We start from the raw sequence: 249,066 nt of genomic DNA, 5'->3' as shown, positions 1-249,066 counted from the left end.
TGCTGACCTGGGGGGGGGTGGGGGGGGGAGAGGAGCTGGAAACTGAATTAATCACCAATAGACAATGATTTTAATCAATCGTGCCTATGTAATGAAGCCTCCGTAAAAGCCCCTATATGATGAGGGTTCTGAGGGCTTCCAGGTTGGTGAACACATCAAGGTGCTGGGAGGGTGGCGTATCCGAGGACAGCTCAGGGACACCACACCCCTCCCCCCATACTTTGCACTGTGCATCTCTTCCATTTGACCGTTCTTGAGTTTCATCCTTTATAAATTGGCAGTAGTAACTAAAACACTCTCTTGAGTTCTGTGAACTGTTCTAACAATTATCAAACTTGAGAGGGTCATAGGAACCCCCTGCTGTATAGCCAGTTTATAGTTGGGCAGAAGCATAAGTGGCAGCCTGGGACTTGGAACTGGCATCTGAAGTGGAGCAGTCTTGGACTGAGCCCTTAACTTGTGGGGTCTGTGCTGACACTGGGGAGTGTCATAATTACAGGACACCCAGTTGTTGTCCGGGGAATCAAAGATTTGGTCGTCGAATGGAGAGGAAGAAACCTATCTATTTGGTTGTCGGAAGTGCTGTGAATAATAAGAACAGTTAGCTCTGGAAACTGTATTTTGAACTTCACACTAATGGCTTAAGTCTTGGGCATGCAATTTTGGCAAGCCCTCTTGTACTAGAGTTTCCATCTGGTTGAAGTTTACCTCGAGAATCTGGTTTCCAAGGACCACATGGTGGTCACATCTGTCGACTGGGTTGTCAGTGGCATTTGTCAAGGACATAACTGTAGCTCTTGCAGCTGCTCCTGTTTTCTCCTCTTTTTCCATCACCAGAATTGTGGTTAGCCATCGCCAGGTGCCTCAGTTAGGTGAGCCATCTGGAGACCTGCTTTTGGAGGTGGGGGAATGGGCAGAGAGGTGGTTCACCCGCATCTTCAGCGGGCAGTGGAGCCCTCAGGAACTTGTTGGGTGCCCATTTTTGTGCCGCGTGTCTTGCTCTGCACTGCAGATAGGGAGTGGAATGTACCTGGGCCCTTTGAGGACACAGTTAGGACATACAAGAAGGCCCGCCTCCTCTCCTTGCACCGCTCCCCCAGCCCTCTGAAGCTGGAGCCACACAAGCCCTCCTTTTGGTTTCTTGACTCTGCCAACTGCTTCCATGCCTTGGCACCTTCACGTGTGCTGTGCCCTCTTTCTGGAGACTTCTCCCCGCTCTTTGGTTGACTGCCTCCTACTCATCTGTCGGGTACCAGTTTAATGACCCCTGTCCCAAGAGACCTTCCCCAAGCATCCATTCTGGTTTCTCCCCATCTTCACCTGGCTGTGTGGTACCCTCTGTCTTGTTTCCCTCTTAGCCCTTTTCCCAACTTACAGTTATGTATTTTTTTGCTTTGGTTCCCCCCCCCCCCACTAGACAGTAAGTTCCCCGAGGGCATGTCCTATAGTCTTCTCAAGCTTGACACTTCTATGAGTTGAATGGTTCAGTATGTACTGACACCTACAGCCACTTTTCTGTCAGAGGAAGAGGTGATGTGGCACTCCAGGAAGGAGGGGTGGAGAAGGGCTTTGCAAAGGAGGCAGCATTTGAACTGTGCTCTGTGAAAACAGGTAGGGCTTCACCTGGGAAGGAGGGAGGAGCATGCCAGACACAGGGAATAATATGAAGGAGCTGCTGGGGAGTTCCTGGTGATTGGGGAACCTGAGAGTGATGGGAGTGAGAATGAGAACTGGGCTGGGAAGGGTCTTGACTCCATGACACAGGCTGAAGACAGAACCCTCAAAAGCCTGTGTGTGTGTGTGTGTGTGTGTGTGTGCGCGCACGTGCACGCACGCATGCCCGTGAATGTGTGTGAAACATGGCCCTATTTACACTTGAGCATTTTCTCCTTAAGCCAGCCTCACATGCTATTATTTCTCTTTGAGATAACAGAAAGCAATTTCACTAAGTGCTGCTTTAAGTTGCCTGCTGTTCACAGGTTTTCCGGGCTCGGCTGGCAAATTCCATTCTGCAGGGAGCTTTCTCTGGCACAGCGACCCAAGGAATTCCAAGAAGCACTTGAACTTGACTTCAAGGTCTTAGTTTCCTAGGAATGGGACTGAGGCATTTTTCAGTGCGGTGGGCTCGAAGGTGGTCCCTTGGCTGCATTTGGGAACTGAGAAATTGCTGTTGGTTTTGAAATTTCTCCTTGCCCAGTCAACAAAAGATTTATGTCTGCTCTTCATTCAAGTCTGCGCTCGGTGTCATGGGCTACAGCTCAGGACCTTGCCCTTCCAGAGCTGCTGCTGCCATTTACAAATAAGTCCAATTCAAGGTGGTCAGTGGCCCCTCTGAGGGGATGCAGAGGGGGTCGAGGCATGAGTGGGGGAGGGGCAGAGAGAGGGAAACACAGAATCCGAAGCAGGCTCCAGGCTCAGAGCTGTCAGCGCAGAGCCCGACGCGGGGCTCCAACTCAGGAACCGCGAGATCATGACCTGAGCCGAAGTCGGAGGCTTAACTGACTGAGCCACCCAGGCGCCCCAAGTAAGGAGCATATTAAACGCAGTGATCAGTCTCTTTGCTGGATTATCTGAGGGGTGGCGAAAGAAGCCAAAGGTTTGGTATTGGATTAATGTATTCATTTTTTGAGTATCTACTATGTTCTAGGCATTGTTCTCGTCCCAGGGATCCAGGATACAGCCCGTGCACTCAGGAATGTCACATTCTAGTGGTGGAGACAGATGGTTAACAAAGAAGTATGTGTTGGGGCACCTGGCTGGCTCCATTGGTACAGCAATGTCTTGATTTCAGGGTGGTGAGTTCGAGCCCCACGTTGGGAGTAGAGCTTACTTAAAAGAGAAGTATGTGTTATGTCGGGTGTCAGAGGTGCTCTGAAGGGAAACAAGGCAGGTCAGGGGTTAGAGCGTGCCAAGCTGAGGGAGATGGTGACTTAGATTGGGAAGTCAGGGAAGACTCTGCAACAGTGACATTACATTTGAGCAGAGCCCTGAGTGAAATGAGGGAGCAAGCATGTGGGTATCTGCTCCGGGAGGAAGAGTATTCCAGAGAAAAGGAACCATGGTGCAGGGGCCCAGAGGTGGGAGTGTGTTTGAGGACAGCAAGGAGGCAAGACTGGCTGGTGGGCAGTGAGGTTGGGAAGGTGGCCATGGCTCAATTCTGAATTGTAAGTGAATTTTATTTTTTAGACCATTGGAAGCTTTTGAGCAAAAGAGAGAAATCTGACAGAAATGCTTTTAGAAGGCTCTCTCTGGCAGCGTTGTAGAGAACAGGTAGGGAGCAACGGGCAAGGGCAAGGTGAGGGACTGCTTGAAGGGGTCCGGTAGTTGGGGGGAGGGACCATGCTTGGGATGAGGCGCTGGGGGAGGAGAGGAGAGGAGAGGAGAGGAGAGGTTGACGCCTCAGGGTGTGGGTTGATTGCTGGTAACTGGATGTAAGCGGTGAGAGTAGAGGCAGCGGTGGGACCAGCGGTTCCAGGGCGTTTGATCTGAAGCCAGTGGAAATTCCACCACTGCCACTTCCTTCCGTGTGTCCTCCCCCCTTTCAAAATAAAAGGCTTATTAAGGTATAATTCACCTACCACACAGTGCACCCATTTAAAGTGTATAATTCACTGGTTTTTAGTGTATTCACAGAGCTGTGCAGCCATCACCACCATCAATTTTTTTTTAATGTTTATTTATTTTTGAGAGAGAGTGTACATGAGTAGGGGCGGGGCAGAGAGAGGGGGGAGACAGAGGATCTGAGTCAGGCTCTGCGCGGTCAGCACAGAGCCCGACGCAGGGCTCGAACTCACAAACCTAAGCCAAAGTCGGACATTTAACTGACTGAGCCACCCAGGCATCCCACCACCATCAATTTTAAAACATTTTTCCTCACCCCCAAAAGTACCCATTAGCAGCTGCTCTGCATCTGTTCCCAACTGCAGAGCCTTAGGCGACCGCTAATCTATTTTCAGTCCAGGTCTGGCTCCTTCAGGGTCTCAGAACCCCATTTGGCTCATCTATAACTTCACGGGGCGATTGTGAGGTTTAAAGGAGAACATGAAGAGAAACATGAAGACATGCCTAACGGGCCAAGCCAACTGGTCTAGCTCTTGGTAAGTCCTCAGGAGATGCCAGTCCTCCCCGCTGCCCTGGCTCCTGGTTCATCACCTTATGGAAGCAACATGGGCAATGATGAACAAGGTGGGCCCTGGGCCCATGCTGCTGGATGGTGAATTCTGAACTCACCATTTACTAGCTTTGCTATAATGGTACAGTTTCTTAACCTCCTTGGGCTCTCAGATTGCTCAACAGTCAAAAAGGGGTCATTGCAAGTACTTTCTAGGTTGCTGTGAGTCACTGGGAACAGAACCTGGCACAGAGCAAGCGCTCAGCCAATGGTAATTGTTGCGGCGTTGTTACCATTGTTAGTCAATTCTAAAGTCAGGCTAGGAATGGACATTTCTCTTTCTTTCTTTCTTTCTTTCTTTCTCTCTCTCTCTCTCTCTCCCTCCCTCCCTCCCTCCCTCCCTCCCTCCCTCCCTCCCTCCCTCCCTCCTTTCTTTCTTTCTTTCTTTCTTTCTTTCTTTCTTTCTTTCTTTCTTTCTTTCAAGTTTATTTACTTTGAGAGAGAGAGAGGGAACCAGCAGGGAAGGGACAGAGAAAGAGGGTGACAGAGGATCCAAAGCCAGCTCTGCACTGACAGTACAGAGCCCAATGCGGGGTTTAAACTCAGGAACCTTGAGATCATGATCTGAGTGGAAGTTGGACACTTAACCAACTGAGCCACCCAGGCACCCCTTTATTATTTTTTAATATATTTTTTTGAGAGACAGAGAACTAGCGGGGGAGGGGCAGAGAGAGAAGGGGACAGAGGGTCTAAAGCAGGCTCAGTGCTAACAGCACAGAGCCCGATGTGGGGCTCAAACCCATGAACCGTGAGATCATGCCCCGAGCCGAAGTCAGATGCTTAACTGACTGAGCCACCCAGGCACCCCTTTAAAAAGTTTTTTTTTTATTATGTTTATTTTGAGAGAGGGATACAGAGACAGAGTGTGAGTGGCGGAGGGGCAGCGAGAGGGGGAGACAGAATCCAAAGCAGGCTCAGGCTCCGAGCTGTCAGTGCACAGCCTGACTCGAGGATCGAACCCACATGTGTGGGTGTGAGATCATGACCTGAGCCGAAGTTGGATGCTCAACCAACTGAGCCATCCAGGTGCCCCGGCACCGCCCCCCCCCCCTTTTTTTTTAGAGAGAGGGAAAGAGAGAGACAGAGAGAGACAGAGAATCCTAAGCAGGCTCCACGCTGTCAGCGCAGAGCCCAATACTGGACTCAAGCTCATGAACTGTGAGCTCATGACCAGAGCCAAAGTCAGATGCTTAACCAAAGGAGCCAATGGACATTTCTGAATCCACATGGTTGCAGAGCTAATGGAGAGAGAGAGAATCCATGGGTCTATTTTTAATGTTGTCTTCTTGTTGGATCTGTACCTTTGCCAAAGTCACTTGTTTCGTCTAAGCCTCAAGTTGCTTATCTGTAAAGTGGGGGTAAAAGTCATTCTTACTTCACAGGGCTCTGTGGAGAATTTAGTGACCTACTGAGCACCTATTTGCCAAGCACTGTTGTGAACACAACAGGGAAAAAAAACCTTGCCCTCCTAGAGCTGTGTGGAGCTAGAGGAGAGACCCAGAAAGTAAGTAATAATCACAAGGGTCATAATAATCACAATAAATAAAATATACATGAAGAAGAGAGAGTATACGTAAACCACCGGTGCCTGGCCTGTGGCGAGCACTCCGTGAATGGTAGCTATTACAATCACTAAGTGAAAGCATTTTGTAAATCAGGGCAGCACAGCAGAGAGGTAGGTCTCCTTGTGACAGACTGCGTGAGCATGTTGCTTCATTTAAGCTTTACCTCATCTCTGCCCAATTAAGTTTCATTCGGCTCCAAGGCCCCTCTCGAATTGCCTGCTTGCAATCCTTGTCTCTTATGGCGTAGAGCTTTCTTCCCTCTTCTTTTCGGCCAGCATTTAGCAAACGCCACTTTTGCTGGATGCCGGGGCTGTGAAGCAGTAGGGGTGTGGTTAGGAGGGAGGTGGGGTGTGGTTGGGGGGAGCCCAGAGACCAGGCAGAGGAGAGCCAGGCTGTGTAAGAGTATGGCTGCCTTGGTTTAATACTGCCAGGAGAGACCCTGAAGGCTTTTGAACTAGGTGATAAAGTTAGCAGATAGACTAAGACTTCACATTCTTGCTTAAATACATTTCAATAAAAGTAGACATTTGCATTACGGTCAAAAGCATAATCTGTTTTTAAGCCCCATCAAGCGTGGAGATATGAGGACGTGTGGAAGTGCAAAGACCTCAGGGCAAATAATGTCTCAAAGTGAAGACTAGTATGCTGCTAGATCAGCGAGAAATGCGGCAGAATGGAGCAGGGAGGTTTCGGAACTGGGTAAACCTGGGTTAGCACTTTTTGCCAGCAGCAAGCTATTCTACCTTGGTGAGAGGGTAAATATCAACCCCACAGCTTTCAGAGTTGCTGAAAGGATTAAAAAAAACATCCACCAAGTGCTTGACACTAGGTGCATGATAAGAGGCATACATTATTATTATTTTACATTTACTTATTTTTGAGAGACAGAGATAGAGCACGAGTGGGCGGGGGGCAGAGAGAGAGGGAGACGCAGAATCGCAAGCAGGCTCTGGGCTCTGAGCTGTCAGCACAGAGCTGGATGTGGGGCTCGAACTCACAGATCCTGACCTGAGCCGAAGTCAGCGGCTTAACTGACTGAGCCACCCAGGGGCCCCGCGTTTCTTTTGTTAACTGCCTGCTTAAGCCATTGTTATCTGACCATTTTCCTGTAGAGGTGTTTCCTATTGACTTTTTAAGAATTCGTTTATTAAGGGGGCACCTGGGTGGCTCAGTTGGCTAAGATCTGACTTTTGATCTTAGCTCGGGTCCTGATCTCAGGGTAGTGAGTTCAAGCCTCATTGGGTGTGAAGCCTATTTAAAACAGAACAAAACAAAACAATTCTATCAAGAATCTTAACTCTTTGTCGTATATGTGACAAATATTTTCCCCACTTCATTGTTTGTCTTTAACCTTGTGTATGATATTTTGTTGCTGTATATGCACTTTTAATTTTATGTAGTGAAATCTATCAGTTTTACCTGATGGGTCTTTTTTTTTTTTTTAACTTTTATAACATGCTTAGAAATCGTTCCAGTTCCCCAATTATAAAAATAGCCACTTTTTTTTTTTCTCTCTCTCTCAATACTTTCGTTGTTTCTTTCATGACATATAAATCTTTGATTTAGGTGGAAGGTAGATTTAAGAAGAGGGGCGGAGCTCCAGTTTCATTTTTCTCCAAATGGCTACCCAGTGGTCCTGTTCTGTTTATTGCCTTCCATCTTTTCTCCATCAATTTGAAATGTTACCTTTATTATGCACTGCAATTCCTTGTACACTTGGTTCTATTTCTGTAGTCTATTCAGTTTAGTTGGTCTATTTTTTTCTTTTGTAAAAATTGCACTTAGTTGGCATAGCTACTGAATGCATTTTAATATGTCCCAACTCATTAATCTTCTTCAAACTCTTTTTGGCAGTAGGGCCGAATGGCTAAATTCGTAGAGCTTGGTTTCATTCAGCCAGCCTGAACTTTAATCCCAGGCCAGCCGCTCACTAGCTGTGTGATCTTGGGCAAGTTATTTTTTCTCTCTGAACCTGTGCTTCCTCATCTGTATAATGTTGATAGGAATGGTACTACCTTAGGGTGTTTTTGTGAAGACGGGCTGAAATGATGCATAGCAGGCTCTTGGGATAGGCTCTGGCACGTGGTAAATGGTCAGTAAATGTTGCATCCTTTTTGTTATGAAAATGGTGCATCTGTTTTTCCAGTTGAATTTTAGGGCAGGGCGGTAAATAGGCCTGCAATCCCTGACCTCATCTGCCTTACAGTCTAATTCAGGAGCAGACACTGAAGAAGTCATCATCAGTGTCAAGAATGAGTTCTATTTTTCCCCATTATAATTTGAAAGAAGCATAGGGAGTATATCAGACTCCATGAGTTTAGGGCAGCAGGGAAAGCCTTGCTGAAGAAATAGGTAAGGGGGCATCCAGGATGACTCTGCACCCCTCTCTTGCTCCCCCTCCACTGCAGACCAGTGTTAGCACCCAATCCTGCTTGAATGAACCCATTCAACAACCTAAGAGCTCCCACTCTTGGGTCAGGCCCAGTGCTGTTGTGTCTGTGTACAATTTATCTGGAAAGAGGGTCCCCTGCTTTTCAGTGGACTTCACAAAATTTAAGAACCATTCAGAAGGAAGTTACTATGTCTGTATTAGTTATCTACTGCTGTGGAACAAATTGTCTCAAAAGTTAGTGCCTTAAAACAGTAAGTATTTATTATCTCATACCGTTTCTGTGGGTCAGGAATCCAGGAGTACCATATTCGGGTGATTCTGGCCCTGGATCTTTCATGAGGTTGCAGTCAAGAAGATGTTGGCTAGGGCTGAAGTCATCTGAAAGCTTGTCTGGGGTTACTGCCATGTGGACCTCTCCATAGGGGCTGCCTGAGTGTCCTCATGACATGGTGGCTGGCTTCCCCCAGAGGGTGAAATCCAAGAGAATAAGGCAGAAGTTGCCATGTCTTTTATGACCTAGCCTCAGAAATCATACAGTTATTTCCAAATATCCTTTTGGGTCTACAGTTCAGCCCTCTTCCAAGTGGGGACTAAAAAGGATGTAAATAATCAGGGTTGGGAATCGTTGGGGGCTGTTTTGGAGGCTGGCTACCAGTGCCTTAGAAGGAGTTTGGAATGAGGGGTTTGAGTCTAAGTCTTGACTCCAACACAGCTAACTATGGGATTTTGAGAAAGTTCCTTTGATTTATTGGCCCTGATACAGCCAAGGCTGTGAAAGCCACTTATCTAAGCCCTCAACTTCACATACAGACATTAGCAATTATTGAAGAAGGGGAGGAAGAATAGCCATTTGGGGCAGGGTGTAAACTGTTTTCATTATAAAACATTGAAAAGGAAGAAGCCATCTACCAATCATCACATTAGTACCACCACTCTTAGAATTTTGGTGTTAAAATGCACTTTAAACTGACACGGAGACCAGAAAGATTTATAGTAGGAGGGAGTATAGCTCTCTGGCATTAAGAGAGATTAAAAATTGGGATGGGCTCCTTAATGAGGTCCTGAAATCTTCACTTAAAAACGTTAAAGAATCTGGCAGGTGGCTGATATTTCCCACAATTCTGGTAAAAAAAAAAAAAAAAAAGCAACTAGGTCAGATCATCCTTTGAGGCCATTTGGGGGGGTCCCACTTTGTTTTTTTTTATAGTTTATTTATTTTGAGAGAGAGAGAGCGAGCATGAGCCGGGCAGGGACAGAGAGAGAGGGAGAGAAAATCCCAAGCAGGTTCCACGCTGTCAGCGCAGAGCCTGACATGGGGCTTGATCCTGTGAACTGTGAGATCACGACCTGAGCCAAAATCAAGAGTTGGACATTTAACCGACTGAGCCACCCAGGTGCTCCCCACAAATCTTTTTAAAGTAAAATCAAAGGAGGAATTTTTATTGAAGATGTTCCCTCACAGGGCCCCTGGGTGGCTCAGTCGGTCAAGCGTCTGATTCATGAGTTTGAGCCCCGTGTTGGGCTTTGTGCTGACAGCTCAGAGCCTGGAGCCTGAGCTGTGTCTCCCTGTGTCTCCCTCTCTCTCTGCCCCTCCCCTGCTTTCTCTCTCTCTCTCTCTCTCTCTCTCTCTCTCTCTCTCAGAAATAAACTAACATTTTAAAAAATTAAAAAAAAATAAAGGTGTTGAGCATGAACATTTTAGTATTTTCAACATACTTGTATATGAGTAGCACATATTCATTCTAGGAGATTTGGAAAATACAGACAAGTATAAAGAAGTGAAAAACATTACATCTGCCACCATAATCTAAATGCTTTGTTTTGTGGTTGAGTTAAAAAAATACTTTTCAATTAAAAAAATGTAATACTGGGGCGCCTGGGTGGCTCAGTCGGTTGAGCGTCCGACTTCGGCTCAGGTCATGATCTCACGGTCCGTGGGTTCAAGCCCCGCATCGGGCTCTGTGCTGACAGCTCAGAGCCTGGAGCCTGTTTCAGATTCTGTGTCTCCCTCTCTCTGACCCTCCCCCGTTCATGCTTTGTCTCTCTGTGTCTCAAAAATAAATAAAAACGTTAAAAAATAATTTTAAAAAATGTAATACTTCGTAGAAAAAAAAAAAAAAGATAGGAAGAAAACCAAAATCTGACCTCAGTCTTACAACACAGAAATAACCATTATTAACATTTTGGTGGAATAAAATGGAATTTAAACACCTTTTTCACCCTCATAGGAGACTGAAAAACAGGAGTGGATTTGAACGATGGTGAATGGCAGGTAAACTGAGTTAGGGCTGCCCATGATGTGGGCAGATTCTGTGCCTAAAAAATGCCAGTGAGGTCATGAAGTCTGATCTTTACAATTTGCATAAATACGTGTGGGTGAAATTTTGCCTGGGTCTTTCCCAATTCTGCTTGGCACATTCCAGATAACTGTTTAGGGGAAGCAGTTCAGTGGGAAATTAATCCTCAGGGATTTTGTCCAATAAAGTAATTATCGAGTAAGGTCATTTATTCAACAGACTGAGTGCCTACCATGTGCCAAGACTGTGCCAGATGTTGGGGGAGTGATGATGGACCCAAGAAGACACTAAGAATACAGACAGTAAACCAAAAGTCATACAAATAAGTGAAATGTGGGAGGAACCAGGAGAGATGCACATTTGCTGATCATCTGTTACTCTGGAAGTTTAGTAAATGGGGTCTCACTTAATCATCTGGAACCTAGCAGAGGTAATTTGACCTCTGAACCTCAACTTCATTTGAAAATAGGGACAGAATTACTGGGAAAACTGTTCCAGAGCTTGGTTCACTGAAGTATAAAAAGGAGGCACTTTTTATACTTTAGGCTCTAAAGCTTTTGTGAGGCAAAGAGAGCTGGCATTTAGTGAGTCTCCTGTGTGCAATTCACTTTAGAAAGATCCTATTTAGGGGCACCTGGGTGGCTCAGTCGGTTAAGCGTCCGACTTTGGGCTCAGGTCATGATCTTGCGGTGTGTGAGTTCAAGCCCCACATCAGGCTCTGTGCGGACAGCTCAGAGCCTGGAGCCTGCTTCAGATTCTGTGTCTACCTCTCTCTCTGCCCCTCCCTCCCTCATGCTCCGTCTCTCTCTCAAGAGTAAATAAACACTAAAAAAAAATTTAAAAAAGAGAGAAAGATCCTATTTAATCCCAATTCCACCTTTTGAGTTAATGAGAAGTTTCAGAACTTGACCAAAGCCAGTCAGCTAGAGAGGAACTGCAAGAGAAGATTCAGACCCAGGCCAGCTGATGTCCAAAGCTCATGGCAATGCATTATCTCACAGTGGGGTTCAGGGGCGTCCTTTTGGGAGTTCCTGAGTCTGCTGGTGCTGTGTGTTATTCAAATTCCTGAATGTGTGCTTTGCTTGTAACTGTGCAGTTTGAAAACAGTGACTCATCCCCAAACAGAGCAGGGTTGAATACAGTCCTGTTTATCTTACACTGCCCTGTGGCACCTGTGTTGACTTAAAAGCTGATTTGTAATAAAAGCACTGTTATAAAATGGAAAACACACACACCAAAACCAAAACGTATGGGTTGTTTTTTGGTGCTTCTGACAACAGAATAAACGTGAGTCTCGTTTGCTTTAAAAAAAAAAAATCACAGCTACTTAAGGTTTAGGGACTCACGTCCATTTTCAACACAGCATTTCATACAGTCCTCTGAATGTACTCTTTTCACACTTAACTATGATGCCATCAGTTTCTGTTTAATTCTGTAAGGGCAGAGACCTTGAAATAGTCACATCTGGATTCCCCCCGTGGCTTGACCGAAATGTGGAGCCAGTCAGTATTGGCTGAAAGAATTAAAGTCATTTCCAGTGTATTAGCTTTTTTTTTTTTTTTTTTTTTTTGGTCACTGTAAGAAGTTACTACAGGTTGAGTGGCTTAAAACAACAGTCATTTATATCTCATGCTTTCTGTGGGCCAGAAGTCCGTGCATAGTGTGGTTTAGTTGGTTCTCTAATACAGCTAAAATTGAGATGTTGGCAGGACCACATTCCTTTCTGCAGACTTGGCAAGAGGGGGTTACTGCTTGCAAGCTTATTCAGGTTGTGAGAATTCTGTTCCATGACCTTATAGGACTGAGGTCCTGTTACTTGCTGGCAGGACTTGTTCTCAGCTTCTCGAGGCTGCCTACATTCCCTAGCTCATGGCCCCCTTTAAAGGCAGCAACACTGGGTTGAGTTCTCTCAAGCTTCAAATCTGATTCCTCTCCTGCCTCATCTTTCCAAATCACCTTTTCTGCCTTCTTCTTCTGCTTTTAAGGGTATGTATGATTACACTGGACTCACCCAAATACTGTGGGGTAATCTTGTTATTTTCCAGTCCTCAATTCTATCTTCAAAGTCAATTTCATGGTAGAATGTAGCATATTCACAGGGGCCCGGGACCAGGGCATAGAGAGTTTGGGGGTTGTGTGTTGGGGTAGGCATTATTCTGCCTACCACAGGGCCTATGATAAACATGTAAATTTTATGTTTTTAATGATTTTTAAAGTTTATTTATTTTGAGAGAGATAGAGAAAGCATGAGCGGGGAGAAGCAGAGAGAGAGAGAGAGAGAGAGAGAGAGAGAGAATCCCAGGCAGGCTCCACACTGTCCACACAGAGCCCGAAGGGGGGTTTGAACTCATGAACCACCATGACCTGGGCTGATATCAAGAATTGGATGCTCAACCGAGCCACCCAGGCACCCCTAAACATGTAAATCTTAGAGTGCATCTTCTATAGTTACTCCTTGGAGATCAAAGGAGGGCGAAGCTACTCAAGAAGAAAACATTTGAAACAAGTCAAATGACTTGTCAAAGGTTACTGTGTCAGCTGTAGATTAAAAAAACCTTTGTTAAAAAAAAATCAGGTCAAACAATTTTTTGGTGGTGGTGGTAGGGGTTTGTTCTTCCTTGTCCCCTTCTTGGGGTGAAGTAAGAAGGGGAGAGATTTCATTTCACCTTCTATAGTCTATTCCCTTTGCAGTATTTCGTTTATTGGACACGAACATCTTCTGTGTGAGGAGCATTAAAGCAGGAGCACTGAATTCTGTGGTGCCTCTTAGCACCGGCTCTCCCATGTGCTAACATCAGGGGATGGAAGGTTATTTCGTTACCCAGGGAAACCTTTCAAATTGTGGCCATTGACCCCGCCTCCCTAATATTTAAGGGCTGGCTGCTCGTTAATCCAGTTTAGGACTGATTTTAGGAACGTTTCCGGACAAACAGGTACAAAAACCCTATGTGCTGGGCACTCTGAACCAAATTTCATTTCATATTCAGCAACCAAGGCTCAGAGAGGCTACATACATTGTCCACTGTCTCTCAGCGTGTACTAATTATTAAACACTTGCTCTATGCTAGGAGTCAAATTACATGGAAGTCTCCCTTCACACCTTCTTCCCAACTGCCATGTGTTTTATGCTCATTTTAATCCCAATAGTGCTCTGAGGTATTATTAGACTAATGTTGTAGATTAGAAAATTTGAAGCTCAGAGAGGTTGAGCCCCTACTTTTAGGTCGATACCCAGGGAGTGACCTAGCCAGAATTCCAGCGTAGGAGTGTCTACTTTTGACTCCAGGGCCTGTGTTCTCTCCAGGGTACTGCCTCTAAGAAGGCCTCAAGTGCATTGCGGTCAGTATGGCCCCAAAGTCCAAGTTCTTTACCCCTCATTATCACGAAGTTCACCAAGTGGTAACATTCTAGGCTGCGGGTGCAGCTTCTGCAAATATAGCTTCTGCAAACACATAGCGGCATTAGGGGCATGAGAGCAGAGGAGGAAATGGGGAACTGTTTAGGTCCATCAAGCGTGGAATAACCGTTTTACTGGTATGAGTGTCTCATTGTCTCATTATTATGCGGCAGTGAGTCATTCAGGGAAGGACCAAAAGGGAAAGTCCTGCCCCTTGTCATCTTTTTGAAGTGTCAGTGAGAACCGTTTAGGCGGGGAGAGGCATAAAGTGGGCCCTGGGAGTCGAGCTACCAGTTCTCCATCCTCACCCTTAACCGCCCGGGGGCCCGGAGGCGAGAAGCGCCGAAGGGGTTAAGTGTGGCAGGGGAGCCCAGCCACCGCCCCTTCCCAGCATTGCCTCCCAGAATGCCTCAGGCTCGCATCCAGTTCCCGCACCTCGCGAGACTCCGCCCAGTCTCTTCCCCGAACGACTGCCCGTCCCCCTTCTTTACCGAGGTTTGCGCGAGGCAGAGGAAGGGAGGGGAGGGCGGAAAAGACGGGCCGCGAGAGGTACTCCGGGAAGTGTGGTCCAAGCGCTTCATGCAGCCATATTCTTCCGGAGCCGGGGAGGCCAGAGAGGCAGTCGGGACTACAATTCCCAGCCGCCTTTTCGGTTTGTTTTTGTTCAAAAAAAAAAAAAAACCCACACTCCCCCTCCTCACTCTTCACACACACTCACACACACACACACCCACGGCAGACACGCACACACCCGGGCGCCGAAGGGAAAGCCGCGTCTCGCTTTCCCGCCCCGCCGGCAGTCCTGTCTCGGCCCCTCAGCAGAGCGGGAAAGCGGAGGCTGGAGCCGTGACCTCTGACCCCGTGGTTATGCGGAGCCGCCGCATTCCTTAGCGATCGCGGGGCTGCCGCCGCCGCCGCCGCCGCTGCTGCCGCCGCCGCCGCCGCCGCCGCCGTGGGCGACTGACGCAGCGCGGGCGCGTGGAGCCGCCGCCACCCCTCCCCCATCGCCGCCCTCGCGCCGGGTCTCGCGCCAGCCGGTCCCCGCACGCCCGCCCCCTCTGCCCGGCCGCACCCGAGTCCTCGCGCGCCGCCGCCGCCACGCGCCCCCCGCCGCCGTCGGTGCCCCAGCCCCGCGCCGCCGCCACCCGCCCCGCCCGGAGGTCCCGCGTGGAGCCGCCGCCGCCGCCGCCGCCGGGGAGGAGGAGGATGAAGGACAAACAGAAGAGGAAGAAGGAGCGCACGTGGGCCGAGGCCGCGCGCCTGGTGAGGCGGGTCGCCGAGGGGGTTCAGTGGGGGACGCGGGGGGTGGGCTCGCCGAGCCCCCTCCACCGGGAGGGGGAGGGGCGAAGCCCTGCCCACTGCAGGAGGGGGCGGGGCCACCAATTCTCTAGGAACGGGACCCCCTCCTCCCCCTCCCCCCCCCACACCGCCCGGCGTTGGGTGGGGAGAGGTCCCCCGCCGGTTGGATGTGGCGCCTTTTTCTGCGGCTCCCCCCCACCCCTTAAATTCCTGCGGAGGGGCGAGCTGGCAGGCCGACTCCTCCCCCTCTGGGCGGCGGGGCCCCAGCCTCCCCTCCCTCCCCTCCCCTCCCCCACTATTTGGCAGCGACTGGGGGTCTGGGGAAGCTTGGTTTACGCACTCGGGGGAGTTAGGTTTCCGGGAAGGGTCGGAAGCTCCTCCCTCGCTTCCTGGTGGGTAATGGGGTGGTGCGTTTGACTCCAGGGGTGGGAAAACACCCCCAATTTTGAGGACGCGAGTGGCATTTTGAGCCTTCCCAATCTAAACCAGGTGTGTGGAGGGAAGCAAGTGCTTACTCCCTGCTGGAACCTTGAGCAGTGGTTCTCAAACTTTAGCGTCTTGGACATCTGGGAGGTTTTTAGGAATGCTCGTCCTAGGGCCCTACTTAAGATCCTCTGAGTCCGAGGTTCCGGAGTAGAGTCTGAGTGTCTTCATTTTAACCAGGTTCCTGTGTTGCCTGTAATGCAGGTGGCCCCGGACCACACTTTGAGAAACGCTGACTAGAGTGTTTTTACTTCCTAAGCCAGACTGGAGCTAGATAGGCACTGTGCACAGAGTGCCTCTACTTTGCAAAGAATGTATGTGTGAGTCCACTCCTTAGCGTACTGGTGCATGTAGACATGAAGTGTTGGACAAAGACCAAGTACCTCTGTTTGAAGATACTGCTCGCTGAGAACTTAGCAAAGGAGAGAGTAATTTGAGTGTTGGAAGCTGCCTGGTGAGGAGGGTTGTGAGTTTTTTCACAGCGTCAGAGGACTTGTAAGTGAAATACCTTCCTTTTGGATTTGCACCCACAAAGCTGAGATACTGTGAGACGTGTTCTCATAAAATCTTGCGGATGACAATAGTAATAGTTCATACTTCTCCCAGAGATGTCACTTCCTCAAGTGTCACATAGCAGGGTTATAGTGTGGATAGCATACATTCCTCTTGGCACCCTGTAGTTGATACGTAATTACTATAATTGACTTTTTAATGATGAATGAAGCTTCATCTTGTAGTCTTTTGCTTTATTTTGGGAAGTGAGGTTCCTGCCTCAAAGGTGTTGTGCAGACAGAGATGGATGTGTGTTGAGTGTTGTTACAGGTCTGTGGTAGGTACGCCTTTTTCTTACCTGGGGTGTATGAAACTCAGTTACTGACTTACAAGAACTAAAGCTGTTGGGTTTATAAGAGAATTTTCACTGGTGTTCCTGATTGTCTTCCCCAGGCACTTGTTGCCCAGTGAACAGAAATAGCAGTTGTTTGTGTGCTCAAGTTTCATGCTTCAGTTAATTTGTTTTGGTTTGGCATGTGAAAATTGGAGATTTTGAAGTTCCTAAATATTTTTTTGATTCGGTCAAAATTGAAAGCTGTGGCTGGCTTTGAGATCTCTTGGAAATTTTAGGATTTCTCCAGTGTTGCTTCACTTGGAAACAAATTTAGGCCTGAAGGAGAGTAGGGGAGAGCCAAAGGATGTGCTTGCTCTCTTTCTCCTCGAGGTTGACTCTTGGGTGTTCATTGGAATTCTCCTCCGAGTCCCTGCTATGTAGGTGTTTATGACTCTGGGCACCAAGAGGAAATTTGCTTGCCAGAGTTACTTGTTAGAGGTAGGTGAAAGTACCTTTAAATCCTGTGTTATTTATGTTCTGATGGAATTTTAAAGTTTGTCTCAAAGCTCTGTTGGCTCTTACTAGATGAAAGACTTCAGGAACTTGGGGTCCACTATTCTGTTAAGCCTCTTTAGGTTCTTGAACTTAACTGTGATGTGATATGAACTCCAGTATCCAGATTGCTGCTTCTGTTTTACCATTGGCTCAACCGCATGCCAGATTATCCAAGTTCTTTCTCTTTTTGTTCTCTTTTTGTTTTATGGCTCTTCGTTAAAGAATAATATGAATGGGAATTACTTTGTAGTGCCCTTGAACATGTGAAAGAGGACTTTTGGAAACATGGTGCGTAATTGTGCATATCTGTATTGTTTTTCTGTTAGAATTTTCTATCCCTTTGGATGGGACCACTTGGTGGGTGAGGGGCAACTTTTTAGCGTTCTCTCCCCATGTAAAGAAAATTTTTGCAACCTGGAGTGCTAGAGAGTTTGTGAGAGCTTATGCTGGACAGAAAGCATCTTGACTAGAGAAAGCTGTAAGGGTAGGGAGGTTGATTAAATCTACTCTTTGGACAGGTGAATTTGGACTGCTTGCCATGGCAATCAGAGGCACTTGCTTTGGGGCGGTTTCATATTGCTCCTGACCTTGATTAGATTCGTGGCTAGAGTGATACTGGGAACTCTTTTAAAAACTATTTGGGTAGGAAAGAAGAGACTCCTGGAGAAGTTCAGTAGGGTAGTATACCTCAAGAGATTGATTTTTGCAGATGTTAGTTATGTTGTTGAGAAGTAGATACTCCTCTTTGAGACATTCTGTAGTATTGTCTTTTCTAGATATAAGAGGTAGACTTTAGACGGTTGGATAGTGTAAATCCTCTTGCTTGTTAGGAACAATTTGTTTGGGAGAAATAGCCAAGGGGATTTCCCTTTAAATTGAATGTCCTTAAATGGATTCTCCCTGGCTTTGAGACACTCTTCATTGTACGCTTTATCTTTCACTTTGATTCATGACTGACCATTCTTACATCAAACATTTTTTTTTTCTCTTTGAAGTAGGAGAAGAGATACTTTTTTTTTTTTAAAGTGTGCTAGAAAGAGACTAGGAATAGAACACTGCTGAATTGTTCTTGTACTAAAAGCTGGAGGCATATACAATTATAATAAAAGTGAATACTTTGTATCTTTTGATGTGACTTCCTTTTAGAGATTTTGTTTTCTCTCAGATTCTCAGGCTCATCCTGTTGCTTAAATAATTGGTAACTGATTTTTCAGAGTCATGCTTCTTTTTAAAAAAAATTATGGTACAGAAATTGACTAGCTCAACTCACATTTAGTATCAAAGAAGTGATACCTGTGGCAGTGAGCATTAGTAGCTTATAACCAGGGTTTGTTGTGGATTTGTTCAAGTCAGCACTGCTTAACTTGGCTCTTAGTCAGGTTCTTAGAATACAGAGGTGAGTAAGGTTTGCCCTTGAGGAGCTTATGGTCTTCTGGGAGTGGAGAAGGTCTAGACCCATGAGTAGCATTTTACTACCTGCTCTCTAAGGGCCATTGTAGATGTACAAATGATAAACAGACATCCTGGTTCATGCTTATTGTCCAGGCATAATTATGACTACTTTCTCTCACTCACAAGTGCCCTACTTTGGAAGGTAAATTATGTGTTGTGGACTAGGAGGACACTGAAAGCAGACATTTAACTCTGCTTGGCAGGGATCAGAGAAGGCTTCCTGGAGGAAGGTGCTTTCCAAACTGAATCTTGAAGGGTGAGCGGAAGTTAGGGCCATCACAGATGATGTTAGCAGGAGCTAGTGACAAGAAATAGCAGTCGTGTGTGTGCGCTTGCACATGTGCTTGTGCACAGGGTAGAGAGTGTGGGAATTGGGTAGAACTACACACAGTTGTTGGAACGTGAAGCTTGTGGATTATCAGTTTGGCAGTGAGGTAGAGAGACAGGCAGGCAGGCACCGGATTCTGAGGACCTCGTGTGCCAGGCACCATAGGCACTTACTTCCATGATCTCTAGTCTGTTTAACAACTCTTACGGGAAGACATCAGTATCCTTCCATCACAAGTAAGGGAATTTAGGCTCAAGTTGGGTAGATGAGGTGCCCAAGTTTAGCAGGCAAGAATTTGAATCCAGGTCCGTCTGGTTCTATATAGCCTGTGCTTTTCCAGTGAGGTGGTGAACTCTTCAGAAGCTTCAGCTTTTCCTGTATATGATTAGGTTGCTTTTGAAGGAGTTTAAGGTGGGAAAGTGATGAGGGCAGGTTTGTTTTGTAGGGTTAACCTCAGACTATAGCAGGTAGCTGGGATTTGGTCTTGTTTATATTGAATTCCTAGAATTGTCCTTGGCACAAGTAAATATTTCGTGTATTAAGTGAAGGATGGCAGAGAAAGAAGAATGCATTTGAGGAAAGCGGGGCTGGTTATGGGAGTATTAGTGAAGGGCCTGTATATCGGCTCAGGGAAGGAACTGGGGGACAGGCGAGAGTAGGAGTGCTGCCTAGGTTTCTGCATTAGGTGAATAGACAGGTTGTCAATCAAGGGCAGAGATATGGAGGAAGAGGCACGATTAATTGGAGTTGCCAGTTAGATTAGAACAGATGATCAAGGGGGGAATGTCAGTACAGACCTGAAGTCAGAAGCTGGGGGAGAAACCCAGGCCAGAGGTAAATATTTGGGAGTTAGCAGAATATAGGTAGTAGTTGAAGCTACGAGAGGTGCTAATGCTACCCGAAGAGAATGTAAAAATTGAAAAGAGAGGTTAACAGTGGGACCATGGTAAATAGGGGCTTTATTTCAGCACCTGCTTCTCCAAAGCATGACTTACTTCCATTAGTGCTAGGGGCTCATGTTCTTCCATAGGGAGAACCTTTAGCAACAGTCCTGTCAGACTGCTTGCTTTAGTTTTATTTGAGACAAAGTAGTACTTAGTTGTTACAGTTGTTACAGTTGTTACAGTGACTGCAAGGTATTGGTGTGGTTTGGAGTTACCTCAGCAGCTACTGGTAGAGACAGTACAAAGCTACTGGCAGCCTTTTTTCTCCCCGAGAAGGACAGCATTTCCAGAACTTCCCTGCACCTTCATGTGAGAGAGATGCGGTTGCTCACTAAGAAACTGCTGCCACGACCCTGTTGCAGATGATGCCAACGTAAATGGGATGCTCTGTTTCCCATTGCTTTGCCTGCCCCCATCATGCGGAATCAGAGCATCATGTTGCCAAATGGCAAAATGTACGGTGGCAGTTAACACCAGGATTTCACAACACAGTGGCAAAAACCATCACTTAAAAATACGGCTACTAGGGGCGCCTGGGTGGCTCAGTCGGTTAAGCGTCCGACTTCGGCTCAGGTCATGATCTCACACTCCGTGAGTTCGAGCCCCGCGTTGGGCTCTGTGCTGACAGCTCAGAGCCTGGAGCCTGCTTCACGTTCTGTGTCTCCCTCTCTCTCTCTGCCCCTTCCCTGCTCATGCTCTCTCTCTGTCTCAAAAATAAACATTAAAAAAAAATTTTAAAAAGAAAAAAAAATACGGCTACTAAACAGACTTCCTTGGGAAAGAAAATCTGAATGCATTTCTGTCTTGTCATTTATTGTATAGCTCTACGTATTCTGTGGTTTAGTCATGTGAACAACGTGAGGTTAGGCGGTAACCAGGGTTGCTGAGGCCCCACCCATGTACCAGAGCATGTATGCTAAGAAGATGTGTGTTTTTAGAATTAAGAATTAGACTGTTTATGCTAATTTCAGTGACTTTTAACAACTAGATAGCTATATACGTAATTTGGTTCCTGAAGCAGTTTTAACTATGGAGGGACCAAATTGTCAGCAGTGGTATCTCACAGCAGAACTGTAGCCAGTGATACAGACTGATGGATATAAATGGAAATTACACACTGAAATCAGAACATTTGTATTTCTTCTTCAGGTACTAGAAAACTACTCAGATGCTCCAATGACACCAAAACAGATTCTGCAGGTCATAGAAGCAGAAGGACTAAAGGAAATGAGGTTTGTATTGTTCTTTTTTTTTCTTTTTTTAACAATAGCAGCCAACATTTCTTAAATAATGTATTGTTCTTGCTGCTCAGCATGAGGATTTCATAGGACTTGTGTCTTTCTGTAGATACATAGGGACATGAGTAAGTGCACATATGCCTCCTCCCCCCCTCCTGCCCCACGCCTGGCGTGGTATGGAACTATCTCCCAGGCTGTGTCTCCTCTGAGTGGAGGGTGAGAGTGGGTGAACATCCATTTGTTTTCATTAGAGATGCAGCAGTTTCCTTATTCTTCTTGTTCTTCTTTAAATCTTGACACGGAATGTGTTCTTTGTGTAAGGAGTCTGCACAATTTTCTTTTGTATTCTCTATTGCGCATTTTAGTAATAGAGAAGGGGCAGACCCTGATAGGCTCTGTCTTGTTTAAAACTTCCTTCTTTTTTTCCCTTCTGTATTTTTCTGCCCTTCTTTCTATATCTCTGAAGTCCTTTATTTTAGGATCAAAGAAGGGTGGTCTCATCACTATAACAGCCACTGACCTTTTTTTCCTCCCTACTGATTCTAGCCATTTATCGTAGGGAATATACTAAATTTTAGAGTGACCTTGATTTTAGTCTCCTGTGATGTAGTTTTCCTAAAGCAGCAACAAGTTAGAAACCAGAGGAGTCGCGGGCATGCAAATCAGCAGCTGTCTTTAATCCTTTTCTCTCTTCACTCTCACCCCAACCTGTTTTTTTGATTGTTTGTTTGTTTTGTTTTTAATTTAAATGAAAGAGGAGAGCACAACACAGTGTCCCTTCTTGGTACTCAGAACAAACAACATATGTTTTTGCTGGTTCGGCTTTATCTGCTTGAAATTGACCTTTCAGGGTCAAAAGATGCTCACTTTCCAGTCATCAGTTCAAATCTTCTCGAGTTGACAGTTTGTGGGGAGGGAAGACCAGGATTACCTAGATCACATTCATTTAAATAGTACCTGTGCACTGTGTAGCGTTATAATTGTGCTTTATTTTTGTTTTTACGGGCTATTTCCCATCATGCTGCCGTCTGCACTGCTGTTGGACCACTATACCTATAGAAGGTAAATTAGTCCCTTTGGGACAGATGGAACTGAGAACTTTAAATTGTTTCTGCTCCTTGCTCTTATAGGAATTAGGGAAGCAGTCATGGTAGCTCGTGATGAGTGAGCAGCTCTGTAATTTGTAGACAGAGGTCTAGTGTGTGGGAGTCACTGTTCTGCTGAAGGACTCTGCCGGCATGCCACGCCCCCTCGTAGCAGAGATGCTAGCACACCCACCGGATACTCCAGATTCTGCACAAGGTTCCTTTCAGAGATTGGTTCTTGGTGAATTTTTTTTTTTTTTTTAGCATCCAGTGTGTTCCAAAGCAGAATAAGTAATAGGGTTTTTTTTTTTAATGGCTTTTTTAGACTCAGAATTTATTTTTAACACTGCATAAATTAAGGCCTCTGGTTCCGAAAAATCTTAAGAGGCTTTACTTAAGATCTTTATATATTTTCTGCATACTGGGGAGAGGGAAGAGAAGGTGCTCAGGTGAACCCTAGCACTGACGTGCAGGTGCCACACTCCGTTAGTATTAATAACGGACGTTTGTGTTTTTGACAGCTGTTCTATTTTAAGATTCAGTAAGTAGCGTCCAACTCAGTTATCATTGTTTTGGAAGCAACTGTTGTAGCAGGGACTGTGAAATAGCTTAATAATTCTTTTTCCCTTTTTCTCTTTCTTGGTTTAATGTTTGAACATTGTTGGGTACCAAGTCCATTTGACTTTTCTTTTTATGTTCCAACTTAAGTGATTGCTCCTGGGTAGATGTAGAATAAAACCCATCCTTTCCCCTTGAGAATAGAGGAAAAGCAATGAAATATTCTTCTTTTGTGTGCTTATTAGAAAATATTTAACTGGGGATGAAAACGTATGCTTATTTTCTTGGACGCTGGCATTGATTCTGTGGTCTTTGTGTTGATAATATGTGGCAGCTTCTGAGCATGATACATACAGGTTGGAATACAGAGGCAAGGAAACACAGATTTCTTTTTAATTAATATTAAAATTTAATAAAAACACTGGGTAATGTGTTTTTTAAAAAGACTCGTTGAACTTCAACAGTCATTGTGTGCTTTTTCTAAGTCTCTTGAGAACTTGGTTGGTATTGTCAAAAGGCACTAAGGAAGTGTCAGGTGTGGAACCAGGGAATCACATGACATGTCTTATCCGGGTGTGATTGATGGGAACTTCATTCGTTGCTGTTTTACTACTTTCAAAGTGGAATTGTTATGGGCCCTTTTCTGCTATATTTCTTGCTCTTTTCTTCTTGATTTAAGAACGAGTTAGAGGGTATTAGATCTTTGAGTAAGTAGGCATATAGATTTATATAGCCCTCATCCATCCTTGTATGTTTTCACAGTGGGACATCCCCTCTTGCATGTCTCAATGCCATGCTACATTCCAATTCAAGAGGAGGAGAGGGGCTATTTTATAAACTGCCCGGCCGAATCAGCCTTTTCACACTCAAGGTAAGTAATAGCAACTCTGTTCTTAAACTTTTAGTGTAAGTCACCTGGTAGGTCTGATATGAGGCCCATCAATTTACATTTCTAATAGGCAGGTGATTCTGATTCTGTTGGTGCTAAATGGCACCTTGAGATGTTCTAGGGCGAACAGGGTTTTAGGAATTATTTAGTCCTATCAGCTATTTTGGCTGTATTCATCTTTTCTTTGTCTATGTCTTTGCAGATTGTGTACAATGGAGGCATAAGTATGTGTGGGGATAACTGCAAATGTGCTTTAATTAGGGTTTTGTTTGTAATAGTATTGTGAAAGATAAATTACCGGGCAGCTAAAATAAGACCTACTCTATGGAAAATAACTGACGTGTGAACATACTTGTGGAAATTCAAAAACTCATTAGTGTTTTCTAAGTGACGCTAATTACAAAGGAAGAGAAGTTAAGTCAGGTAGAGTTCATAATAAAGCTTAAATAGAGCTGAAATGAACAGGCTAATTATTTTCCTATTACTTGTGATATACATGGCTGTCATTTAGGAGACTGACATGCTGCCTGCTGCGCTAAGGAGGCTAGCTTATATGGCTATCATTTAAACCAGGGGTTGACCTACTTTCTGTAAAGCACCAGATAATAAATCTTTCAGGTTTTGGGGATCATACTGTCTCTATCGTAGTTCTTCACCTCTGCCATTGTAGCAATAGAGCAGCCATAGACCATTCATAAAGGGATGGACAGGTTGTATTCCAATAAAACTTTATTTTCAAAGACTGTGAGAGGGCCAGATTTGGCTTGGGGCTGTAGTTTGCTGACCTGATTTAGTCATAAGATGACCTGTTGAGAAAGCTGAAAATTTGATGCTGACCCTTTTACTGGGTCCATAATGTGGTTATAAATTGCAGTAGTCTATATACAGACTTTTCCCTTTTAGTTTCCTTTTCTTTCCTTTTTAAATGTTTATTCATTTTTGAGAGAGTGTGAACAGGGGAGGGGCAGAGAGAGGGCGACAGAGGACAGAAGTGGGCTCTGCGCTGACAGCAATGAGCCAGATGTGGGGCTCGAACTCACAGGTTGTGAGATTGTGACCTGAGCTGAAGTCAGACGCTCAATCGACTGAGCCACCCAGGCGCCCCTTGTTTTATTTTCTTGATGGACTTATTTTCTTTAATTCAAATTAAACACTTGAGCAAATACCAGTTACATCACCTGCTATCATAAAATTTGATCTTTGTGTATACTTTATGTATATTTCAGATGTATCTTCTATTCGGATGTCTGTGCTGTTTTCTATGTTATTTATAATATTTTGGCTTTTTTGTTGTTGTTGTTGTTGTTAAGAGGCAGCGTAATGTAGGGTCAGGAACCGAGCCTTGGTAGAGACAGAGCCCTGAGTTCAAAACCTAGGTTTATAACCTGGGACAGATTTAACTCTTCTTTATGGTAGTGTCTGCATCCCTGCTCCAGAACCAGTCCTTAATAAATGCTAGCTTTTTTGGTGTTTCTTTAGGTTATCTTCAATTGCTCGTTAATGGCATTTTTCTATTATATATTGTTGTATATAACATAATGGTATATAGGTATGTATAATTATGATTGTATTGCATATATAACAAATATGCATGTTGATGGCATATTTCTATATTGGGAGGAGAAATACCTTTTTCTATGAACACCTTGAGGGTAAGAACTGACTTTTGTCTTTATAAGTTGACCACATTTGCTTTATCCCTGTCTACATATGCATGCCTTCCCCTCTCCCCCCACCCCCCGCCCCCAAACTATTTGCAAGTATTAGCCAGAACTGGTACTTCATTATTCTACATAACCATAATTTTATTATCACATTCAAGAAAACTAACATTGATACAGTAGTATTTAATATGTAATCCATATTCAAATTGTTCCTACTTCCCCAAATATTCTTTTTATTTTTTTTACTTTAAACATTTTTTTTCAACATTTTATTTATTTTTGAGAGACGGAGACAGCAGGAGCAGGGGAGGGGCAGAGAGAGAGGGAGACACAGAATCCAGAGCAGGCTCCAGAGCTATCAGCGCAGAGCCTGATGTGGGGCTCGAACCCACGAGTAGTGAGATCATGACCTGAGCCGAAGTCAGATGCTTAACCGACTGAGCCACCCAGGCGCCCCTCCCAAATATTCTTTATAGCTTATATTTTCAGTCCAGTATCCAGTCAAGAATCATGCATTTCAGTTGGTTGACATGTCTCTTTAATCTTTATTAATGTAGAACAGTTCTCTTGCCTTGTTTTGTCCTTTATGGCATTGATATTTTTGAGCAGTTCAGGTCATTTGTCTTGTGGAATTAAATACATTTTTGAAGGACTAATAAAAGTGTAGAAATCTTGGTTATTTCCAGAGCTTTTTGTTTGCTCTGTCGGATCATGTCCACTGTTCCCAGGTTGTGGTACAGAGCCACTCAGCAATGGAGGGTGGAAGTGATGGGATGTGTGGTATAGTAGTGATGGGTCTGGGTCTTGCCTGTAATAAGGGACAGGAAGGCACAACTTATTTAATTACGTTTCCCATTTTTTTCTTTGGAAGATTTCTAGTGATACCTCTGAAATCCTGTGCTATTTACTTTGCCTAAGTTTTATGTGTCAAGAAAAAGCATGTGCAGAATGGCTTCTAGATTTTCTGCCCTCTGCTTGGAAATATCTTCTAGTGGGGCCATCAAGGTCAGAATTCTATCCATCCATGTGATTTTGCTACTTCTTGGAAAACAGGAATTTTTTTCAGTTCTGGATACATTTGTGTGGCTGTATCTATGATTACCAAAGGTTTACTGATAAGCTGGAGTCCTTTTGGGTATGCCACAGGGTTTCTTGTCTGATAAAAGTTAGTTTTGTGTCATGTGATGGTACATTTGACACTTTATATATAGATGTTTACATCAGTCCCCAGAGCTAGTCCTCAAGGATGGATGGGATAGGTGAAATCTATCCAGGCTTTGAATTCTTTTTTTTTTAATGCTCATTTATTTTTTAGAGACACACACATACACACACACACACACGCACACACACACACACAGTGCGAGTGGGGGAGGGGCAGAGAGAGGGAGACCCAGAATCCGAAGCAGACTCTAGGCTCTGAGCTGTCAGCACAGAGCTTGACACGGGGCTCGAACCCACAAACCATGAGATCATGACCTGAGCCCAAGTCGGATGCTCAACTGACTGAGCCACCCAGGTGCCCCATGTTTTGAATTCTTGATTTGAATTGCTTTCCTTAAGCCTTTCCTGAAGTCAGCTGCCAGTGTCCATTATTGGTTAGAGGTAGGATTCATACTGTTGTTTACACTTGGGATTCCCTGTTCTTATAAAGCCACTCTGAGCTTCTTTGTAGTATTCTACATTTTTGGACTTTGATGCTGAACTACTACTATGATTTTGTGACTTGGTGGTTGTGTCACTGGTGAGTGTTGCCTATATTGGACTTTACAGCACTTATGTCGGCATAACTGCAGTCACGTGAACATCGTTCAGTTTTTTGTTTTTGTTTTTGGTTTTTTTTTTTGTGGAATGATTCTCACATTGATACATCACTTTTGTTACTTAGGGCTATTCGCACTTTATTATACCTTGTGTAAGAGGCTTACCCTTCAGGGTCTTTTAACCCAATTAACAAGCCCAGTTGGATCTTTATAATATGTAGAGCATTTTTTTTTTTTAAGTATAAAAAACATCTTTAGGAAATAGGTGACCGTACTTGAAGTATCCATCCATTAAAATCCACAGTTTGAGGGGCGCCTGGGTGGCGCAGTTGGTTAAGCGTCCGACTTCAGCCAGGTCACGATCTCGCGGTCCGTGAGTTCGAGCCCCGCGTCGGGCTCTGGGCTGATGGCTCAGAGCCTGGAGCCTGTTTCTGATTCTGTGTCTCCCTCTCTCTCTGCCCCTCCCCGTTCATGCTCTGTCTCTCTCTGTCCCAAAAATAAATAAACGTTGAAAAAAAAAAATTTTTTTAAAAAAAAAAAATCCACAGTTTGCAAATAAAAGAAAGGAAAAAGCAAATGGAGGAAGAGAGAGCAATGATTATTGCAGCCTCACAATGTTATTTATATAACTACAGTTAAAATATTCAGGTGCAACTCCACACTTACAGCAGTTTCAAAGCTATTTATGTTACTGTTAAATACCGAAAGAACAAATGAAGTAAGCCTAGACTTAGGTATGGTGAAATCATGGAGACTGTCATTTGAAAGGCAGTATCAGAGAACATTTTGATTTGACTTTTGATACATGCACAGCAAGCAGAGTGGTGTTTTAAAAATGCAAATCACAGGGCATCTGGGTGGCTCATTTGATTAAGCGTCAGACTCTTGATTTCTGATGAGGTCGTGAACCCAGGGTTGTGGGATCGAGTCCCTTGTCAGCTTCTGTGCTGAGTGTGGAGCCTGCTTAAGATTCTCTTTCCCTCTGTCCCCCGCCCCCTTGCACATGCATGCTTATGTGCTCTCTTTCAAAATAATAAGTAAATACATAAATATATAAAGCAGATTACATCATGTCACTGTCGTGTCTGGCCCTTGCCTACTCTGTGATGTGTTGTCCTGGTACTTTTCCCTTGGTCGTCACTAAAGCCGTCCTGGTCTTTACTTTGTTCCTCAACCCCTCAGACTTGTGTCCACCATAGGGCCCTGCACTTGCTAGCCCTTCTACTATAAAGCTCTATGGTGACTTCTTGTCCTTTGTTGTTTTTTTACTGTTTATTTATATTTGAGAGAGAAAGAGACAGTGTGAGAGCATGGGAGGGGCAGAGAGAGAGAGATGGAGACGGAATCTGAAGCAGGCTCCAGGCTCTGAGCTGTCAGCACAGAGCCCGATGCGGGGCTCAAACCCACAAGCTGTGAGATCATGACCTGAGCTGAAGTTGGACACATAACTGACTGAGCTACCCAGGCACCCCTTTGTCCTTTGGTTCTTAATCCAAAAATATCTGTTCAGTGAAGTTATCTCTACCCATCTAACGCTACAACATTAGGAGGGTTTTTGTTTGTTTCATAGCCCTATCAGTTTCAGAAATTACCTTGTTGGTTTGGTTACTTGGTTATTGTTAGTCTCTCCATACTAGTGTATAAGTGCAGGGAATTTGTTTTCACAGTATCTCCTGTCTCTGGCACATAATAGGTACTTAGTAAGCATTGGCTAGATGAAAAGTAGATCATGGTATCATCAAAACCTTAGCTATCTAGTTCTCCCTGTAATTCACCTTTCTTTTATATCAGTTTTATAAAAGAATATGCATGTTTTAGGTTATATTTTCTTTTGCTCAACAAGTCAACTTCTAAGAACCTTTTTTTCCCCCTTGCCCTCTTTAGAGCAGTTCTACATAAATCTGTGAAAGAATCTGCTGACACTAGAAATAAATCTGTCCCAGACAATGGCCATAATCTGGTTCCTCTTAATTGCGGAAGGCAGAAACTGAGCCATTAGAAACAGTTTAAACATTTTAGGTATGTTTTAGATACGATGTTATTATTCCTTTTAGAGTTTTGAACTTTGATCGTCTTGGCTTGTTACAAAAAAGAATTTCTACTTTCATTTAAAATGGTAGTGACATTTTAAGACAATGTCTTTGATAGTCTGTGTTAGTCTTATCAAATCTATGATCTTTTAAATGCTTAGAATCTTAGAATTTTAGTGTAGAAAAGACTGTCAAATCATCCAGTTCATTTTCATTTTGCAGATAGAAAACAGAGCATCTAACAAATTAAATAATTTATCCGTGATTTTACATCTGTGTGACAAATGCTTGTGGCCAAGTTGGGAGTAGAACCCAGGGTCCCACCTTTTGAGTTTAAGTTCTTTTCATTATGCCAATTTAGAATAAAGAATTTTTCTGCAGGTTTTTTGACCTTTGGTCATTTCATCTTTTTGGAGCAGTTTGTGAGTTCCTTGATACTTCTCGAAGTGTCAGTTTTAGTGTCTTTAGTGAAAATCCTTATAATTGTTTGCTTATCAAAGTAGCTTTTCTTTCTTTTTTTTTTTTTTTTTAATTTTTTTTTCAACGTTTATTTATTTTTGGGACAGAGACAGACAGAGCATGAACGGGGGAGGGGCAGAGAGAGAGGGAGACACAGAATCGGAAACAGGCTCCAGGCTCTGAGCCATCACCCCAGAGCCTGACGCGGGGCTCGAACTCCCGGACCGCGAGATCGTGACCTGGTCGAAGTCGGACGCTTAACCGACTGCGCCACCCAGGCGCCCCCCCAAAGTAGCTTTTCATGTTTGGAATGTGAATTTTTAGTTATGGCTGGTTGAATTTCTGCACTCTGCATTAATTACATTGGCGATTCTGATCATAGGTGTTCTTGTCTATGCTAGGATAAGTGATACATGGTGACAGTAAGAGCACCAGACTAGGAGTCAAGGTCTAGGTTCTAGTATAAAGCATCTCAGGTCTTACTGAACATGTCCATTTATCCTTCTTTGTCTCTAATGCTCAGGAGTTGAAACGGATTGGTCGTTTAAATACTTCAGGTGTAAAACCCTTTTATGTCGGGAAATGGAGCTGCAAAATACAAATAGGTGGCTGTGAAACTGCTCTGGTTGAAACAAGCATGAGGGCCCATCTTCTCCTCTCTTGTGGGTTGTAGTGTCCCCACCCATGCCCCAGGCACTTAAGGATCTTTCCCAGACCCTGGAACTCTGTTGAAAACTTCCTAGTAAAAAAATCTGTCAAGATCCTTCCTGTGCTCACATTCTAGCATCTAGACTATTTTGTGTGAAAAGTAAGTCGGCATGGAATAATTTTTTTTCTTGTTCCTTTGTGATGCATTTGGTATTTACTGGAGGCAGACCGTTTTATTGCGAGCCTTGTTCCACTCTGAACTGTAGGAGGTCTGCACAGAAGGCCCAGTTGGTAGAGCAGTGCCATTTGCTCTGGTTGATAGTAGCAGCAGTTTAGATTCGTTGGAGGCTTTGACCCCTGAGTTGGTAAGAGGTTCCTTATTTGTTTGAGTAATTCTCAAGGGATGTCTGGATCTGCCTGTGGAACAGGGGGTATTCTGTTGTTAGGATTCCAAGCCAGCTCAGAGAGAAGAGAGAACTTGATTGTTTTTGGAGCCCTGGTCACACTCTGGTTTTATGTCTAAGAGATGAACTACCTTTTGTCCTTCTACTTCCTGAAGTTCAAAGCCCTGTAATAATAAAGTGTGGTAAAGGTCAGCTACCACAGGTTTTGAAAGCACTGCCACCGGAACGGTTTTGTGGTCGCTCAGCGGGTGGGCAGGATGATAATTTCAGGGTTGCTAAAGTGATGTGTATTTTTGAAACAAAAGAATTATACTTCTAAAGTGTGACTGTAAAGCACTGGGGTTCTAGGAACATGAGGAAATTGTGCATGCTCCAGACTTCCGTGGGACTGTGTTTGAAAATACACACTTTTCTTTGGGTCGTCCAGGATGAAAACTGGGAGTATGATCTCTTCTCTCAGTCGTTCAGATCAGACTTTTTGGGAGAGTTCTTTGAGGAGCTTGTTCAGGCTGACAAAGTAGCTGCTTCTAGTTTAGCGAAGTCTGGAAGAAAAGCTGGAAACTGACATTTGAGTGCTAATTGTATTGCAGACAGGCATCATACTTCTTGCATTGGCCTCTTGCATTGAAATGTAAATACTTGTATTTCTGTACTAATGGGGAAGCAGTCCGAGAGAGTTTAAGTAAATGGAACCAAGTCACCTTTGTGGTTATTTGAGAGATTTGTATCAACATGTGGGGGACAGGCTTAAGAGGTTTGAAGTTTTGACTAGATGAGTTGGTTCTCAAATGGGGAGAATCTTTAAATTCTTTGTGCATCACGAGGCGGGAAAAGAATGGGGAGCAAAAAAGGTCTGTGTTTCTGTTCTGGAAGATGCTTTTTTGATTCAGTTTGACTAGATGTGCTTTCACATGTGTGCCTTTATGCGTCAGCGAATCCCTTCTGTTTTAGTCTTTGACTCTGTGTGCCAGTTTTTCTTGGGTAAATTAACTCGGGACAATTCTCCTTCTACTTCTAACCTCTTGTACTTTTTTTGGTGTCCATCCCCATTGCCCATCACCTGAATTTAAGCTGTCCTCATATGCCGGATACTGAAATCGCTCTTGCCTGGGCCCCTTGCTTTCACTGTTGTCCCCTCAGCGTCCACTTTGCTCCTTGATAATCCACACAGTAGCTGGAGAGACTTTTTATTTTATTTTATTTTATTTTATTTTATTTATTAAAACAAATTTTTTTTTTAATGTTTATTTTTGAGACAGAGAGAGATACAGCATGAGCAGGGAAGGGGCAGAGAGAGAGGGAGACACAGAATGTGAAGTAGGCTCCAGGCTCTGAGCTGTCAGCACAGAGCCAGATGCGGGGCTCAAACTCATGAACTGTGAGATCATGACCTGAGCTGAAGTTGGACGCTTAACCGACTGAGCCACCCAGGCGCCCCGGAGAGACTTTTTAAAAAACATAATTTGACCACGACACATGTCTTTTTCGTGCCTGTCAGTGGTTTCCCATGGCATTTACCAAAAAAATCCAAACCTTGCTCAGCCACACTCCCCTTCTTTCTGTTCTTTGAACTTCTTAAGTTCTTTCCAGTTTTAGGGTCTCCCATTTGGAACTCTTTTCTGCTTTTCCCTGGTTGTAGATCTTAAATGTTTGTTCCTCAGGACCTGTATCTCTAAATCGGATTTTCCTCTTGGGCCCCGAATTTTACTTAACGCTTACACATCTATGATTCTATAATTATTTAGGTGATTGTTTACAGAGTGTCTCCTGACTAGGTGTTGGGGGTAGAGAATCTGCATTATTTTGTTCTTGGTCTCAAGTATCTTCACCATCTATCATAGGAGGTGCTCAGTAAATGCTTGTTGGATAAATGTAGTGGAAAAACACATAGAAGGAGGTCATTACTACTTGACTGGTAACAATTCTCTATGCCAAACAGTCAAATTGGTTTAGGATAGTAAGTTTTAGTATCAAAATTGAAATGTATAGTATGGAATGTTTATCAGGATCTCTTTTCTGTGGAATGAAGGATTTGAAAATCTGTGAAATGTAAGCTTTCTTTTCTCAAAAAAAAAAAAAAAAAAGGCGCAGTGTTGCTTTTTAAAAAAATTATTTAAAAAAATTTATTTTATTACATCTATTTGTTTTTGAGAGAGTGAGACTGAGCATGAGTGGGGGAGGGGCAGAGAGAGAAGGAGACATAGAATCCGAAGCGGGCTCCAGGCTCTGAGTGGTCAGCACAGAGCCTAATGTGGGGCTCGAACTCACAGACCGCGAGATCATCACCTGAGCCGAAGTCGGACACTTACCCGACTCAGCCACCCAGGTGACCCAGTAGGCCCAGTGTTGCTTTTGAAAATTAGTGCCATATTTATTCCTGATCATGTGTATGTGCCTCCCCCCGCCGCCCTTGTTCTACTGCCTGTCTCTGGAAGCTTTTAGGCTCTTTTCCATGGGTGTATGCTTTAGTGTGTGTCATTTTTCACCCCATGTGGCTTACTCAAATGTCTGATGACATGGGTTGAGGGCTTATTCTTTATTTAAGAGCCAGGCTAGTGGGGAGTTCAGTGTGGTGGTTTTGTGGCTTCACTCGTCTCCTGCAGCAGTGGGAGCAGTTGTTGCTTAAATGCATGGTACTAGATTAAGGGCGTCTGTCTCCTCCTAATGCAGACTTTTAACAATTCCTCATCCTTGTCTGCCGTAGTACCTGGTTTAAAATCTGAGCACTCTGGAATTTAGAGGATGAGTCTACTTGGTTCTTTTCAGTACCTCCCTCTGTAACACTTAGATTTCATCTTTCTTTGTTTTGCTGACTTGTTTCCTTTGCTTCTCTGTTTTTTTCTCACCGACAACTTCCAGATTATATCTCCACCCTGGGTATTTCCCCCTGAACATCAAATTTGTATCTATTAAATTGCTTATTCAGTATCTCTGTTTGGATACTAATGGCATCTCACAATTAACATGTATAAAACCAATCTCCGGATTTTCCCACCTGAAACCTGTTGCACCCTTTTTTTGCCTAAATCAGTTAAGGGGAATTCCATCTTTTATGTGGCTTAGGTTAGAAATCTTGGAGTTGTCTTGACTCCTTTCTTATCATGGCACATGTAATCATCAATAAATCCTGTTTGCTTAACTTTCAGAATATATCCCATTTTACCTCTATCCCTCACCCACACCCTGCTTTAAACCATCGTCTTTCCCCTAGATTATTATAATAACCTCCTGGTTGTCTCCTTGCTTCCATTCTTGCCACTCTCCTCAGCACTGGAGCCAGGAAGATTTTCATTTTAATTTTTATTTTTTATGTCAGATCATGTCATTCCTCTGCTCAGAACTCTCCAGGGTTTACCCTCCCTCGCGTTCACTTCGGGTCAAGGCCAAAATCTTTGGAGTCATTTGGAGTGCTCTTACAAGATTGGCCTGCACCCTCACTCTCATCCCCTTTCTTCTTACTCTGCCCCTTGGTCTCTCTGCTGGGTAAACACAGTGGCCTCCCTGGTGGTCCTTGATCGTGTTGCCACTGTTCTCTCAGGGCTTTTGTCCTTACTGTTTCAGCTGTCTGCCATGCTTTCCCCCCATGTATGTGCCTGCCTTGCTCCCACAGCCCCTTCAAGTCTTGCTCAGATTGTACCCTAATCCCTCTCCACCCCTTAATACTCCCCTGTTCCCTGCCTTTTGTTTTTCTACTTGATATTTATATCTACTTGGTCTGATATTAGGTGTGTATTTTGTGTTTTGCTATCGTTTGTCTCCTTTGAGTAGAGCAAACTTTGCTAGAGGACGGGTTTTTAATTTTAGTTACTGTTGTCTCTCAATAAATATTTGTGTAAATGTATCATAGTTTATTTCTTTTAATTTGATAATATAGTAAATTCTGTTAACATACTTTTTTCCAGTGCTCCTTGTATTCCTAGTCTTTTTAAACATACACTGCTGGATTTAGTATGAATCATTTATTTAGGATTTTTACATCTGTATTCATAAGTGATATATCTGTGATATTTTGATTTCAAACTTTGTTCTGTTTTGGTGTGAAAACAAGCCATGCTGTTTTCCCTCTCTTGATTCTCTGTAGTAGTCTAAGACAGAGATTTGTTCTATTAGTAGAACGTGTATAAAACCTACTGGGCATGATGTATTTTATTTTGCGAATATATTATCTTTACTCTTTTCTTGTGAAATGCATAATTTTTAAAACAATTTTTTTAATGTTTATTTTGAGAGACACGGACACAGCACGAGTTGGGGAGGGGCAGAGAGAGAGGGAGACACAGAATCTAAAACAGGCTCCAGACTCTGAGCGGCCAGCACAGAGCCCGATGGGGGCCTCGAACCCATGAACCATGAGATCATGACCTGAACTGAAGTTGGATGCTTAAAACCAAATAATCTTCATGTGAATAGAATCATGTGTTTTCCTCTGAGTTGTTGCTTTTTATCATTTCTGAGCTTGAAATGTTCAGATGTGTTTAATTGACACACATATTTTCTGCTGTGTGCTGTCTTACAGTGTGAATATACCATGATTTATGTGTCCATTTTCTTCTTGGTATGTTTTTGGGTTTGTAACACACAGTGCTGCACTGAGTACTTCTGTACGCGTCTCCCGGTGTGCACGTGGAGGAGCTTTCCCTAGGGTGTGTGTGTTGCTGGGAATGGGACTGGCCAGTAGGCCTTGCACCTGATGGGCATTACTAGGAAGTACAGCTGCTTTTCGGAGTGAATATGAATTCCTGTTGTCTGACAGCCTGAGTATTGTGGATATAAAATAGTATTTTGTGCTTTTCTTCCTGTTTTTAAATTATGGCATAATTTACATACAGTAGAATTAACCCGTTTTGATGTAGTAATGTGCAATTCTGTGAAGTTTTTTAAAAGTTCATTTGATTTTTTTTTTTTTTTAGTTCACATTCATTTTGACATTTTATTGGGCTATTTAAAGAAATGCTGTAGTGGCTTTAACGCAGTTGCTCCAGTAACTGTTAATGCTAATGTGCTTCTCCCTCCCCTAAAAATTCAGCTTTACATTTGTAGACAGTAAAATTCACCCTTTTTTAGGTTATAATCTTTTGAGTTTGACAAACAAAATTACCATCATAATTAGGATACAGAGCAGTACCATCACCCCAGAAACTTCCCCTGTGCCCTTTTGTGATCTGCTTGTCTCTCCACCCTAACTCCTTGGCAGCCATTGATTTGTTTTCTATCCTTGTAGTCGTATAAATGGAATCATATGTTATGTAGCCCTTGGAGTCGGCTTCCTTTACTTTGTATGAGGTATTTGAGATTTTGCCATCTTGTAATGTGTATCATATCAACAGTTTCTTTTTTATTGCTGAATAAAGTCCCATTGTGTGGATCTACGACATTTTGCTTGTCCATTTCTCAGTTGATGACATTTGTATTTTTTCCTCCTTGTGATTACTTTTTTCTTTTTTAAGCTTATTTATTTATTTTGAGACAGAGTATGCGGGGGGGCGGTGCGCAGAGGGATAGGGGGACAGAGGATCCTAAGTGGGTTCCATGCTGACTGGCAGCGAGCCCGATGGGGTCGAACTCACAAACCGTGAGATGATAACCTAAGCCAAAGTCAGATGCTCAACTGACTGAGCCATCCAGGTGCCCCCACAGATGACCTTTAAAAAATATTACAGCATTTCACGTGAAATGTAAGATTCTTATGATACGGTTCTTCCACTCACCCATTCCTAGCCTTTGTGCTGTTGTTATACATATTACTTCTTAGATTTTGCAAAACATTATTATTACCTTTGCTTTAAACAGTTCTTTTTAAAAAAAATTTAAGTGGGGAGAAATGTTATTTTTATCCATGTTTACCATTTCTGGAGTTCTTTATTCCTTCATTTTCTAAGTTTCCATTTGCTACCATTTTCCTTCCTCCAGAAGAACCTCCATTCACACTTGTCCTGCAGGTCTGCTGTGACAGGTTCTCTCAGTTTTTCTTTGTATGACAGTCTTTGTTTTGCCTTAAAGAATATTTTAGCTAGATACTGATTTCTAGGTTTAAAGTTGTTTTTGTTTCTCCCTTTCAGCATTTCAAGTTTTTTTTTTTTTTAAATTTATTTTTATTTTTGTGAGAGAGCGTGAGCAGGGCAAGGGCAGAGTGGGGGGGGTCAGAAGATCTCAAGTGGGCTCTGTGCTGACAGCAGAGAGCCCTATGCGGGGCTCAAACTGACAAACCCTGGGAGCATGGCCTGAGACAAAGGCAGACGCTTCACTGAGCCACCCAGGGGCCCCTCCCTTTCAGCATTTTAAAGATACCAATCCTTTGTCTTCTGGTTTGCATAGTTTCTGATGTTTGTGGCAGTTCTTATGTTTGTTCCTCTCTTTTCTGTTGAAGGCTTTAAAAATTTTCTCTGTATCTTAGATTTTGACAACTTGATGGTCATGTACCATGGTGAACTCAGATCTGTGGGTCAAATTTGAAATATTTTAAACCATAATTTCCTTAATTTTTCCCCTGTTGTCCTGTTTCTTCCAGGATATATGTATGTTTGACCACTCTGTATCATCCTACAGATCACTGAGGATCTGTATCTTAAATTTTTCCAATCTTTATCCTCTGTGCTTCATTTTGGACACTTTCTGTTGCTACAGGCCTTTTTTTTCCTGCAGTATCTGACTTGCTGTTAATCTCATCCAGTGAAATTTTCATTGGAGATAATTGTTTTAATCTTTAGAAATTCCACTTTTTAAAATATCTTCTGTTTTCTTTTCATGTTGTCTCCTTAGATTTTTTTTTTTAAGTTTGTTTATTTTGAGAGAGAGACAGCGAGCAAGGGAGGGGCAGAGAGAGAGGAAGAGAGAGAATCCCAAGTAGGCTCCATGCTGTCAGCGTGGAGCCTGTTGTGGGGTTTGAACTCACGAACTGTGAGATCGTGACCTGAGCTGAAAACTAGAGTCGGACGCTTAACCCACTGAGTCACCCAGGCACCCCCGTTTTTTTGTTTTTTTTTTTTTTAAGCTTATTTATTTGAGAGACAGAGTGAGCAGGGGAGGGGCAGAGAGAGAGAGAGGGAGAGAGAGAATCCCAAGCAGACTCCACAGTGTCAGCGTGGACCCCGCTCATGTTGTTGTTTTTAATTCTTGGTCATGTTGTGTGTGTTTAGACTAGCTGTTTTAAGTCTTTGTCTCTTAATTCCATCTTGTCTGTCATAACTTGGTCTGTTGCTCTTGGTGGACTATTCTGCTTATTGGTCACATTTTCCTGCTTACTGGCATATCTAAGTAGTTTTGTTTGGATGCTGAACAATGTGAAATTTACGTTGTTGGGTACTACAATTTATCTTCCTTTCAAGAGTGTTGGGCTTTATTTTGGGAGGTAGTTAGGTTACTCTCTTGGAGGCTTGATTTTAAGCTTTCTCAGGGCAGGTTTAGCCTTTAATGATAGTTTAACTCTATTAGAAGGTATTTCTCTTCTGGGGTCTCTACTATAAATGCCTCAGATGTTTAACAATGTCCCTCCCCTTTGGCTGCCTGTCAACCCTCCCTCCCTAGGCTTTCTGCTCTGGGAATTATTCGTCATTCATTGCCCTGCCTGTGGAGTTTGAACCTGCACATATGCAGACACCCCATGCAGATTTCTGGAGGTCTTTTTCTGCATAGCTTCCTCCTGTCTGTGATTCTGCTTTGCAACTTTCAACCACCTCAGCCTCCCAGAACTTTGATCTCTGTCTCAGCTCAGGAAAACCACTCTGCTCTGCGTGGGATCCCCTGTTCTTCTCTGTTGTCTGCATTGAACCCACAGGCAGAAAGCCAGGGCAGTTGTAGTAATCAGTTTATTTGTTTTTTCTTGTCTTAGGGATAAGTCTTGAATGCCTATTTTCTAATGTTGAAAACGGTTTTTTCATGTATTCTGTTCAGTTCTTAGGTCTTTATAGCAAGAGGGAAAGTTTGGCAACTGTTAGTCTATTGTGACCTAGAGCAAAAGTTTGCTTGCTTACTTACACATGTACGTGTGTGTATGTGTGTGTATTTTTTTTTCAGGCATGCAAGATTGTTTTATTTTTATTTATATTTTTTATTGAAGTGTAGTTGACATACAGTATTATATTAGTTCAGGTGTAAAATATAGTGATTCTACAATTCTATACATTACAAAGTGATCACCCTGATAAATCTATCATCTGTCACCAAAGGTGTTACAATATTATTAACTGTATTCCCTATGCTGTACATTTCATCCTAGTGATTTTTTTATTTTGTAACTGGAAGTTTGGTGTGTTCAAAGACAAAATATTTCATGAGTTCTTACTGATAATTCCAATTCAAATTCAAGACTGTAGGTTTTTTTACTTGAACTTTTTTAGTCTTGTCTGTGTACCTCCTTTCTGTCATGCGGAAATTATGGTTTCCTGTGAAACCACAGAATTCCTTGTTGCTTCTTCCAGCAGTTTCAGAACAACAATACCAGTAGCACCAACACCAGCAATATGATTGCTCTAAAGTGGTTTTGTTGTTGTTGTTGGCCTTAGGGCATATCTCCTGAGGCTGCAGTTTAAAATCACTCGATATAATTAATTTGTGGGTATGACATCAATTTGATACGCAGTTTGGTTCATTACTTTTATGTGTCTTTTTTGTTTTGTTTTGTTTTTTGTTCAAGGTGGGAGGGATTGCTTTTATAAATTTTAATTTTGCTTTATACTGACATAAAATATGTGTGCTTAGATATACTGCATGATGTTTATTCAGTGAAGTCTAGCTCCTGTCCTGTCCCCTGTACACGTTCCTTCTTTCCCCTATGGGTGGCTAAGTGTTTTATTTGTTTTTTGTTTTTTCAGTTTCTTTCCTTTTTAGAAAGGTAAACAAATAACATATCTGTAGTTATATCTTCCTCCTTTCTTAGAATGGCATTGTAGGAGAAAAAATAAATTTCTCTTTACCCTTTAGGTTCTTGGCTGAGATGTTCTCTGTAGTAAAAGAGAGATTAACAGGAGAAAAACAAATTTAATTTAATTTCATACATATGAGGACACCCACAGATATGAGACCCAAGAAAGTGACCAAAGGGTGGCAGCTTTTTATGCTTTTTAGATACGGAAGCAATGCATTTGTGAAGAATTGACAAGACAAAAGTTTGGGCTTGGGGTAGCAAATTAATGAAGTAGAGTACCATGGTTAGTTTATGTACCCTCTGTGCCCTGAATTCCGTATCTCTGGCACTAAGGGTGCCTTCTACCCTCCAGGTGCCAGAAGGGTGCCCTTCACAGGGGGAGTTTATTTCCTGCTTTCAGGGGGAGAGGAGGTCAGAGTGTCCTTGTACCAGCTGTTTCTCGAGTATCTTGAATTCAGAGTAGTCCACACGCCCCAGTGGCACATCCTAGGCCGCCTGCTGTCAGCAGCACACACATTTTTGCTCACTTTACTTTTTTTCACTTAGCAGTATGTCCAGATTACCCCATAGCCGTATATAGAGAGATTCTTCATTTTTCTTCCAGTGGTGTAATGCATGTGGATTTACCACTGTCAGTGCTAATCAAACTGTGACCATAGATCAGTGTCAATTTGTGAACTATTGTTCCTTTCTGTGGTAGGTACAGGACTTGGGAGTGTGTAGAAACTTCTGTCACAATTTGATATTGCCGCAGCATCTAGGAGCATGATTGGTAGTTCAGCTTGGGTAGTTTTCAGGCTTGCACAGTGAGTTATGTGGGCTGATCATTTGCCAGTAGCACCACATGTAGATCTTTGATGGGTTGGGGAAAAAATCCCAAACTGATTCTTAAACTCAGATGGATTGAAGAGGAGTATATGCACTCTGTGTACCCTGTTGGTGAACATGACCCCACGAGGTTTTTAAAAATTTTTTTGTTCTGTTTTGTTTTTTTTAATGTTTATTTATTTTGGGAAAGAGAGACAGTGCATGCAGGGGAAGGGCAGGGAGAGAGGGAGACACAGAATCTGAAACAGGCTCCAGGCTCTGAGCTGTTAGCACAGAGCCTGACACAGGGCCCGAACTCATGAACCACGAGATCGTGACCTGAGCCAAAGTTGGATATTCAACCAACTAAACCACCCAGGCGCCCTGACCCCACAAGTTTTGACATGTGTGCTTTTATACTTTTCCAGTTCTAAATATTTTGGAATTTCTCTTATGAAATATCATTTAAACTCATGAATTGTAGTGGTTTTAAAAATTTTCTTTTTTTTTTTTTTTTTTTAAATTTTTTTTAACGTTTATTTATTTTTGAGACAGAGAGAGAGAGAGCATGAACAGGGGAGGGTCAGAGAAAGAGGGAGACACAGCATCTGAAACAGGCTCCAGGCTCTGAGCTGTCAGCACAGAGTCCGACGCAGGGCTTGAACTCACGGACTGTGAGATCATGACCTGAGCTGAAGTTGGACGCTTAACCGACTGAGCCACCCAGGCGCCCCTAAGAAAAATTTTAAATATATATTGTATCCTCCCATTTTACCCCTTTTACTAAATCAGTGTCGAAGAAGTGTTCTGTGTGTTTTGGATTCTGTTGAAACTTCTTTTCTGGCTTAATATATGGTTAAGTTTTTTTTTTTTTTTCCATTAATTTATTTTTAAACTTACATCTGAATTAGCATATAGTACAACAGTGATTTCAGGAGTAGACTCCTTAATGCCTCTACCCATTTAGCCCATTTCCCCTCCCCCAACCTCTCCAGCAACCCTCTGTTTGTTCACTATATTTAAGGGTCTCTTATGTTTTGTCTCCCTCCCTGTTTTTATATTATTTTCCTTCTCTTTCCCTTATGTTCATCTGTTTTGTCTCTTACAGTCCTCATATGAGTGAAGTCAATGATTTTTATATTGCATTTTGAGACTAGCTAAAAGAGCAGATCTAATTTCATTTAGCGTAATACCCTCCGGTTCCATCCATGTAGTTGCAAATGGTAAGATTTCATTCTTTTTGATTGCTGAGTAACACTCCATTGTATATGTATATATATATATATATATATACACCACATCTTTGTCCATTCATCCATCGATGGACATTTGGGCTCTTTCCATACTTTGGCTATTGTTGATAGTGCTGCTATAAACGTGGGGGTGCATGTGTCCCTTCAAAACAGCACTCCTGTATCCCTTGGATAAATTCCTAACAGTGCATTTGCTGGGTCGTAGGATAGTTCTGTTTTTAATTTTTTGAGGAACCTCCGTACCATTTTCCAGAGTGGCTGTACCAGTTTGCATTCCTAGCAGCAGTGCAAAAGAGATCCTCTTTCTCCCAATCCTTGCCAACATCTGTTGTTGCTTGACTTGTTAATGTTAGCCATTCTGACAGGTTATATGGTTAGTTTTTTAAGTCTTCAGGATACACTTTAATGGTGTTTATATTTTGTGCTTATCTATTTTTGTATCACAGTATTTTGTATACATATTATCAGTCAAGTTTTTTAAGTTTTAAAATCTCCTCTTTAATCTTTTAAAAATGTTTATTTTTGAGAGAGTGAGAGCAAGAGAGAGCGAGCGAGCAAGCATGAGCAAGGGAGGGGTAGAGAGAGAGGTAGACAGAATCTGAAGCACGCTTCAGGCTCAGAGCACTGAGTACTCATGTACTGTGAGATCATGACCTGAGCCAAAGTTGGATGCTTAAACGACTGAGCCACCCAGGCACCCCTAAAATCTGTCTTTAATTTTTAATGTGCTTTATGTATCAGTTTGAGAAATAGCTCTAATTGTGGATTTGTCAATTTCTCCTTAAGATCAGATAATTCTTCCTTTCTCTCCCTCCCTCCCCCCCATATATGTATGTATATATATACACATACATATATATATATATTTTTAAGTTTATTTTGAGAGAGAGTGCAAACAGGGGAGAGGGGAGGGACAGAGAGAGAGGGAGAGAGAGAGAATCCCAAGTAGGCTCTGCACTGCCAGCACAGAGCCCGACGTGGCGCTCAAACTCCCAAACCATGAGATCTTGACCTGAGCAAAAATCAAGAGTCAGACACTCAACCTACTGAGCCACCCAGGTGCCCTTTTCTGTATATATTTTGAGGGCAGGTTATTTTTTCTTTACTCATGTGTTATAGTACACTAACCACATGAAAGCTTAGTGTTTTAAAACAATAACCATTTTGATTGTATCTTATGAATCTGTGGATTGACTGGGCTCAGAAGAGTGGTTCTTTGGCTCTGTGTGTTGTCAGGCTGGTGTTGCAGACACCTAGGGCCTCTATTAGCCTGACATGTCTGAGACAACTCACACGTTTGGCAGGTTGGCAGCAGTGGCTAGAAGGCAGGGCTTAGCTTGGATGCTGGGATGGCCGGGCTTTCTCTCCACATGGCGTTGGGGCTCTTCCCTTTTTCACAGTCTTTCCTATGCTGTTTCCCTGGCAGGAGTAGCCAGCTTCTTTCCGTGGCAGCTCAGGGCTCTCGAAAGTACAAGAGCAGTGGTTGCTAGGCATTCTTAAGACGCAGGCCAGGACTGGCATAGGGTCACCTCCATCACATTCTGTTGTGCAAAGCAAATCAGGGATCAGCTCAGATTCAGTGGGAAGGGACTATCTAAGGACAGAAATACAGGGATACTTCATTCATTGGGGTCATTTTTGGAGAATAGCTACCACAGTGTACATTCAGGTTTTTGATTGTTATAGCTTTTTGGGTTGCTTTTGTGTTGCTAAAAAAAAAAATCCCCTCTTTGTCTTTTGCTTTATAAATTCTTTTGTCTTTGGGTAGGATATGTTTGCCATATCCTCTTCCAGTCTTTCACTTTGGACCTTTTTGTTAGTGTTTTGGTGTTGCTTTTATTTGTTTATTTTTTAAATGTTCATTTATTTTGAGAGTGTGCGCACACACAGGTGCACACACGGGGGAGGGGCAGAGAGAGAGGGAGAGAGAATCCCAAGCAGGCTTTGTGCTGACAGTTCGCAACTAAATTCATGAACTGTGAGAGCCGAGATCAAGAGTCAGACACTTAACCGACTGAGCCACTCAAGACACCTTTTAAGAAGCTTATTGCTGAATTGGGGTGCCTGGGTGGCTCAGTCAGTTGAGCGACCAACTCTTGGTTTTGGCTCAGGTCATGGTCTCAGGGTTCATGGGATTGAGCCCCTCAGTGGGCTCTGTACTGACAGTGCTGAGCCTGCGTGGGATTCTCTCTCTCCTCCTCTCTCTGCCCCTCCCCCACTCCTGTTTCTTCTCTCTCGAAATAAAGTTAAAATAAGTGCTTATGACTGAATTAAAATATTTAGTCTAGAAATTTTCTATTTTAATAAGCAAATTGTGATTGGTAATACTGTATTTTTATCTTCTGTCTTTTAAAAAATACTTAACTGTGTTTTTTCTTGCATTGTTGTTCCTTTTCTGGCTTGTAATAGACTCATTTATTTATTTTATTTTATTTTTTTTTAATTTTTTTTTTTTTTCAACGTTTATTTATTTTTGGGACAGAGAGAGACAGAGCATGAACGGGGGAGGGGCAGAGAGAGAGGGAGACACAGAATCGGAAACAGGCTCCAGGCTCTGAGCCATCAGCCCAGAGCCTGACGCGGGCTCAAACTCACGGACCGCGAGATCGTGACCTGGCTGAAGTCGGACGCTTAACCAACTGCGCCACCCAGGTGCCCCAGTAATAGACTCGTTTAAAAACAGTTATTGTCACTTTTCTTTTTTTTTTTTTTTTTTGTTAATGGTGGGCAGATATACATAAGATTTACCATTTCAACCTCTTTTGGGGGTAGATACCTTTTTTTTTCTACTTTTATTTTAATTCCAATGTAGTCAAATACAGTGTTATATTTCAGGTGTATAATATAATGATTCGCCAATTTTGTTATGTCAGTGATCATCAAGATAAGTGTACTCTTCCAGTGCCTGGCTCGCTCAGTTAGAAGAGTGTGTGACTCTTGATCTCAGGGTTGTGAGTTTGAGCCCCATGCTGGGTGACTTAAATAAATAAAAACTTAAAAAAAGAAGTGTACCCTTAATCCCCTTTAGTATTTCACCCATTGCTCTACCTTTCCTCTGCTAACCATAAGTTTGTTCTCTAGTTAAGAATCTGTCTTTTGGTTTGTCTTTTTTTTTTTCCTTTGTTTTGTTTCTTAAATTCCACATACGAATGAACTCATATGATATTTGCCTTTCTCTGACTTGTTTCACTTAGTGTTATACTCTATAGATCCATCCGTGTTGTTGTTGTAAATGGCAAGATTTCATTCTTTTATATGACCGAATAATCCATTGTGTGTGTGTGTGTGTGTATATATATATATATATATACACACACACACACATATATGTGTGTGTGTGTATGTGCGTGTGCGTGTGTGTGTGTGTGTGTGTGTATATATATATATATATATATATATATATATATATAAACACCACATCTTCCTTATTCATTCACCTATCAGTGGCCTTTTGGGCTGCTTCTAAAATTTGGCTATTATAAATAATGCTGCAGTAAGCATACGGGTGCATATATCCTTTCAAATTAGTGTGTTTGTATTCTTTGGATACTCAGTAGTGGGATTACTGGATCATATGGTAGTTCTGTTTTTAATATTTTGAAGAACCTCCATACTGTTTTCCACAGTGGCTGTACCAGTTGCCATTCCCATCAACCGTGCATGAGGGTTCCTTTTTCTCCATATCTTTGCCAACACTTGTTTCTTGTGTTTTTGATTATAGCCATTCTGACAGGTGTGAGGTAATATCTCATGGTGGTTTTGATTTGCATTTCCCCAATGATGAATGATGTTGAGCATCATTTCATGTGTTTGTCAACCATCTGTATGCCATCTTTAGAGAAATGCCTGTTCTTCTCTGCCCATTTTTAAATTGGATTATTTGGGTTTTTGGTGTTGAGTTGTATAAGCTCTTTATGTATTTTGGTTACTTACCCTTTGTCATACATGTCATTTGCAAATATCTTGTCCCATTCAGTAGGTTGTCTTTTAGTTTTGTTAATAGTTTCCTTTGCTGTGCAGAAGTTTTTTTACTTGGATGTAGTCCTAGTAGATTATTTTTTGTTTCCCTTACCTCAGGAGACATTTAGAAAAATGTTGGTACAGCTAATGTCAGAGAAATTACTGCCTGTGCTCTCTTCTAGGATTTTTATGGCTTCGGGTCTCACATTCAGGTCCTTAATCCATTTTGAGTTAACTTTTGTGTATGGTGTAAAAAAGTGGTCCAGTGTCATTTTTTTTGCATGTAGATGTCCAGTTTTCCCAGCACCATTTGTTGGAGACTGTCTTTTTCCCATTGCATGTTCTTAACCCCTTTGTCAACGATTAATTGACCATACAGTCATGGGTTTGTTTCTGGGCTTTCTGTTCTTTTCTATTGATCCATGTGTTTGTTTTGTGCCAGGACCACACTGTTTTGATTACTGCAGCTTTGTGGTATAACTTGAAATCTGGAATTGTGATACCTCCAGCTTCGTTTTTCTTTTTCAAGATTGCTGTGGCTGCTCAGGGTCTTTTGTGTTTCCATACAAATTTTAGGATTGTTCATTCTAGTTCTGTGAAAACTACTATTGGTATTTTGATAGAGATTGCATTAAATCTGTAGATTGCTTTGGGTAGTAGGGACATTTTAACAATATTTGTCCTTCTGGTCCATGAGTATGGAATATCTATTTGTGTAATGTCCAGTTTCTTTCATCATTGTTTTGTAGTTTTCAGAATACAGTCTTTTACCACCTTGGTTAAGTTTATTCCTAGGTATTTTATTGTTCTTGGTGCAGTTTTCTTATTTTCTCTTTCTGTTGCTTAGTGTAGAGAAATGCAAGATTTCTGTACTTTGACTTGGTATTCCTGTGACCTTACTGAATTAATTTATCAGTTCTAGTAGTTTTTTGGTGGAGTCTTCAGCATTTTCTATAGTATCATGTCATCTGCAAATAGTGAAAGTTTTACTTCTTCCTTACCAATTTGGATTCCTTTTATCCTCTTTCTTGTCTGATTGCTGTGGCTAGGACTTCTAGTACCATTGAATAAAAGTGGTGAAAGTGGACATCCTTGTCTTGTTCCTGACTTTAGGAGGAAAGCTCACAGTTTTGTTTTGTTTTGTTTTGTTTTTTTACCAGAGTGTGATGTTAGCTGTGGGTTTTTCATGTATGGCCTTTATTATGTTGAGGTGTGTTCCCTCTAAACCTACCTTGTTGAGAGTTTTTGTCATGAATGTTATACTTTGGCAGATTTTTTTTTTTCTGCATCTGTTGAAATGATCATATGGTTTTTCTTCTTTCTTTGTTTTTGAAGTTTGTTTATTTTGAGAGAGTGAGCGAGTGCGCATGAGCTGGGGAGGGAGAGAGGAAGAGAGGATCCTAAGCACACCCCATGCTGTCAGCACAGAGCCCGATACGGGGCTTCACACATGAACTGTGAGATTATGATCTGAGTGAAAACCAAGAGTTGGATGCTTAACTGAGCCACCATGGTGCCCCCTCCTTTCTCTTATTGATGTGACATGTCACATTGATTGATTTGTAAATATTGAATCACCCTTACATCTTGGGCATAAATTCCACTTGATTGTGGTGAATGTTTTTTTTTTTTTTTTTTTTTTAATGTTTGGTTATTTTGAGAGAGAGAGAACAGGGGAGGGGTTGAGAGAGAGAGAGACAGAGAGAATCCCAAGCAGGCTCTGCACTGTCTGCACAGAGCCCAACTTGGGGCTCAGTCTTACAAGTAGTGAGATCATGACCTGAGCCGAAATCAGGAATAGGACCCTGGGGCACCTGGGTGGCTCAGTCAGTTAACCATCTGACTTCAGCTCAGATTATGATCTCCCGGTCCATGAGTTCGAGCCCTGTGTCAGGCTCTGTGCTGACAGCTCAGAGTCTGGAGCCTGCTTTGAATTCTTGTCTCCCTCTCTGCCCCTCCCTCCCTCTCTCTTTCTCTCTCTTTCAAAAATAAACATTAAAAAAAATTAAAACAAAAGAATAGGACCCTTAACTGACTGAACCACCCAAGGTGCCCCTGGACCTATAAATTATAAACTACTTTTGTTTGTGTATCTTCAGGCCTCTGTTTTACTCTTCTTCTTAGATGGCATTTTAGCTGTGTGATGATTTGTAGTTGACTATTATTTTCCTTCTTAGGAAGAGGTTGTTCTCTTTTTTTCTGGCATGTGTTGTTGCATTTGAGAAGTCTGATGTCCAATTGTTGCTTTTTAATCATTCTTTTCTTTTGGTTGCTCTTACTATATTTTGTTGGTCTTTATTGTTCTGCAGTTTTGCTGTAGTGTATATTTGAGTCCCTGGCAATCTGGAGACCCCTGTCAATTTTGGCAAATATGTCTTCGAATATTACTTTTCCTGCTTCCTCTTCTGACACTGGTATTTCACCGTGTTAAAATTTTTCATTGTGTATTCCATACTTCTCTTTCATATTTCCATCTCTTTATATTTTTGTGCTAAATTCTGTGAGATTATTTCAGATCAAGAATATAGTTCCCTAATTCTTTAGTTTTGACCATTCAGCTTTTATTTTTATTTTATTTATTTATTTATTTATTTATTTATTTATTTATTTATTTTTGAGAGAGATGAGAATGAGAGAGAGCACATGCTAACATGGGACTCGATCTCATGAATGTGAGATCATGACCTGAGCCAAAATGAATAGATGCTTAACTGACTGAGCCACCCAGGTGCTCCCAAACAGTCAGCTTTTTAATCACATATTTTTATTTCTAGATTTTCGACTTGTTTTTTGAAATTTGCCTATTCTTTTCTCATTCTATCCTGTTCTTGTGTGTGTGTGTTTTTTTTAAGTTTTATTTATTTTTTTAAAGTAAATTTTACACCCAATGGTGGGGCTTGAACTCACAACCCTGAGATCAAGAGTTGTATGCTCTACCAGCTGAGCCAGCCAGGTGCTCCTGTCTTGTGGTTTTTATTTCTAACTTTATTTTGGTACCTTTTTTTTTTTTTTTTTTTAGAGATAGCTAGTGCGTGTTAGAGGGGGAGGGGCAAAGAGAGGGAGGGAGGGAGAGAGAAAGAGAAAGAGGGAGAGAGAATCTTAAGCAGGCTCCATGCTCAGTGTGGAGCCCCATGTAGGGCTCCATCCCATGACCCTGGGATCATGACCTGAGCCAAGATCAAGAGTTGGACGCTCAACTCACCAAGCAACCCAGGTGCCCTTGCACATTTTTAAAAAAAGATTTTATTTTATTTTTTAAAGTAAGCTCTGTGTCCAACATGGGATCGAACTCAGTGCTGAGGTCAACAGTCCCATACTCTACCAGTTGAGCCAGCCAGGCATTCCTGTACATTTTAAACATGATTATTTTAAAGCTTGTTTATTTTACCTATATTTTGAGGTCTGAGTTTGCCTATTTGTTCTGTCTGCTAAAAACTCCCTTTCCCTTTTGGTGGTTCATTTCTTCATATACTTTACAGTTTTGACTTACATGCTTATATCATCTGTAGAATTTATTTTTTAAGTGAGTCAGGAAGTTTTGAGTTTCTGCTGAACCCAACAGGTTTTCTTAGTGCCATACCTGTGCTTGGGCTCATTTCTTGGCTTGGGGTTTATGGACCACTTGAATAGTGTGATTTTGGAAGCCATACCTGTGATAATGGAGTTTCATTTTCCCAGAGGTGAAACTTACTCATTGGAGTTCACGTTATGTGTAGTTCTTTGTGGCTTTTTGGTATTTTAATGCAACTAACTCATTTCCAATTTCTTGTCTCTTATTCTTGCAGTCCTGTCCCAAGCTCTAAGACCTGCATCTGGTTTAGGTGGCCCTGGGAGTTATTTGGAGTTGAGTAGCTTAGTTGTTTGTTGCATCAGGGAATTTCCCTTTCTTGCTTTCAAGCTTGCCTATGTGCTGGGGTTATATTTGCCCAGCTTTTCTATATATTTGGGCTTGGAAATGAGTGCTTCTGTGTCTGGCCTGTCTGCTATATTCCCTGCATCTGTGATACATTTGCTTACTTGTAGGTACCTCCTGTAAAACAGGTATAACTCACTAGAAACTAAATGTTCCTGAGTTCTGTCAGAACTCATGTGCTACTGGTGGTACAGCTGTGATGTCCCTAAGATTGTTTCACCTTGCACATAAAGCATTGTGTCAAGCTGCAAGGATATGTCAGTTGACATCACCGTTGGGTCCTTTGCAGCTTGATGGATCAGAGTGCCCTTACTGCCTTGTGCTGAAGCATAGTTCTTTCTCATCAGCAGTTCTTAGGGGAAAAAGTCATTGCAGTAGCCACTCTGTTTTTCTGAGGAGTTTGCTATATCTGGGCATAGAGAAAAGACCTCATCGTTTCCTGTAATGTTCTAGTATTCAGCTGTCCTGCCTGAGTAGGCAGATGCCTAAATCTCTAATTACAGAACTCTAGATCTGCATATCCAATAGGACATTTCCACTCAAAGATTCCACTGTTACCAAAAATCCACCTCTTTCTTCATCTGTTGTCTAATTACTGATATCACAAGTTGGCCTTCCTCTTAGATTTCTTGTTTCTGTCCTTGTCTTCTCAGCAACTCAGACGAAAAACCTGACCTACACCAGACTTTTTTTTCCCCCTCCTGTATGCATTCAGCTGTTAAAAATCATGTTACTGCTTTCTGTAGAAGTCCTATCCTTTCTCTTTCCAGGACAGTATCAGGGGGACATATTTCAGCTTAAAATCTCATTCTCTCTCTTCTTATTCCCTTGTGATCAGTCTGTGTGTCTACTATATCTGTTTAGCTTAGACCAAGATCCCACCTCCACACCCTCCTTTCTCCTAAACTTTTGGTGGAGTTCCACAGAATGTGTGTCTGTGGCTGTTTGTGTGCTGGGGATATTTTTTCCTTGGGGATGTTAGGACATAACTAGAAACAGAACCAGAAATGCATCACCCGTTTTTCTTCTGTTTTAAACAAGTTAGTGAGTTCTTACGAAATTGCGTGTGTGGTGGTTGGGGTGGGGGAAGGGCTGGTCTTAGAGACTTGAGTGTTAGTCTTTAACAGAATGACTTTGGATAAATGAATGATACTTGTGAGCCTCAGTTTCACCATGTACAGTAATATCAAGGGGTTGGATTGGCTGATGATTCTAGTTAGCATTTATTGAGCTTTTAATTTACTGGGCCAATTAGTAGTTTTTCATGTATTGCCAATTTTTCAAAACTCTTTATTTGGAAGTAATTCTGAACTCACAGAAAAGTTTCAAGGATAAAATAAGCAGTATAAAAAAGAATGCTTATTTCATTTGCTCAGATTCAAGTATTATTAACACTTAACATTTGTTAGCATGGATGTTGTATTTTTTCAAATGCTTTTTCTGCATCCACTGAGATGAATATATGTTTTTTTTTCACTTTTAGTCTGAACATTAAACTAACGTTTGGGATGAAACTCATTTGATCATGATCTATTATTATCCTTTCTATAAAATTTGGTTGGATTTGATTTGCTAAGTTTATTAACAATTTTTACGTTTATATTCATGATGTGTATTATAGTTTTCTTATAAGGTATTTGTCTGATTTTCATGAAAGTAAAAGTAATACTGTCCTTGTCTAATGAATTGGTGTCTTAGTCTTTTTGGATTGCTGTAACAACTGAGCAGCTTATATACAACGGAAATTTTTTTCTCACAGTTCTAGAAGCAGGAATTTCACAGTGGCCCTCTTCTGAGTTGCAGACTTTTTGTTAACTCACTTTAATTGTAAACTTTGTGGGACTTTTTTTTTTTTTAAGAGCACTAATCTACCTTCATGACCTGATCACCTTCCAGAGACCCCACCTTCTAACACCATTACATTGAACATAAGGATTCCAGCATGTGCATTTTGTGGGGCACACATTCAGACCATAGCACTTGGGAAGTATTTCTTCCTTTCAGATTTTCTGAGTTTTTTTTTTTTAATGTTTTTTCAATGTCTGTCTATTTTTGAGAGACAGAGCGTGGGGGGGGGGGGGGGGCGGGGAGAGGGTGGGCAGACAGAGAGGAAGACACAGAATCAGAAGCAGGCTCTTCTCCAGGCTCCCAAGCTGTCAGCACAGAGCCCAACGTGGGGCTTGAACCCACAAACCATGAGATCGTGACCTGAGCTGAAGTCAGACGCTTAACCGACTGAGCCACCCAGGCGCCCCTAGATTTTCTGAGTTTTTATAGAATTATTATTATTTCTTCCTTTAATGCTTGATAAAATTCACCAGTGGAGCCATCTGAGCCTGGAAACTTTTAGTTACAAATTCAGTTCTTTTGTTCAGATATAGACATTTTTAGTTTTTCTACTTATTTTAATGTGAGTTTTTGTTTGTGTCCACTTCATCTAAATTGTCAAAATTTAAGGACGTTCATAATACCTGCAGAGTCTGTAATAATGTCTCTGCTCTCTTCCTGATGTTGGTGATTTGTGTTTTCTGTTTTTACCTGATGACTCTGATCCATTTTAGAGATTATCTCAAAAGTCAGCTTTTGGGGGCAGCTGCGGTGTCTCAGGTGATTAAGCATACAACTTCATTCAGCTCAGGTCATGATCTCATGGTTTGTGAGTTCAAGCCCTGCGCTGACAGTGCAGAGCCTGGATTCTCTTTCCCTCTTTCTCTCTGTCCTCCGTCTCTGCACCTTCTCTCTCTCAAAATATATAAATAAACTTAAAAAGAAATCAGCTTTTGATTTCATTGACGTCTTTTGTTGTCTATTTTATTGATCTCTCTTTTTTTTTTTATTCTTTCTTAGGCTTGAATTAAGTTTAATATATCTCTTCTTTCCTTCTACTTTCTCATGATGGAAGCTGAAGTATTTGAGACCTTTCCTTTTTTCTAAGATAAGCATTTAATGTGTACAACAGAATTAAATATATTGTGTTTTTATTTTCATTCCATTCAAAATATCTTTATAATTTTCTTTTGATTTTTTTTTCTTTACTGGTTATTTAAAAGTATGATCATTTAATTTCCCTATATTTGGGAGACAGAGAACTTTCCTGTTACTGATTTCTAATGTAATTCCATTGTGGTAAGAGGATATATCTTGTATGGTTTGAATCCTTTTAAATTTTCTGAGGCTTGTTTTATGGCTCAGAATAAGGTCTGTCTTGAAAAATTTTCCATATGTACTTGAAAAGAATGTGTAGTCTACTGTCGTCACGTGCTGTGTTCTGTAAATGTTGATGAGTTTATTGGTTGATAGCCTTGTTCAAATCTTCTGTATTCTGACTGATTTTATATCCACTTATCCTATTAGTTACAGAGAGAATTGAATCTCTAATTATGGATTTATTTCTTCATTTAGTATTATCAGATTTTATTTCATGTATTTTGAAATTCACTTAAAAATACATAAACATTTAAGATTGTCTTCCTCCTTTTTTTTTTTTTTTAATGTTTATTTATTTTGGGGGGAGAGAGAGAGAGAGAGAAAGGAAGAACAAGCCAGGGAAGGGGCAGAGAGAGACAGAGACACAGAATCTGAAGCAAGCTCCAGGCTCTGAGCTGTCAGCACAGAGCCCAACTTGGGGCTTGAACCCACAAGCTATGAGATCATGACCTGAGCCAAAGTTCAAAGTTGGATGCTCAACTTACTGGCCCACCCAGGTGCTCCAAAATGGTCTTCCTCCTGATGAACTGACTCCTTTGTCATTTTTTTTTTTTTATGTTTGGTTATTTATTTTGAGAGTGAGAGAGAACGAGAGTGAGTGAGCAAGCAGGATAGGGGCAGAGAGAGAGGGAGAGATAATCTCAAGCAGTTGACCCGATGTGGGGCTTGAGCTCACAAACCATAAGATCATAACCTGAGCCGAAATCAAGAGTCAAGTGTTTAACCAGCTGAGCCACCCAGGTGCCCTCCTTTGTTATTTTGAAATGACTTTCTTTAGCCCTGGTAATATTCTTTGATCTGAAATCTACCTTCTTTTATAACGACACAACCACTCCTGCTTTCATTCAGTTAGTGTTTGCTTGCTATGTATATTTCCATCCTTTTATCTTTCCAGTGGGGTGGGTTTGTTTGTTAGTTTGCAGGCATCATAAAGTTGGATCTCACTTTTATCCAATTTGATAATCTGCCTTTTCTTTGGGGTGTACAGACCATTTACATTTAAAGTGACTACTGATGTTGTAGAGTTTTTTTTTTTTAATTTTTTAAATGTTTATTTATTATTGAGAGACAGAGAGAGCATGAGCATGGGAGGGGCAGAGAGAGGGGGAGACACAGAATCAGAAGCAGGCTGCAGGCTCTGAGCTGTCAGCACAGAGCCCAACATGGGGCTCGAGCCCATGAATTGCGAGATCATGACCTGAGCGGAAGTCAGACGCTTAACCGACTAAGCCACCCAGGCACCCCTGTAGAGTTTAAATCTACCGTCTTGTTAGTTGTTTTCTCTTTGTCCATCTGTTCTTCATTCCTTTTTTTTTAATGTTTATTATTTCTTTTGTGAGAGACAGAGTGAGTGGGGCAGGGGCAGAGAGAGAATACCAAGCAGGCTCTGCACTGTCAGTGCGGGGCCCAATGTGGGGCCCGAAGTCAGAACCGTGAGATCATGACCTGAGCCGAAATCAAGAAAGAGCCTCATGCTTAGCTGACTGAGCCACTCAGGCACCCCATGTTCTTTTTTTTCTCTTCTTTTTTCTGTCGTTTGTTGGATTAAGAATTTTAAAAAGTATTTTCAGTTCCCTTTTTGTCTCTGAGTTGTATCTGTCTTTATTTTGTTGTTTTAGTGGTTGCTTTAGTGTTTATTGTATAGATATTTAGTTTATCACAGTATATCTTCAGATGACATCATACCACTTTACCTGTATTCTGAGAACCTTATGAGTAGTTCACTTCCACTTTCCCTGCTCAATCTTTGTGCTGTTGTCATATACTTCACTTCCATATGTTTTAAACCCCACAGTACATTGTTACTATTTTTCATTTAATTCATTGTCTTAAAAAACAAAACAAAACAGTGCACTGTTTTTTCAAAATATTTAAGAAATAAGAAAAAAAGTCTTATTAGTACCTATATATTTCTGGTGCTCTTCATTGCCTGTGATTAGGATAGATCCACATTCCCGTCAGGTACCATTGTCATTCTGGTAGAAGGACTTCCTCAATGTTTCTTGTCATGCTTGTCTGCTAGTGATAGTATTTTAATTTTTTTTAATGTTTGTTTATTTTTGAGACAGAGACAGAGCATGAACAGGGGAGGGGCAGAGAGAGAGGGAGACACAGAATCTGAAGCAGGCTCCAGGCTCTGAGCTGTCAGCACAGAGCCTGACGTGGGGCTCAAATTCATGAGCTGTGAGATCATGACCCGAGCTGAAGTTGGTCACTCAACCGACTGAGCCACCCAGGCGCCTCTACTAGTGATAGTATTTTAAAGCGTTTATGTATCTGAAAAATGATTTCCTCTTTTTAAAGAAATATTTTCTTGATACGGAGTTCGAGGTTGACAGTTTTTTCTTTCTGTACTACAAAGAATTTGCTCCACTGTATCTAGCTTGCATTATTTCTGATGAGATATATGCTATTATTTTAATCTGTGTTCTTGGATCAAATTTGGTAAATATTCAGCCATTAGTTTTTCAAATATTTTTCTCCTACACCTTTCCTTTCCCTTTGGGTATCTGGCCACGTGAGGTTGTAGCTTACTGATGTGCTGTTCATACTTTATCAGTCTTTTTACTCTGTTTGTTTTGGGTAGTTTCTGCTGGTATATCTTCATTCTCATTCATCTTTTCTTCTGCAGGGTTCAATTTGCTATTAATCCAGGCATTGCATTTCTTACCTCTAGAAGTTCTGTTTGGGTGTTTTTTATATTTCATACATATCTGCTTCATGTGTTCAGTGTTCACATGAAATACAGTTAGAATAACTTTTTATCTCTTCCTCTAGTTCTGTCATCTGTATCAGTTTTGGGTCTGTTTCTATTACTTTTGTCATTATAGGTCATTATAGATTTTTCTGGTTCTGTGCATTCCTAATAATTTTTGATTGAATGAGAGCCACTGTGATTTTTACTTTGGGTTGTGTATATTTTTGTACTTAGGTTTTGAGCTTTGTCCTGGAATGCAGATAAAGTTACTTGGAAATGGATCCTTTTGAGTCTTGCTTTTCAGCCTGTTAAGTGGGGTTTATCCTTTCGGTGTTTATTTTTACAAAGCTATACAGATATATATGTTCTCTTATTTCCTTTTCTTTCTTCTACAAAAATAGCTTGGATATGTTCTTCTCATTCTTTCTTACTTACATCACAGTCTTTTCCTTACAGTTCTGACATTCTTACTCAGGTAGCAGTTACTTCTGGCCTGACCACTGCCTTCGTCTCTTAATATTTGTCTGGTTTTCAGATTCTGTCCATCTCTCATGCAGTGTTCAGATTGTTGTCAGAATTATTCTGAAGCACGCTCTGATCATGTCACTGCAATGCTTTCCATTGCTGACGGCAGTGCGATTCACGCTTTAAAAAATTTTCCCTTAATGGCAATAAAAACATTTTGAGTTTACATCCCAAGTGTGTGTGTACTTGTTTATACCATTGTAACTGGATAGAAGTTAGCATGTATTCTTTCATAATATGCCCATTGTGAAATACAGTCTAAAACAAATTTAAGAGTATTTAAAAATGATAGTATATTGGGGCCTGAGCCTGGGTGGCTAAGTTGGTTAAGCATCTCGCTCTTAATTTTAGTTCAGGTCATGACCTCACAGTGGGTGGATTCAAGCCCCGCATTGGCCTCTGCTCTGATAGTGCGGAACCTGTTTGGGATCCTCTCTCTCCTCTTCTCTCTCTCTGCTTCTCCCCTGCTTGGGCTCTGTCTCACTCTTTCTCTCTAATAAATAAGTATGAAAAAAAATTTTAATTCTAGTATATTTTAAAAATAGTTAACGTGAAAGTGAATTTATTAATGATAGAGGATATATTATATTCCAGCCTTTGAAAACTTCAGGTAACTTCTTTTCAGGTATGATAATGCTCATCATTGATTTTACCTTGTAACATACCTGATGAAAAGTTTATATATTCGGTGTAAAAACGTCAGCCCTACTGTTTTCTTGGTGTCCCTGTACTCACATTATTATTATTATCATTATTGTCGTTGTTGTTTTTTGGTATTCACGTTATTAGTGTAAAATCTATCTAATGAGGCATATGAAACATGTTGAGAATAAGTATGTGAATTTCAGAATACTGAATTTTTTTTTTTAATGTTTATTTATTTTTGAAAGAGAGAGACAGAGCGTGAGTAGGGCAGGGGCAGAGAGAGGGAGACACAGAATCCAAAGTAGGCTCCCGGCTCTAAGCTGTCAGCACAGAGCCCGACGCGGGGCTTGAACTCACAAACTGCGAGATCACGACCTGAGCAGAAGTCGGACGCTTAACTGACTGAGCCACCCAGGCACCCCGAATTTCAGAATACTGAATATGACATGACTTACATTGGAATTGAAAAAGGGCAGCAGTGTCAATCCATATACTAAATGAGTGAAGCTTAATTTGTTTTATTTTTATGTTAAAAATATGTACGTTTCCTTTTGGCATTACTGGCCCCATTGATAGAGACATTTCTGCCTGATCATTGAGTCCCGCTTGATTATTCCGTATGGCAAAGTATTTCATGTGTGTTGTGTCTGTTAGCTTTTACTGTGTAACAGACTGTCCCAAAATTTAGTGCCTTAAAAACAATTGTATACTTAATTCACAATTCCTTGTGAGCATTGTTGGGATAGGCTGTATTTTTGGTCTCGTCTGGTTTAGATTATCTGCAGTTATCTGGCCTGGGCTCTTCTGTATGTGGTCAGCTGGAGAGATGGCTGGAGGCTGGATGCGTTAGGCAGAATTCTAAGATTATCCCTGATAACCTATATCTGTTATCATTTTTTCTGTCATAGGGGTGAGAACTGCTGTTTGCTTCTCACAATAGGATATGGCAAAGGTGAGGGGCGCCTAGGTGGCTCAGTTGTTTAAGTGCATCCTAACCGACTCTTGATTTTGGCTCAGGTCATGATCTCACAGTTCGAGAGGTATGGCAAAGGTGAAGAGATTTTACAGGTGTAATTAAAGTCCCTAGTCAGATGGCTATATCTTGAGTAGGCTTGACCCAATCAGGCAAGCCCTTTAACAGAAGACCTGAAGGTCTGAGATGGAAGAATTGAGCAATTCTTCCTGACTTTGAAGAAGCTAGCTGCCATATTGTGAGAGGGCCACATCACAAGAACTGTGGAGATCCTTAGGAGCTGAGCACAGGCCCCGCTGATCACCTGGAAAGAATTGACCTTAGTCTTACAACCACAAGAAATTGTTTTCTTCCAATAACCATGTGAGCTTGGAAAAGGACCCTGAGCTCTAGAAAAGAAAGCAGTTCAGTTGACACTTTGATTTGAAACTTGTGAGCCCTTTAGTAGAAGACCCATAAACCGTGCTTAGGCTCCTCACCCCTAGAAACTTGAGATAATAATAAATGTGTGTTGTTTTAAACCACTAAATTTGTGGTAATTTGTTACACAACAACATAAAATTAATCTGCTAGATCGTATCTAGGATAGCCTTATTACAATTTTATCCTTTCCAGAGTGGAATAGAATCATATAATATATTCCCTTTAGAGATTGGTGTTTTTCACTCATCATGGTACTTGGGATCTATCCAAGTTGTTGTGTTTATCAACACTGTTCTTTTATTGTTGAACTGGTATTCCATTTTATGAATACCAGCTTGTTTATCCATTCTTCCAGTGAGGAACATTTAGTTGTTACTAGTTTGGGGCTATTACAAATAAAGCCACTGTGAAAATTTTCTTACAGGTTGTAGTATGAAAATAAATAGCTATGAGTGGAATTGCTGGGTTACAGGATATGTGTATGTTTAACTCTGAAAAACTGCTACACTTTTTTTCCAAAGCGGGAGTACCATTTTTCATTCCCACTAGCAGTGTTGTGAGTTGTGCTTTCTCAACAGCACTTAGTATTGTTATTGTTTTTCCTTTTCTCTCTTCTAATAGATGCACAGTAATTTCAAAGACTTACTTTGTGTTTTCCTAATGGCTAATGGTGTTCAGTGTCTTTTCATGTACTTACATCCCATTTCAATATCTTTTGGTGCAATTTATTTTTAAATCTTTTGTCCATTTTCTAATTGGGTTGTTTTCTTATATATATTTTTTAATGTTTATTCATTTTGAGGAGACAGAGGGCAGGGGCAGAGAGAGAGGGGGCACAGAATCTGAAGCAGGCTCCAGGCTCTGAGCTGTCAGCATAGAGACTGACACGGGGCTCTATCCACAAGCTGTGAGATCATGACCTGAGCTGAAGTTGGACGCTTAACTAACTGAGCCACCCAGGCGCTCCTAATTGGGTTGTTTTCTTATTATTGAATTGTTTTCTTATTATTTCTTATTATTGAATTGAATTCAATTATTGAATTGAATTACTGAATTGCTCCTAATTGGGTTGTTTTCTTATTATTGAATGTATAGAGTTGTTGAGATACAAATTGTTGGATATGTGACTTGCAGATATTTTCTCAAGCCTATAGCTTATCTTTTTATTTTCTTACGCATGTCTTTTACAGAGCAAAATTTTTAATCTTGATGAGATCCATTTTATTCATTTAAAATTTTTATTTTATATATTTTTTGTGTTTGTGTGTATCATGTCTAAGAACTCTTTGTCTAACTCTAGATGATACAAATTTCTCTTATATTTTAAAAGTTTTATTTTATTTTTTTAAAGAGTTTATTTTTAAGTAATCTCTATATCCAACATGGAGCTTGAACTCATGGTCCTGAGATCAAGAGTCACATGGTCCACTGACTGAGCCAGTCAATGCCCCTAAAAGTTTTATGTTTTACAAGTAGGTTTGTTATTCCTTTTGTGTTAGTTTTTGAATTAGGTATAAAATCACATCAAGGTTCATTTTTTGCATTGGAATGGCCGGTTTTTGAATTACCATTTAATTGTGAAGACTATCTTTTCTCTGTTAAATTGCTTTTACGGGTCTTCAAAAATCCGTTGGCCATATTTTGTAAAAGGTTCTGCTTTTGGACTCTATTCCATTTACCCCTATGTTTGTTCCTCTGTCAGTACCATACTATTTTGATTAGTGTTACATAGTCATGATAGGATGTAAAATTAGGTGGTATGATTCCTTCAACTTTATTATTTTTCAAAATTGTTAATAGCTATTCTAATTTATTTGCCTCTCTGTGTAGAATCATCTTAACTAGATCTACAAAATTTTTTTTTTTTTTGCTAAGATTTTAATAGTAAATAATACGTTAAACCAGTAGATCAGTCTGGGGAGAATTGTTATTTTGACTGTGTTGAGTCTTCCAATCTATGGATATGGTATGTCTTTTTATTTTCTTAGATCATCTTTGATATTTTAATCAACATTTTGTTGTGTTTGTTTCTGTTTTGTTTTTGTTTGTTTTTTTTTAGAGAGAAAGTGCATGCGAATGTGCTTGTGCAAGCGGGGGAGGGGCAGAGGGGGAGAGAGAGAATCTTAAACAGGCTCCACACCCAGCACAGAGCCTGTCTCAGGGCTTGATCTCACAACCATCACATCATGACCCGAGCTGAAATCAGGAGTTGGATGCTCAATTAGTTGACTGAGCCATCCAGGCACCCCCAGCATTTTGTAGTTTTTAGCGTACAGATTCTGTATGTGTTGTTAGATCTGTACCTCAGTATTTAATTTTGGGGGGGAGTTATTATAGATGGTATGGTGCTTTTAATTTTGATTTCTAATTACGGATTGCTACCATATAGACAGTAATGATTTTTGTGTGTTGACCTCTAGCCTGTTGAATTTGATAAACGTAGTTACTAGTTCTAGGAATGTTTCCTCTAAATTCCTTGGGATTTTCTATATAGGCCATCTTGTCATCTGTGAATAGGGCCAGTGTTATACATTCCTTCTGATCTGTCATTTTCTTCTCTTGACTGATTTCACTGGCTAGGATTTCAGGCTCTGTGTTGAACAGCAGTGCTGTAAATGGATACCCTTGCCTTCTTCCCAGTCTTTGAGGGAAAGCATTCAGTTTTTCACCATTAGTAGGATGTTAGCTGTAGATATTTTGTGGGTATTTTGCTGTTTATCAAGTTGAGGATGTTCCCTTCTGTTCATAGTTTGTTGAAAGTTTTTATCATGAATATGTGTCAAATTTTCTCAACAATTTTTCTGCATTAATGGATTTGATTGTATGTTTTTCTTTATGTCTCATTGTTTTAATTTACAATTTTCTGATGATAAATGATGATGAATACATTTTAATGTGTTTATTGGCCTTTTTTATCATCCTCCTATTTGGACGTCTAATTAAGTATTTTGCCCATTTAAAAAAGAATTTCTTTTTATTTTGTAACATTGATAAGCTTTCAGAAAAGTTTTTAAGTACAGAACAAAGAACTTCTTTTTTCCTGAACTGCTTTAGAGCCTCATGTCTTAATTCCTTACTGTTAATACTTCAGTTAAAGATATCTGTTGCACTGGGAGAATTAATATTGTTAAAATGTCCATACTACTCAAAGCAGTCTACAGGTTCAGTGCAATCACTATCAAATTACTAATAGCATTTTTCATAAAACTGAAATAAAACTAAAATTTGTATGGAACCACAAAAGATCCTGAATAGCCAAAGCAATCTTGAGAAAGAAAAGTAAGCTGGAGGTACCACAATTCTAGATTTCAAGGTCTATACTGTAGAGCTGTAGTAATCAAAACAGTATGGCCCTGGCACAGAAACAGATACACAGATCAGTGGAACAGAATAGCCCAGAAATAAACCCATGATTATATGGTCAATTAATCTATGACAAAGGCAAGAATATACAATAGGAAAAAGAGTCTCTTCAATAAATGGTGCTGGTAAAACTAGACAGCTTCATGTAAAAGAGTGAAACTGGACCACTTTTTCACACTATGCTCAAAAATAAGCTCAAAATATATTAAAGACCTAAGTTGTGAGACCTGAAACCGTAAAAGTCCTAAAAATGTCTCATATGGCAAAGGAAACAAAAACAAAAACTAAACTATTGGTATTACATCAAAATAAAAAGCTTTTGCACAGTGAAGGAAACAAAAAGCCAGCCTACTGAATGGGAGAAAATATTTGCAAATGATATATCTATTAAGGGGGTTAATATCCAGAATATATGAAGAAGAGCCCAATACCAAGAAAACCAATCTGATTAAAACATGGACAGAGAACCTGAATAGACATTTTTCCCAAGGAGACATACAGGTGGCAGACAGATAACATGAAGAGATGCTTAACATCACTCATCATTAGAGAAATGCAAATCAAAACCACAGTGATATACCACTTTACACCTGTCAGAATGGCTAAAATAAAAAAGACAAGAAATAGTGTTGATGAGGATGTGGAGGAAAAGGAACTCTCCTACACTGTTGACGGGAATGTCAGCTGGCACAGCCACTGTGGAAAACGTATGGAGGTTCCTTAAAAAATTAGAAATACTATATGATTCAATAATTCTACTCTAGGGTATTTACCCAAAGAAAACAAAAACACTAATTCGAAAAAAATAACGCAACCTTATGTTCATATGTTCATTGCAGCATTATTTACAATAGCTAAGATGTGGAAGCAAACTAAGTGTCCTGTCAATAGACAAGTGGATAAGGAAGACATACACATATATGTACATATACAATAGAATATTATGCAGCCATAAAAAAGGATGAGATCATGCCATTTGAGACATCATGGATGGACTTAGATGGTATTATGCTAAGTAAGTCAGAGTGAGAAAGAAATACCATATAACTTCATCTCATCGAAAAACACCCAAAAAACATGAATAAACAAAAGCAAAATCTAACCTATAAAAATAGAACAAAGTGATGCTTGCCAGAGGGCAGTAGAGTGGGGAGCAAAGTGGGTGGGTGGGGGGGGAGTGGGAGATCTAGGCTTCTTGCCAGTTAGGGAATGAATCAGTCATAGGAATTAAAAGCACAGCATAAGGAACATTGTGATACTGTAGTAGTGATGTATGGTGACAGATGGTAGGTATACTTGTGAATGTAGCATAATGTATAAACTTGTGGAATCACTGTTTTATACATCTGAAACTAATGTAACGTTGTCAACTAGACTCCAGAAAAAAAAAAAAAAAGGGATGTCTGTCAGCTACATGTCCAAAATGCATCCATCAAATTCAGAAAATTACATTGAGAAATTTTTCTCATCAGATTCCATTAAAGTTTTGTTAATTGTCCCTGTAATATCCTTTATGCCTAAAGGTTCTAGTTCAGAATTACATGCCACCTGGGGTTGTCATAAGTCTTTGGTCTCCTTCAGTGTAGAACAGTTTTTTGTTTTTTTTTTTTTAATCTTTCTTTGACTTTCATGACCTTTGACCCCTTTGAAGCTTACAGACCAGTTATTTTATAGAATGTTGTTCAGTTTGGATTTTCTTGGGTTTTCTTAGGTTTTCTCATGATTAGATTCAGATACGTGTTTTCATCAGATATATCAGAGAAGTGATGCTATATTCTTAGTGCATCCTGTCAAAAGGCTCATTGTTTCAATTTGTCCTATTACTAATGTCCACTTATATCACTTAGTTAAAGTAGCATTTGCTAGGCTTAATCACTGTAAAACTCTTTTCCTCCTGGGGAGAAGCTTTGAAACTCTATTATCCCAATCTCCTTCTAAATTTCAGTTTATTTATTTATATCTGTACGAAATCACGGTTTTCTGTTTTGTTCAGTGGGTTGTAATCTATAAACTATTTAAGTGTTCAAATTGTTCCTAATTTAGCTGGTGGGGATTTTGTCAATCTGGCTTCTATGTCCCTTTGACAAATTCCCACCAGTCTTGGAGTCCTGTTGCCAGAAAGATGATGTAGGTTCACTGTGTACTTTCCCTGCCCTCACCCTTACTATTAGCCATTTCTCCATGGAGCCCTGGTTCTTTTAGTATATAATGGTATCGAGAAACCAAGATTTAGGTTCTAGTGTGCTTGCTGCTATTGGGGTATTGCTGATACCAGTTCCTCTCAGTAGGAAGAGGCTAAGGAAAATCTGGGCATATTTACATACATATACATGTATGCACTTACATCTGTATGTCTAGTTTCATCTGAACATGTTAAAAACCATGAATTTATACCAATACCACACATTCTAATACAAGTCCGGAGGATTCATTCTCATTTTTTCTTTCCATGTTTGTAACTGCCTTCACCAACAGTAAGAAATCTAGCTCCTATTTTTCCTGTTACTTAATATATTTTTACTTGTTTAACCCTCCATCCCCTTATATAATTTTATCTCCTCTCCCATCACTATTGCTGCCTTTCTCTGACAAAGATGACCTCTTATCCCTCATGGACTCCCAACACCGTATATTGCATTGGTCTCCCAGGGATGATTGCTTCATTTGCTTCATGCTCTGATTGCCTACACCAGTGCCCTCTCATATAAATGCCCTCCTCACCCCAGCTGAGCTTTGGCATTTTGCCCCCTTGTCTTGTCATACCTTCTTTGGGCATTCTTGAGCTTTGTATTCTTGAGCTTTGACTCCGACACCATGCCATCCTTGTGTATGGAGACCTTCTGTGCCCTGCTCAGGCATGGTACCCTACTCTTGGCTTCCAGGGCTCTTATCCCGCCCCCTCCCCCCCATCTTCCCCCTGACCCCAGGTAAGGAAAGATTAGTTTGGGGAGGAAAATGGCAGCTTTTCCTTTTAAAAAAAGTTTGTCTTTTTATTTTTCATTTGTAGAGTTTTTTTTTTTTTTTTTAAATACACTTTGGATGTAAGTCCTTTGTCAGATATATGTGTTGCAAATATTTTTGCCAGTCTTTTGGCTGCCTTTTCATTTTTATTAAAGTGTGATTAGAGGTTTTCAATTTTGAGAAAGTCATTTTATCACATTAAGAAACATATAGTTAATGTTTTTAGAAATCTATCCAATAACACAAATATTATATTTCTTTCTAGAAACTATATTTTTGGTTCCTGTATTTAGGTCTGTGATCTAAATTAATTTTGTTTTTCAAGTTTTTTTTATTTAGGGGTACCTGGTTGGCTCAGTCGGTTAAGTAGGCATCTGACTCTTGATTTCGGCCCAGGTCATGATCTCACGGTTAGTAAGTTCGAGCCTTGCATCCTGCTCCATGCTGATAGCATGGAGCCTGCCTGGGATTCTCTCTCTCTGCCCCTTCCCTGCACACGTGCTTTCTCTCTCTCCAAAAAAAAAAAAAACCCAAAAAAAACCTTAAAGCTTGCTTATTTATTTTGAGAGAGAGAAAGCATGAGTAGGGGAGGGGGCAGAGAGAGAGAATCCCAAGGAGGCTCCACACTCAGCACGGAGTCCTATGCAGGACTCAATCTCATGACCGTGAGATCATGACCTGAACTGATGTCAAGAGTCAGACAGACACCCTACTGACTGAGCCACCAGGCCCCCATTCCAAATTTTGTGGTGTAATTTGAGGTAGTAGTTCAGATTTGTGTTTTTGTTTATTTAGTTGTTTCAGTCTTATTTATTGAAATGACTTTCTTTTTTCCCCATTGAATAGTCTTGGTGCCTTTGTCAAATATCAGTTGATCCTTATATACGTAGATATGTTTTGGTATTCTATTCTGTTCCATTGATCTATTATCTTTATACCAGTGTCATACTCTCATGATTTTTAATAAGTCAAGAAATCAGGTAATGTTAGTAGTATGAGTCTTCTAACTTCTTTTTCAAGATTGTTTTGACTGTTCCTGGTCCTTTAAGTTTTCATATAAACTTTAAAATCAACTTGTCAGTTTTTGCCAAAACAATGCCTGTTGGGTTTTGATTGTGGTTGTGTTGAATTTGTAGATCAGTTTGTGGAAAATTAACATTTTGATGTTGATTTTTTTCCAGTCCATGAATATGGTATATCCATTGATTTAAGTAGTCTTTTTTTTTTTTTTTTTTTTTCCTAGCAGTGTTTTATAGTTTCCATTGGGGTTTTGCCTGTGTTTTGAAATTTTTAAAGTGTTTTTTAATTTTGGTGCTATTGCAAGTGGAGATGATTTTTAAATTTTTTTCAGTTTTTTCTTTAATATATTCAGTTGATTCTTTAAAAACCTTAATTTTACATACTTTATCACATTATCATATTTTCTCTGTCATTCTCTACATATTTTTTTTCCTGTATCAGAGTAAGTTGCAGACATAATGTTCCTTACTAAACAAGGAAAATTCTCTTTCATAACCACATTGCAATGATCAGAGTTAGAGTATTAATGTTGATACAGTATTGCTTGCTGGCTCATTTGCATACTTAATTCAAATTTTTCTTGTTGTTTTATTAATGCTAATTATGAAATTCTGGTTCAGGATACATCTAATCCTGGATCAGATGGTGCATTTGTTTGTCAAGTCTCTTTCATTTCCTTTAATCTGGAAAAGTTTCCACAAATTTTGTCTTTTGTGACCTTAGTATTTTTTAAGAATACAGGTCATTCACTTTCTAGAAAGCTCCCCAAGTCTGGGTTTGTCTAATGTTTTTTCATTATTAGATTTAAGTAGTAAGCTTTTGACAGGAATATTTCAGAAGTTATGGCATTCTCAGTGCATTGTATTAGGATACAAATGATTTCTATTTGATTTCTCCTAATGATAACTTCAGTCACTTGGTTGAGGTGGGGTCTGCCATTTTCTTCACTGTAAATAATAAGTACCTTGTAAAGAGATGCCTTGAGTGTATATAGTCTCATCAAACTTTCATCCATTAGTTTTAGCATCCCTTGATGAATGGGTCTTACCTGAAAGTTACTAGTCTGATGGTTGTCAAGTGGTGATTTTAAACAAATGTTTGTTTATTTTGAGAGAGAGCGTATGCATGTGAGCTGGGGAGGAGCAGAGAGAGAGAGAATCCCAAGCAGGCGCCTCACTGTCATTGCAGAGCCTGACGTGGGGTTCAGTCCTAACGAACCCTGAGATCATGACCTGAACCAAAACCGAGAGTCGGATGCTTATCTGACTGAGCCACCCAGGCACCCCTCAAGTGGTGATTTTTAAAATTAATTTGACATTTATTGGCATTCTACAGTAAGAAAGAGCCTTCTTTTCTCCCTCATTTGTTTATTCATTATGAATTTATGGATTGTTATTTTATTATTGAGTTATCTGTTACTGTTATTAACTTTGTTAAAAAAATTTTTTTAAATGTTTATTTTTGGGAGAGTATGAGTGGGGGAGGGGCAGAGGGAGAGAGGGAGACACACAATGTGAAGCAGCCTCCAGGCTCTGAGTGGTCAGCCTAGAGCCTGATGCGGGGCTTGAACTCACGAACTGTGAAATCATGACCTGGGCCAAAGTCGGATGCTTAACCAACTGAGTCACCCAGGTGCCCCTACTGTCATTAACTTTAATGCAGAAATTGTACAGAAATGGCCAGCAGGACTCCCTTCAGCGTGGCTTTTGTGTCCTTCTAACAGGTCCCCCTCATTCTGAACTCTTTTTCACTTCTTTGTTTTCTGGCCCAGCCATGTGTCTGGGCTTAGCTTGTATTTTCCAGCCCCAGCTTTGGTATCAGTCATTTTCCCAGGGAGCTCAGGATCCTCAGGAGCTATACATGTACACATCTGTGTCTTTTCTATATTTGTCTGTTTTTACATATGTTGATTCATACTGGTACCTCTGATTCCAGTCTTTTACTGCAGGTTTATTCCAGCTTCACACCTTTCCGTATTTATAACTAGCTGCTCCAACAGTGAGAATCCTGGCTCCCATGATCTACTTTATTATCAGCTCATTTGCTTAAGTCAGAATACATCTAATGGTTTCAGAATTGCCATTCCATTCCACTGTGAAAAGCAAATCTATTAAAAGGAGAGCTTATTATTTGTTTATCATTTATTTAGTTCTTTAGCCCAAGTGTACATAGTTAAAATAGTGTGTTCAAAAGTTACTTGGGTTAGATCCACCCCTGCCCTTCTTCAGTGTGGTTCTGTTAGTCATTTGAAATACTTTAAAGTTTTCTGCACATATGTATCACAATAATTTCTCTTTTCAAAGCTGTGGGAAAACAGGCACTCAGACATTGCTGTTATGAACACAAATCCACTAAACTTTTTCCAGGGGAATTTGGTACTGTTAACAAAATTTCATTTACATTTAACCTTTGACTCAGCATTTCTACTTCAGGAATTTACCCTGAAGAGACACCTTTAATGATACAAAAGTACAGAGTCATGAGGTTATTCAAGACAGTAATATTTCTTTGTGAAATATTAAAAGCCACCTAAATGCCAGTACATGGGGGAATGTTTGCATAAATTTTGGTACATGTGTATGATGAAGTTTTATGCAGCTGCGAAGAGAATGAAGGTTATCTATGTAGTGATTGAGTGATTTCCAGGATATATGGTTAAGTGAAAACAAATATTGTCTGTGGCATACAATTTGATGATAAAAGGGGAATAAAATAGATGTGTATATTATTATTTGTTCAGAAAAGAAACACAAGAGAAATAAACCAGAAACTAATGGGATTGATTCCCTAACAGGGTGGGTAAGAATGGAGTGGAAAGTTGGTGGGGTGGGAAGAGAAGGGGATGAGGGTAGTGTTAATTCTCTGAGTGTAACCTTTTAAATAGTTTTGACTTTTATAACCATGCTGTGGTTCATATACTTACAAATAAATACATAATAAAGATGAGGGATAAAAACCAAAATGGATTACAAATAGAAAAGATGAAGCTAATGCTTTTTAACAGCTATGAAGTTCTTCTTGATGTGGTCAAACACGTCAGTTTCAGTCTTCCTTTTTTTTTTTTTTTTTTAAGTTTATTTATTTATTTTGAGAGAGAGAGAGAAAGAGAGTGAGGGGCAGAGAGGGAGAAAGAGAATCCCAAGCAGACTCTGCAGGTCCCGACTCAGGGCTCAATCCCAAAGTTATGAGATCATGACCTGAGCTGAAATCAAGAGTTGGATGCTTAATCGACTTCCACCCAGGTGCCCCTTCAGTCTTCTTCTGAAGGTTAGTCCCGGAACTGTTCTTTCTCCTATTCCTGGTATGTTTGGGGGGGGGGGGGGTGGCAACTGTCCTGAGAAATTTCCTGGGGCACAGGACTTTTAGTGCTGAAACTGGGAAAGTCCCAGGCATATGGGGGTAAGTTGGTTACCCTGTTTTACATACACATAGCTGTTTACCTGGGCTTTCCCTTCATCATCACCTTGGAAATTCTTTTCACCTGTATTCTGTGATATATTCTCTTTCCTAGATGTTGAGCAGGTATCATTTTTGTTATGGTTTATTTTGGTTTGTTTTTTATTATTTATTTGTGTAATATAGATTCTCCAGTTACTTCCTGAGAATAGGTGCATAGGAGGTAAAAGTATTTGAAGCCTTACATATCTTTATTCTGTATTCCATACTGGATTATTGGTTTGACTTAAGAATTTTAGAAGAGGGGTACCTGGCTGGCTCAGTCAGAAGGGCATGTGACTCTTGATCTTGGGGGTCATAGGTTTGAGCCTCACGCTGAGTGTAGAGATGAAGATTACTTAAACTTAAAAAGAATTTTAGAAAGTATTACATTCTTCAGAACGGCTCTTAAAGAAGCATGATACCATTCTGATTCCTTTGCATGTGATGTGTTCTCTCTGAATGGAAGATTTTAGGATCTTTTTTTCATTCATTGTGTAAGGGCATTTTGCCTTATTAAACCTGGAAACTCAGGTCTTTTCATTTTGGGAAAACTTCTGTCTTTTCTATTTTCTCTTGGAACTTCTATTTGATGTGGGACTTTCTTGATGATTTTCTTTTTCTTCTGAGTCAGTTCTTTGGGAAATAACCTATTTGTTGTTGCTGGGGGGTTTGTTTTGTTTTGTATCATTTTATATTTCTAGCAGATTACTCACATTCTCTGATGTTCCTTTATTATTTTTTTTTTAAATAGCATTCTGGGGCGCCTGGGTGGCTCAGTCGGTTGAGTGTCCGACTTCGGCTCAGGTCATGATCTCATGGCTTGTGGGTTCAAGCCCCGCGTCGAGCTCTGTGCTGACAGCTCAGAGCCTGGAGCCTGCTTCAGATTCTGTCTCCGTCTCTCTCTCTCTCTCTCTCTCTCTCTCTCTCTCTCTGTCTTTGCCCCTCCTCTGCTCACACACTTTCTCTCTCTGTCTCTTCTCTCTCTCTCTCTCAAATATGAATAAACATTTTAAAAAATTAAAAAAAAATAGCATTCTGTACTTTTTGTTTTGGGGCTCTTTGAGAACATTTACTGTGAAATCTTCATTATCTCTGCTTCCTTTCAAGTCCTTTTGTTTTTGGTAGTTATGTTTCATCTGACAGTTGTGCTCAGATCTCTGGTGGCCCTTGACAGGTCATACGTGGTGAGAGGACTGGCAGATTCTGTGCTTGTGGACACTATTTGTTGGCTGGGATGGAGAGTGGGGACCCAGGTGCTTTTTTGAGATCCACAGTTATCTACTTGAAGGTATTTTCTCTTAGGCTAGTCACTTTTTCCAGGAAGAGAAATCCTCTCCTCTCTTGCCCGCTAGCTGAGAGCAGGGCAGGGCTGGGATTGTGGGGCCGCCACTGTTCGGAGAGCTTTGGGAGCCAGGTTGGGGAAGGGAGCTGATGGTATCACTGTTTTGTATGTGGTGTCTTTGACTTACTGCTCCTGTTTAGGGCGTGGCACCTCATTTCCTCCCTGACTCCTTGAGCTGGAGTCTTCTATTCTGGACCCTCCATGGTTGAATCCAACTAGAATATAGATCTGTTTTCTTCTGAAGCCGGAGAAGAGTATTGCCTGACTGGGGACAGAGAGGGGACCTGAGGTGTCCAACTTCTGGTTCAGACTTCCAGCTAGTTCTCAAGTCTTAGTTCCTATGACTCGCCTCTGTGTGGAGTGGTTCCTGGTACTTTTAATCACTGTCCTCTTGGGGGTTTTGCAGTACTAATTGGCGGCTTTTTGGATTTTCCCTCTGCAGCTTCAGACTTCAGCTTTCTTTTCCCTGCTGAGTCGATTACTTCCTCTCTTCCTGCTATCCATCTTCCAGAATTCTGTTGACATCTCTCATCTGCTGCCTTTTTCCTCCCCCTTTCCCTTTGTCCATTTATACCTTTATTTTTTTTCCCTTATAGTCATTCTAATGGGGCTTCAGGAGGATGCAAAGAATTGTGTCCATTTTTGCCGTGTTTAAATGGAAGCTCAGGTCTTTGTGCAGAGAAAATGGGAAATGACCTTGACTTCCATGCCTCCATGCCAGAACGGACCCCTATCCCTCCACCTGCCACCCAGGACCTATGACCCTTGTTCCTTCCCAGTAGCAACCATTGTTACTAATGTGTGTCCTTCCCATTCATGTGGATCCATTAAAAATGTGTAGTCTGTTTATATAGGTGTATTTTTTATTTCTTTCAACTCCTGTTGAATAGTGTATCATACCAATATACCTAATGTTACTTATCCAGTCTCTTATTATGGATGTTTATGTTTTTTACTATTACAAATACCACTGCAGTAATAACCTTTTTACTTTTGTAGTCTCCATGTGCAAATGCATGAGAATTTTTCTAGAGGACTACTTACCTTGACATTTTAATGGGTAAAATGGAGGTGATTTGGAGGCTTTCTCTGAGGCTTTGAGGAAAACATTTTATTTAATTTGCTTTACATTTTATTTTATAACTATGGTGAGAAATAGAATTATAAAACTTCCAAATCTTTTAAAAAAACTGTACTGAGAAACATGCTTTCTTTACTGTCTGTATTATTAACAATTCTGAAATCTAAAATATTTTGAGAACTGGAAAATTTTTTTCCTAACTCATTTGGCAGTAAACTTGACCAGTCTTAAACTCCTTTGGTAGCCAAACTCTGATCCCGACTGACAAAGCTATTTATTTTAGTTGGTGTGAGCATACATGTTCTTTCGAAAAATATTAATGTGTGTTAATATATGATACATTAAAACTATATGCACTATATTACCACCCAAAATTCAAGAAATCTTGAATTCTAAAACCTATCTAGATCTAAGGGTTTCAGGGGAGGGATCATGGGCCTGTGGTCAAGTCATAATCAACTGGAAACTTTGCAGTGGTGGGTGGCAAATCATAGATGAGAATTTATTTCTCGTTGATGGAAACTTTTTTTTTGTCTTTAAGAACTCACTTTTTTTTTTTCTCTTTAAACTGTGTTCCAAGAGTGTTCATTTTTAAAATAACAGCGCTTTTCTTTCTTTGACAGCTATAATACTGAAATTGCTTGTGATAATGCAAATGGATTTCAAATTCAATAGAACTTTTTTTACATTAAGTATTTTAAAAAATGAAGCCTTTTTTCAAGCATACAAGGAGTTTACTTTGCTAGCTTTAATTCCTCTTTAGGATTCATGTAACAAAATTAAAACATCATTAACAGACCATTTTAGCCTCCATTGTCTAAAGTTGAATTTTACCTTTGGATCTATAAACTTTCTGTACACATTAATAGTTTTTATGTGGTATTTACAAATTCTCATTAAATTCATTCATGTTTTCAGAACTGTTGGTTAAATTTAGTAAGACTTTTTTTTTTAATGTTTATTTTTAAGATCGCGCAAGCAGGAGAGGGGCAGAGAGGAGGACAGAGGATTTGAAGCGGGCTGACTGTAGAGTCAAGAAAAATTATGTTTTATTGGAATTTTATTGAATCTACAAATCAGTTTGGGGAGAATTGACATCTTTACAATGTTGAGTTTTCTTAATATAGAAGATGGTGTGGCTCTCCATTTTTTTAAAGTTTATTTTTGAGAGAAAGCATGAATTGGGGGAGGGGCAGAGAGCGAGGGGGACAGAGGATCTGAAGCAGGCTCCACGCTGACAGCACCGAGCCTGATACAGGGCGGGACTCGAACTATGAACTGGGAGATGATGACCTGAGCCAAAATCCAATGCTCAACTGACTGAGCCAGCCAGGAGCCCCATCCATTTTTAAACCTTTCTCCATAAAGTTTTGTTTTCTTCATTAGATGATTGTATTTCACAAAATTCTTTTGTGAAATTTGCCCCTGATTAACTTATATTCTTTGTTCTTATAAATTACATATTTTTCATATAAAAAATTTTAAGTTTATTTTTGAGAGAAAGAGAGAGAGTGGGGGAGGGGCAGAGAGAGAGAGAATCCCAAGCAGGCTCTGTGCTGACAGTGCAGAGCCTGATGTGGGGCTCGATCCCACAACCATGAGATCATGACCTGAGCTGAAACCAAGAGTCAGACGCTTAACTGACTAAGCCACCCAGGCACCCCTATAAATTCCATTTTCTAATTGGTGATATTACTGCTAATGTTGGAATCGCTGGAGTTTTTAATATGATCTTGAATCTTAACAACCTCGCTGAATTTCTTACTGGTCTGAATCTCTTGGCTCCTCAGTGAGAACCTAATCTTGGGCAGTTAAAACTTCATCAGTTTTGGGGTGCCTGGGTGGCTCAGTAGGTTAAGTGTCCAACTTCAGCTCAGGTCATGAAATTGTGCTTCATGAGTTCGAGCCCTACGTCGGGCTCTGTGCTGACAGCCCGGAGCCTAGACCCAGCTTCAGATTCTGTGTCTCCCTCTCTCTCTGCTCCTCCCCCACTGGTGCTCTGTCTCTGTCTCTTAAAAATAAACATTAAAAATTTTTTTAAAAAACCAAAAAACTTCATCAGCTTTTTTTTTTTAAAGCAATCTCTACACCCAATGTGGTGCTCAAACTCACGACTTGAGATCAAGAGTTGCATTGTTCTTCTGACTGAGCCAGCCAGGCGCCCCAAAGCCTCATCAGTTTAAATTTTAGTGTTCCATTTTATTCATGTTTGGGGCTTGTTATATTCACGGTGCCTTTTATTTTTTTAAACTCTGATTTGGGGCACCAGGCTGGCTTAGTTGGTAGAGTGTGACTCTTGATCTTGAGGTTGTAAGTTTAAGCCCCATGTTGGGGGTAGAGAGTATTTAAAAAAAATAAAAATAAAAAAAATAAAATATCTGACTTATGGGAAAATATTCAGGTTTATTTATTTATTATTATTATTTTCACCATTAGCCTCTTTTCTAGTTGCCTTGCCAAACTAATACACTTCCTGTGTTTTTATTTTTTTATTTAAAAAAAATTTTTTTTTTCAACGTTTATTTATTTTTGGGACAGAGAGAGACAGAGCATGAACGGGGGAGGGGCAGAGAGAGAGGGAGACACAGAATCGGAAACAGGCTCCAGGCTCTGAGCCATCAGCCCAGAGCCCGACGCGGGGCTCGAACTCCCGGACCGCGAGATCGTGACCTGGCTGAAGTCGGACGCTTAACCGACTGCGCCACCCAGGCGCCCCTCCTGTGTTTTTATTTTATTTATTATTATTGCTTTTTTGTTTGTTTACTTGTTTGTTTATTTGGAAGAGAGCAAGAGTGGGCAGGGGAGGGGCAGAGAGTGAGAGAGAGAGAATCTTAAGCAGGCTCTAGCAGAGCCTAATTTGGGGCTTGATCTCACGACTGTGAGATCATGACCTGAGCTGAAATCAGGAGTTGGATGCTTAACCAACTGAGCCATCCAGGTGCCCTCATACATTCCATGTTTTAAAAACCCTTATTTGTGTTAGGAGGTGAATATGGGTAAAAAGTATAGGCAAGTATTCTTTGTGCTGTTTTTACTATTCCAGCTTTTTTGTATATACAAAATTATTTCCAAATGAAAGTGTTTAAAATGTATTTGTAAAAGTAACACATGCCCATGCTCAGTATTTAAAAGTATCTGGAACAGGGGCGCTTGGGTGGCGCAGTCGGTTAAGCGTCCGACTTCAGCCAGGTCACGATCTCGCGGTCCGGGAGTTCGAGCCCCGCATCGGGCTCTGGGCTGATGGCTCAGAGCCTGGAGCCTGTTTCCGATTCTGTATCTCCCTCTCTCTCTGCCCCTCCCCCGTTCATGCTCTGTCTCTCTCTGTCCCAAAAATAAATAAACGTTGAAAAAAAAATTAAAAAAAAAAAAAGTATCTGGAACAAAGAATTCCTACAACTATAACAAAAAGACAACTCAGTTTAAAAATGAGCAAAAGACTTGAACAGACACTTCAAAAAGGAAGATATGAGAATGGCCAATAGCATATAAAAAAAGTGTTCAATGTCTTTAGTCATTAGAAAAATGAAAAACTTAAACCACAGTGAGGTACCACTGCATCCCACCAGCATGGCTAAAGTAAGATTGACAACCCAAATGGTGAGGATGTGGAGGGTCTGGAACTCCATACAGTGCTGCTGGGAGTGGAAATCTGTGGAAATGTCTGGAAGTTGTTTTTCTTTTTAATCATTCATCCCATACCAAGCAATTCTGTTCCTGAATATCTACTCACAAGAGATTAAAAACCTGTCCAGAAAAAGGGGTGTGCAAGAATGTTTGTGGTAGCTTTATTAATAATTGCCAAAATCTGGAAATAATGCTGATGTCCTTTGATGAGAGAATAAACACATGGTTGTATATGACCACTACTCTGTAATAACGAATAATGACCTGATGCCTGTGGCCACACGGATGAATTTCATCAACATTAGACTGAGCAAAAGAAGCCAGGGACAAAAGAATATGTACTGTATGATTCTATTTCCATGAAGACCACAAACAGGCAAAAGTAATTTTTGGTGATAGAAATAAGAATAATAATTGTGTCAGTGGGTGGGAGAGGCAATGTAGAGTTGGGGTTGACTAGGAAGGGGCACAAAGGAACTTCTAGGGATGTTGGACATGTTCTGTATCTTGATATGCATTTGTCAGACTCATCAGATAGTATACGTAAGATCTGTGTTTTACTCTGTGTAAATTATACCTCATTTTAAAAAGAGAAAGGACACACAGGGTGTATACATTGATCCAAGAACATTCCCGTATATTAAAATGCAATGCAGTTATCATATTCAGAAAATGTAACATTATTGCAGCCTTGCTGTATGTACTATGCAGTCACATTTAAATACCCCAATAATGTCTTTTATAACTTTTTTTTTTTTTTTTAGAGAGTGGGGAAGAGGGGGAGAATCTTTTTTTTTTTTTAATTTTTTAATGTTTATTTTTGAGAGACAGAGCATGAGCATGAGCAGGGGGAGGGCAGAGAGAGAGGGAACACAGAATCAGAAGCAGGCTCCAGGCTCTGAGCCATCAGCACAGAGCCCGATGTGGGGCTCAAACTCTTGAACTGTGAGATCATGACCTGAGCCGAAGTCAGATGCCTAACCAACTGAGTCACCCAGGTGCTGAGAGAGACAGAGAGACAGAGCGAAAGACAGAGAGACAGAGACAGGAGAGAGAGGAGAGACAGAGAGGGACGGGGGTGGGGGAGAGACAGAGACACACACACACACACACACACAGAGAGAGAGAGAGAGAGAGAGAGAGAGAGAGAGAGAGAGAGAGAATCCTAAGCAGATTCCATGCTCAGTGTGGAGCCTGATGCAGGGCTTGATCCCACAATCCTAGGATCATGACGTGAGCCAAAATCAAGAGTTGGACACTCAAGCAACTGAGCCACCCAGGCGCCCCTTTCATAACATTTTTTGTTTTTAAATGTTTATTTATTTTGAGAGAGCAAGCATATGCGTGCACACACGGGAGAGGCAGAGAGAAAGAGAGGGAGAGAGAGAATCCCAAGCAGGCTCCTTGCTGTCAGCACAGAGCCTGACATGGGACTCGATCTAATGAGCCTGAGGTCATGACCTGAGCCAAAATCAAGAGTTGGATGCTTAACTGACTGAGCCATCCAGGCATCCTGCTTTCGTAACATTTTTAGTATTCAGGTTTCAGTGAAGGATCATTTATTACCTGTTAATTTCTTTAAACACAGTTTCTTGATAGAAAATATCCTTGTGAAAAAAAAAAACCCAAAAACAAAAAAACAAAACAGTCTTGAGTCCTAAGGCATATTATCTGATGCCTATAATTCTCAGCCCATTTCATTTTTGTCAGACATCTACAGGTAATGTTTGGAAAGTTATGGTGTCAAATGTGTAGAGTTTATAAAATGGAAAGATTAAGGATTTTTAAAAAGGCAGAATTAGAATTGCTAATCTTTCATTTTCTTAAAAGTTCTGTTTGCATTTTACAGGAAATAATGGCTTTAGAAACTTGGGATGGTAGTTTGAATTGCAAACAAATGGGCAGTATTTCTGTTTGTTTAATTAATGAGATTTGTAATCAACACTAGGTTCCCCTAGACTCTAGGGCCTCTGGAAAGGAAATTAGCTTTTAGTGACTTACTTGCCAGAGAAGCATTTAGCATTATAATTTTTCTTTTTAATGTTATTTTCTTGATCACAAAAGCCAATATACATTAATTGTAGAAAATACCTCATGTTGAAAAGAAAGTCCTTACAACTCTGCCACCTAGAGGTGGCGATGACTAACATATGTAAGGAATATCATTAATATCATTGTTCTTGTCTTTTGTTTATGCAAACACATTCACACAATTTTTTTAAAAACAGGTGATGGAATCATACCATATGAATTTGCTTAATTCACTTGCTGTATCATCATTTCTTGTCATTAAATACCCTGCAGCTTTATTTCAAATGACTGTCTATGGTAGTGTTCCTTGATGGAAATACTGGAATTATTTTTTTGTTTTAAAACTTTTTTATTGTAGAAATACAAGAGTAAACTGCTTACAACGTAAATGTTCAGCTTGATGAATGTTGTAAAGTAAACATCCTTGTAACTGCCACACAGATCATCAAGACATCAAGCGTGGCCAGCAGCCCCCAGAACCCTTTCCCACTCACAGCTCCCTTCTTCCCCTCAAAGGTAGTAGCTACTATCCTTTTTTTTTTTTTAATTTTTTTTTTTCAACGTTTATTTATTTTTGGGACAGAGAGAGACAGAGCATGAACGGGCGAGGGGCAGAGAGAGAGGGAGACACAGAATTGGAAACAGGCTCCAGGCTCTGAGCCATCAGCCCAGAGCCCGACGCGGGGCTCGAACTCACGGACCGTGAGATTGTGACCTGGCTGAAGTCGGACGCTTAACCGACTGCGCCACCCAGGCACCCCAGTAGCTACTATCCTTTTTAGAGGTTCTATTTTTGTTTTTCCTTATTGTTTCCCACCTGTGTTTGCATCCCCAACAGTGTAGTTTATTTTTGCCTGTTTTTGGAACTTCTTACAAATAGAGTCATTACAGTATGCTCTCTTTTGTGACTGGCTTCTTTCATTCAACATTTTGTTTTTAAAATTCATCCATATTGTTGTAGTGGCGGTAGTTCATTCATTTTTCATTGTATACTACCATGTTTTGATTCTACTGATGATGGGCATTTTGGTTATTTATAGCCCAGGTTACAAATGTTGCTGCCATGAACACTGGATCTGCTTCACGGTGTGTGTGTGTGTGTGTGTGTGTGTGTGTGTGTGTGTGTCCGCGCGCGCATGTATTTCTCTAAAGAATCACATGTAGGACTGACATTGCTGTGTTGTGGGATGTTTGTACCTTCAACTGTGCCACATAATGCCAAACTATTCTCAGATGGTTGGATCAGTTTTCATTGTGCCCATTCCTCATCCTCATTAGCACTCCTTGGTATGGTTAACTTTCATTTTAGCCATTCTTATGGGTGTGTTGATATCTCATTGTGGCCTTAATTTGCATTATAATGTGTTTTCCTTATTGTTAGTGAGGTTAAAGAGGTTTATGTGTGAATGTTGTTCATTTGGATATCCTATTTGGGACAGTACTTTAATTCATGGTCTTTTGCCTATTCTTTTCCTGGGTTCTGTTTTCTTGATTTATGTAATCTAGATACATGTTCTTTGTTGGTTGTATCTTCTCCAACTCTGTAGGTAGTTTGCCCTTTTTACTTCATTAATGGTGTCTTTTGTGGAATGAAGGATCTTAATTTTAATGTAGTTCAATTGATTGACTTTCTCTTTTTAAGGATTCATGCTTTTCATGTCCTGTGTAGTCTTAGAAATGGAAGCGTTGGGTTAAGAGGACTTTAGATTTTCGTTTACAGCTTACTCTCCCACTGGTAGCACATGAACCTTTGATACCATTTTCACTCTCACCAAGAATGTAGGCACGATTCCTTCACACTTACTAGAACTGGAGTTCTGGGGTCAGTTTTGCCCTTGTAACAGACCTCCTTGATTTATTAATGAGTATTTTATCTTCGTTTGCTCGTGAGACTCAAAGAGCAGGTTTGGTTCATCATTCTATGCACATGGCAGCCATTAAGCATAATTCCAAGATTAACACTAAAAATATTCTTTAGCTTTTGATTCTGAGGAGCATTTAGAGCTGGCAGGAAAAGAAATAAAGATCTAAAATGCCATTTTCTTTTTTATTAATTTAAGGCAACATGATTTTGGCTTAAATTAATGGAAATGATGAAGATTTAATACAAGGGGTCAAGGGACCCATGAAATTGATGAGTTAGAATTGTGTAGATTTCCTTTATAAATTTCTGGTGTATTTGTAAGAGGTAGAATCATGATTTTATCTGCTCTTCTTCACACACTTTATTCAAAGAAGACGACCTCCTCGTCCTGATTTATCTCTGTTCCTCCTCTCCTCAGCCCCCAGTATTCATTCAGAGTCCTTCCTAATTGTGAGGTGGAAGGTGGCCCCTTGGTGTTCCCTGGGTTAGCGGTGGAGTTGAACTAAGACTCTGCCACAGAGCCCGTTCTCCATTAGGAGAAGAAATCAGGAGTGGAGCTCTCCTGCACTCTGGCCTGCTTTCCTTGAACTCATGGCTTAGGTGGCCAGCACTTTCCCTGGGCCTCACCACAGTCCCAAGTCCTCTTCCTGCCTGCAGACTTCCCATCGTTGCCAGAATGAAATTCCTGCGGCTCACATCGTGCCCCTCTCAGCGCCCTTCAGAGACTCGCAGATAGTCAGAATTTTGGTCCCGCAGCGCAGCGTCTCATCATTTACCTGGCTGCTCGCTCTTGAGCCTTATGCACCCAGTCCTCCAGGTGCTTGTTGAAATCTGTGCTTTCCTTGCATTTGGAATCTTCTCCCTCCTGTCTCCTACTGCCAAACCATCCACCTGCTAGCTTAATGCTAGTTTAACTTTTAAAACTCAGCTTAAGAGACACATCTCCCTGCAGGCCTTACCTCTGTGCCCTCTTTCCTCCTGCTCACTAAGTTAGGTGTCCCCTCTTCCGGACTGCCCCAGCTCTCTCTGTACGTCTGTTGCTGTGCTTTGTATTGTAGTAGATTTCATTTTCTTTCCTACTCTTTTGAGTTCCTTGAGGGCAGGACCCTGATTCTCCCTCCTTATACACCACCCCCCACCAGGAACTAGCATGGTGTAGCTTATAGGGGGCACCCCATAAATGTTTAATGAGTGAGTGAACATGAAATTGTGTCTAACTTTCGTGACGCACATATGAAAAGAACTTGCAGAGAAAGAGGTCAGTTAGAACGGGATAGGAACTTATCAGTATTCTAAATCTCTCTTCTCCAAAAGCAGTGCGCATTTAGGAGTGACTGCTGTGCCTGTAGCATCTGTCGGGTTTTGCTCACCTGAGTTGTGCCTTGCTGTCACAGAAGGATGCCCTGCAGTGGTCTCGCAGTCCGGCTGCAGTGGAGGGAGAGGAGCCAGAGGACACAGCCGACGCGGAGAGCTGTGGGTCTAATGAAGCCAGCACTGTGAGTGGTGAAAACGATGGTAAGTACCCTTCACAGGATGGGCCAGGAGCTACAGGCAGCTTGCTAGAGACTAACCTTCACTTCCCCCTCTTCCAGTTTCTCTTGATGAAACGTCTTCGAACGCATCCTGTTCTGCAGAATCTCAGAGCCGGCCTCTTTCCAATCCTAGGGACAGCTACAGAGCTTCCTCACAGGTAGGGAGGAGAGTTGGTGGCTAGGCTGGGGCTAGTTGGGGCCAGGCAGGAGATAGGACTCTTCTTCTGTGTTAACTGTGAGCGTGTAGGGAGAGTGGAGCGAATCAGTTTGGTCTTCACCTGTTGGTATAGTTCAGAGTGGGCCATAGGAAAAGTGGGCTGTGGATCTGAGAGCAGAGTGGTTTGTTTTTCTTCATTACCACAGATAATATAGTTTGCATCCTACTTCTGACAAACACAGGAATATCTGGGACGGGGAAGGCACAGTGTAGAGTGGGGAGCAAATGAGCTTGGGAGTCAGCACGTGGAATTATGGCCCTGCCGCTCACCAGCTTTGGGACCTTGGGCAAATTCCTTATCTGTAAAACAGGGTAACAATACAGTACACTTAGCCTGGAGTGGTAGTTGGCAAGGTGCTGGCCACGGCTCAGTAACACGAGTCAGTGCCACTCCCCCATCACATGCCTGAGCTGGTTGAATGTATGAACTCTGTTGTACGAGATGGTGGGTGGAAACGTGGTGGAGAGGGACCACTCTTGTGGCCCTGCAGGTGACTCGGGCTCCTTTTGTAATCCCTCGGCGATATAGGCAAACAAGCAAAAGAAAAAGACTGGGGTGATGCTGCCTCGAGTTGTTCTGACTCCTCTGAAGGTAAACGGGGCCCACGTGGAATCTGCATCAGGTATGTGCAACCTTGTGATATGATGCTCCTTCCTCAGGTCTTGGGGCCTGCCTCCGTCTGGCAGCAGTATCTGACCTAGGTGGTACGGTGCCCATCGAGGCAGGAGGCCCTCCTGGTGGGCAGCACGCTGTGGTGGTGAGGCCTGAGCTAGGTTCCGGTGCTGAGCTCTGCCGTGCACACCGCCTTTTGGTCTCCCAGGGCGGCATGAGGGTCCGATGAAGGAGTGTGCAGGTGCTTGGTAAAGGTGCAGTGCTGTGCAGATGAAGATGGCGGTTTGGCATTCTTTCGTGATACCATAAAGCCAGACCATGCGGTGGTGATCTCTGACAGCCCAGGGTTGGGCCACGGAAGCACCCGCTATTGCTGGCAGTGTCTCAGGGAGAGCTGGGAGAAGTAGGCTTGTCTGAGAGCCCTGGGCGCGGCGGGTGATGCTTTTGACCAGTGGAATGCTGTGCCTTCAGGGTTCTCGGGCCGCCACGCCGATGGCGAGAGCGGCAGCCCGTCCAGCAGCAGCAGCGGCTCTCTGGCCCTGGGCAGCGCTGCTACTCGTGGCCAGGCCGAGGTCGCCCGGGACCCTGCCCCGCTCCTGAGAGGCTTCCGGAAGCCGGCCACAGGTGAGTGGCTTGGCACTCATTTCTCTGCCTGTAAAGGGGGCCCCTGCAGGCCTAGTGAGGAGAGGACATCTTCTGTTCCACTTCCTGTACCAGTTTATTTTGATTTCTTGGGTGGACCTCTAATTTTTTTTTTTTTAACCTCGTATTTTGGTTATTGCACGTGTAGATCTCTGCTAGACTAGAGAGAACTCCTTGTGGGCAGAGGTGACGCCACGTTGTTCCTTGTATGTCCCTGTAAGGGCGTGGCCCGTGCCTGCCGTGGTGCTGCTTAGCAAGTGTTGGAGTGAGTGAAAATTGCTTTTGAGCTTCTCAGGGAAGAATTCCAGCATCTATTTTCTTTCTTGGGTAGCATCCTGTCACGTTTGTTCTCAGCACCCAGAGTTGCGGTCAGGACCCCTTTTTGTAGCCTAGTCAGCATGTTGCGGAAGGAGGCCTGTGTTGAATTTGGAGTGCTCCTCCCACCCCTCGGGAGGGCTACAGGCTATTTGCAAGGCCACTATGCTGTTTGCTATTTCAGAATTTACTTCTCAGAGCCCACATGCTGGTTATTTGTAGACGGGCCACATGAAACCATTAAGAAGACTAGCCTTGGCTTCTGAAAATTCGACTAAACCGTTGCCCAAGTGGGACCTGGGTTTGTTGTCTTGCTGCTCTTCCAACTCCTCCACAGTGCTTAACCTTAAGGTCTCATGAGTCTCTATTCTTAGTGATTTTCTCAAATACAAGTGACATTTGCTGACGCTTCTGTGAGAGAGATTGACAGCTCAGCGGCTTTAAACGGCCCTTAGTACTTTGCCGTGTGGAGATCACCTCTCTCCGTCCCGTTGAGGGAAGGCGTCTGCAGAGTCGTCTGTAGGACACTCAGTAGATTCACTTTCAGACAACCGCCATCGTGTCTCCACTTGGCTTTGTGGAGCCTGTTCTCCAGCTTTGGAGGGAAGCTCGCAGCCTGCCCCCTGCCTGCTTCTCTGTGGGAAGAGTGTCCCTTTCAGCCTGTGTCCCGGCACGGCACAGAGTCTCGTCTGAGGATGCAAGCCCAAGCGTTCTCTTAGGTTTGGTGGCAACATCAGTGACCTGGACAGAGTGATTGTGATGTGCAGGTTAGGGTGGCCTGGATGTATGTGCGGATCAGTTCCGCGTAGTTTGGGGGCTGCCGGTAAACGTTCTCCCTCAGTTGACATTTGTTCCTTCGCTTTGAAAAGTTGAAAATCTGTACCTTGCTTCTCACTGCTTTACAATCACAGGTCAGATGAAGCGCAACAGAGGGGAAGAGATAGATTTTGAGACGCCTGGGTCTATTCTTGTCAACACCAACCTCCGGGCCTTGATAAACTCTCGGACCTTCCATGCCCTGCCAGCCCACTTCCAACAGCAGCTCCTCTTCCTCCTGCCAGAAGTGGACAGACAGGTGCAGAGGGGCGGCCTCCTCTTTGCTTCCCTCTGGGTGGGCTTCTGTTCTCTCTCTGAGTTTCTTTATTGTGCTTTTCGCCTCGATCCCTCTAGGTGGGAACAGATGGCCTATTGCGTCTCAGCAGCAGCGCACTGAATAACGAATTCTTCACTCATGCGGCTCAGAGCTGGCGGGAACGCCTGGCTGACGGTGAGTAGACATTCTCAGACGGCTTGAGAGGCGCCTGCCGTGTGTGGTGTCGCTTGTCCTTGGTATTTAAAACCCAGACATTCATTTTTCACCAGTCTCTTCTTTTTCTTCAAGGGAGTATTCAGTGTAAGGTAGGCTTTCCTTGCAATACTAATGAATGTGGTGGGCGTTAATGTGCCCTATAGCTTTAAAGAAGGTACAGGGTGTTTGGGCTTTTGCCGTGTTGTGTGTATATATCCACCACATCAGTGTCATTAAAACTTTCAACTCCTGTCTTTCTGGTAATCCTGGCATTGTCTAGATGGGTGGAGGAAAGTGCACCATGGCGTTGACCTATACGCTGAGCTCTTTTTGGACATTGCCACTTGAAGTGATTGTCAGCTTCTCTTAATTTAGTTTCATGGGAGAGCTGCACGGGGAGTGTGCTGGGAGGTCCCCAAGACTCCCTCTGGGTTTGATGATTCACTAGGAGGACTCATAGGACTCTGCATGTAGTCCTACTCAGGACTCATGGGACTTCGCATATAGTTGTACTCGTGCCTGTGATTTATCACAGTGAAGGAATACAGAGCAAAGTCAGCAAAAGGAAAAGACGCTTGTAGTGAAATCCAGGGAAACCAGGCGCAAGCTTACAGAGTCCTCCCAGAGGAGTCACACAGGATGCACTCAGTTCTCCCAGCAGTGAGCTGTTGACAGCACATGTGAAATGTGATCTGCTGGGGAAGCTTGTTGGAGACTCGGTACCTAGGTTTTTTTTTTTTTTTTTTTTTTTACTTGGAGCTGATCATGTAGGAAGCCTCTGCGTGGCACATAACTACATTCCAGATTCCCTGAAGGAAAGCAGGTGCTTGCCATAAACCATCTTGTTTGCATAAACAGTTTAGGCACAGTGAGCCATTCATGTCAGTTAGCGGGGGTGGGAACCCTCCTGAAATCCAAGTTCCCAGATGTCAGCCAAGGGCCAACCTTGTAAGCAGGCCTTTCCAAAGATAAGCAGTCAGGCCTGCCCTGTTAACTTTTTTCTGCACAGGGAGTAAGAATGGTTCTTTTATTTGTTTCTGTTTTGCTTTTTTGATCCATGTGTTGCTTTGCTGTTGAATGACTTGATTATCTGTGGGAAGAATAAATTTCCCTAGTAATAGACATGTTAGTTCTGTCATGAGTGAGAGCATGGTGTGGCTCTGGAGGAGACAGAAACCAGCATGAAGAAGATAGGGTTAAAAAAAAGATCTCCACACTGAAACCAAAGTCATGTGTATTTTGAAAAGTCCTGATGTGGTGGAATTGCAGGATTTACCTTTCCATAAGATAGACGTTAATATCCTGAATGCACACACTCAAAAAGCTTTATTTCTCTTTAGGCGAATTCACTCATGAGATGCAAGTCAGGATCCGACAGGAAATGGAGAAGGAAAAGAAAGTGGAACAGTGGAAAGAAAAGTTCTTTGAAGACTACTATGGACAGAAGTAAGGCCCTCGGTGCTGTGAGTCCTGGTCTGGGCTTTGGAGGGCAGAGAAACATACTCTCGAAGTTGTGCATTCCAGTGTGCGGGGTGAGGACAGGTTGACCGCAGTGGCTTGCTAGTCTCACTTAGCTTAATGCCACTCTTGAGAAAGCTGATAATACATTTTTCTACGGTTGGTATTATGGACCATGCACACTGATTTTGTTCTGAGATACCTAACATCTAGAATAAAATAGGCATGTCCTCTCTGCCCCGTAATTGATGGTATGAATTTGGTTTGCAGATTGGGTTTGACCAAAGAAGAGTCATTGCATCAGAACGTGAGCCACGAGGAGGCTGAAATCAAGAGTGACTTGCGTGTCCCAGGAGAATCAGTGCGGCCACAGCGTGGTCCAGCTACCCGGCAGCGAGATGGGCATTTCAAGAAACGCTCTCGGCCGGATCTCCGAACTAGAGCCAGAAGGAATCTTTACAAAAAGCAGGAACCAGAACAAGCAGCGGTTGCTAAAGACACACAGTCTGTGGTACCAGACATCCCCCTCTACAAGGACGGGGAGGCTAAGAGCGACTCAGCAGAGGCAGGAGGCCCCCATCTGCCTGGCATGGCCTCTGCAGCACCTGACCCAGAGAATCCCGAATTCCTGACCCAGCCTGTGGCTTCCCGGACCCAGACCGATCCAGGCGACCTGGCACGTGCTTCCGCGTCTCCAGACAGGATTCCCAGCCTGCCTCAGGAGACTGCGGCTCAGGAGCCCAAGGATCAGAAGAGGAAGTCCTTTGAGCAGGCGGCCTCTGCGTCCTTTCCCGAAAAGAAGCCCCGGCTTGAAGACCGTCAGTCCTTTCGTAACACAATTGAAAGTGTTCACACCGAGAAGCCACAGCCCACCAAAGAGGAGCCCAAAGTCCCGCCCATCCGGGTAGGAGGCTGTTTGGTTCCTGGCTGTCCTGGAGCCAGGATCCCTTTGAGGGCCAGGAGATGTGCAGAGCCCCTTTGTAGAGATGGAAGGCTCTGGGCCGTCGTGTTAATTACATGAGCGTAGAGCCCTCTGCCAGAGAACCATTCTTGAGACTGGTAGTCAGGGGGATAAGCTTCTTTTTCTTCCTCACTTCTTTGTTACTCTGTTGAAGTTATCTCTGGAGGTCAGAATCCTTTGGGGTTTTTAAATCTTGTATTAGGTGGTGGTAGATTCTTTGTGCAGTGACTCACACAGTCCCACCAGAAATTAAATTTAGAAGCATGGCATACAACAGCCCTGGAGCTGAATCTTCTCAGAATGGGGTGGTGTCACGGACAGCCATTTTACCACCATTATTTCATTTGTAAAGAAAATTATTTGATTCTTTAGGCCATGACTCCTAAGCTACTAGAATCCCAGTTTAGCCTTACAGTTGCTAGGTCAGGCCACCCAGTCAATAAAACTGTCTTCCAATTCTTCTCTTGCAGATTCAACTTTCACGTATCAAACCACCCTGGGTGGTTAAAGGTCAGCCCACTTACCAGATATGCCCCCGCATCGTCCCCATCACGGAGTCCTCCTGCCGGGGCTGGACTGGTGCCAGGACCCTCGCAGACATTAAAGCCCGTGCTCTGCAAGTCCGAGGGGCGAGAGGCCACCACTGTCATCGAGAGGCGGCCACCACTGCCATCGGAGGGGGGGGTGGCCCGGGTGGAGGTGGCGGCGGGGCCACCGATGAGGGAGGTGGCAGAGGCGGCGGCAGTGGTGATGGTGGTGAGGCCCGTGGCCACCCTGAGCCCCGTGGAGCCCCGAGCACCCCTGGAGAGTGTGCGGCAGATCTACAGCGAACACAACTACTGCCGCCTTGTTCTCTAAACGGGGAGCATATCCAGGCTGGGTCTGCCGTGTCCAGAGCCAGGAGAGAGGACCCGATCGCTCTCAGAAAGGAGGAGAGCTGCCCGCTACGGAGGCTTCCAGATGTCCTCACAAGTGGTCTGGAAGATGCCTCCCAGCTCCCCATTGCTCCCACCGGGGACCAGCCGTGCCAGGCTCTGCCCGCACTGTCCTCCCGAACCCCAGTACCAGAGAGATTAGTTGAACAACCTGCGTTGCATCTAGATGTTAGAACTGAATGTGAGTCTGGTACCACTTCCCGGGAAAGCGATAATGAGGATCGAGGACCCTCTCTTCTCCGAGAGAATGATCCTGTGCAGTCTCTAGCGGGGGGTGTTGTACTGGAAGGAGGACCTGGCCAGACCCTCGACCATGACAGTGACCCCACCATGAAGCATCCTGTGAATGTGACCCCCACTTCCACCACTGAGTTATCTTTGGCTGGTTGCCTGCAGGACAGACAATGTGATGATGAATTAGGACTTGGTGATTCATGCTCACCCACGAGGGAAAGTGCTACTAGACAAGAAAACCTGACAACTGAGGCCCTCGTCTCTGATGGTGCTGCTCCTTGGGTGCCCGGCCTGTCAATTGATGAGGCGGTCGGACAGCCTGAACCAGACTCCAGAGGACGTGTCCCATCTGCTGAGCCCCAGGCTGTGGAAGAATGGGAGAAAGCTGCCCCCCTCATTCCTGTGTCAGCTGGGGAGTTGACTGAGGAGGGGCTAGTTCCCCCGGAGCACTTCTCTTTGGTCTGGACGGTGCCGTTGCAAGGGTGTGCTGACAGTGCTGGTGGCCACCGCAAACCGGTGGCAGGTGAGAAGTTGAAGATCAACGGAGAGTCTGAAGCACTAAGTCCTCATGGCGAGTCCACAGACACGGCCTCTGACTATGAAGGCCACCTGTCTGAGGACAGCAGCGAGGCCGACCCCAGTGAGGCCACAGTGGTGAAGAGAGCCTTGGTGGCGGACACGGATGAGAAACACGATTGGAACCACTCTGCCTCACTCTCCAAGGTGAATGGTGATCGGAGTCTGGTTATGAGGACAGACAGCATGGCTCCTCCTCAGAGCTGGGTGTCTCGTGTATGTGCAGTTCCCCAAAAGTTTCCAGATTCCCTGCTGCTGGCCAGTACTGAGTACCAGTCAAGGCCCACATTGCTGGGCAGGCCTGGGTCATCCATGGAGGCCACTAACCCGCTCGTGATGCAGTTGCTGCAGGGTCACTTACCCCTAGAGAAGGTTCTTCCTCCAGCCCAAGGCAGTAGCAAACCCGAATCCCCACGACTCCCGCTTATGAAAGAGCAGGGCCACGGCGGCTCCCTGGGAGTGGGATCTTTGCAGGACCCTTTGGTAAACAGCTGTGCAGGTAGCAAGACCAGCCCCCATTCTTTGAGAGCTTCAAAGGAGCTGCTTCTACCTGAGATCCGTGAAGTGAGCACTGGTCTTGCCAGGCTGGAGCCCACCCAGGCTCCTGGAGCTCCCCAGAAGATTGCCAAGACAGCCTCAAGTTTAGACTCCCTGTATCCAGTGACAAAGTTGATGGCTGCCTCTGGGAAAGTGGAAGAAGTGGATTCCAAAGAGCAGTTCTCTCCCGTTAGTGTGGAAGATCGGAAGGAAGCCCGTGACCTGTCCCAGCGCAGTAATTCAAATGCTGCCCCAGGCAGAAGTCCAGGAAATCTCACTACCTCGAGAGTCCCTTGTTTCTCATCTCCAAACGTGATCTCCTTGGATCCCGATCAGACAGGTCAGGCCCTGGGTAATCAGAATGGTGCTGGAGGTCAAGGGAAGAAGCTCTTTGGCCCTAGGAATGAGGCCGCGGCCCTTCAGCGCCCCAGACCCGTGGAGCTGACGCCACTGCCCGCTGATGCCCCTCCTGGGTTTCCCAGTAGGAAGTTGGGGCCAAGCAAAAACTCTGTGTCCGGTGGGGTACAGACTGCCAGGGAAGACTGGGCTCCAAGGCCACCGCCTGCCTCTCTTGGTGGTGTCAAGAACGAGAAGACTTTTGGGGGCGGTCCTCTCAAGGCAAATGCAGAAAACAGAAACGCAGCTGGGCCTGGTCCTCGGGAGCTGGTGGATCACTTGCAAGGGATGCCCTTTGTTCTTGACCTGCCCTTCTGGAAATTACCCCGAGAGCCTGGGAAAGGGCCTGGTCAGCCTCTGGAGCCTTCCTCCATCCCCTCCCAACTCAATATCAAGCAGGCATTTTATGGGAAGCTTTCCAAACTCCAGCTAAGTTCCACCAGCTTTAATTATTCCTCGAGCTCCCCCACCTTTCCCAAAGGCCTTGCTGGAAGTGTGGTGCAGCTGAGCCACAAAGCAAACTTTGGTGCGAGCCACAGTGCATCACTTTCCTTGCAGATGTTCACCGACAGCAGCACGGTGGAAAGCATCTCACTCCAGTGTGCGTGCAGCCTGAAAGCCATGATCATGTGTCAGGGCTGTGGTGCGTTCTGTCACGATGACTGTATTGGACCCTCAAAGCTCTGTGTATTGTGCCTTGTGGTGAGATAATAAATTATGGCCATGGGAAAAGTTGTATAGTTAGTGTGTGTATTTTGATAATGATTGATCTTCCATCTGTGTACAGAACCCCATTGATATAACAGACTCTGTTTCTCTAGGCAAGAGCACTCTTGCCCCTCCCTAAAACTTGTAGTGCTAAGGCCCCTCTGTCGCTTACCAACTCTGCTGGTCTTACTGCAAGGGCTTCCCGCGGGGCAGCTCATTGGGCCGCCCGAGGCCGGCTGGCCAACTCAAGCTCTCGTGCAGACAGAGCCTGGTGTGGCATGGGGAGCTTGCTTGACACCCAGAGGGACTCGAAACTGAAGAAAGAAGGTTGTGTTCTCCATCGAGGGAACTAACCTACCCGAACTGAGTAGAAATGTCAGTCTTCCACTGCCCCCTCCCTGCCGTGTTTCCTTCTGCTTGCTACTCCGGTCCTGGGGGAGTTAGTTGATGGCTGGGGAAGCCAGCACAGGGTTAAAATAACTCCCAGCAGTGCCCACCAGGGGACCCAAGCACCTGCTGACCTCAGGGTCACAGTTCTGGCATTGGCCAGTTGACAGGAGCCGGTTTGACCTTTGGTTCTATTGCTGAAGCAAATTTGGGACTTTCCTGTCTCGGTACAATTCACTGGCCCACAGGAGCTTTTGGAACCTCGAATAGACTCGCTTGGACAACGGGGTCGGGCATAGGGTTGTCTTTCCTCTTAAAATGCCATCTGTAGACCTTGTAAGTCAGATGTCCAGATATTTGGCAGGTGAATTCCTCTGCTTGACACCCTCCCTGTCACTTTGGACTCCGTGGGAGTGGGCATCTCCACGCACCTGTGTATGTGAAAGTCATTTTACATTTCAAAGCAGTGTGTGTTTCTTATTTTTATATTTTTAACTCTTTATCCTTGGATGTATAAAGTGAATTTTTTGGCTTCTGTAAGTATGCTCTATGCACCTCTAATGTTTTATCATGTATTTATATGTTGTACACAGTACTGGCCAATTCTGTAAATGGATGTATTGTACAGAGAACACAAGTGTCTCTCCCTTATTTTCCGTCTTCGGCATCATTGCGTTAAAGTGGTGTACTTCTCTCCACCTGTGTCAGAGCCACTGCGCGCTGTGCTGCCCGACACGAGGGTGGAGTGACTGACTTGTGATCTGCCAGCGTGGCTCGGTCGCCTAGTGGACCTGCTGTAGCCTGCAGAGCCACAGCCAGCCCGCCCGCCCGCGCTCAGCTGAGCAGACGTGTCTCGCCCCTCACGTCTCTTCTCTTCCGACCTCCCACTGGCCGCTCGCTGCCGTACGTGACAAATCACCGCCACGGGCGTTAAGTGCTCTGGAGTCCAGGGTGAGTGCCCTGGGTGGCCCCAGGCAGGCTTTCCAGATCTGGCTCCAGGGTTACCACCTTCAGCAGTAGCTGGGGCCGTGTCCTCCTGGGGCCTGAGGGCTCCGTCTGATGTACTTCTGACAGCAGGTTGCTGAAGAAACAGCCACGCTCGTTGCCTGCCTCTCTCCCAACACATTAACAGCGCAGACGTCTCCATAGTTGTCTTCCCTCACCCTGCTTCCTGCCTTACTTCTTACACCTCGACTTGTGGCAGAGTTCAGAGCCCTCATTTGACTTAGGTCTCCCTATGTGAGTGCTTCTGTGTAAAGTAGAAAATTGGTGTGACTTCAGCAAGTGTCATTTCACCCGAAAGGTCTCCCCCCCACCCCACCCCACCCCACCCGGGTTCATCCACTGTGGCATTTTTGTCATCTGAAGCACGAGTGAGAAGTTGGCAATCATGTGACTTAAATGCAGTATTGGCCAAGTCCCGAGTTGGCAGCTTCAAGAGTCTGTTTACCAAAGACAGGGAGCAGAGGCCCAAGTGTGTTTGATCCTCTTCTTCCTTCTGCTGTGACCTTTGGCGGCCTCTAGGCTACAGGCAGAAACTGGTCTGGTCCATGGGGCTGCCCAGGGACAGCACTGTTCTTGTATGTCTCGTGGTTTTGGAAAAATAAACGTGTACAGCCTGCGCTTGTGGTCTCCGTCCTCTTGTGTGGCCGCCCTGCCGGGCTGGAAAGGAAGGCCAGGAGTGCGAAAGCGGCACCGCAGGAGCGAACGCCGGCTCGCTTCACCTCAGCTCCGGCTCCAGTGCTGATGTCCTCGGGCTGGAAGCTCTTCTGTGAGGTCAGTGCCGAAGGCCCAGACTCGCCGCTTTTGCTGGGTCTTTAGACTCTGGGCGTGACTGCGTTGACTAGAAGCCAAAATCGAACGAGAACAGTGAGGGCGCTCATCCCAGCTGCCCTGCTGAGACACACTCGCCAAAGAGCTTTCTGGTGGCTGGTGGCCTAGGGGGGTGGTGACCAGTTCTGACCTTGAAAGATCTGTAAACACGAGCGCCTCTCTGCATAGCGGGCAGCCAGCAGGTGCTAGTGGCGTGGGCCTGAGGGTGACAGGCTGCAGGACGTCCTAGTCCGTCCCCAGACATATCTGGAGTGCTGACACGCGCGAGTTTGTGCTGCTCAGAAACAACCTTAGTATAGAAACAAGCCAGAAGTAAAAAGACACACGCGGAAGTACAGATTGACTAAAATGTGTATCCGTTAGCTCGTTTCCCGTGAGTTGGTCGAGGTTGGCTTTCCGTGTGGTGGAGTACCTCCTGGGGCAGTTCAGGCTGCAGTTCTGTGCTGCTGCTGTCAATGGAAGGGCAGGTGGAGAAGTGAGGTTGGGTGGCCCTGTAGTGACCGGGTGGCCTCCTAGTGGCGATGATGTGTGTGTACTTGTGCTGTTGGGGCACGGCACCCGTTGGCTCGCCTAAAGGCCGCAGGACCTTAGAATGCTTTAGAAAGCAGGCCTGGGACCTGACCTTGTGATCGCGTCTTGAGTGTCGTGAAGGAGGCAGCCGAGGACGGTGGGTTCAGCACACGAGCCCTGTTCCCCCTACTGGCTGTGCGGTGTCCGTGTCCGTCTCCGCCCGCGGGACGGTGATTTCTTCTTTGTAAAGTCGTTAGTGCCTGGCACGCGGGGAGTACTCCGGACTTTTAGCTTGCACCCGGCAGGACAGTGGCGGCCTGACCTTGGAGTAGAGGTCTGTGTGATGCCTGCCACCTGCCCGATCCTTGCCCCAGAGGGGGACTGTGGAGAGGCGGGCCTTGGGCGCCGAGGGGTGGGGTGGCGGCCTCTCACCGGACATGTGGCTTCTGGCCTCACGCTCAGACTGTAGTTGCTGAGTGCACAGCCCTAAGTTCAGAGACTGGGTGTCTGGCAGAGGAGACTGTTGGTACTCATGATCTGAAGGACGAGGAAACCTAACGTTTCAGGATACGGAGAGACGATTATTGTACTGGCCTGGTGAGTATCGTGACTGTTTTATGTCCATCCTGCTCTAAAGGAAGTCAGAAGCTGCTCGAGAGAGGGATGGGGAGTATGTGTGTGCTTCATAGAGTAGCCTGCCTAAAATCAAGGGCCCCGGGGACCAGAGCATCTGCCTGCTTGCCTCCTGAGAGGAGGTGGCACAGGCTGTGTTGCCCTTGTGTGTGGGCACCGTTTAAACTGATGGGGAGAGTGGGCTTTGTGACCCTGGAGACTAATACTTGAAACCAAATGTTGACGGTGACCATACTTCCTCCTGTCTCCGTGCATCAGTTTGAAGGCCTGGACTAACTACTGAAGGTGCAGGCAGAAGCTCTAGAGGGAAAATAAGAGCGACTAAAAGAGCTGTCTGGGCAGTGGCTTTTAACCTGGCTGGGGACACAGACCCCTCAGAGAGCCCGACGGAGGCTCCAGACACCCTCCCCCAGGAAGCCACATCCACACCAACTTGTGTGAAGTATGTCATAGGGCCCATCGGCTCCTCAGGCAGCTGGGGACCCCTCATTTAGGAGCCCCTTGACTGCCGGGAACCCGAATAAAATCTGGGTTGATACAAAAGATCAGGGAGGGGAGAGAGGACTTTGCAAAGGATTCTTGGGTTTCTTGTAAACTGGGCTTCCCCGGTGCATCATAGTTACTTTTAAAATGCACTTCTGTGCCTGTTCTCCCCTTTGCTCCCCTTCCCTGAGTAAAGGGAGGGTTGCTTGTTCTGTCATTGAGTAAATTTTAATTCACTGTTCTGTGGGGGCATTTCCTATTTGACGTTGTCCTGTACGCTGTTAACAACAGTGGTCCTGGGGCCCCAATTAAAGAAGCCAGGCTGGGATCAAGCAACGCTTCTCCGTCCTTGAGTGACGATGTCTCCTCGATCTCCGTGCCGCCGTCCTGTGGAGCTGTGTGGCACTTCATCCGGAGGTAAGCGCTTTCCTGGTCTGCGTGCGTGGTCTGCGTGCAGTGGGCCTGGGCCCAGGGTATGCCATCCCAGGTTGTGGGGGTTTCGGGTCCCTTGGTGATTCTCAGCAGTGGTAGTTTTGGTAGGACAGGGGTTTTCATGGTATCACTGAGGCATTGCCGCCGTTGGTCCCTTCGTTGTGTGAAGAGGGGCACCTAGCTGCTGTCTTTGGCTTTCACCGTCCCTGCCGTCCTTGTGAACAATCGCCCTTATGAACAGACGGGGTTCCCTGGGTGCAGTGTCTTTCAACTATTGCCCCCTCTCTTTTCATCTTTTTTTTTTTTTTTTTTGAGAGAGAGAGAGAGAGAGAGCACAAGTGGGGGAAGGGCAGAGGGAGAGAGAGAACCTTACGCAGGCTCCACATTCGGCACAGAGCCCGACATGGGGCTTGATCTCACAACCGTGAGCTCGTGACCTGAGGTGAAATCCAGGGTTGGATGCTTAATCGACTGAGCCACCCAGGTGCCCCCCCCCTTTTTAATGTATTTTATATATTTGGGTTTTATACAGATTCAGCTTTCAAGATTCTTCTACCATTACAAAATATAAATGTTTTAAAAACTGTCACGTGTGTCTGTGTCTGTACGTACACACACACACATTATAACAGTAAAACTGACACTTAACGCTTGTAATTCAGAATTTTTTTAAGAACTCATGACAGGTTAGCCCCAAGCCATATTCCTGCAAGTTTTCCTCCAGGGTTAGCCTAAATGATCTATGTAGGATGAAAAAAAAGACTGCGCACAGGTAAACTGCCCTTTTCCCTTAAGGTGGGATTGGGAGTTTGGGGTCGAGTCAGACGTCAAGTGCAGAAGGTTCAGGATCAGGGATGGTGTTTCCTCAGTTTTCCAAGCCAGCACTTAGCGGGGCCAATCCGTGTGAGTTTGGTCTCGGCCGGCGAAGAGCTGCGTGCTGGGGCTAGGGCAGAGGCCGCATGTGAGGGACCTTGCTGGGTGACTGGTGTGCACCCCCGGGAAGGTGCCTCCCGCACCTGACACCTCATGAGTACCAGTAAGGTTCGTTTCCTTCTCTTTCTGACGGGCTAGCTGTTGAAATGACAGGATTATTTGTTCGAGAACAGTTGACTGAGGGCCTGCAGTGGTGGGCTAGGGCGTGGGCCGGGAAAAGGTGGTCTCCTAGCAGAAGGGCATGTCTGTCGGTGCCGAACTAGATTTGCGGGAGAGAGTCGGCTGGCAGGGCTGTTGAGAGGACACGGTGGGAATGAAGCGCCTGATTTGTTATTCAGTGTTTATTAAGTAGATTCAGTCTTATATATGATATACAGATTCAAAGGAAAAGGGATTCCACATACTTATGAAATCAGTGCATTTAGCAAGTAATACCATGGAGATAACAGCTCGATTAACAGCTCATTGGTCTTTTGTTAAGTGAGGGAGAGGGACTTGGCCTGTGCTAGTCATTCCACAAACAAAACAGAACTTAGTTGCATCACATAAAGAAGACACAGTCTAAGAATTAAAATATTAAGCCACATTTACTGGAAAAAACTCACTATATAGAACACAAATAATTTTTATAGAGCGTTGAGGAGGAAGTCCTCACCTGCTTAGAAGAGCCACGTTAAGTTGCATAGGTGCATATCTGTAAAAATATAATTTAGAGGTGTAGCCATTGATTTAGTAGTAAAGAGTCACCTTTAAAAGTTGGTGCCGCCCGCTGTTTGTCTCAAGTGCCATATGCTTACCGTCTGGAGCCCCCTGCCCCTCCTCAGAGGGTGATGCCTCGCGAACAAGCTGCCTCCAGGGGAACCCTGAAGAAATGTTTGTACCATCTGCACTGGCAAGTCCTAAAACCTCATCTCGGATGGGGAACTTGCGCTCTTCCGAAACATGTCTAAATTATGCCAGAGGATTGACAGCCTCTTGGGTCGTCCCTGAATCCTGGGCGGCTTGACCCTGAAGGTCACAAGGGTCATCTTGACCTCCCCGCTTCCCGGGCTGCTGGAAGAACTACACCGGCCCACAGCCCTGCAGTCAAGTCCTGCTCGCGCTCTCCGAGAGGCCACGCAGGTGCCCCTGCCGGCAGCCCCTGGGAAGTGTCTGCTCTGACCCCTGCTCCTCAATGGACCACGTGACAGAGGCCTGTGGGCCATCTGACGCACGGAGATTTTTCTGAGCTTAGAAAAGTATTTTTCAGCAAATCTGAGTTCTATGTGGCGTAGGGTTTTTGCTTTTGTTTTTAGGTGGAAACACAGGTAAAAAGTGAGAGGTTTTTGTGGCTTTGCTAAGCAGATGAGCTTAGTGAGGTGCCCCTTCCTCCTCAAGAGCGAGTCTTGCGGAACACACAGGGACGGGGGCATCTGTACATGTAAACAGTACACTTTCACTGAGTCCAAAATTAGGAGCAAAAATACAAAGGTTCACATTGGTCTTAGGTAGATACAGGCGAAAAAGGATTGAGCTGTTTAGCTCAGAAACAACAAAAACAAAGTTTCTAAAGCACCACTAAATTATATAAAAATCAGACCATGGACGGATTGAAACTGGTATTCTGGTGAAATACTTTACTATCTTGTAAAAAGTTTTACAAAAAATTACAAATTAAAAGTATCAACCCTCTGAGTTCAAAGCAGCATTTTGAAAATGAACTGGTAGTTAATCCTGTAACCACCCCTGGAGTCGTAAGTGGCCCTTGGGAATAGGGATGGCCGGGTTCCACCTGTTTGAAATCCTTGAAAACCCTGCTCACCCCCTTCGGTCCCTCTCCCCCTCAACACTGCCCTTGGGTATAAACTGTCCTGGAGGTGATGGTAAAATGAATTTCAGATGGGTCACACCATTACTGGTCGTCTAGTTATCCACCACTAAGACCAAATTCCCATTTCTCCTGATTCTACTCTTCTGCTGGGATTAGCCCCCTGCAAAGACTCAGGAATTGGTGTATTCTAACTCTTGAGTTACCTTCTGGCTTAGGATCCCCCATGATGAATCTGCGGCCCCGAGGCCCTCCTTCAGAATTTCAAATGGCTGCGGGGCAGGGCCTTGGAAGCTCCCTTTAGGAGAAGGCAGTCCCTGGGGTGAGGGTGAGGGTGCGGGGGGGCGGGTGGGACGGCAGGGACGGCAGTGAGCTAGGTCCAGCCGAACCAGCTCTTTGGTGCCCTCCAAGTCAGGAGTGGGGAGGGGTTGAAGCTGCATCTTTGAAAAACAAACGCAAAACAGAACAAGGTCCCTGACTGAACTAGCTAATGGAGTCCTGTTTCCACACAGTGACTTGCTCCTGATTTTGCCATGACCAGGGCTTCAGGCATAGCTTCACAGAGGGGCCCACCCAAGCGGTGGGGTCACCGCGACAGAATCCACTGTCCCGGAGGGGCCGCGGGGAGCCCCGGCGGGCCTTCACCACGAGCACCCGGGGCCTTCCTCTCACACGAGTGTGCCTGCGCTCTTGCCCAGTGCTAAGGCAGGCCGAGGTGGCCGGCTGAGGAGAGCCAACTTCCAACTGGAGCTTATGCTGATCTTTAGCTCTAATCCCTTGCGTGTGGGTGGCGGCCGCAGCCCCTCCCAGCCTGCCTCTCTCCTGTCTGTGAGAGAAGCGCTCGCACGGTGCCTGGCTTGGGTCCTGCCTCCGGGAGGGGAAATGACACGCAGTTGGTATCAAGAATTCTAAGGCGGCGATTGTCTCTGCCAGTTTTCAACTTTAGGATTTTCGCAAATTGCCTGGGGGAACGTTTTGCAAAAGACCTGCTGATTACTTTGTAGTATTGTTTGTTCACAAAAATAAATATTTACACAAATTGAACCGGGAGTAGCACTGAGCAGGTGGGGCTGGACATGTGGGTGGCCGGGTTGGGGGACAGGCCTCGGGCACTGGAGCTTGTGCTGTGCTAAGGGGGAGTCTCGGGTGTCCTGGCCCTGACCGGAGGCCGGGGGATGGGTCCGATGGAAGGCAGAGGTGCTGTGGCTGGGTAGGGCGTTGGAGGCCACTTGAGAGAGAAAAGACCACCCTGAACTGCTGGGGGCTGGAAGTAAGCAAGGGGCGGGGCGCGGGGCACCCTACCTTTCAGGGTTCCGGATCCAGGGCCCGCAGCTCGGGCCTGGATCCGAGGCGGGTTGGGGCCTCCACGCTGGAGCCCCTCCCTGGCGCTCCTGAGGGTGGTCTGCCGCTGGTGCCAGGAGGCGGTTGGCTGCAGAAAGCTGGTTTGGGAAGGGGCGCCTGCTCTGGGGTCGAGTGGCTCTCTGTGGCCGTCCTAGGGTCCACGCAGCCCTGGCTCCCCTGGGGCCTCTCTGCTCTGAGGGAGGAAAGGCAACAGAGGGCTTCTGCCGGCTCTGGGCAGGGGCAAGCAGCGGAGAGCTGCTGTCATGGCTACGGAGTGTTGCATGGAGAGGCCCCTTGGGCCTTCTGAGGTCTGGGTGAATCCCTGGTTTTAGCAGCACTGGTAGGTATTGCACTGAGCAAGAAGAAGTGCCTATCGGGGAGGAAGGAAACCGGGCCAGCCTTTTCTTTTTGTCCTTTTTCACACTCCAGGGATTACAGGTTTCTTCTAGGACTGGCCCCTTGACGAGAAGGGTGTGTCCTAGGTGAACCCAAGTGGCTTCTCCACTTCTGATGGTTCCTTTACTCCAACCACGGGGATGGAGGATGGGAGCTGCCAAGTCCAACCAGGGGCTCGCAGCTGCTTTTTCCTGTTTGGTGGCTACCTGACAGCTGAGGGCTCACCCTGAAGAAACAGGCCCTTCCTGGCAGGTGTCTGAGGGCTCTGGGCCTGTGTGGAGAAGTGTTCAGACCTGGCTCCCTGGGGGCAGGTGCCCGCGAGCTGCTGCTCATGAGGGTCCAAGCCCTCTCTGGGCTCTAGCTCCTGGCCACCCCTCTGGACTTACCTCCCAGGCGGACACATGGTGTGGGGGAGTTGGGCGATAGATAGCCATTCAGAACAGGCTCAGGGCACATCCTGGAAAAAGCCCACGCTGGAGTGTGAGGTAGAACACAGGTGACCGTGTGACGGGGGCTTCTGTGGGGTGGGGGTGGGGGAGCCATTTTTGCCTTTGCTTTGCATTGGGTGTGGGCGAGGTCCTCCGGCTTGGCTGTGCCGGGTGCTCAAGGGGACAGCCAGCCCGGCACCTGCCCCACCTCACCCCGCCCTGCTGTCCCCCAGCCCGCGCCAGTGTAGTGATATGGAATGTTAGGTCACAGGGATACATCCTTCTGATCAGACAGACACAGACTGGCAATCTGTACAAACACAAAAGAATCCATTTTCAGAAAAATAAATTACTAAGGGGGGAGGAAGAAAGGGTCCACTTTGTTTTTCTCAATAAATATGCAATTCTGCTCACCTAAGACTTGAAAGGTAATTATCTGGGGGTGGGATTCTAACATCAGGGTCCACGAAGATGATTCTAAATAGAGCTGCGTCCCCAGCGCCTCGTCAGGGGAGCCCCAGCCCTTCCAAAGCTGCCCCATGGCCTCTTCCAAGCAGGTCAGAGCACCCGTGTGGTGAGATTCCAAAAAAAAGTGTCCTTGTGCCCAAAGTCGCAGGTGCTTGGCGTGTGGCTAGAAACCGCTCTTTTGGATCCCACCTCTTTCAAAAACCAAAATGTACCAAGTGGTGAGGCAGGAGGCCGGGCCGGGCCGTCCTCCTTCCCTAGGGTAGTGCGCTTCAGGTGCCGCGGGTCAGTTCTGCTGTAAAATGAGGTTTTCCAGTTCGTCCGCGGAGCGCAGCAGGAAGGCCGCGGACTCTCGGTAGCCGGCGATGAGCTGCCGCACAGCGCTGATCTCCGTGGGGCTGAGCTGGGCGGTGGGCATGGTCCTGCTGGTGCTGTTGCTGGAGGGCGTGGGTGTGGGCGTGCTGGAGGCGTTGGCGGCCCCGCCTTTCATGCTGAGGTCGGTGGGCCCTGCAGAGGGGAGAGTGTGGGTGAGGAGTGGAGGGGACACCTCCCATGGCACCGGAGGCCATCACTCTGTGTTGTCTTGGGGGCTTGCTGTGACTCAGGCACTTGGGCCTCTTGACGGGTGTATGCCAGTGCCCGGAATGGGGCCTGGTGCCAGCAGACGAAACGTGGGCTTCTCTGTTAACCCTCAGGGCGATCCTCAAGGAAGGGGAGCTCGTCGGTGACGTGTGGGGGGGGGGGGGAAGCAGAGACGTGGAGGTCGAGGTTTGCCAGAGATCACATGGTGAATGTGGGCCCTCGGCTCTGCCTTTAGGGCAGGGTGGGACGTGGTGGGGGCACGGGCTTTACATCAGCCTGCGTGGGGCTCTGACCCTCGCTCCCCGGCCCCGGGCTCCCACCTGCACGGCTCTCTGGGGACCCTCAGGCGGACAGCACTCCTCTACTGTGCACATATCCCAGCTCTGGCAGCCGGGTGAGGGGGAGGCCTCAAGGCAAAGAACTGCCCTGCCTCTCTGCACTGTGGTGAAGCAGAGCTGCCCCTGGGAGAACGGCGGTGGGCTATCAGCGTCTGCATGCGCCGGAGAGGTGTGCTGTTCCTCCCCGCACCGGGAGGCTGTCCGGGAGAGGGTAGTAAGCACCTTGCAGCAGGCACCCGACACCCTGAGAGGCACGGGTGTGTGGAAAGCCCTGGAGTCCAGAGTGGAGCCGTGCGGGTGCTCAGACCGGGGTGGGACTTCTGTCCAGGTGGAGAAGGCCGGGTGCCCTGCTTGGCTGTGGGAGAGGTTGAGGCCAGCCCGGGCAGATGGTGACGGTGCCTTGCGGGGGCAGGGTGCCTGGCACGGAGTGTCATGTGGAGGAAGGTGCTGTGGGTGCTAAGCCTGTTTCCGAGGAGCCGCAGAATCCCCCTTCCTCTGAGGAGGTGTTCTGTGCCTGAGCAGGGGGAAAGTCCACACTGTGGGGCAGGTGTGCGAGGGTCGGAGTGGTCGGGACAGGACCTAGGGGTGCTATCTGGAGAAGGCCCCTTCACCCTCCAAACAGTGGCGGCAAAAAAGGTTTGCCGAAACAGACGGGAGGTTTTCTGAAACAGACGGGAGGATGTGAGGCAGGGGCCACCAGGCCCTGTCTCCTCTCTGCCTTTCCCAGGCCACTCCACGGGTGCCTGAATGCAAGGCCTGCTCTGCCACTCTGCAGGCAACTCAACGTCCCTGAGCCTCGGAACAGGAGGAGGCTGCTGGGAGGCTGAGCCCTGCCTGGGAAACACTCCGCGTGGCCGTGAGCTGCCAGGCCCACTGGGAAAGGGCTTCCAGACAGGTTGGGGGGGGGGGGGGCAGCTTTCTGAACGGGCTCCCAGGAGATGTGGAGGCTCCTGGGAGTTGAAAAGCATTCTTGAGAGGTGTTGAGCGAGGAGGAGGAGGAGGAGGAGCATACCTGGAGCCTCCTCGGGGGGCCGTCTCCCTGCTCCTGCCTACCCACCCTCCATCCCGGGTGGTCTCACCCTGGCAGGTAGGCGTGTGAGGCTGTCCTTGGCTATCAGCCATTTCCCCACTACCCCGTGGGTTCTGACGGCCAGCTTCACTCATTACTGCATCTGCAGTGGCACTTTTTATGCTGCTGCAGAGAGAGATGGGACAAGCTCCAGTCTATGGAGACGTCGTGCCTGGAAGTGACCTGCTGGTTGACACTGGAAGTGGGACCTGCTGCTAAAGGAAGCTGGTGCAACCCGAGGCGGGGGGTGGGGGGCACCTGTCCCACGGGCTGCTTCCTCTTTGACCGGAGCACGTGGACATCAAGAAGCAGGTCCTTGGAACTGGCTTGCTAAGGACCGTCCTTGGAATTGAGAGTCAAGGGAGCAGCTAAGTCTGTTCAAATGAAATGCAGGAGGAAGAAGCAGGGCTGTGACTTGCTGGAAACAGCAGCCAAGCAGGTGGTGGCCTCCCCTGTTGTTGGCCAGAGGGCTGCAGGGGACAGGTAGGGGGCAGGGGTGCCTCCGCAGACTCCTGGAAGCTGCAGGGCTGCCTCCGGGCTAGGGGAGGGTTGGTTTCCCCTGGAGCGGCTCCCAGTCTCTCTCAGACAATGAAGGCGAGAGCCGCCTGCCACAGTTGGTGTGACCGGGCCCTGGGGTTCCTCTCTCTCCCCTTGCCGAGCCTTGTCCTCTTGTCTCTCTTGGACAGTAGCTAGAGCCCAGAGAGGAGAATGTCCCTATTTCCTGCAGCCAGTCTGCTCTGGAGCCATCCTCCCGCAGGCGCTAGTGCTGACACTCAGGTGTGGTTGCTGGAGGGGCAGGAGTGGGCATGAGACGCCCAGCACCCCAGGAGAGGGGGCCAAGCGGATGTTATCTAAGCTCATTTGCATCTCCCAATGACAACCTGATGAGCAACGTGTGGAGTTCCGAGCGGCTAACACATCGCCCTGCCAAGACACTGGTCTGACTGAAGGGTCCCTTGCAGGGCTGGCTGCTGCCGGGGAGGGCGGGAGGGCTGGGGCGGCTGCTTGTGGACAGCTGCTGGACTCCAACCCAGTGCTTGCAGGGCATGTGCTGCCCCAGGCCGGGAGGTAAAAGAGCAGAGCTCTGCTACAGTGACCTCGCCACCCACCTCTAAGGAAGGAGGGTGCATACGGAAGGGAACGGAGGCCCCGGGAAGCACAAAGGGCAGAGCCAGTTGCCTCCCTGGCAGGTGTGAATAGGGCGCAGAGGGGAGCAGGCCCAGTGCCCTCCCTGGCAGCTGCAGCCCGGAGACGGGTCACGCTGCATGGACCAGGTCGGGGCTTGTCACCATTGCCTGCTGCCTGGAAAGGACTGGGCCTCACGCTCCTCATGTATATCTAGGGGGTCCTAACTTCTCTGCCCTGGGGCCTGTCTTCAGATACTCTAATAGGGTCCCTGCTCAGAGGTCAGATGGCTCTTCTTCCTGGAAGAAAAGCCACCCTTCTGGGACAGTGGTCCCACCTCTCACTGGGGCTGGCCACTCCGGCTTCAGCTTCAGGGATTAAGGCCAGGCAGCGTCTTATTTTAGGTTAAGAGGCATTAGGAAGGGATGAGAAGTTAAGCCCAGGCAGGAATCTTCCGGGGACCTGCACACACTTCCTGGTGGTGGGGGGCAAGGTGAGCGGAGGGGGCTTGGGCTTCCTGCCGTGAGCATGGGCCAGCCCCTCCCTTGCTGCCCGGGGAACGTTGAGGGGTCTCCTGAAGCCAAGGACAAGGGCTTGAGAGCAACTCTCAGGCATGTTCAGCCAAGACCTAGAACCAAAGTTCCCTGGCCTATGGGCAGTACTTTCCTCCAACCTACTCCTCAAGCAACTTGGGGTCACCCTCAGTTCTCCTCCTCCCCCCTCTGGCTTTGAAGGACCCTCACTGCACACAGCCGCTGCCTCCTGCCCTTCTGATTCAGATCTCACCACGAAGACAGAGCAGAGTTCACAGCCCTGCTTTGCTTAAGACCTATCAGTGGCTTCCACCGCATACACAACCAATTCCAAGCACCCAGCCCTGAGGTCACCGCCCCCCCAACCTACTCCCCTCTCGTTCCCCGAGGCCACCAGGCTGCTCTCCACCAGCCAAGTCTGCTCTTCCCCTGCTGCTCCCACCCCGGCTTCAAGTGGGGCCCAGCGTGAATGGGCCTCAGGTCCCCACGCTAGTTCCCACTCAGGGTGATGCTTAACTCCACAGGGAGGTCTGCGTCTTCTCAGGGACCATTTCTCCGATACTGGGCTATGTCCTGTCTGCATCAGAGGCCCCTGGGAAGTACTGCAGGGGCACCAAGGGAATCACCAGCTTAAGGGGTTGGAGTTGGGGGAACAGTTAACTGTCACCCCAGGTGACCTAGATGGGGCTCTTAGATGGGGCAAGGGCTGAGGCCTGGGGAAGGCGAGGACCTGCCCAGAGCCACTAGACAGGCCCCTCCGCAGGCCACAGCTGCTGAACTGAGCCGTGCCCGGGCCTGATGCTGGCTCTGCTACCAACTCCGAGTGACCTGGCCCAGTGGCCACCTCGCCAAGCTCTGGTCACTGGGGGTAAAGCAGGTGTGTGGAGAGGATTCAACTCAGAGCAGGACCTTGGCTGCAACTCAGTGCTTGCAATGGCCTGCGAGGAGCCGGAGCTGGGAGAGGCCCAGCAGCGCATCCAGTCAAGCGCTGGGGCAGCCTCCTCGGAGGCGAGAAAGGACTGGTATGCTCTGTTTTAACCAGCTGAGGTTTCCTCACCGTCCAACCTGAGGACTGGCCAAGACTCTGAAATGGGGCAGGTGTCTGTGCCACGCGGCCTCTGCCTCCCCACCTGCCCTGCCCCCTTCTCCAGGCTGCGATACACACAGACCTGGGTTCTGGTCAGGGAGCCAGAGAGCCCGGGTCCCCCCACTCACCGTTACTGTGATTTCCTGTTTGGAGGGAGGCGGGGGGCTGCAGGTTGCTGCCCAAGGCCCCGTAACCGCGGTAACTGTAGTTGAGGCCGCCGTTGACATACACGGGGTCCTGGGAGTAGGAGGAGGCTGGCAGTGAGTAGGTGGAGTGGGTGATGGCTGCAGAGTCCCGGGAGTGCTGCTTGTCCAGGGCAATGGGCTCATCCTGCAGAGTGGGAACCGAAGGGTGCTTTGAGCTACGGGCCTCTGCTCATCTCTCTGGGGGGCAGATTCGATCCGTTCCTGCCTGGCTCAAAAACCCTCTCAGAGGCCGGGCTCCCGAGGTCTGTGAGGCCTGTGTGACCGGGCCCTCTGACTTTCCCCATCTGCCCCACTGCAGCTCCGTCTGGGTCCCAGGACAGCCTTTTCCTCTCTCCCTGTCCCCAGCTGTCTCCAGCATGACTGACGGTCACCCTCTCACCCCTGCCACGCCAGGAACAACGCCCGGGCAGCTGTGGGTAAGCAGGTACCTGGGAGGACTGGTAGATCTCCAGGCGCATCCTTTTGGCTGCTTTTCTTGTCTCGCTCTCGCAGGCTGCCGCCAGGATGTTTTCTGCCATGGCTGAGGTCAGGTGGGGAGGTGTGGGTCTCGTCTGCAGGCAGAACGGGGATGGGGCCGGTGCTGGGGCTTACCGAGACCCTGCCCTGGAGGTGGCTGGGACAGGGCTGGCGTGTGTGCTCCAGGACCGTGATCTATGGAACCGCGTAATCTTTCTGGGCCTCAGCTTCCCTCCTCTGAGAATCAGGGATCGTGGTTCCTGCTCCCAGGGGCATTGGGAGGGTCAAGGGGAAGTGTCTGGCCAGGGGGGCCACCCAGGAGTCCCCGGGGGGGGTGGCGCAGAGGGAGCAGGTGGACCGGGGACGAGGGGCTCACCATCTCCATGCCGTTCTTCTTCATGCGCCGGCAGGACTTGAGGTATGTGCGGATGCGCTTGCGGGCCCGCTCCTGGAACTCGGGAAACTGCCGGCTGCAGGACTCGATGATGGCCTGGATCTTCTCCTTGGGCTGCTTGGAGATGGGCACCATGCGGTCCAGGTTCTCGTCCACAAAGAGACGCACAAACATCTGTGGGAGACACCGGCTGTAGGAAGGGCCGCCGCGGCTGTGGCCCCGGCCCCCACCCCGCCCATCCCTCACGGCGCTCACATTGAAGGCCTTGAGGCGCTCAGGGTCCATGCCCTCAGAGTCGTTCATCTTATCGTTGTCCTCGTGGTCATCGTGGTCGTCATCGTCGTCATCTGCTGTGGGGGCCCGGCCCACCGTCAGGTCCTCAGGGCAGCCACTGACCTCGGTCTTGATGGAATCGTAGCTCCCGGAGCTGTAAGGGGGCGACTGAGAGAGGGCAGGGGCCGGAGGGTCAGACCAGGCCCGCTCGTGGTCTCCGACAGCCACGGAGAGCTCGGGCACCGGGATGGTGAGCGCACCTAACCGCCACGCTAGCCACAGTTTCGAGGTCCTGTGTCACTTCCCCTCTCCACTCCCTTCCTCCGCGAATGGAGATGCCCGGGGGCAGCAGCAGGCAGGGCAGCAAAAGGTCTGGGCCCATGTGAGTGCTCTACTCGGCGGCAGTGCCCACAGCACGACCCGCCGCATCGTGTGAGGGACGGGCACTCGTGGGAAGGGTTCCCAGCCTCTTCTGCTTCTGCCGACTGGCTCTGGTTTTGGGGTTTTCCTCCCCGATCCCCAAGGAGCCGCAGCCCAAGCCGGCAACCGAGCTGTCACACAGGCAGCGAGTAAGCGCCGTCTGTCAGGGAGGAGGAACAGACGGGCTGGGAGAGGGAACCAGCCAAGGCGACAGGTCCATCAGGCAAAGCGCATTCCCGAAACTCCTGGGCTGGGGTTCCCCTGTCTGCTGCCACTCCTGGGGAGACACCGTGAGCCCCATCACGGAGAGGGGGTGTGTGTAGAAAGGGGGAGTGGGAACCAGGCCCAGCTCCCCAGGCAGTCACCGTGTCGTTCAGCAGAGGAGGGACCCAGCTGCCTACTCCCACCCCGTGAACACCTCAGAGAATAAGCCTCTTTTTGCGGGGATCACAGCTCTCGCTGAAGAACAAACGGATAAAGATGGATATGACCGGCGCCCGGTCCTGCATCGGCTGCGGCCACCAGGACTCTCTGTGACCATCCCACGGGAGATGTGACCCACCTCCCAGGGCCCCCGGCCTGGTGCCCAACTCTTGATCCACACACAGACTTTAACGGGCAGAGACACCTAGGTCCTCCGGCCGGGTCACGACAGACTCGCAGTGGAGAGTCGAAAGACCTTCCAGGCCCTGGGCCAGTCCCATTGCCAAGCTGCTCCTCGGCCAAGTCCTCTGCCAGGGCCAGGGGAGACAGAAACCACGAGACACAAGCTCCTGGTGGCACGGGTGCTCCCATCTCACTTCCTTGGCCCACACACGTGGCCTGAGCTCACGGCGGCAAACTCCCCCTCCGCAGCTCTTTGCTCAGTGCAGGTGGCAGCTATGTCTGACCTCCGTGGCCTGAGCTCAGGCACACAGTGACAACCGAACACCTGCTCATCTGTACAGAACCTTCCCGTGAGACAGGCCATCAGAGGCAAGCACTGGCACCTGCCCTACGCCCTCTGCAGAAGAGAAAGGCCCAGGGAGGGGAGGGAAGCTGTGTAGGGGTACCCGGCTGGAGCGGAAGGGCGTAGGGCTCTGATGAGTCACCTCTGGCCCTCATCAGAGGGCCAGGAGAAAACGCTCCTGCACAGAGAGAGTTCAAGTGCCCAGTGACGCACCGCACCACTGCAGGAGACCCCCGTGGCCCAGAGGCAGCAGGCGCAAGCGGAGGGGGGTGGGGCAGAAAGCAGGAGGGAGTTCCCGGTGGTGGGGGCACCTGTACTGGCCAGCCTTCCCTGGTGGCCATCCCCCGCCTCCCATCAGCGTGGCCTACTGAGTTTCAAACATTCACATCCCTGGGGCTTCAGAGGCCTCATACTTTTTCCGCACCATCTGTAAAATGGGGACAGGCGTGCAGAGTAGCCGAGAAAGATGGGGACTTGGTGCCGAAAACGGCCACTTGCTGCTGTAATTTGCAGCAGACTCTGTGCTGGGGGTTGAGGGAAATAGGCCACACATCACCCGCTACCTTCATTAAGGTGGGGCCCACCCCTCTTTACAGATGGTGACACAGGCTCAGAGGAAGAAGGAAGGCCTTGCTTGAGGTCACACACTGTGTGATTTCTTATTCCAGAGCCTTCCCAGGAAGATGACAGCAGCCACAGCCTCCTCCCTGACTTGATGTCACAACTCTGGGGACACACAATGTCATTTCAGCTTCGTGCAGCCCTGATGTGTACAGGAAGCAGGGGCTCACATCTCAGGCGGGCCCACAGCCCCACACACCTCAGGGGTGGTCTTCACCCCGTACTTGACGCGGCTCCGCAGTCCATCGGTGCCACAGCCGTCCGAGGGGTAGGATGGTGTGCCGAGTGCTGCGCCCGGCGGGAGCTTGTCACACAGGTTGATGGGCTGATCTTCGGAGGTGGCGGTGAAGTCCATGGGGGCCACGGCGCCGTTGCCATTCATCTCGGGGAAGGCGGGGTCGCCCTGCGTGCTGCTGGACGTGGATGGGTTCAGGGTGGAGGAGCCATTGCCGCTGCCACTCTCAGAGGAGGAGTCATCTGGAACAAGAGGCCTGGGTGTGAGGCTCCACCTCAGCCCCTCCTGCCCCCTAACGCGCCCTGGGGGATCGTGGCCACGGCAGCCACAGGGAATACTTGCCCTGTCTTGTCCTCACAGGCGTCTCTGGGCAAGAGGTGAGCCCTGCTGTTGAAGAGGCTAGCTGTGCCCCTGCCTGATGGAGGGGCAGGGCCCCTCTGCCTGAAGCAGGCCATCAGGAGTGGAGCGCCCGTAGTGATCTCCTGCACTCCACACCCGTGACACCACATCCAGGCTCGAGGGAGGCCCAGCCTCAAGGGCCTGGGACTGAGTGGCTGCAGCCTCAGGTCTGACCAGCCTGCTGCACGCCAGAGGTGCTTGGACACCCAGAGCTGGCTTGGGGCCTGACCGGCACCCCCCTCTTCCTCTAACTCGCCACTGCCCTGCCCCTGCACACCCTCTCCCCACAGTGGGCTCTCAGCTTCCTTCATCTGCCCAAGGAAAAAGGGATAATGCCTCCATTGTGACCTCCCCCCTCCCCCCCCCAGTTACCCACTCTTCCCACATGTGGGCCCTGCCTAGTCCTGGCAGCTTACACACAGACAGTGCCCCCCCGCTCCCCCCAGAGCTGCCTTCTGTGCAAGGTCAGGTGGCCTTGGACATCCTGAGCCAGGGCTGCAGGCTCAGGGGGCTGCATTCCTAGCATCTCAATAGGCTATCTCGGCTTTCCAGAGGTGACAACCCAACAAAGCTCTGCCGAGGGCGCCCCCTGCTGCGGAGAGCACAATATTGCCTGGGGGACCTGGGAGGACAAACTTCCAACTGAGGGGCTAGACATTTTCAGATAAAATTCCAGGCCCCTCTCCCCAATCCAGGCCCAGCCTCCTGCTTGATCAACTGAGACGGCGGAGGCCAAAGCAGGTTGAGCTCCCGGGGTCACGGCCAGGTGAGTACCGAGCAGTTCCCGGTGGCGCCCAGGTGCCCCCGGGGCTCGGCACCAGGACCCAGAGCTGGTGGGGGAGGGGGGAACCACAGTGAGCCTAGACCGCATCCCAGGCCACCCCTTTCCCCAGGCCAGGGTCGCGCAAGACCCCACCCCCACTCTCCCAGCCAGCAGATTATGAAGATTTAGTCCCCGGGGCTGGGCATTGGGCACGCGCACCGCCAGAGCGTCCCCATGGCGACCGAGCGGCTCTAGCGCCCCAACCAATCTCTGGCCTCCCGGCTGCCCGGGGGCGGGGCCGGGCTGCCCATCAAGCAGCCGAGCCCGGGGCAGAGGGGGATGGGAAAGGCCGCGGTGAAGTGGCACCCCTCCCCCCCTGGCTGCCGCAGGTCCCCTGGGCCAGGCTGCCCCTCCTTCTCCTCTTCCTCCGGGCAGCTCACGGCTCCCTTCATCCTCCTGCAGGTCAGCTCCAGGCTCTGCTCAAAGCCACCCCACAGCTCCCTGCTTGCTGAACGACACCCCAGAGTCCCTGGGCCTGCGTCCTTGCAACCTCCAGGACCTCACCACGCGTCCGCTGCCCCCCTCCTCCTCCATCACAGATGGGCCTGGTTTTCCTCCAGAAGGATCTCCAGCGACCAGCGCAGATGTTGGCGGAATGAACAAATTGCCCGGCAGTATTTACTGAGCACCTACTGCATGCCCGCACAGTCCCAGGCTGAGAAACAAAGTAACAATGACAACCAAGGTGCCAGCCCTCCTGGAGGGACAGATGCTCATTACCAAACCACAGGAAAGTGGCTGCCCTCCCTCCCTTCATCACACCCACCTCCACCCCACCCCTTTCCAGCACCAGCCTATTCTTGTTCCATAACCTTCCTGCTCTCCAAAGACCCCTGAAGACTATCCTCCAGACTCCCGCTGGGTGTGTTCTTAGTCCCCTGACTTCTGGAGTCCAGACCCCACCCTCCTGGCCACCGCGGGACCTCACATCTCCAGGCCTTTGCTTGGGCTCAGGCTCTGCTGTCTGCCTGCCATGTTGCTTCTAACTCAGAAAATTTCAGTCTACCTTCGAGGCCTGGCTCAATGCTTCCTCCTCAGGGCAGGCCTCCTCTTCCACTGTCCCTGGGAAGGAGTTACAGCCCAATGCCCGTCCTCCTGGGGATACTTCGTGCCTCCTTTGCCTGGCCCAGGGTGAGTTCTGCCGGCTGCCTAGAAGCCCCCACACATGCAGGAGCCTCTTCTGGAGCTGAGGAGCTGGAAGGCAGGGATGGGCCCCTATACTGACTGATCACGTGAACCCCTGTTTGCTCTGGCAGGTGCCCATTCTTAGCCCACCTTATAGGTGAGACTTCACACCCTGGCATCATTCCTAATAGGCCAGCTGCTTGACCTTGGAAGGCTTTGGCTTCCTCTTCTGGAAGGAGGGGTTGCTAGGAAGGCACCATGCTCTGCACACGGTGAGCCAACTGTCCCAACGCAGGGGCGTCAGGCCCACGGCCTCCTGTGGTGCCACACCCCTGCACAGGCCCACAGGTGGCACCCCAACCACCTGCCTCTCTGACTAGGTTTCATTGTGGGAGGACGGACCTCCCTTGCCCTACACCTATGGTGGAAGGGGGAAAGGAGATGCATGCCTACTCCCAGCCTCCCACAGCTCAGGAGCCCAGGGTGGCCCCAGGGCTGTGCATCCTTGCTGCTCGGCCAGACAGCCACAGGCACTGGCTCCGACTGCAACACAGCACCCTCTTCCCAGTACTCCGAGGCTGCTCTCGTCCAGTAAGGGAAGTGGCTGCGCAGGTGGGACCAGGAGGTGTCAGGAGTCCAGACCAGGCATCCTGAGTTTTTAGAAGAAACCGGAAATCTGCACCACTATGTAAATATCCAGATTTTAAAATGTTAATGACTGACTTACATTGTTTCCATTTTGAAAGACCTTGCCAAACCAAATGTGGTCTATCCATGCAATGGAATATTGTTCAGCCCTAAAGAGGAATGAAATACTGTCACACGCTACAACACGGATGAACTCCGAGAGCATTATGCTGATTGAAAGAAGCCAGACACAACGGGACAAATACTGAATGAGTCCCCTTCCACCCAGTGTGTGGATTAGACACATGCATAGAGACAGAAAGCGTATCAGGGCCTGGAGGAGGCGGGACAGGGAGCTGCTGCTTAATGGATATAGTTTGGGGTGAGGAAAACTATATTTTGGAAATAACGGTGCTGGTTGCACAACACTGTCAATGTCCTTAATGCCGCTGAATCGTACGCTTAAAAATGGTTAAAACGTAACATAAGATTTTTATGTTATACATATTTCACCACAAAAGTCCCCCCAAAACCAAAAGAACCCCAAAACCTTGAGCAGGCCAGCGGGCCCCAGTTCACAAGCTCTGTTCCCACCTCCTCCCGCCACAGGCCAAGGCCCTCCCACCTCCGCACCTCGCCCGGGGGCAGGGAAAGCCAGCCACACACACAGCCCACCTCCAGCGTGTGCTCCCCCGTCATCCTGCCGGGGCCGCCCTCAACCCGCGTGCCGACCACCCGCAGCGCCACCCGCTCACGGACTGCCTCCCACTTGGGTCTGTTTTTTGCCAACTGGAGAGGCCGTGGGTTTTAGGCAGAATGCAGAGGGGCCGTGTCACCTTGAAGATGCCACTTTACCTCCTTGAGCCTCGGTTTCCTTTCCAAATGCGTCTCCTGTCAGTAAACCAGGATGCATGAGGTGTAGACAATACTGGCGTAGAGAGTAGGCGCTAAAAAAGAAAAAGCTGGTTCTCTACGCCCCGCTGTCTTCCTTCATAACGCACCTGCTTCCTACACACAGGGCCTCCGGAGGGCCCCGCCAGAGCCCGGGTGCGAAATCTGAGGTGCGCCAGGGAGGAGGAGGGGGAGGCCAGTGCCCGCAGGATGCTCTTCCCACCCTTGTCCCTTCCCTGCCTGAACGCTTCCTGGTGTCAGGCCCATGAGGGGCACTGGGGACTCAGCAGTGAAAAGAGAGGGTGGTCGCTGTCCTGGCGACTCATTCTCCAGTGAGCAAAAAACCAGACACAGGGCTCCAGAAGAGACTGGGCCCCAAAAAGACAGTCGTGAGCTTTCTGGCCCTTGAGCCCCGACGGCAGAGCCCCATCTCCAGAACTCCTCCCAAGGAGGGAGGGACACCAGGAGGGAGGGAAGGAGGGAAGGCTTTTTGTAAGAAGCAGCCCATGGAAGAAGCCTCACGGGAGGAGGCTGAGAAGGCCCTGGGACTAGGGAGAAGGCCCCTGACCCCGGTGGGGGCAAAGGTGCTGCTGGGGAGGGGGGTAAGTGTATCCATCCGTCAGCACCCCCGCCCCGCCCCGGCAGCGGCAGCTGCATGAACGGAGTTCAACCCCCTGAGTGGAAGCCAGACTCCCTCCAGAGGGGGCCCCTTGCTGCCACCCACTGCAGCTGCGCCAGCTGCCTACCTTTTCACTTGCTGTTCCCTCTTCCGACACTCTGTCCCCAGCTGCCTTCCCCCCTCAGGGATTTGCTTCAAGGTCACCTTCTCAGTAAGACCTCCCTGCCCCCGCTCTGACAGGCTGACCCCTTTACCTACTTTTCCCAGACCATTTTAATCACCTTCTGACATACTACGTCTGTGGCCTGTGCCCAGCACCCCTTCCCCACGTAAGCTGCCCCAGCCCGGCAGACCCAGGGTCAGCAGGGCTGTGCTGGGTGGGCCCAGATCACTCCCGCCTCTCCAGAACCCATACCCCTTCCTCTGGGGGAGGGCACCCCGAGTCTTCCAGGGGGAAGTACGTGCCCCACGCCTGGCCAGTCGGCACAGCCCATCCCGGCGGTCAGTGGGCATGTGACCAAGCTGGACCCGTGAAAGTCAATCCTGGGGCTCTGGCTGAGATGTTTGGAAAGAAGTGCTCCCCCAAGCCCCCAGGGCTGCTGAGCCCGTTTGGCAGGGCTGAATAGCTGTCAGGAATAAATCCCCCTTATATCCATCCCTGCCTAAAGCCAAAGAAGAACCTAGACTTTTCGGTTACAGGAGCCAACAGTTTCCTTACTGGGGAAGGTAGCCGGAGTCTCTGAGCGATCCACAATCCTCCCTCTGGGAGGAGCCCAGGGACTGGAGCCCAAGCCAGGCTGTCTCCTCACTGTGGCCCACCACACCCCACTGGGTCGGTCCCCCTAGCTCAGTCCTGAGGTGGCTGGTACCCGCAGGAAGGGCTGGCGGCAGCCCCCGCCCCCGCAGCGCCTGGCACCTTTTGGGGAAAGAAGGAACAGAGAGAAGCGTCAGCACCCCAGGCTGAGGCAAGCTGGGTTCCGGTCCAGTCCCAATTCTTCCCTCCTCCCCACTCCCTCCAAAACAGTGTGATTTAAAGGAGATATAGGCATGTATTCAAACACGTGCCTGAATGAGGCCGGCGGGGCCAGGGCAGGGGGAGCAGGTGCGGGCCTCGCTGTCTCCCGACCTTGGGCACAGCCCGCCTCCTTGGCTCCTCTTATCTGCAGTCCAGGGAGTTGCCGCTGACGCCCTGTTGGGCTCTGACACTTTATGACCCTGTGAAAGAACCCAGCTGGCCCCACGGGCAGCAGGGGCCCTGACACACGGGGTGTGGGAGTCGGGCCCTCCAGGGCGCAGGCCTCCGGCCATGGGTCTCCCCGGGTGGAGACGTGTTCCGGTCCAACCCGTCCCAGACCTGGCCGGAAGTGACCCTCTTGTGTCTACCCGGTCCTCATCCGTGCTGCTGTGGCAGGACGGGCATCCCACCCAAGGCCAGGCTGCTGGAGCCTAGAACAACGCCAGCAGGGTGAGACTGCCCCCAGCCTGTGACTGTGTGTGAACAACAGACAGAAGGGCGCCCTGAGTGGCCGCAGGGGAGCCGCTGGGGGGTGCACCCCTTCTGAACGTTTCCACAAAGCCAGGCCTCCCCGGCTCTGGCAAAGGACACCTCCCGATTCGGGCAGGACGTGGAGCCCACCACCTGTGCCCGGAACGCCTCGGGCAGGGAAGGGCCGAGGTGCCCATCTATTTAACGTGGGGCGATGTGCTGCTATTCCAATGGGGGAATTAGCGATGAATGGGGGAAATTGTTCCTCCCTCTGTCCCGTCTCCAGAAGGAGACAAAAACCCCTTTTACCTCGGCAAACAATGCCCTTATGTGGGCGCCAGCGCCCCGCAGCCCGCACAAGCCCGGCTCTGTGCGAGCCGCCAATCGCCACACCGGGCTCTGGGGCCGCAGCCAGCGGCACCCTCTCCCAGTGGGTGACCCGCACCAGCTCCCAGGGCGGGCTGGGAAAAGGTGGGAAGGTACCCCACCACTGAGACCACGGGCCGGGCCTGTGGCCGCGCCACCCGGCATGCCCAGCGCGGGCTGCCTTCTGCGGCCAGAGGGGCGGCGGCTGAGGCAGCGCCCCCTCCTCCGTGGGCTTCTGTCACAGTGGCGGCCAGGAGGGGGAGAGGAGGGGGCATCGATAATTCACACACAAAAGAGCTGGGCTGGGGGGAGGAGGGGGGTAGAGGGCTGGAGCCGGCAGCCCCACCATGGGCTGGGAGGAGTAGACACCAGGGCAGGCGCAGGGAGTCTGCAGAGCCGGCCCTTCCTCCTCCTCCGCCCGCGCTCTGAATTTGGGTGTGCACCTCACCAGGGCCGGTCCCCGCCTGCTCTGACAAAGGCCAGTGGCCTGGGCCATGTTTACATGATGCATAGTTCCCAGGAGCACCAGGCTCCTGGCAGGCTACCCTGCTCTTCCTCCCGGAAGGAAGGGGGAGGGCCTTGGGGTCAGACGGGGGACACAGAGGAGTTGGACGAGGCGGTCTTGCTGGGATCCCACCATCCTGGGTGACAGGGCCACACGGGGTGCCCACCCCGCGGTCTGGCCGTCAGGCCCCCGGCTGCCCACCGAACCGTCCCTTCAAAGCGTCCCATTCCACCCTTGTGGTTCCAGGGGCAGGCCGGCCCCTGCTCCCCACCGGCCTCCGCTCTTGCCTCCTAATGCCACGGACCCAGGGACGCCGGCACCTCTACTCCACAGCATCGCCTTCCTGCCCGGCCTTTTGCAGGTCGTTCCTTAGGCAGGCACCGACGCCCAGGCCCTCAGAGACTAGAGCAGTGCTGTCCAATAGAAACAGAACGTGAGCCAGCCATGGACTTTCCCGTTTTCTAGTAGCCACATTTAAAAAGTGAAAAGAAACAGAGAGAATGAATTTTAATAATCTATTTTATTTAGCCCAATATAGTCAAAATCTTATTTCAACAAGGAGTCAATACTATGTTAAAACTGAGCTATTTTACATTCTTTTTTCATACGACGCCTTTGAAACTCAGTGCGTATTTCACACACACAGCACACCTCAGTTTGCAGGAGCCTTTCTAACAGCCATCTACAGCCATAGTATCAGACAGCGCAGACCTAGATTTCCCCCTCAAACTGAAATCCTGTCTCTCAGTGCAGGAGCCCCTAGTGAGGTGTCTGACCCACAGATGAGTTGGGTCTTGGGGGCAGGGGGCCGGAGCAGGGCTGGCATCAGGGCACTGGGGACGGGTGCCACCTTCAGTGGGGGAGATACTAAGTGTCAGGTGCCAGGCACACTGTTCCCGATCTGCACAAGCACCCCACGGCAGGCATCGGGGAGGAACCAGGGGCTCCCCGAGGGGAGTCATCGGCGATCACACCGCGTGTGTGGCAAAGCCCAGACGGGCCCCCGATTTCCCAAGGCACCTGCCCTCTTTCTCCTCTAGGCCTCCATTTGCCCATCTGTACCATGGGATGGTCCCTACCTCTGCCGCCACCCCACTTCCTTCGGCTTCTCCCCCAACACACACTGGTCAGGTATGCCCAGCGGGAGGTGCTCCCGCTATGGACAGGCTGGGTCTGTGTCTTCCCAGGCCTGACATCTCCCTGGCCCCACCCTCTAGGTCAAGCACGGGCAGCGAGAAATCCATGCTAACTCAACGTACAAAGCTCCAGCCAATATGCCCACTGCACCCCTACAACCCCCCCCCCCCCCCCACCAAACAAATCGTGTGTTCTGAGAGCAAACAGAGCCACTTCAGGTGACCATGTGTGGATGATTCACGGGGCAGGGCCCGGGCCCCAAAGCCTGTGTGTGTGTGTGTGTGTGTGTGTGTGTGTGTGTGTGGCATCTGAGGGCCCTGGAAGGTCCTCCACCAGCCTTCCCAGAAGCTGGCCTGGGTTCGGTGCACCTCAGTCCTTAGGTCAGAGTGATGACGCCACCATGGCTCCGGTCACTTCCTGGTTCCCGAGAAAGCTGCCATTCGACAGACTGGGGTGGCAATGCCTCTCTTGCACAGCCTCCACCCACCCTGGGTATGCTCTCCAGCACAGCAGGGCTGTGTCTGCAGAGGGTCAATGGAAAACTGGGGTCTAACGCATCCTAGACAGAGGGGCAGGAACAGCAGGACGGCTCTGATCTCCCCGACAGGCCGGCAGATGCAGGCTAATCTCCCAGGGGTGTGTGGGGGGTCGCCCTCTCCCTTAGCAGGTCAACCTCATCACCCCAGGCCAGGGAGTCTGTCCTGCTCTAATGTCCTCACAGGCATCTGGGGGCCTAAGACCCTGGCAGCCCACACAAGGCCAGGGCTGTGCAGGCCCCGCCTGCTCCTGGGATAAAGGGATCCCTCGGTGCTGTCTCCCAGCCTCTCTCACCCTTCAGTGGCTGGAGGCCAGGACAGCCTAGCATTGTCTGTGCAGCCAGCGGCCCAGCTGATGATGGACACTTTCCTGTGACCCAGGACTGCCAGGGTGGCCCATGGCCAATCCCCAGAAAGACTTGGGCCCCAGTTCTCTGTTCCTTGGGGGAGGGCAGGGCAGAGGGATCATTCCGTGTGGATGTTTGGAGCCTTGACTAGGAACAAACAGCTCGTGCTCTGGAAGGAGGGAGTGTGACCTGTAGCCAGAGAATGGGGCCCAGACCCGGTTTCTAGCCTTAGCTTAGACAAGTAGGGTCAGGGGTGGCCAGGGCCAAGACGACCACAGGTGTGAAAGAGAGAAAGCTCAGTTTAAAAGCTCACTGCAGGACAAGTCCCTCAGAAGCCATCCCCAGTTGGCCACGGTGAAGGGGCCACAATCCTCCCCCAATGTGACAGTGACCAGGGCAGACACGCAACCATGAGCATTGGGGTCCCCAGGGAGTCAGCTGTAAGCAAACCATAAAGCTCCAACCCCAGCAGTGGGCCTGCCAGAGGGCGGGCACCATCCACAGAGCACACTAAGTATCCGGAGCACAGGGGTGGTGTTGGGGACTGTCTGAGCCCGAATGGCCTGCTCCCAACTCCTACTGAGCCCTTCCCCACTAGCAGGGCGGCCTCTGTCCTCTCACTTGCATGAGCAGCATCCACCCCTTGCTGGGAACCCTCCCATGGCGTCCTCAGTGCCCAGGAGCCTTCTCCTTGGACAGCAGAACAATCTCACAGCTGCCTGCCTAGCTACCTGCCTGTGTGGAAGCTTGGAGACAGGGTCAGCCGGATCCAGAGGCAGGGGCTTGAAGGACTCAGGGTCCCGGGCACATATGAGCAGGGTGTGTGACAGGAGTTCACAAGATGCCAGGACAAGCTGTGAGTACCTGACCCCCCATCCCAGCTCTTTCCAAAGAAGCAAGGCTCTGGGTGGGTGGGTGTGTGTGTGTGTGTGTGTGTGTGTGTGTGTGTGTGTGTGTGTGTTGTACAGCAGGAGCAAGGAACACTGGTGTGACGCTGTAAGGGAGCTGTGGTCAGGACCACATGGGGATCATGTGGCAGACGGGACCCAGAGGGACCTGAACAGATAGAGAGACTGGACGGGACCAAGTGAGGCTGGTGAAGAGTCTGGAAATTGGGACCAGTGAGGAGAACCCCTCAGCCTTTCAAGGGAGGCCCTGACCTACCAACAGCCCCTCAGCCCGCGCGTGCCAGTTGGCAGTGAGCCTGGGCGCCGGGCCCTCCAGCACAGCCCCCTGCACCAGGCTGGCCACTTATGAGGAAAAGGCCCCACACCCATTTGTTGAGCCTCTCCCGTCCCAGGCTTGCGCTAAGCTCTGTCACTGCCTCACCCAGCTCTCATCTCTCTGTCCAGTGAGGGCAGATCACTGCCCCAGGCCCCACAGCAAGGAGCGAGGAGTTGCGAGTGGAGGCAGGACCGAGCCTGGGGCAGGGCAGCAGGGCTACAGCCGCCCCCTTCCCCTGCACACTACGCTGCAGGGAGGTGGGGGAGGCACACTGGGAGAAGCCCCGGCAGGTGAGGAAAGGAGGGACAGCCCCACTGCTCCCCAGGGGACAGCCCCTGCTGCCCGGGCTGCGTTTCTGGGCGGTGAAGGGCCTACTTATCAGCAGGCAGGAAGCCTTGGTCTTCTCTCAAAGAGCTCCCAAGGACCTCAGGTCTAATGGTCACATTAGCCTGTCCTACATCAGCAGAAGCCAGGAATCAGAGCCAATGACTTGCCGAGGACCACCGGGCAGGGACGGGACTGGCCAGAACCAGCTCAGGAGACCCATGGCACAGTGCCAGGGCCTGCCTGCAGGGGGCCACGTCCAACTGAGACCTGGCCCACAGACATGGCCCCAACTCTCTCCATCCTCCTGGCTGCAGCCTCCCTGCCCCATCTCTCCTGTTTGGAGGCTGGAGTCCTGGGGAGCTTCTGGAGACATGTGACCCAGGAAACCCCCAGCCCTGGCATTCAGCACCTTTTCCCCTGCCCAGCCTCCTCCCTGGGAGGAGCACGGATGTGCTTGCTACCTGAGCCTCCCAGGCACACCTCAGGCCCCCTGTGCCTGCCTTCAACATCACACCAAACACAGCCTGCTTGCTCCCACGGGCCTCCTCTGGTCCCCCATCTCTGCCACTAGCTGCTCAACAGCCATTGGTTGAGCTGCTTCTCCATGGTCAGAGCTGGGGGTAACGGACAGAAGAGGACACTCATCCCGGTGCAGGGCCCTGACCCTGAGGATGCCCCCTGTGGCGCTGTCTGAAACAATGAAAAAGAGGAACTCAAATGTCCTTCCCCACAAGTGGCCCAAACGCTTGCTCCAGAGTCAGAGAGACTTGTGGTCTGGGCAAGTTACCTCCCCCTCAGGAGAGGACATGTCCTTCCCTGTAGGAAAGGCATGGTCATAGCTCTGAGCACCCAGCAGGCTTGGGAACGGTGATTCCAGTCACTAGGATGACTGGACAGTCTTCAAAAAATGCCACATCACTGACAGGAGAGGCAAATAACATTAAGAAGAAAAAAAGGTGGCTGCAACACTACAGCCTTTTTTTTTTTCACAAGACTTTTATTATATGCAAAGAAAAGACTGAGAAAAATATGCCCCAAATATTGGTATTTTTTTCTTTTCTTTTGCTCCATTTTCCCCCCTAAAATTTCTACAATAAATGTAATATTTGTGAAACCAGGGGAAACCTAAGATAGGTTTCTACAGAGGCACACCTGCCCTCAGGAGGCTTACAGCCTGGCAGGGATCCCACATTCTTGTGCCTGTCCCTCTCTGCCTGACTCCTCAAAGGCAGGAACAGGGGCTCAATCTTCCCATGACCAAACTGATAAGAGTCCTGAAAGAACTGAAGACCACCCCCCCCCCCCACACGCCCTGCCAGTGCCTTTGGTCATGGGCACCAGAGGGGAGGCTCCAAACCCTCCCCATCTGCAGGAAGGGAGTGCCGGCACCAGGTCGCCAGAGGGAGGGAAGAAGAGAGGCCCAGTGTGGTGTCCTGTGGGCCTATAGGAGCAGTCTCGTCTGAGAGGCACATACAAGGGGCCCTGAAATGCCCCAGGACACCACACAGCCCCTGGTCGGCAATCCCCACCCCCACAATCCTGCAGGAAGACGACCATGCAGGAAGAGGGAAGCGGGACCCTCTGCTCTCCCCTGGCGCTGGCTTCCTGTCTGCCGGAGAGGTGAGTAATGTCCGCTCCCCACCCCCTCGCATCCCTTCTGGAGGCCAGGCCTCACATTTTCCGTTCAGGAAGGGGCAGAGCAAGAGGCCAGTGAAGCACATCAAGGAGAAATCAAGGAGTAGGCCCTGGCCTGGCCCCGCCCTCTACAGCCCAGACTGCCTGGCCCGCCCATGGCCCCCTGGGACCCTGGCCTGGCCGGCATCTGAAGCCTGGGGGGCCTGCCTGCGGGCTTGCCTTGCCCATGTGTGTGCTCTTGTTCACCATTTCATTCGTGCATCCATTTGACAGACCATTACCCCCACCTGCTCTGTGCCAGGCTCTGTGCTGGGTTCTGGGGTCCTAGCTTTCAGGGTGCTTATGCTCTCTGGGGGAGAGATGGACATTAGGCAGATAATCCCACCGACGGGACATGACTACAGACTGACAAACTGGTCCCAAGTCAACTCCAGACTACAGTGTCTCTGGACAAAGTCTCAACAGCTAGCTTCTCCCAGGCGTCTTCTCTCTACCCCAGAAGACACCCCCTGAGCCAAGTGTCTTTCCAGGCACCTGTGATGTACACAGAGTTCCATTTGGACTCATAGGCCAAAGCCTCAGATAGCACCTAGCTGCAGGTCTGGAAAAGACTCGGCCACGTGTGGGCAAGAGGCCTCAGCAGGAACAGCCTGGATCACTCTGGCCCCAAGAAGCCAGTGCTTGGAATACATGAGGGGAAGCTCCTCTGGTTCCCAGGCTCCCCCCTACACCATCTTCTGGGGAATTTCACACATGGCCAATACCTGCCAAGGCAGAAACAGGAGGGCAGCCTCCTTTGGCACTACCCCGAGAAGGGTCAGATCACCCAAATTCTCTTCATCATCTCCTACGTCTCATGAGGTGGGACAAGACTGTATGCTCACCCATGGCAGCGACAGCCCCCAGCAGGGAAGCACCTTGTGCGTGGTGTGCCCCTCCCCCACCCCGGCCCAGTGTCTGCTGCTGTGATTTCAGGGAGCCAGGAACAGCACCCAGAAAAGAGATCCGTGAAGTACATCCTTGCAGGCAGTGGCGGGCTTGGGGGGAAAAGCACAACCATGCATGTTTCAGGGCGAGTGCATTCCCACTCCCTGCACATCTCAGAGGCAAGTTCCCAGGGGTGAAAGCTGGTGTGCTAATTCACTTCTGCTCTCGGCACGGGGACCTGGCCCGCCAAGACCGAGTCTTCATCTGCATTTGTTAAAATTTGAAAAGGGAAGGAGAGAAGAGGGGGTGGTGAAGGCAGGCGGGGGGGGGGGGGGGGGGGGGGGGGGGGGAGGGGAAAGAGGAGGGCCCAACACATACACCTACAGGTGTGAATGTGTGCAAGCTACCTGGCTTCCCGAAATGGTTCTGGGCCGCATCACTGGCCAGCACGAGTGGTGCACTCCCTGGGACAGCCTTGGAAGCCCCCACACTTTCTGGCTAAGGGAAAAGACCCAGGTGCTCAGATTGGGGATATCCTCAGGAACAAAGAACTCAACTGGTCCCCAACAAGGGTGGGCCTATATCCCCTCCGGATGGTGTGCTCAGAGGTAGGTCTCGATGAATGTCTGTTTCTTTATTCATTCAGGCAACAAATATTCAGCAGGCCCCTATAACATGCCAAGCATACAGCTGGAGTCACTGGGGACAGAGTAGAGAGCAAGATTGACATGGTCTGTGCCTGCAGGACTCACAATGGGGGCTTTAGACCTCATCTTTCCAATTTGCCAGCTCCACGGAGGACCGAGGGCCGGAGACCACACAGCAAGCCACCACGGAGGGTTGTGGCTAGGTTCGGAGTCCAGGGTAGACCAGAGCCTCTGCTTGGCCTGTCCCCACCCCGGTCCTTCGTTAACAGGGGATACGAGAACACCCCGTAGTCTGACGGTCTCCCGTTGATTCACTGATGGGAGCAGGATCTCGGCTTGTGTCTGCACTGTAAGCACCTTCAGAGAGGGGAGCTGGCTGCGTGCCACTGTGGGGGCTGGGGGGCTGGAGGAGGGCTCTAGGCCAGGTCTGTACCCAGCCAAAACCCTATGGGAACCCACTGCTCTGGATAAACACAGCAGTCACCAATAGATCCAGGACCAGCAGGGGCAGCAGAGACCAGGCCAGACAACTGGGCTTTCTCAAGGCCTGCGACCCCCGCACTGGGTCTAGGTCGGCCTCCGGCCAGCACATCAGCCCACAGCCTCCAGACACAGCCTCTGATTAAATAATTAAATTGATGGTATCACAGTCAACACCGTCCTCCCTGTCTCCAGCTCGGGCTGCCTGCCCTGATAAACACCCTGGCACTGTCAGCAGGCCAGCCTGCTTCAGCCCAGTGCCCACAACCAGGAAGGCCTGGGGCGGTGGGAGGGGCAGGGGGACTGCAGGACTACACCCAGGCCGGCTCCCCCTGGGAAGCTCTTGTGGGACCAGCTGCAGGATGTGCCGACCCCAGTCTCTGCTTTATCTTCGTGACCAGCCAAGCCCCGGGCAGTGGGGCAAATGATGCTGAGGAATCCCTGCGACCCTCACAGAAATACTCCCTTCTGCTACCTGAGCCTGGAAACTCCCCACAAAGTGCCAAGTCTCCCTGGGAGATGTCTCCAACAAAAATCAGACTCCTAAAGGACGGTTTTGAGCAACAATAACATAAGACTTTTTCAAGAGTGAGTTGCGGGAATATGGCCCCCATTCAGTCCTACTACTCTGAGTTTTTAAAAAAAATGTTCTGGATCCTTCTTGGGAAGGTATAACCCTATGCCCTTGGCTGAGCTCTGCTGGCACAGCCCTTGGTGTGGCCTTTGGGCGTGGCCTTTGATCGGCTCAGATGAGGAGGGAGGTCAGCTGCTGGGCACTTCCGAGCCCCAGAACCCCCAGCAGCATGTGGCTGCCCCCACCCTGTGGGAATACTGGGAGGCGGTTACTGGTCTGGGAGGCTCTGGTGGGGAGGCTCACAGCACGAGGGGGTCGTGCCGACCTCACGAGGTGTCAGGGCACAAAAGTCTTTTCTTTCCCAGCAGCCTTATACTCCAGGCCCGGCAGAACCACCCTCTGGGCTCCCCAGCCCCTAGCCCAGCTTCCCCAGCTGCCTCCAGGCTGGGTCTCCTCCCAGACAAAGCCGGATTCAGGCCTGTGAGGGCAGTCGGGAGGCAGGCGTGCGCGGGTTCTGCCATGGAGACGAACTTTGACCCAAACTGCAAGGCTCCTACCCCTTATTTACTCTTTAAGGCTAACCCGTTTCACAGAGTTAACATTACACCCCTTTTTAACCCTGCACTTCCCTCCCGCATTCCAGGCCCGACCTTTGACCCTTCCTAATTGCTGGCTCTACACCCCAGATCTCTGAGGCTCAGCCCTGGGCTCAGCCCCCGCCCCCAATCACCTCCCCAGAACCCAGAGCCCCACCAGAGACACTGACCACAGGTGCCACCTGGGTCCCACAACTGCACGTGACTGACACAGGCACTGTCGTCTCAGAGCCCCAGCCCCTTGGGGGTTTCACACAGGTGCTCCAGAGTGGACCCCTGGGATCTGACTTCTGACCCCAAGACTCCCATGCCAAGAAGAAGGCCTCCGTTCCGAGGCAGGCCACAGGAAGCTGCCTGGCTGGCCCTGGAGGGCAGTGGGGGCCAGGGAAGAGGCCAGACGGCTCCTGAGCTGGGCCACTTCTTATCACAAGGGCCTGGGGACACACAGTGGACAAGCTTATTGCCTGCTGGCTCACAAGGTGACAGGCAGGGACCCTGTCCTATAGCCTCATGCTGAGTTGCAGAAGCCTAACTCTTGCTTTCACTGCTGAACTCTTCCGGGTCAGGCAACTATTAGCCTTCCCAGACCTGAATCACGGTAACTTCGACATCCATATCCCACCAGCCTGTGAGCGTCAGGGCAAACAGACAGGCAGGACGACGGCCTGTCAGGCTGCCAGCCCCTGAGAGCTCTCTCCGTTTACCTTTGGGAGGACTTGCTCTCTCTGCAGCCAGGGGCTGGAGTGCTGGTGGAGATGCTGAGGCCCTCCAGTAGGACCCCTCGCCAGGCCCCAGCCCAGATTTCTAGGCCCCTGCAGGCAGGCACAGCCCCTTCCTCACTGGCCACTCAGAGACACTCACCGTCCTCTTGGCTGTGGAGGTTCTGAGGGCTCCGCATCCTCTCGTCCTGGCTGGGACTCAGGCTGGAGGCCAGGTGTGGGTCAGCTGACATCCATGTGGAGTCGTTCATATCAAAATCTTCACTGCTCACAGAAGTTTCATCCTGATCAGGGACAAAGAAGGTGGATGTTTCAACAGGGACAGGCTCTGTGCAGCCCCAAGGCAGCATTCTGGGTGAACCCTAGGGCCTGTGGGCATTTGGAAGCCTCCAAAGGCCACAGGGAACCCCCAACCTTGCCCCCCGTGCAAGTGGTTCGGGCTCTGGTTCCTGTCGGAAGCCAGGGCTGAGGGCCGGCGCTGTCTGTAATTGAAGACAATTATGAGGTCTTGCATCCTGGAGGGGCGGATAGCAGGGCCTGGCTCTTACCCTTGTGAGCCAAGGTTGAAGCAAGCGCTGTAAACAAGGGCCACCACTCCCCGCCCGCAGCCCTGGGAAGAGGGCTCGCTGTGCACAGGGACGGGTGGCCAAAAGCGGGTAGCGAGACATGCGGACACTGCTGAGGCCAAGCAGACCGCCCCCACTAGGACTGCCTCCGACTCCAGCTCCCGTGGAGCATGCATGGAATTCCTTTCTCCCACTCCCCCAACCCAGAGGACATTTCTGTCTTCCTCCTTCCTAACCTTTGCTGTGCTTCAAAGATATGCTCTTGGGCAGCTTCCAGGGCTGAAAAGGCCAGCCCCAGAAGTGCAGAGAAGGAAGGGGGTGGGGCAGGCGAGGAGGGTTCGGATCAGACCGCAAAGGGGGTTTGGCTCCGGGGCCTGGGGGGCCGCCAGGGCCTTCCAAACAGCCGGAGGGCCTGTTAGAGAGGACCACGCCTGCCTCCTCTCCCCTTGCTGGCTTCAGTGAGCCCCTGGCCAGTCATCTGGGAACCCCCAGGGCGGGGCCCCTTCAATCCAGCCCTCCAGTGGGAAGGGACCCCACCTCCTTCTGGCCCAGCCTCTTTCAGGAGCAGCAAGCAACTGTGTTTGGGAGCTGGCTGTAAAATGCAAGAAAGATGGCCCAGCAGCTCCCCACCCCCCCAACTGGCTTTGCCCCCTCCCCTCTCCTCTCTAGCAGGATACAATGGCATCTGTGGGCCCCCAGTAAGGACCTCTGGCAGAGCCCCTCCACCCCCCAAAAAAAGCCTCTCCAGGGCCCCCTCACAAACGACTCTTTTATAATGAGCAAACACACTTTGGTTCGAACTTTCTTCGGAGGCTGTCCCTGAGGCAGACACATCTGTTCTCCAAGTGCTAGGGAACCGGCGTGGATTATCCACCCCTCCCCCACTATGGCAGGCTGGCAGGGAGTTTCCTGGAATTTACAGCTTCTGTGCAGCCAGTGTGTGCCCTCTGCGGCCGAATCCACCACACCAGCTCTGCCCAGCTCCGGGGTCCCCACGAGGCACACCCAGAGCCTCAGGGGACAGAGACCAGGTGTCCTCTTGGGACTTATTCCCCTCCCACCCGCTCCCACACTTCCACTCACCCTGCCTCCCTGCCACTGGCCGCCCTGCTCCTTAGGCACAAGCACATCCACCCAGTCTTCCTTGGGTGAAAGCCCACTCACTCACATTCACTCAGACTATGTTCTCACACCCAGAGGGACACACACAGTCAAAAGGCTCTCTCTGCACAAAAGGCACAAAGGGACAACAAAACTCTCCCATGCGGCCCCCCAGGACGGAACCTAAGAGTGAGACGGGTGGCTGGCCAGAGAGCGGACCCTTGGAGGCACAGAGCCCATCGAGGCTCTGGGAGCCAGGGGCAGACACATCCTTGCTTGGGCCGCCTGCTCCTTCCCGGCTGCCCAGAGCACACTGTGCTCAGGGTCTGACCTGAGGTAGGAAGGCCTTTCCTGGCTCTTGGGTGTTGTTGAAACACCCATGATTTACAAGGCTGAATCTATTAACATCCGGAAGCGCCACCTACTCAAAACGCTTCATGCATTCATTCAACAAGCATTTATTGAACACCTACTATGAGCCAAGCACTTTCTAGGCGTTGGGAAGTTCAGCAGTGGACAAGACAGAGTCCTAGTGCTCCTGGCACTCCCTGTCCCACAGGGGAGGAGATGGATAATCAGCAGAAAAAACACGTAACAGCTGTGGTGATGGGCTCCGGAGCAGAACGAAGCAGAGCAAGCGGGAGAGGGGCCCGTGGGGCCGTGTTTGTCAGGTGGCCAGGGAGGGCCTCGCCGGTTAGGAAACATCTGAGAGGAAGCCCACAGGAAGTGAGGAAAGTTACCATGCAGGGGTCTGCACAGGGAGCCTTCCAGGCACTGGCACATGTTGGTGGGTCCAAGGAGCAGCCAGGAGGCCACTGTGGCCGGAGGAGAGGGGTAGGCCAGGGGCGGCGGCGCCACACAGGAGTGTCCCCTCCCAAGGTGCGCACAAGTCTGGGCGGGGCTGTCCGCAGCCGGTCCACTAAGCACACGGTGTCCTCACCCAGGAGCGGGGAAAAGTCAGAACCACTGGGCGCAGCGCTCAAGGTGCCCACACTCTACCCTCGCTCCACCAACTTGAAAACGTGAACAGACGCCAAAGTTCATTAGGCGCCAAGTGCTCCCCTTTGATCGTCTCATGTCATCCTCCCCACAGGCCCACCTGTGGGCCTCATGAGGCAGGTGTAGTCATCAGCCCCATTCTACAGATGAGAAATGGCCGCTCCAAGGGGTTAGGGCGACCGCCCAAGGTCGTGAGCTTACAAGTGGCAGAGCCAGACGTGCGCAATCCTAGAGGCCCAGACGCGCCATCCTTCCCACCTGCGAGGCTGCGCCCAGGCTGTCCCCCTCACCTGGAACACCCACCGGCCTGTGGCACCGCACAGCGCAAAGTCCAAACGCGTACCTGTCTCACCCACCAACTCCGGCTGTCTCCATCACTCTTACACAATCTGTCCGCACCAGCAGCCCCCTGCAGTCAGGCACACGCCCCTCAGCTGCGGCATGTCAACATACTCTGGGCTTTGCCCTGACTTTCCCCAGAGAACCTGAAGTCCTTCCAAGGGTGGGGAAGAGGCAGCGTGTCTCCCGGACCCCCCGCAAGGCCTGCGAGACGCGGGGCACTGGCTGAACTGCCTGGCGGGATCCTGGCGTTTGAGGAGGATGCGACATCAGCTCGACAGTGGCGGCCTCGGTCCCGCTACACACGGTTCTCGAATGGAGACCATATGAAACCCGGATGGTGGCTGGCAGGCTGGCGGCAGCACACGGCCCCGCAACGTCTCCCTGTGGCACATGCCAGCCACCCCACGCAGGGCCTAGGGTTTCTCTGACTCAGATCGCTTAACTGTCCACCAGAATGACCCCCTCCACCCTTCCCTGCCCTGCCAAGTCGAAGTGGGAAGAGGTGAGCGAAACTTTACACTGAAGTTGACTGACAGCGAAAACCCAGTGCCCACCGTGCCACCGGGGTCTTTGGGGGCAAGGGTTTCACGAGATTTCCCTCCCATGGCTCCATTAAAAAAGCGGGCACCCACGTCAGGCCTGTCTCAGGATGTGGGACCCGCCCCTCGGAGATCGACCCCAGCTGCCCAAGGGCACCACAGCTAGCTGCAGAGCTGGGCTCTGAACCCAGGCGGTCTGTGCCCAGAGCCCACATCACAGAGCCGCCACACCGCGCTTCCTCCCTTCAACTGAAAGAGCCAGACTCCCTAACGACAAAGTGTCTCAGGATGAGACCCACAGGAGACTCATGGGAGATGGAGCTATATTTACACATACTCCCACACGCGCTCTCTCTGTTCAATGAGTGGCACACATTTTCTGAACATCTACTATGTGCTTGTGTTGTGCCGGGGGCACAGACGACGAAGGTTCCTTTCCTTCAGGACCTTGTTATCTACAGAGAGACACCAGCCAAAAATTCTGCCCCGCTTAAGTGCCAGGAGAAAGGGGCTACGGACCCCTCCCAAGCCACTGATGGACTGCCGAGCTCTCCCCTGGAGATTGTTCTCACAGCCAGCGGGGTCTGCTGCACGACCCCTGGCTCTGAAGGCGGTGGCTCTGTGCAAGGTTCCAACACCGCTGCTGTAGCCGCTTTTTAGGAGAAACCAAGCGTCGTCAACCCGGTTGAAACACAGAAAACGAGTACGTTCTAACGGAGCTGCCACAGCTACTTTTGTGGGAGAGAAGGCTTCCCAGACCCCTTTGCAACCTGGCTGCTACAGCGCAGCCCCCAGCCGCAGAGGGCAGGCCGCGACCTCGCCCCCTCGATGGAGCCGAGGCTCCAGGAGCAGGCTAATTACACAGGCAGTCGCCGGTGCACGCGACTCTGAGACCGTCCATGACTGTGTAGGGCGGGAGATGCACTCCTTTCCCGAGGGATCAGCAGGAGGTGGCCAGCGCGGCCTTGTGAGCCGCAGGCTCTTGGGCCTGTGGGTTGACTTAGGGTGTTCTCCCCCTGCTCACCCAGAGGTCACGAGTTAGGCCCCTCTTGCTTTTCCCTTCTGGACTCTCAAGGGAATCTGATCTACTAATTTCTCTCTGTAAACAAACTTCAGTGAAATTTTCATTAGAGAATAAAAGAGTGTATACAATCCAGTCTTTCTGGGCCACCTCTCCCCAGACCCCATGAGAGTGACCAGCCAGCTGCCCCCTTCCCCCAGCTCCTCTTACCTCAGACACCTTGAAGCCTACAGCCTTGCCACCTGTTGATAAAAGTCCATCATTCAGCACCAAAGGGCCTGAGCCATTGTGGGCGTCAAAGCGATAGCACCACTGCCTTTCTGAAGGGGGGGACCTTAAGAATATGTGGGGAGCAGGTGAGCAGCACCCAGCCAGCCCCTAGGACACACCCCAATCCTGGAGCCCTGACTCTGGGCAGAAGGAGAGGAACCGGACCAAACCCTCCCTGCTTATCTGCAGTCCAAAATTCATGGGCAGGTTCAGTTTCTCTCCACCCAGGTTCTGAGGCCCTTCCTCCTCTGCAGGCAAACTAGCACCAACCACTGCCCAGCCTAGGAGGAGGAGAAAACGGGAGAGCAGAGGGGAAATGGTGGAAACGCGCCTGTATCCATGGCGGGTAACTAGGAGCAGGTGCTATCAGTAACCTGATTATTTTACAACTGGGGTCAATTTCTTGGGAACTAGGTTCCTGGTGCCTCTGAAGTTGAGCCATTTGCATCCTCCAGGACAGGGATCCTGGGGCGTGCCTCACACAACATTTTCCAGGCCTTTCCTCTCAGCTGTAACTCTATCTCTACCACTTGCTTTGAGGAAAAAAAAAAAGAGGAGGATTTGCTGAGAATTTAGTGCAATTGTAAGCCATAAGCCCTGACCAGGAGCCTTGGGTGTACGTTTCAGAGAAGGGGAGTGGGGGAGGGGAGGCAGGGATGTGCCAGAGGTGTTTCTGGGCCAGGCAGGAGACAGACCCCTCTGTCTAGCCCCCACAGTCTGTTTGATGAGAGGCTGAAGCTCCTGCCAGAAAGATCGCCAGGCTGGGACAGTTGCCCCAGCACTAGCTCTACCCCAAGGAGGCGGGCACCAAGATGTAGAAAGTGAGCACCTCCTTCTGGAACACCTGCACGTTCCTTCTGGGCCCTGGAATTCTTCAGTAAGAGGCAACTCTTCCCCTTGTCTCCATGTCAGCGAGCATTACACACACAGCCTTCTGAGCATGCCAAGAAGGTACTGAACCGCATTTGACCCCAACTTAACCCCTTCAGTTCATCAGATGGCTTATTAATGGAAGACGAAAACCCCCCAGGATTGAAAGTAGTGAAGGGATTGCACAAATGAAATCTTAGGGTGGTCTGAGCCGCAGCTCCTGGGAGCTGTGGGGTCCCAAGGCTGCCGCTTCATGCTCCACACTGAGCCCACCTGGCCACCAGGGGAGGAGGCCAGCCTCCTGGGGACACTCCCTGCACAATTCCACTCCTTCCTGCTAACATACCTTCTCTGCTGACTAGTCCTGTGAGCACAAGCCCTTCTGGGAAACGTGGAGTGGGGAGGGCTGAGGCAGCCAATCCCCTAACACCTTTCAGGTGTTCTCGTACACACGCATAGGGTCCGTCAGAAACATACATACACACATAGGGAGATGCTCGGTTGTCCTTGCTGTCACGAAGGCCTGAATGCTGGGAGTGAGCATTTTCAACACCTTCCTACTAGTGTGTCGAGTGTAAAATGGGCTTTTGTTTCCTAGGCAAAGGCAACTGGCTGTTTTCCCAGCACTCCTCACCACGAGGGCCTCACTGACACCCCAGGCCCTGGCATTAACAGGGGTCTCTTTAAGAGGGTGGCTGGAGAGAGGAGTTGCAGCAGACGGGGTTCTTCCAGCCAAAAGGAGAGTTGGAGAGGAACCACTCTGAGCTAATCCCCTGCAGGAGTTTCCTTCCAAGAAAAGGACCCAGACAAGACAAAAAAGTTCTTGAGAAACTCAGGGCAGCCCAACTCCACATGGCCCCAGGGTGGCTGAGGCCACAGAAGTTTCCCCAAATCCACCTCCTCAGCTGGGAGGAAAGTTCTGGGGTGTTCTGCTCCCAAAAGGTGCTGAATGGGGTCATGCCACACAGCTGAGGTAAAGTGGGTGTGGGAGGAGGTGCTGTCTTAAAACCTACTCTATAAAACAAGCCCAGCTTGAGATGGGATTAGACAGGAGCTTGATATTATTTAAAGACACATTTGGGCCCTAATGATTTTCCAACGAAGGGGTAATTTACTATGTAAGGACTAAACTACCCCCAAGGCCTGGGCCATATAGGGGTCTTTCCCCAGACCAACCTCCAGCCCAGAAGCAGGGGGCCAGACAGCACCCCTAGTCCCATCACACAGATGGTTCTCCCCAGAGGAGCTGTGAGAGCCCCTGAACACCTCTCCCCACACCCCCACCTGGTAGGCTGGGGGCCCCAGGCTGGGGTTTCCAGCTGATTCTGGGATAAGTAGGGCTTTATCTCAAGGGAGAATCTATTTCAAGCCACAATCCTTCTCAGAAAGAGGAGGAAATCACAGAGTCCAAACACCATTTCAGGTGAAATCAGGAGGTTATTAATCTCCCCTCAGAGCAGACAGAAAGAAAAATCAATGTTTTAGAGGGGGGAAAAAGGTTCCATTTGAATTAATGGGTTTGTGGCTTCTCCATTGATCTGCGCCTCTTCACACTTTCTTTTTGTGCTTTTGTGCTCTTGGGGAGGGGGAAGGGAGAAGGGAGAAGGGAATGGGGAGGAAGGGGGTGGGCCTCCCGGTAAGGAAAAGGACGGTCTAACCTTAACCTTTCTCCAGGAATAATGCTAATTAGCCAGGCTTAATGAGAACTTCCCCCAGGAAGCGCGGCCCAGTAGGGGCGACCGGACTCGGGCAAAACGCTGCTCCAGGTGGGAGCAGGGAGGGGGAGTCATTTCTGAACTCGAGCCGCTGGAATAAAAACTGTGGATGGCACACCCCCACCCTGCCCCACGAGAAGTGTCCGGTCCAGGAGGGCTAGGTGGAGAGCGGAGAGTGGCCGGCGGAGGCGTAAATTCAACTTAACGCGGACGCGCGCCCTCACTCCGGCCGGCTGCCCCCGCCCCGTGTGTCCCCTTCATTTAGCAATGCCCCTTCGCCAGGAGCCGCCGCCCCCCGGCTTCCGCTCTGACCGTACACCTGAGCAGGGCACCCGGTCCTCTCGGGGGAGGGACAGGGGCCTGCCGAAGTGGGCTCAACTCTGCAAACCTCATCTCAACTCCCCGCGCCGTGGCGGGGAGCCCCTCCCTGCCACTCAACGCTTCCCGTCCTCATATCCCCAAACAGTCCACTTCCCTTCTCTCGGCAGCCGCGGTGGCGGCAACCCGAGCCCGGCCCCCACCCCGCCGCCTGCGAACGCCTTCCTCCCCGGGACGCGGTGCCGAGCCCGCTGCAAACGGTGTGGCCGCCGCACAATACCGCGGCGCGGCGCAGCGCAGCGCACACAATCACCGCCCCCCAGGACCGGCGGCGCGCACGGCCCGGGAGTGGGGTGCGCCCGGCGGCCCTCCGGCACTCACCGCCAGGCACACCTCTCCGGGACCCCAAAGCCCCTAGAGTGCACCTCCCCTGCCCGTCCCCCCCCGCCCTCGCCTCGGTCACACTCACCCGCCCCCCGCCCCAGCCCACTCCGCCCAGGGCGCAGCCGCTTCCCTGCGCCTCCCTCCTCAGCCCCGGCGCAGGAAGCTCCCCCGCGTCCCCCTCCCCAGAACCCCCCAGCTCCCCCACCCCCTTAACCGCAGCTCAACGGCCGGCGGCATCGGCGGGAGAAGGGGGGCGGCGGCCGGGGGCCCGGAAACGGCCCGATCGCGGGGATCCGGGTCGGACTCCGTACCTGGGCGGGAGGCGAGGCGGAGACCGGCGGTCGGGCTCGGCGAGTGAGCGGGGCGGGCGGCAGTGACAGCCCCACAGCTCCAGCTGCTGCTGCTGCTGCTGCCGCCGCGGCCGCCCGGGGAGAGGGGCTGGCACCGCCGCGGCGCGTCACTGCCCGGCCCGGGGGCGGGGGTGGCCAGGGGGAGGGCCCAGGCGAGCGGCGGCGGCAGCGGCGGCGGCGCCGCGGCCGGGAGGGAGGAAGAGGGAGGGGGGCACCGGGCACGGGGAGGCGGGGGAGGGGGGGCGGGACCGGGCACGGGGCGGGGGCCGGGGGGAGGGGAGCGCGGGGAGGGCGCACGCAGGGGGAGTAGGAGGAGCAGCAGGAGGAGGAGGTGGAGGGGCTGACGAGAGGGAGGAGTGGGCACGGGGGGGAGGGGGAGAGAGGAAAAGGAGGCACCCAGAGAGAGGAGAAAGGAGGGAGAGGCCGGGGGGCGGGGAGGGGGGAGAGGAGGTGGAAGGAGGGGGTGCTGGGCCAGGTAGTGGGGGAGGGATGAGGGCGCACTGGACGCGCTGCCGTGCGCTCCGGGGGGAGAGCGCTCTTAAGGGGGAAGCGCTTCGAGGAAGATTCTTGCTGGGGGCTGAGCCCCGGAAAGAAAGCGGTGGGGTGTGTGCCCGCCCCTCGCTCCTGGAGGCCGCAGTCTTCGGGTCTGGGGGTTGGAAGGGGAGGCACCCGGCCCGCCGGCTCTCTGCGTTCAGGCCAGGAGAGGAGAGACTTGGCCCAAAGAAAGTGACTCAGGCACCATTAGGAACTCTCCGCGCCCTGGGGCCTTCGGGCAGCCCTGGACCTCCTCGTGTCCCCTGGTTCCCTGGGCACGCGGGTCCTCGCTGGGCGGGGCTGCTGGGTCCCCGGGCGGTCTCAGCGAGACCCTAGTCTGGGAGAATCAGGCACGTGGCCGGCTCTCTCCCGCCCCCCCACCCCTATCTCAGGGCCCCCCTTTTCTTGATCAAGTTCAAGATCGGGGTCCTTAGCGCGCTGCCCCCCCCCGCCCCCTCCTCTCCCCTCCCCCTCCCTATATTCCGTACCATCTCGCCTCTTCACTCTTCCTTTGTCTCTTTCCCACCACTTAGTTTACACCCTCCCATGCTCCCCTTCTTCCTCCCTGGCGGGCGCCTGGGACTCCAAGATGCGTTCACCTGTCCGACCCAAACATTTCTGCGATCGGGAGCGCTCGCCGCCGCCTCGCTCTCTGCTCCCTCCCGGCCACCCCCACCCACTCCTCCCGCCGGTCATTGTGCTCCTCTAGACCACACCGTACCGGCTCCTTACGGCGCGCGAGCTACAGTTGTAAAGTAATAGGATAACATCACGAATGCTGCTCTATCCCAGACCTGGGCGCGTACTGTCCGCGGAGACACAGCGTGGCAGGAGAGGGAAGACCCAGGCGGATCAGAGACGCCGTCCTCCGCACAGGCGGACCTTGTCCGCCTGGGGTGCTGGAGAAGACCGCGTGGGGCGTCGCGGGGTGGGGGGTGGAGGACCCTGGACCTGAGAGCAACCTCAGACTCAAGCCTAGAACAGAACTCGCTCGTCCCCAAACAGCACAATTAGACCCCAACAGACAAGATGGGTCAAGGGCAGACGTCCCCCTCCTCAGATTCACAACCTCCGTTACCACGCATCAGCTTTCAGGAAAAGCTTGTGCTTTAACAGGGATGAGGAGCTGCCCTCGTGGAATTCTGTGAGGAAATGGCCAAAAAACAAAACAAAAATACCAACAACGATCCCACCTCCTGGTCCCTCTAGTCGCATCCGAAAAAGAAGGGCAATTTCTACTGACTTCACGCTACAACTCATTCACAGTAGAACAGCAAAGAAAAAAAAAAAAAAACAACAAGACAGCCATCTCGATTGTTTGCAATTTTGAAACAGACTGCCTTTAACCCTCCAACTTTTTTTCTCTAAAAGCCTTTTTCTTTCTTTCACTGAAAGCTTTGCATTGTGAACAATCCGAGGTAAACAAGGCTCCCTCTACAGGTGTGAGTGGGAAGTACAACACAGGTTCAGAGCTCAGTATTCACCCCTTAGAAAAATAGGATGGCAACGTATCAAATTAAAGGCAGACAGACTTGTCCCACACGTGCTAAAGATTTATTGTCAGTATAGAACTTACACTTTATTTTTAAAAGAGGGTCTAAGCATGTTACTCATTAGCGCCTTTTATTCCTAAAATCCAATGTGTTTTCAAACCAATGCACCCTTCCCAGTTTTCTCTAATAGATCTTCTTGCCCATTGTCGTGGGGACAGCCTGGAGGTTGCATCACCTGAATGTCCACACGTGTTGGTGCCCAATAATGATTTTTAGAATTTTAATTAGTGGCCATGACTCTCCAGTTCATCCAGGGAAATGCGGGCGTTTCCAACATGGGAAATGCCCTTCCTCACTTTGAAAATGAAATAATTCAGGCCCGGATTTCCCATCTCTTCCCACCACATTTCTAGAGACCTTTGACTTCTCTTGGCCTGATTCACTATTTCACAGCAGTGGTGGACATCTGGGCTTGAAATATAAAGCCAAATCCAGCTGAAGTTCAAAGGTGGAATTGAACCCAGATAACCCACCTCCTTTCTGACTAATAAAAGAGAGCCAGTACCGCCCAGGAGAGCAGAGCAGTGATTTTCTCTAGGCATGAAATGTGAACTCATTTACCATCCCTGAGATAAAACAGCCTCAGCCCCACTCAACCCACAGAAAGCAGTTGGGAGCCCTAGAGAAACCTGGCTGTTTAGCAGCACCGAAAATTAGGTGAATTTTCATGTGTGCTGAAGCCTGCAGAAATCTCCCAGATCCTTATTCCTGCAGGAGTGGCCACTCCTTGAGTAACCTTGTGCTGGTTGTTTTCAGTGTCCTTGTGCCTTTGGACAACTCCCTCGATCCTTAAAGTGGCCACAGCACGGGTCCCAACAAGGAATGGCATGACCTAGTTTCTTGACCACTAATTCTCCCAAGGATGCGACCTTCCTTCTTTCGGCCCCAGCCTTGGTGGGAGAGTATGGCAGGGAAGGCTGCTCCCATCTGCTTCAGGGGGCAGTACTGCCTTCATTTCCCCTTCATGTCAGGCTCTGCAAGCAGTGGGTGCTTTTTTTTTTTTAATGTTTATTTATTTTGAGAGAGAGAGAGAGAGAAAGTGGAGGAGGGGCAGAGGGAAAGGAAGACAGAGAATCCCAAGCAGGCTCCACACTGAGCTCGAGCTCATGAACCGTGAGATCATGACCTGAGCTGAAATCAAGAGTAGGATGCTCTACCGACTGAGCCAGCCAGGCGCCCCAACAGTAGGGGTTTTTGTAAGTGGACAATTGGCAGGGCATTTGCTCTATAGGGCAGTTTCTTAAGCAGCAAACTCCTCCAGACAGACTCCTATATGACATGAGACATCCCCCCCCCCCCCCCCGCAAGTAGGGACCTGGCCAAGGGGATCAAGGGTTTGTTACTATTAGGAAAAACAGGAGCTTAGTCTGATCAGAGAGGATACTGTTCAAGCATCTCAGAGCATTTAAAAACCCATCTATCCCTATATATTACTTACTTATGATGGAAGAGAACATGTACCTGCACAATGGAGAGACTGGCAGGCACCCATAACCATGCGATCAAATTCAGGAGCCCCCTGAAGTGGGGCCACCTGACATGATGTGCTCACCTCCTGAAGAGATGCAATCATCACCCACTTTGTGTTCTCCAAAACGCATAACCTGACTCTGATTATGAAGAGACACCCAGACAAGAAATCTAGAGAGACTCTCTACAACACGACTGTCCTGGACTCTTCAAAAAGATTCATTGTTATTAATTCAGGTGTTCTAAACCCTGAGAGTAAAGAGAAATAACAACTAAATGCAAAGTTTGAATGCTGGTTGGATCCTGGAAACAAGGAGTAAGAAGGAAGATGGGGTGAAGGAGAGGCACAGGAGGTCGGGGCGAGGGATCGAGTGGAGACGGGTTGAGGGTGGAGACAAGGGTGGGCTCTGGGCTGAGTGGTCAGAGAAGGACCCTCTCGAGAGTAAGCCAATGTGTGCCCTGACCCCAGGGTGGCTGAAGTGGACAACTGGGTGAAGACCTGGGGGCACAGTCTTCCAGGCAGAGGGAAGAGCTGGTGCCACGGCCCTGAGGTAGGAAGGGACTTGGCATGTTTGAGGAACAGAAAGGTGAGCAGTGTGACCAGAGTGAGATGGGCCGGGGTCGGGGGGACAAAGGTGAGAGGGTATTCAGGGCCAAGCATGCAGGGCCATGTACACCACTGTAAAGTATGTGGATTTTATTCTAAGAGTGAGGAAATGATGCAATGTGAATTATGTTTTTAGATCAGAGGGGATGAGATTATAAGGAAGCAAGAGTGACAGCAGGGAGACCAGTGAGGAGGTCCAATAGAGTCTAGCCAAATGGGACTGGTTCAAATTCTGGTTCTGACACTCAAGTGGCTTTGGGCACCACACTTAAATCTCTTTAAGCCTCAGTTTCTTGATCTACAAAGTGGATAATAAGAGTGTGGTTAATGTAGTACTTGACACCAAATTTCCCCTTTCAAATTGGACACTGTGGTGGCCATCCTCCAAGATGGCTCCGTGTGATCCTCACCTCCTGGTATCACACCCTAGTGCCCTGTCACGATGGTCACAATGAACAGGGCTGTGCAAGCTATTAGGTATTGTGGAAAAGAGGGTGTATGACTTCTGAGGTTAGGTCACAAAATGCAGCTGGATATCCTCCTGAGGGGTAATATTTGGCAAATGGCAGCTTTTATCATCATCATCAGGATTCTGAATTTTCACAATGATAACCCCCCAACCCCCTGCACAAATGCTGCACTGGTTTACTCAGCCACCAGTGACGGGTGGCAATTCCCATTTCATGGCATGCTTGTCAGTGCTTAGTATTAGCAATCTCTTCTGTCTTTACCAATCTGAGAGGTGAAAAATAGTATCTCTTATTTTCCTTTGCCTCTCTTCATTTGGCAGTGTGAGTGTATATTTATTTGTATCATGTATTTATCGGTCACTTGCATTTCTTAGAACAACCTGTTCATATTCTTTGCCCATCTTTCTATTTGGGTTGGTGGTATTTTTAAAAAAAATTTTATTAAAAATGTTTTTTTGACATTTATTTTTGAGAGAGAGAGAGAGAAAGAGAAAGAAAGAAAGGAAGAGAGAAAGAAAGAAAGAAAAAAAAATGTGAGCGGGAGAGGGGCAGAGAGAGACAGAGACACAGAATCTGAAGCAGGCTCCAGGCTCTGAGATGTCAGCACAAAGCCCAATGCACGACTCAAACTCCTGAGCTGTGAGATCATGACCTGAGCTAAAGTTGGATGCTCAACCGATTGAGCCGCCCAGGCGCCCTGGTGGTCTTTTTTTTTTTATGAAGGAAATTTAATCTTTTGTCATATATTTTGCAAATATGTTGTCCTTTTGTTGTCTTTTTTATTTTATTTGTGATGAGATTATTTTGCCATATGGAAAATTTTTATTTTTATATCCTCTCGATTTTTTTTTTTTCTGTTAGGGCTTAAAGGTTTCAGGCCAAAACAAAGGTTTTTCCCACTCTAAGATTATAAAAGTAATTCACCCATATTTTCTTGTAGAGCACTTATAGCTCCATTATATTAAATCTTTTTCTTTCTTTTTTTTTTTTTTTAATAAGCTCTATGCCCAATGTGGGGCTTGAACTCAGGACCCTGAGATCAAGAGTCACATGCTCTACTGAGTGAGCCCACCAGGTGCCCCAAATCTTCATTCAATCTGTAATTTATCTCCATATAAGTAGTGAGGTCGACTACTAAACCTAGTTTGTATTTTTTTAAGTGGTTCTCCAAGTTGTCCCAATACCATCTTTTAAATAATTCATCTTTGTCCATGGGTTAGAAATGCCACTATTATAGTACACTACACTAATTTTCCCTTATTTTTAGAATTGTCTGTTCTATTTTATTGATCTATTCCTGTCCTAGTATTATAGCTCTAGAATATATTTTAATATCTAGTAGGGCTGACATCCACCTCTATCCCCCAAGAGCTGTCCAATTAAACCCAGGCCGTAACAGAGAGGTACCCTGGATGCAGACAATCATGGAGGAAGGAGGGGCTTGGGGTAGGAGGTTCTTGGAAGAGATGCCATCCATCTGAACCAAAGAAGGCAGGAGGAATGTGACAGGTGGCAAGTAGGGAGGGCATCTCAGCAGGAAGAGGAGCATGGATGGAAGCACCAAGGGCTTCACACATGCCTGAATTCAAAACACCTGATCTGTGGATTGGGGCCTAGCTTGGCTTCTCCATCTATTCTTGGCATTGGCTGATTTTTGCACAGCTGGCTGCAACCTCATAATCAGTTTGACCACTTTGCTGAAATCTAGAAGAACTGTCCAATACTGTGTCCTCATTCCTTCTCTGTTTAGATAAATTTCCCATGTGAATATAACTAAAAGGGCCTGGCTTGTGGAAATGTACTTTCCTAACAACCACAACAAAAGCTAGAAATTACACTTTCACCCAATCTCCTTTTCAGTGATGTGTTGCTTTAAAGTGTCATCAGTGGGGCGCCTGGGTGGCTCAGTCGGTTGGGCGGCCGACTTCGGCTCAGGTCACGATCTCGCAATTTGTGAGTTCGAGCCCCGTGTCGGGCTCTGTGCTGACAGCTTGGAGCCTGGAGCCTGTTTCGGATTCTGTGTCTCCCTCTCTCTGACCCTCCCCCGTTCATGCTCTGTCTCTCTCTGTCTCAAAAATAAATAAACGTTAAAAAAAAATTAAAAAAAAAATAAAGTGTCATCAGTTAATCTCTGTTCATGTCGCTCTCCTACTCCAAAACCTTCAATGGCTCCCAGTTGCTGGCAGAATCAAGTTGCAGCTCAATGGCCTCGTGTTCGAGGCCCTGCTGCCTTGTATCCTTCTGGCCCTGCTGGCCTTGTATCCTTCTGTTCTAAGCGGTGAACTCTGCTTCAGAGAGACTCACTATCTTCTGTTCCCCAATCACCCATGTGTGACCCCCTTCATTCCTTTGATCATGCATGCTTTCAGGCACATGTTCTTTCCACAAATATGTATAGACCCCCTATCACATGCCATGCACCATGATAAGTATGGGAGACCCAGCAATGAACAATACAGATATAAGTCTGTCCACTCAGAGCCTGCAGGCCAGCAGGAGAGAGAGAGAGAGAGAGAGAGAGAGAGATTAAACAAATGACCACATGGTTTCTGGTCACAGGATGTACATTCAGTTTGTACTTGACAGTTGTGGGGCCTGTTGAGAACAAAGTCCCCGGCATGTAAGAAGGACATACTGGATCCTGGAGGGATCCACTGAGGAGGTGACATTTAAGTTGGGCATTGAAGGATGCATGCTAGAAAGGTGCTTTCGGCCATCAGCAAAGACCCCCTCCACCCTTGCCAAATCTGGAACCCTCTGAACCTGGAGCAGCCAATTTCGCAGACCACGCGGCTGGCTCTTGTGGCAGGTCTCCGTTACTCCCGTTACCTAATGTGCTTATACTTCCTGTTTCCTGCTTTATACCTCCTTTCCCCAACTGGACCATGAACTCTCAGGGCTAGGACAAGCTCTTAGGCGTCACAGTCCCCGGCAGGACTCCTCACTGCATCACTCAGGACCCCGTTTCGCCCTCTGCCCAGTACAGCTCTGAGCTCCACGACGCAGCTCTGAATTAGGCACACCATTTGCAACCCAGGCCGCGCTTTGTAACTCCCGCAGAGCACGCGCTCCCTGCTCCTCTCTCTTCCTGCGTTCTAGCACCTTTGGAGAGGCTCAGCCAAAAAGCCAAGGCCGGCTGTAACCCAGCACTTCCGCTCCTAGGTACACACACAACAAACCAAAGGGGGACGGTCCCTACAGAATACATTCTAGAAGGATCACAGAACACTATTCGCAGGAGCCCCAACCCGGAAGCCACCCGAGTGAACGCTAACGGAGACCGGCTGGCCGTGGCTCCACACGTGCTGTGGAATACCCCTCGGCGACACAGGGAGCACCACACAGATGATGCTCACAAACTCAGGCTTGTGAGTGAAGATGCGCATGTTATATGATTCTATTCATAGTCACTTCTAGAATAGGAAAAACCAATGTATGCTATTAGAGGCCAGGGTGGTGGTCACCCTTGGTGGGGGTGGTGACTGGGAGGGGGCACAGGGGGTCTCTGGGGTGCTGACAGTGTTCTGTTTCTTGATCTGAGAATTGGTCACAGGAGGTGGATTCAGTCTGGAGAAACTTACTGAGCTGTCCACTTAAACGATGTGTGCTCTTTTCTGTTTGAGTGGTATAGTTTAATGAAAGTTTGAAAAAGGAAAAAAAAAAGCTGGAGCTAGTTACCATGGTCGAGCAGCCTGGAGCTTGGTGTGCTCAATTACTGCGACCCACTCTGTGCCAGGCACTTACGCTGGGTGGTAGTATATGTTACCTTATTGAATCAGCCAAATAGCAAGGTTGGTATTAATTGCTGTTGTGTAATGACAAGTAGGGGCTCTGGGAGGAAGATTAAATGACTCATCCAGTCACCCAACAGTGAGGAAGCTGGCATTCAGAGGCCAGGGGACATGCCCGCAGTCACAGAGCTGGAAGCTAGTGGCTGTGCTGGGGTTCGAACCAGGGTATGTGGGTCCCCAGAGTGTGTGCAGTGCCCTGCTGAGGCAGGACTGCTGAGTCGGACCATGTGGTGTCATACTTCACTGACCTGCAGCACAGAAAGACAAAGCCCCAGAGCAAGTCTGGGCCCTCAGAGGTCTCCCTCAGGCTGAGCACTGGCAAGGGGCTGGGGCTGCTCCCCCCCCGCCCCCGGTGGGACCCCAAGGCTTCTCCATGCAACCCCTGAGGGAAGCTGGGCCTGGGGCCTTTCCTTAGCTCTTCAGCAGGTGATGGGAGGAGAGGCCAGGGCCCCTCTGCCAGATGCTGCAGCTACCGGATGCTGCTCCAAGGAAGACAGGCTCGGCTGTGGGGACAGGTTGCCAAGAGAAAGGGGCGGGTGGCACTTCCCCTTTTCGGCCTGCACCCTCCGTGACAGAGCCCGAGGCTGGGAGGTGTGTGGGTCATGGCCAAGGGTTCTGGGGGCAGAGCTACAGCACGGAGAACTTTCTGACGGCTGGAGTCCTGTGCCTGGTGGGCAGCGCCGGGGTGGGGGTACAGCCGGGGAGCAGGTGACTGGGGTGTGTTCTGTTTACATTCAGGCCCTTCCTCAACGTGACCTCAGGCAGGCAACCTAACCTCTTTAACTTTGTTTTTTCATCTCTAAGATGGGGGGACAACATGGACTCGCTCTGAAGGCTGCTGTGAGGTTTAAATGCAGTGCTGCATTTAAATAAGTAGTTTGTAATAAAGGCATCAGCCAAGATACTTTCACCGAGTCCCTGCTGTGTGCCGGGTCCGGCCCCACGTGCCAGGACTGCGGTGCTGGGATAAGGGGACCCAGACCCATCCCTCTGAAGCTGTTAGTGCTGGTGCCACTGGGGGCCTTGGCCTGTCTCTATATTTGCTCACTCTCACCTTCCTTTTCCTTTCTCTCCTCCTTCCTCTTCCCTTGGGAAGTAATAGCATAATGTTAGAGGGAACAGGGCTCTCTCGCACTAGCTCTATGACCTTGGATAAGTTACCTGAGCTCTCTGAGACTGAGCCTAGTTTCCCCAGCCACGTGGGGGACCTGGCACACAGAAGGCCTCCAACAACCATTCCTTCTCTCTTCCTTCCTCTCCTTCTTCTCTTCTTCTCCCTCCCTGCTTCTCCTCTGTTTCCCTCCCTTCTTATTATTTTCTCCCACCCGATCCTTTGGCATTATCAAGCTCAATTGATCGCGCCCAGGCCATGGAAGATACTGTGGACTAACTTATCTGATACCCAAACTCGACATTTCTCCTTTCGTTTTCTCAACTAGAGAGGGTAGAAAAACAAAATTCTTTCTTTCAAAGCCTCCCTTGCAGCTGGAGGTAGCCACGTGACACTGGCCGATGTGATGTCAACAAAAGTCTATTGGCGATTTTCTGGGAAAGCTTTTGCTTTGCTGGACCAAGCTTACACCACCCCTTCCCATCTTCCTCGCACCTTGAATGTGGACAAGATGGTTGGAGCAACAGCAGCCAACTTGCAAGCATGAGGAAAAGGTCAGCAACATCAGAGGCATCAACAACATTGTAGACATTAACCCCAACAATGGCTCCTCCGCTCGTCTTGTTTCAGTAGTAAAAAAAAAAGCTTCAAGTTTGGCTGTACAGTCAGCTGACTTTTTGCTCTTATAGTCAGGAGCATGCATCTCTGAATGATTCATGGGATTCCTGTTTGTGGTTGGACTGGACAGCAAGGACCCCACTCCTATGTGGCTTTTTCTCTAGAATGTAGACTCCTTAAAAAGACTGAGGAAGGCGGCTATGTCCAGGCACCTGCTGTGCACGCGTAGTGCCTGGGAGAAGACAAGCTCTTATTTCCCTTCCCTATGAACTCTGCAGGAGGGGACAGTGCCAAGGCTACTGCACGGCTGTGCCTGGGCACTTCCTGAGCCACAGCACTGCACCAGTTAAAACATATCTTCTGTTTCTATGCTATTTTTTTCTTGAGGCACTTAAGAGACATTCCAAAGATCCAAGCCTTAAAACACCACGGGGCTAGCATGGGCTCAGTTACTCATTTCCACCAAGGAGGAAACTACAGGAGAGAGAGGAGTCCTGGCCTGAAGCCAGGCTGCTTGTGGTTATGCTGGGCTGAGCCCTTCTGCCTGTCTTTAGCACCTCAGCCCAAAGCTTTCTAGGCCCTGTTATTGGGGTCCTATGGAAAGGTGGAGGGGGTGCCACCTGGGCATAGGAGAGGAAGGTGGGCAGAGCTATGGGCCCCTCTGCCAGCTTTGCCGGCAACATGCCCGCCTGTTGCTGCCCCTTGATATGCTGGACTTCCTCCCCAAAAGAACTTCCTTGAAGGAAGGGGTTCCTCTGTCAAAAGGCAAACTTTGGAAACCACTAAAGCCTGGCCTAAATCTGCTGTTTCAGTAACAGGGAAACTGCAGCACAGAGAAGTGAAAGTCAGATAGCTGGTCAGGGGCAGGGCCACACCTATAACCCGAGTCCCTGGACACCCTCTTGGGTGCTCGTCTCTGCTCGTCACCACCCCCAGTAAAGCCACCAGTCTCCTCTGGTGGCGGAAAATGCAGCCTAAGGTTTCACACTGAACACGACAAACTTCATATCCAGCTGGCGGGCCCAGAGGGGGCTGTCCTCTGCAGACCGATCAAGCTTGTTCAGGCGTGTCTCCACCTCACTCCCTCTGTCCTAGCCCCCTTGCTGTTCCACCCCAGGGCCTTTGCAATTGTGTCTGCTCCACCTGGCAAGCCTTTTCTCCTTCACTGCCCCACGTCTGGCTACTTCTTACCATTCAGGTCTGACTACTTCATATCCATCTGGGCTTGGATTGCCACCTGTTCAGAGAGGGCTTCTCACCCAGAGGTGCAGTCTATCAACTCTCCCTATTTTAATTCTCTGCCCCAAACTTCTCACTTTTGTGTATTTTTTCTTATTGATTTGTTTATCATCCCTACAGCCTGGGAGTTCCCCGAGAACAGGATCCTTATCTGTCTCTTTCGCAGCTGTATCTTCTTTGCTCAGAACATAGTAGGACATAGTGTCCAGAACATAGTAGGAACTTCAGTGACTTTTGAATGAAGGAAGGAAGAAAAAATGTTAAAGCTGTACAAACACAGGGTCACTGGGAGGGCACGGGTCTGGTGGGCTGTGAGCAGAAGCCGCGGGCCTGTGTCTCTTCCGTCTGAGTGGAGGTGGGGGGATGACCGGCTGCCAGGGGTCCATGCCTGGTCACCCTGAGTGACACAAAGCAGCCGGCACAAATTCACAGTGCAGCACTGTGCCATCCCACCCTCAAAAAAGAAAAAAAGAAAAGGCTGCTAATGAGGTAAACACAATCATAACCAGGAAAATCTTGGCCATGCCTCTTTGCGTTCACCCAAAGCCATTATCTCTAATTGATCTCCAGACATCAGCTGCTGAAGCGTCTGAACTCCTCCCGCATCCCCCAGGTCTGGTTACAGAGCCCTGGCTCACCCACCCACAGGCCCACCCAGTGGGGTCACATCTCCCCCAGCAGCTCTTTGCTGGGGTGCCGGGACCCATCTGCCCCCCATGTGGGAAGGAGCAATCAGGGCGGTAAGAGTCGGGGGGGGTGGTCAAGAACCTATGGAAAACCACGACCCACAGATGCTCAGCTGCCAGGGGCCCAGAGACCTATATTTCAGGGCCTTCAGTGGGAGGCTAGACAAAGCCACCAGGGGACTTGCCCCCCCACCAAATGTGACAGAAAACAGGGAGGGCTGGAGAAAGCACGCTGCCCCAAATAACCTACTTGCTCTAGATGGAAGATACCTTGAAAACTGGGGTTAGGAGTTCAGTTGTGAAAAACAGCAACGACAGTGACCCAATAGGACTTGGTCACAAGACAGGGCCCCTCTGGGCCTCAGTCAGGCTGGGCCCAGAGAAGGGGGGGGGTGTCACAAGGTCAGCTGTCGGTTCAGTGACCATCTGGATGTTTTGAGTTGCTCCTTCCTGGCCCAGCCCAGCCCAGGAGAGACACCTCCTTTCCTGCTGGATCTCTCTGGTCCTTAAAGACAGAGCAGGAGTCAGCTCCCCAGGGTGCCTCCCAGGGGCGGTTTACAGTCAGAGTCTGAGGAGACAGAGCTGCTTCCCATTCAGGAGGCCCAGGTAGCGGCTCCTGACCTTGCTCCCAGCTTTTCCCTTGACACAGATAAAGCATCCCCGGGCTAGCCTAGCATGCAGGATTCTGCTCGTGGTACCAGGCGGCTCTCCTGCCTGTACCAGTAAATTATGGGCACTGTGTACATTTTTTTTCCTGGATAATGAAGTTGAAAGGCCAGGTCGGCATCTTCACATGTCGGGGGTGGATGTCAGCAGCCTGGAAGGGGACTGAGCCTTTAAAAACTGATGGGGACGTAGGGTGCCTGGGTGGCTCAGTCAGTGGGGCATCTGACTCTTGGTTTCAGCTCAGGTCATGATTTCACAGTTTGTGGGTTCAAGCCCTGTGTGGGGTTGTCATGCTGGTATTCTTTCTCTCTCTCCCCATCTCTCTCCGCCCCTCCCCCCACTCACTGTCTTTCTTTCAAAAAAAAAATACAGTAAATTAAAAAAATAAAAACTGATGGGGACAATGAGCTGTTTAGGTTTCAGGTATCTACTGACTCCATCAGGCAACTGGCTTTTGAGACAGGATGTTGGTTGTTTTCTGCTTTTTTCCCCACCCAACTTCAGGGAAGCAGGAAGACAGAAGAGACACAGATCTCTCTGAACCCCAGGCTGTCCTAGCAAAATAGCCGTAATGCTCATTTTCTTTGAGCACCTGGAAACTGCAGCAAGTTTCTAGAAAGTACCTGAGTATCCTCAATAGTATGTATTAATCTCTAAAACAATGACCTATAACAAAAATGTTCAGGGGTACCTGGCTGGCTCAGTCAGTACAGTATGCAACTCTTGATCTGGGGGTTGTGAGTTCACATCAGGCATACAGCCTACTTAAAATAAAATAAAATAAAATAAAATAAAATAAAATAAAATAACGTTTGGAAGTGGGCTCTTCACTCCCTTATTTGTCCTCTCAAAGAGAGGTTGCCAAGAAAACCATCCCTCTCAAATTTAGAAATGCCCTTTTTTGCTTGACACCATCCTTAGGAGGATGGGAATGCTGGGCTGTCCATGTTTATAGCCCCCAGATAACGCTGGGGTCATGATGCTCCTGGCTCACAGTCCACCCCTGTTTTTTGGTGAACAGAAAGGCCTGCAGTAAAAGTGTCTTGACTTAATATTTACTTGGTTAGATCAATAGTGCCTTGGGCATCTGGGTGACTCAGTCGGTTATGTGTCCGACTTCATCTCAGGTCATGATTTCATGGCTTCTGAGTTCGAGCCCCGCATCGGGCTCTGTGCTGACAGCTCAGAGCCTGGAGCCTGCTTTGGAGTCTGTGTCTCCCTCTCTCTCTGCCCCTCCTCCGCTCATGCTCTGTCTCTCAAAAATGAATAAATGTTAAAAAAAAAAAAACACACACCAAAACCCAGTGCCTCTGTTATCTTTCCCCCACCGAGAATGGGATACAAAAATTTTCAGGCATTAAACATTTTTTTTTTCAAATAACTTTCTTTTCAAGCCAAGATAACTTGGAAAAGATGGAAAACAAGGAAGGGAACCATTCCTACCAGATATTAAACAGACAAAGAGTCCAATGGGCTGAATAGAAGTAGATTCTGTTTCAGATGGAAATTTAGTAAATTATAAAGGTGGCATCTCAAATCAATGGGGAGAAAATAGACTCTTTAATAAGTGATGCTTCCACAGAAGGGTAAAACAGGATCTGTGTCTCAGAATATACCCGGATAAGCTCCAAATGGATCAAAGATTAATTGAAAAATAAAAACGTGCTTATTTTTTTGCTCCTTCTGCTTAGATGGTCTAAAAGGAAGGAAACTCCAGTAGCAATAAGCACACCTAGCACCCAGATCATGGTTTTTAATACAATTCTTCAGTAAAAGGAACCAGAGCTCCTTTGAGATACGGCTGATCTAGGATTGGGGCAGGAAATATACAAGATGGGCCTGGAGCATCTCATAGTGCCAGAAAGTAAATGAAACCCTACGAAGAACAAACCCCAAGACCCCTCCATCAGGGTTTGTCAGAAGAGCACAGGAGCCAACTGAAGGAGCTCCCAGTGACTAAAATTGGAACAGTTTCAGCATCAAGATAAATAAAGTAGTATTGGATTATAACCCAAAGTATAAAATAAATAGCCATATAAATTACTGAACGATTAAATAAATTTATAAATGAGGTAGAAGGGACAAATGTCCCATGTCAAAGAATTCCAAATGATATATGTAGATACCTCGCCCTCAAGTAAGGAAATTATAACCCCCACTCCTTAGGTATGGGCTGTACATAGTGACTTCCTTCCTGGAGAGGGGGGAAAAGTGCAGCTTTACAGTTTTGAAACCTGACAAACATTATCTCAGCCAGGTGTGACCAAGGCCAACAGCAATGGTCATGAATCATGTTGACAGTATGTACCCCTGCTATAATGTGGTAAAAATCACACTCTATGTCTGTGGTCTTCCTCTTAATAGCCCATAACCTCAGCTTTATATTGAGAAAAATATCAGACAAACTCCAGAATTCTACACAATACCTGACCAGTAGGTCAAAACTGTCAAGGTCATCAAAAACAAGTAAAAGCTGAGGAACTGTCATAGCCAAGAAGAGCTTCAGGAGACACGACAACTAAATGTAAAGTGGTATCCCCAATAGGATTATGGAACTGAAAAAAGGAAATTAGGTAAAAACTAAGGAAATCTAAATAAACTATGGACTTTAGTTAACAATAATGTGTCAGTATTGGTTCATTAGTTGTAACAAATGTATTGTAACCACGTAAGATGTTAATAGTATGGGAAACTGGGTGTGGGTGTGTGTGTGTGTGGGGGGGTGTAATGTGGGAATTCTATACCATCTTCTCAATTTTTCTGTAAACCTAAAACTTTTCTAAAAAGCAGTCTATTAAAAAAATGAAAACATGAAAGTACTGAAGGAGAACATGGAAATGGAGTTACTTAGCTTTTTAAAGAGTCAAATGCAGAAGCCATTAAAGAAAAAAAGATAAATTTGAGCACATAAAGACAAAAATAAAAATGACAAAACACACACATCGTAAGCAAGATCAGAAGATAGAAGGTGAAGGTTGGAAAAAAGAGGCAATGGCTAACTCTGGGGAATCAAAAGAAAGAAAATGTAATCACAGTATGCTCATAGGCTTAGCTATGAATAATCTATGCACAGTCATAATAATATAGATAATGAAGTGATTTATCCAAATAGAGAGATATGGAGAATATTGAGGGATGCAGGAAGGGGAAATAATATATGTATTTATGAAAGGGTATAATAGTATAAATATCTATCTTATACAGCAAGAAATTGAACAACATCAATCCAAACAGCCCAAATTAAAAAACCAAGAACTAGCAGCACGGGCATATGTTATTTAGAAATAAAAGGTAAAACCAGAAGAGAGAGCTAAAAGATAACTAAGAAAAGAGGCTGTCTCTGAAAAGAAGAAATTAAAGTGGGAAGGCCAGGGCAGGGTCTGCTGTTTTTCTATCTGATTTTTAAAATATATATTCTTTTGATAAAAATAAAAATGAATACAAATAAACAAAAACAAAAAAAGATAAAGGGCCACCTGAGATGCTGTTTCTGAAACTGAACCACCCTGGAATTATGGGGGAGGGTCTGAGGGGCACAGGGCAGAATCTGAGGGCAACTACCCCACCTGCACATCATCTCACAGCAGAAATGCTCTAAGGATCATTCTTTGCCTGGAAAAATCCAAACAGCAGCCTTGGTCAAGGTCAATATTTCAGTTGCTTTTTGTTTTTCTTGCCGCAGCACAAACCTTCCACAGTGCCAGGGATTTACTGAGACAGGAAAAAGTTTGGGCTATAGCTTCTCAGATCTTGAAAATGGAGCCAGGGCCATTTCAGGTCCTTTTTGGACTCTCATGGAGTCAAGCTGCACCCCTTCAGTTCAACCACATAACAAGTCATAGGTGGGCTGATCCCAGAGGCTTGTTAAGGGTGTCTGAGAGGCGGGAAGCAAGAGATGAAGCAAGAGAAGGAAGCCAGGAAGGCCAGGACTTGGGAGGAAAGGAGGAGGCTGGGAACTGAGAAAGCAGTCCAGTATGCCTTGGTGGATGAGCCCAGTCGGGAGAGGAGGAGAAGGACTAAAATCCAGGTAGCCAAGGAGCAGATCCACATTCTTACAAGTTCTTCAGGGTCCACGCCACATTCTGTTACATGCACATTTCCAGAGAGCAAACAGAGATGCTCAAAGTTTGAAGATACTGGTCTAGAGAAGTGGCTACAGCAAGACAGTAACACAAATGACAAAAGGTGAAGAGAATGATGATGGGGACACAGAAGAAGGATGCTGCCTTTCATGGTGAAGCCTAAAGGCGCTACTTATGTTCCACAGGACCAACCACCTCCTCAACCTCCCCCAAGGGCAGACTTCCAAGGTCAAGAGGCTCTAAAATCTTACTGGAAACTGCCTTTGATCAACATGAAATATCTCACTTTGCCCTATTTAATGCTTTCTTTTGCCTTAAACATTTGCTTGTTTGACAGGAGCAACACTGCCTTCTGTTTCTCTTGATTTCATCTTAGTTTTTGTGTCATTAAAAAAATGTCTTTTGTTTGCCATTAAAAAAAAAACAAACTGGGGCGCCTGGGTGGCGCAGTCGGTTAAGCGTCCGACTTCAGCCAGGTCACGATCTCGCGGTCCGTGAGTTCGAGCCCCGCGTCGGGCTCTGGGCTGATGGCTCAGAGCCTGGAGCCTGTTTCCGATTCTGTGTCTCCCTCTCTCTCTGCCCCTCCCCCGTTCATGCTCTGTCTCTCTCTGTCCCAAAAATAAATAAACATTGAAAAAAAAAATTAAAAAAAAAAACAAACAAACCTTATCTGAGCCTCTTTTTTTTTTTTTTTTTTAATTCTCTGCAGTGGAATTTAACCCGTTTACATTTACTGTGATTTACTGGCATTTGGTCTTGTTCCTACTAGCTTATTTATGTTTTCTACTTATTATATCTCTTTTTAGTTGTTTCTTCTTTTATTCCCTCATTTAATTACTCTTGCTGCATTGGTCAAGTTTTCTTTATTTCTTTTATTTTCTCTAGGGATTGAAAAGTTCTAAATTCTAGTTCTGTTCCATGGAAATTACTGTTTAATTTTAAAGAAATACTTCAGAACCTCTGCTTTCTTAAGAGACCACCAAAGGTTACATACACTGAGCCACAGCAGGGGACATGGAAATGATTTTTTTCTGTTATTTTCCCCCTGAGTTCACATCTTGCCTGGGCTGCAAGACAGCCTGAGGAGGGGGAAGGAAGAGATTATTTGATCATTATTGTTATTTTTTTAAAGTAATCTCTACACCCAATGTGGGGCTTGAACTCATGACTGCAAGATCGAGAGTTGCATGCTTTTTGGACTGAGCCAGCCAGGTGCCCCAGAGATCATTATTGTTACCAAGCTCTTAAATCTGGATCAGAGTCAGTGCTCATGGGTTCTCCACAGGTAAGAGCCCTATGAGTCAGGCACTGTTTAAGTTAAGCAACAGGCTCTCACTTCTTCTTTGGGTCCCCCCATTTCTTGGGGTCCTTCTGAGGTTGAGAGTGTTCATGAGAAAAGAAAGCCACAAAGAGGGTTAAGGACTCAGGGAGAGAAGGAACAGAGCCCTGATTTAATTCTTCCTTGTCCTGCAACCTGGTCCAATAGATTAAAAAGTGAATGTGGTTAGCCAAAAAGTGGACACAGCCCAAACATTCATCAGTGGGTGAAGGGATACATAAAATATGGTTTGGTAAGTAATGGAATATTAGTCAGCCATAAAAAGGAATGAAGTTCTGACACATGTAACAACATGAGTGGACCTTGGACACACATTACACTAAGTGAAGTCAGCCAGACACAGAAGGACAAATATTAATTATGTGATTCCACTTATATGAGGTCCCTAGGTGGTCATATTTATAGAGACAAAAAGTAAAACTTAGGTGGTTACCAGGGGCTGGAGGAAGGGAGAATGGGAGTTATTGCTTAATGGTTATAGACCTTCTGTTCAGGGTGATGAAAAACTTTTGGAGATAGTGGTGCTGTTCACATAACACTGTGAATGTACTTAATGCCACTGAACTGTGCATTTAAAAATGGTTAAAGTGGGGGTACCTGGGTGACTTAGTTGGTTAAGCGTCTGACTCTTGATTTCGGCTCAGGTAATGATCTCGTGGTTCTTGAATTCAGGCCTCTCATTGGGCCCTGTGCTGGCAGTGAGGAGCCTGCTTGGGATTCTCTCTCTCCTCTCTCACTGCCCCTCCCCCCACTCTCTCTCTTTCTCTCTCTCTCTCAAAATAAATAAATAAGCTTAAAAAAATGGTTAGGGCTGCCTGGGTGGGTCAGTCGGTTGAACATCTGACCCTTGATTTCAGCCCAGGTCATGATCTTATGGTTTGTGAGTTCAAACCTAGCATCGGGCTCTGTGCTGACAGTGCAGAGCCTCCTTGGGATTCTCTCTCTTCCCTCTCTCTCTGTCCCTGCCCCAGTCCCACACACACATACTCTCTCTCTCTCTCTCTCTCTCTCTCTCTCTCTTAAAATAAATACATTTTTAAAAATTTAAAAACAATGGTTAAAATGGCAGAGCGCCTGCCTGGCTCAGTCCAAAGAGCATGCAACTCTTGATATTGGCCAAGGTAGTGAGTTAGAGCCCCACACTGGGTGCAGGGATTAATAAAAAAATAAATAAATAAACTTTAAAAAATGGTCAAAATGGCAGACTTTAAATTACAAATATTTTATCACAATTAAAAAACAAAGTGAATGTGGAGAATTTTTTGGAGTGGGCTTGTTTTCTCCTGCACTTAGGGAGGTTGGGACCTGAGAACGTTCCACACTTGGATTGTGCTCACTTCCTGCCCCCATCCGTGCCTCGCTCCCCAGTGCTGGCTGAGGAAAGGGCTCTCCTGTGACCTTACTGCCAAGAAAGACCCATGCTCTGAGCCTCCTCCTCCTCATCTGTCTCCTTTCTCCTACTTTCCCCAAACTGGCTGTGGCCTTCACCAGCTCAGCGTCTCCCAGAGCTGTCGACTCTCAGCTTCCCTCACCCGGGCCCTCTTTGCCAGGTGGGCTACGATGAGAGGCCCGAATCTCATTTTAAAATAAGCGAATGTCCCCTGAACCACCTGGCAGATTCCTGGCCCCTTCTGGCCTCTGTTTTCTGTCTGGGTCACAGTTCCATGGCTGTTGTCCCGTTTGTTAAGAAGAGTTCCTTGAGAACAACTATACTTCTTATTCAACTTTACGGCCCTGGTCTCTTGCACAAGGTCATCCACTGTGTCTATTAAACACAAGGTGCATTAACAGCAGGAGAGGTCACTCCATAGTTCTAACGTGCCAGGCGCTGTGCTAAGCACTGATCTTGCCTCGCATCATTTACCTCTTGGAATAACTCTATGAGCTAGGTGTATTATTACTACTCTCGAGTAATAAAGCACAGAGAGTGAAGCCATTTTCCCAAAGTCACATAGCTGGTAGGTGGTGGAAGTGGTGCCGTCAACCTGCCTCTAGGGTGTTTGCATAGGTGGGGGGCTGGCGTCCTGGCTAAGAAGAGTGCTGTTCCAACAGGCCGGCTGCAAGGAGCATGAGGGCCCAAGCTCTGGAGACTCAGGGGGCTGTGGACCTTCCAGGCCCCACAAGTTTGCTGGGGCCTTCACGGTCCTCCCACACCCTCTGGGACCCAAGGAAAACTGTGGGCCGGGAGAAAGGCAGTAGAAAGGGAGGCAGAGGTTAACGGAGACAAGTAAGAGCTTCCATCACTGGGGCTTAAACAATGGAGCAGCACCACTACACAGGCTGCTGGGAGAATGATTAAAACCATTAGTAGGACATTAGAACAGCTCCAGGAACTGGAGAAAGTCTGACAGCCTTCCCACTCCGGACAGAGCAAGAACAGAAACCACCACCACCACCACCACCAACAAATAGTCCAGGGGTCTCAGCCTCCACATCTATAAAATGGAAGTATGTGTCAGAAGAAAGAATACAATCTGTCTCCCTCCTTCCAGATTGGGACATGATTTCTACAATAGGGTCTTGGGTCAAACACTGGGATCTAAGAAAAGATCAGGATAACATCACCCGTAATGTGCATATCAAATTATACACGTACCCCCGCAGATAACTGAGCATACACGAGGTAGGGGTAACCTTCCTCCCAAACCCAGCCCCCTGCCAAATTCCTCTTGTGATAGTTCCTTAAGCATCATGTATTTTTTTTTCAAAAAAAATTTTTTTAACGTTTATTTATTTTTGAGACAGAGAGAGACAGAGCATGAATGGGAGAGGGTCAGAGAGAGGGAGACACAGAATCTGAAACAGGCTCCAGGATCTGAGCTGTCAGCACAGAGCCCGATGCGGGGCTCGAACTCACGGACCGCGAGATCATGACCTGAGCCGAAGTCGGCCGCCCAACCGACTGAGCCACCCAGGCGCCCCAAGCATCATGTATTTAAAGCAGATCCCAGTTCCCAGGCCAAACAAAAGACCCTTGACGTGCTCTGCCAGAATCTCTGCCGAGGACATTTTCCCCCCTCCAACCCCATGGGCGACACACCTGCTTCAGATTCTAATGAGCACATCCTCATCCAGTAAGTGTGGAGAGAAGCAGGGCTTGGGGCTCTGGCAGGTGCACAGGTTCAGGGATGGAAGAGATCTGAGTTTCATTCATGTCAGTGGTTGTGTGACCTCGAGCAAGTGCAGAACCTTTCTGAGCCTGAGCTATGGAATCTGCAAAATGAGAATAATGGGACCCTGCAGGGCTGTGAGGGCAAAGGGTAAAGTGTGAAGGGTAAAGAACAAGTGCCTAAATTAATAACCCAGTGCCTACAATGGCATCCACCTGGCTCACTTCCTTGTCCCTCCTCTAAAACCCCAGGGTGTTGATTTGGGTTTTCCTTATCTCTATCACTGAACTCTGAGAGCCAGCAGGGCATAGACTCGCCTCTGTTCACCACTGTTCCCTTAGCGCCTACAACCATGTCTGGTTACAGTGTGCAATGGATAGAAGGATGGATGGATGGGTGGGTGGGCGGGTGGATGAGTGGATGGATGGGTGAAGGAGCGAGGGAATGGCAGGAAAATTATATAACCGGCTTATTTGGTAGGTGGGAAATATCTTGGCCAAGAGGGTAAAGAGACTCTGATAACATGGAAAATCAGCATCAGAAAAGTAAAGCACCCACCCACCCTGCTCCTGGGTGGCTCAGTTGGTCGAGTGTCTGACTTCAGCTCAGGTCATGATCTTGCGATTTGTGGGTTCAAGCCCCCACCATCACCTCTGTGCTGACAACTCAGAGCCTGGAGCCTGCTTCAGATTCTGTGTCTCCTTCTCTCTCTGCCCCTCCTCCACTTGCACTCTGTTTCTCTCTCTCTCTCAAAAATAGAGAAACATTAAAAAAATTTTTTTTTGAAAGAAGAAAAGCAAAGCACAGTGTTTGTGCGGGATAATCCCCTTTCTGTTCAACAGTCTGGAAGGTTGGACCCCAAAATACTCAGTGACTTGAGTGGTGGGATGGTGGCGATTTTTATCACCATGCTTTTGCTTTTGACTACTGAGGTCAGGTGCTACCTGTGTAATTAAAAGAAGTACGGGGACACCTGGGTGGCTTAGTCGGTTAAGCGTCTGACTTCTGCTTAGGGCATGATCTAACGGTTCGTGAGTTCAAGCCCCACGTCAGACTCTCTGCTGTCAGCACAGAGCCCACTTTGGATCCTCTGCCCTCTGCCCTTTGTCCCTCCCCTCTTTGTGCTCTCTCTCTCAAAAATAAATAAACATTAAAAAACATTTCTTAAAAAAAAAAGAGGGGGGTGCCTGGGTGGCTCAGTCGGTTAAGCGTCCGACTTCAACTCAGGTCACGGTCTCGCGGTGTGTGAGTTCGAGCCCCACGTCGGGCTCTGGGCTGATGGCTCGGAGCCTGGAGCCTGCTTCCGATTCTGTGTCTCCCTCTCTCTCTGCCCCTCCCCCGTTCATTCTCTGTCTCTCTCCGTCTCAAAAATAGATAAACGTTAAAAATAAATTAAAAAAAAAAAAAGAGGTATGAAACCAGTGGCCACATAAAGAGGAGACCCTAGCACTCCTCTTCGGTGCATCTTGCACACAGCCCTAAAGGGGGATGTGCCAGGCCAGCCGTTGTGGATGGCACTTGTCCTGTGAGTGTGGCACGTCTCCCTGAGACCTCATCTTATGACAGAATGCTACAGAGCATTCTCCGAGAGACAGTCCGCAACTTATGAAATCCTCCTACCCCGCCCCCTATAAGAAAATGTTTTCCTCATCAGTACAACAAAATGTGATTTCAGTTTTATGTCTTTATTAGAGTTTTCCCAAGCAAGGGGGAAAAAAGATTTTTATCAGACTACAGTCCCCTATTTTCAGCTCAATGTGGCCCCTGCGATGATAGCTCCCAGGCCCTGTGTCTTAGGATGGAGGTCCTGGAAGGCTGGTGTCTGATCCCCAAATGTCTTGCATGTTGAGGACACCATTAATATTTGGTGCATTGAATCAGACCTCAAGAAGAATCTTTTTCCTTTGTGTGAATATTGTTATTAGATTTTCATATTACCTAATATCCTCTGTGGAGAAGGGCCCATTTCCCGGCATATTAATTTGACACAATTGGACAAGTAACATGATTCTGTCCAGTTCGCAAGTAAATCCCACCACCTGTTCATTGTCTGCTAGAAGCAAAGCGAGGGCAACATGTTCTACCTGCCTTACTGTTTGTCTCCTGGATATCGAATGCTGGAAAAATGAATTATTGGGATTTTTCTTACCCGGAGTTTTTAGATGGAGGGTTTTGTTTGGCATTAATAAATTATCACTTATCCAGCTCCTGTTACATTAGAATTAGGTTTATTTTCTGTAGGGCCTGCAGGAGTGACCTGCAAACACTTAGGCCCTCTGTCAGCATTTCGGGGCCAGAGGGGGCTTCAGGGAATGAAGCCGCTTTCAGAGCCTCGGCGGTGGCACATGAGACATGACAGCGGCAGAGGCAGGCCCCTGGCTGCGTGTTCGCACGGCATGCCATTCACTGGCCCCGAGGGGAGCCCGACTCCCACTCCCCCCACCCCCCCGGGAACAAGCTACCAATTCCAATAAATGTATTTTTAGTTCCAACTCAAACCAAAGAATCAAAGACTTCTGGGTCCTTGGCCCTTCCTTGCTCCTACAGATAAATAATCTGATGAGCAATGTGATTTCTGGTTTCACCATGTGCCCAGCCATTGAACAGGGATGGCCTGAGAGAGTGAGGCCTTGCGAGCTCACCGCTATGCAGTGAGTGCTGGAGCCCAGCAGATGCCAGACCCTAGGCTCGAGGAGGGACGCTGCTTCTCCTGCCCAGTGTATGCAAGGAAGGTCGACACCTTTGATCTCCTGCAGCACAGGGGACAGGAGAAGAGCGGATACTGTCCCAGGGCCCCCACCTGGGAAACTAGGAATGGAGGCGAGGAAGACAGAGTCGACTCTGAGACACTTGCCGTCAATTTCTGTCCCAGCTGGACTCTCAGAGCACCCTGGAGAGAAACACCTTCCCACAACCCGCCTTTCCTTTGTGAGTGGCCCAAACCTCACCAGGGTATTTTATCCATCTTGTTTCATGAACTTTGGTTCATTCACAGATACCCAAGTGCTTCTTTGCCCAACACTTGTGTCTTCCGCCTCTTTCTTCAGGAACAGAATACCTCACACTCCCTGCAGCAGCCACATCAGCCTCTCAGGTTCTCAGAGGCACTGTCCTCCCTCAAGCCACAGGGCCTCGGCACAAGCGGTTTCCTTAGCCTGGAGCTCTTCCCTTCGGACCTCCACCTCAGCTCAAGCACCCCTTCCTGAAGCAAAGCCCTGCCTCGGTCCACCCCTCATGCCCATCTAAGAGTACTCATGGACTATGTGTCCTCCCGTGTGGCATTTGTCGTAGCTGCCCTGTGATAACCGATTCATCTTTCCCTCCAATTATTTATTGTTACCTCCTCTGAGCTGGGCCCTTGTGTGTGATTCTTTTTCATTAGTGTCTGTTTCCCCCAAATCATAAGAAGGGCTAGTAATGGTAGCTCCGAAGACTTGCGCATCCCTAGATGAGCTCACAGGGCAGGGCTCCATAAGTATTTGCTGAAGGATTAAATCCTTGCAAATGCACCTGGCCGATAGTTGTAATTCCCCACAGATACCAATAATTCGTATCACGAAGCAAAATAGCACAGCATCCAGTAATGGGGCTACCCTGACCACTACTGGTCCTGGTAGCGATCTGAATCTAGCATCGTTCTGTGGGAAAGAAAGAGGCATGAGGCTGTACTGCCAGCTGTCTGAGTGGCTCTGCACTTCATGGTGACGGATGGGAATGGTGAAAAGAAGGTGAGAGAAGCCAGGTGCTTATGACTGTGTGGATGGTTACGGGAAAGGAAATTACTCTTCAACGTAGTCAGAGGTCTCGCACTGAACCTGCATGGTGGTGTTTGGATTCTGTAACTATTAACAAAAACACTGCCATATTATTGGCATTCCTGCACAGAAACAATTTTACCGTTGTGAGTTAGAAACCCCCACATCCTTTCCCCCACTGACATTATTTTTGAGTACGTGAAGCTTCTTAGGGATGTAACCATCATAGAGGAGACTATGTCAGGCGAGAAGATGCGGGAGGCACAGAGACACAAACAGCCCTAGCATCCAGAACAAGGCTTATTTTGTTCAACCTTTATGGGCTGGGCACGGTACGGGGCTGGGAGGACATCCCTCCTCCTTGGGGGAGGGCAGAATGGGTCATGCTCAAGCAGGCCAGCTCAAATCCTCCAGCGGGTGCCACAACCCCAGATGCAACCTAAACATCCTGCTACATCACCTTGGAGCTGGCTGTGGAGCCATCACCCACTCTGCGTACACACACTCAGGTTGTCAAGGAGACCAGCAGTACGCGGGACAGCATGCACCCAGGGCCGGAAGTCAGACTCTCGGTGGGGGTGGGGAGGAAGAACCCATTCCCCTAGGGAGGCCTCAAAGATCTAGTAGGTTCATACGTCACAACAGATGAGAAGATGTGAAGCTGTGTGAGAAATTATTACTCTGATTTTAGGCAGTGGTGGAGGCAGGGGGTGGCATTCACCTAGTCCTTCCTTGAAGGACAGTCATGCTACTTGCTTTGCAAAGGGCTAGAAGGTAGACTGTGTGGGGAAGCTGGCAAGAGTGGTTTTCTTTCAGAGCCAGTTTCCATGGTGCCTGACAACACTTGGCAATCCACAGCTGGGGAGTCTTGGACAGCCAGGGGGGCCCAGGGCCTTATCTCACCCGGGCCACCCTCCAAGGCCTCTGGCCTCTCTGGGACCCCAGAGTGAGAGACCACAGGTGAGCAGCCAGGGCACCTCTCTCTCTCTCTCTTTCTCTCTCATGCCTCCCTGGGGAAAGGAGGTGAGTGACACAGCAGACAAAGGGCAAAAAGCAGAGAGAGAACAACCTAAGAGCCAAGGTCTACAGCTCATGCACACCCCCTCCTTCACCCCTGCCCTTGGGGAAAGTTCTGTGAAGCATGAGCTTCCTGAGTTTCACTGAAGACCTGGCAGGGCTGTCTGCCCAGCAGATCCCTAACTAATAACACATTCTTTCCACCCCCACACCCCTCAGCCTGGACTGCAAGGACCAGATAACCACGTACGGTCCCCTTCGATTCCCGGTGTGTTTACACCTGCTGTGGTCCCCACATCCTGGAAAGGACCAACCGCACCCAGACAGGTTGGGACGCTTCCAGGCGGGACGAGGAGAGGAGAGACATGCGCCTTACCTGTTCCTGGGAGTTCATCACTCGCAACTTCATCTGCTTCAGGTACGTGGAGGTAAGGGGCATGTTGTAATCGATAATCCCGGAGACCAGAGGAGAGGGAGGTTCGTTTTCTGGCAGGAAGAACAAAAGGAAGCCACTTTCAGTCTGGGCCAGGGGCCCCCTGGCAGGCACCACACCCTGTCACCCACACAGAGCCTAAGGAGGAGGAAGGAACACGCCAGAGCTCACAAGCTGGCAGCTCACCTACCACATCTGGCCTGTGGATACGGACTGCGAGGTCCTGAAAATATTGTTCAGTTAGGTGCCATTGTTTAGCAAGCGTTCACATGCTAAAAATCGGGACTATCTGGCTTCCTTGGAAGCTGGAAGGTCTGGTCACACAGGGCCCACGCTCCCACCTGGCCACCTACCAGGGCAGCCTTGCAGCAGCCACTTTAGCCAGCGTGTGAACTCTCCATTTTGCCACAGTCCCTACCGGTTCCTATGCGCATTTTCACTTGATTATGACACTTGCCGGGCCCTCAAAGGCATTTTCATTTCCAGCTCTGGTCTAAGCCAGCTTCCTGGTGCACACCTGCCACCACCACCTGACCCCATCTCCCACCCCGACAGCGTCCCCCAAAAGCACTGTCAGGTACCATATGGCTCACAGGTCTGGGCCAGGCCTCCACTACCCCCTCCCAAATTCTGGTTCTTCCTTAATCACACGGAGAGGAGCTCTGTTCCCCCCATTTATTGCTTTCTTGTCCTGAAGATCAAAGTCACGCATGTTCTTTTTGTAAAGCATTTGCAAAATGTGGAAAAATGTAAAGGCCAAAAAAAAAAAAAAACCCAAAAACCAAAAAAACCACCCAAAACCAATAATTGCACTGAGCAGCTTGACATATGCTTCTGTTTATTTTTTCTCTGTGACTTCTCTTCTTTACGCACTTGATATTAAAATGCATACAGAAAATTATAGTTTGCTTAAAAACATTTTTTCCCACTTAACATTGTCACGGTCATTTCCCCCACCATCAAAAATCTTGTTTTGCTTTGCAAACAGTGTTTTTATGGCTGTGTACTATTTTATCATAACTTGCTCAAGTCATTTGCTTATGATTGGCCATTCAGGTTGTTTCCTATTGGAGGCTATTATAAACAGTACTACAGGGAACATCTTTATTCATGAATATTGGTCTGTATTTCTAATTGTTTTCCAAAAAATGGAATTTGGGGGCCGAAGGGTAGGACTGTTCCAGAACTCTTAAAATCTCCAGCTAAGCTGCCTTCTGCAGAGGCTGCTGCGGTGGACGGTGCCCAGCCACTGTGTTCTGCGTCTGAGGCCCCACCGTAGGCGTCATAAGGGACAGACTAAAATGGCACAGTAATAAGTCAAGGAAGACGGGGAGCAGGACTGAAAGGGAGCCCCTTTTCCCATTCCAGCTTTCTCTGCAGATGCCCCCTGCTATGACCAGTCTCAAAACCGTGGAGTCACCTGCTGGGACCTTTCACACAAAGCGGGGCCTCCTTTGGTCATTTAGTCACTTGACCCAGCTTCACCCTCCGCCTGGGGCATAGTCTTGGTTGCCTGTTCTCCGGCCTCCTCTTCCTGCCTCCAAGACTCCAGGCCTTTGGCCCAAAGTCCCCCCCTGGTGCTCAGTTCTGTTCATGGGCTGGGATTTGAGCAGTGTGAGGAGAAGGAGGAGAAGCAGGAGCAACTTGTGGACTTGCCAAAGCTTGCCCTCCACCACTGCCACCACCACCATCGTGCCGGAGAGACGGGCTCAGGGGCAAGCGGGTGCTGGGGCCTCGGTGGAGGAATGCGGGAGCCAGGGCCCAGGCCAGGAAGGTCCCTTCGACCTTGGAGACGCTATGCTGAGTAAAAGAAGCCAGCCACACAAGGACAAATACGCTAGGATTCCACTTAGCTGGACTATCGAGAGCAGGCCTGGTCACTGGGACAGAGAGTTGAACACAGGTTATTGGAGACTGGGGGTTGAGAATGGGAGTTATTGCTTCATGGGCACGTGGTTTCTGTTTGGGGTGGTGAAAACGTTTTGGAAACACAGTGGTGAGGGTGGCTGAGTGGTGTGAATATCATTAATGCTGCTGAATGTACACTTAAAAATTATTAAAATGACAAGTTTTATGTTATATTTTACAATAAAGAAAAAAGCCCCTGCAAACAAGGGGGTGAAGCTACCCAAAGGGGACAAGGGAGTCCCTGCCTTGACAAGGACAGAAACAGAGAACGGGGTCCACAGAGACTGGGTCTGGGGCCGACGGGTGTCATTTTGAGGTGGTATACTTATGGTGATGGCACAGCTTGAATATCATCAAGGTTTATAAAAATGCACAACTATGGTTTGCTTTTTAAAGCTATGTTGTCGCACTCAGGGTTTTTGTGCTCCTTGAGGAAGGTCTTTGCTCTCTGAGGAAGAAGTGAATGTCATTAATAGAATATCTCAGAAAACTGGCTTAAAATGAGCTGCACTTTCTTTCCGTAGACACTTCCTCTTGGTTCCGTGGCAGAGGGTTCTGACACCGCTGCACGTTGGCGCTTTCGCACAGACGACTGGCACGGCGAGGGGACTGAAGTCGGTTTCAGCGTCCGTTAGTCCTCTTCTTGCTGCCCCACCCTCAACCCAGACTTGACCTCTTTAAGCCCAGGAGCACATTGGGAACTCCCTCCCCCACAAAGCGACGGGGTTGGAGGCCGTATGTGAGGCAGACATTTGAGCAACCACATTGAGAGGGCGTCACTCAAAAGATCCATGGTTCCTGTTTTCTGATCCTGGGTCTCCAGACAGAGAACTCTGCCATTTCCGTTTCATTTCCTCAGAGACATGGTTGTCTGGTGAGAAGCTGTCAGACAACATGGTGCATGAGCAGGGCCACCCTCGTCCTGGAGATCACTGGTCAAGGCCGCAAATGAAGAATTCATGGAGTGTCATGGCAGCTCTCCGTGTTTGGCCATCCGGGGAGGCCAGACACTGTTTTTTTTCCTGATGGTCACTCATGTCCTGCCTAAAATACCACGACTGCTTATGAGAAGGCACCTCTAATAAAGCCGGGTACAGCTTGGCTTAAGAAAGAAAACAGAAAACCAATGGCTAGGATGGTACTCTTGGGAGGAGGGGAAAGGGGTTTTCCTTGGCCTGTTCCGTCCCTGGCAGGTCCACAGATCAGAAACCACTTCCAGTGCCCAGAGGTGAGCCAGGAGGGCTCAAGAAGAGGAGGTAGGATGCCCCGTCTGGGGGGAACCCGGATGCCTTGAGCATGCACGCACAAATCCATCAGAGATCCAAGTGCAGTGGAATGCTCGTGCCTGCAGCTCCAGAAGCGAGAGTGCTGGTGGGGAGGCGGGACCTTGGTGGGCAGTGGGGAGGCATTCCAGGTGAGAAAACATGCCAGGGAGCTGGCTGTGGGACCGCAGTGAGGAGAAAGGCAGGCAGGGTTTCTGCCAGCCAGGAAGTTCCAGAGGTGGTAAGTGGCTCACATCAAGAGGATCAACTTGGTAGGAAAGAGGGGAGGTGCAGAAGCCAGTGGTAGCTCCGGGAACTCTGTGGAGTCACGTGCTCACTAGGCCAGACGAATGCCAGGATGGGCATAAGCTAAGGTGGACGCATGAATGGGTTACAAGTGGCTTCCCTGGGCTCTGCTGAGGCAGGTCAGCCCCCGCTGGGGTCAACACATACAGTGGCCGCGCTCAAGCCACTAAGCGATACCGCTGGTGAGTTAGGAGATCGCCACGGTTGCAGAGCCACCATAATCCAGCAGGCTGCTGGTGAGAGAAGCAGAGGAATCACTCAAAGAAATGTCTCAACATGCTTTGCCAAGGAAAACTGACACCCGCCCAGGAGCTAGCCCTGGCTTTATGGGCCTCGAGAATAACCCGTGATGCAGAGGCTTGACCCAGGCCAAGCCAAGTGCTGGCCTCCACAGCTAGGCTCCAATGGCATGCATCAATCAATGCAAGCTTCAGTGGAGGCAGTGGCCCTCGCTCCTCCACGTAGAGCAAACGCGGGCAATTCTCCTGAGCTTTCACCTACAGAACAGAACTCAGTCCAGAGAGGCCTGTGGCTTCAGCTGCCAGTGGCAAGAGCTCTCCCAGGCAGGGCTGCATGTTGAAGGATACGTGCGTGATGAGGGCCCAGAGGAGCCACGAGACCAGCCAGCCTGAGTGGGTGTTCAGATCTGGAAACAGAGACCCAAAACCTGGGGCTGGCTCAAAAGGTGATGGAAAGCCTCTTTCCCAGGGGAGTGAATCAGTAGGCCAACAGGTATTCGAGGAGCACTGATGTGTGTACCTTCGGCGGGAAAGGTAGGGGGGACTCTGTAGGTACAATCCCTGCACTCGGCGGGGTGGGACTGATGTGGAGTCCATTAGAGGTCAGAGGAGGAAGAGTTCAGAGGCTCTGGAGTAGTTCAAGACAGCTTTGTGGAGGGAGGATCTGAACAATGTTCAATCACTTAGCTGACGGCTACTCAGCACCCGTTAGGAGCTCCACAAAGACCCTCCTGCTCCAGGAGGTGGGTACTAGTATTAACAGCCCATTTTACAGATGAGGCACCCTCCCCATGTCACACAGCAAATGAGTATGAGAACTGGGCCAAGCCAAGCCAGCAACCAGGCCAGCATTGGAAAGACTCTGCAGGGGCCTAGGAACCAGCTGCAATGGGGTCACGTGAAGGGAGGAGAGGAAGGAGGGATGCGGGGGGTGGGGGGGCACAGAGGGGGTTGGACTGAGACAGAGGAGTCTGGGCCTGGCTGTGAATGAATCACCACCTGAGTGGACAACTCTGTCTCCAAGGCAGGGACCCTTCAATAGGTAACTGGGTTGCCCACTGCTACCTCCTAGTTTGCTGCCTTGCAAATAATATTTTGCCACATCGGATCGGAGAAAACCAGAGCATGCCCCCAGAGGCCCTTTCCCTAGGAGCTAGGGCTGGTCTGAGGGCACACCCGGTTCTCACTCTGTCCCATCTCCGCCTGGACTTGCTGTGGGGTGGTGGAAAAGGAGTGTGGAGCCGGGAGGCCCTGGAATTTCCCATCCCTGGACTTCCTGATCCTCGGCTGCCTCCTTTGTTTGTGCTCCTGGCGTTGGGGGGAGGGCACGGGACTGTCCAGGCCCCCAGGCTCTGCCGGGGACAAACTGCTGAGCAGGGGAGGCTGCTTTGCTTCCTTTCTTTCTTTTTAACACGAGGCCAGGAAGCCAGGAGTTTTCCCAACAGCCCCTTGAGAAGTCTCCATCCTGTTCCCTGTCCCCCTCCTGCCCCACCTTCCTGGGACAGGAACCCAGGCCTGCCTCTGGGGCCTGAGGCAGGAGAAGGAGGGGGGAGGGCTGGCATGGCAGGGGCGCCTACGAAAGAGCGAGCAGTATGGCTTCATCCAGGGAGGCCAGCACTGCGGGAGACCAGCTCTGTGGGCTCTTAGCTGGGGTAGGAGAAGGGACGCCCTGCCAGCTGGCAAGGGTGGCCCAGGCAGCTAATGCCTCTGGCCATTAAGCAGACAGGGGAGCCTTTCCCACTCCAGAGCTCTTCACTGGCAGCTTCCAGAACCAAGCCCTTCCCTTTTGCTTAGAGACCAGGTTGTGGACCCAGGGTGCTCACCTAGGTAGGCTGACTGACCAGAGGTCTCCCTGCAGGGCCACCTGAACATTGGCATTCTTGTGTCTCAACACCATGGTGCACACACCTAATAGGGTGGGAGAAATGGGCTGATGTTCCCCAGGTACCTGCCATACCAGATGCCCTACAGAATAGGCTCCTTTAATTCAGCTCCAAGAGGGAGGCATTGCTCCCATCTTGCTGATGATAAAATAAGTTCTCCTGCCTTCTGGTAGGGCTTGGACAACTAATTTCACCATGACACTTGTCTGTGCCTCATTTTCTTAGCGGCAAGGTGGGATGGATACCTCATAGGATCATACAAGCTGTTAGGAGCAGGGAGGTCCCCAGCCTGCCACAGGACATACAACAGGGACCAGGCACCACACCCAGGTCTGCTGGGCCCCCAGCCCAGGCTTTTCCGTGGGTCGCACCGTCTCCTGCTCCCTCAGTGTCTCCTCTTCTCCCTGCATGGGAAGCTCCTCTCCCGGGGGCAGAGAAGTGGCATTCTGCCTGAGGACCGGCAAGGATGGGTACCACGCAGCTTTATGCCTCCTGTGCTCCGTCCTGCCTGGAGCACACCCCTGGGAAGGGAGGCTCCAGCACAGAGCACACGGAGCTGGTTTATATCCTAGGCGGTTCCCTCCTGGAGTGAGTACGCGCGCGCGTTCTTTCTCTCTCTCTCTCTCTCTCTCTTTCTCCCCCTCTCCCTCTCCTTCTCCACCTCCCTCCCATCACTCTCCTCCCTCCTCCTCCCTGGGGGTGGGGGCCTGATGGTGGCAGCCTGGAGAAGAAACTGGCTGCCGCTGTGCTCAGCATCGCCCTCTTGGCCGCGCTGGCCATGCCGAAGCCCACAGATGAGGAGAAGCGGAGCTGCAGCCTGGAGACGAGACCTTGCAGCCTTCACTGAGGAGTTGGGGGGCGGGGGGTGAGGGACGTCCTCCACACCGGCAGAGAGCAAGGGACCAGAACAGAGGGAGGCTGCAGACACCCCAGAGCGGCCCACAAATGCAGTCCCTCTTGGCCTGGCCTCTGTTCCCCTAGGCTAGTGCTTCAGTGTGACTCCGCCAGTTGCTATGGAAACAATTAGGCCAGAACAGGAGGGGACAGGCAGCCACCACCAGGGCACGTGCCCCTGGGACTCAGACCCTGACAGGGTGGGGGTGCAGCAGGGAAAGCCCTCCTGGCCTATTTGCAGGGACCAGACACTGCCTTGGCCCAAGGCTGCGGCCACTCAGCCAGGGCCAGGCCCAGTGGGGCGGGGGCCTCTGAGGCATGCGCGTTACCATAATAACTACAACCGCCACGGTTCCCTCCTCTTGTGCAGCAGCCGTGTGCCGGGGTACAGGGATTAACTCTCCAACCTTAGCCCCTTGACGTAGGTCCCATGATTCACTCCACTTAACAGATGAGGAAACTGAGGCTCAGAGAGACGAAGTCACTTGTTTAGGATGCACAGCTGCTGACTGGCAGAGATTCAGACCCACCCAGTGTGGCCTTGGGGGCTCTGCTCTTAAACCAGGAACCCAGCGTTTGAGGCATTAACCACGCTTGTTCCTGTCCCCCATACTTTAGAAGCTACCCAATGTGCCTGGTGAAGCAGCCATGGCCTAGTGACCCCATGGACAGGAAGGCTTCTGGATTTGGTGAGTCAGCAGAGATCACCAAAGTGAGAAAATCCCAAAACACTTGATACCTAGGCTCCAATTTCTTTGTTGTCATCTACTTTGCTTGAGCTTTGTTGTTGATTTTTCCTTCCCCAGAAATGGGGGGTGCCACTTGAGTATCACCCAAAGTGAACAGCCTGCCCTTCAGCCTGAGTCTGTTCCCATCCTCAGGCAAAACGCCCACTGACTTCAGCAACCTTTACAGACCTGATGCCCAGGAGCAGCCTAGAAGCCCTGATAAATCGCCCACCTGAGCACCATTTCTCAGGGCAGAGTTACAGTCACACCGGCCACATGTATCGGCCCACCTTGCTGTGCCAAAGCCACCTGCGAACAAATGGGCCCCAGACTTGCTGGAGGCCTCTGGGCGTGCTCAGGGTGAGGGGCTGGGGAGGACTGAAACGGGGGTCCTTGCTGCATCTCAGGGGGCAGGGCAGAGCTGGAGAGCATGGACACTGGCCCAAGGAACCAACTTTGCCTGGTCACAAGTGCTCTGGGCATTTACATTCGAGGTAATTCCCACAGATTTCCTGGACGTTCGCAGCGAGGGAATAAACACTGAGGGAGGACCGACTACTGGTAGGTGTGGGGCTACAGGGTACAGAGGTACCCGTGGCGAGGGGGGTGCTCCTGTCTTCAGAGAGCTCACAGTCAGGGCGGTGAGACCAGACCCATGAGGACACTGCCCCGAGTGAGGCTTGGGTGGCAAGTATTCAGGTGCTCAGGGACTAGGGCGAGGTGATCATTGCCACCAGGAACCTCAGTGGGAGAAGAGGGTCTTAAAAGGAGGTAGGAATATACCATTGGTTTTTTAAATGAAACCTGACATTTTTTTAAGCTGAAAAAAAAACCCCAAAAAACCCCAACCAAACCAACAACGAAGTTCTCTGGGCATGGACCCACACTGGCCTCTGGGAATTGTGACAACTGCTGGCCATGCACTTTTCCGTCTGTGCCAGCAAAGGGCAGGCCCTGCTGGTGGGAGGGCCTTTCCCTGCACAACCTCCCCCAAGGCACCAGCATGCCTGCCTTCTCCCCTACCTTTGGGCTCCAGGCCATTGGAATTAAAGTGCATCCTCTTCTGACACTCTGTGCAGCTCATCAGGAATCGAGTCACGGCTTCTCGCGGAAGGAAGGCATAGGTCTCTGCAATCTGGGGGAAAGAGGAGGTTTGCTCATCATATGGACCCAGGGGGAGGTCACTTGATCACCAGGTCACCGAGGTCAGTGCTCAGGTGGCAGGTGGTTGGCCCGTGCCAGGAAGGGAAGGGATTCGAGGAGCAGGTGGCAGGTGCCCTCAATTCTTAGCCATGGAAATGAGTGAGGACTCTTACGGAAAACCATTTGTTCTAAAATTTTGAATAAAGGAGCTTAAAAACTGAGAAAGCAAAACATGTAAACATTATCTAACCTATGTTTTAATAAGTAATACTCCTCTCAGAGCATTTTATTGTTGCTACTGAAAAATTAGCTTATAAGCATTGCTCTAGGGGAGGAGGAAAAATTTCCGTTCTTAGAGATGGGTAAACGGAGACCCACTTACAAAGCTACTGGCTCCGGGCCTATGAACAGAGCCCAAGGTTCTATAAGCTCTTCCTGCAATAACTCACAGATCAAGAACATTTTTAGAGAGAGCTGTGAAAGTCTGATGCCAAGGGATCAGGTTTTTCAGACTGGGCTGCCAATGACCCCTATGTTCCAGGTGAGGTCACAAGGCCCAGAGAGGTAAACCAACTTGCCCAAGGTCACATAGCTCTTTAGAGGCAGTGCTGGACCAAAAGCCTGTCCTCCATAGTTGCCCCCAGAGGGCCTCCCCTAGCCAGGGAGGAGAAAGCAGGTGTGGGAAGGAAGTTGGAATAGATGGGAGGGAATACAAGAAACAAGCTGGGCAGGGTAGTGGAGAAGTGGGTGCGGTCCCAGAAGCCCAGGCCATCTCCTCTCGCTCTGGGTTTTGGGAAATGGACTGGCCCTGGTTTGGCCGCCTCTTAGGCCCAGGGTCCCTCGGCTGAGGCCGGTAGCTGCCCAGCCGCTGGTGTTCGCACGTTTCCCAGAGCCGGAGCCCTTCCGCTCCTCTCCACTAAGGGGCAGCATCACCCCAGCATTCCTCCCTCCTCGCCGCAGCCCAGCCGGGAAAGTTGGCGGAGGGCTCTGGTCAGCCCTCAGGGGGTGGGGACTGCTCTCCAGGACCGCACCAGGTCTGCTGCTTGGAGGTGCACGAGCACCCTGTCCCATCTCTGTGGTGATCAGGAGGCGGAGTAGGGTAGGGCAGAGGGGATGGGGCTGGGGAGGGGCAGGGTCCCAGCACAGGGCCAGGCCGTGCCCCCTGCTCAGCTGGCCTGTGGACCTCCGGGGCTACTCCTGCTCGGTGGCCGGCTGCAAACGCAGAGTTAATTTTGGTGACACAATTGTTATTTCTCAGCTGATTTGATGCTCTGCAGAGCAGGCAGTCTCCTTGATGAGTTATCTCCCTTCCAAATTCCCTGTCTGATTGCCTTCCTCTGGAGGTCAGGGACAAGGGCAAACCCCAGCTCTCTGATTGGAGCCAGTGGATGGGAGGGCATGCAGCCCATCCTCCTCCGGTCTCAGGGCTGTGGGATGGGGGCCTTCCTGCCACACACGTGGACATCTTCATTCTCAGCCCCACCTGCCTGGAAGTCTTATGGATGGCGGGTGGTGTGCACCTCTCAAGCCTTCAGGGTTGGGAGGGGTGGGCCCCACTGAAGGGCTGCCGGCTGCAGGAGTAAACGGGCAAGAGGGAAGGGCACCTGCTGGACAAAGAGGGGGGTGTGGCTGAGTCGGGCAAACAGGTGACCTCCGAGGTGCCACAACAGAAGGGGTGATATCCCAGGTCAGACCTAGGAGAGGTGAGCTGAGGGCTTGGGGGAGGAGGGTCATAGTCTGCTGGGAAAGGAGGAAAGTTCCAGAGGGAGAGCACGATTCACTATACAGAATCTCTGCTGCTGGGCAGAGAAATCATTTTCCCAGCGCTCAAGGAGAGCCCTCCCGGCCTGGCTGCACCTGACCCACCGAGGGCTCAGGGATAGTTCCCAAGGAGGGCCCAGCCCAGGGGCCAGGATGGTGGCCACAGCTCCCTTGGCCTCGGCAGGGACCCCAGCCATACGCAAAGCTGGCCAGGGGGCACGGGGCGCACACCTTCTGGACCTGGGTCCCACACAAGGTGGCTGGGGTGGACCCAAGTATAGGTGAGGAGTCCTTGGAGCCGTCTGAGGGCCAGGAGGGAGCCCTGCTCTGGGTGGCTGGAATGTCTGCAGCCTCACTAAGTGTTCCATGGGGAGTCAGTGAGGTGCAGCGTCTAGCCCAGCTCCACGCTGCTGTAGGGGCTGGCATGGAGGAGGGGGCAATGTGTGGCCTTCGGCCTCCTCCGGGCATCTTTTGGTTCACTCTCCTGGCTTGTCCACGTGAGAAATGGGACATCCATTTCTGTTCTACAGCATGGATCCCCAAGGCCACAGGACTCCGGACGAGCTGAAGAGAGGAAGACAATCCTAGCTCATGCTCTGGTCAATAGGGTAGTGGTTTTCAGATAGTTTTAGAGCTCTGGACACAGTTCTGGAAGTAGTCTCTTATGCTGAAGGCCAACGTGTGAAACAGAGGTGGAGCTGCTGTGTTTAAGGAGGGGAGCCCAGGACCACTGTCCCCACCCAGCTTCCCTCGGCTGCCTGCTGCTGCCTTGCTTTCAGGGCTTCCTCCCTGGACACTGAGACCCGTAAGTGCATTTGCCTTTTACGTTTTTCCCTCATGGTAAAAAGGAGATTTCACTGGCAGGGAGAGCAGAAGCTATTTGCAGAGTCGTTGACTTGTAAGGCCCCATTTTGCTTCCCAGCTCAGGGGCCGACAAGGACAGATGAGGCCAATTGGGGGGATTTGCACCACTTTACAAGATCGTGCCACTGCCCTGCGGTGGATTAGCACGCGGTGGGCCTGGAGCAGCTGCTGACCACATCTGGCCCCACCTCCAGAGTGGTCAGGGCAGCCAGATCCGGACTCCGTAGCTTGATCTAGCTTACCAGCACCCTGGGAGAGAGGAAGGAAGCAAAGAGTTTGCTCCAACCCAGATGGGTGCGGACACCAGAAAAGCCCCCTTGAAAGAGGCCCAGTCCTCTATGTGGGCTCAGAGAACTCTGTAGAACCACTTGGAACCCTCCCCAGACCCTGGCATAGGCAAGTCCCCCTGTGAAGCCTCTGGATCCTCTGGTCACACTGCATCAGAGGCAGCATAAGGCAGGAGCTTCTCTTCCAAAATGGGAATCCCCTGCATTATCCACTTAAATGGCCATCTATCCCTGGCTCAAATACCTTCAGTTTCAGAAAGCTCATTACCTGCCCTCTCTGATCTATTGCTGGATAGTGGTAGGTGCTAGAAGCTTCCTTTTCCCACAGAATAATGTGCCTCCTTCAATACCCTTGAACAAGTCTGCCCATCTCCCTTCCAGCCCCCTGCTTCCTGCAGGCATCCCAGGCCTATAAGAATCCGGAAGGTCTCCGGTGCCCTAGAGATGGCAAGTAAGTCCCAGGATTCAGATTTGGCAAAACACACAGAGACAGGTCCAAAAAACCCTCAGCCGGGGGCCTGATGTAAACCCCACTGTGCCAGGCTGTGCCTCTCTGCAGTCGTCAGCACAGAGTTTCCTTGGGGGCTCTTTCCCTGGCATGGATGGGACTGAAGAGCTACGCTTGGGTTGAGGAAAATGGGAGCAGATGAAAAGCAGGGGGACAAAAGCATCCAGGCACCACCCCCACCCCCCAAAAAGGAAAGGGTGGCAAGAGAAGGGTGACAGATGGGGAAGAGGAGGGGGAAGGGAGAGGAGGCACACGGTGGGGAGGGAGGTGCAGCAGCCCCCTTGGCCTTCACACCCGCTGCAGGAGGGCCCTGGCCTGCTCCACTCAGCCTTGGCCCTGCTGCTGAAATTCCAGCTCTGTGCACAGCCCAGCTGGCCCACTGCCAGTCATGTGCCAGCTCCAGGCTGGGCAGCGGGAAGTGGGGCACGCGGCGGGCATATGGACGGGAAGCCAGGAAGTGCAGAGCAAAGGGCTGGACACAGGGCCCAGGGACACAGAGGCTGGCGGAACCAGCCCAGCCCAGCCCTCTCTACAGCAGGGAGGCCGCAGACCCAGCCTTCGTAAATACCCAGGGAGTGCCTGTGGGTGAGGCTTGGTGCTAGACACGAAGGGGACCAGGGAAGTCACGTGGTCTGGCTGGCCCAAGCCCATTTACCTTGACCACAACAAGTCTGGGGCTTATTAGCTGAACACGGGGTGTTTGTGGAGAGGCAGGATGTGTACCGGTCAGGGCACAGGCTCTGGGTCCAGCTGCCTGCCTCCAAGCATCAGAGGGGTGACCTCAAGGCAGGTTATGTGTCCCTCTAAGCCTCATTTTCCTCATCTGTAAAATGGAGGTAACATTAACATATACATATGTCTGTGTGTGTGTGTGTGTATACACACACACACACACACACACACACACACATATATATACATGATCTCCATCACATATGTATGTATACATACACACTCTTTGTACGAGTGAAGGCTCAGAGAGCTGGTGCACAGGAAACTGCTGAGTGCAGAGCCTGGCACACGCAAACTGCCCAGCACTGACAAATTTAATGCTTAGAAAATGTGTTGGGTCTCAGTAATACCAAGGGGCCCACAAAGGCCCTGGCTTGGCTGTCCCTCCCTTCGTCTATGACCCTCTGGGGGGAACACCCTCAGAACTCAGGCCGTATAGGAAAATTATAGACTTATACAGGCTACCTCCACAGCAGTCCAAGGCTATTTATATGAAGAATTTGGGGTAGGGGTGGAGTTCACAGCTGCCTTGGGTGGGGAAGTCCAGTCACAGAGGGGCAGGTAAGAAGCCAGAGAGAAAGTTGACACACAGCGGTATGAGGACACCAGCTGTCTGTCACATAAGTGCTGTGTGACCTTAGATCAACTCTTTGGGTCTTGGTTTCCTTAACTGCAAAATGGGACCATAGTGCCTCCATCACAAAATTGCTCTGAGGCTTGAATGAACGTATAGTGTTTGGCTTTACTGGTTTAGTGGTGGGTCTTGGGTTCAGAGCTGTGCATGATCCGTGGCAATGGCAGTCAACAGGGGGATGGGACCAGAACGCAGGCAGGCTCCTCCTTCTCTAGCCACTGTCTCCCACACCTCCCCATGTGTGACGTTTCCTAGCCCTAGGTCAACATCTCTGCTCCCTTCTGCCTACCCAAGCTTAGAATGCCAGCTTATGCACCATCTTCTCCATGAAGCCCTCCCTGGCTTAGCAATAAAATGAACGTAAGGGTTCTGGAGGTGCCTTTGCTGAATGCCCTCAGGGTTCTTGTTCCCTCAAAGGTAGGGACCAGGTCCTCAGACTTCCCCTGGGGAACTTGTTGTACTGACTTCACAGGGTGGTGGAGGACCGGACGAACTCACACAGGAAGCATTTAGGGCAGGCCTAGCACACAGTAAATGCCATGGAAGCATTTGCTCTTTCGATTATTATTATCTGGCCACCTCTACCCCCACAGTCCCAGAACAGGCTGCAAGGGGCTGGGGTGGGAGGTGGGGAGGGGAATGAGTGAAGCAGAAACCAGGAAGAGGGCTTTGCTCCTGCCCTCGTCCCTCTCCTTCCCTCCCTCACTCCCTTCAACCTGCCTCTCCTTTGTGCTCAGACCACAGAACCCGCCCCCTCGCCCCCCTTGAGCCATCTCTGGCTGCCATGCCCTTGCCCTGTGCCCCCCTGGGTCCCCAAAGGCCGTTTCATCACGCCTCAGCTCCCTGCCCCGCCCCCGCCCAACATGTGCGGAGCCCATGGCCTCCTGCCAAGGCCTGGGGCTGCCCACAGAGGCCCAGAGACAGAAATCTCACCGCTCGGTAGGTTTTCTTCTGCCCAGCGTGCTTGGGGGCTTTGCCTGGCTCCGCTGAGCTCTCCACATGCATCGAGTAGATGATGTCAAAGAAATCTTCCACCACAGCGACCCGCTTCAGAGAGATGCCCTCCGGCTCCGACAGGCCATCTGCCCCCTGCGACAGGGTGGACAAGCTGTGTTAGTGTCAGGGATGATGGCAGGGTGAGAGCTGGGCCCTGAGGCCTGGCAATGGGTCGGGGGCAGGGACGGCGCTGCTCCCTGACCCGCAAGGCCTCCAGAGGTAGGTCTGGAGGGTTGGGGGTGGAAGGAGCCTGCCGAAAGGGCCCCAGAGACAGGGGCACCAGAGTCAGGGCGGCTGCTGCTACCAAATCTACCAGAAACAATGGGAAGAGAACGACAACAACGAAAATACAAATTAAAAAACCAAGAGGCTCCATGTTCACAATTTCAGACAGATTGTGCCAGACTCAGGCGGGGAGCTCTCGAATCACATGCTGTGCCAAGACCATCCTGGAAGTCTCTGGGGAGGGGGGGGGGTGCTAAATAGATGCAGCCCCATCAGGAGCTCGCCAATTAGCAGTAACCTTTCACTGTGGTCCCGGGCTGGGGTCCCAGGGGAATGGCTCGGATCACCTGGGTGACTCCTGCCTCCACCCTGGCCTTTCTGAAAAGCTTTTCACCGCTGCCGGCCCTCCCCACTCCAGCAGCTGAGCGCCGGCAGCAGACCCAGGCTCTTTGTGTGTGGAGATACAGAGAATAACAGACACAAGGCCACGTGGAGGTGGCGGGGCCTCATGAGCAAGGTGGCCGTGGGCCCCTGAGCCTCTTACAAGGCTGGCAGGGGTGCTGTCAGCTGGTCCTGAAAAGGTGTGCCAGGATTGAGAAGGGGGTCCTGCTGCTGGGCAGACACCTGCTGTCTCCCACCAGCAGGGATGGGAGGGAACCAGGAAACTGCAGGGCATGAGGCTGGGGGGTGGTGGTGTGTGGCCGGGTCCATAAGGGAGCAGACTACAGAGTGAGGTCTTTATTCATAGGGCACAGGATACACACATGCTCGGGGACACCCGGCTCCTAGCCATCATCTCCCTATGGGGAGACCTGGAGAGCTCTGGGGAGCTTCACAGATTAAGAGCAACCAGGTGTGTGTGTATGTGTGTGTGTGTGTGTGTGTGTGTGTGTGTGTGTGTGTAGGGGGAAGATGGGGGAAAAGGAGATAGGATATTCTCTAAAAGTGTCCAAAACACAAATCTCCCAGAGAATTCTTTCCTAAAGGATCTTGCTCATGGCTCAAGAACATCAGCTCTATGAGGATGTGCACTTCATCTCTTGGCTCTTGCCTGTCTCCCTAGCACCTAGAACAATGCCGGACACATACTAGGCTCAGTAAATAACCGAACGCCTGACTGACTATAAGCAGCAGCCAGGCAGGGTAGTTGAGACATTCGCTTCCTCAGTTTGAATGCAGCCCATCATCGAAGTGGCTGTGTGACCCTCAGCAGTTATTTTGCTTCTCTAATCCTCAGCTCCTTTATCTAGAAAATGGGAATAACAGAAGCACCTTTCCTATGAGCTACAGAGAGGAAGAACTGAGATGCGTTTGGAACACTTAGCAGCAAGCGCAGCCCATAGGAACTGCTGCACACATACTATAATTAAGAAGGGCTTTGTCGTTTGCAAAGTTTCCCCTAGCTATGATAGGGCTGAACATTGTGACAAGCCTGGGAGGTTGTTGGGGTCAGGACCTGCCTGTGGTATGGTGCCTGGTAAGTGGCAGAGCTGGTTTAAGACCTCGGTCTTTGCAGTCCAAGGAAAACAGAGGCGGTGCTAAATGGGACACTTGCTCACAGAACATTCTGGCCACAGACGGGGCTTGGTTTTGTCCAGCAACTTTCCCAATATGCCATGATGGGCAAATAGGGCTGTCTCTTTGCCAGTGGCCCACTTGAGAGCAGATGGGCATCTGGAGTGGAGGGTGCCAAATCCTACAGCCAGTGGGCAGCATCCGTGGGTGGTGACCCTGGGTGGTGACCCTATTGGCCCTGTACAGTTCCTCTTGCCAATGGCTTCCTTCCTAGTCAGGATCCATTTCAATGGGGACTTCTCAGATAGCATGCATCTGGTGTGTGGTGTGTGTGTGTGTGTGTGTGTGTGTGTGTGTGTGTGTGTGTGGGAGGAGCTGCCTGCTGGTCCTGCTTCCTTGCTGTGAGATTGTGGGCAAACTCTTCAGCCTCCCTGAGCTTCACTTATGAGCTGAGCTGTAAAATTCCATGACTCTTCTTTTCTTAAACTCTCTCAGGAGTTACCGTTACCTCTTTCCTGGGGGTATCTGAAGTCCCCTCTGACGTCCTGGGCCATCTGTAAATGGGGCTCATCAGTGACAAACTTGATCATTAGCTGACTTGTAACTACCCAGCATTTTGGGGATCTTCAAATACTGTTGTGACAGAGTTGGATGAGACAAATATTATGACAGTCCAGTAATAATATCCTTCTAACCAGAGGTTCATGTTGGCAAAAACTAACAAAAGGATCATAAGAATAAAAATATAACTGGGTTTCTATTTCTTGAGCTGGGTGGTAGTTTTACAGGTGTGTTCGGTTTGTAAAGAGCCATTAATCTAAACTTTACAATCTGTGTACTTTTGTATATGTCTGCTAAGCTTTAATAAAAAAAAGTATATTAAAAAAATATAATGACGTGGGTAGTTCCGCAACATTTTGATAATCTGAATCTAGAGGCATAATGAGGGGCTTAGCTGCTTAAAAGTGAATAGACCTCTCTGCTTGTAAAACCATTTCGAGCAAGAATGTAGACACCTCTGGAAAATGGAGATAAAATTTGGTGGGAAGGAATGTAGAAAGAAAATAATCTGATGAAAGACAGTATTTCAGGTAAGTGAAATGGAAAGTGTCCCCTAACCAGCTTGGTGACCTTGGGCAGGTTTCTTCTTGACCTTTTTTTTTTCTTTTTTTTTTTTAATTTTAAGTAATCTCTACACCCAATGTGGGGCTTGAACTCACAACCCTGAGATCAAGAGTTGCGTGCTCTACCAACTGAGCCAGTCAGACACCCCACTTCTTGACCTCCTGAAACTCGGTTTCCTCACCTGTAAAATGGGCCTAGAAAGTCCTTGTTGGCTGTTCCAAAGATTAGGCTAAGAGTGTATGTCAGACATCTGGCACATATAGGCTTGTAAATGTTCATCTCTTCCCTCTGGACCCACTGAATTTGGACATTTTGTGTTTAGGAATTTGCTCTTATGTCCTGTCCCTCTGATCCATTCAGGTTACAGCACGGGTCCCCCAAGGCAATACCCACCATCAGAGGAGATGCATAGTCCTATGCAATTCCTAAGTAACATGCTAAGGCTGTCACACAAACTTAAAATAAATTTTCTGAAAGTCAAAGTGTAACTAACCAACCCAGATTAAACAGCAAACCTCACTGCCCAGTGCCTGGCCCATCTCTGTCCCAGCCTTTCACCCCCATTCTAAGGCAGACACGAGTACCCAACAGCTTGGTACCTGGTTCAATGTGACTACAAAATTGTCCCAAAGAAACTCTTCAGGGATCATTTTTAGTAGCTCCCGCTTTAAAGATCTATTGTGATCTCCCCCGATGTTCAAACCTGGGTCCTATAACTGGTCTCTCTCAACTGCAGAGATGTACACAGGAAAGGAAAGGGCTTGTAAGCAACCCAAATTCAAACCACACAAGGTCTGCAGAGCCCCACCTTGAACTGTCCTCTGGTGAGCTGTGGCCACCTGGACACCATGTGTGCTACACCCTAAGGGAAGAACACCAGGATATCTGTCTGTCCTTCAAGGAGAACCCTGGGAAGAGAACAAAGGGATCCCACGGCAGTCACGTGCGAGACATCTCTGCCATGCCCTGCATCCATAGAGGTAATAACCTTCATGCTAAGTGCTGCAGGAGAGGCATGCCTTCCTTAGCTGAGAATCCAGACACAGTGCTATAAGGCAAGAGCTGGTAATTAAAGGAGCAGAAAGCACCTTCCCCATAGCCTTGGGATGCCCCTGCCAACCACTTCTGCTTTGTACCCAAATTAGCTTAATCTGATCCATGGCCCTAAGCAAGCTGGGCCCTGGCTTGACAAAGCTCACTTCATTTACAGGCTGAATGAAGAGGGGGCCCAGAGCCTCCTGACTCACCCCGGCTTCCTGGGACCGCCAGCCAGGAGTGATGGAACGGAACCCTGAAGCACCTCAAGGGAAAAGCCATGAGAAATACACGGTCAGTTGCGCAGGACCAACCTCTGGGGCCTTCCTGCTTGGGGAAGAGTATTGCCATGGCAACATACTACATCCTTTCGAACCAGCCAACTCCAAAACAGCCAGTCAGACCCAGGCCAACAAAAACAGGCATGGCAATAGTTTTAAAGATTTCACAGAGCTACGACCTTTCTTGGACATCACCATCTTCCTTTAAAGCAGTCCATGTGGATTCTAAACTAAAGGCCAGGTTGCGAATTATGGAGGAAATCACCAAACGTCTGTTTATATACTGCTCGTGTTTCAAGAATATTTACAGCAGTGGCCCCAAAGGGTGGTCCCCAAACTGTTTGAGTTCGCATCACCTGGCGACTTGATAGAAATGCAAATTCTCAGGCCCCACCTCAGACTCACCAAATCCCACTTTCTGGGGGTTTTAACAGGGCTTCCCTGATGATTCTGACGCACAACAGATTTTGAGGATTGCTGATTAGAATGTCTCCATGATTCGGACAGGGAAACTGGTATTGGCTCATTCAATATATGCTTGTTCTGTGCTTCTAGGCCTAATATTCTTTTCTTCTCCTTCACTGAAGGCCAGTTTTCCTGATGGTGAGAACAAAAGAATCTTCCTGGGCAACGTTGGTATAAATTCAAAACACCTGTCCAGAGACTTCATGCAAATTATGAGTAGAAAGGGCAGGAGTGCCCAGTGTCCTGACATCAGATTTTTAAGTCCTCCCTGGCAAAAGTAATTAACACTTCAGTGGGTCACCCCTTGACAGGTCTTTTCTGGCTTCCTCAGTTTCCTCAACTGATCTGAATGCTCAGGACCAGGAGGATTGTGACACCAGGACTGCACACCTACCCAGAAGAGACAAGCATATCTTGCCAGGCCATTAGGTCCCTGGCCAGGGTGGCCTCCCTCAGGTGAGCTGCCAAATCTGCCTGAGCCTTGCCTGTCTTCCCAGCAAGCCAATTAAATAGACCCCTGTCCAACGGCTGATGGATTTCAGGTCTGTCATCTCCACTGGAACTTCGAAGTCACTCGCTGGTAATAAGTCGCACACCTATCGAGATGGGCTCACTGTTTCCGGTCATGAGGGTGCTGGCTAGTGCATCACCACAATAAGAGCAGCGTGTGCCTCCCAGCAATGAGGAGGCCATGGCTGAGGGGATGTGGCTAAATAGCACCGACATGTCTCAACTGGGTTCCTACAGCAGAGGAAGAAACCACATAGAAAGTCCTTAGGATGTGGCCTTTTGGTGCATTTCAGGGCCGGCTCTTGACAAAGCGTACAAATCAACAAGATCGCCATCAGAGGAGAAAGTCAGTCAGCAGAAGAACCCACCCCGGGGGAGACACCTCTGGCTACCACTTATGTGGGACTCCAGGACTTCAGGGGGTTGATTGCACAGGCAAGTGTGAGGATGCTGTGCTGTCCTATCTCGGCCAGCCGGCTAAGTGGCTGCCATTACAGCCAAAGTTCCTGCAAATATCAGCTGCATGCTACTTTCAACTTCTGGAACTGGGGCTGTTCCTCCTGTCCCCCAAACCATACTTTAGTAAATTCAGGAAGGGCTGAGGTTTTGCAAGTGGGGGTAGCAGTTTGGGGACGGGGTGGGGAGGGGGGTTCCTACAAAGTCTCCTTCCGGCTCCTGGCAAGGCCGAAAGAAGACCCGGGGGGGGGGGGGGGGGGGGGGGAGTCAGCCTCCTGCAAAGGGTTCTCAGAGGCAAAGGAAAGAGGTGGACGGGAAATTTATAAGCCACCCTAAACTGAGAGACTGAAAAGAAGAAAACTGGAATGAAGACCCGCACCCAGAGAGCCAGAAATTTTCTCAACAGAACCCCCAACGAGAAGCCAGTCATCGTTAGTAAAGCTAGGCATTCAGGTGATCAAGGGGAGGGCATTGCCTAAATGGAACAAGGATGGCATTTGAATATCTCTCAGTTATAAATACTACCTACTGTGGGCTGGAAACCAAAACCAAAACCAAACAAAACAGCAACCCTCTAACACAAAGATGCACCAGAATTTTAGGACCCACAGTTGCAATGAGCTCTGGAGGCCTGGATGGTGAGGGAGGAGACCACACCCCTGATAAATAAATAAATACGTAAACAAGGCGCTGAGGACTCAGTGTAGCACCTGCCTCCTCTCCACCCCTTTGCACAATTTCCAACTGCTAGTGCGGGCCGCCACGGCGGCGCACCTGCCATCTGGAACAGGCCTCACATATTTCCAAGACCTCCTTTCTGCTTCGCTGAACCTCCATCTTCTTTCAAATCACGCCGGGGACCAAAATGCACACCCCAGGCCACAGAAAGGTGCCTGGGATCAGCCCCCCGAACGACAGCGCTACCTTTGAGGGATGCCATATCCTTCAAGCAGTTCTGAATATTTCTTTTTCTTTTCTTTTTCCTTTCCTTTCCTTTCTTTCTTTCTTTTTTTTTTTGGTTAGCTCTGGGATGTCTGGAAAGGATGAGGGAGAAAGGGTGGGAAGGGAAAAGAGTCAAAGGGTCCCCCTTTTGGCAGGAAGGGGCAATGACCCCAGGTTAAGGGACGGAGGGAAAGAGCAGCCAAGGGCACTGTGGGGCAGGAGGAGGGGAATGGGGGGTGGGGGTCCGGGCCTGACTCCGGGATTCTGGGCTGGGGGTGCCCTTGAGGCCCCAGTGCCCTAGGGGTGAGGTCACAGGCCTGAAGACAATCCAGCCCTGACCCTGGCCAAAGAATTGGCCTGCCTGGGCCTCAGTTTCCTCCTGTGTCGAGGTGATACAATGTGACAGGACGGCTGTTGGAACGCGAGTGGCGCACAAATAGCGCCTACCCTGGGCGAGACCCCCATAAATGACCGCCGTCGCGACCACTCCGAAAGGGTGCGTTCCAGGACTCTGGGGACCCGCCTCCCTCGGGCGCCGCGGCCAAGGACCGGGAATGGGGTCGCTGAGGGGGGGCTTCTAGGCGGAAGGGGAGGCTCTGAGCCAAGCAGGCCCTGCGGGCGGGTCCCTCCGGGGCCGCGGCGGGCGGCCTGGCGCGCTAACGAGCGGAGGCCCCAGGTGCGGGCCCCACCCTGCGCTGGGGTGGGGGGTAAGGGGGAGCTCGAGGGGGAGGGGAGGGCCCGCGCGCTAATGACTGTTGACAGCGCGCGCAGGGGCCGGCCGGGCCGCGCGCGCCGCTGACAGCTGCTCGGGCGGGGGGCGGGGCGCGGGGCGCAGGGCGGGGGTGAGGCCGCTCTCGCTTCCCCCCACGGCGCACGCGCGTGCGCCTCGGCGGGGAGGGGCGGGGAGAAGCGGGGAGGGGCGGGGAGGTGCGCGCGCGCCGGGCCCGGGTTCGGAGGGCCTGCTGGAGCGGCTCGCGCGGGCTCCTCGCGGGCAGGCAGGTAATGAGAGTAACCATGGCAACCCACCAGAGGAAGTGTATTCTGCAGGAGACGTTAATCCCCTCTCCCCGGAGCTGGGACAGCCTGACTTTCCATTCTCACACAGTAATTAGATACCAGCTGTCAGTGCAGGGGGGACGGCTCCGCGGCTGCAGCCCGGCTGGGGGGGGGGGGCGCACAAAGGGGGCGGGGGGGGACGCGGGGAGGAGGGCGTTAAAGACACAGGGACGCTTTCGGGCTGTGGGCCAGGGTGACGCGCCTCCCCCCCGTCGCCAGCCTCCAGGCGCGCGTCCGCTCACCTGGAGACCCCGCCCGCGCGGGGCCCCGCCCACTCCACACGCACCTGCTGCGCGCCCGCGCGCCCGCCAGCCCGCCCTCGCGTTCCCCCCTCTCCCAGCCCCGCCTCCCCACTCCCAGCGCACCTGCCCTGCGCCCGCTCCCTCCCCCGCGCCCCCGCCAACCATCCCCGGGACGCTGCCCACCTGTCCTTTGTGCGGGCTGGTACCATTCGATCTGGCCAGCTCTCCTTCAGGGAGCGCCCGCTATGTGCCAGGCGCTGTGCCAAGCCTGATCTGTGTAATCCTCACAGACCCTGTGCGGTAGGAGCCTGTGCTGTTCCCCGCCCAAGGCGCAGCGGGGTGTGGCCATTTGCCCGGGGTCACGCAGAATTGAACCCCCATCCCGATGCCCATTTAACCACCAAGCTACAGCGCCTCCCCATCGCCTCCACATCCGTTATAGCTTTCGGGGGCCTCAAGGAGACAAAACAGTCACACTGGTAGCTGGCATCGTGGTGCACTTAATGTGTGCCAGATATTCACTGCCTCATTTCACTTTCCCAGCAGCTCTGGGAGGTTTATTACTCTCATGTCAGAGGTGAGGAAACTGAGGCACAGAAAGCTGAGGCGGCTGGCATGCCCACGGTCAGGATGAGCAGAGTGGTGGAGCTGGGATTCAAACCCAGGCAGTCGGACGCCAGGATCCATGCTCCCAGCTACTGGGCAGTATTAACTGCACCCCCAGGTTCCTGGTGGCTGGAATGCAACCCAGGTCTTTCACTGTTCAGCCCACCCACATCCCACATGAGTGAGGAGCTGTCTCTTACAAATAGCCATACCTGAGAAATCTAAGAAGTTCCTAGGCCTAAAGCTACTGCCACATCCCTAATTTCTATCAGGCCTCCCAGGAGCCGTTGCTGTCCCTGTAGGTAGACACTGGGAAATCATTCTAGGCCAGCCTCTCCGTTTCCCAGATAGGAAAACCAAGACCACCAAGGCCGAAGTCTAGCCCGAGGAGGAGACATCCTGGTGGAGACTTTGGGGGGAGTTCAGTCCCCAAAGGCCCAGCTGTACCTCCTGTCTCCTACCCCACAATCAGGTCTGTGGTGGGCACATCAAGGAGGGGCAGGAAGTGCTGAGAAGCAGAGCAGGCTCCTGTCCCCAGTGGCAGCCGGTGTCTGGGGCTGGAGGAGGCTATCTGATCCCTTCCCCACTGCCCCGGCCATGACCTCCTCCCTCCCTCCATCTCTCCCTCCTCCCTCAAGGCCAGAGTAGCCAGCACCCTGGGCTGCAGCTGAGAACCCTGTGTTCCCCAACCTGGCCCGCATTCCTGGGGGAGGAGGGGTTGGGGGAGGCTGGGCCAAGGGCGTTAGGGACAGGGGTACCCCTGAGGCCGCCCCACCCTATGCAGGCCAAGGCAGGGCTGCCTCCAACCTCACCGTTTCCTGCCTCCGCTCTCCCCATCTCTCAGTAGCGGAGCTGCCTAAATTTGGCTCCAGGAGGGAATGGGGGAGGCGGCAGCAGGCGGGTGCTGTCAGAGGCCAGGGCGCAGCTCCCTGTCTAGCCGGCTGGCATTTTTGCTGTCTGGAGGAGGGCAAGGGGGGGGGGGGCAGCAGCTCTCTCTGGGAAAGGGAGATGTTCGTACCTCCTGACATGCACTGAGTAATGTGCAAACGACATACAAACTGAGCTTCAAATCAGCATCCTAGCCAGGGAACAGCTTGGGTGCTGCTTTTGGGATGAGAACAGAAGGACCAGTGGCCCACTCCCTAGGGGCTCCAGTTGGGGCTGAGTGGAGGGGTACAAGAGTGTCCAGGGCTGAGAGTTGGGAGATTCAGTTTCTCACCAGGTATAGCTTTGGGGCTTCAGCGACTGGACCCTCTGGGTCCCAGCCTGAGGGCAGAGCTGTGGCTTTCTCTGCCTGCTCTGGCATAGTGCTTGGCACACCCTGGCACACGGTTAAGCACATGAGTTCTGCATCCACTTTGTGCAGGTTTGAACCCTGGCTCTCCACTGGTAAACTCCTCAACAGCGTACCCAGGTGAATAGGTAGTGAGATTGCGCATCCCTTTTAGTACAGCTACTTCCCTTCCCGGGAAGTTGGGCATAGGGGCATGGCCTGAAGGAACATGGGCTTTGGAATCAGACCTAGATTTCAGGTGTGGTCAGCCAGCAAGACTCTGTGGGTCTCACTCCCCTTATCCGAGAAATGGGTTCAGGATCTCAAGGTCAGTTGGGATGTTCCTGGGGGGGCCTGGCACACAGTGGGCAGGCACCCCAGAAGTCTTCCCGCTGGCCTCAAGTCATGGCTCTCTGCATTCATCCAACTAATTTCTCTGTCCTGTCCCCATCTCCCCTCTCCTCTTTGCCCTCTATCCTGGTTTTTCTCTTGTCTCTAGATAGTTATAAATTTCTCGCAGTCTCTCTCCTCCCTTTCTCCTCACTTGTCTTAGTCACCTCAGACACGTCACTGCCTCTTAGAGTCTCAGTCTGCACATCTGCTAAATGGGGTTCATGGGAGGTGGATGATGAGCTCTGTCTGGAATCTGGGGTGCAACGGGCACTTGACAGGTGGCAACTCTTCTTTACGGGGCCTCCCCTCCCCATGTGTCATCCCAAATGACCAGGAGGGGTGGGCTGTGCCCTCAGCTCTATCGGGTACAGGGCGTTGGGGCCCAGCTTCTCAGTAACTCTGTTTAACCCCAGATAAGTGCTCTCCTGCCCCTCGGCCGGGGCTGATATGAGCTGAATCCAGCTTCCTGCCACCCAAAAGCCACTTCCTGCCAAACTTGAGCTGATACCAGAAGAACTTGTTTTCTGTGCACAGAGCAGTCCTTGGTGGGGCAGCCATCCGCCTGCCCGCCCCGGGTGTGAACATTTTTTCCATTTGCCTGTCTGCCTGGTGGGGATGGGCTGGGGAGGATGAGGACTCTGCCCTCTTCACCTCTGAACCCTAAACCTGCCCGTCCTGCCCTGCCCCACAGTAGCCGCCTATCCTGCCAGCCATCCCTGGAAGGGTGCCAAGTGTCCCTTTGGACCCAGAAAGACATGTGTAGGCACATGTGATACACAGGCTGACACAGCCACACACACACCCAGTCACTTTGACAGAGTCCCCACAGCCATGGGCATTTGGGGAAGGGCTCCAGGAGACATGTGTGTGACACCGTCAGACATAGACTCGCACCTGGTCACCGGAGAGAATTCCACACAGCTATACCCAGTCTCAGAGCCACTCACACACATGCACACAGATAGGAATCTCCCATGGGGCTCCCCACACTTGCCCAGCACCCCGCTTCCAGATGTGCTCATTGATTCAACAAATACTCTTTAAGGATCTGCTCTGTGCCAGGCCTTGGGTAACCCATAGTAAGAATTATTGAAATGGCAACAGATAATTAGGTGGCCTGTGGTGCTGCCTCAGTTGCCTTATCTGTGCAAGAAGGAAAAGAGCCCTACCCCACAGGGCTGTTGGGAGGGTTACTGAGCTAACGCATGCCACGGCCCTGGGCTATCGCCCCAAGTGACCAGGAGGAGTGGGGCTGTACCCTCAGACATGGCACCATCTACATTAGGCTATCTTAGTTAGCCCGGAGCATCCTGTACCCAGCACCATGCTGAGATCCCACATACGTTACCTCCTGAGTCCTCGCCCCAGCCCCAGCGGCTAAGGTCACTGTCCCTGTTTTCACAGATGAGGAAACTGAGGCTCAGGGGAGAGGCCCAGAGTCCTCAGGGTGCCCCCACCGCCCCTGTCCCCTGCCACACTCTCACTTTGCTGCTCCAGCCTGCCCCACTACCCACCCACATGCCCACCCCCACCCCCACACACTGTTGCCTCTGCCTGGAATGCCCTTGCCACGGGTCTTGGCATGACCAGCTCCTTCTGAACTGCCAACTTACACAGCAACTCCCAAAAGCCCACGTCAGCCCCTGTTCGCTTCCCTCAGAACACTTATCATTTGTGAAACAGTAACCCCTCCCCCCACTGGACATTAAGGGCCAAGAGCAAGGACCATTTTGTCCTGTCCTCTGGCACACGGTAGGTGCCCCCAACTTCAGAACTAAATGAATAATCCAAGTAGCCTTCTCTTCACAGCTACAGAGGGCAGAGCCTGGAATCAAACCGAGGCTACTCAAGCTAGAGCTCACTTTTCCGATACTGTACTTCTCACACCGCCAGCAGGCACTTCATAACCTGTGAATGAATGAATGAATGAATGAACGAAACCAAGATCTCAGGATCCTGGTCCAGTGCTCCCTAAGCTAAACCTCCTTCATTTCATGGCCGTGTGGACATGAGCCAAGCTCTAGCTGCCTTGGATGGTGGCAGGGCTGACGGGCCGCCTGAAGCCGGCTGTCAGGAGCTCGTCTGGCCACGGCCGCCAGCAGGGGAGACCAGCTGGCGGTGCAGGGTCCATCGGCCCAGGCCTGGAATCTGAGCCGTCCTGAGAGGCCCAGCTTCTCTCCAGGCCCCCACAAACTGGCCTTTGTTCCCCAGGCCGGCCGAGACCCAGCAGCTTGGGCTTTCTCTCTGCCCGCGGCACCCGCGCTGAGCCGGCAGGGTAAATGGGCCAGCCTCCCCTCTGTCCGTGCCCAGGACGTCGCTTCAGGACTAAATGGAGATGTAATTTTCTATACAAATCCATGACAATTTAGATGGAGTGATTGTAATTGGCTTTTCAATGGGGGTTTTGTCCAGCGCTGGTGGCTAGAACTGGGTGGCCTGTTTAAGGCAGGCTCCATTTAAATGACAATAAAGCAATAATATTGAGGACTTGTACAGTGCCCAGAGCCCCTCCTGGGCCCAAGTGGAGCCTCATGTTTATGGATCTGGTCCTTCCCCGGGGCTGTCTGGACAACTGGATGGGGGGAGCACTGAGCCTGGGAGACGGGCTGCCGCATCTTTGAGCTTTCAGATGCGGCTCTGGGACGGCTGGGGCAGGGTCCCCTGTCCACCACTTAACTACTCCCGCATTCATTACACACTCACTAACTGGTGCCGCCTGGGGGCTGGCTGCTATTCCAGGTGTTGGGGATGCCAGGATACAGAGAACCCTCTAGGCAGGTCAGGGGGAGGACGGTACAATGGCTAGCACAGCGTGACCCACAGCCAGACAGCACGGTTCACATCCTACCCCTGAGCTCCAGCGCGTCGCTTAACCTCTCTGTGCCTCCGACTCCCCAGCCGTAATGTGGAGTTGCCATAAAAGTTACCGTGAGGTCGAAGCACCTGGCTAGGCCTCAGCAGTGTGCCTGGCATAGGGAAGGTGCTGTATGGAAGTTACTGCCCTCGTTGATGAAAGGCTCCAGGTCTGGTGTCAGGCTTGCTGGGTGACTGTAGGCATGTGACTGAACCCCTTTAAGTCTCCACTGGCTTCTCTTTAAGGTGGGGCTCTTAGGAGAGCCAACCCCACAGGGTTGTGAGGATTTACGGAGAGAATGCGGGAAAGGGCTTAGCACAGAGCCAGCGCTTGCTCGATAAACATTAGCTCTCTTCACTGTGACGCTCTTCGGCCTTGAGGAACTCACCATCCAGTGATAATTATAATGTTGAATGTGGGAGACAGAGAGGGAGAGAAGAACGTTCACGGGAAGCCAGGATGGGGTAGTGCCTGCCAGCAGGGGCTGGCCCGGGAGGGGATGATCCCTAGGGGCCTCGGGAACAGGGTGGGGCATGGGGCTGTGTTAAAGAAGGAAGGCCTCACCGAGGACTTTGGGGCTGGGCCTTAAAGGATGAGTGGCGTTTTTGTCCACAGAAAGGGCAGTTACCAGTGCCAGGCTCTGTGGCCGCAGAGTCCCAGGCGGACCCTTGCGGCCTGGCCTCCTGAACAAGTGATCTGCACCTGTGGGGAAAGCTCAGGTGGGGGAGATGTGGGCAGGTGGGCAGGGAGGCCCTCCTGAAGGAGTGACGTGGAAAGCATCGAGGAAGGGAAACAGCATGTGCAAAGGCCCACAGGTGGGAAGGTGGCTGGCATTGTAGGCGGTGGCGAGTGGATAGCGCGGAGAGACGGGATGGGGGTTGTGGCTTCACTCACAGTGAAACAGGCAGCCACGGAGGGATTTTAAGTAGGCAGGCGACACCATCCAAACTACATTTTTTTCAGGATCCCTCTGGCTGCTTGTGGAAAATGGGCTGCAGAGAGGAAAGGGTAAGAGGGAACGTCGGGAGACCGTGGAGAAGCCATCGGTCACTGTGGGAGGGAAACGGCTGGATCCAGGAAGTGGCAGCACTCAGGAACTCTTGGATGGATGATGGGCGGACAGAGCTGGATGCGGGGCCGGTACATAAGCGGGGTTGGTGGAAGGAAATGAGAGAAGAGAAACGAGGGCCGCCTCCCACCTCCTCATGCCAGGCTAAGGTTCTTGGGCTTTTTCCTAAAGGCAGCAGGAAACCAACATGGTTTTTCTCCAGGCAGGGAAAGACCATGCTGAGATTTGTGCTTTTGAAAGATCACTCTGGTGGCAGGCTGGAGGGGTGGGAGGTGGTGGGTGGGTGAGGCTAGAGGGAAGAGGGCAGGGGGCGGGGAGCGTGGTGGGTGGGGACTCAGAGGCCTCAACAGGCATTTTGGCCATTGCCCAACTCCGGAAACACACACTTCTTTCTCAGAGAGATCTAAAACTTAGTCCTAGGTCACAGAGCTTGTCAAGAGAGAGATGGGCTCTCACCCCAGAGCCCAGTGCTCTTTTCCCCTTTGGCATCATCTGCCTTGATTGCCAATAAAGTCCATCATGAGTAGTGCTTCAACCTCATTGTCAGCTATAGAGCCCTTACTATGAGGCCAGGAGGTGGGTACTATTATCGTTCCCATTTTACAGATGAGAAAGCCAAGGCTCTGAGAGGCTAAGTCATTCGCCCAAGGGCACACAAGCTGGGAATGGAGAGCCAGACTCAGACCCAGGCAGTCTAACTCCAGACCCACACACCAGATGTCCTAACCAGGCCACAGGCCAAATGAGGCCCATGGACATATTTGGGGGGGGGGGCATGTAGAGATTTATTATAATTTTGAATTTATTACTAAAACATTGGAAAATTTCATGGAAGGAGAAACCCTGAACTTTGGACGGAACTTCCCGATGTTGGCAGCCTCAGGACCCAGTCCTTGAACCTCGTCCATCTCGTAGCCTCGAGGGGAGGTCACACCTCCAGCCTGCAGCTCTCCTCTGCCTCCATGTGGCTGGCTGGCCAAATCTGAAAGCGACTGAGTAGGGCCCCTCTAGATGGCCAGGGAAAGGCATCCATCCATTCATCCAACAAGTGTTTGGACCACCACCCCCTCCACTGCCCAGCCGTCCACCAGCTCTCCTCCAGCAGAAGCCTCCTCCATCCCCACTCACTCAGGCCAAACCCTGGAGCCATCCTGGGTTCCTCTTGCTTTCTCCCACGTGCCCCACGCCCATTCCATCCACCAGCAAAGCCTGTTCGCTCCACCTTTAAACTACACCCAGAATCCAACTGCATTCTACAACTCCCCGGGCTCCTGACCTCCTGGCCCAGGGCCTGTGGGGCACCTGGGAAAGGCATGCACTGGCATTCAAGGGCCCTGGGGCCTGGCTCCCATCTCCCTTCTCTGGGTCTCAGTTGCTTCATCTGTAGGAAGGGTGAGATAAAGTGTGTCATTTGACTCCTATTATCCGTTTGTCCAGATTTTGGAGCTAGACACTTCATGTTAAGATCCTAATTCCTTTCTGGCCTAGGAAGGACACCCTGACGGCAGGTCAGGAGCTCTCTGGGGTAGAAGCTGTCTTGTTTACCGCTGACTAGATCCCCAATATCTACCAGAGCCCAGTACAGACTAGTTACTCAGGAAACATTTATTGAATGAACAAAGGAATGAATGAATCCTCAAGTCACTCCAAAGGAACCCTGGGCATTCGCTCACTTGCAGAGACCTTAATTTTCCCATCTGAGAAACAGAGTAATCTAATGCCTTGCCTTTCTTCTTGTAAAAATTAACATTTATTGAGCACTTATTATGCATCAAGCGCTGGTCTAAGCATTTTGCATACATTAACTCATTTACTCTTTTTTAAAGATTTTTATTTTTTTAAATATTTATTTATTTTTGGGAGACAGAGAGACAGAGTCCAAGCAGGGGAGGGGCAGAGAGAGAGGGAAACACAGAATCTGAAGCAGGCTCCAGGCTCTGAGCTGTCAGCACAGAGCCTGATGCGGGCTCGAACCCACGAAGCGTGGGATCATGACCTGGGCCGAAGTCAGAAGTCCAACCAACTGAACCACCCAGGCGCCCCTTAATTTTTTAGAGCAATCTCTACACCCAATGCGGGGGTCGAACTTACAACCCCAAGATCAGGAGTTGCGTGCTCTACCGACTGAGCCAGCCCACTGGTTTACTCTTCACTGTAACCCTGGAAAGTATGATCAGCTCCCTTTTATGATTGAAGAAACTAAAGCCCAGAGAGGTTAAGTGACACGACCAAGGTCACACAGCTTATAAGTGGCTGGGCCAGAGACCACCCTAAGCAGCCTGACTTTAAGAACTCTCATTCTTAAACACTCTTTCAGGCTGCTTTCAAGAAGAAATGAGGTTTGGGGAATCCTGCCCCAGGGAGGCAGCCCATGTTGCGGATAGGGGTATGTTGGGCAGGGATGCCAGCAGTTTCGTGGCTCCCTATTGCTGGTCACATGAGACCCAATACCCGCATCTGGACTCAAGGTCCCTGGATGTAGCCCCAGCCACATCTCCTCCTCACCCCAGCCCCAGCATAAATCTAATGTGCCAGCGGTCCTAGCTGCCTCTCTTCCCCATCAGACCAGGGCTGTCCTGCCTCTGTGCCTGGACACACACTGTTTCCTCTGCTTGAAATGCCATCACCTGGCTCCTGAGCCATCCCTCCTCCGAGTTTCATTCAGTGCCCTTCTACCCACTCCCCCTGCCCCATGAAGACTTCCCTGATCCCTAGCCATATGTCTTGCCTTTGATTTCCTGTAGCACTTTGCCCACAAGGATAATTAGTGTACCTGGATATGCCAGTAGGTATATGAACAAGGTCATTTTACAGATGAGGAAACTGAGGCACTAAGAAGGGAAGTGGGTTGCCCAAAGTGACATGGGATGCAATCAGGACTGAACCCACATTTGCCTGACCCAAAGCTAGACCTCTGAGTCAGACCACGTCTCCCAAAGTCTGTCTTTGAGCCTTAGCTGCCTTCCTTACGAGGGGGGACACAGCCCGAGGGCAAAGGCCGCTCTGCACTTCTGGGACAGTGCCAGGCATATAGTAGGTGCTCACTCAAGACTTCCTAGTGATGGGATGGCCTTTGCCTTCTGCACAAGTAAGTGCTGTTTTAGAAAGAGATCTTCCAGGGACCACGTGCAGAGGTGGCATTCTCTCAGTAATCATCTGGTAGGGGCTCGAGGCACTCTGGAGGCACAAGAGGGATAGGACGGTGGGAAGTTGGCCGGGTCAGGAGTTGGAGAGACCATATGACCTTAGGTCACTGTAAAGTGGAGATTTAAATCTCACCATCAGCGTCATTGTGAGGAGATGCCTCTATATAGTGAACAGTCAGTATACAGTAACCATGGTTATTAATTGATGGTTCATATTCTGGACATTGCCACCAGGAGTGGGGGGCACTATTAAAGACCAAAAAACAGGGGCATCTGGGTGGCTCAGTCAATTAAGCATCCAACTCTTGGTTTCTGCTCAGGTCATGATCTCAGTTTGTGAGTTCAATCCCCACGTCGAGCTCCACCCTGACAGCACAGAGCCTGCTTGGGATTCTCTCTCTCCCTCTCTGCCCCTCTCTTGATCACTCTCTCTGTCTCTCTCTCAAAATAAATAAATAAACTTAAAAATAATTAAAGACCAAAAAACATATCATCCCCGGACCCAGCAATTCTACTCCTTGATATATACGCTCACACGTGTATGAAATGGCCATCTACATTCAAGGATGTTCATTGAAGTATTTTTTATGAGAGAAAAATATTGGAAACAGCCTAAATGTCCATTAACAGAGGACCAGGTAAATAAATAATAGTACACCCATAAAATCGAATACTACACAGCTATAAAAAAGAATAAAGAAGTTCTTTATGTTCTGACCTACTTATGCATTGACAGTACATAAATTTACTGTTTAATGGAAAAACAACCTGAAGAATGTAAGTGTTAAAACTATCAAGCTCCTAGAAGAAAACGTAGGGATAAATCTTTGTGTCCTTGGATTAAGCAAGGGTTTCTTAGATATGACACCAGAAGAGCAAGCAACAAAAGAAAAATTAGACACGGGCGCCTGGGTGCCTCAGTCGGTTAAGCATCCGACTTTGGCTCAGGTCATGATCTCACGGCTTGTGAGTTGGGCTCTGTACTGACAGCTCAGAGCCTGGAGCCTGCTTTGGATTCTGTGTCTCCCTTTCTCTCTGCCCCTCCCCCACTTGTGCACATGCACTCTCTCGCTCTCAAAAATAAACATTAAAAATTTTTTACAATAAAAAAAGAAAAATTAGACAAATTGGAGTTCATAAAAATTAAAAACTTTTGTTCTCCAAAGGACACCACCAAGAAAAAGAAAACAGGGGTGCCTGCCTGACTCAGTCAGTGGAGTGTGGGACTCTTGATCTCAGGATCATGAGTTCAAGCCCCATGTTGGGTATAGAGCTTGCTTTAAAGAAGAAGAAGAAGAAGAAGAAGAAGAAGAAGAAGAAGAAGAAGAAGAAAATGAAAAGAGAACTCACAGAATGTAAGAAAATACTTGCAAATCCTATATCTGATAAGGGATTTTTATCTACAATATATAAAGAAGTCTTATAACTCAATAATAAAACAACAAATAATGCAATTAAAAATGGTCAAAGGAGGGCGCCTGGGTGGATCAGTTGGTTAAGCATCCACTTTGGCCCAGGTCATGACCTCACGTTCGTGGTTTGTGAGTTTGAGCCCTGCATCAGGCTCTGTGCTGACAGCTCAGACCTGGAGCCTGCTTCAGAATCTGTGTCTCCCTCTCTGTCCCTCCCTGGTTTGCGCTCTGTCTCTGTCTCTCTCAAAATTAAATAAACATTAAAAAAAAATTTTTTTTAATGGTCAAAGGATCTAAACAGATATTTCTCTAAAGAAGACACACAAACAGCCAATAAGCACAGGAAAAGATGCTTAACATCATTCACCATCAGGGAAATGCAAATCCAAACCACCATGAGATACCACTTCACATGCACTTAGAATGGCTCTAATCAAAAAGACCTACTAGTAAGTGTTGGCAAGGATGTGGGAAAATCAGAAGCCTCACACACAACACTACTGGTAGGATATTATAAAATGGTGCAAACGGTCTGGCAGTTCCTCAAAAGGTTAAACATAGAGTTACCATATGACCCAGGAGTTCCACTCCTAGGTGGAAGATAACTGAGAACATATTCCCCAAAACTTGGACATGACTATCCGTAGCAGCATTATTCATAATAGCCCAAATGCAGAAACAACCCACATGTCAACCGAGTGTTGAACGGATACATCAAATGTGCTATATCCATAACAGGGAATTTTATTTGGTAATGAAAAGGAATGAAATACGTGCTACAGTGCTACAACATGGACAAACCTTGAAAAACTATACGAAGTGACAGGAATCAGACACGAAGGACCACACATCGTATGATTCCATTTAGAGGAAATTCCAGGTAAGGCAAATCTACAGAGAAAGAAGCAGATCAGTGGTTGCCCGGGACTGGGGGAGCAGGGGCGGGGGAGTGAAGATTGATTGCTGATGGGTATAGAGTTTCTTCCTGGGATGATGATAAGCTTCTCAAATGGATTGTGGTGATGGTTGCACAACTCTGAACAGACCAAAATCCACTGAATTGTAATTTATTTTTTAATGTTTTTTTAAAATTTATTTTGAGAGACAGAGCACATGTGCATCAGAGAGGGGCAGAGAGAAAGGAGAGAGAGAATCCCAAGCAGGCTCCATGCCGTCAGCACAGAGCCCGACACGGGGCTTGATCCCACCAACTGCGAGATCGTGACCTGAGCCGAAATCAAGAGTTGGACGCTCTACTAACTGAGCCACCCGGGTGCCCTTGAATTATATTTTAAATGGGCGAGCTGTGTGGTGTGTAAAGTATATCTCAAAAAAGCCATTTTAAGAAAAAAAGCAACCTGCAGAATATTTGTACAACATATTTTATGTAAAAATAGAAAGAAACCCCACAAATATATATGCGTGTGTGTGTGTGTGTGTGTGTATGTACACACACACACACACACACACACACACACACACACACACATCTCTGGAAGGACACTCAAGAAATAATAATGGTTGCCCCTGGGGAGGGGAGCTCTCAGTGGCTGGCAGGCAGGAAGGACTAGGAAGCAGACTTTTTTTCCCCCCTATACATGAGTACCTGATGAACTGTTTCTGGTTTTTTTTTTTTTTTAAGAAATGAGATTCTATTACCTTTGCAAAATGTTACACTCTAAAACAAACAAACAAACAAACAAACAAACAAACAAGAAAACCAACGCCCGGTGGTTTATTAGTGGCCCTCAGCCAGAGGATGGGTTGGGCCAGGCGGCTCTGAACACAGGAGATGGAGAAGAAAACCCAACCTGACAGTTTTCCAAGCCTTACCAACATCTAGCCTCTCTTATTCCTCACACAAGCCCTACCAGAAGGTTTCGGCACCAGCCCCAGTTCCACCAGCAAATCCTGTGGCTCCTCCCTCAACCAAACCTAGAATCTGCCCACTTCTCACCATCCATGGGCACCATTCAGGGCCAGGCTGCCATCCCTTCTCACCTGGCTCGCTTGGATCATGGCACCACCCTACTCCCAGCTTCCACCCTTCCATCTGTACTCCACACGGATCTGTCCTTGCCACCCGCCCCCATACCCTGGGCATCAGCCCACTGACTGTTTCTCCGACTCCCCAGGCACTTCCTGCCTCAGGGCCTTTGCACTTGTTCTGCTGTCTGTCTAGATACCCACATGGAAGCTCCCTCACCTCCAACATTTCTCTGCTCTGATGTTGAACCCACGAAGCCAAGAGATCATGACCTGAGCCAAAACCAAGAGTCAGATGCTTAACTGACTGAGCCACCCCAGGTGCCCCTGTACCTTTTCTAGAAATCTAAAATTGTTCTAAAATAAACTGTTCATATAAATGTTTTAAATGTGTTGAATAAAAGCACAAATATACAAACTGAGGCTCAAACTTGTGGGCACTTGCCACAGCTACATAGCCAATGAAAACCAGGGACTCATGGGCAAAGAGACCCAGCAGACAGCCCCCAAGAGAGGAGGCTACTATCACCAGAGATCTATTTATTTTGCAATGAAGGGCAATGTTGTATTGGGAGAGGGGGAGTTTTTCTTTCCACATAGCACAGGGGGCTCAGGCATTCTACTGAGAATCCACACCTGGTCTTATAGAGCTCACAAGTGAGGCACACTCAAACAGGCACCTCCCCAGAAAATTGTCCTTTTCTCCTTGGTCCCCAGGAGGCCCAGACAGCCTCTCCAAATCATGATAAAGTTTGCCAAGGCTCTTCTTGGGTCTGTTGCTCAGGATCTCAAGCTGGGTCACACAAATCAGGGTAGCAGATGAGGAAGGGCTAAGAAAGAACAAGAGTGGTCTAGGCAGGGAAGAGAAAAGGAACAACTCATTTAAAAAAATGTTTACTTATTTTTGAGAGACAGCGAGAGAGAGCACAAGGGGCAGAGAGAGAGACAGAGAATCCCAAGCAGGCTCCGCACCATCAGCACAGAGCCTGACACGGGGCTCGAACCCACAAACTTCTAGGGGCTGCCATCGGACAAGACGTTTCAGGCTTACGTGACCTCATTCCAGGCTCCCCAGCTGTGAAGGCTGATTTGGTTACTCCTCTCTCACCAGCAAGGAACCCAATGATTGGAAAAGGATGCAGAAGGGGGTTAGGAAGCAGCCGCAGTAGGACGCCATCTCTCCACACCCCTCCCTGCACTCTAGCCACGCTGGCTCCTCTCTGAACCACATCTAGGCCAAATGCTCCCTCCTGCCACCTGGCCTTTACCCATGCTGTACCCTCTGCCTGAATCACTCTTTTTTTCCCAATTACTAAGCTACTTCTTTTGTTTTTGTTTGTTTGTTTGAGAGAGATAGTGAGCGAGGAGGCAGGGGCAGAGGGAGAGAGAGAGAATCTTTTTTAAAAAAATTTTAATGCGGGGCGCCTGGGTGGCGCAGTCGGTTGAGCGTCCGACTTCAGCCGGGTCACGATCTCGTGGTCCGTGAGTTCGAGCCCCGCGTCGGGCTCTGGGCTGATGGCTCGGAGCCTGGAGCCTGTCTCCGATTCTGTGTCTCCCTCTCTCTCTGCCCCTCCCCCGTTCATGCTCTGTCTCTCTCTGTCCCAAAAATAAATAAAAAAACGTTGAAAAAAAATTTAAAAAAAAATTTTAATGCTTATTTTTGAGAGAAAAAGAGACAACACATACGCGGAGGAGGGGCAGAGAGAGAGGTAGACACAGAATCCCAAGCAGGCTCCAGACTCTGAGCTGTCAGATGCGGGCTCGAACTCATGAACCATGAGATCATGACCTGAGCCGAAGTCAGATGCTCAACCAACTGAGCCGCCCAGGTGCCCTGAGAGAGAGAGAGACTTAAGCAGGCTCCATACTCAGCATGGAGCCCGACACGGGGCTTGACCCCACGGCCCCGGGATCATGACCTGAGCCAATATCAAGGGTCTGACACTCAAACCAACTGAGCCACTCAGGCACCCCTATGCTAACTTCTATTTGACTTTGAGGCTTCAGCTCATGTGCTGAATTGTGTCTCTCCACTCCTCCCCACTGCAAATTCCTATGTTGAAGGCCTGACCCTGTACCTCAGAACATGACCGTATGGAGACAGGGTCTTTAAAGAAGTAGTTAAGTTAAATGAGGTTATTAGGGTGGGCCCTAGTCCAATACAACTGGTGTCCTTTTAAGAAGAGGAGCCTGGGACACAGAGACATAGGGAGGGAGGCCCAGGTAAAGACACAGAGAGAAGACAGCCACTTGCAAGCCGAGGAGGGAAACCGCAGAAGAAACCAACCTCCAACAAAGCAGCCTTCGATGCACCGCCTCCAGAACCGTGAGAAAATAAACCTCTGTTGTTTGAGCCCCCAGTCTGCAGTATGTGACTATGCAGCCCGAGCAAATGACTGGGGCGCCTCAGAGAAGCCCTCCCCGACGCCCTAAGCCTACGTCGGGCCCTTGTGAGCACCACTGCCTTCATGGCACCTCTCACAATGGCCATGCTGTTTACTTGTGCGACTATTTAGTCAGCGGCCATCTCTCCTGGTAGATGGTGACCCTCACGAGGGTGCCGACGGGGTCAGCCATGGTCTCCACCAGGGTCCAGCACAGTGCCTGCACACAGTAGGTGCTCCATAAACAGGTGCTGAGGGAATAAGGGATAAGCAAAGCTCCGTGGCCCTGGGGAGTTCTCTTGCCCCCCCCTTTGTGCCCGTTTCCCTGATCATGAAACAGCAAATCCAAGGCTTCTGGAACTTTTAAACTTCATTCCCCTTCTGAAGCAAATATTAATTTGTAGAGTGGGGGTCTGCCCTGAGGCCCCTCTGCTCTGCCAGGCTTGGTTCTGCCCGGCAACTTTAAATCAAATCCTTGCTGGAAAAGGGTAAAATTAATTCGCAGAGTCTCCAGAAGGTTCCTCACCCTCCGCTACCTGTCCCTCTGTCTCCTTGAACCCCGTTCTTCCTTGCTCCTCAGTTCTGGTGCTGCCTGAATCTGGCCACCTCCCTGGGGTACATCCAAAAACTTCACTCCCCCAAAACCTCACCCCTGGAGAACCTGGAGACGTGAACTGGAGGCTCAGAAAGGGAAAGACAGTGGCCCAAAGTCACACAGCCAAGCAGGGACTGGTGCATCTGTGAATCTCTACTGAGGGCCCAGTCCCATCTCACAGGGCATCAGCCGTGGTATCTGCCCACAAAAGTGTCCTCAGCCCTGGGGAAACTGCCCTGCCCCCTCCCCTCCATTCACTCCACCCAGCAGATCTGCTCTGGACTGAGAAGAGACTGGCCAGAGCCAACCTCAGGCACAGCAGATGTCCCGGGGCACAGAGAGAACGCGGCCTGCCCAAGCCCACACAGTCAGGAAAGAGTGGGGCCAGATCTGGGTTGTGTAATATTGGTCCCGCCCCTGCTGTAGGACAGAGCGGGGAATCTTAGGACTTGGGCAGTCCTGAGTTCAAATCTAGCCATGTGGTCTTAGGCAAGGGACTCCATGGCTCTGGAATGTTTTTCCTCAACTGTAACGTTGGGGTTCATGGCATCTACCTGGTGGGATATGAGGAAGGTTCAGGGAAACGATGTTAAGGCTAACATTCATTCATGCGTGTCAACTTTAAAGGTGAAGAAGCCATTAACCCAGAGCCTGTCTACCACTCAAAGTGGGGTCCACCCACTCAGTCCACTCCGTAAAGTGGGGTCCACCCTCACCCCCCGCACCCCGCCCCCAATGATGGGCCCCCTCGCTGCTGAGCTGCCCTGTGGTCCCATCTGCGGGGTCACGGCACCGACTCTCTTTGTTCCTCGGTTTGTGGACAGTGCCGAAGGTATTCAGGGTAGCCAGTTAGAACTTCCTTAACTTCTCCTTGGTGTCTACTTACTGCTTCTACAGAGACACCCTCTGAAAGTAGGACCCTGGGCCTCCTCTGCAGGGACTTCGGGAGCAACCCAGCCAGCTTCCCAAATCTTCCCATTTGGGCATGCCCAGTGCTTGGGCAGTGACAGGATCAGGGGAGGCTCTGCTCCCTACCAAGCTCTGTGACCTCTGGCAAGCCCTGAACGACTGACAGGGAGCAAACTCTTGACATGGACCAGTTCTCTCTAGCTCTAGAAACAGGCTCTGTACATAAGCATTTGCCTCTGTATGCATCAGCTGGCTCTGGAAAGACAACAGGCTGGTCACAGCCGTGCCTTGGGAGAGGGGAACTGGGCAACCGGGGAGAGAAAAGGGGCAGGAAGGGAATTTTTACCGTAATTTTTAAAACGGTCAAGTTTCAAATCATGTGAATGCACTGTGTATTTAAACGAAATTACAAATATAACAGAATCTAGGATTCAGCACCCCAAGTTTGCACGGGCCTCTGCCATTACTGCAGGTAACTGACAACCGGCCAGAGAGGAGTGGCTGATACACAGCGAGCTGAGAGGGGTCATTTCACCTTACGGGCCTCGGTGTCTCCTCGGGATCGAGGTAGCTATTGAAAGCCATGCCATAATCTAACCCCAACTTGCTAGTCTCTCGAGATCAGCTCTGGGGGGCGGGCGAGAACCGGTCTATCACGGGGGCCATGGGCTGAGGGGATGAGCTCGTGAAAGCCCAAGTGGCCCAGCACTGTGAACGGGACTATCAGGGACATCACCCAGGCAGCCCCCTTGTTTTACTGATGGGGAAACTGAGTCACGGAGCTGGAAAGGGACTATGTGCCTAGATGACACCACCAAACTGGGCATAACACCACCCCACAGCCCAGCACCACGTGTCTCCTGACAGAGGCATTTGGAGGGGGCTCCGTCTATACTAAAATCGCCCCTGCCCCCTCAAGAGGCCACATGGGCAGGTGGAGAATCTGACCGTACACGGCTCCTTCTGCAGCCCAGGGAGGCTGGAGGGTCGGCTGCACTAGGCCTGGCTGGGCCTTGCAGGCTGCAGTATGGAGTCTGGTCTTTGTCCTAAGAGCCCCTGGGGAGCCACTGAAGGGTTTTAGGCTAGGAACTGATGCTCTCTGATTTATGTTTCAGAAGATTGCTCTGGCTGCTGGGTGGAGAATGGACTAGAGGGGCAAGAGAAGGAGCAGGAGACTGATGCACAAGCCGACGCAGCCTGGGCCAGACACGGAGCAGTGGGAGAGCTTGAATGGGTCCAAGGAAAGTGAGCTGATCGCAAATGGCAAAAGTATATTTGCCCCTGGGTTGTAAGTTCCCCGGCCCCGGACATGTTTAACTGAGCCCAGGCCACAGCATGACAGAGCTATTATAGTAGGGACTTGATAAGTTGGACCATAATGCCAAGATTCCAGGTCACCTCCTCCAGGAAGCCATCCCTGACTTCCAAGGCTGTGTCGGCAGCCCCGAAGCATCCCATATCACAGCACTAATTATCCTGGGACACAATCACTGGTTTCCAGATCTCTGTGCCCTTTCCCACCAAGAAGGCAGGGGCTACTTTGCTTCTCTCTGGATTCCCAGTCGTCAGCAAAGAGCCTGGCACACAGTAGGACCTCATATATCACTCCCCCTCCCTTTCTTTCCCTTGTCTCCGCAATACCCCTTCTCTCAGGTCTTTCACCTGGGTATCCTTGTGTCCAGCCCAGATGCTGGCACATAGTAGGTGCTTGGTAAATGTTTCTCTCTCTTTTTTTTAAGATTTTATTTTTAAGTGATCTCCACACTCAACACAGGACTCGAACTTATTACAACCCCACAAGTAAGAGTCACATGCTTTACCAACTGAGCCAGCCAGGCGCCCCTCAGTAAACATTTCCTGAAATGGATCATCTCTCCAGCAGATGTAACACACAGTAGGAGTTAAATGTTCAGCCCCTTCCTCTTAAGGGCAGCCTCTTCCTTCTTTGTTCAATACTGCACTGCTCTAAGTACTTGAGGTAGGACTATTAGCTTTATTTTGCAGACAAGCTAATGGAGGCCTAGAAAGGTGTGGGGATCTGCTCGAGCCACACAGCTGTCCAACAGCAGAGCAGGGATTTGAACCCAGGCTGTCAGGCTCCAGGACCGTACCGTGTGGTCTCATTCTGAGGGCCCAGCACTCCACTGTTCCTGGCACATATGAGGTGCTGAGACGTGTCTGTAGCGGACCTCAGAAGGACACAGTCATCCCCAAACCAGCTGCTATAGAGAGCTGCAGCGTGATCCCACTCTCCTCCCAGGCTTGTGTCTCCCTCCCGCCCAAGTGGGCCAGGCCGTCCCTGGGGGCTGCTGCCAGCCCAGGCCTGTCCAGGCCCCACCGCCCACGCGGCCTTCCCTGAGCCGCCAGCAGGCCGGCAACGTGGCCTGCCCCGGGGGACTGAGCCTGGGCCGCAGGGCAGCCCAGACAAAGGCCGGCAGCGTGCCCAATCCCCTGGCACTCCGTCTGCCTCCTCCTCCTCCTCCTCCTCCTTCTCTCCTTCTCTCTCTCTCTCTCTCTCTCTCTCTCTCTCTCTCTCTCTCTGTCTCTCTCTCCCTCTCCAGGGCCCAGGTTGGGGGCACTGGCAGAGGTTATTTTCAAAAAGGAGGTGGAAGGAAAGATGAGGGACTGGACTGGACAACCCTAAGGGCAGAGGCTGGAGCAGTCAGAACGATGGTCCGGGGACAGGGCAGTCCCGCAGGGCTGAGCCGCCCAGAGATCAGGTGAGTGGGGGGGCTGGCACCCAGCAGGTGCCAACCGAGGTTTGCTGAATAATGGGTACAGAGTACTGTCAGGATCGGGCCCTGGCCACACAGCAGCACTGAGCCTTCCAACCAGATGGGGCTTCAGGCTTCTACCAAAGAGAGCAGGTATCAAACTATGAATTCTCTCCCCAGTTTAGCTGGGAGGAAACTGAGGTTCAGAGAGGCAAAGTGACTTGCCCAAGGTCATAGTTGCAAGTGGGGCAAATGTGAGCCCCACCCAGGTCCATGCGATGGCAATAGACCTTATGCTTCCCACTGCCCTTATTGTCTCTTTACAAATAACAATAAAAATAGGGGGCGCCTGCGTGGCTCAGTCGGTCAGGCGTCCAACTTGGGATCAGATCATGATCTCACAGTTCCTGAGTTTGAGCCCCCATGGGCCTCTGTGCTGACAGCTCGGAGGCTGGAGCCTGCTTCGGATTCGGTCTCCTCCCCCCTTTTGGCCCCTCCCCCCTTCGCACTCTGTCTCTGTCTCTCTCTCAAAAATAAATAAACATTAAAAAAAGACAATAGGGGCGCCTGGGTGGCGCAGTCGGTTAAGCGTCCGACTTCAGCCAGGTCACGATCTCACAGTCCGTGAGTTCGAGCCCCGCGTCGGGCTCTGGGCTGATGGCTCAGAGCCTGGAGCCTGTTTCCGATTCTGTGTCTCCCTCTCTCTCTGCCCCTCCCCCGTTCATGCTCTGTCTCTCTCTGTCCCAAAAATAAATAAACGTTGAAAAAAAATTAAAAAAAAAAGACAATAAAGGGGGGCCTGGGTGGCTCAGTTGGTTGAGCGTCCAACTTTGGCTCAGGTCATAATCTCACAGTTCATGAATTTGAGCCCCTCATCAGGCTCTGTGCTGACAGCTTGGAGCCTGGAGCATGCTTCTGATTCTTGTGTCTCCCTCTCTCTCTCTGCCCCTCCCCCTCTCATGCTCGCACTCTCTCTCTCTCTCTCTCTCAAAAATATACATTAAAATTTTTTAAAAAAAAACAATAAAAATAGAAACAATAATTATTATTTACTGAGCATTTAATATGTGCCAGGCACTCTGGCTAGGGCATTACCTATATTGAATCATTTAATCCTCATAACAACTCTATGAGGTAAGAGCTATTATTATGCCCATTTTACACATAAAGAAAATGAGGCCCAGCAAGGTAAAGTAATGTGACCAAAATCAAACAGCCAGGATGTGGTGGAGTGGGGTTTCAATCCAGCCATCTGGAGCCTGCACACTAAACACCGTTCCATTCCGGATGGATGGATGGATGGATGGATGGATGGATGGAGCGGCTAATGGATAGGAGCTCTGCTTTGTGCACCAGGCCTGCAGCTGGACACCCAGTAGGTGCTTGGCTAGCAGTTGCCATGACAACGCTGTGCTTTCTCCTGCAGCCCCTGTAGAAGGGGCCTCGTGTCCCCAGCAGAACTGGAGCTTGGGGGCCATGGGCCCCGTGCCCGGGCTGCTGGGGCGGCCCGAGCTCCCTCACTGAGCTGAGCTGCGGCATGACGGATGCGCCCGCCGCCGCGGGGAGCCCGGGGTAGAGCAGTTGCCTGGAAACAGGCTGCTCTGGCGGCCCACACTCAGACCTTTGTCACCATCTCAAGGACCTTTTATTCCTCCTCCTTTCTCGCTGGAGCCAGACCCGGCACACAGGTGAGAAGCTGCAGCCAATGCCACCCGCACAGGGGACCCACGAGGGGCCCACGGCCCCAGGTGGGGGAGAGGGAGGCAGACGCAGGAGAAACAGGGGAGGCCAGAGGCCGAGCCAAGGCGGGGGAAATGGTGCTCCGCAGGCGGCCCAGCCACGGCCTGGAAAAATCCTGATGCTGGGATGATTCTCTTACTGGCTTTATTTCTCCCAGTTTCTCTGACAAGAAATGAGCTTTAGTCCTTTTTCTTGCGGCGCAATACTGGAAACATTAGCTTTTGGAACTGAGGGTGGTACCAGAAGAGATCTGGGCAGAGCTGAGCCTCTGGGGGGGCGGTGCCCAGGGCAGGCGGACAGGTGTAGTGCCCCCCCACAGAGCAGGTGCTAATTGGCCCTTGTGCTGGTGGGCCGGAGAGGAGATTAGTGGGGCCCAAGGGAACTGGCTGGGGACTGAGCCACACCCAGCCAAGGCCCCTGCCTGGGGACAGGGTGTGGAAGGGCTAAGAGCAAGCGCTGGGGGGCCAGACCAGTCTGGGCTCAGGTCCCAGCTCTGTCCCTTAAGCGAGTCATTTCTCTGTGCCTCAGTTTCCTCCTAAGTGAATGGGGACGGCCTGCCTAGAAGGGCCGTCATGAGAATGAAATGATATATTCCTTACAAGACACCCAGCATAGAGTGAGCGCTCCACGAAAGATCACGGGTGCCTTCTGAGGAGGACCGGAGGGTGCCCAGACCCAGCCGTGTCACAGGGACGATCTCAGTCTCCCCCCAGGCACTCGTGGAGGCAGGTCTACAGCCTACTCACTGGACACACACAGTGCTCAAGCTCCGGAGCGATGCGGGTTAGGGTTAGGGTTAGGGTTTGCCTGGGTCGGACACCCAGGGAGGAAAGACGCCAGGCTGACCCCGTCAGGTTCCCAGGTGGCACAACCACCATCTTAACCTCCCCCAACGAATGGGGCTGCAGCTAGACTTGGAACATCAGATCTCAAGCCTCCTGCCCCAAACCTTCCTTGGCCCTCCATGGCCCGGATGGAATCCAGGCGTATTTGCTGGGCATCAGAGGCCTCAGCGAGGTGGCCCTGTTCACTGCAGCTTTGAGCAGTGCTTCGCGCCTCTGCAAGGCTGTCTCCTCTGCCCAGGACACCCACCCTCTGCTTAGCTCCAAGATGAGTTGAGCCTTGGCTCTAGGATTCACTATTCCCGAAAGCCTTCCAACATGGCATTCTTCAGACCAAGCCAGGGGCCCCTTGTCCTGTGCTGGGAGACCCTCTATGAACCTCCACCCACAGCCCTGAAAGATGTCCTCTCTGGACTCCAGGCCAGGGGGGAGAACGCACCTGGCCTGACATCCGAGTCCTAGCGGGCAGAGGCCACCTCCCGAGTCTCTGCCCCACCTCAACCGGCCACAGCTACCTGGTGGCAGCCTCTGTCCTGGGCCGTCCGCCTCATAGTCTCGGCCCCTGAGCAGACGGCTCATTTGTGCTGTCCTCCTGCGCTAGGCCCCGCCTCATACATACAGCCCCACCACACAGGCACAGCCTGCCACACTGCCCTCCCCGTGCTGCCCAGCAGCCTCCTGTCCCTCCAAGTCCACTTCAGACCCTCCCTCCTCTGGATCCTTTTCCTGACCACCCAGACCACAGGCAGTCTTTCCATCTGCTTTTCCTGCCTCCCTTCTGTGTGCTCCTGAGGCAAAGGGAGCTAAGACAGGAGGCAGGGGGAGGGAGGGAGAAGAGGGGGAAGAGGAGAGGAGGGGAAGAAGCTCCACGTGTATCAGCACCTACAGGCCCTACACTAGGCACGTGACCACACAGTATCTCAATTATTTCATTGCATCACTTAGAGGAGCGAAATGAAGTTCAGGCTCAGGGAGACTAAGCCTCTCGATCGCCTGAGGGCCCGAGGCCTAGCTGGGCTTCTCCTGCTGCCTATGAAGCTAGGGTGGCCCTACAGGGTCCCCAGGGGGTTGTCACTGGGCTTACATTCCTTGTGTTCTCTCACCTGAGCCAGCACAGACCCAAGGCCGTGGCAGTGGTGACAACAATAACGGTAATAATACTGCCCGCTGATAACGACACCGTTCAGGTGCCGGTCTCCAAACCCACACAGTCCTACAGTTAAAGGTGAGGAAACTGCCGCCCAGAGAGGCAAAGCAACTTAGCCAAGGTCACACAGCTAAAAAGTCACAGGGCCGGGATCTGAACCTCATGGCTGAAAGGCCGTGACGTCCCAGAGCCCAGGACATCGCTGGGTCTCCCAGCTGAGCCGGCACCAGCTGTAGGCAGCTGTAGCCCCAATTCTGGCCACCAGGCCCTGAGCCTGTCCCTCGTGGCCACCCGCTAATTAGCCAGGCGGCTTCTGCTTGCTCAGTGGCTGCTTTGGATAATTCTCCCAGGGAAGGCCGAGCTTGCAGGAGCAGGAAAGGTAATTGCTAATTTGCACGAGAGGAGACAAAGGGGACAAAGGCGCCCTTGGCCGCCCAGCGCAACCTGAGCGGGTCCCACATCCTCCACCTCACCCACTACCCACCGGGACAGACTCCCGGGACGGGTCTGTCCGCAGGACACATCCACACAGCCCCCAGCCAGGCTGGGTCACTGGACCAAGCCCCAGGAAGAGCCAAAGAGTGTAACGGCCCCTGGTCTCCTGTCGAGCCCTGCAGGGAAGGGGTAGACAGGGAGCTCAGCGATTTCAAAACAAACGACCCCTGTAAGTGTTCTTCCATTTTCTGGGCACTCTGTACTGCTGCCCATGAACCTCACAACAGCCTGGTGGTGGTACTCCTCTCGGCTCCGTTTCCAGGTGAGAAAACTGATGCCCTGGGAGTGGTAGTGACTGCCCAAGGCCACCCCGCTAAGAGGTGAGGGAGGCAGGAGGCGCCCTCCGCTGTGCCCTCAATGGGGACTGTCCAGTTCCCGTCTCCCATTTTGCAGCTGAAGAAACGGAGGGCTGGAGTCTACGTTACAGAAGAAGTACAGGCTCTGGAGTCCCCGCTCTGCTCTCACGGCCTGTGTGCTTCAGGACATAACCTTGCCTCATCGTGCCTCAGTTTCTTTGTCTAGAAAATGGGCCTAGAAACCCCCGAGTTGTGTGGGCACTGAGGAAAGGCACGGGGGCCTTAAAGGCGCTGAATACAGAGGGGCTCCCTGACCTCTCCTTCAGAGGGTCACACGGTCAGTCTAGTGCCCACAGCGGGCTGGTGCAGGGTGGCGCTAGAACCCGGGGCCCGTGAGATGAGGGTTGGGGCTGCAGCAACGGAGGAGCAGGAACTGGTGGGCAGAGTCCCCTGTCAAGGGCTAGGCGGCTCACTCTCGGCCAGGAAGGTGGGCCAAGGGACGAAGGGGCCCCTGCACAGAGCCCGCCTGCTGGTACCTGCCTGAGCCATGGCAAGCTCCCTGGGAGGAACGGCCTGGGCTGGGGCTAGGTCGGGAGCCACTCCAAAGCAGGGCTCCCCATGCCAGCCCGGCTTGCACTCCCCCGCAGCTCAGCTTCCTCATTCATGATGCTCCACCCCCCACCCCCCAGAGCTGTCCTGAGGCTCGGGCGCTGATCTGGACAGCTGTCCTGAGGCTCGGGTGCTGATCTGGACGAGATAAGGCACCGGCCAGGCTGCTGGGAGACCAGTCTGGGGACCCAGCCCTCCCTGCCCAGCAAGGCCAGACACCGGATGGACAAACAGGCCGAGTGGACAATCACATGAGCTCAGACCTCTTCCTCTTCTTGGGGACCCCAGACTCCGCCTGCCTGCGGCCTGAGCTTCCCCACGCTCCGGGCCTTTCGACACCCTTACAACAGACCTCCTGACCCACCAAGCCATGCCTTACAAAACCTGCTCGGGGACCACAAATCTGAAAGTCGCTATTATTTCGTGGTCCCAGTGATAGGTAAGCACGTGTACACGCACGCTCATCATGCTCGTGGGGTCAGGCGCGGGCTCTGGACAATCTCCACTCCCCTGGATCCCCAGGGTTCCCTGAGTCAGAAGACCCACATTTTAGCTTTCTATCGGCCCTGCCTCACCGTGGCCCTGGGATCGCCCCTTCTAGGCCTCAGTTTACCCCTTTATAAGTTGGGACTATTCCTTCTGCTCCCTCTTCCTCATGGAGTTCTTAGAAGACTCAAGTGACAGGACAGATTCCAACAATGGTGAACATAGTTCAAAGTCATACACATGTTAAGTTCTGGTTTTAAACACTTACTAAGCTCCTCCCACAGGCAGGCACACAGCTGGGCAGTTCCACACATGCTTTCTGGGATGTCTCCCGTCTCCCATCCCATCAGCCCTGTTATACAAGCATCATATCACCATTCTGTAGATGACGGGGACACTCCGAAGATGATTTTCCTGAGGTCACATAGCCAGAAAGGGGTGGGCCCAGGATTCAAGCTCAGGGCCATCTGAGAGTCAGCCACACGGAGTGAGGAGTTAAGACAATGGTGTTCTCTTTTCCAAGGACCCATGGGTCTTAAAATCCACCCTACAGGTTGAACAAATGGGTATCAAGGCCCCTCTCACTAGCTCTCACTGGGACAGGCTATGAGAGCTCAGAAATAATTCTGTTCTGGGGACTAAGGTCCTGAGGGATAAACTGTGGTCTTTTGACTCCCAAATACAAGGAGTGGGGGCAGCTGGGGACAATGGCCTCCTGGCCTTTCCTCAAACCCACTTGACATACTCCTGCCTCAGGGCCTTTGCACTTACTGTTCCCTCTACCTGGAATGTTTTTCCCCCAAATACCTGCATAACTTGCTCCCGCACCTCCTTCAGGGCTTTGCTCAGAATGTCACCTACTCAGTGAGGCTCTCTCTGACACCCTGATTAGAATTCTAATACCTCCCTCCCCAGCACCTCTGATCCTCCAAACTCCGCTTGGTTTTTCTCTACAGCGCTTAGCTGCATCTGACAAGCTGGGGAGCTTTCCTCGTTTATCATGTGGTGTCAGCCCCCACTAGGCTGTCAGCTCTCTGAGGGCAGAGATTTTCATTTGCATCTCCAGAGCATGGCACACCGCCTGGCACAGCAGTCGTTGCATAGGTATTTGAACAACTGAAGAAAACTGAGGCTCAGAGAGGGACAGCATTGGGCCCCAGGCCACACAGGGAGCACAGAGGGGCCTGTGTAGGGGAAGCAGCAAGGGGAGGGGGGCGGTATGTACAATGTGTCTATCCAAGAGACCCCGGCTCCCTGCCTGCACCCTCCACATCTCAGATCCCAGAGGCAGGATTCAGAATAGAACCTTCGCTGCCTTCTTGACTCCTGATTTAGGGAACGGGGTCCCCCTGAAAACATCAACTGCTGCAGTGAGGCTGGTGGTTCCTTGCCTTTCCAGTGGCCTCCTTGGGAGACAGTTCTCCCCTTTCACATACAGGGTGCTGGGGGCAGAGGAGGGAGGGCACCACTCGCTCAAGGTTGCTGGAGCAAAGCCAGACTTCAAGCCCTGCTCAGGCAAGTCAGGCTCACGTACCTTCCCCCGTGTGGGCCCCGTGCTGGGTGCTGGGTCCAGGAGGCGAGGAAGGGACCCGCCTGTGGCTAAGGGAGGGAGCTGCCTGCTGGAAGTGGCAGGTAGCCATAGCTGGGAGCAGCTGCTGGTCAGTCAGCCTGCCTGGGCTTACATCCGGGTGCCGCCCTTTGCTCACAGCAGGCCTCGGGCAAGTTGCGTAAGATCTCTGCCTCGCAGGGCTGTTTCAGGAGCCCAGTGTGCAAACACACAGGAAGCACTTAGTGCAGGCCGGCACCTAGTGGGCACTCCATAAATGTGTGCTGACACACCTCCAACCACACTATCCCCATCTCACCCTCATTACCACTACCCCTGCCATCACCACCATCACCACCATCATCATCATATCACCGTCACCACAACCGCCTGTCCCCTGCGATGCATCCTGAGCCCTACCAGGGCAGGACACACATCTGTGGGGCTCACCACTGTACCCCAGGAGGCTCTCTCCAAGTTGTTGAGCGAACTCATGAGTGAATGGATGAATGAATGATGAATTGGCTTTTATGGAGGACAAAGCAGCTGACACGAGGAGGAGGAGACAGACCCATTCCTGTAGCCCCTCTCCAGCCCACCCCCCCTCGCCCCCTTGTGTCTGTAGCTTCTGCTCCCGTTTAGGCCATTGTGCCCTAGAACCCAGAGCCATCCTGGGCCTGAGACTTCAGTCTCTGCTCTGCACACACCAGACCAGACTCAACTCCCTAAATGCCTCCCTCCCCATGGTCCCCTGTTCTGCAATGTCCAATAGTTCCCGCTGCCTGAGATCTGGCCTTCTGGGGTCCCATTAAGGGACCGGCCACCAAGCTACATCGCCCCAGCCCCAGACCTCCCATCAAAACAGCATCTCTCCCCCTCTTCCCACGGCTGTGTCTCTGTTCCACCTGGGCTTCTCAACATGGCCAGGATCGAGTCCAAATGTCTCTGTGACCGCCTGCTGACCCTGCCAGCCGCCTCTGGCTCCCTCAGCCCTAAGACTGGAGGAGCCTGCTTGTCAGGCAGGTCAGACGGCCCTAGACGGGACCCTGACCATTGCACCAGCCTTCATGTCAGCCCTGCAACAGCCCTGGTCCTTTCGTTCTGCAGAGGAGGCAACTGAGGCACAAAATGGAGAATGAAAAGATTTGAGACATTTGTTTAACAAATATTTACTGAGTGCTGACTAGGCACCAGGTGCTAAAAACACAGCAGTGAGCAAGATAGCCGATATCCCGGTCCTCACAAAGCCCAAGAGGAACTCACACACAAAGACGGCACTGGTCAGAGGTTAATAAAGGCTCCAAAGTTAGAGGAAGGGGCAGAGAACATGGGGACAAAAGGCATTTTGGAAAGGCAGTCAGGGAGGGCCTCACTGCAGAGGTGACAATGTAGCAGGGCCCAGTGAGGGCTGGGGGAGCAGCCTGGGGGACAGTGTGGCTAAAGGTAGTGAGCAGGAGCCCACAGGTAGAGAGAGGGGCCACAGCTGGGCCTGGTGGGTCCTGGTGTCCTTTGCTCAGAGGCTGAAGGGGACCCACAAGAAGGTTTTAGCAGAGAAGGAACATGGTCAAGTTTGCCTTTTTAACACAGCCATTTAGCTATTGTGTGAAGAGGGAGGAAATAGGAGGAAGGACAATGAGCTAGTGCTGGGGACGGGGTGACAAGAACTGGGGTGGGGGGAAGAAATGGCCCTGCGGTCCCCACAACCCCCAGAGGTTACCTCCCTGGGAAAGGGGGACCCAGAGGAGCCAGACATGGGGATGGCAGGGCTAGCTTGGGGCCACCAGGCAGAAGCAGCCCCCTTAAGCTCAGCAAGCCTGGTACAACAGGGCCAGGGGTTGCCTGAGCCAACCAGCTGGATGGCACATCAGTCCCTAGGCTGCCCCCGGCCACCAGCCCGTGTGGGTACCTGGGACTCCCAGCTCTGGGAGGGCAAGGATCATGTCTGTCCCGTTCACCACTCCCAACACGTAGTAGGTGCTTAGTAAATTTTTGAATGAATGAATCGGTGAGTGAATGGATTGCCTGCAGCCCCGCACTGTTTGCCAGTGGTTTCTTGTATTAGGCTGAGTTCCTTAAAATAATCGTAACCGCCGCTGATCTCAGAGCTTTGCTGCGAGCCAGCCCCCACCCCCCAGCTCAGCCTCTCACGCTGCATCCAACACAGCAGGTTCTATTGTTATGTCCGTTTTACAGAGGAAGAAACCGAGGCCCAGGGAGGTTAATCAATTCCCCCAAGGTCACTCAGCTAGTAAACAGCACAGCTAGGATTTGAACCCAGGACTGGGTTATCCTCAGCTACATGTTAATACCTCCTACCTGGGGATCTTATAAATGACACCATCGGCTCAATTGTAAATCCCCCGAGGGCAGGGGCCCCACGAACAGCCTCAAGGCCCTGTCACATCTGAAGGGTTGCCTTGGATCCCCACCACAGGCTGAACTGCCATCCTGATAAGGAGCCGGGAACTTTTTCAGCAACGGTAGGGCTGAGCAGTGGCAGAGGAGGGAGGCAGGGTCACCATCTTCTGAGCCTGGACAAGGGCTCTCTCCACAGCCTACCTCATCCTTCCCGTCCCCACCGCCACTTCATGTCCCCGGCACAGGAACGGGGGATCGAGTCCCCAGGCCCCCAGCCCTGGATGAGGCAAGTGGCTAGTTCCTGGGGCCCAGTCAATGTCAGAAACCCCTCCGCATCAGAGGCCTTTCTGAAGACCCAGGGCCATTGGGCTGGCCTCTCACCTCTGCCTCTTGCCTAAGAGGGCAGAAGCCATGAAAACTGAGCTTCAGGACCTGCAAGGGAAGCGGGCTGTTAAAACCACACGCATGGCGTGCACGGCTATGGGCACGCCACAGTGATCCCAGCCACGGCGGCAGCAGCAGTAGGGATGGTCGGCACTCATGGAGCCCTCAGCCACGGGCCCACCTCAGCCAGGCTCGAAGAGCCCTGAGCCTCACAACAGTCCAGAGAAGCAGGCCCTCATATTACCTCCATTTTAGGTGTAGAAACTCAGGCACAGAGAGATTGAGTAAGTTGCCCAAGTCACACAGCAAGTGCATAGTGGATTCAGGATTCAAACCCAGGCAGCCCAGCTTAGAGCCAAGTATACCGGGGAGAACACTTAAGGGACTGGATCCCTCTGGGCAGGGAACTAGGTGGCCTGCGATGGGGTGGGCCGGGCACTTTGTACCCCCTTGGTGGCTGCTGTTTCGTGGTTGTTGCTTTAAGTCACGTATGCACATCACCTCGAAAACATACTTCTCTTGCACCCCTTTGTCCACAGCACGCTTTCCCCTGTCCCGGGAGGACATCTCCCATGTCTTGACTCACCTCCTCGTAAGAGCCTCCCTTAGTTCCTCCCTAGTCTCCATTGACCCCCCTCCGTGCCACCCAGATTAGGCACTGGCCATCCACCTCCTCCCGGGGCTGCTGGTGGCTGCGTGTGACACTGGCATTGAGCTCTGCCTTGCCTCGTGCTGGTGGGCACAAGGCTCCCCCTGGGTCAGCTGCAGTGCAGCGTGCCGGCCGACCCGCTTGCTACGTGGCCCCATGCCATAACCTGGCTCTCCCTGAACCAAATAATCCCTCGGCGACCCTGAGAGTCAACCCTACCAGTAGATCCTGTTTGCACCTAAACAGCGCGTCCCAGGGTCAGCACACTCTGCCAGACAGACTCACGACCGCCTCTCCGTCCCGGGAAGGGGCACTGGGCAAGCCTGTGGAATACCACAGGGACCCCAGGATCTGAGACTTGTTGTCAAGAGGCTGAGTGATACGAGGAGCTGAGGACACAACAACCTCACCAGCTCAAGTCCCTGCTCTGCCTGTTATCAGCTGTGTGGCCTCGGGCCCGTTACTCAACCTCTCTGAGCCTCAACATCCTCATCAGCAAGAGGAGGATCACAAAGGGAGCCACGTTTGGACAATCCCATGGAGTCATGTGCAGACGGTGCTTAACAGAGTGCCTGGCTCTTCGTAAGCGGGCCACAAATACTAGCTGTGTCACGACTGTCATTGTTTTTGCTCAGCGGCAGAAGTTCCCTGTGTCCTTTGTGTATTTCAAACTATCCTCACAACTCTGAAAGGTGGCCGATATTAGTATCCCCATTTTATAGATGTGGACATAGAGGCTCAGAGAGGAGGGCGGGGTGTGTCTGAGGCTGCACAGCTGGTGGGTAAGGCAGGATTTGAACCCAGGGCTCTCTGGCCCAGGGAGCATGCTCGCTCTCAGCCCCAAAGTGGGCAGCCTGGACCCGGTGAAGCCCACTGCCTCTCCCGTACCTCTCCGCTCTAGCTTCTCCGGGCCCTGCCCCAGACCCCGTATCCCAGGTCCAACTGGCCCCAGCCACACTGCAGGTATAAGAGACAAAAGCTCCTGTTTCCTGTGCTGAGCACCTGACATGGAGTCTCTCTGCACCTCCCCATGGCAACCCCGTGAGAGCAGTCATACCACTGGGCCCATTTTACAGAGGAGGAAATTAAGGCTCAAAGAGGGAAAGGGACTTGTTTCAAGGCCGCCCAGCTGGTGAGTCGCAGAGCTCAGTTCAAACCTGGGGCCAGTCTGTGCTCCAAAGCCCCACTCAGCAGCACCGCTTCACCGAGTCTCATCACAGGCTCTGGGGTTATTGATTCAATCACAACCAGAATCCTAATTATAGCTCCCTTTCATCGAGGGCTCCACTATGTCCACACCCCGGGATAGTTGCCTCTGTATCAGACAACAGAGTTTAGAAGGGAGATATAAGTGAAGCCACGGCTGTCATCACCCCATCCTGCAGATGAGGAAACTTAGGCTCAGAGAGGGGAAGTGACTCGCCCAAGGCTGCACAGCGGTGAATGGCGGAGCCTGGACTCAGCCCCTGCCTCCACATGCCCCACTCCTCCTGTGACTTGCAGGGGCCTTACATTCAACATAAAACCCTCTGCCCCAGCCCACTCCTGTCCCAGCTCCAGAGCTCCCAGAGAGGCTCCCCCATCCACGGGCCTTCCCAGAAGGAACCCTCTGAGGTGCGAGAGCTCTCGTCTCTCTTCCCCTTGGCCTGGCATTTCCTACTGCCCCACAAAGTCCTTCTTAACCACCCATGCTATGTGGTTTGGGGGTCTTCGCACTGGGAAGAGGGGTCTTCCAAGGGCCCTCGAGTTGGAGCGGCAGGCCCTGCTCTGTGGCCTGCCTGCCAGGCTTGGCTTTAGGACATGTTCCCAGCTACTCCACAGGATGTGGGTTATCACCCGCTTCTACACAAGGGGGGCAAGAGATCGGAGCAGGCAAGCCGTTTGCCCAGAACCAGAAGCTGGCGGCGGAGCTGGGATCCAAACTCAGGTCTATTGTTGGCCATGTTACTCTCTGGTCTTCCCTATTTTCGCTCTATCCGTAGACAGCCCCTATCGCCTGGGCAGACGCCTCTCCCTGTCCCTAGGAAAATGACAACGCTGCTATTTAAGCATTTCACATGATTCCCTCCCTGGGTTTTCCCAACAAACCTGTTGGAGGGAGGGGCAATCATCAGACCCATTTTTCAGGTGGAGAACTGCAGCACCAAGAGGTTACTTAGCTACTCGCCCGCACAGGCTCTGCCTGGGTTTGCTAACCTGTAGAATGGGTCATAACCGCCTCCCAGGGTGGCTGAGGACCGCGCAAGACTGTGGAAGCCAGGGGCTCTTGGAGACACGCCCTCAGGACGCTTGGAGATGAGGCCCCAGTGCGCTTTTCTCCACCCGCCAGCATCCAGTCAGGGCCTGGCCTGCCAAAGGAAGGGCCCCATGTCTCCTTGAACATTTTCTCAGCCCGGGGATGCCGAGAAAACGATGAGTCATCCACCCAAGCATAGGCCTCCCAGGAGCCTGCAGTCGGGTCCCAGCCGGGGCGCGGGAGGTTCCAAGCTGGGAAGGGGGCCCTGTGGACACGATGACTCCCGAGCTGGCCCCCGGAGCCCTGAGTCACCAGCTCCCCACAGCCCCCCACCGCCACATGCCGCTGGCCTTAAGGACAGCTCCCGGACTCCACCCACTGGCCCCTGAGCCTTCACCCCAGATCTGTACATCTGTCCACATTCCTGGTGTCTTAACCTCCCCTGCTTCCATGGAAGAAAACTGGGTCAACCCTGACCTTCGAACAACCCTTGCTCCCCACCTTCCCTGTCACTCGGTCCCAGTCACTCCACGTCTTGTCCTACGGGGGAGGCAACCCCTCTTCTTCGTCCCAGGCTGGCCTTCCCTCTCTGCGCCTCACAACTCCTTCACCTCCTGTTTCCCCGACATGGAATATGTCTCCCTCCTGCCCGGCATTCCGAGGGTTCCTTCTAGAACCCAAATCTGACCTTATCTCCCCCTCTGCTAAAAAAACCCTCCTGTGGACTCCTGGCTTTCCGTCACGATGACACAAGGAGATAAGGATACACCAGCTCCTCTGAGTGGCTTTCCAGATCCTTCTCTCCCATCTGGCTCCAAGTGATTTCACCAGCTCATCCCCTCAGGACCCCACAGCAGTTCTCGAGCTGATCTGACCATTTGCCCACCCCCACCCCATGTGCAATGTTCTGCGGAGCACGCTGCTCCGGGAACGTGGCCCCAGTCGCCTCTGTCCACGGCCTGCGCTAACCTGTGAAAACCTGCCCCACCTCCGAGCTCTTGCTCGCATTCCCACCCCCTGGAATGAGCTCCTTCGTGTTCTGCTCTTGCTGAAAAATGTGTTCGGGCCCTCCAGGTCCAGCTCAAATGTCGTCTTCCTGAGGACTCCCTGGACTCTCTCGGGCAGGAGGGACGGTCTGGGCCTGGGGGCTCCCGAGGCCCTCCGAGCGCAGAAGCCATGCTCTGCTGCCCCCCACAGCGGGCAGTCCCTTTGGGCAGGGGCTATTCTATGTCCTGTGGACACAGCAGCGAACCAAACAGGCTGGTCTGCCCTGGCAGAGCTCACAGCCTTGTGGGGAGACAGGTACTAAACCTATAAACTAAAAAACATACCTAATGTCGGGGGCAGGGGGGATAAGAGCTATAGAAAAAGATTAAATAGAAAGGGGGGGTGAGAGGGCCGCCTGGGTGGCTCAGCTGGTTATGCGTCCGACTTCGACTCAGGTCGTGATCTCAGGGGTTTGTGAGTTCGAACCCCACATGGGGCTCTGCGCAGACAGGGCAGATCCTGCTTGAGATTCTCTCTCTCCCTCTCTCTGCCCCCCCCCCACACTCATTCTCTCTCTCTTTCTCTCTCTCTCTCTCTCAAAATAAATATAAACTTAAAAAAAAGAAAAAAAAGAAAGGGGTGAGAAAAGGGTCCAAGGGACCTAAAATGGTAAAACAGTCCTGACTAGGTGATTGGGGAGGGCCTCTCTGAGGAGGTGGAATTTGAGCAGAGACCCAAAAGAGGAGAGGAACCAGCCACGTAGAGATATGGGAGAAGAGTATTCCAGGCTGGGGGGAGACAGCCAGTGCAAGGGCCCTGGGGCAGGATTGTGTTTGGTAGTGTTTGGAAGAGCAAAGAGGTCGCTGTGGCTGAGACCCAATGGGCAAGGGGAGAGTGGAGTGAGGTGAGGGCAGCAGGCAGCTGGGGCAGATCATACAGGGCCTTGGAGGCTTCAGGAGAGACTCTGGCTCCTGCTTTGAGTGAGACGGTTGTCTTGGAGGGTTCTGAGCAGAGGCAGGTGAGAATCTGATTTCCTTTCTGCAAAGTTTTCTCTGGCTGCGTGAGCCAGAGGGGCTACAGGCGGGGGGGGGGGGGGGGGGAGCCCAGAGTGGATGCAGTGGGGAGGCTGAAGGGAGTGGAGGTGGTGAGAAGGTAAAACCTGAGATGTATTTGCAAGGTCAAACCAACAGAATTTGCAAATGAGTTGGATGGGGAAGGAGGAGCAGGAAGAGAGGAGTCCTCAGTGGAGTGTGGGAGCAGGGGCAGGATGGGGCTGCCCAGACGGGGACAGCAAGAGAGCAAGTGAAGGGTGAGTGAATGAATGTGTGACCAGCCAGGTTTGGGGGCCTGCCTGTTCACCCCCAGTTCTGGCACTTTCTGGGACCTTGATCTCGTTCTGTCCACTCTCGGCCTTAGTTTCCCCCCTTCCCAGGCTGGTGAGAGGACTGGATGCTGAGGGAGTGGATGACTTCATGGGGAGAAGGGTCGGGTCTGGAGCAACAGTTGAGGTGAGGGGGTGGGGAAGCCAGCGGGGAGGGGAGGGGTGCCATCTGTCTCCCACTAGGCTGGGTCTGGGCAGGTGGGGGGATGCCTCGAGCTCTGAGAAGCTTTTGTGGCTTGCCATCAGACGAGGGGGCACCATGAGCCTGGGGTGCAGAGAGGTGGAGAGCTACGGCCCCTGTGGACCCCTGCCTCCACGCCCTGTAGCTTTTAGGGTCGGATAGCCATGGAACCCAAGCCCCGCCACTGCCTCACAGAGGGACTCGGAACGTTCCCTGGCCTCCCTGATGTCAGGTTCTCACCCACTTCACAGAGTCTAGGGACAATTAAGTGAAATAAAGTATCTGGCACATGGCAGGGGCTAGAAAACCCAGGAGATGTGCTCAGACCCCTGCCCAAGCAGCCTCACTGTGTTCTAAGATCCCAGAGCCGACCCAAGTCGAACAGGATGGGAGCAGGGGTGGGGATGGGGGGTGGAAAGGAGAAGGCCTCCAGAATGCTCATCCTACTACCTTTCTACCCGGGAGATGCCTACAGGCCTTGGTAGAGTCCCCACCCTCACCCCTCTACACCCCTCTCCTTGACCTCTGGGACCAAGCACCCAGCACCAGGAAGGGACTCAGGGGCAGGAGGGACCAAAAGAGCAGTCCCTGTGTAATAACTAGGGAAACAGAAGCTCAGAGCAGGGCAGGAGCTGACCAGAGCAGAGAGACCCTGAGCTTTTAAGTCCCCAGGCCTGGGGGTTCATGCCACGCCTATGCCCCTCATCAAGGCTCTTCCAGTGTTCTGTGCAATTCAATACACTAACCAACCCCGAACGGCACTGGAGACATAGAAATGACTCAGATACAATCTCCAGGGAACTAACAGTTACTGCCCACCAACTATGTGACAGGGATTTGGCTGGCTGCTTTATCTCCACTGTTCCATCTAATATCCATGACGTCTTTCATCACCATCCCCATTTTCTGGATGAGGAAACTGAGGCCCGGTGAGATCACAGAGCACCTAACATTTCCTAAGATATGCACACTCTTCAGGTTCTGCATTGATTCATGCATTAATCATCATACCAGTGCTATGAGGGAGACGGAATTATCAGCTCCATTTTGCAGATGAGAAAACTAAGGTCAAACTGGTGAAAGGGCAGAGGTGGTATCTGAATCCAGGGGCCTGGGTCTTGAAACCCCAGGCCCTTCCCCTCCCGTGTATGTCAGGGTGGGGTAGGGGCAGAAAGTGGACTCAGGAGTCCTTGTTCTAGTAGGCTGAGCCCTCTCTCCCAGAAGGGCATACCCACCCTCCACGGTGCCTGAGGAAGGCTGGAAACAGGGAGGTGCCTTGGCCACCGTCATGGGGACAGGGACAAGGCATCATTTCTCCTGTCCACTGCCTCCCTCACACTTCACTTCCACAGCTGCTGAGACTCCGGGGGCAGTGGGGGCCAGGACGGCAGCTTGGGCCGATTCTGTTATGATGAAGGACACCCCTGTCAGCACTGCACTGCCAGACTGATGGGGTTTCTTCCACAGGAGCTTGAACATGTGTGCACGCACACACTCACGCTCGTGCTCTGCCAATGCCCACACCCCAGGTGCTTGCACATCTGCCAACACAGACGCCCACGGTCACACACACTCACAAGCACGCAGTCTCCCCTCCACCTGTACACACACACACACACACACACACACACACACACACACACTGCTCCGGGCACACGAGCATCCCCAGCCTGCACATGGACAAGCACACTCACACCCACACAGTCACACTGCCACACACACACACACACACAGCCTCCTCATGCACACACATGCTCTACCCCATGAGCACACACGCACCTGTGCACAACACTCAATCAATCCCACAATCTCTAAGTGGAGAGCTGGCTTGGAGAAGCCCAAGTTGGCCTGGGGCTGAGTCAAGCTCTCGACCTTCGTCCCTGGGCAGCCCCAGACACAGGCTGCCCACCCCCCAGTCTTTCCAGTAGCATTTTTAGAGTCCCAGATGGGCCTCCTGACTTTCAGACATCCCAGGACAAGAAGGCAGTCTTTGGGGCCATGCCAGGTTTTAGCCAAGGAAGAAAGGGGTATCCTGTCCTCATGCCCAGCAGAGAGTGACCCAGGACCTGGAGGGGAGACCCCAGGAAGGCAGAGCCTGATCCTCCAGCATCACCCAGGCTCCAAAATGAGCCCCCAGAGTGCCTGAGACCACATTTGCCCCAATCACCGAGGCTTAATTGACAAAATTGCCCACTTCTGACACTCAGGAGAAATCTGAACAGGGCCCACACCAGATGCCATTGTCAACCTTCTCCTCAAAAGTCCCCCAGGACCCAGGCCTCCTCCCTTCTTCTCACCCCTTCTCCGTCCTAGTGAGCCCCAGGAAAGTCCCCTGACACCTAGTGTGGAGCCAGTCCTGCCTCAAGCACTAGCCTGTGACATCTTGAACAGAGGGATTCTCATAAACTATAATTCAGATTAAGGTGTAATGGACTGAAAGCTTGTCACGAAGGGACCTGTGCTTTCCAATGGATCAGGCTGCAAGACCCCTCAGATGAGGTAAGAATGGAGATGTGTGCAAGCAGTCCCCAAGCTCAGGGCCTGCCCCTGTCAGCAGCATGGTGCTAAGGAAGTTCTGAACCTTGCTGAGCCTCAGTTCACTTATCTGAAGGATAGCGAAAATAACGTCATTGACCCCCAGGGGCCATCCTGGGAATCTGACAAATTAGTGTATGTCAGCACCTCGGCACAGTGACAGGCACATAGTAGGTGACGCAGAAATGGTCAGTGTGGTGATAACTTGGAGAAAAGCAAGAAACATCGAGGAATTCAAGCTAAGGTCATGGCGTATATTACACTGTGCGAAGTCAGAGGCCATTTCCCGCCCAGACCAGTGGCCGCAGGTGCCAAAGGTTTACACAAAAGCTCTGGGGAGAAAGACCGAAGACTGAGAAAACGCTCTCCACTAAATGAACGTTGTCTGCAAACTGGGAAAAGACCACCATTAGTCAATTTGGCCAGCGGAACACCTGGGGTCCGGCTCGCAAAAGCCTAATGTTGACAGTGGGGTTTGGCAAGCTGGCGTTTCCCCTCGGGGGAATGGGGCTCTAATGGGGGGATTCATGGCCTGTGATGGGCCCACAACGCCCACTGCGGAGCACAGAAATCTGCATTCCAGTCCTGCCCCCTACCAATGGAAACCGCCTCTCTCGAGGCCTCAGTCTTCCCATCCGGAAAATGGTAGAGTTGAGCTGAGAACATCTATCTCCAAGGAGGTCCTGGGAGTTGACAGATGGCCCGGGGCCCTGCCCCAGTCATAACCTGTGGCCCTTGCAGGCCCCAGGGACAGCCCCACTCAAAGAGACCAGGGGAAAAGGAAAGGGGCTGGTTCACTTTGTGGTCGACGCTGGAACGAATTTAGAGGGTCTCGCGTCCAAGGGGTTTGCTTCCCCTGCGTGGCAGCGCACGGAGGCTGGAGCAGGCCAAACACAAGAAATAATAAATCCTAACCAGGCTCTGCCCAGTCAGGAGGCCCCGGCTGGCTCTTGTCATAAAAAGATCTTATCCCCAAGAGCGCCCCGTGCCGCTGGTGGAGGACTCCGCCCTCCTCCCCTCAGCCCTCAGCCCTCCGCCTCCACTTCTATTTCCTGTGACAACCTGCAAACTGAAGACCAACTTGCCTCTCCCCCGCGCCCAGGCTCTGGCTCGACCCCCGCCCCGCCCCGCCCCCGCCCGGGCCCCAGCTGCAGGAGGCCCCGGCACAGAGCAATTCCCCTCGCCCTCCTCTCCGCCCTGGGCCCGTCCGGACAGATTAAGCCTTTGTCACACACACCCAGAAAAGCTCAGGGCCAGATGGGACAGGACAAGTGGTGTCAGATCATCGACCCGCGGCCGGCCGGCCGGGACTAGGGAAGGGCCTGACCATAGCACCGCATATGGCTGTGGGAGGAGGAAAGGGGGCCCAGGGAGGGGGCAGCCAGAGAACAACATGGAAGAGAGATGACATACCATGGCCACCCTTGGGACCGCACACCGCGCCGGGGGCCCTTGTTCAGCTGCTGGACGACCCAACTCCCACACCCCCTCTTGCCTGAAATCGGTCTGCCTGTCCGCCCTCCCTTGGTGGCTCCGTGCGCGGGCTTCTTTATCACATCGTTTGAGATGCCCACCTCCCCCACCAGCTGGGCGCCCAGGAGCAGGCAGAGTCTGACCCGCCCCAATACCCAATACCAGGCCTGTGGGCACTGAACAAACGCCTCAGACGAAGGTTTAAGGCCCAATGACCTTCACAAAAACCCACCCAGGACAAAACTACAGGATGTCTCCCAACTGCCACCAGAGGCAATGGCAACTTTGTGTGTGTGTGTGTGTGTGTGTGTGTGTGTGTGTGTGTGTAGGCCAGTGAAGGTAGGGGATGTCCTTTGCACCTTTCAAAGAAGGTCCCATTCAGCCTCTCCCAGGAAGAGGCCATGGCTGGCCCAGAATTCCCAGCAGGATTTGTTCCTCTTAGATCAGTGAAAAGAAAAATGGAAATATAAAAATAATAATAACTGAGCCCCAGGAAGGTGCTTGGAGACAGGGGGGTGGCAGGACCAGGGGCATCTCCTGCGGCTGGCTCCAGTTGGCTGGGTGAGCGGCAGGTAACTAACAGGCTCTCTAGGGACCAGCAGGCCAGGCAAGAAGGCACAGGGAGCTGGAGGGGCAGGCTGTCAGAGGAGGGTACGTCTGTTCTGCTGTGTTCGTTGTCCCCCCTCCCTCCCCACCCCACCCCCCAGCCTGGGCAGGGAGACTTGGGTCCCCTTTCCCTGCCTCCCAGGCAGGTGGTCCCTTGGGGAAGGCTTATTATTGGTCTGGGAGTCAGGGTGGAGCCTCATGAGGCCCCTGATGCCAGGGGCAGACAAGGCAGGTCAGCATGGGCCTCATGAAGGGTCTGAAGAGACTAGCTGGACTTCGAGGACCCGGAACCCAGGCCTAGCACTGAATTTCTGCGTGTGGCCTGCATGGGTGTGTGTGTGTGTGTGTGTGTGTGTGTGTGTGTGTGTGTGTTGGTTCGAAATCACCCCTGCTCTGCCTAGACAGCAGTATCGCTAAGAGGATAGGGAGACTGCCCCAGGATGCCCACTCCCTAGGGAAGAGGTAAACCCACGCAGAGAAGCAGTGAGCCAGCTGCCAACTCTGAGGGTCACCTGCCTCCCAACTTCAGGAGTGGGTAGAGTGGGGGACCTGCTGCCCGCTAAGAAGATTGAGCCAAGACTCTCAGCTCCCTGGGGAGGGATAACCAGGATGGAGTAGGAGGTGCTAACTGGCCTGGATGGCTGAGGGCACTGTCGCAGGGTAGGGGGCACAGATCCAGTCAACCACCTGGTGGGCCACTGACCTGGAAAAACCACACTTAGATTGGGGACACTAGCCCAAGATGGGGGAGAACCCAAGGGGGTAAGGAAGGCAGGGTGGGGAAGACCGACCTACGCTGGGGAAAGGCACTGACCCATACTCCCCTTAAGGGAAGGTGGGCACTGATTTGGGCTGGGGGGGGGGGGTCCCTGCCTCCATCAGGGGAGGGGACAATGATCCAGACTCCCCGGGTTTGGGGGAGAGCACTGATTGGGGCTGGGGGGGGGGTCCCTGACTCGCGCAGGGTGGGACACTGCTCCAGCCTCCCCCTCCGGGAATCCCGCCCCGGCGCACCCCTCGGCCCGGCCCCATGCTTCGGGTCCGGCCGGAGGCGGCAGCGGCGCAGATGGGCTGCTGGCGGCCGCAGCGGCAGCGGCGCGGTTATCAGCGCTCCTCGCAGATGGGCCGCCCGCCCTCCGCGCTCACGGCTCCCCACTCCCCGCGGCCTGCAGCCCCGTCCCCTGGGCGCGGGGGGGAGGCGCCTCCGGATCCGCTCCCCGGCTCCCGCCTCCCTCCCTCGCGGCCCCCTCACCCCGCGGGCCGGGCCCGGGCGGCCGCCGGAGGGGGAGGGGGAGGGGACAAGTGCACTTTTCGTAACGACCGAATCAATTGTGTGTGAAGAGCCCGCTCCGGCCGGGGACGGGGCTGAGCGCGGGGCGGGCGGGCCGGACGGGGGAGGAGCACAGAGGGGGGAGCGGGGGAGCGAGGGAGGGAGGGAGGCCGGCGCGGGGCGGCCCCGCTCGCTCGCTCGCTCGGGCCGGGCGAGGCCGGGGAGGGAGCGAGGGGGGCAGGGAGGGAGGCCGGCCGGGCCGGGCCGGGCCGGGGGCTGAACGCACTAATGGAGGGTCTCCACGACGGAAAGTTCAAAGCTCAGCAGCGCCCCGGGAGCAGCCGCCCCCCCCCAGCCCCCACCCGTTGCAGAACAATGAGGTCCCGGCGGGGGAGCCGCGGGGCCCGCGCCGCACGCCCTCTCCAGGGCGCCCCGGGCCGGAGGGGACGCCCCCGCCCGGCCGCCCGCCTCCTCCCTCCCGGCGGCTGCGGTTCCCCGCCCCCTCCCCCACGCCACCCCGCCCGGACCCGGCCGGCCCCGGGGACGGGGGAGGGGAGGGGATGGATAGGTCAGGCCGCCCCCGTCCCAGGGAGGGGGGGAGCTAGGGGCCCGGGGGGCGGAGGGGGCGCCCCACCCACCCGCGCGAGGCTGCTCCTGCGCCAGGCTGCGGCTCGGGCCGCCCCTCCCCGGGCCAGCCCCGGGTGGGGTCTGGGAGACAGTGCCCTGGAGGGCCCCCCCCCACCCTGGCGCTGGGGAGCCGAGTGGACTCCCCGTCCCGTGGCTGCCCCTGCCCCCCTCCCGCAGCACCACCCTCCACACACACACACACACACACACACACACACACACACACACACACACACCGCCCAGCCGGCCCGGGGGCGGGAGCGCGAGGCGCCCGGGACAGGCAGCCCCGGGGCGGGCGGGGGGTTGGGGGGAGGCTCAGGCTTCGGAGCAGCCGCCTGCTGGCGGGGGGAGGGGACGGGAGGACGGAACATGCTGGGGTGAGCAGCCCGGGACAGCCCGCTCGGCAGGGCCACGGCCCGGGCAGCGGCGCAGAGGGGGGCAGGGACGCCCCGAACCCGGAGCGCTGCCTGGGCGGGCCGGGGCAGGCGGGTGAGCAGAGACGCGTGCGCCCCGGGCGGGCCAGACCCACGGACAACCTCAGGGACACACGTTCGGACACACATCCACACCCCCACACCCCGCCCCCGCCCGCCCCAAGCCCCGCGGCGGGACCGGCCCGCGGCCGCCGCGCGCGCACTCACCGAGCCCGTCTTGACCGGCACATACACCACTTGGCCCATCTTGGGTTCCCGGCCGCTGCCCAGGCGGAAGCCCTTGGAGCGCACCCAGAACTGGAACTTGCCTTTCTCGCCGGCCGCCGGGCCGCTGCCCGCGCCGGTCCCGCCGCCGCCCTGCAGGACCTCGGCGATCCGCTGGTATTTGCTGCGTGTCACCGTCTTGGTTTTGGCCGAGTCGCCGTAGGTGCGCAGGCACCAGTCCCGGAACTGGCGGCCCAGCTCCGAGTCCCCGGGGCTGCGCTCGCGCTCCCAGCCCCCGCGCAGCAGCAGCGTCGGCTTCGGCATCCTCCCGCCGCGCCCGGCGCCCTCGGGGGCGGGCCGGCCGCCGGGCCGCCCGGTGCCGGGACTGGGCTGGGCTGGGCCGGGCCGGGCCGGGGCGCGCCGCGGCCCGGGCTGTCCCGCGGTGTGGCTCCGGCGCGGCTGCTTGATGGGCACGGGCGGCGGCCGGACGCGCGGGGCTGCGGCGCGCTCTGTCCTGCTCGGGCGGCGGCAGCGGCGGCGTTGGCGGCGGCGGCTCCGGCTCGCCTCCTGCTCCGCCTCCTCCTCCCCCCCGGCCGGGATGCGGGAGCGATGGAGGCAGCTCCGGGCCCGGAGGTGCAGAGGGGGCGGGCCGCCCCGCGGGCGGCCGGGGGAGGCGGGAGGCGGGGAGCGGCTCCGGGCGCGGGGAGCGAGACCGAGCCTGGGCGCGGGCGGCGGCGGCGGCGGCGGCGGCTGTCAGCTCGCGCGGCTCATCCTGCTCCTGCTCAGGCTCCCGCTGCCGCTGCTCTTCCTCCTCCTCCTCCTCCTCCCGCGCCCGCCTCCACCACGCCGCGGGATCCCACCTGTTAGAGCGTCGCAGCCTTCGCCGCCGTCCCCCCCCCTCCCTCCCGCGCCCGCCCGCGGGGCCCAGACCCCGCCCCGGCCCGGCCCCTGGGGCGCCGGGGCCGCCGCGCCCGTAGCCGCGGAGAGGGCAGGAGCCGCAGGCGCGCAGTGCCCAGCCCAGGGACCGAGTTCCTCTGTCCGGGCCTGGCCGGGAGCCTCGCAGGCCGCGCTCCGCCCGGACCCGGCGGTCTCGCAGGGAGTAGGGCGCAGACCCCGCCTGGCCACACGCGTCCCTGCCTCCCCGGGCGGCCCCGCCCGATTTTAGTCCAGCGCGGGCGGTACCGGGCAGGCGCCCTTCCCTCCCTCCCGCAACTGGCCTGATTTCTCCGGTGCGAGCCCGGCGCCAGAAGAGCAGTGTTCCCCCTGGGGAACCCCGAACCGCCGCCCTTTGGGGCCCCCAAACTTCCTTCCCTCTCCCCTCACCCTGAATTCCCCCGAAGTTTAGCCGGCCTTACTTCTGGCAGTCCCACTGCTCTGGGACAGCCCCAGGCCCCAGGAAAATCGTCAACATTGGCCCGTGGCCTCACTCAGGCCAGCTCCACCAAGGCTTCAGGCCACGCTCAGCACACCCACAAATTCGTTCCCAAGACACCCTGCTTTCATGCGTGCGCCTAGAAGCTCTTGCTGAGTAAACTGAGGTAGTCCCCTATCCTCTTCCTCCCTGGGCAGGACTGACCTTGGGGTAGAGCTGACCCTCTCCCCCTTAATGAAACCACTAACACAAGTAAAGGCCCAGGCCAATTCCCCAGTATTTCTGCCCTCCTTTCCTAACAGGTTGTGAGGAATTACTTGGTTTCTCTCCTTAGTGTTCCTTGGCAGCCACCCCCGTATTTCCAGGCCACTCCTGTAAGTCACCAACTCAAACCTGAGGCCCAGACTGTGACCTGTGCAGGGCCATTTTCTTCTTCTAATAGAAACCAGTGGCTACCCCCAGCCAAGGTCCCACACCCTGGAACCTACAGTGTGCCATGTACTGGCATCTCAGAGGCAGAGAGGATTGGCCCATTTTACAGATGAAGGCCTAGGGCCTGGAGAGGTAGCCTGACCTGTTCAAGGTCATGCAGGGAGGAGGGGAAGGTTGCAGCCCAGGGCTGTCTGTCTCCTGCTACCACACCCCACATGAAGTCTCCCCCCACCATCCCACTGGGAGGAACCCCCTGCAATGTATGTGCCTACCCCACTTCTCCCAGTAGACCAGGGAGCTCCAGTCCAGCACAGGACCCATGTCTGACTCATCCTTTTATGCCCAGCCCCTAGCACAGTACCAGGTACACAGTTGGTGCCAATAAATGCTGAAAGAACCGAAGAGGTCTCCCAAGTCCCAACCTCGCACTGCATTTCACATAGAAGATTTATTTTTAGATAATTTACATTTCCATGTTACTTTATATACACCAACAACTCCACAGTCATTTTTCTTTTTCATCTCCCCAAAAGCTCTTTTTGGTTCCATGCTGGCGTGTCCATTTTTCGGAGATTACTACTGGGGCTCAGAGAGGGGAAGGCAACACCCAAAGGCCACCCAGCCCCGGAGGTATGCTTCTGCATGACTTGGAAGCCCCACGCCCTGACTTTTCCAATATACCCGTGGACACTTACCCTCACAGCTGACTTCCTTCCGGAGAGGAAAAGTGCCCTCACTTAGCGTTGTGAATGACCACCCTCAGCAAGGGTGCCTTGGTGCCTAGGTGGTGGGGCCCCCCATTGGAGCCCAAGTCTCTCTCTTCAGTTCCAAGACCCAGTTGAGTAACCACTAAGCCAGACCACCTGTCCATGAAATCTGGGTCTTTGCCTGCCTTTCAGAACCTAGAAACCTGGTTACCAATCTTGGGCTGGGTTCTATTGTGGCAGAAGATGTAGCACAGTGGAAAGAACACAGGCTTCGGGTAGAGTCAAACAGACTTGGGATGGGATCCTGACCGCTCTTTTCCAGGGCATTCTTCATGTCCATGGGTCCCAGGTGGCTGCTTCCCAACTGAATAAGCCCATCAGTCCACCCTTCACTGAACCCCAACTTCATCAACTTCATCACCTATTTAATGGCGTGGGTGTCGTGGATGTAATCATATACATGAGAGTGCCTGGTATATAACAGGTGCCTAATAAATGCCATTTTCTCCTTCATACGGTTGCAAAGTATTCAAGGAGGAAAATGGGGATTGTTGATACTTTTTGTGTTTCATTCATCCAACAAACATCTCTTGAGCAGTCATTATGCACCAGGTGCTGGGGATCTAACCAGGGGATTCTGAAGGTCCTTGCCCTTGTGGAGCACACTAATGGGTGGGGAAGATGGCCACTGAACAGATCAGCCATCAATAATGACAGCTTTGGGGGGTGCACCTGCCTGGCTCAGTCAGTAGAGCATTGAACTCTTGATCTCCGGGTTGTGAGTTTGAGCCCCACTTTGGGAATAGAGATTCCTTTTAAAAAATTAAAGAAGAAAATCTTAAAAAAAAAAAAATTACAGCTTGAGGAAAGGGCCTTGAATGAAATAGGGAGCTGTGATAACAAATGGACACAAGGGATGGCTTTCCTTAGGGGATCAGGGAAGGCCCCTCTGAGGTGGTATATTTGAACAGTGACTTAAATGACAAGGAACCATCTAGGCTGTGTTCTGAGGGAAGAGCATTCCAGGCAGAGGGAATAGCATGTGCAAAGGCCTTGAGGTGGGAAAGATATTGGCATTTTCTAGAAGCTGAAAGAAGGCCAGGGTGGCTAGAGTGAAGTGAATGAGGAGGCAGGAGACCCTAGACTCTGGATTGCATTCTAAACGTGATGCAAAGCCACTGGTGAGTTGTAAAGAAGGGAGAGACTGAGGAGCAGAGGTGGAGTGAGGAGTGGAGGGCAGCCCAGTGGTCTGTGATCAAGGTGCCTGGAGGTCAGAGGCCTTGCCCTCTCCTCCCGTGTGTCAGCTTACTCTATACTAGGCACATCTCAGCCTCATGCCCCAAAAAAGTACCGGGAAAAAAAGTAGAGATGGCCGAGCAGAAGAATGAGCCCAAAGCAAAGCCCCTTCTGCTGAAACGGATCCCTGGACTTCTAGCCTGTTCATGTCAGTGGCATTCTTTAGCAGAGGTCCTGCCCCAGAGCATGCTGGGGGCGGCAGGTGGAGGGGAGAGGTAAGCTTCTCACAATGTCCATCTCAGGGAAGGGGACGGTCATGGTCCTAGGGGACAACTGCTCCTCTTTTCTTCACATTCCAGCCACCTGCCAAAAGGACAAAGTAGGCTGTCCCATTAATCATAGGTCAGTAGATCCCCTGGAGTTTTTCTTTAATGCTGACAGTACTATCCTGGATCACAAGAGGCCACCGATGAAGGGTCTGTAGAGAGTATATAATACAAACTCTGCCTTTTACAGATGGGTAAACTGAGTCCCACAGAGGGGAAGAGGCTCAGGGCCACAGGCATAGCCTTTACCTGATTTGGCCAGATCACCTGTATTTCACTGAGCTCTGACTCTGGGCCTGGGAATGGTGGGGGGAGGGAGAAGGGGAGAGTGCGGCGGGTGGAGGGGGGAAGGTGATGGGGTGGGAATGCCTACAACTCAGAGGTGAGGTGGTCCCTTGCTTCCCCCTGGCCCCCCGTAGTCTGCCTGGGCACACCCCCCTGCTGTTCCAGGGCCACCTCACCCAGAAAGGCTTCCTGACCCCTCAGTTTGGCTCAGGGACCGCCACGGTTCCTCACCCTCCGACCCCTGGGCTTTCCCCATGCGGGCTCTGACCACACAATTTCACATTTACCTGGTTTCCTGTACTTACCAGTGCCCAGCACAGGAGCTGAGGTTTAACAATCACTGAATACATTTTTTAAAAATGAGTGAATGAAAGAGTAAATGGGCTGGTCCTAAAAATGCACACCTCGGATCAAAGTCGATGGCATTTTTCACCATACTACACTGCCTCCCTCTTAACCAGTCAGTCTAGCAGCATTTAGTGTCTCCTCCCGGCACGCTCTGCTGCTCAGTGACCTGACGTGGGTTCCTTGCTCTAAGCCTCAGTTTGCAACGCTGGTAAAGTGGGGATAAAAGTTACCCCTGACTCACAGGCCTATTGTGAGAATAAGCCCTCAATAAGCATTAGCTCCTAGCGTGACTATGTCTGCTTGCCATTTATTTATGTTTATGTTATATTTATGTTTATTTATGTTTTGAGTGCCCTCTGTGTCGGATGCCACACCCAGTGCTGGGATACACGAGGTGGACCTGGCCCCAGCCCTCATGAAGCCCAGGGAAGAGCTGACCTTCCAAAGATTGTGACAAATGGGTTGAGAATTAGAAAACAAAAAGGTGCCCCGAGAACATATGGTAGGGGGGCTCGGGTGAGCATCTCTGAGAAGCCCTGCCTGAGGGCTCCTTGGACAGAAGCACTCGGGGCAAAGAGAAGAGGAGGGAGAAAAGTGTCTCCACATCTACAATGGCCCATGGCACGGTACCTGTGGAAACACAACCCAGTGGGAAAACATTCTGTCCACCTCACAGAGTTTGAAAACCTTTGGAGTCCAGTGTCTCCCTTTTCTGGAAACGAAAGCATAAAGAGACAAGGAATTTCATTCAAATGTCACCTCCCCAGAGGAGCCCTCCTTGACAGCCCTTTTCAAAATAGTCCCCCAGTGATTCTATCTTCCTGCCCTGCTTTATTCACCTTCCAAGACTCAGCACCACCTTCCAGTGTATGTATTTGTTTCCTTGTCTCTGTTCATCTCGGTACTGGAATGTATGTTCCCAGAAGGCAGGGATTCTGCCTTGACTGCAGTATCTCCAAGTCCGGAATGGCCTGGCACATAGTAGGTGTTCAATAAATAGCTGTTGAATAAATGAATGAAGAAACCCCAAGTGTGTGTGTGTGTGTGTGCGCGCGCGTGTGTATTGTAACTAAAAATTGAAATGAGATCCAAGATTTATGTCGAATTAGAAAGGAAGGGGGCTTTTCTTTCTGTTATTAATTGTGTCTTTTGCCAATCGCCTCCCTTCATCAAGCCTCAGTTTCCGCGTGTGTAAAATGCAGCTAGCACCTGCTTTGCAGAATCATTGTGAGGCGCCAATCAAATGCGGTGCAAAGCGCCCAGATGGGGCCTGGCGCACAGTAGGTGCCCTGTGAGCAATTCTGTTTTTCTGATGGCGCCCTTGGCGGGAGAGGCTCATGGAGGGGGATCCCCTGGGCCTGAGCCTTCCTGCATGACACAGAGGAAGCTGACACTGGATCTGTCCCGTCACTTGAACTTGCCGGTAATTTATTGATGCTCGATGCTGGCACCTAGTAGCTTGCCGGGTCAGCCTCAGGGAGCAGGTGTGGGGCCCCCGGGGCCTCCCCCCAGCCTCAGCCAGGTGAAGCAGGATGGGGGAAACGGATCTGCACGGCCCAGGAAAGCGGATAGATTAGCCCTTACAAGGCCCCTACGATGTGCCAGGCACTGGGGGACTGGGAAAAAATCCAGGTGTAGTCCCTGGCTGGCCTGAGCTCATAGAGGAGGAGAGGGACATAATTCATAATCTGAGCAATGACGAAACAGTAGTGAGGGCTGCATGAGAGACCACGTGCCAGGAACTTTTTACATATAACCACATTTAAGCCTCATGTGATGCCTTGTTCACATTTTATAGGTCAGAAAAGGTCTTCAAGGAGAGGTCAAATGATGTGTTCAAGGTCACACAGCTAGTGAGTGATGCAGGGAGAATTTGAACCCAGATCTGACCAGCATCCAAGGCCCAGGTACATGTGACTTGCCACCCTGCCCCCAGCAGGCTGGCTGGGCTAAGGGGCATGTAAAAAACAAAACCAAAAAACCCAAAGAAAGAGCTCTGGGAGTTCAAAAGTGAGAAAGGAGGGGAGGCCCGTTCCTCTAGCTGGCTGTCAGAGGATGGGTGGAAATACCAAACAGGGGATGTGTTTCAGGGCAGGGAAACATCCAGAGCAAAGGCTTAAAGGTGGAAGGGGAACAGTGTGTTTGGAGTGTGGTTGGCATGGCCCTCCGGATGACCATGCGTGCCCCATGAGGGGGCAATGGGCACGCTGGGGCCTTAAATTCCTCATGGTTGGGCCATAGGGAGCCATGGTAAGCTACTGAGCAATGAAGCCACTGTTTCGCCCCGACCTGTGTATCCAAGGAGGCTGTCCAGTTAGGCCAGAGGGGGCCTGGCGTAGAAGCACCTCTGACGTCCCTCCACCCCCTTTCATCAGCCCTCTGGGCCTGCCGTGCTCACCGGTTCCGGAACATCCTGCTCACTCTCACCTCCGTAGCTTTGTTCTCCCAGGATCCTTCCTCCCAGAGTGCCCACTCTACCTGCCCCAGTCCTTCTCACTGTGCAAGTCTCCCTTCCAGGCCCCTTTCCTCCATGGAGCCCGCCCTGACCACCCCAGCCCTCAGCTGCGTGCCTCAGCCTCAGAGGCAGGGCTGGGCAAGGGCCCATCCCCCACCAAAAGCCGCAACAGTCGCCACCCACAGCGGCCAGCTATTGCTTTCACCTGCCTGGCAACACCCTGTTGCCGGTCATCCGAAGTTCCTTCGAGAAACTGCCCCTGCCCCATATTCAGAGCATGTAGCTGGAGCATGACTGACCTGAACACTGGCCACGAAAAAATCCCATCCCCCAGACCGATGTGACTGTGGCCGGATTTCTGACAATATCATTCGAGCCCCTGGATTCAGTCATGCCTGAAGGCCCTTTTCATTTTCGCCTAGGTCTCCTTGTGCTGGATTTCTTGCAAACCAAAGATCCTGGTCAGATGTGCTGTCTGTTCAATGCAGTTTGGGCCTCCTCTGGTCTGGCCCAGACAGCAGAACCAGCTTCCTCACTGGACTCCTGGCCTGTAGGTTTTCCCTTCCACCCCAATCCAAAGGGTTGCTCCTCTCAATTATGGCCTCTATTATTCCCCCAGAATACAATCTGAACTCCTTGGCTTAGCATTCAAGGCCTTTCACGCTCCTATTCCAGCCCACCCCTCTCTGCCAGCCACGCCGTATTTTCCAGCCTGTGGAACAACGAACCCTTAACACGACTGACTTGTACATGTGCTGTTCCTACCCCTGGGGCTGCCCTTCTTCTCTAATTCTCTTCCTGCAGAACTCCTACTCGTCCTTTAAAACCCTATTTGACCGTGAACTTCTCTGCCATACTTCCCTTGACCCTCAGGCGGGGCAAGATGCCTCTTCCCCTGCCCGGTGCTTCAGGCTCCCTGACCGGTCTCCTTCAGAGCAATGGCCACACCGTGTGGTCACTGTCTTCCACTTGGCTACCTTCTCTCCAGAGAAGAAGCACCTCAAAGGCAGGATCATGTCTTGTTCACTTACCTTCCAAAGGGCCCGTGAATAGTTGTCAACTTACCAACTTACTGATAGGAGTTCAACTCAAGGTTATGAATCATTAGGTGACGATTTTTGCTGGTCAGGTCTTCCAGTTAAGCACTCACTGGCTTTTCTTTACTTCAGGACTTCTCAGAACCTTTCATGTGCTAATGGGCACTGGGAGCCTGGGTGCCAGCTTGAGATCACCTTACCCAGTTGCGGCCTTTCAGGAATGACAAGGGGCAAGAGAGGGACAAGGACTCATCTGGGCGGTTGACAGCAGAACTGGGCCTGGGGCCCAGCCCCCTGCTGCCTCAGCCCGTGCTCTCTCCCGTGCGCCTCTGTATCTCTCTCCTTTACGCCCCAGGCTCCTGCTAGGTGCAAGTCACTTTGTAGCGAAATGTTAAGAGTGGGGGTCCCTGGAGCCAGACTGCCTGCATTTAAGTCTTGTACCCCCTCTCCCGAGCTGTGTGTCCTTGGCCAAATGGCTTAACTTCCCTGAGCTTTGATCTCCTCATCTGTGGGGTGTTGACAGTAACAGCACCTACCTCATGAGGTTGCTGTGAGGGTTCAGGCGAAGTAATCCACATAGAAGCACTTAGCACAGGGGCCGGCCCAGAGTAGGCCCTCAGTAAATCGCCACCAGCATCCCTATGAGCTCAGCTTTCTCCGGAAGTACTGGGCACACTGAGCCCTGACATCCTAGGGGAGCCGTGGGTCTCTCTGGAGAAACCCAAGTAAATGCTACGTCCCGACTCAGCTCCCCTCCGCAGGGTTCGGAATCCGGATCTTAGCACCGGGCCTACTCATCCGGATGTCCAACTGCCGGGCTTTCCTCCTCCCTGATTTGAAAAAAGACATTTTTTTGTTTAGAGGAATTTTCCCCCACTTCATATTGGCTCCATAAATTGGATTTTGTTGAGTGGTTTCTGACAAGCAAGTCGAACAGGCATGTGTGTGGAGGAAACGCAAGGCCGCCTCTGGCCACGGGGGTGGATCTGAGGCCTTGGGTTCTGCTGGCTGCTGGCCGCGAGCTCAGTTCCCAGGCGGCTGCGTCCTGGGGAGCGTGTGTGTCCTTGGGGTGATCCAGAAGGACTTCTTCCCCAAGGAATTCTTTCCAGAGTTTTCCCAGAACCTTCCCCTGGAGGAAAGGCCCTAATAGCAAATGGCCTGTCTACCTCCCCCACCCCATCCAGCAAATGAGCTCCTGCATTCAGATTCATGGCGGGGAGGGGGAGGTGTCCCTGAGTCTCCTACGCCCAGCTCAGTCCCCTCCACAGTAATAGTCAAGGACCATGAGGTGGATGTTGGTGCTTCTCCACTTCTTCAGGCATCCAAACAAAGGGAAGCTGGCACAGTAAAGCAGGAGGGGTTTCAGTTAGACAGCAGGAAGGACTTCCTCCTGCCAGCTAGCTCAAACCTGGGCTGTGCATGACCTTGGAAAGAGCACTAAACTAGGAGTCAAGACAGCTTTAACTGATGCTTGCTGTGGGAGTTTAGGTCAGTGCTTCATTTTCTCCTCTTGGCTTGCTCATAACAAGATGGGGGTTATAATTTCTGCTCATTACAGAGGATTTCAATTGAGACAGTGGGATGAGACTTGAGGCCAGTGGCAGGAGGCTGGAGCAAACGACCTTCTAGGTTCCTTTTCCTTTCTTGTTTGGAAGGGATTCCCAGGGCTATGGCCGCCCTGGCCTAAGGCCCAGGGACCCACTGGTGAAATGTGTGTGTGCGTGTGTGTGTGTGTGTGTGTGTGTGTGTGTGTGTGTGTTACATAGTAGGTGCTAATTTAACATTTTATATTCTCCCTCTTCTCTTGGGATACTCACCAGATGCAGAAAGAGTCATGGGCAGGGGCTCCTGGGTGGCTCAGTCAGTTAAACGTCTGACTCTTGATTTTGGTTCAGGTCATGATCTCCCAGTTGGGTTCATGGGATTGAGCCCCACATCAGGCTCTGCACTGACAGTGTGGGGCCTGTTTGGGATTCTCTCTCTCCTCTCTCTCTGCTCCTCCCCTGCTCATGCCTGTGCTTACTCTTTCTCTCAAAATAAATAAATAAACATTAAAAAAAAAAAAAGAGCCATGGGCACATGTTAGAAAGTCCAGGTTCCAACCCTGGGTCTGCCCCCAACGTGCTTTGACCTTGCCCATGTCCTTTACCCAACTGAATCTCAGTTTCCCCCCTCTGTATCATGAGGAGTTTGGGTGGTTTCTGAGGTCACTTCTGTCCTGAAACTGTGAAATCCATGACTGACCCAGCAAGGTCTGACCCCCTGCTCTCCCATCTCCCTCAACAGGCATCACTGGACATTCCAGATACACCGACTTCCTTTGCTTCCTTGACTTTACCAGAGCCTCGGGAATGAGCTCAGGCCCCTCTTACAAGCCATGTGATGCTGGACATGTCATTCCCTCCCACCACTTTGCCCAAACCCTTCCCCTCTTGCCATGAGTTCACCTAATTAAGTCCAACTCATCCTCCGAGCTGTCAGCCTGGGTGGAGTCCTTGAGGGAGGCCCGGGGCCCAGCCTTGCAGGCCGAGGAGAACCCGGTCAGCGGGTGCTGGTCGAGTGTGCAGCTTGAGCCCCCCACGTCCCCTGGGGCGGGACCCTGGGTGTGTCCTATTTGGTAATCACACCATTTGCCTAGTGCCCGCTGGGCAAGCTCTGTGAGGGTAGGGCTGGGTCTCTCACCCCCACTATCAGGGCAGCTGGCTGGGCCCTGGGCCAGCGCTTAGTGAGTGCCTGTTGAACCTGCAGTGCGCTGGGCACTCTGCTGTCTCCAGACCCCCCAGCAACCACGAGCACCATTCTGCAGGTGAGAAAACCGAGGCTCTGAGTGGGGAAGGTCACACAGGTCTGTCCGATATGTGACTCCTCCAGGGATGGGATCCCAGGGCCTACGTGTCCCTCCTTCAGCAGCCAGCACGTGTGACAGACCCTGGAAGGCAGGTAAGATGGAGAGGGGTGGGGAACATGCAGCATCTTGCCCAAAGTCTCACCAGGCGTAAACAGTGTGAAGAAGGGTAGCTTCTCTGTGGCCCTAAAAGTTCCAAACTTAAGGACCCGCATTAGGGCTCAAGGAGTCCAAGCTCCCCCTTTTATAGATGGAGAAACTTAGGCCCAGGAAAAGGATGAGCCTAGGGCCACGAGGCAGGTAAGGCGCGGCAGGGTAAGTACAAAGGCCCTGTGGCTGGCACAAAATATGAACGAGGCCAACAGGCTGAAAGGAGATGAAGCTGAAGTTTGGCCGGGCTAGGGGTTTGGGCTCTAGGCCACAACAGTGGGAAGTTATGGGACTGGAAAGGTCTATCTGTGGGCTGACCTGCAGGAGGGCAGGAGGGGAACAGGGAGGCCTGGGAGGCAGGCACAGCCACTGCACTCAGCCCGCTCCTGTTCCTGACCTCCAGACCTGCTTGCCCACCTGCTGACCCCCTATCACCACTCCAAGCTCCCCATTTCCTCTCTGCGTCTGTCCCTCCCACTGCCTCCTCACTTTAGCACACCCCAACTCCATTCTTCCCACTGCTCAGCCAGAAAACTTGGAGTCACCTTTACCCTCCCCCCTCCCCTCTCTCTCACTGCCACCTGACCCGGCAGCAAATCCCTTTGGCTCCACCTTCAAAACAGAACCAGAATCTGACCGCTTCTCCCGGCCCTACTGCCACCCCCGGCCCCACCAGGATGGCTGCCCCCACCTTTTCCTGCCCCCACACTGACCCACAGTGTACCTCTGTGTACCTTCCAAAGGCAGCGGGAGGCAAACCGTCCCTCCCCTGCTCCAAAGGCTCTCACCCTCTCTCCTCTGCTTCAGCACTCTCTCCTCCTCGCTGCGGAGGTAGTATTCGTGCCTCAGGTATTTGCACGTGCTGTGCCCTCTGCCTGGAATGCCCTTCCCGGGGTTCTGCAGGACAGCCAGCTCTGTCACTCCCCCAGGCCATCAGATGTCACCTTCTCGGGAGGTCTCCTTCCGCCCTACTTAAAATGACAACTCCTGTGGCACCTGGGAGGCTCAGTCGGTTGAGCCGACTCTTGATTTAGGCTCAGGTCGTGATCCCGGGGTGGTGGGATCGAGCCCCGAGTCAGTCTCCACGCTCAGCATGGAGCCTGCTTACGATTCTCTCTCTCTCTCCCTCTGCCCCTCTCCCCCACTCACACTCTCTCTCTCTCAAATAAAATAAATAAATAAAAGTTAAAAAAAATAAAATGACACCCCTCCTCCCAACACACATACATCCCTTTCTCACCTTCGTTTTCTCGGTAACTCACCTGGCTCTTTAAAATTCTTATTTACTTTTGAGAGAGGGAAAGCGAGAGCATGAGTGGGGGAGGGGCAGAGAGAGAGGGAGAGAGAGAGAATCCCAAGCAGGCTCCGCATGGTCAGTGCGGTAACTGACCATCGTCAGTTTCGGTAACCAGCGGAAACCACCACACCTAACCAACTACACCACCCAGGCGCCCCAATTCACCTCGCTTTCTAAGACACCACGTACTTGGCCTATCCCGTTGCTCAGTCTCCGCCCCTGACCGCCTCACCCCCCAGAAGGGCTTCCGCTTCCCCAGGGCGAGGGTCTTGGAATCACTGGTGCCGAGGGTGGTGTCTGGGCCACAACAGCTGCTAAATTAGGCGGACTCTCGCTCGGTTCTACCGAGATGGGGGGCTGCCTCAATTTCCTAGCACGGAGGAGGAAACGGGGGCTTCGGGGAAGGCAATGATCTGCCTGAGGCCGCAGGGTCCAGACACAGTGGGGCTGGGACTTGGACCCCGACAGCTCAGGCTGAGCCGGGGGCCTGGAGGGAGCGGGCTTGGGGCTTGGGGGGGGGGGGGAGCGGCTCCTGCCAGCCCCCTGCGGTCAATGCCCTCCCCGAGGAGCCAGGGCGCCCTGTAGGGAGAAGGCTCCAGCGCGGTGGTGTAAGAAGGGCATTGGGAAAGGCCCGGGGGCACCGGGTCCATTCTACGGTTGCCCAGTCCTCGGAGCCTGAACGGCCATGAGTGAGAAAGGAAGTCAGCAGGATCCAAAATAGGTCTGTGTTTTGGGAAGTGAAACTGGGTGCTGGGGACACTCGGCCAGGGGAAGACCTGGGCCTCCTGGGTTGAGGCTGTCGGGGCAAGGAGTCTTTCCCTGCCTCCTCAGCCCAGGGAGGGTGCGTCTCCGGAATGGGCTCAGGCACCTCTCACAAGCCACGTGACCTTGGGCCTGTCACGTCGGCTCTCTGACCCTCACTCTTCTCTTCTCTAAAATGGGACTGAGGTAACGGGACCTGGAAAGGTGCGGCAAGACCATGCCCTGAAGCGGGAGGCTGTTGCTCAAAAGATGGTAACAGTTACTGTTGGTGTTCCAGAACCATCTTGGTGCCTCCTCCTCCAGGAAGCCTCCCCAGATCCTTGGGTCAGAATGAATCTCTCCTTCTCTTTAACTTCTCTGTGTTTCTGTTCGCATGTGTCTTTCCCACCAGAGGACGCCCGTCTTTTCTAGGCGAGGACGCTGAGTCCTCTAAGTGTCCCCAGTGCCCAGTACGAGGCCCGACATGTGGGAGATGCCACAGATTGAGACTGACTGGGGGAACCAGAGCGGAGGCTTATTTATGCCCTTGAGGGTCTGATAGCTGGACCCTGAGTACCAGCTCCTTGGGGTGGCCTGGAGTTGTGGCAAGAGGAGGGCTCTGAGGGTAGGTGAGTTATGTTTCCTCCGAGCCTCAGTTTACTCATCCATAAAATGGGGACACTTGGAAAATATGCCAGAGCTTCTTTGTCCTGGATAAATGAAACCCAGGCCACCCGAGATGCCACCCCAGACACCTCAGAGTGTTCCTGGGGCAGGGCTGCCCCAAAGTGGGATCTTTCAGACCCAGGAGGCCTTGCATTCTCCTTGCTCTAGCCCCTGTCCTGCTCTGATGAGAAGCAGGCCTTCAAAGCTAAGAAGCTCCCCAGGTATAGTTTTGGACTTGCCTACTAATGAAATCAAGAAGCTCTAAATAATGATGGGGTCATCAGTCTGCAGGAACACTTACATCACCCCAGTTTTATAGATAAAGCCCAGAGAGGTTAGGTTACTTGTCCAAGGTCACACAGCAAATTAGGGCAGAGCAGGTAGAGTTCCCAGTCCTGAATTTTGGTCCCAGGACTCAGTCAGCACATCTTACAGTTACCGCGTCTCCTCAAAGTGAGAGTCAGGTTACTCATCCTCTAGATGAAGACCTCAGGCTTCAAGAAGTGAAAGTTCTTTCCCCCAGAGGCTCTATCCTTGGAGACTCTTTAAAAAAAATTTTTTTTAAATGTTTATTCACTTTTTCTGAGAGAGAGAGAGAGAGAGCGCGCGCGCGCGCTTGCACAAGTGGGGGAGGGGCAGAGAGAGAGGGAGACAGAATCTGAAGCAGGCTCCAGGCTCTGAGCTGTCAGCACAGAGCCCGATGTGGGGCTCAAACTCACAAACCATGAGATCATGACCTGAGCTGAAGTCAGACGCTTAACGGAGTGAGCCACCCAGGCACCCCTATCCTTGGAGCTTCTTAGGGGCTCTTGAGGTCCCTTGAAGGCCGAGCCTTCAAATCCAGGGACTAACTCAGGGCCAAGGCTTCTCCTGGAGGGACTCCAAAGGGTCTTTGTGGCCCCGAGTTTCCCATCATCCTCTCGTCCTGCCAAGCTCACCCACAAGCCAGCTGCTGGTACACGTTTCTGGGTGGAAGCCGCCCTGTGCAGCCAACCGGACAGACTCAGACTAATGATCACAAACACACTACATGACATTTATTGGGTGCTGAGCCCTAGTCCAAGGGCTTTACCTGTATTTACTCATTTGAGTCTCAGTGACTTGGTGAGGTCAGCTCCGTGCCCCATTTTGTACACGGGGAAATTCATGTACATCCCAGACTGAGCTCTTCTGAAAACCTGCTCCTCTCCCGGTTCCCAGCCCAGGGAGAAGTCCCCGGGCAACTGCTCTGGGTACCTGAGTCACTCCTAACACCTCCTACTGCTCCTCCCTCAACATCTAGTCAACTCCACCTCCTAACCTGCTCTGTGAGCTGTGACTAGTGCCTGAACCTCTCTGGGCCGAATCTGTCAACTAGGACAACAGCCCTGCCTATGAAGTGTAGGGCAGAGTAGTGGGGATCTGCCATCACTCCTGGCTGTGTGACCTGGGCCAGGAGAACCGACCTCTCTGGGCTGCGGTTTCCGTATCCGTAAAGCAGAAATGGTAGCACTGCTCTCCTCCTAGGGTGGAGGGGGCGGGGGATGATTCAGGGACCCCTTCCCTCTGTCTTCCCTGAGACATCACTCCAGCAATTCTCCCCTCTTAGAACCTGTCCAGCATTTCCCCGTCTACCTGCTCAACCCGAGCAACATACACACCGCTGGGTTTTCTCCCGGAGCCTGCAATCTCTCCCCTGCTGTCCCGTCTCTCTCCCACCCTGCACAGGAAAGTGAGTCTTTCCTTCCGACCCCCTCTCCTCCCTTGAACCAGCGCCCCTCAGCCTATCGCCTCCCCTCTCAGGAGACCAAGGACCTCCGCATTGCCAAACCCGTGCTATCTCTCATTGCCCTTGACCCACCAGCAGCATCCGATGCAGTTAACCCTCCTTCGACGCCTTCCTTGCTGGCTGTCAGAATGTTCTGGTTTGCCTCCTTCTCCCTTGGCTGCCCCTTCTCAGCCCCTTTTCGGCTTCCTCTGCCCTCTCACCCCCACCTCTGAGGGTTGCCCCCCCCCTCCAGTGTCTTCCAACTACCTTCCTCCCTGGCTGACTTTAAAGACGGCTTCTCCACGGGAATCCACCCCCAACACCAAGAGCACACTGTACACACTGCATGTTAGCCAATTCGACAATAAATTATATTAAAATAAATAAATAATAGAATACAAGAAGTAAAAAAAAAAAAAAAAAGAAAAAAAGAAAACGGCTTCTCTGCGGGCGACTGCCTCTCCGAGACCGCCAACCTGGACGTCTCCCTGGAGCCCCCTGCTCCTACCGCCTCCCCAGTTTACTTGGCTCCCATCTGATATTTGCACGTTGACCTGTTCCACCCGCGACCTTCCTCATCCCAGTGAATGGCAACTCCGGTCTTCCCACGGCCCACGCCAAAATGCTGGCTGACGTCCTAAACTCCTCCCTCTCGGACTCGGGCTCTGGCTCCGTGTGCGTGTGCATGTGTGTGCGTGTGTGTGTGTGTGCGTGTGCGTGTGCGTGTGTGTGTGTGTGTCTCATCCCGCCCGGGCAGCACCAGCAGGTCCTGCTGGCGCCAACCTCTCGATTCACCTCCATTTCCAGCGCTCCTCGCCAGTCCCTCACCTCCCCCTGGATCAGCCTCCATCCGGCTCTTCCCTCTGCCAGCAGCCTCCCCAGCCTCCCACGGCCCGCTTCTGCCCTGCTGCCTGCAGTCTATTCTCCACGTGGCAGCCAGAGGGACCCTGCTCCGAGGAGAGCCCCACATGGCCTGCGGGGCTTGCTGCCTGGCGGTGTCAGGCCCTCAGAGAAGCCTGGCTCCTTATAAACACCCTTAGGCCCCGCAAGCTCCGCACCCCCTCTGGCTGTCTCCCTCCTCCTCCCCAGGTGCCTCCACTCCAGCTCCTGCGTTAGGGGGTTTGCTTCCCGGAATGTCCTTCCCCAGCAGCATTCAGGCACACAGAAGTCTCCTTTTGGGGAGGCCTTTGCTGGCGCCCTATCCACAGTTTCGACCTGCCACTTCCTGTCTCCTTCCCCATTTTCGTTCTCTCCCCTTAGCACTTAGAACAGTCCCGCATACATGTATTTTTACTTACCACCTTTGTAGCCGGTCTCTCCCAGCAGGGCACCGGTTTGTCCTGGGTTCATGTGCTCCTGCCTCCTCCCCTGAGCCTTGAACAGGGCCTGGCTGGGCAGTCAGGGGGCTCGTTTGGGCCTGAGCCTGCTGGAGGCCTTCCTGCTCCCCCACGGTCTCCCTGCCTCCAGCCATCCCCTGGCGCACTCGGATCTTCCATTCTCCTCAGTGGGTGCCGGAAGGGCTTTAAAAAGCCTGGATCTAATCATGTCCTCCACCCACCCTAGCCTTCAACGGCTGCCCTTGGCCCTCGGGATAATGTCCATTCCCTGCATGGCACGGGAGACCCCTGGAGACCAGCCCCAGCCACCACCCTGCCTCCTCCTTCCCTGCTGGCTCTCGCCACCTCCCTGTGCCCGCAGGAGGGTTCTCCAGCCGGCTCCATCAGACCCTGTGACGGTGAGCGTGCTCCCTGAGGGCCTGGGTGTGCAGGCCCTGCGTGGGCCAGGAGCTCGGCAGTGGTCCACGCTCCTCCAACTGCCCCCCACGATAGCAACGCCAGACGTCTGTTAAGCACCTACTGTGTGCTAGGTGCCAAGAACAGAGCGATAACAAAGACATACCTCCTCAGGGCCTCTGCCTTGACACCTTTCCCACCTGCCATTGCTTCTTGAGGTCTCTGCTCCTCTGCTGCTGTCTCTGTGAGCCCCCCCACCATAGGCCCCCCAAATTCCCCACCCTCTCGCCATTTGCTTTATCTTCGTCTGTGTCACCCACTAGAATGTGCCCTCTGGGAAGGGCAGGCAAGGACTGCCTCTGCTCTCTCCCCAGCACCTAGGACAGTGCCAGGCACCGAATGAAGGAGTGCCATCTAGAAGCACTTAGGAGAACATCAAGTGCCACAGAGAGGCAGAGAGATGGGGTTGCTCTACATTATTTCATTTAAAAATGTTTTTTAATTTGAGAGAGAGAGAGAGAAAGCGTGCATGTGCATGCAGGAGAGGAGCACGCGGAGAGGGAGAGAGAGAGAGAGAGAGAGAGAGAGAGAGAGAGAGAATCTCCAAGCCCTGCGCAGAGCCTGATGCAGGGCCTGATCCCACGACACCCCGGGATCGTGACCTGAGCCAAAATCTAGAAGCCGATGCTCAACCGACTGAGCCACCCAGATGCCCTGGGGTGACCCTAGCTAGCCAGGGGGGTCCCGGAGGCCTCTGTGAGGAGGCAGCAAGAGCAGATATTCAGGCTGTGAAGACTGAACCTGAGGAAGAATGTTCCAGGTCGAGGAAGCAGTAAATTGCAAAGGCCCTGAGACAGGCAGAGCTCGGGGTGTTACAAAACAGCAAGTGAGGCCAGAGCTGAGTGAACCAGGGAGACTGGGCTGGGGAGGCCCTTTCCCACGAGGGTCAGTGGAGGCCCGAGGAAGCTAAGTGACTTACCCAAGGCCACAAAACAAGGAGGTGGCAGAGGTGGGATTGGACTCAGGCCTGCTGGGATTTGGGGCCCCTCCCTAGGTGGGGCCCCTCCTGATCACTCTCCTGGGGCTCACCTGTCCTCTGCTCATTAATAGCTAACCCAGGTGGGGCCTTGTTAGGTCAGGAGCCAAGAGGTATTGGCTCAACCCAGTCACCTCTGGGGCCAAGCTCAATGAGCGAGCGGGCAGGCTGGAGCCACTGTCCCCTGCCCCCCTCGAGAGGCCCAATTTGCTGGAGTCAAGGGTGACTGGCTGGGACGGGAGACATCACAGCCAAGGCCTCGAGACTGTGCAGAAGTCGGAACCGGGGGGGCGCCGCTCAGAACCTCTCCAGGGCAGGTGGGCCTGCCAAGCACTGTGGGACTGTCTCCGGCTGGCACCCCAACTTTCCCCTCCCCATGGCTCCTTACTGCTCCCAGAGAGTGGAGGCCTGTCTCACTCATCCCCCCCACAGGCTTTAGCCCTTGCTGGTCCCTCTGCCAGGGACTGTCTTCCCCCAGTGCTTACAGCTGGGCCGTGTGTAGCCTCAGGCCTCAGCTCCAGCGCCCCCTCCTCAGAATCCTCCCCCGACCACCTGTCTAAAGCAGGTCGGCGCCCACCACTTCTTACCCTCCGTCAGGGGGCACTTTCAGGCCTTTCACGGCACTTAACAAAAATGCCGGTCAGCTTATGTGTTGTTTGCTTCTATTGTCTGTGTCTCCATCTCTATATTGGGGTGTGAACTCCCCACGCGTTCCCTGGAGTCTCCTCGGGGCCTACCATAGGGCCTGGCGTGCAATGGATGACCAATGAATATTCGTGGAATGAGAGCCTACCCCCTTCATCGTACAGAGGCAGAGTTGAGGTTCAGAGAAGGCGAGTCACTTGCCCAAGGTCACACAGCAAACCAGAGGCAGAACTAAAGCAGGTGCCCAGCTCGGCTCCTTGACACCGTGTCCAGGGTTCTCCAGCCTGCACCATAGCTAGCTAGTCCTCAAAGCACAGCCGGCCCGTCCCAACCTTTTATACAGAGCCTCTATCCCTCACCACTCTCTTTCATTTCTGGGGAGAAGGGAGAAGCGGGTACAAAGGGTGGGAGGGGGCAAACAGGGAAGTGACTGTCTAAGATGAATGGGTCCTCAGGAGTCACCTAGTCCCACAGGGAGGGGTCCAGTGAGGTTGAGCGTCTGGCTGGGGCCTCTGGGCCCACAGTCCACTCTTGCCCTTGCCTGCCTGAGCTGGAAGGGGTTAAATTTTGTGCTGCCTCCTGGCTCACTGTGGACTGTGGCTGGGACAGAACATCTGTCTGTTGCTATGGTTGCCATACATTTGAAGGGGACGGCTGGATAATTATGGCAAACGAGGCCGAGTGAGCGAGCAGGTGCCCAGAAGTGGCTCAGGACCCCTGCCTGCCCAGCACAGTGGCAGGCTGCAGGCCCCTCGCCTGGCCGGTTTCAGCATCAGCCTTGTCCCCGGGTTCCAGCTCCTGGGCCAAGAGGAGGGGAGTCAGCCAGTGCCACCTTGGCCTTTGCACAATGAATGGGCTTGGCCATGGGGCTTCTGGGAACCCTGGAACAGAGCAGGCGCGGGAGCTGGAGGGCAGTGGGCCAGCTAGCGTGGGTGGTAGGCTATGATAATGCCCAATGTCTCTGTGTCCTGGGGAGAAGCCTGCCACCTGTCCCTGTCCCCGTGGGTCCCGTGGAGCCCAGGAAGAAGCAGGTAGAGACTGGGTGCCTAAGACCTGGCCTCTCTGCTCTGCCTGTTCACTGGGCAACACGGGTGACCCACTGGCTTCCCTGAGCCTCAGTTCCCCATCCGCCTCTGGAGGATAAGAGCGACAGAGCCGAAAGAGCTCTATGTGGGACAGGGTCGGGGCAGAGGTGGCTCTGGGACAGCAAATGGTTGCCCCACCCTGGCTCATCAGGTAGCTGGTGAACCTTAGCGGTTGTGGATTCCTCACCTGCCAAGCGTGGTCTCGTGGCGAGGCTGAAGGCTGCCCGGCAGCGACGAATCGTGTGACTTGTCCTTGGACCCGACCCCGGCCCTGATGAGGTGTGGACAAGGCAGAAGGGCTTCTGCCAGAAAGGGCCCCCCCGCCCCCGCCCCGCCTCCCCCACCCCACCCCCCTAGTCAGGGATCTCAGCTTCCTGAAGACTGCAGACTCAGACCAGCAGACCCCAGAGGCCTGAGAGCTGCTGCTACCAACTTCTTCCGTGCCAGCTGGAGACAGAGGCTAGGCGCCTTCCCCAAGGTCACCCTTTTGGGTTCCTGGCTCTCCCCTTGCCACTGCCCCCTCCTCCTGGCAACCTCTCCCCTCTCCCCCATCTGCCTCCCTCACATCATGATTGCAATAATAATAACCACCATCGTGCAGGTGCTGGGCACTACGTGCATTTGCTTGTTTACTTCTTTCAACACCTGTAAGGAAGATGCCATTTTGAATGCTGTTTTCAGGTGGGGAATATTGAGACACAGAGCAGTAAAGTGATCTGCCCAAGGTCCCCTGGCTGGCAGTAGTATAACCCAGAAGGTCAAACCGGGGCCACTCTGGGCACCGCCTCTTCTTCTGTCTCCCCTCCCCACCGAGATGACCTCCTCGTGTCAGAGATAGGTCTGGTTCTTCTGTTTTGCCAGCTCTGTGCACGGAGGAGGCACAGACAAATGTTTCTGTCCGCTCATTTATGCACGCATGCACTCATTCAGTATGCACTGAGCACCTCTTATGTGCCAAGCCCTGTGCCCGGTGATTCCACGGATCCCCTTCCTCACATCGGCCAATCCAGAAGTCCCCAAGGACAGCTGACCCCAGTGCACAGAAACTGATTCAAACGAAGCATCCGAGTCTGGGCAGCCTGGAATCTCTCACTGGCCTGAGTGGGGCAGAGCAGTGGCCATGGCCTCACACTATAGCTGAGGAGAAGGGAGTATAGAGACCAGAGGATCTGCCCAAGGTCACACTTGTCCCAGGTGGGGCAGCCCCTAGGACCCAGCAATTTTTCCACCCCACAGGGCTATCGGCATAGGGATTGCTTTGGCCTTGATAGAGTGCTCATAATAGAGTGACCCACACGTCCTGGTTTACCCCCTTAGCCTCAGACAAACTAAACAATAGTTACCCTGCTCAGGACCTCCTAGGTGCCACAGACCCAAACTTTGGAATCCAGCGGCCTGATCTGGGATCGAGGCTCCCTTCCTTCCTGGGAATGTGATCCTGGGAAAAGGATGGCCCCTCTGAGCTGGGGGGTGCCTCCCTGCCCCACCCAGGGACCTGTGGTCCCGCCCCAGGCTGCCTTAACAGGAGTCACAAGGTCTATACCCAGGAGACACCAGGCCTGCCCGGTTCCTGTTCCTCAGGGAATGCTGGTTGGGTAGGAAGCCCCAAGCCCGCCTTAAAGAGACAGGCACAGGCCATAGCCAAGCTCTGCATATTTAACAGGCAGCTCCTGTGAGCCATGAATCAGCAGCCCAGGGGCCCTCTGGGCAGCACAGAAGCACTTTCTCAGACAGGCCCCTCCTGCAGCCATTGGGGTGGGGGTGGGGGTGGGGGGTAAGACAAGAATGTCTGCAAGGAGGGGCTTATGGGCCCAGGAAGGCTACTCCCCATATGGCTGCAGGGCCTCCTTAGGGATTGAAGGGTCCCAGGAAGGACTTCCAGGAGACCCGCGAAAGGGCTGCAGTCGGAGGTGTGGGGGCTCTCTGATTCCAAGGCCCATCCTCCTGCTTCTCGGCGATGGATGGGGACCTGCACTTCTCCTGGCCTCAGTGCCCCTGGAGCAATGGCATCTGGCCTCTGACCTCTCGGGCCCCTTCCAGCCTTGCTAAGATTCTCTAACTGAAACCAGACTTCCGGATTCCCAGTGAGAGTGGGATAAATGCTCGGCTTTCTGGTCCCTGGGTCTCAACACTCAGTCTTATACACAGTAGGTGCTGAGAAACACAGAATAGAAAGATGGATGGATGGATGGGCAGATGGATGGACAGATGCATGGATGGATGGATGTGTAGATGGATGGATGGATGGATGGGCAGGCGGATGGATGGATGGATGGATAGGTGGATGAATGGATGGATGGATGGATGGATGGAGAAGGGGACTCTTGGGCCAGTGGATTACTCAATGCCCAACAAAGGGCAACTCAGTGGGTGAATGAATATTTGACTCCTCCCTTGCTCTTAGCCTCACATCCACTCCACCCTCGGGGCCGTCCATTTGATGTTTCACTTCCTCTCCATCTCCCCTGCTACCTCCTGGCTGAGGCCACTACCCTCTTTGGCCTGGACAATCATAGCACCCTTCTCACTGCGGTCCCCTTCATCCCCTTTCAGATTATTCTCCAAGAGCAAGAGGACCCAGCATGTAAATTATCTCCCACTTCCCCCTGCCTCAAACCTCCCCCTGGCCCTCCTTACCCTGGTCCACAGGCCTCACATGATTGAGCCCCTGGTTACCTCTGGACCTCACTTCCTGCCCCCCACACACCTCCCGACCTCTCCAAGCTCTTCCACGCTGACTGGCCTCTGGTGTCCCCACATGCACCATGCTCCTGCCCACCCCCAGCCCCCTAACCAATGCACCCACACTTCACCCTCTTACCTCCTACTGCCTTCCAGACCTCAGCTCAGCGGCCGCTTCCTCAAGGAAGCCCTCCTTGACCCCAGCCTGTGCCAGGCACTCCCATTGTACACTCCCAAGGCACCCGAACCTTTATTTTACAACTCTTCTTATAGCTGCAGGCATGTGCTTGTGTGACTAATAACACCTGTCCTCAGTGGACCTGCGTGAGTGGGGCCCTGTCTGTCTCATTCCCTCCTGGGGCCCCCGCACCCAGCACAGGGGCTGGCACATAGTTAAGACTCACTGAGCATTTGTTGAATGAATGAATAGACAGAAGGAAGGATGGATGGGAGGATGGATAGAAGCAGAGGATGGAGCCAGAAGGTGAAGGATGAAGTGACAGCTGTTTAGACAGGGCGGCTGGGGGCCAAGGGAGCCTCGGTAAGGCGGTGACGTTTGAGAAGGGTCACAAAAGCAGGGGAGTATCTAAGCAGAGGGAAGAGCATAGGCACCGCTGGTGGGAGGCGAGCACACCCCAGGTACATCCGCAGGCCCGGAGACAGGGTGCGAGGGAGCACAGGGCCGGGCAGGGCGCAGAGGGGCCAGGCACAGCCTGTGGACCCTGGAGTGGGTCCCAAGTGACACGGGAGGAGCCTTCTGCACTCTGCACAGAGCAGTGGCTCCGTGCATGTGTCCCTGCCGCTCCCCGAGTGGAATGCACACCCAGCGAGGGCAGGCCCTGGTCCAGCTTGTCGGCTGCTACCTGCTAGGTGAGCAGCACCCGGCGGCTGCTCCCAGTAAAGGAGGGTTGGGGATCAGTGGCGTCGTCTTTGTGCGGGCATCTCAGGGGACTTCGGCCATCCCTCTCCCCCATACAGCCCATTTTCCACCCAGTCACGTCACGTCTTCCCTCTGCTTGAAACCCTTCCGTGGCTTCCACCTGGAGTACGAGCCAAAGGCTTTGCAGTGGCCCACGGCCCCATAGCAGGGTTCCTCCCCTCGGGACTAATAACGTCCAGGGCCCGGGCGTTGTCCGCTTTAGGGCTGCCCCCTGTGCTGCAGGAGGTCAGCAGCACCCCATCTCCAGACACTGCCGAATCTCTGTCTCTGGGGCTTGGGGGGCACACTCTTCCCTGCTGGGGTCTGGGATTTGCTTCATTCCCCCCATCCCACCCTGTCCTGGACCTCCTTCTGAAAATCACACCTCCCTACCCCAGCCTTCTTTTCTCTTTTTTAATTTTTTAAATATTTATTTTGAGAGAAAGAGAGAGAGAGAGAGAGAGAGAACATGTGTGCAAGCGAATAGGGAGGGGCAGAGAGAGAGAGGGAGAGAGGATCCCAAGCAGGCTCTGCACCGTCAGCACAGAGCCCCACGTGGAGCTCGATTCCACGAACTGTGAGATCATGACCAGAGTCGAAATCAAGAGTCAGGTGCTCAGCCGACTGAGCCACCCAGGCGCCCCCAGCCTTATTTTCTCCATAGCTCTTACTAGCGTTCAACATTTCTCTTGTTCACTCGTGTGTGTAGCTGGTCGGACCTGCCACCTGGATTGAGCTCCGTGAGGGTGGGCATTGGCTTGGGTCCCCAGTGCCCAGCACGAGGTCATCTATATATTTGTTGAGTGGATGCCTGAATTCGGACCATCACCTCCTGCTTTAGGGATGAGAAAACTGTATCAGGAAACAAAACCAAAACCAAAACCAAAAACACAAAAACTGGATCAGAGAGGTTTGGTGACTTACTTGTGGTCACTCGGCTAAGTCTGATGCCAAGACAACGTAGGGCCTCTGCCTCTAGATTCAGGATCATTTTACTCTGTGTGCGCCTTTGAGGCCTGGGACAGGGTAGGCAATGCAGGGGGAGGCCAGTTTCCCTGAGTCCCAGGAAACAGGATTCCCCTGGGGCTTGAACCCACAACCGCCTGGCTATGAAGCCGATATGTGATCTCCCCAGTAGGTGTCACAGTGTGGGGCAGAGGGAAAGGGGGCCTTGCAGGGGGTGGATGATTAATTCATCCTAATTGACAAGGTTTTATTGAATTCCTAAAAGGCCCCAGGCTGGACATTTCAGAAAATATCGTTGCAGTGTCTCCCTGGGAAATGTCCTCCAGTATCAAGCGAGCAAGCAGATGCACTTTAAGATAAAAGTTTGTTGCATTTACCCAGTAAACATTCAAGTTTGGGGTGGGGGAGGTGGTGCTCAGAAGGGGGTGTGACTTCCTGAAGAAGGGAATGCGCTTTTCATAAATTACCAGGAGGAAAATTGTATGTGTCGGAATAAACTCTGTCCAAAAATATAGCAGGGCTACCTGATAGTTAATAATTCAGAGCTGTTCCCCAGCACGACGCAGGCTTTTAAAAATATTTCCTTGGGATCGTTGTTTAAAAATACTGTTAGTGGCTGGGAACCTTCTCGTTGCACTAGATGGCCATGATGGGCCAGCCTTGGTGGGGTCCCAGCGGACAAAGGACAGCGATGTATCTGATGCATCATGATGCGTGAGTAAGGCTGTGCTCCTCCGGGAAAGTGCCACGGACACCCTCTCATCTTCCTCACAGTCCCTCACAGCACGGAAAGGGAAGACGGTGGGGCTCGGGCAAGAGGCCAGCCCCAGACCACACAGCTAGGAAATGGAGGAGGGGCTCTGAGGAGAACCCAGGAGGGGTGATGGAATTGCGATGCCCACCCCCCCTGCCCCCGGCTTTGGGCAGGGATTTCCCTTCTCTGTGCTTCAGTTTCCTCATCTGTAAACTGCGGATGTTGATTCACCAGACAACACATCGTTACGGAGTACTCATTAAAATCGAAGTGTTTGGGGGGATTGCACGCTGGTGGGTCAGTCGGTTAAGCGTCCAACTCTTGATTTCAGCTCAGCCCATGATCTCATGGGCTCGTGAATTCAAGCCCTGTGTTGGGCTCTGTGCTGACAGCACGGAGCCTGCTTGGGATTCTCTCTCTCCCTCACTCTCTGCCCCTCCCCCATTCTCGTGCATTTGCTCTCTCTCTCCCCCTCTCTCCCAATAAATAAATAAATTTTATTTAAAAAAAAAATCTAAGTGTTGGGGTGTCTGTCTGGCTCAGTCGGTGCGACTCGATCTCGGGGTTGTGAGTTCAAGGTTGACATTGGGTGTAAAGATTACTCAAAAATAAAGTCTTAAAAAAAAAAATTGCAAGTGTTGAATGGTGTTTGACCAAGACAGACCCAGCAGTCAGGTGGAAGAGTCAGATGAAGTACAGTTACACCCCATCACAAACGCTAATCAATGCTATCAAGAAAAATAAAGGGGAATAAAGGGACAGGGCAGGGACTGGATGCTTTAGTCAGGATAGTTAATCAGGGAGAGCTCTCGGAACAGGTGCTAATTGAGTAGAGACCTGAAAAAAGGAGAGAGCCGAGAGAATTTGTGGAGGCAGAGGGCAGACAGAACAGCAAGTGCAAAGGCCCTGGGGTGGAATCGTGCCTGCCATATTGGAGGAACAGTGAGGAGGTCACAGTGGCTGGGGCAGAGGGAGCCAGTGGGAGAGAGAGGGAGGTGAGTTCAGAGATGCCAGCAGTGGCCAGATGAGAAAGCACCCTGTGGAAGTCTGGATTTTACCCTGAGAAGGCTAGGGATCCACCAGAGGGGTGGTTTGCAAGGGAGGGACCAGCCATTCTGTTTGTTTTTAAAAGTCCTCTGTAAATTCTCCAGATTGATTGTCAAGTGAAGAAAAGCACGGGGCAGAACCATGTGCGTGGTCTGCTACTGTCTGCTTAAAAAAGAGAGAGAGAGAGAGAGAGAGAGAGAGAGAAAGGTATGCATTGGCTTGTATATGCACAAAATTATCTCTGGCATGATAGATGAAAATAGGAGGAAACAGTGCCTGCCTCTGGGGAGGAGTTCTGGCTGGCTGGGCCAGGTGGGAGGGATACTTTCTTTTTTCTACATTCGTTCTCGCACCTTTTGAATTTTGAGCCATGCAAATTTGTCACCTATTCAAAAAATAAATACTTTTTTGGAAGTGAAAGAAATAAGATAAAAGAAAGGCCCCTTTGGCTGCCATGTGGATAATAGATTTTAGATGTGTCCAGATGGCGGTGGCTGGGAGATGAGGAGGAGGCCGGCTGGGGCCCCCTGGTCAGAATTTTTTGCTCCACTTTACAGGGAGGACTGTGGGGCTCAGAGAGGGCAAGCGCTGAGCCCCAAAGCACACAGCTAGGAAATGGAAGATGGTCCCAGATGAGAACCCATGCCTCGGTTTCCTGGGATTCCTCACTGCCTCCTTCTGTCCTCTGCTTTTGGGTCATCTGCCCTGCAGCATCATCCCCAAGACCCGGTGTGAGGGTTTTGGCTCCCAGGCCCTGTACCGATGGTGACCTTGCCCGAAGTATGTGCCCATAAATGTGTGCTGAGTGATAAATTCCTTCTGCCATCCATTCGCTCGTTCATTCTCTCGACAATTGTATGGAGTGCCTTCTCTAGGCCGGGCCCTGTGCTAGGCCCTGGGGTTCAGCCGTGAACAAGACAGGCCCTCACCTTGGTGGCACTCGCACTCCTGGGGCCAGGGTGTGGGAGGCAGGTGATTGCACGTTAACCAAACGGTGCG

The 249,066-nt window shown here is 50.6% G+C and overlaps 2 protein-coding genes and 1 long non-coding RNA gene across 12 annotated transcripts; 2 read left to right on the top strand and 1 right to left on the bottom strand.

Annotated features, from left to right (window-relative positions):
- The first annotated feature begins 14,369 nt into the window (after window positions 1–14,369).
- Window positions 14,370–90,859, top strand: ASXL1 (ASXL transcriptional regulator 1). 7 transcript variants are annotated; one of them, XM_043602598.1, is made up of 13 exons: window positions 14,953–15,085; window positions 20,859–20,941; window positions 22,007–22,009; window positions 23,353–23,461; window positions 79,833–79,953; window positions 80,031–80,128; window positions 80,717–80,810; window positions 81,272–81,424; window positions 82,669–82,832; window positions 82,928–83,024; window positions 84,386–84,491; window positions 84,774–85,407; window positions 85,935–90,859. In XM_043602598.1, the coding sequence occupies exons 1-13, from the start codon at window positions 15,029–15,031 to the stop codon at window positions 88,851–88,853; spliced, it is 4,638 nt and encodes a 1,545-aa protein (XP_043458533.1). In that variant the 5' UTR covers window positions 14,953–15,028; the 3' UTR covers window positions 88,854–90,859. The 7 variants fall into 7 exon arrangements, with proteins under 7 accessions (XP_043458539.1, XP_043458534.1, XP_043458538.1 ...); XM_043602600.1 differs by lacking the exon at window positions 14,953–15,085 and adding an exon at window positions 15,517–15,610; XM_043602599.1 differs by lacking the exon at window positions 22,007–22,009 and having other exon boundaries at window positions 14,518–15,085.
- Window positions 90,860–94,383: 3,524 nt separating this feature from the next.
- On the bottom strand, window positions 94,384–221,895 carry NOL4L (nucleolar protein 4 like). Of its 4 annotated transcripts, XM_043602605.1 has the most exons (11): window positions 221,560–221,895; window positions 171,815–171,970; window positions 165,976–166,087; window positions 157,676–157,785; window positions 122,919–123,060; window positions 106,751–107,028; window positions 104,544–104,729; window positions 104,271–104,462; window positions 103,867–103,989; window positions 103,361–103,562; window positions 94,384–99,005 (listed from the first exon to the last, which is right to left on the bottom strand). In XM_043602605.1, exons 1-11 carry the CDS (start codon window positions 221,878–221,880, stop codon window positions 98,785–98,787), a joined length of 2,043 nt encoding a protein of 680 aa, XP_043458540.1. In that variant the 5' UTR covers window positions 221,881–221,895; the 3' UTR covers window positions 94,384–98,784. The 4 variants fall into 4 exon arrangements, with proteins under 4 accessions (XP_043458540.1, XP_043458542.1, XP_043458543.1 ...); XM_043602607.1 differs by lacking the exons at window positions 157,676–157,785; window positions 165,976–166,087; window positions 171,815–171,970; window positions 221,560–221,895 and adding an exon at window positions 131,213–131,442; XM_043602608.1 differs by lacking the exons at window positions 157,676–157,785; window positions 165,976–166,087; window positions 171,815–171,970; window positions 221,560–221,895 and adding an exon at window positions 123,579–123,601.
- On the top strand, window positions 107,143–110,623 carry LOC122496388. Its single transcript, XR_006300790.1, has 2 exons — window positions 107,143–107,951; window positions 108,411–110,623. It is a non-coding gene; the product is annotated as an uncharacterized LOC122496388 (long non-coding RNA).
- Window positions 221,896–249,066: the final 27,171 nt, after the last annotated feature.

This window comes from Prionailurus bengalensis, chromosome A3, assembly GCF_016509475.1.
Source record: "Prionailurus bengalensis isolate Pbe53 chromosome A3, Fcat_Pben_1.1_paternal_pri, whole genome shotgun sequence".
Taxonomy (NCBI): Eukaryota; Metazoa; Chordata; class Mammalia; order Carnivora; family Felidae; genus Prionailurus; species Prionailurus bengalensis.
Note: the sequence above shows the minus strand (reverse complement) of the source record. Positions and strands in the feature narration are given on the sequence as shown.

What these genes read in the sequence shown, in the direction of transcription:
- ASXL1 (XM_043602598.1), top strand. Translation starts at nt 15,029, where the DNA reads ATGAAGGACAAACAGAAGAGGAAGAAGGAGCGCACGTGGGCCGAGGCC. An exon ending in GGGCCGAGGCCGCGCGCCTG is followed by an intron (nt 15,086 to 20,858) that starts GTGAGGCGGGTC and finishes TTTCTTCTTCAG; the next exon opens with GTACTAGAAAACTACTCAGA. An exon ending in GCGGGAACGCCTGGCTGACG is followed by an intron (nt 83,025 to 84,385) that starts GTGAGTAGACAT and finishes ATTTCTCTTTAG; the next exon opens with GCGAATTCACTCATGAGATG.
- NOL4L (XM_043602605.1), bottom strand. Translation starts at nt 221,880, where the DNA reads ATGCCGAAGCCGACGCTGCTGCTGCGCGGGGGCTGGGAGCGCGAGCGC. An exon ending in AGCGCCTCAAGGCCTTCAAT is followed by an intron (nt 104,463 to 104,543) that starts GTGAGCGCCGTG and finishes TGTCTCCCACAG; the next exon opens with ATGTTTGTGCGTCTCTTTGT. An exon ending in AGAAGAACGGCATGGAGATG is followed by an intron (nt 103,990 to 104,270) that starts GTGAGCCCCTCG and finishes TTCTGCCTGCAG; the next exon opens with ACGAGACCCACACCTCCCCA.